This window comes from Jaculus jaculus, chromosome 1, assembly GCF_020740685.1.
Source record: "Jaculus jaculus isolate mJacJac1 chromosome 1, mJacJac1.mat.Y.cur, whole genome shotgun sequence".
In the NCBI taxonomy this organism is placed as follows: Eukaryota; Metazoa; Chordata; class Mammalia; order Rodentia; family Dipodidae; genus Jaculus; species Jaculus jaculus.
In genome coordinates, this window is record NC_059102.1 from 145,527,708 (window position 1) to 145,759,463 (window position 231,756).

General features: G+C 47.8%; 3 protein-coding genes, 2 non-coding genes and 2 pseudogenes across 15 annotated transcripts; 4 read left to right on the forward strand and 3 right to left on the reverse strand.

The window, feature by feature from the left end:
• Positions 1-69,069: 69,069 nt before the first annotated feature.
• Positions 69,070-173,082, forward strand: Prrc2b (proline rich coiled-coil 2B). Of its 10 annotated transcripts, none has more exons than XM_045153091.1 (32): positions 69,070-69,153; positions 111,116-111,285; positions 111,944-112,121; positions 114,581-114,683; positions 115,677-115,749; positions 121,289-121,432; positions 124,074-124,315; positions 124,728-124,849; positions 125,261-125,400; positions 132,475-132,562; positions 135,641-135,833; positions 139,538-139,853; positions 141,262-141,479; positions 145,255-145,450; positions 147,971-148,187; positions 148,738-150,801; positions 151,985-152,187; positions 152,684-152,829; positions 153,248-153,389; positions 154,733-154,815; positions 155,296-155,487; positions 155,601-155,798; positions 156,219-156,305; positions 157,244-157,348; positions 157,477-157,669; positions 158,381-158,478; positions 161,884-162,011; positions 162,389-162,629; positions 164,384-164,542; positions 165,488-165,579; positions 167,735-167,816; positions 169,057-173,082. In XM_045153091.1, the coding sequence occupies exons 2-32, from the start codon at positions 111,171-111,173 to the stop codon at positions 169,186-169,188; spliced, it is 6,690 nt and encodes a 2,229-aa protein (XP_045009026.1). In that variant the 5' UTR covers positions 69,070-69,153; positions 111,116-111,170; the 3' UTR covers positions 169,189-173,082. The 10 variants fall into 10 exon arrangements, with proteins under 10 accessions (XP_045009026.1, XP_045009032.1, XP_045009036.1 ...); XM_045153097.1 differs by having other exon boundaries at positions 164,387-164,542; XM_045153101.1 differs by having other exon boundaries at positions 155,299-155,487.
• On the forward strand, positions 158,132-158,217 carry LOC123457787. Its single transcript, XR_006635156.1, has one exon. It is a non-coding gene; the product is annotated as a small nucleolar RNA SNORD62 (small nucleolar RNA).
• Positions 163,789-163,874, forward strand: LOC123457786. The gene has a single exon (XR_006635155.1). It is a non-coding gene; the product is annotated as a small nucleolar RNA SNORD62 (small nucleolar RNA).
• Positions 173,083-177,217: 4,135 nt separating the features above from the next.
• On the forward strand, positions 177,218-202,738 carry Pomt1 (protein O-mannosyltransferase 1). 2 transcript variants are annotated; one of them, XM_045133656.1, is made up of 20 exons: positions 177,218-177,373; positions 178,107-178,259; positions 180,893-180,999; positions 181,149-181,199; positions 183,396-183,542; positions 186,201-186,312; positions 186,819-186,884; positions 186,971-187,064; positions 187,324-187,479; positions 190,185-190,315; positions 190,685-190,780; positions 194,206-194,298; positions 195,681-195,777; positions 198,121-198,213; positions 198,469-198,589; positions 198,926-199,023; positions 199,404-199,517; positions 200,335-200,461; positions 201,202-201,379; positions 201,820-202,738. In XM_045133656.1, exons 2-20 carry the CDS (start codon positions 178,138-178,140, stop codon positions 201,989-201,991), a joined length of 2,175 nt encoding a protein of 724 aa, XP_044989591.1. In that variant the 5' UTR covers positions 177,218-177,373; positions 178,107-178,137; the 3' UTR covers positions 201,992-202,738. The 2 variants fall into 2 exon arrangements, with proteins under 2 accessions (XP_044989591.1, XP_004654083.1); XM_004654026.2 differs by having other exon boundaries at positions 177,266-177,383.
• A 152-nt stretch (positions 202,739-202,890) lies between these two features.
• Positions 202,891-210,012, reverse strand: Uck1 (uridine-cytidine kinase 1). The gene is made up of 7 exons (XM_045155716.1): positions 209,899-210,012; positions 209,508-209,667; positions 207,845-207,941; positions 207,549-207,691; positions 207,371-207,465; positions 204,359-204,407; positions 202,891-204,074 (listed from the first exon to the last, which is right to left on the reverse strand). The coding sequence occupies exons 1-7, from the start codon at positions 210,010-210,012 to the stop codon at positions 203,893-203,895; spliced, it is 840 nt and encodes a 279-aa protein (XP_045011651.1). The 3' UTR covers positions 202,891-203,892.
• Positions 210,013-212,444: 2,432 nt separating this feature from the next.
• LOC123455735 lies at positions 212,445-213,314 on the reverse strand (annotated as a pseudogene).
• Positions 213,315-219,104: 5,790 nt separating this feature from the next.
• Positions 219,105-219,941, reverse strand: LOC101596396 (annotated as a pseudogene).
• Between the last annotated feature and the right edge of the window lie 11,815 nt (positions 219,942-231,756).

The window sequence follows — 231,756 nt, forward strand, 5'->3', positions numbered from 1 at the left end:
AGGAAGGGCCATGAGCCATGGAGCATGGAGACTTCTGGTTGCTGAGAAGGAACACGGCCCTGTGGCACTTCTGTCTAGCCTGAAGAGACCAGCATGGACTTCTGCCTACAGAACTGTAGGGCAGTGTGTGTGAGTGTGAGGTTTTGGGGGAGTTTGAGGTAGGGTTTCCCTCTAGCTCAGGCTGACCTGGAATTAACTATGTAGTCTCAGGGTGGCCTCAAACTCAAGGCGATCCTCCTATGCCTGCGTCCAAGAGCTGAGATTAAAAGCATGTGCCACCATGCCCAGCTGAGTGTGTTTTTCAGCCACAAGCTTAGGGAATTCTGATATTCATAGGGAGCTCCATAGGCTCCTTCCACCTGGCCTGTCCCCTAACTATTGCTATGGCCACCAGCCTCATCATCATGTCCTCCAAACAATCACCATCAAAATAGAAGAGGGCCTGGAGAGATGACTTAGCCATGAAGGCACTTGGCTGCAAAGCCAAAGGACCCCGGTTTAATTCCTCAGAACCCACATAAAGCCAGATGCACAAGGTGGCACATTCATCTGGAGTTTGTTTGCAGTGGCTAGAGGCCCTGGCAGGCCCATTCTCTCCCTCTCTTTCTCATAAATAAATAAATGAAGGTAAAATTTTTTGAGCTGGGCGTGGCGGCACACACCTCTAAACCCAGCACTTGGGAGGCAGAGGTAGGAGGATCACTGTGATTTCGAGGCCAGCCTGGAACTACAGTGTGAATTCCAGGTCAGCCTGGGCTAGAGCGAATCCCTACCTCAAAAAAACAAAAAAATAAATAAATAAAAAATAAAAAAAATTAAAGTTTAAAAAAATGCCAGTGTGATGTGAAGGCTTTTAATCCCAGCACTCAGGAGGCAAAGGTAGGTGGATCACGATGAGTTTAAGTCCACCCTGAGATTACATAGTGAATTCCAGGTGAGCCTGGGCTAGAGAAAGACCCTACCTCAAAAAACAACAACAACAACAAAAAAAAAGTTAAGAAGAGAAAAAGATGAATTCAAGGCCCCCCTGAGACTACATAGTGAATTCTAGGTCAGCCTGGACCAGAGTGAGACCCTACCTCAGAAAACAAGAACAGAAACAGGAGAGAGAGAGAGAGAGAGAGAGAGAGAGAGAGAGAGAGAGAGAGAGGGCATCCCCAGAAGAACACACCACCACTGACACTTCAACCTTGGGCTTGCAGCCTCCAGAACGGTGACAGTCTGTGTTGAAGCCACCAGGTCTGTGGTCACTTGTCCCAGCAGCCCTGGGAAAAGAGTAAGGTAGCCTTTCTAGGTCAGCAGTTTACCACCTGTCACTTGCGGATGAGCAAGGCTGAGGGGGGCTGGTTCATCCCAGGAGAGTCTGCGGTAGGAGACCTTCCCCTCATCCGCCTGCAAGTCCAGGGCATGGAGTCTGGCGGGTGGGGACCTTCCCTGGCAGCCCGGCAGAGCGCATTTGTGAAGACAGCCCACCTGGAAGGCCCTGCTGTGGGGAAGCCGGAGGGAAATTCAGAGAGGCAGCGGAAGAAGAGCGCAGGCGCTAAAACCCCCGCGAACTTGGGATCTGATCAGATCCATGGCCATCTGGCTCCAGGGAGGATGGAACATCTGTCCATTGCTTTGACCACAGCATTTATATAACCCACATGTGTACTCGCGTGACCACCCTCCATCTGACATTTCCCTGTGTGGGAAAGAGACACTATAGCCCAGGGCAGTTGTGGGGCGCAGCCATCAAGCTACCACTGCCCCTGAGAGGAGAGCTCAGAGAGCCTTGCCTGCACCCCACAGGGCCCGCACACCCCATGTTTACACCGCGTGTGGCTGGCTGCTGCCCCCAGGTTTCTCATATGTGAACTTACATGTAATAGGTGGCCAAAACATGTACACACACATCCGTGTAAAATGGCACATGAACACACACATTGGAAAACCCATACACCCTTGTTCTGGTGCACGTGTACTCATGAGTATACGTGCCCTTAAGCTTGTACTCATTTACACACGTATACTTTCACTGATGTGTGCGCTCACACTTGCACGTTCTCTTTCAGGTTCATTTACATGCGTCCTTAACACCATGCCAGGTCTAGCAAAGTTTGGAATATTCACTGTAAACTATTCATGACAAGGATTAGTCCACACACCTTTAGTCCCAGGACTGGGGAGGCTGAGATATAGAACTGCTGTGAGTTCGAGGACAGCCTGGGACTACAAAGTGACTTCCAGATCAGCTTGGGCTACAGGGAGATCTGACCTGGGGAGGAGCACTGTTCACGGCTAGAGAGATGGCTCAATGGATAATATACTTGCTGCACAAGATAAATACCCAAGTTCAATTTCCAGAAAAGAGCCTGGTATGGTAGCACACGCCTTTAATCCCAGCACTCAAGAGGCAGAGGCAGGAGGGTTGCTGTGTTCACCCTGAGACTACATAGTGAATTCCAGGTCAGCCTTGTCTTTAGAGCGAGACCCTACCTTGAAAAACCAAAAAAAAAAAAAAAAAAGAAAAACAGTGCAAAGATGCAAGCATGAGGGCCTCAGGGGCCTGAAACTCCCCACGTCTGAATTTCCAGATCCCGTGTAAGCAGCTGGGCATGGCCACATTCACCTATAACCAGAGAATGGGCGCGCCTGGGCCTCCAGCTGCTGCAAATGAACTCCAGATGCACGCACCACCTTGTGCATCTGGCTTACGTAGGTCCTGGGGAATCAAACCTGGGTCCTTTGGCTGCGCAGGCAAGCGCCTTAACCGCTAAGTCATCTCTTCAGCCCCGACCTCGAACGTTTGATTCTCTGGCCTCCCCTTCCTGAATACTGGAACTATAGGCACAGGCCCCGACACTCATGTGTGTGGTGCAAGGAGCAAACCTAAGGCTAGGAAAACACTCCACCAACTGAGCCACATCCCACCCCAAGTATCCTGTATTTTACCTGATGACCCTGACAGGCATATGCCACACATACAAAGACTCAAAAAGCCATCCATGTCCCCAAGCCCAGCCATTTTCTCAAAGTTTTGGAATCCAATCACTGGACCCATAGCTGCTCCTGGCATCGAGTTACAAGTTACAGCCTTTTTTTTTTTTTCTTTTGGTTTTTCGAGGAAGGGTCTCACTCGAGCCCAAGCTGACCTGGAGTTTGCTATGTAGTCTCAGGGTGGCCTCAAACTCACTGTGATCCTCCTACCTCTGCCTCCAGAGTGCTGGGGTTAAAGGTATGTGCCACTACCCCTAGTTTAGTTAAGGCATTTAAAAAAAAAATTATTTGAGAAAGAAATACAGAAATAGGCAGGTAGAAAAAGAGGGAATGCGTGCACCAGGGCCTCCAGGCACTGCAAACGAGCTCCACATGCATGCAACCCCTTGTGCATGGGTCCTGGGGAGTTGAACCTGAGTCCTTTGGCTTTGCAGGCAAGCACCTCAGCCACCAAACCATCTCTCCAGCCCCCAGCTTTTTAAATTAGACGAAACTTATTTATTTGAAAGAGAGAGAAAGGACAAAGCAGATATATAGGCAGAATGAGTGTGCCAGGGCCTCTAGCCACTGCAAACAAACACCAGATGCATGTGCCACCTTGTACAGCTGGCTTACATGGGACCTGGAGAATTGAACATAGGTCCTTAGGCTTCGCAGGCAGGTGCCTTAACTGCTAAGCCATCTCTCCAGCCCCAATTATAGCTTTTAATGGCCTGACCCCAGGACGAGGCTGACTGCTGAGAAAGGAATGGACTTGGAGCAGAAGAGATGCAGGGCTTCTGGGACCCTCAGAGTCCCTCCCACCAGCGCCCAGCTGTCCTATCTGACAGCAGCTCTGGCCCTGGAGCCTTACTCATGAGCTGAAGTCTGGGGCGGGGCCAGAGGGAAGTGTCCAGTTGGGCTCAGAGGAGCACCCTGTGGCCTCTGCTCCATTTGGACGCTGCTTCTACTCACGGAAGACAAGTGGGCAGGGCGCTGAAACCCAGCTCCCCAGGACAGACCCTGCAGCCAGGAGGGCTGGCAGAGCTACACGGCAAGTGAGACCCTACGGGGTTGTAAACTTACAGTTGAGGGGCTCTGGGGCAAGGACTCTGGTCCCTTGACCTGGGTCACCTCCTCTCCCTGGCTTGCAAGAGACGACAGCTGGGCAGTCTCTTGGGAGCTTCACAAGGAACAGTGCGAGAGTTTCTTGGAGAAATGATCTATTTTCCTCATTGTCGTGTGTTTTGGTTACACGCAAATTATTTTTCATTACTTAAAAAATTAGAATCTTCCCCAAAACATTATAGGCCATTGCTGAGGCCCTTGGTTTCCCACCAGGAATAGATGGTAAGACCCTATTGCTGAAGACTCCATATACTTGGGCTGCAAGGCCACTGAGAAATCCTGTTGGAGCTGAGCTAAAGACCTCCTCCATGTAGAGCAGCTGACAGAAAGCTGGAAGAAGCCATTCTTTTTTTTTATTTTTTTATTTTTATTAACATTTTCCATGAAGAAGCCATTCTACATGCAGTTCAATGGGAGAAAGAGAAATCACCAGTGAAGATACCCAACAGTGGACACTGCAAGCCTTATAATTGGCCAGCCAGGCCAAATGAGCCAACGGGTGCAATAGTGGCACGTCTCTCATGGTGAAATCCAACTGCCCTCCAATTGGACTGGAGGCCCACTCCATGGGGGGGAAACACATCCCTGATACTGAAAACTTAAAACAGGGGTAGTCATGAGCCCTAGGGGTGTAACATCTGGCTAAATGTATATACTATGCTTATCAAACTGCCCAGTAAGCACTTCTCTAAATATTTATACCCTTATATTAATGCTACTCTCACTTTGGGTAGAGAATCTTCTCTTTTCAGATAACAGTGACTTTGGGATGACTCAGAAGGTACCACAGTGCTGGAAAGAAATGACTGGAGTACTGAGTAACATCTAGATCACACCTTCCAAGGCTCAGGGTCTAATGCGGAAGAGGTGGCGGAAAGCATGTAAGAGCCAAAGGAAGGGTAGGACTCCTTACAACGTGCTCCCTCCAAACTTAAAATGGCCTGGATATCCATGACTTCATAGTGCCTGACACTACCTACACAAGACCATCATAATAGGAGGAAAAGATGATGACATCAAAATAAAAGAGAGACTGATTGAGATGGGGAGGGGATATGATGGAGAATGGAATTTCAAAGGGAAAGTGGGAGGAGGGAGGGTATTACCATGGAATTTTTTTTCTCAATTTTCATTAACATTTTCCATGATTATAAAAAGTATTTGCAGCCCAAGTATGTTAAGTCTTCAGCAATAGGGTCTTACCATCTATTCCTGGTGGGAAACCAGGAAGGGCCTTGGCAATGGCCTATAATGTTTTGGGGCATCAGGGACCTCCCTGGCCAACAACTCACTGGAGGTATCCCATCCCATGGGATATATTTTATAATCATGCAAAATGTTAATAAAAATTGAGAAAAAAATTAGAATCTTACTGGGCGTGGTGATGCATGCCTTTAATCTCAGCACTTGGGAGGCAGAGGTAGGAGGATCACCATCAGTTCAAGGCCACCCTGAGACTACATAGTTCCAGGTCAGCCTGGGCTAGAGTGAGACCCTACCTTGAAAAACATCAAAATAATAATAATAATAATAATAAATAAATAAATGTAGAGAACTTCTTAACAAAAATAAAACCAATTGTAGGCTACAGGTTTGTTTGTTTGTTTGTTGTTATTTTGTTTTTTGAGGTAGAGTTTTCACTCTAGTCCAGGCTGACCTGGAATTCACTATGTAGTCTCTACATGGCCTCCAACTCATGGTGATCCTCCTGCCTCTGCTTCATGAGTGCTGGCATTAAAGGTGTGCACCACCACACCCATCCCAGCCTGATCTACTTTTTAAAAAAATATTTTGTTAGCGGGGCGTGGTAGCACATGCCTTTAACTCCAGCACTTGGAAGGCAGAGTAGGTGGATCACCATGAGTTCGAGGCCACCCTAAGACTATATACTGAATTCTAGGTCAGCCTGAGCTACAGTGAAACCCTACTTCAAAAATATATATATATATATATATATATATGCACACATACACACACACACACATATGTTATTGTTGTTGTTTTGTTTTGTTTGTTGTTTGAGGTAGATGTTGCAGTCTGGTTCACATTTCTGGCAGAAATCACCCAACCAAGAGCAGCTTATGAGAAAAAAAGAATTTTATTTTGGCTTACAGGCTGGAGGGGGAAGCTCTACTATGGCAGGGGCAAATCATGGCATGAGCAGAGGGTGGACATCACCCCCTGGCCAACATAAGGTGGACCACAGCAACAGGAGAGTGTGCCAAATGCTAGCAAGGAGAAACTGGCTGTAACACCCATAAGCCCGCCACCAACAACACACTGCCTCCAGGGGGCATTAATTCCCAAATCTCCATCAGCTGTGAACCTAGCATTCAGAACACCTAAGTTTATGGGGGACACCTGAATCAAACCACCACATAGGGTCTCACTCTAGCTCAGGCTGACCTGGAATTCACTATGTAGTCTCAGGGTGGCCTGGAATTCATGGTGATCCTCCTACCTCTGCCTCCCGAGTGCTAGGATTAAAGGTGTGCACCACCGCCCGCAGCCAAATTCGTTTAAATGTTTATTTTTATTTATTTATTTGAGAGAGTGATAGGCAGGTAAAGAAAGAGAGAGAGAGAGACAGACAGACAGACAGAGAATGGGCACACCAGGGCCTCAAGCCTTTGCAAATGAACTCCAGATGCATGCGCCCCCTTGTGCATCTGGCTTATGTGGGTCCTAGGGAATCGAACCTGGGTCCTTCAGCTTTGCAGGCAAGTGCCTTAACCACTAAGCCATCTCTCTAGGCCCCCCACCTTTTTTATGCTGGGTGTACTGGCTCACACCTTTAATCACAGCAGTTGGGAGGCAGTGGTAGGAGGATCACCATGAGATCAAGGCTACCCTGAGACTACATAGTGAATTCCAGGCCAGCCTGGGCTAGTGAAAACCCTACCTTGAAAAAAAATATATAAATATATTTTAAATTGATTAATTAATTTGTTGAGGAGAGAGAAAGAAGAGTGAGAAAGACTATAGGCACACCCACCAGGACTTCTTGGCATTCCAAACTAACACCAGATGAATGTGCCACTTTGTGCATCTGGCTTTACATGAACACTGGGGAATCAAACCCAGATCAGCAGGCCTTGCAAGAAAGCACCTTTGATTACTGAGCTATCACCATAGCCCTAATCTACTTTATTTTAATTTAAAAATATTTTTAAAGAATTATTTCAGGGCTGGAGAGATGGCTTAGCGGTTAAGCGCTTGCCTGTGAAGCTGAGGACCCCAGTTCGAGGCTCGATTCTCCAGGACCCACGTTAGCCAGATGCACAAGGGGGGCACACACGTCTGGAGTTCAGTTTGCAGTGGCTGGAGGCCCTGGCGTGCCCATTCTCTCTCTCTATCTGCCTCTGTCTCTCTCTCTCTCTCTCAAAATAAATAAAATTTGAAATAATTCTTTTTTTTAATTTTTTTTGTTTATTTTTACTTATTTGAGAGCCACAGAGAGAGAAAGAGGCAGGTAGAGAGAGAGAATGGGCATGCAGGGCCTCTAGCCACTGCAAACAAACTCCAGATGCATGCACTCCCTTGTGCAGCTGGCTTACGTGGGTGCTAGGGAACCGAACCTGGGTCTTCAGGCTTCACAGGCAAGTACCTTAACTGATAAACCATCTCTCTAGCCCTTAATTTAAAAGTATTTTTATTTATTATTTGAGAGAGAGAGAGCAAGCCTGTGCATGCCAGAACCCTTTGCTGCTACAAATGAGTTGTACATCTGTCTTACGTGGGTGCTGAGGAATTGAGCTCAGACAGGCTTTGTAAGCAAGTGCCTTTCACCACTGAGCCATCTCCCCAGTCTTCATTTTGTTGTTGGTTTTTTAGTTCACGTGTTTGTTTGTTGTTGTCTTGTCTTTTGAGGTGGGGTTTCCAGGCTGACCTGGAACTCACTATGTATTCTCAGGGTGACCTCCAACTCACTGCGATCCTCCTACCTGTGCCTCCGAAGTGCTGGGTTTAAAGGCATGCGCCACGCCCAGCTCAAGACTTTTTATGTTTGCCATTTTTGTGTGTGTGTGTGTTTCCTTTCTCCACCCTTTATGTCTCCTTTTCAACTTACTGGCCTCTGCTACTAAGTCATTCTCACGCAGAAGCCCAGTCATCTGTAGCTAGGATCCACATATGAGAGAGAACATGTAGCGCTTGGCTTTCTGGGCCTGGGTTACCAGACTTAGTATAATACTTTCCAGGTCCATCCATTTTCCTGCAAATTTCATAACTTCATTTTTCTTTACCGCTGAGTAGAACTCCATTGTATAAATGTGCCACATCTTCATTATCCACTCATCTGTTGAGGGACATCTAGGCTGGTTCCATTTCCCAGCTATTATAAATTGAGCAGCAATAAACATGGTTGAGCACGTACTTCTAAGAAGACTTTTTGTAAGAAGTTTTTTGTTGTTGCTGCTGTTTGTCAAGGTAGAGTCTTGCTATAGCTCAGGCTGTCCTGGAATTCACTATCTAGTCTCAGGGTGGCCTCAAACTCATGGCAATCCTCCTACCTTCTGCCTCCCGAGTGCTGGGATTAAAGGTGTGCGCCACCATACCTGTCAAGAAGTTTTAAAATTTAAAAAAAAAATGAGGGGGGGGGGTTGGAGAGATTGCTGAGTGGTTAAGGAGCTTGCCAGCACAGCCACAGGACCCAGGTTTGATTCCCCAGTGTCTACATAAAGCCACATGCACAAAGTGACACTGTCTGAAATTTGTTTGCAATAGCTGGAGGCATTCTCTCTCTTTCTCTGCCTTTTCCCCCTCTCTCTCAAATAAATAAATAAAAATGAAGTGCAGGGTGTGGTGGCACACCCAGCACTCAGGAGGCAGAGGTAGGAGGATCAACCATGAGTTTGAGGCCACCCTGAGACTACATAGTGAATCCAGGTCAGCCTGGGCTAGAGTGAGACCCTACCTCAAAAAAAAAAAAAAAATTTTTTTTTTAAAGGTTAACATGTATATTTGTTATAAGATTGATACTTGGCATAGGTCAGTTTCCTTCCCATGCGATGATCGACCCCACCTGATTCCTAACATGGGGGAGACCTTGCTGCTACTCCATGCATTGTGTGTGCGTTAGCCACATGGCTGACACCTCTTGTTTACCCTGTCTTCCCAGGCTGCAGCCCTCCTGGAACCATGTTCCTTCTTCCGGACTTCCGGAAGTGTGTTAGTAGAACTTCCTCCGGAGCCAGTGACAGGAAACTCCCATGGCTATGATCTTGGAGTCTCAGGGTGGCCTCAAAATCACTGCGATCCTCCACTTCTGCCTCCCGAGTGCTGGGGTTAAAGGCATGCGCCGCCACGCCCGGCTCCCTTCTCTATTCTTGTTGCACTCTAAAAAATAAACTTCATCTCATACTTTCCTCATTGGGGTTTTTGTTGTGTCAAATCTCTAGCCAGTTTGCAGCTGTGCACTTTATTCTAAATATACGTTCACTTCTTTTGTATGCATGTGTACATGTGTGGTGTATGTGTTCATGTGTGTGCATATATGTATGGGTACACGTGTGTGTGGAGGCCAGAGGTAGACCTCAGGAGTCTTTCATGATCCCACTCTACCTTATTTTTTTAACTTTATTTTTATTTTATTTATTTGAGAGAGAGAGAAAGAGGCAGAGAGAAAATGGGTGCACCAGGGCCTCTAGCCACTGCAAACGAACTCCAGATGCACGTGCCACCAAGTGCATCTGGCTTACACAGGTCTTGGCAAGTCAAACCAGGATCCTTTGGCTTTGAAGGCAAACGCCTTAATGGCTAAGTCATCTCTCCAGCCTCTCTACCTTATTTTTTTTATTTTAATTTTATTTATTTATTTTTGTTGCTTTTTCCGAGGTAGGTCTCACTCTAGCCCAGGCTGACCTGGAATTCACTATGTAGTCTCAGAGTGGCCTTGAACTCATAGAGATCCTCCTACCTCTGCCTCCCAGCTATTTAAAAACATTTTGTTAAAATATTTTTATTGGACTGGTGTGGTGGTTCACCCCTTTTATCCTAGCACTCAGAAGGCAGAGGTAGGAGGATCGCTGTGAATTTAGGGCCACCCTGAGACTGCATAGTGAATTCCAGGTCAGCCTGGGCTAGAGTGAGACCCTACCTCAAAAAAAAAAAATTTTATTTATTTGTGAGGATGAGGCTGGGGGAAGAAATAGTTAATATAGATGCACTTGGACCTTTGTTTATTTAAGAGAGAGAGAAAGAGAAAAGGGAAGATTGAGAGAGAGAAAGAATGGGTATGCTAAGGCCTTCAGCCACTGTAAACAAACTCCAGATGCATGTGCCACCTTGTACTCTGGCTTATATGGGTCCTGCAGAATGGAACCTTAGGCTTTGCAAGCGCCTTAACCACTAAGCAATCTCATCTACCTTATTTTTTCAGAACTTGTTTCAATGTTACAAATTTTTTGGAAGGGAAAAAAAGGAGGGTGGGGTTGAAAAGATTGTTTAGTGGTTAAGATATTTGCCTGCAAAGCTAAAGGACCCAGGTTTGATTCCCCAGTACCCATGTAATGCCAGATGTACAAGGTGGCACATGTGTTTGGAGTTTGTTTGCAATGGCTGAAGGTCCTGGTGTGCCCATTCTCTCCCTCTCTATCTGTGCCACCCTCTCTCTTAAATAAAGAAATAAAAATTTAAGGGCTGGAGAGATGGCTTAGTAGTTAAGGCTCTTGCCTGTGAATCCTAAGGACTCAGGTTCTAGTCTCCAGGTCCCACGTGAGCCAGATGCACAAGGTGGCGCATGCATCTGGAGTTTGTTTGCAGCGGCTAGGGGCCCCGGTGCGCCCATTCTGTCCTCCCCACCCCCACCTCTTTATCTTGAATAAAAATAAAGTTTTAAAAATTTTATAAAAAATAAAAATTTTAAAAGCATTTTGTTTAACAAGGAGGTTGTTGTGAGGAGATTATGATCATGGAATTTTTTATATTTATGAAAGTCATCAATAGAAAAGTTTGAAAAGCTATTTATTTGTTTGCACATGTGTGTATGGGTACACCAGGGCCTCCTGCCACTGTGAACAAGCACCATATTCTTGCACCACTTTTTGCATGTGGTTTACGTGGCTGGTTTGGGAATTGAACCTGGACCAGCAGGCTTTGTAAGCAAATGCTTTTAACCATTGGATCATCTCCCCAGTCCATCCACCTTATTTTTCTTTTTTATATTTTATTTTATTTATTTGAGAGAGAGAGAGAGAGAGAGAGAGAGGGAGAGAGAGAATGGGCATGTCAAGGCCTTCAGCCGCTGTAAACAAACTCCAGACACATGTGCCACCTTGTGCATCTGGCTTATGTGGGTCCTGCGGAATCGAACTCGGGTTCTTTGGCTTCACAGGCAAAAGCCTTAATTGCTAAGCCGTCCCTGCAGCCCAACCACCTCACTTTTGAGACAGGGTCTCTCACTGACTCTGGAGCTCACTGATTTGGTTAGGCTAGCTAACCAGCGACCCTCAGGAAGCCTCCGGTCTCTGCCTCCCCACTGCTATGATTCCAGGCATGTGTGCCCAGCTTTAAAATGTGTGCTGGGGATGCAAACTCAGGCAAGCACTTCACCAACTAAGCCATCTCCAAGCCCCGTGTTAAATATATTTTTCCCTTCTAGCAACTCCACTGATGTCCTTTCTTGAGTCCCTTTTGTCAGGTGGCCACTTTATCATGTGCCATCTTGGGGTCTTATGACATTAGCTGCTCTACATCCTGGGTCTGAGGGATGCACTTGTGCGACCTTGATGGATTTCAGTTCTTCAGACTTGCTTTCCTGCGTCGATTCATCTTCATCCTTGAGGCCATGGCTCGACCTTGACCTGGGCTCCAGTGATTTCCTTCAGAGAGAACGCTCCTCTTCTGTCTGGTGCCTGGATGTCCATTCAAGGCTCAGAGCTAAAGCACCAAGCTAGCCCAGTGCCACCCACATCCTTAAAGTTGTTCATGGCTCTGGTACCCCCCACACCAGTGTTGCCATGGGAACCTGGCCTCCAGTATCTCTGCCCACCTGGATGCAGGCAAGCTGGCTCCTCACCACCTCTGCTCCCCAGCAGCTGACCGCCCATGTCTCTGCCTCCGGCCACTGAGGACCAGCTCACCTCTGCTTGTTTATAGGGTCCTCCGTGTCTTTGGGTTAGGGAACACCTCAGAGACTGACAGGGTATCCCCAGTTATTTGCTACCACACTAAGTGATCAGCCTGCTTTACTTCTGGCATTCTTCAGCTCCACTCCTCCCTCATCCCCCCCCCCAAAAAAAGAAGTCTTTCCCAGAGCTGGAGAGATGACTCAGCAGTCAAGTGCATGAAGGCCTGAGGGAGCCTGAGACCACGAGAGTTCAAATCTCCAGATCCCACATAAATAGCCGGGTGTGCCCACACAAGACTGTAACCCCAGTCCCATCAGAGAACAGAACGGGGGATCATCAGGGACCCACAAGCTCCGGCATCATTAAAAAGACTCCAGCTCCAAGCAAGATGAGGCAGAAGAGTGATGAAGTGGGACTCCTGTCGCTCCACTCTGGCCATGGGTGAGTGTCCCACACCACAGACAAGTCTATGTGGCACCACACATTACGTTACACACACACACACACACACACAAGCTTCTTTGCATTGCATTGGCCTTGTTGGCAGACACTTGGAAGAGTGTTGGTGCTGAAATCTTTCTGTGCACTTTACTCTGTGCATCTGGCTTTACACAGGTGCTGGGGAATCGAACCCAAGTTGTTAGACTTTGCAGGCAAGTGCCTTAACCACTGAGCCATCTCTCAAGGCCCAGCCTCGGTGCAAGTCAGACATGCTGCTCCTGGCGTGCAGAGAGCTGGGAAGGCAGGGTCCATGGTGATGCACTCTGTGCAAAGGCACTGCAGGGCAAGCTTGGGACAGCTCACGTGTGGCCAAGCACATGGCAGAGTGTAGAACTTCTATTGCTGGCTTTAATGTGTTTCAGTTTTTAACTCTTTTATTGGCAACCTTTGTGTTGCGGTCAGGTGCACATTGCTGGTAGAAATCACCCGACCAAGAGCAGCTTGTGGGAAAAAGAGGTTCATTTTGGCTCACAGGCTCGAGGGGAGGCTCCACCATGGCAGGGGAAAACGATGGCATGAGCAGAGGGTGGACATCACCCCCTGGCCAACATAAGGTGGACAATAGGAACAGGAGAGTGTGCCAAACACTGCCAAGGGGACACAGGCTATAACACCCATAAGCCCACCCCCAACAATACACTGCCTTCAGAAGGCGTTAATTCCCAAGTCTCCATCAGCTGGGAACCTAGCATTCAGAACACCTAAGTTTATGGGGGACCCCTGAATCAAGCCCCCACAGTTTGTAAATGTACAAACTGCATTTTGATCACCATCCCCGCCTGTTCTTCTTCCTTGCCCTCCCATATCCCTTCTACGGGACTCCTTCCTCCTTCTAACCAGTCCCTCTGCTATTTTGATGTCTTTATTTTATTTATTTGTTTGCTCCTTTTGTTTTTTGAGGTAGGGTCTTACTCTAGCTCAGGTTGACCTGGAATTCACTATGTAGTCTCAAGGTGGTCTTGAACTCACGGTGGTCCTCCTACCTCTGCCTCCCAAGTACTGGGATTAAAGGCATGAGCCACCATGCCCAGCTATTTTATTTTTTCGATATTTTTATTTATTTGTTTGAGAGAGAGGGAGAGAAAGAGGCAGAGAGAGAGAGAGAGAGAGAGAGAGAGAGATTGAGAATGGGTGCGCCAGCTGCTGGGAATGAACTCCAAATACATGCGCCACCTTGTGCATCTGACTTATGTCAGTCCTAGGGACTTGAACCTGGGTCCTTTGGCTTTGCAGGCAAGTACCTTAACCGCTAAGCCATCTCTCCAGCCCTTTATTTTATTTTTGCCTTTCAGCATCATCCGTGATGGCATGTGACAGGCCTAGTAGCCTGGGCTCCTGTGACAGAGATGTCTCATGTAACGCTGAGCATTTAACTGTCATTTCTTCTCAGCACTTGGATGAGTCTGGGCCTCCTGGGTAGTCCCTGCCATCTGGATAAGTGAGAATAGCACTACTTCATGAGCATAAACATTAGTGGTTTTTTCTTTTTGGGGGGTAGAGTCTTACTCAAGTCGAGGCTGATGTGGAACTCACTCTGTACTCCTGGGCTGGTCTTGAACTCACAGTGATCCTCCTACCTCTGCCTCCCAAGGGCTGGGATTAAAGATGTGTTCTACTACACTTGGCTTAAACATGAGTGTATAGAGGACAATTTCATGGGCACAACATATCCATTTCACCAAACAAGGGTAGCGGCTTCCCCGCTAGTGCCTATGACCTTCCAAGCCACAGGCGTTTGGCTACGTTTTCACTACCAGGTAGAAATTTCTTCCCAAAAAGCAGGCCTTAAATCTAATCAGAAAGCAGTTGGTTGCCCTCGCTAGTGTTTATTTATTTATTTGCAAGCAGAGAGAGAGAGAGAGAGAGAACAGGCATGCCAGGGCCTCCACCTGCCGCAAACGTAATCCGCCCGGCTATGCTATTTTGTGCATCGGGTTTACATGGGCACTGGGGAACTCAAACCAGGGTTGTTAGGCTTTGCAGGCAAGTGCCTCAACCACTGAGCCACTTCTTCAGCCCCTGGTTTCTTTCTTTCTTTCTTTTTAAAATATATTTTATTTATTTGAGGAAAAGAAAGAGGCAGAAAGAGAGGAAGAGAGAGAGAATGGGCACACCACAGCATCCAGATGCATGTGCCCCCTTGAGCATCTGGCTTACATGGGTCCTGGGGAATCGAACTGGGGTCCTTTGGCTTTGCAGGCAAGCACCTTAGCCACTAAGCCATCGCTTCAGCCCCCTAGTTGATTTCTTTTTGAGCCAAAGATGACCTTGAACTACTGTTCATCCTGCCTCCACCTCCTGAGTGCTGGGATTACAGGTGTTAACCATAATACCCAGCTTTAATGTAATTCTGGAGCTCTAACCTGGGCTTCACGCATTCTGGGCAGGCACTCAACCAACTGAGTTACATCCACAGTCCCTGCCACTGGCTTTGACTGTGATGGCCAGAGGCCTTTTATTGTTGGTACATTTCCGTGGCCAAGATTGCATGTGAGAGGCTTCTGGGAAGTGTCATGGCAGGTACATAGACAAGGTAGATGAATTTATGTGGGCATATGGTCATCAGGGCTCACATGTTGAGGTAGTAAAACACTGGGATCCAATCTAGTGCCTTACACTAGGAATGCACAGCTCAGAACAGATGGCTCACCCATCTTGGCCTCAGTGTCTTCATCTGCACAATGGGCATTACAGCTGGGCCCTCTCCCATGTGCCAGGGACAGCGTGTGCTTCATCTATGTAAAGAGACTGGCATATGTCTGTTGCCTAGTGCTCAGGATGTGTTTGGATTTTGGGTGTTCTGGTTTGTTTGAGACAAAGCCTTGCTATGTAACCCAGGCTGGTCTTGAACTTCCAGTCCTTCTGCTTCAGTCTCCCAAATGTGCAGATCACAGGTGTGCACCACCATACCCACTCCGTGTGTCTGTGTGTGTCTGTCTGTCTGTCTGTCTGTTTGTCCCACAGAAGAGATTTTTTCAGGAATGCCTACCAGGTGCCTAGCTCTTTCCTAGCCCTTCAATGTATTACTCTGTAAGCAAGGTAAGAATTTCCACTGTCCCTAACATAAGGATCAACATATCAAGATGTAACAAAGACTTCTGACTTTTCCAAGGCCCAATCTGGCCATGTATATGCGTAGAGAGATAGAATGGACACGTTAGGGTCTCTTGCCACTGCAAACAAACTCCACGTGCATGTACCGCTTTGTGCATCTTGCTTTATGTGGGTAATGGGGACTCAAAGCTGGCCCATCAGGCTTTGTAAGTAAGCATCTTTAACCACCAAGCCATCTCCCCAGCCTATATTTCATTCAGTTGAGAGACAAATAGTACAGGCGCACCAGGGCCTCCCGTCACTGCAAATGAACTCCAGACACTTGTGCCATTTTGTACATCACGTGGATACTGGGGAATTGAGGCTGGGACAGCGGTCCCTGCAAGCAAGTACTTTTATTTACTTTTTATGCATTTGTTTATTACTGAGAGAGAAAATGGGTGCACCAGCACATGCACCACCTTGTGCAGCTGGCTTGCATAGGTTCCAGGGAATCAAACCTGGGCCCTTAGGCTTTGCAGGCAAGCCTTCACCACTAAGCTATCTCTCCAAGCAAACAAACAAGCACTTTAATTAATTAGTTAATTTTAATTTGGGGGGTTTTTCTTTGAGACAGGGCCTTACTCTAGCCCAGGCTGACCTGGAGGTAGTCTCAGGATGGCCTCAAACTCACAGTGATCCTCCTACTTTTTTTTTTTTTTTTTTTTTTTTTTTTGGTTTCTCGAGATAGGGTCAGTCTTGCTGTAGCCCAAGCTGACCTAGAATTCACTGTGTAGTCTCAGGGTAGCCTCGAACTCACAGCAACCCTCCTACCTCTGCCTCCCAAGTGCTGGGATTAAAGGCGTGCTACCAAACCAGCACTTTTAATTGCTGAACCATCTCTCTAGCTCAGTGTCTGGTCTTCTGATTGACATCTCTAAACTCTCAACCACTACTCCCATGAGTCATAGTGGGATGTGCTTTCTAAGATCACAGAACAAACACTGGGGTTCTCTCCCCAGGCTCCTTTTCACCCAGGCTGACCTAGAATTCACTATGTGGTCTCAGGGTGGCCTCAAACTCACGGCGATCCTCCTTACCTCCACCTCTTGAGTGCTGGAATCAGAGGCGTGCGCCACCACGCCCAGCTTCCTTTTCTGAAGCATCCAGGCTCTGTTCCTTCACTAGCTGTCCTGTGAGACCTGGCTGGGCTGGTTGGGCTTGGGGATAGCCATGGATACTGCTCTGCAGAGCCAAGCCATTGAGGAAAGACCCTCCTTAGACCCAGCCCAGGCCATCTCCAGCCATTACTGACTCCTGAGCACATTCAGCTGGGTGGCTTCAGCCTCAGCAGGGGTCACCTCCTGAGCCAGTCACGTACAGCACTGAGGGCCCACAAGGCCAGCCCCACAATGTTTTCTCAAGCTGCCTAAAGAAACAGTCCAGCTCAGGGGCTTCCTGCTTTGATAACCGTCTTCCTTTCCCAGAGACCCCTCCTTGCTTAGCTGCAAAGACAGACCTCTATCTCCCCCTGTGCAGGAGAGAACCTGGGGAACCTGAGTTAGGATGTGGAATGTGTCTCTTGATAAGGAGGCTTGTGAGGATCTCGGGATGGGGTGGGCTGCCTGTCTTGAGCTCCCAGGGATGTATGGGGTTAGCTGATAAAGGCTCTGCCCTGCCGGGGCCTTGGAGTTTGAAGCCCTGCTCCACAGCTGGCAGAGGTGGGGGGAGAGGGGTTATGCTCAAGTTAAACCTTAGACATGCTCTGTGTGCCCATGAGCTAAGGTGAAGGAGAGTCAGGCAAGGTGCCAGAGACTCCCAATGTAAGAGGCTAAAAAAGGAATGTGCCAGGTGTGAGATTCTTGTATCGATCCACTTAACCCCTTCTTCAAATCCACATAGAATTAAAATATTCTTGAATAGAGCTTGAAGCCAAGGGTAAGAATATGTGCTCTGGGGGGCTGGAGAGATGGCTTAGAGATTAAGAGCTTGCCTGTGATGCCTAAGTACCCCGGTTCGAGGCTTGATTTCTCAGGACCTACGTAAGCCAGATGCACAAGGTGGCGCATGCATCTGGAGTCCTTTTGAAGTGGCTGGAGGCCCTGGTGCGCTCATTTTTTCTCTCTCTGCCTCTTTCTCTCTCTGTCACTCTCAAATAAATAAATAAAAATAAACAGCCTGGCATGGTGGCGCACATCTTTAATTCCAGCCCTGAGGAGGCAGAGGTAGAGGAGGATTGCTGTGAGTTTGAGGCCACCCTGAGACTATGTAGTGAATTCCAGGTCAGCCTGAGCTAGAGTGAGACTCTACCTTGAAAAACAAAAAACAAACAAACCAACAAAAAGAGTATGTGCTCTGTGGTGCCTGCCGGGGCACGCCTGGAGTCCCAGCACCCGAGAGACTGAGGCATGAGGACCTTTAGTCCAAGGCCAGCTTGGCATACATGGCAAGGCCGGCCGGAGTATAGAATGAGACCATGTCTCAATAAGTAAATAAATGTGAGCTCTAGATTCAAAGTCTGGCTCTTCATTTACTAGCAAGTGACTCTCAGCAAGGGATCTTGCCCTGTGGGCCTCAGTCTCCCCAACCTCTGAGGAGCTGAGGAGATTGAGTGTTGTGCTTAGAATGGAGTCTTGTGCCCTAGAAACCCTCAGCACATATCCTTTAAAGCATGATGTTGAGGGCTGGGGAAAAGAAAGGCTCAGCACTTAAAGGTGTTTACTTACAAGCCTGCTGGCCTGAGTTCGATTCCCCAGCATCCACATAAAGCCAGATGCAAGGTGGTGCATGCATCTCCCCACACATCTAAGGCAATGGAGGTGGAGTCAGGAGAACCCAGAAGCTCTCAGGCCAGCTAGACTGGCACATGTGTTGTAGCAAAAACAAGGGAGAGCCTGGCTCAAGCAAGGTAGAAAGAAGACACCTCAAGGTTGTCCTCAGATCTTCACTCATGCACTGTGGCACAAACACATCCATGCACACAATAAAAAATAATAATAAGGTGCGCATGGTGGCGCACGCCTTTAATCCCAGCCCTCGGGAGGCAGAGGTAGGAGGATCGCCATGAATTCAAGGCCATCCTGAGACTACATAGTGAATTCCAGGACAGCCTGAGCCAGAGTGAGACCCTACCTCAAAAAAACAAAATAAAATAAAATAGAATAATAATAGTAATATGGCTCAGTGGTTAAATGCACTTCCTGTGCAAGCATGGGGGCTTTAGGGGGCCTGAGACCACCAAAGTTCAAATCCCCAGATCCCACAGGAAGAACTGGCCATGATGGACTGGACAGATGGCTCAACAGATAAAGGCTCTTCCTTGCAAAGCCTATCGGCCTGGGTTCAATTCCCTGGTGTCCACATAAAGCCAGATGCACAAAGTGACACATGCACCTGAAGTTCATTTGCAGTGGCAAAAGCCTGGCCTATTCTCTCCCCTCTCTCTTTCTGATAATAAATAAATAAAATATCCTTTTTTTTGTTTTTCGAGGTAGGGTCTCACTGTAGCTCAGGCTGACCTGGAACTCACTATGTAGTCTCAGGGTGGCCTTGAACTCAGCAATCATCCTACCTCTGCTTCGCTAGTACTGGGATTAAAGGTGTGCGCCACCATGCCCGGCAAATAAAATATCTTAAAAAAAAAAAAAAAAAAAAGGCTCGAGGAATGGCTTAGTGCTTAAGGTGTTTGTCTGTGAAGCCTAAGGACCACAGTTCAATTCCCCAGGGCCTACTTAAGCCCGATGCACAAGAGGGGGCATGCATCTGGGGTTTGTTTGCAGTGGCTGGAGGTCCTGGCATGCCCATTCTCTCTTTCTCTCTCAAATAAATAAATAATACATTTATTTTTTTTAAAAAAAAAAAGAGCTGGCCATGGCCACATAAACCAATAATAACTCCAGTCCGGCAGGGAAGTGGAGACCCAAGAATCATCAGAGCCCCACAAGCAATGGAATCAGTAAAAGACTCAGAGTCTCTGGCTCAAAACAAGGCTGGAAGCTGGCCATGGTGGTGCATGCCTTTAATCCCAGCACTCGGGAAGCTGAGGGAGAAGTATCCCTGTGAGATCAAGGCCAACTTGGGCTACAGAGTAAATTCCAGGTTAGCTTGAGCTAGAATGAGTCTCTGCTTCAAAAAAAAGAAGACAAAAGATTAGGGAAATGGCTCAATTGTTAAAGGCACTTACTTGCAAAGCATTTCAGCCAGGGTTTGATTTTTCAGTACCCACATAAAGCCAGATGCGTAAGATGTTGCATGTGTCTGAAGTTTATTTGCAGTGGCTCTAGGCCTTGGTGTGGTCATACTCTCTTTCACAGGTTAATAAAGAAAGAAAGAGATAAAAAACAAGACTAGGGCTGGAGAGATGGCTTAGCAGCTAAAGCATTTGCTTCAAAGCCAAAGGACCCAGGTTTGATTCTCCAGGACCCACTTTAGCCAGATGCACATGGGGGCGCATGAGTCTGGAGTTTGTTTGCAGTGGCTGAAGGCCCTGGCATGCCCATTCTCTCTCTTTCTCTCTCTCAAATAAATAAAAATAAAAATAAAATATTAAGAAGAAGAAGAGGGCTGGAAAGATGGCTTAGTAGTTAAGTGCTTGCCTGTGAAGCCTAAGGACCCCAGTTCAAGGCTCCATTCCCCAGGACCCATGTTAGCCAGATGCACAAGGGGGCACATGCGTCTAGAGTTCGTTTGCAATGGCTGGAGGCCCTGGCATGCCCATTCTCTCTCTCTCTCTCTGCCTCTTTCTCTCTCTGTCTGTGGTTCTCAAAAAATAAATAAATAAAAATAAAAAGAAGTGGTGAAGCTGTTTCTTGCAGGGCTTGTGGAAGTCTGCAGCAGCCAGCCAGGAGGGTGGTGGGGACCTAGAAAGTTTCCTGCAGCCTGAGAGAGAAGGGCTACAAAGGCCAGGATTCTCTCTCCTAGGATTCCCCCCCCCCCGCCTCTCTCTCTCTCTCTCTCTCTCTCTCTCTCTCTCAGACAGGATCTCATGCACCTCAGGCTGCCCTCAAACTCCCTATGTAGGAAAGGATAACCTTGACCTTCTTCTCCTCCTGCCTCCTGAGTATGGGACTTCAGGCTGTGCCACCGCCCTTGCTGGGATGGAACCCAGGGCTTGGTGCATGCTGGGAAAACACTCGGCTCACTGAGCATCATCCCGAGCCCAGGGCTCCTGTCCTTGGCTACTTCTATTTTGTGCTTTTCTGGCCCAGCCCCCTTTACTGCCACGGATGCCCCACATGCATCTCTGGGGCCCCAGCCAAGCCCAATCGGCATGGCTTTGGAGGCCCTGTATAGGCAGGTGGTGAGCTGTGTGACACAGGGCCTGAACTGCCCACTGCAGGACCCCCCTAGCCAAGGCCTCTACAAAGCAATCTTTGAAAAAGTAGTTGTTATTCCTTAATATCAGGCCACATAGGAACACTGTTTTGCAATGGCCACAAACGGGAGTTCTAATATTTACTGGCTGCAGGTCACTTCACAGCCGGACTTGAAGGCCCAGGCAGAAGAGGGCAGCGCAGGTGGGAGGGAGAGGCCTCTGCAGTCAAGAACGTTCCTGCCCTGCTCGGCCTCTGAGTCTTGTGATGCCACAACTCAAGAGCCCCCTGACTCAGCAGGATATTAATAAGCCTGGCGGGCTCCCAGGGAGTTGGCTCTGCCAGGGGCCAGTCAGAAGGACTTCCAGCCCCAGGGCCTGGGATCTCCCTCCCCATGTCCACAGCTGGTTGCAAAGCCCTTGGCTCCTTCTCCAGGCCCCCGCTGCCCGCCCTACTTACTGGTCTGTTTCTCTAGAAGACATCATGGGGAATCGACCCATACCCACCCATCACAGGTCTAGGCTGATCTCACTGAGCTTCAGGGGGAAAACTGGAATGATCAGCATGAGGGTGAAGAGGCGAACATTTGAGCTTGGGGGCAGGAGCTCAATGGAACCTCTGGCTCACATTTGTTTCACTTGGGACATCACCTAACACCCTGGGCCTTGGTCTCTTCATCAGTAAAGCAGTCTTACTGGAATATCTGGCGTCTGACGTGCCGTGAGGGTACAAGGAGGCCGTTGTCATAAAGGTCAAGTCTTGGAAAGGGCAGCCTGTAACCACTCTCATCACATCCCCTTTGGTCTCTGAACACCCTGCTTTTTTATAAGATTTATTTTATTTCATTTCATTTATTCATTTATTTGCAAGCAGAGAGAGAGCTACAGAGAGGAGACAGAAAGAGAGAGAATGGGTCTGCCGGGGCCTCCAGCCACTGCAAACAAACTCCAGATGCATGCACCCCTTGTGCATCTGGCTTATGTTGGTACTGGGGAATCAAACCTCTCAGTCCTTTGGTTTGGCAGGCAATCTCCAGCCTCTGAACACCCTTGCTTTTGACCCATTCCTGGCTGGGTTTCTATCCCACAGCGCCCTCTATACTCCAAGGTGGTTACTGCAGCTACTCCTTACCCTGATTGTGCTGGCTTTCCCATCTGCAGTGGAAAGAGACTGCGTCAAAGAAGGTGGGGCACAGACACCTAGAAATTGAGCTCTGACCTACACACATGTGCATGGCACGTGTGCCAACCCACCCCACAGACACAAATAAATAAATAATTTAAAAAGTGAGAAAACAGGCCGGGCATGGTGGCACACGTCTTTAATCCCAGCACTTGAGAGGCAGAGGTAGGAGGATCACCGTGAGTTCGAGGCCACCCTGAGATGACATAGTGAAGTCCAGGTCAGCCTAAGATAGAGTGAGATCATACCTGGAAAAGAGAGAGAGAGAGAGAGAAAACAGGCCAGGTGTGGTGATGCACACCTTTAATCTCAGCACTCAGGAGGCAGAGGTAGGAGGATCACCGTGAGTTCAAGGCCACCCTGAGACTAAATAATGAATGCCAGGTCAGCCTGGGGTAGAGTGAGACCCTTCCTCTAAAAAGAGAGAGAGAGAGAGAGAGAGAGAGAAGAAAAACAAAGCCAGAAGTGGTGGCGCACGCCTTTAATTCCCAGCACTCAAGAGGCAGAGGTAGGAGGATCGCCGTGAGTTTGAGGCTATCCTGAGACTACATGGTGAATTCCAGGTCAGTCTGGGCTAGAGTGCGACCCTACCTCAAAAAACAAAAGCAACAACAACAATAAAAAGCCAAAACATATTTCCTTTTTTCCTTCCTTTTTCCTTCACTCCTTTACTCTTTTCCTCTCTTCCTCCTTCCTTTCTTCTGACAAGGTTTTGTGTATCATATAGTTCAGGCTAGCCTTGCGACTATATCCCAACGAAAGGCTTCCTTTCTGACCATTTTTCGTGCCCTGTGATGTATATGTCAGCATGTCAGGTTGAAAATGGAGAAAGAAGCCGGGCGTGGTGGTACACGCCTTTAATCCCAGCCCTCGGGAGGCAGAGGTAGGAGGATTGCCGTGAGTTCGAGGCCACTCTGAGACTACATAGAGAATTCCAGGTCAGCCTGAGCTAAAGTGAGACCCTACCTCGAAAAACCAAAAAAAAAAAAAAAAAAAAAAAAGAAAGAAAGAAAGAAAAAGGAGAAAGTGGAGGGACATCCACCCCCTTGCCTTTGAGAGCTCAAAGGTCAGAACACAGTGGTTTGGGCACCCATGAGTCAAGTCCTTGGGTCCTGCCCCCTCTGACCTGAATTCCACAGGCCTTGTCTGCAAACAGACCCATGAGACCTTGGGATGGGCGCTGGGGAGAGGGACAGGAAAGCCCAAGAGGAGGCTTGTGTATCTAGACCTGACACGGGGGTCCATAGAGGATCCATGCAGATCAAGGTTATCAGTAAGGGCATGGAGCCTGCACAGGAGGTGGTGAGGCACAGAGGCCTGAGTGATCCGGGAAGTAAGAGCTCTGGCTAAAATAGCCAGGAAGTCCTGCTATAGCAAAACCCATTCAAACTGAGGCCCAACACTGATCCTAATGTCCTCTGTGGCCCCAAGTCAGCCATTTCCCCTAGGCCTCAGTTTTCCCATCTGCTATATGAAGGAACTGATCTAGCTACAGCCTCGCTGTCTGAAACCTGATTCCCTACCCCACGCCTGTCCTTGTGATATGCAGGGACGCCCAGGGCTCCTGAAAGACCCTCACACCTCATCCAGGGTTCTTTGGATAGATAGATGGATGGATGGATGGATGGATGGATGGATGGATAGATAGATAGATAGATAGATAGATAGATAGATAGATAGATAGATAGATAGATAGATAGATATTTTTAGGTAGGGTCTTGCTCTAGCCCAGGCTGACCTGGAATTCACTATGTTGTCTCAGGGTGTCCTCAAACTCACAGCAATCCTCCTACTTCTGCCTCCTGAGTGCTGGGATTAAAGGTGTGTGCCACCACACCCAGCTATTAAAATGTATTTTTATAGGCTGGTGAGATGGCTTTGTGGTTAAGGCACTTGCCTGCAAAGCCAAAGGACCCAGATTTTCCCAGGACCCATGTAAGCAAGAGGCACAAAGTGGTACATATGTCTGGAGTTTGTTTCCAGTGGCTGAAGGCCCTGGTATGCCCATTTTCTTCCTCTCTCTCTCTGTCTCTCTCACACACAATCTGTCTCTTTCTTTCTCTCTCAAATAAATCATTTTTTTGGTTTTCTTTTTTCATTTTTTTTCAAGGTAGGGTCTCACTCTGGTCCAGGCTGACCTGGAATTCACTATGTATTCTCAGGGTGGCCTCGAACTCATGACGATTCTCCTACCTCTGCCTCCAAGTGCTGGGATTAAAGGTATGCGCCACCACGCCCGGCTAAATAAATAATTTTTTAAAATATTTTTATTTGTATATTTGCAAGCAGAGAATGAAAGAGAGAGAGAACAGGCATACCAGGACCACCAGCTGCTGCAAAAATACTCCAGATACACGTGCCATTTTGTGCATCTGATTTTAAGTGGGTACTGGAGAAGCAAACCCAGGTCACTAGGCAGGCAAGTGCCTAACTGCTAAGCCATCTCTCTAGCCCCAGGGTGGGTTTTTTTGTCCTTGTTGTTGCTTTTTAATGTGTAAGCAAGTGCACGTGCGTGTACACACACACACACACACACACACACACACACACACACAGAATTAGAGGCCTAGGACAACCTTGGGTGAATTAAGTTGGGGTCAGCAGGCTTTGCAATCAAGTGCCTTTAACCATTGAGCCATCTCCCCAGCCTATGGCTGTGCTTTGCCCTGAAGAAGGTGCATGTGGATGGCTCTGGATGTAAGAGCTTGGTGGGTTCACTGCTTCCTACTTATCTTTGCTTAAAGGTTATTAGAGAGAATTGTGTCCCTCCAAACTATGTATATTGGGGGTACTAACCCACAACCTCCAAATGTGGCCTTAGTTGGTCTTCATAGACTCAATCAAGTTAGGAGGTTTTTTTTGTTTGTCTGTTTTTGAGGTAGGGTCTCACTCTAGCTCAGGCTGACCTGGAATTCACTGTGTAGTCTCAGGGTGGCCTTGAACTCATGGCAATCCTCCTACCTCTGCCTCCCAAGTGCTGGGATTAAAGGCATGTGCCACCATGCCTGGCCTGAGGTTAAGCAAGTTAGGATGAGGTTGTTAGGGTGACCCTTACCTGGTAAGACTACTGTTCTTATAAAAGGGGACTATGCCAGGTGTGGTGGCGCACATCTTTAATCTCAGCACTCTGGAGGTAGAGGTAGGAGGATCACTATGAGTTCAAAGCCTGCCTGAGACCACATTCCAGATCAGTCTGGGCTAGAGTAAGACCTTACCTCCAAAAAAATAAAATAAAATAAGGCTGGGACCAGGTGTGGTGGCACACGCCTTTAATCCCAGAACTTGGGAGGCAGAGGTAGGGGAATCTCCATGAGTTCAAGGCCACTCTAAGACTACATAGTGAATTCCAGGACAGCCTGGGCTAGAGCAAGACACTACCTTGAAAAAAAAGAGATGGGGCCTGAAGAGATGGCTTAGTGGTAAGGCACCACAAAGCCTAATGACTCATGATTGACTCTCCAGATCTGACATAAGCCAGTTGCACAAAGGTGAAGCAAGCACAAGGTTGCACATGCCCACTAGGTAGCACAAGTATCTGGAGTTTGATTGCAGTGGCTGAGGCTCTGACGTGTCAATCTTCTCTCTCCTCCTCTCCCTCTAAAATAAAAAGATAGGGCTGGAGAGATGGCTTAGCAGTTAAGGCACTTGCCTGCAAAGCCAAAGGACCCAGGTTCGACTCTCAGGACCCACTCAAGCCAGATGCACAAGGGGGCACATGCATCTGGAATTCATTTGCAGAGGCTGGAGGCCCTGGCGTGCCCATTCTCTCCCCCCTTCCCCCCCCTCCCTCTCTCTCTTTCTCTACCTGCCTATTTCTGTATATCTCTCTCAAATAAATAAAAATTAAAATTATTTTAAATCTTAAAAATTAAAAAGCAGTTTAGGTGCTTGCCTACAAAACTCAACAACTCAAGTTCGATTCTCCAGTACCCACATAAAGCCGGGTGCATAAAGTGGCTCATGCATCTGGAGTTGATCTGCAGCAGCTAGAGGCGCTGGTATGTCCGGGTGACAGCTCAAATGCCCACCCCTCCGAGAGGCTTGACCTCCTGCTCCTTTCCCTGGCCCCTGTCTCTGCTGCGTCCCCAGAATTTCCAGGTGTTGTGAGCTGACTTGTTTGCAAACTCTCACCTTGTCTGTAATGTCTACTCCTGCAGACAGGTTTGTTTTATTTTTAAAAAAGATTTTTATTATTATTATTTATTAGAAACAGAGACAAAGAGAGAGGGAAAGAGACAGAGAGAGAAAGTGGGAATGGGCACTCCAGGGCCTCTAGCCACTGCAAACAAACTCCAGGTGCATGTGCCACCATGTGCATCTGGCTTACGTGGGACCTGGTGAATTGAACCTGGGTCCTTAAGCTTCACAGGCATGCGACTTAACCGCTAAGCCATCTCTCCAACCCCAGACATGGGCTTTGATCTGCCTTGTCCTCTGCTGAAATCCCAGTGCCTGGAACTGAGCCTGGGACATAATTGTTGGTCAATAAATATCTGTAGCATGGGTGGATGGACAGATGGAAGGACAGACGAATGGATGGAAGGATAGATGATGGCAGATCTTACCCCGGTGCCAGCACATTTCTGTAAACAATTTCCCACAGCTATTCCTTTTATGAAGAAACAGGCTTACACAGCATGCTGGGGCCACAGCTTGGAAGTCCCTGGTCACTACACCATCTAAGACCTTGGATGCCATCCCACTGGGCCATGCAGCTGCCTTTGTGCCAGGGAGGCCTGAGGCCCTAACACTCACGTCTCCAGCTTTCCAGGAAACATGAGGCTTAGCTGCCAAGACTGACTCCTCTAAGCCTGGCTGCTTCCACGCATCCTTTAAGCCATAGCCACGTGTCCCTCCCGTGACCGCCTCTCTGGCCTCTCTGACATCGGCCTCACGTGTGACGCCATCCTCTTGCATGGCACTGGCACCCTTGTCTTGCCACACGGATCCGCCTCCGAGCGTAAGTTTGCTTTCCTAGTTCACACATGGTGTCCGTGCATGCACGCATGCCCAGAAATGGCTCCATGTGATCAAGGCAGAAAGAGGTGTGGCAGAGAGGAAGGGAAGAACCCAACGTTTTATGCCAACAGCCAGCCCTAAATTATAGGAGGAGCTGAGAGAGCTTCAGGGAGGAGGCGACAGGGCAGCTGGGAGGTCTGGAGGGCAGCACCAGAGTCCTCCCCACATACTGGACTCCAAAGGAACAGCAAACCCTGGCTCCAAGAAGACCTGTCTCGACCCTCCCCCCCCCACTAGCACACACAACCCAGGGCAGCTCTGTGTGCACTGCTCCCCACCTCACAGACCCCCCAGATCCCACACTGCGTCCAGGAGGACTTGTTTGGGATTTTTTTTTTTTTTTTGAGACAAGATCACTTTGCCTCAAACCTGCAATCCTCCTGCCTCTGTCTTTGTCTCCTGAGTATAGAAGGATCTTATTTAACTCATTGTGGTGGTTTGATTCAGGTGTCCCCCATAAACTTAAGTGTTCTGAATGTTAGGGTTCTCAGCTGATGGATATTTGGGAATTAAGGCCTCCTGGAGGGAGTGTATTGTTGGGGGCGGGCTTATGAGCTTTATAGCCAGTTTCCCCATGCCAGTGTTTGGCACACCCTCCTGTTGTTGTGGTCCACCTTATGTTGGCCAGGGGTGACGTCCATCCTCTGCTCATGCCATTGTTTTCCCCTGCCATCGTGGAGCTTGCCCTAGAGCCTGTAAGCCAAGATAAACCTCTTTTTCCCAGAAGCTACTCTTGGTTGGGTGATTTCTACCAGCAATGCAACCCGGACTGCAACACTCATTCAAAACACTTTTTTTATTTTAATTTATTTTGTTTTCTTTTTCAAGGTAGCGTCTCACTCTAGCTCAGGCTGACCTGGAACTCACGATGTAGTCTCTGGGCGGCCTCGAACTCTCGGCAATCTTCCTACCTCTGCCTCCCGAGTGTTGGGATTAAAAGCGTGTGCCACCACACACAGCCTACATTTTAATTTTTAAAATTTATTTATGTATTTGAGAAAGAGACAGACAGAAGCAGATATATAGACAGAATGGAAGCACCAGTGCCTCCTGCTACTGCAAACAAACTCCAGGCACATGAACCACTTTGTGCATCTGGCTTTATGTGGGTACTGGGGAATAGAACCCGGGCCGTTAGGCTTTGCAAGCAAGCACCTTTTAACCTCTGAGCCATCTCTCCAGCTCTTCAAAAATTATTTGTTGAGCTCCTGTCTATGCCAGGTCTGTGCTTAGGCTAGAAACCAGGAGGGAACCCAGCACAAACCTCCCTGGAGGTCTTTAAGGACCCAGTGAGGACCACACATGTGTGAAACTGAAACAAAGCTTGGTCGTGTGGCGCCCCATTGAGGTCAGCCTTGTATACAACACCCCTGTCAGGACTCATCACCTCCCCCAGCCTGAGAAAGGTGTCTGCTGGAAATTCATTGCCCCGCAGGTAGGGGCGCTGCAGGACCTCACATGCCACCTGCTCCCTAGGAACGATTCAGAAAAGCAGGAAAGGATCCTGTTCAGAAAAGATGCGAACAGCCAGGTGTGGTGGTGCAGGCCTTTAATCCCAGCACTTCCCAGGGGGAGGTAGGAGGATGATGGTGAGTTTGAGGCCACCTTGAGGCTACATAGTGAATTTCAGGTCAGCCTGGGCTAGAAAAAACAACAAAAAGGCAGAAAAGACACCATATGCAGAAGTTATTTGAGCTGAGTATCATGGCTTGGTAAGGCCAGGGGAACCTCGGGCAAGTGTGCACCTGTACTCAGCCTGAGACCCAGACCTACGGAAGTGTCCTGGGAGGGAAGAACTGCATTTCTCACAGAGCCTGAGGGTGGCAGCATTTCTCAGAAGTCCAGGGGCCAAGGTAGGAGTGGAGGAGGGGTGGGAAAGATGCCTGGACACCCAGCCACCTCCCTATGCTTGGTGGGACCCCTTCCCCCAGAGAGTGCCAGGAGTTCAGGGCGACCTGCTGACCTCACCTGCACGTCGTCATGTCCAATATACTAGGGAAATGTGACCTCAGACTTGGGCTTCAGATCAGAACCACCAGAAACTGCTGAGAGATGGCACTGGAGCCTGGCGTTTAGTAGACTAGATGATATAAAGCCAGAGATCAGCAGCCTGAAGATCGCCAAGCTCAGGGCCTGAAGTGGGCCTCCTGACACTATAAGCGACCAACGTGTACAGTACCACGTCAGTGTGATACCTGAAGGAACCCCAAGAGGGGGACCCCACGCTCTGCCCAGATATGGCGACACCCCAAATCACTCACGAGAAGCGGTCTTGATGCAAACTACAAGAGGATTTTATTCCAAGCGCGCTAGGGCCCACAGTCGTACACCGCACAGGGGTAGAGGACTGCAGAGCCCCGAATGCAGGAACGGGACAGTTTTTATAGGGTTTCTAACAAAGCCTGTGCATTAGACCAATCATTTTTTAATATCAGGAGCCCGCGGGGTGCGAGCCAGTCAGTTTGTGCCACCCCATAGTTTCTAAGCCAATTAGTTTAATTTGTTCAAGCCCCTCGTGGACCAATCAGTCTCCTATGACCTTGGTGGTCAGCATTTGCACAGGTCCTTGGGTGGGGGTAGCAGAGTGTGGTATCAGTCTCCTATGACCTTGGTGTGCTGAGGCAGGCTGCTACAGCTTATGGTGCGAGCTACTAAGGCTTACTGTGTGGGCTATTAAGGCTTATGGTGCAGGCTATTTACAGAAACCAAATAAGTGGTTCACTTCATTACTCATTTCCCATCCTTGAGGGCTATCTCATGCCCTTTTTACCTAGTTTTACATTAGGAGTGGGCTCTGATATAATGAGAAGAGGGATTCTTTACTTGCTTTCAACAGAGAGTAAAGCCTGGAGTTTGAGGTATGCAGGGGCCCGGTTAAGCTCCCTTTGGAGCGTGATAGTATTTCTGGGCTTCTGAATTCTTGGGCCTTTCATACCCAAATAAGGTTTAGTGTGACTGGTTTCTGGGTCTGTTGTTGGTGAGTGTGTCTGTGCGTGCGAGTGCATGTGTGTGGAGTACTGCGGTGTTGATGTATTGTGTGTGTGCACACCCAGAGTACACACTTTTCAGAGAAAGATGTTGATGATCTTCACCTATCCTTATTCTACACTGTGAGAGATAGGGTCTTCTAGCCTAATAGACCGGATTCCTAAACCCCATGCAATCTGCCCTTCTCTGTTCCCTTCAGTGCTGGGATTATAGACTTCTGTGGCTATATCTTGATTTTTTAGGGTCTCACTCTAGCTCAGACTGACCTGGAATTCACTCTGTAGTCTCAAGGTGTCCTTGAACTCACAGCGATCCTCCCACCTCTGCCTCCTGAGTGCTGGGATTGAAGGGCTGGGATTGAAGGCGTGTACCACCACACCCAGCATAATTACACTTTTTGTGTGTGTGTGTGGCAGGGTCTCACTCTAGCCCAGGCTGACCTGGAATTCACTATGTAATCTCAGGGTGGCCTCAAACTCATGGTGATCCACCTACCAGCTGACCCTCTGGTTCACCCAGGTCCAGCCAGGAGAGCCCCCTAGCCCTTACTCTCCACATGGGCTCCTTAACTTCCTCCAGCTGTCAGGCGCTCCTTGACCTTTCCTTTTTCTTTCCAGTTTTTCCAGGCCCTCCATGTGGGATCTCTAGCCACATGGGTGCCTTTCCTTGGCTCTGTATTTCCCTCAATAAATATAATAATTTAATAATTATCCTTCTCAGTCTTTTACTTATTCAATTCTTTTTAAAAAATATGTATTTTTATTTATTTATTAGAGACTGAGAGAGCGGGGAGAGAGAGATCAAGAGGGTGAGAATGGGCACGCCAGAGCCTCTAGCCACTGCAAATGAATTCCAGCTGCATGAGCCATCATGTGCATCTGGCTTACGAGGGACCTAGAGAATCAAACCTGGGTCCTCAGGCTTCACAGGCATGCTCCTTAACAGCGAAACCATCACTCCAGCCCTCGTTTTTTTTTTTTATTAAAATTATGAACGAACCTAGGGTTTGGGGTTCAAGGACTTTCCTGGACCCTAATGTAAGGTTCAGGAATGATCAAGACCATGGAGACCACTCTGAGGCAAAGATGGAAGCTTTTTGTGGTGGTGGTGGTGTTTTGTTTTTCAAGGTCTCACTCTAGCTCAGGCTGACCTGAAATTCACTATGTAGTCTCAGGGTGGCCTCGAACTCACAGCGATCCTCCTACCTCTGCCTCCCAAGGGCTGAGATTAAAGGTGTGTGCCACCTCACCCAGCTAAAGATAGAAGCTTTTGTTCAGGAAAAACAAGAGCTGCCAGGACTGACAGTCAAGAGGGGAGCACAGCCGACTTTGAGATTACAGATGGTGGGCTATATAGCGTTTTTTAGTTGGGGAAGGTGAGGAAGGGAAGTAGCTAGGGAGTGAGACCAGAACAGTGACCAGGTGACCTGAGAGATAAGGAGGCAGGAAACCTAGACCTGGGGCAAGGAAGGGATAATGGCTGGGTGGTTCTTCCTTGAGGAATGTGGATGACCCGCTTCCTTATGTCTCTGTCTCCATCCTGCTGACTCCAGTTTGTCCTGACCTAACACTAACACCCTGTTACAGAGGGTGACTGCAGCAGGATTATCTTGAGAGGGGAAATTATGATTATTATATTATAGGAGAAAACGGGACGCATGCTCTCCTGCTGTGAAGACAAGCTGGGGTATTTCTACTGCTTCTCTCCACTTGTGGGAAAACGGGCGTGCGTTCTCTTCTTGCTGGAGGTTAAGATCCCTGTCTCTGGCTAAGCTGAGGGGAGCGAATGGTGCATGGCATTGGCAGTGGTCAGGCAGCCCCCACTCGCCAGGCCACACATTGGCATCTCTGCCCCCCCTGGCCCCGCTCCCCCCTGCTGGGATTGCCAGCCCTGTTGAAATGTGCCCCGTAGCCCGGGGCCAAACCGCCACGGCGCCAGGCAGGGCTCTTCCGTAAAGGTGACAACTTCACCTCGGAGGGAAATGCACTTAATTAAGCTTCTCCGACCCCCAGCCGCGCTTAACAGGGCGGAACTCGGCTGGAGCTTGGGAACTTATTCTGCTAAACTGAGGACGCCCGGGCCGGGAACCAAAGGCAGCCGGCCAGAATGGCGGTTTTGCTTTTTTGTTGTTTGTTTGTTTGTTTCCTTTTTTCCATTACAAGCCACTGTGCCACAATACACATGGCGGCCCATGAGGGTGGGGTGGGAGGCTAGAGCTCCACCTCCTGCTCTGGGTTCCACTCCTCCTGTGACATCAGCCTCTGCCCAGTTAGTTCAGTTAGAGGCTGGACCTCCAGAGTGCAGTGAGCCGCTCTCTGGCCACCTAAATGACGGGGAGATGGAAGCTGTCCCAGCCAAGACCCAGGCCCAGGCGACTGGCTGGAAAGGTTTCTTCAACAGGACTGGGTCCTAGCCACATGCCTCCTCCCCACCAGGGAGCTCAAGCCAGCGGCTGTGCCAATAGAGTGGCCGAGGTAACCACACTGTCCCTCGGGATATAGAGAGAGAGAGAGAGAGAGAGAGAGAGAGAGAGAGAGAGAGAGAGAGACATGGGAAAGACATACCTGATGGTGCTTGCTAACTGCTGGATTTTCTGTCAGAGTGCTCTATGGCAAATTTATTTTTACATAACTGTAAATCATTTATTTATACAGGTGTTATAAAAAGTAAAATGAGCTAGGCCTGATGGCACAGGCCTATTATCCTAGCTACTTAGAAAGCTGAGACAGGTTTATCACCAATTCAAGGCTCCAATGTGATAGCCTGACCACACATCAAAAAAAAAAAAAAAAAAAGTCGGGCTGGAGGGATATCTTAGCGGTTAAGGCATTTGCCTGCAAAGCCAAAGGACCAAGGTTCGATTTAGCCAGATGCGCAAGGGGGCACATGCATCTGGAGTTCGTTTGCAGTGACTAGAAGCCCAGGCATGTCCATTCTCTCTCTCTCTCTGTCTCTCCCTCTTTCTCTGTCAAATAAATAAATAAACACTTGACTTTTAAATTGCTTGGTAAAAATAAGTACATAATTTTAATTTGAACTGTACCTGATATTTTCTCTTTTGTGTAGGCCTCAAACAAATAAGATGCTATTGATAGACACTTTTTGGTTTCTTCATGTGTGATAAATTACAGTTTGGCTTTGCTAATCCAAACAGTCCAACAGATTTCTCCTGAACTTTTTGTTGGCATTTGATTTATTTCAAGTTTTTTTTTTTTTTAGTTTTTGTCTTTAAAGGTCAAATTTAACTAAAGGCTACAGTGAGCTAAATTTTTTATATAAACAGGCCATAATTTGTTACATAATATCATAAATATAATTACTGAGTATGTTCTAGGTCAACTTCAACCTACACAGAGGATTACTGAAAACAACAAAATTCTCTCCAAGATGGTGGCTCATAATTTGTCAGGTATTTTAAAAGATTTTCATGTTGCCAGGTGTGATGGTGCACGCCGTTAATCCCAGCACTCGGGAGGCAGAGGTAGGAGGATGGCCGTGAGTTCGAGGCCACCCTGAGACTACATAGTGAATTCCAGGTCAGCCTGAGCTAGAGTGAGACCCTACCTCAAAAAAAAAAAAAAAAAAAAAAGCTAATTTCAGGCTAAACATAGACAAATACCATACCTAAAACTAAGGATTTCTCAACCATCTACAGACTTTTAAGGATGCTCTGAACGTTTTTTTAAATAAATTTATTTATTTATTTATTTATTTGAGAGCGACAGACACAGAGAGAAAGACAGATAGAAGGAGAGAGAGAGAATGGGCGCGCCAGGGCCTCCAGCCTCTGCAAACGAACTCCAGACGCGTGCGCCCCCTTGTGCATCTGGCTAACGTGGGACCTGGGGAACCGAGCCTCGAACCGGGGTCCTTAGGCTTCACCGGCAAGTGCTCAACCGCTAAGCCATCTCTCCAGCCCTGAACATTTTGTATAGAGATACAGACTTAATGTAAATTCAGCTTACATTAGACACAGGTGATATCCTATGCTAGGTGGGTCACAAAGTCACAAGCACAGATGTCACTCACATTCTTTATAGGTCGAACCAGGTTAGACATACACAAGATCCTATCACATTGTGTATTACAAATGGGTGAAATAAATTCCCTAGGTAAAAACAAATAAGCAATAAGACAAGAAATGTCAGGATGCTGAGCTCTCTGCCCTTGTCATTTCCTTGTGCTCTGGCTTATTGTTATATGCTATTGTTGTTTCCGAGGTAGGGTCTCACTCTAGCCCAGGCTGACCTGGAATTCACTATTTAGTCTCAGGGTGGCTTCGAACTCACGGTGATCCTCCTACCTCTGCCTCCCAAGTGCTGGAATTAAAGGCGTGTGCCACCATGCCCAGCTGTTATATGCTACTTAAAGTCATGCCAAACTGGACTCTCAAAAAAGGGATGGCGCCCCCTTTATCTCAGACCCCATGCAAGTTTAAGTCATGTGTTCCCCCCAGACCCTGTCCAGAGACAAGTGGCCAATTGTGTCTGACAAGGAAAACGGAGTAACAAACAGAATATAACTTTGATTCTCTTTATAGTTCTTCTCTTTTGAACACATGAAGACACTGCTGTCATAAAATTTCTCACTAGACAAAAGGTCAAATGGGTAAACTGAGTCAGGGTATTTGATCAGGTTACAAATGCCTAACATAAGATAAGCATCAGACTTACCTAAAGTGTATATCAGGGTAAAAACCAGATATGATAAAAAGGCATCAAGTAAACCATCTCTCCCATCTATCTCAAATATCAACAAAGGGTAGGATCCTTATATTTAAGGTAATAAAACCAGGGATTACCTTCAAAACAATAACAACAGACCTTTACCTCAAATATTCACAGACCAGGGGGGATCCATATCCCAGGATCCCATCAAGGGAAGAAAGGAAAGGGGTCCCAGGAGCGCCCTCCCCCCACTCCCCAAATAGGGCATGTAAGCTACCAAGCCAGGATTGAGGGCAGAAATCTTCACATTTGAGTTTAGAATGGTCTGTGGCAGTCCTTATAGGCCATGATGTTAGCACATGCAAGGCACTGGGAGGAAGGTCCAGAGGAGCCAGAGCTTGGAAGCTGGCCTTGTAGCATGGGCATGGATGCCCTATCTGGAATCTTCCTTGCTCCAGGAGGCGCATAGACCATGCTGTGTGTCCCCTTTACATTGGGGAGGAAACAGGAAATTTTGGGTTAGGACTCCTGTAGAAAGGAGATTTTTAAAAAAATTTTTTTTTAATTTTTTTTAAATTATTTATTTATTTGAGAGCGACAGACACAGAAAGACAGATGGAGAGAGAGAGAATGGGCGCGCCAGGGCTTCCAGCCTCTGCAAACGAACTCCAGACGCGTGCGCCCCCTTGTGCATCTGGCTAACGTGGGACCTGGGGAACCGAGCCTCGAACCGGGGTCCTTAGGCTTCACAGGCAAGTGCTTAACCGCTAAACCATCTCTCCAGCCCGGAAAGGAGATTTAAAAACCTTAATTTCAGCCAGGCGTAGTGCACGCCTTTAATGCCAACACTCAGTGTAATGGGGTACTAAGGGCCCAGGAAAGTCCGTGCACCCCAAACCCTCAGTTTGTTCCTAATTTTAGTCAAAGAATTGAATAAAAAAGAAAACTGAGAAGGATAATTATTAAATTATCATATTTATTGGGGGAAGTAGAGCCAAGGAAAGGCACCCACGTGGCTAGAGATCCCACGTGGAGGGCCTGGGGAAAAAAGCGTGGAAAGAAAAGAGAAAAGAACGTTCGAGGAGCTCCTGCCATGTGGGGAGCTGGAGGGGATAAAGAACCCATGTGGAGAGCAAGGGCTAGGGGGGCTCCCAGATGGGCCTGGGCTAGGGCCTGGGCTTGGGCCAAGGCAGCCCAGGCCCAGCTGAGGGAAAAACTCTCCCACAGCTGGAAGTGATCAGAGAGACAGAGAGAGCCTGCCTTCCCCTTGCAGAGGTATTTATAACCTTATGGGGGTAGCTGACCTGAACCAGAGGGATAGCTGGTTGGTTAGCACTAGGGACTATTTCAGGAAAAGATTAGCCCTGGCACCAAGTTTCAGGGGCTGAACTTGACCAGCCACAATGTTTAAATCCTATGAAACACCTCTCTCCCAGGAGGGGTCCTGATTGTGGAAAAGCAGGTCTAAATTAGGAAAGAGAGCCAAAAATATCAGACCATCTTTTATTTCCAATAAGTGCAAAATTTCCTACCCTTTTTACCTTCAGTGATTCAGTCACCATAACTGTACTCCCCTCTCATTGGGAGGCTGAGGTAGGAAGATCATTGTTAGTTTGAGGCCAGCCTGAGACTACATAGTGAATTCCAGGTCAGCCTGGGCTACAGTGAGACCCTACCTCAGAAAAAAAAATAAATAAAAGCCCATTCTATGGGAGGGAACACATGCCTGGTACTGAAAACCTAATCAAAAGCCTATGCCAGGGCTGGAGAAATGGCTTAGCGGTTAAGGCATTTGCCTACAAAGCTAAAGGACCCAGGTTCGATTCCCCAGACCCCACATAAGCCAGATGCACAAGGGGCACATGCATCCCGAATTTGTTTGCAGTGGCTAGAGGCCCTGATGTGCCCATTCTCTCTCTCTCTCTGTCTCTTTCCTTGTGAATAAATTAAAAAAAATTATAAAGATTTTTATTTTTATTTATTTGAGAACAATAGACATAGAAAGAGGCAGAGAGAGAGAGAATGGGCACACCAGGGCCTCCAGCCACTGCAAATGAACTCCAGACACGTGTGCCCCCTTGTGCATCTGGCTAATGTGGGTCCTGGGGAATCGAGCCTTAAACCGGAGTCCTTAGGTTTCACAGGCAAGTGCTTAACCGCTAAGCCATCGCTCCAGCCCTAAAAAAAAATTTTTTAAGCCTATGGCAGGGGAGGTCATGAGCCTTAGCGGTATAAAGCCCGTTTCTGTCTGGCTAACTGCATATATTATGCTCACCAAACTGCTCTGAAAGCACTACACTTCATGTTCGTATTCATATATTAATGCTACTCTCACTTTTGGTTAGAGAAGCTTCTATTTTCAGATGGCGGTGACCACTGGGATGACCCAAAAGGTAACATAGTGCTGAGAAGAAGGGACAGAGAAGTATCCAGCACTGAAACATCTCTATCACATCCTCCAAGGCTCAGGGTCCATTGTGGGAGAGATGGCAGAAAGAATGCAATGGCCGAAGGACAGGTACGACTCCTTACAATGCAACTGTCCAGACAGAAATTGGCCTTGATATCCATGACCTCGCAGTGTCTAGCAATACTTCACAAGACCTTCATAATAGAATAAAAGATGATGACATCAAAATAAAAGAGTAACAGAGAGAGTGAGGGGATATGAATGAGAATGGAGTTGTGAAGGAGAAAGGGGGAGGGAATTATCATGGTTTATTTTCTGTAAGTATAGAAGTTGTCAATAAAATAAATAAATAAATAAATAAATAAGTAATAAATGTTTAATTTCCAAAGATGAGGTACTCATACCTAAAGACATTGTGACTTTTTAAAGATGGCTCCTGTTTTATTTATGCTAATTCTATCAAATGGTCATCACTAGGTTTAATCACTTAAGTTCAAGTGATTTAATTTCAGTCACGACAACTTTTATTTTAAATTCAGTTTTTGTCTTTGTGTAGCTGTTTATTTATTTATTTTGTGTGTGGTATGCACATGTATATTGCATGCATGTGGAGGACAGAGGGTGATGTTGGATGTCTTCCTCCACTGATCTCGCCCATTCTTTTTTATTTATTTATTTTTTTGTTTTTCGAAGTAGGGTCTTACTCTGGCCCAGGCTAACCTGGAATTCACTATGTAGTCTGAGGGTGGCCTCAAACTCACAGAGGTCCTCCTACTTCTGACTTGCAAGTGCTGGGATTCAAGGTGTATGCCACCATGCCTGGTCACTATAACTTTTATCTTGCTGTTAGGTAAAATATGTTGGGATAGTTTGCCTAAGATTTATTGATTTTAAGCCATGGGTAACACATAAAATTGTTTTGTGTTCATAAAAATTCCTATTGAAGGGCTGGAGAGATGGCTTAGTAGTTAAGGCATTTGCCTGCAAAGCCAAAGAACCCAGGTTTGATTCCCTAGGACCCATGTAAGCCAGATGCACAAAGGGCACATGCATCTAGAGTTTGTTTGCAGTGGCTACAGGCCCTGGTGCACCATTATATCTCTCTTTCTCTCTCTTGATCTCTACTTGCAAATAAATAAATAATGTTACAAATAATGTTACATATATGTATGTATGTATTTAAAAATATTCTTATTATACATAAGATCAATTGCTATCCAAGGTTAAGCTGAAAACATTGGTTGTCAGTGTTTTCTCTTTCAAAACAGATTTGTCAAGGGTTGTGTTAGAGCTTAGCTGTTTTGACTCAACAATGACCAGGTTCTGCTCTATTATATGTAAAGTAACTGTCTCATTTCTGGCATGCCAAGTCCACTGCTTATAACAAAATTAATTTTTTTGTTCACTTTTTTATTTATTTAGTTGAGAGTGACAGAGAGAGAAAGAGGCAGATAGACAGAGAGAATGGGCGTGCCAGGGCTTCCAGCCACTGCAAATGAACTCCAGATGCATGCGCCCCCTTGTGCATCTAGCTAACGTGGGTCCTGGGGAATCGTGCCTCGAACCAGTGTCCTTAGGCTTCATAGGCAAGCGCTTAATCACTAAACCACCTCTCCAGCCCACAAAATTAATTTTTTATTATTAAATTATATCTATTTTTTTGAGGTAGGGTCTCATTCTAGCTCAGGCTGACCTGGAATTCACTGTCGTCTCAGGGTAGCCTTGGACTCATAGCGATCCTCCTACCTCTGCCTCAGGAGTGCTGGGATTAAAGGCGTGCACCACCATGCCCGGCTTAAATTATATTTATTGAGGGAAACACTGAACCAAGGAAAGACACCCACATGGCTTGAGAGCCCATGTGGAGGGCCTGGAAAAACCATTAAAAAAAAAGTTCAAAGAGCTCCTGCTGTGTGGGGAGTTGGAGTAGATAGAGAGCCCATGTGGAGAGTAAGGACTAGGGTGGCTCTCCCATGGGCTCGGTCCAGCTGGGCTAAGCCAAGGGAAACTCACCAGCAGCTGGAGGTTACCATGTGGTCAGAGCCAAAATTAACTCTTTTTTTTTAAAAAAAAATATTTTATTTTTATTTATTTGAAAGAGGGAAAGAGGCAGAGAGAGAGAGAGAGAATGGGCATGCCAGGACTTCCAGACACCGCAAACGAATTCCAGATGCCTGCACCCCCTTGTGCATCTGACTTATGTGGGTACTGAGGAATCAAACTGAGGTCCTTAACCATTAAGGTTAATTAATGGTCCTTAACCATTAAGTGCCTTAACCATTAAGCCATCTCTTCAGCCCAAATTAACTCTTAAGACATATTCCCTACTTTAGGGATCAGCCTCATGCTCAAACAATGGTCTTCTTCTGAGAGAAATAATTTCAAGCTCTGTAGATCTATTTCCAATGTTCCCTGGATAATTGATACCCACACAGGTATCTGAACTAATCAAAGATGTTTTCAAATACAGGTGCCAAGACTTTATGCTGTCTTACTTGTCTTTTTGCTAACAAGTTCTAAGTTAAATTAATTGGTCTAGATTTGTATTGTTTTCAAGACCGGTAACAGGTTCTGCCTGTATTTATAGCTATTAGATATTTAAAGGATAAGACATGCCTACTTTCTGTGCTTCAAATATGGTCTATGCTGCCACAGAATAGCTAAACTTAGAGGTTAGACAAAATAACTTAATGCATTTGTGTCATTCTTTAACTGAATACATTTTCCTTTTTTAAAAAATTATTTATTTATTCATTTGGGGTTTTTTGTTATTGTTGTTGTTTTGTTTTTTTGTTTTCAAGGTAGGGTTTCACTCTAGCTCAGGCTGACCTGGAATTCACTCTGTAGTCTCATGATGGCCTCAAATTCATGGTGATCCTCCTACCTCTGCCTCCTGAGTGCTGGGATTAAAGGTGTGCACCACCACACACTGCTCTTTTTCTTTCTTTCTTTCTTTTTATTTATTTACTTATTTGACAGAGAGGAGGGAGGGAGAGAGAATGGGTGCACCAGGGCCTCTAGCCACTGCATAACTCCAGACGTGCGCGCCCCCTTGTGCATCTGGCTAACGTAGGTCCTGGGGAATGGAATGAACCTGGGTCCTTTGGCTTTACAGGCAAATGCCTTAACTGCTAAGCCAGCCCTCTTTTTTTTTTTTAACTGTATTTTTACTTTATTTATTTGAGAGTGTGTGAGAGAGAGAGAGGCAGAGAGAAAGAGAGAGAATGGACACACCAGGGCCGTCAGCCACTGCAAAGGAACTCCAGACACATGTGCCTCTTGTGCACCTGGCTTACATGGGTCCTGGAGAGTCGAACCAAGATCCTTTGGCTTTGCAGGTAAATGTCTTGACCGCTAGCCCATCTCTCCAGCCCCAGCCCTCTTTTTGATACTTTATTTTTCTTTATTTATTTGAGAGAGAGAGAGAGAGAAATAGGCAGGGAGAGAGAGAATGGACGTGCCAGGGCCTCTAGCCACTGCAAACAAACTCCAGATGTGTGCACCCCTTGTGCATCTGGCTTATGTGGGTCCTGGGGAATCAAACCTGGGTCCTTTAGCTTTGCAGGCAAGAACATTAACCCTAAACCATTTCTCCAGCCCTGAATATTTTTTTTTTTTTTTTGGTAGGTTGGTTTTTTTGAGGTAGGGTCTCACTGTAGCCCAGGCTGACCTGGAATTCACTCTGTAGTCTCAGGGTGGCCTCAAACTCATAGTAATCCTCCTACCTCTGCCCTCCCCCAAGTGCTGGGATTAAAGGTGTGCACCACCACACCTGGCCTGAATATGTTTTATACAAAGTTGTGTTTTTACTATATGTTATTTTTATTTATTTATTTGAGAAATAGACAAGGCTAATATTTTGACCACTGCTCCCAGGACATGTGGCCACTGGAGATGATGGGACACTTCTACAATGGCCCCCTGGTAAGTTACCTGTTGTCCTGATCAGGGAGGATATGGAGACCCCAAAACAAAAAATCAGTATATAGTCTGAAACAGGAGAGTCACAACTGAGAAGCAATCAGTCCTCCTGGCTTCCCAAAGAAGAGAAAACCACTTGACCAGCACATACCTGATTCATCCTAACAGACAACACCAGTATCCAAGAAGCTATAGGGCTACTCCTGGGTCCCCAAAATCTCCTTTGAAGAGCTATTAGTGTCCTCCAAAATTAATCATTGATTAAATTTTGGCTATCTGGTCTGGAGAGATGACTTAGCGGTTAAGGTGCATGCCTGTGAAACCTAAGGACCCAGGTTCAATTCTCTATGTCCCGTATAAGACAGATGCACATGAATCTGGAGTCTGTTTGCAGTGGCTAGAGGCCCTGGTGTGCCCATTCTCACTCTCTCTCTCTGTCCTTCTCTCTGTCTCTGATAAATCAATCAATCAATCAGGATAAAGTTTTAAAAAAAATTTGTGGCTATCTGCTTGGTCTTAAACACTCAGAGAGAAATGTATAACTAAAGATAAAGGGATACCTCAAATATCATATGAATGGCCAATTAAGTAACACAACAAAAGCTTTCCAAGAGGGGAAACAATAAGTCTTTAAGACATGTTGTCTCCTCCTCTCTAATAGTTCTACAATAAGGAAAAACAAGTATAGATGTCAAAATGATTATTTTCATATCTAAAATACGTATAGATGACTCTAACCAAGGGCTAAAAAGACTTCCTTATACTGAAAACAATAGTGAGTCTTTTCTAACTTGTGCCAGGATATCATTAAATAAATCCTGAGGCCAAAAATTACTATTGTACAGCCCTTATTGGCACCTGATAGTTCTATGGTACCAACCTTTGGCCCTGGCTTTCCCCAGGACAAATTTAAAAAGGTAAGGTAGAGGAAGGGCTTATCAAAATCCAAGAGGATATAAATAAGTTATATAGAAACCTATGTTTTTGGACAGTGGAACACTCAGAAGCCATAGATTGTTACTAGAAAATTTTCAGTACCAGGGATGGGATACCGTCCAGTGAGTTGTTGGCAAGGGAGGTTCCTGATGCCCCCAAAACATTAAAGGCCATTGCCAAGGCCCTTGGTTTCCCACCAGGAATAGATGGTAAGACCCTATTGCTAAAGACTCCACATACTTAGGCTGCAAGGCCACTGAGAAATCCTGCTGGAGCTGAGCTAAAGACCTCCTCCATGTAGACCTCCTCCATGTAGCTGACAGAAAGCTGGAAAAAAGCCACACTGCATGCAATTCAATGGGAGAGAGAGAAATTACCAGTAAAGATACTCAACAGTGGACACTGCCAGGCCAAATGAGCCAATGGGTGCAATAGTGGCATGTCTGTTATGGGTGATAACAACTGCCCTCTAATCTGACTGGAGGCTGGCTCCATGAGAGAGAATACATCCCTGATACTGAAGACCTACAACAGGAGATATCATGAGCCCTAAGGGTGTAACGTCCACTGGTGTCTAGCTAAATATATATACTATGCTCACCAAACTGCCCAGTAAGCACTTCTCATAATGGTCATACCCATATATTAATGCTACTCTCACTTTTGGTTAGAGAAGCTTATCTTTTCAGATGGTGTTGACCTTGGGATGACTCAGAAAGCACTATGATGCTGAGAAGAAGTGACAGAGGAGTGCTCAACACGGAAATATCTCTATCACATCTTCCATGGCTCAGAGTCCATTGCAAAAGAGGTGGTAGAAAGAATGTAAGAGCCAAAGGAAGGGTAGGACTCCTTACAATGTGCTCCTCCAGACACAAAATGGCCTGGATATACATGACCTCACAGTGCCTGACACTTCCTACACAAGACCATCATAATAGGAGGAAAAGATCATGACATCAAAATAAAAGAGCCTGAGAGGGGGAGGGGATATGATGGAGAGTGGAGTTTTACTTTATTTATTTATTTATTTATTTATTTATTTATTTATTTATTTATTTATTTTGGCTTTTCGAGGTAGGGTCTCACTCTAGCCCAGGCTGACCTGGAATTCACTATGGAGTCTCAGGGTGTTCTCAAACTCATGGTTCCTCTTTTTCTATACCTTTTAAATAATGAACTGTTCACAAAATTGTTTGGAAGAATGGGCTCTTTAAGCCAAGAAACTGTTCTAAAAAATTAACTTTGTACAGTTACTTTAACTAGAACTATAATAAAAGCATGGTCTTTGGTATTGGCTCTTTAAAAAAAATATATTTATTTGAGAGAAAGAGGGAGGAAAAGGCAGATGAAGAATGGGCACACCAGGGCCTCCAGACACTGCAAACAAACTGCAGGTGCATGTGTCACCTTGTGCATCTGGCTTTAAGTGGATAGTGGAGAATCGAACCTGGGTCCTTTGGCTTTGCAGGGAAGTACCTTAACCACTGAACAATCTCTTCAGCCCCTCTTTATTTACTTATTTAATTTTGAGATAGGGTCTTAATATAGCCCAGGCTTACCTGGAACTCACTCTGTAGCCCTGAGCTTGCCTCAAACTCACAATGATCTTCCCACCTTTGCCTCCTGAATGCTGAAATTAAAGGATGCACCACCATGCCCAGCTTTAATGAGTTTTAAATCACTCTAGTGGTTACTGCCATCTGAAATGAGAAGCTTCTCTATTCAAAAGTGAGAGTAGGGCTGGAGAAATGGCTTAGCGGTTAAGGCATTTGCCTGCAAAGCCAAAGGACCCAGGTTTGATTCCCCAGGACCCACATAAACCAAATGCACCAGGGAAACATGCATATGGAGTTCATTTGCAATGGCTAAAGGCTCTGGTGTGCCCATTCTGTCTCTGTCTTTCTTCTATCTCTCTGCTTGAAAAATAAAGCCAGGCATGGTGGCACATGTCTTTAATCCCAGCACTTGGGAGGCAGAGGTAGGAGGATTGCCATGAGTTTAAGGCCACCCTGAGACTACATAGTGAATTCCGGCTCAGCCTGAGCTTGAGTGAAACCCTACCTCGAAAAACCAAAACCTAACCAAAAAAAAAAAAAAAAAAAAAAAAAAGAACAGGGGAGATGGCTTAGGGGATGTGCTTCAGCAGGTAAAGATGCGCAGGTAAAGATGCTGGTGGGCTGGGGTTCAACTTCCTAGACCCCCAGCAGCCACAGGAAGCTGGATGCAATCTGAAACTCCCATTTGTAGTGGCAAAAGACCCTGCCTCAGATGTGGAGCAGAGACCCATGGAGGTTGTCCTCTGACCTCCACATGTGTGCTATGGCATGTGCATGCGCACAGACACATAAATAAAAATATTTTAAGCTGGGCATGGTGGCACACACCTTTAATCCCAGCACTCGGGAGGCAGAGGTGGTATTGTTGTGACTTCAAGGCCACCCTGAGACTACATAGTGAATTCCAGGTCAGCCTGGACTAGAGCAAGACCCTAACTCAATAAACAAAAACAAAAAAATGAAATTAAGTTATGTATAGCACAGATCCACATATCCAAGCACTGTAGCTGACACCTGTTTGTGTTTGAGAAAACCAGCAATATGAAATTGTACTCATGTATTTACAGTCATGGATTGGTCCTCGGATAAATAGAGGCATGGGAATCAATCTGAATGTTACACATTAGTGAAGTTTAATCTTGCTCTGATTTTTTTGGACTAGATAAACATAAATAGAAGGATCGTATTTCCCACTTTGATCCCAGAGGACGCGCTTGTACTCTCCCCAAGGTAGTGGGGCCTCACTTTAGAGACTTGCCCTATCATCTCGTCCAGAGCCAAGTGCCCTGCAAATGTGTAGGTATCCTCCAATCTGCCATGGGGTTGAAGCCTAGCCCTGTGACACACATGCTTAGCTTTCTCAAGCAAGAAAGATAACCCTCTGTACAATATCCTCTATTTTCATTCATTTATTTTAGAGAGGGAGGGAGGAAGAGAGAGAAAGACAGAGGAAGAGGCAGAGAAAGAGAATGGACCAGGCATGGTGGCACATGCCTTTAATTCCAGCACTCGGGAGGCAGAGGTAAAAGGATCACCATCAGTTCGTAGCCACCCTGAGAATACAGAGTGAATTTCAGGTCAGCCTGAGCTAGAGTGAGACTCTACCATGAAAAACAAAAAACAAAAAACAAAAAAAAAAAAAGGAGAAACAGAAAGAGAATGGGCATGCCAGGGCCTCCAGCCACTGCAAATGAAACTCCAGAAATATGCCCCACCTTGCACATCTGGCTTATGTGGGTACTGGGGAATCAAACCTGGGTCCTTAGGCTTCATAGGCCTTAACCACTCTTAGGGTTGCTGGGATGGAGAGATGGCTTAGTGGTTAAGGCACCTGCCTGTGAAGCCTAAGGACCCATGTTTGACTCCCCAGATCCCACGTAAGCCAGACACAAAGGTTAGGCAAGTGCAAGATCGCACATGCCCACTAGGTGGCACAAGCATCAGAATTCCCTCTCCCTCTGTCTCTTTCCTGCTCTCTCCAAAAAAAAAAATTTTTTTGTTTTTGTTTTTTGTTTTTTCGAGGTAGGGTCTCACTCTGGTCCAGGCTGACCTGGAATTAACTCTGTAGTCTCAGGGTGGCCTTGAACTCACGGCAATCCTCCTACCTCTGCCTCCCAAGTGCTGGGATTAAAGGCGTGCGCCACCACGCCTGGCTTCCAAAAAAAATTTTTTTTTAATTGTGTTTTTTGAGGTAGGGTCTCACTCTAGCCCAGGGTGACCTAGAATTCACTATGTCCTCTCAGGGTGGCCTCAAACTCACAGCAATCCTTCTACCTCAGCATCCCAAGTACTGAGATTAAAGGCATGCACCACCACACCCAGCACTTAAACAATTTTAAAAATTGACTTAAAACAGTGTTGCTAACAAACTATTTCAGTGGTTCTGGGAATTTGTATGAAAGGGTTTAGTACAATGCCTAAGGTATAATGAACAAGTGGTGACAGTCCCCTCCAGGGCATACCACTGGCCTGCAAGTCCCAGCTTCCTAAACAGTTAAGTGGGGCACTGAGTTACGGCAGATAGAATGTGGGCAGAAGTGATGGGCACATCTCGGGGCCTGCCTCCCTCTCTTTATCTGCACAGCTGGAAGAAGAGGGTTCCAGAGCCCCTTCAGGTTCTCTTGGAACAAAGAAACCCAGAAACTCTTTAAAAAAAAAAAAAAATTAGGGGCTGGAGAGATGGCTTAGCAGTTAAGCACTTGCCTGTGAAGCCTAAGGACCCCGGTTGGAGGCTCAATTCCCCAGGTCCTACGTTAGCCAGATACATAAGGGGGCACACATGTCTGGAGTTCGTTTGCAGTAGCTGGAGGCCTTGGCGTGCCCATTCTCTGTCTCTCTCTCTCTCTGCCTCTTTCTCTCTCTGTCTGTCACTCTCAAATAAATTAATTGATTAAACAAAAAAATTTTAAAAAATTAGCTGGGCGTGGTGGCTCACGCCTTTAAGCCCAGCACTTGGGAGGCAGAGGTAGGAGGATTGCCGTGAGTTCGAGGCCTCCCTGAGACTACATAGTGAATTTCAGGTCAGCCTGGGCTAGAGTGAGACCCTACCTCGAAAAACCAAAAAAAAGAAAAAGCAATACAAAAAAAATTTTATTTTTATTTATTTATTTAATAGAGAAAGAGGGAGACGGAGAGAGAGAACAGGCGCACGAGGGCCTTCAGCCACTGCAAACGAACTCCAGATGCATGTATTCCTTGTGCATCTGGCTAACGTGGATCCTGGGGAATCGAACATGAGTCCTTTGGCTTTGCAGGCAAATGCTTTATCTACTAAGCCATCCCTCCAGCCCCCCAGAAACTCTTATTCAGGAATGCTGTTGTAACATCCTGACACGGGTTTCCTCCTGCCCTTTTTTTCCCCCAGATTCACTTATCGCTGCATTTCTTCATTCATTTAGTCAATTCTTACTATGCTCTTCTGTGCCGTGCACTGTGTGAGACCCTCCAAGACGTGACGGTGAACGTGCAGACACCATCCCTGACAAGAACATCCACAGTTGTTTGGTGTGTGTACAAGTGCGATGTGCAGTACGTGTGCCATGTACGCTCATGTATGTGCCCTTACAGTGCCCCATGAGCTCGCCCGTGGCAGGCGCGCTCATCTGTAGTGGCCGGAGCAGATGGTTGCGTGTCCAGCTCAGTTGCTCTCGTTTTGGGCTGGCTCTCTTACTGATAGCAGATGTGGTAGCTTATATGGCCCCCACTGACTCAGCTGTTAAAATTAAACTCGGAACTTGGCTCTCCAGCCACCTAGCTGTAGGTGTCACTGGGGGCAGATCCAGGAGTCCAGCCCTAAGGTGTCACTAGGGACAGATCTGAGATCTGAGTTTCAGCCCAAAGGTTAAGAGAGCAGTTAGAGCTGGGCTGGGAATTGGGGGGAGGGGCAGGGGGGGGTTCCTGCTGGCTGCTGACTCATGTTTGCTGCTGCTTGGTGTTTGCTGGCTGCTGGTGGTTTTTCTCTCCGCTTGGATCTGTGAAAGTGTGGAAGGGAGCCATTCATGGAACTTCCCCTGGATCTGGGAGGTTGAAATAAATTCCTTTCTCCCATAAGCACTGTCTGGTTGGATGCTCATACCAGAATTGTGGAGCTGTCTACTACACAGGAGCTTGCTGTTTTTTTGTTTTTTCAAGGCAGGGTCTCACTCTAGCCCAGGCTGACCTGGAATGGAGTCTCAGGTTGGCCTTGATCTCACAGGCAACTCCTCCTACCTCAGCCTCCCTAAGCACTGGAATTAAAGGCATGCGCGATTTAGGGAGTTTGCTGTTTTGCAGAGCCAAAGCAATTCCCTGATCTGCGCTCCTCTTTGCAGGGCTGGGTGTGCATGGACACACCCAGCTGTTCATGTGGGATCTGGAGATTCCAGGGCCCCTCAGGCCTTCATGCTGGCGAGGAAGTGCATTTAACCACCGAACCATCTCTCCAGCCCCACCTCACAGTTTGATAGGCAATATGACAGACTGGCCTCAAACTCACCACGTAACCAAAGATGACCTTGAATTTCTGGTCCTCCTGCCTTCACCTCCAGAATGCAGTGAGGGGATTACAGGATTTACAGGCTGACACCACTGCATCCACCTTTGTTTATATTTTTTAGGTGATTCCCATCCCATAAGTTCTGGGAGTCTCCTGCCTTGTGAGCCACAGCATCTCTGGTTTAGGTGTGGAGCAAGGGAGGGAGATAAGAAGATAGGCGCCATGGAAATTTGGAGATGAGTTTCCATAGGAAAGGGTTCTGAAAGAGCGTGTGTGTGTGTGTGTGTGTGTGTGTGTGTGTGTGTGTGCGTGCGCGTGCGCTGAGTCCTGAGGGCCAGGGACGATTCACCCACGCAAGGGAGCTTTGAGGATTGGGAAGAATTAATTCCTGGCTGAGGGAAAAGCAGGAAGTGAGGTCAAGCCATGAGTGGAAAAGGGAGGGTGTAAAATGAGGCTGATGAGAGAAGCAGCTGCGGGATCCCATCCCGGAAGCATGGCCCGAGGCTTTGGGGAAGAACTAGCAAAGCTGTCCATTGGTATCTCACTAGTTAAATCCTCCTGGGCAAGGGGCAGGAGCTGCTGGGCACATCGTAGCAGGGCTGGGCTGGGGCTGAGCGCCTGGGGAAAGCTGTTGCTCTCAGCTCTGGCTGGACCTCTCTCTGTGAGCCGCTGACCTGTTGGGACACAGCCCAGGAAACCCAATTGTCTCATTAGTCTTGCTGCATTTTGATGGCACACCTGGGCCCCACTACCGTACCACTTTCCCTCTGGCAATTGTGCCTGTCTGCCCACTGGGATGTGCAGGACCAATATCACAGCACCACCTGTCCTTTCCTTTTAGTTACTGACTTTTTTTTTTTTTTTTTTTTTTTTGAGGTAGGGTTTCACTCTAGCTCAGGCTGACCTGGAATTCACTATGGAGTCTCAGGGTGGCCTCGAACTCATGGCAATCCTCCTACCTCTGCCTCCTGAGTGCTGGCATTAAAAGGCATGCGCCACCACGCCTGGCTATTTATTGACTTTTTAAAAATAATTTTATTTATTTGCAAGGAGAGAGCAGGGTCGGGGGGAGACAGGCAGAGAGAGAATGGACGTGCCAGGGCCTCTAGCCACTGCAAACGAACTCCAGATGCATGCACCCCTTTGTGCATCTGGCTTACATGGGTACTGGGGAATCAAACCTGGGTCCTTTGGCTTCACAGGCAAGTACCTTAACCATTAAGCCATCTCTCCAGCCCTTTTTTTGTTTTTTTTTGAGATAGGGTCTCACTCTAGTCCAGGCTGACCTGGAATTCACTGTGTAGTCTCAGGGTGGCCTCGAACTCACGGCAATCCTCCACCTCTGCCTCCCAAGTGCTGGGATTAAAGGTGTGTACCACCACACCCGGCTATTTTATTTTATTTTATTTTATTTTGAGGTAGGGTCTTGCTTTAGCTCAGGCTGACCTGGAATTCACTATGTAGTCTCAGGTTGGCCTTTATTTATTTATTTGAGACAGAGAGAGGGAGAGAGAGAGAATGGGCACAGCAGGGCCTCTAGCCACTGCAAACAAACTCCAGACGCAAGTGCCACCATTGTGCATCTGGCTTACATGGGAGCTGGAGAGTCAAACCTGGATCCTTAGGCTTTATAGGCATGTGCCTTAACCACTAGGCCATCTCTCCAGCCCCTGGTTTGCTTGTTTTTTTTTTTTTTTTTTTTGAGACAGAGTCTTGTTATGCTGCCCAGGATGGAGCTGGGACTATAGATACGTGGCACTGTGCCAGGTTCCAAAATTAGTGATTTGAAAACTAGGGATTAGGGACGTAGCACAGTTGGCAGAGTGCTTGTTTAGCGTGCACAAAGCCCTAAATCCATCCACAGCCCCACATCAAACCAGATGCAAAACCAAGTATAGAGGCTGGACAGATGGCTCAGTCAGTAAAGTGCTTGCCTTGCAAACATGAAGACCTGAGTTTGATCCCCAGAGCGAACATAAAAAAAAAAAAGTCAGTAATCGGGCTGGAGGGATGTTTTTATAGTTAAGGCATTTGCTTGCAAGCCTGACAACCCAGGCTCAAATCCCCAGTACCTATGAAAAGCCAGATGCACAAAGTGGCCTGTGTACCTGGAGCTCATATGCAGTGGCAAGACTCCCTGGTGGGCTCATGTCCTCTCTCTCCCTGCTGGCTTCCTTGCAAATAATGAACAAAACTGTCAGGAATGGTGAACATGTCTGTGATCCCGGCATTGGGGTGATGGAGACAAGAGAAAGCCTGAGGCTTTCTGGCCAGCTACCCTAGGCTAACTTGTGGGCTCCAGGCCAATGACAGAGTGTGTCTCAAAGGAGGCAGACAAGGGGATAGGGTTGGGGAGGTAGCCTCAGTCAATAATTGCCTGTGAAAGCATGAGGACTGGAGTTTAGAGCCTTAGCACCCCAAAAGTACTGGGTAAGTGGGGTGGTGGCCAACTTGAAATTCCAGGGGATCCCCAGGGCAAGTAGGCTACCCGAATTGCTGAGCTCTGGGTTCAAAGGAGACACCTTTACTCAATAAATAAGGTGGAGGGGCTGGAGAGATGGTTTAGTGGTTAAGGCACTTACCTGTGAAGCCTAAGGACCCACGTTCAACTCTCCAGATCCCACGTAGGCCAGATGCACAAAGGTGAGGCAAGCACAAGGTTGCACATGACCACTAGGCAGCACAAGCACCTGGAGTTTGAATATAGTGGCTGAGGCCCTGGCGTGCCAATTCTCTCTCTCTCTAAAATAAATCAATAAATCAATCAATCAATAAATAAATAAATAAAAAGAAATAAGGTTGGGAGTAATACAGGGAGACACCCAACCTTGACCTCTGGGCTTTACATGCACCCAAACACACATGTACACATACCTCCACACACATGTTAGCATGCATACATACATGTGTACTACACACACCCAGGAAGAAAAAGGAGGTGGACTGTTCCTGAGAATGATACTGGAGGTTGTCCTCTGGCCTTCACACGTATGTGCACACACATGCACCTACATACACAGGAACATGTGAACACACACATCTGAAAACATGCAAAAAGAAAAGAAGAGAAGGAGGCTGGGGAAATGGCTTAGCGGTTAAGGCATTTGTCTGTGAAGCCAAATAACCCAGGTTCGATTCCCCAGGACCCATGTAAGCCAGATGCACAACGGGGCACATGTACCTGGAGTTTATTTGCAGTGGCTGGAGGCCCTGGCGAGCCCATTCTGTCTTTCTCTCTGCCTCTTCCCTCCTCTCTCTCAAATAAATAAGTAAATAAAATATTTTTTAAAAAAGAAAAGAAAATGGGTGTGGTGCATGAATGTAATCTCAGAATTCAGGAGACTGAGGTAAGAGGAAGACTGTGAGTTCAAAGCCAGTCTGGGAATACAGAGTGAGTTCCAGGTCAGCCTGAGTTACACTGAGATCCTAATTTAAAAAAAAAACAAAACCCAAAACATAAAACAAACACACAAAATAACAAATAGAAAAAGGTTTAGGGGCTGGGGCTGGAATGGTGGCTTAGTGGTTACAGGTGCTTACTTGCAGAGTCTGCCAGTCTGGCTTCAATTCCCAAGCCACCCACATAAACCAGTCACAAAAAGTGGCACATAATCTGGTGTTTGTTTGCAGTGGCAAGGAGCCTGGCATGCCTCCCCCTCTCCCCACACACAAATAAATAATTTCTTTAAAAAAGAGTTCAAGGAAGCCAGGTGTGGCAGCGCACGCACTTAATCCTAGCACTCAGGAGGCAGAGGGAGGAGGATCGCTGTGAGTTTGAGGCCACCCTGAGACTACATAGTGAATTCCAGGTGAGTCTGGGCTACAGTGAGACCCTACCTCAGAGGGGAAAAGAGAGAGAGAGAGAGAGAGAGAGAGAGGGAAGAAAAATAAACCAGCAAGGCAAATCTGAGGGTTTATTTGCATTCTGACTCAGTTTCAAGTGTTCTTGGCTGCCTGGGCTTGTTAGCAGCCTCCTGAGCCCATCATTCATTGCCCCTTGCTCAAGGAGACAATGTGTGTTAAGCGTTGACCAGGATGCTTGGCATATAGTAAGCATGGGAAGTGGAGATCACACTATATTAGATTCGCACCAGAGAGGCTGAAGATGTTAGCTCAGTGTCAGAGCACCTACCTGGCATGTGAGATGCCCAGGCTCCCATCCCAGCATCATGCACACAAACATCACAAAATAATTACTGAAGCCGGGCATGGTGGCACACACCTTTAATTCCAGCACTCGGGAGGCAGAGGTAGAAAGATCACCATCACCGTGAGTTTGAGGCCACCCTGAGACTACATAGTTAATTCCAGGTCAACATGGACCAGAATGAGACCCTACCTTAAAAAAACAAAAAATAAAAATAAAAAATAAAAAAAGAATTACTGAGTATCTTCTATGAGTGACATAGTAAGTAATTCTCAGTGAGCCAGCTTCCCCCAATGGCTTTCTTTGTTCTGCGTTTGGATTCGGTTTTAAATTAAGCGATCTGGTCTGGAGAGATGGCTTAGTGGTTAAGCGCTTGCCTGTGAAGCCTAAGGACCCCGGTTCGAGGCTCGGTTCCCCAGGTCCCACATTAGCCAGATGTACAAGGGGGCACATGTGTCTGGAGTTCGTTTGCAGTGGCTGGAAGCCCTGGCGTGCCCATTCTGTCTCTCTCTCTGCCTCTTGCTCTCTCTCTGTTGCTGTCAAATAAATAATTAACAAAAAAATTAAAAAAATAATTAAGTGATCTGTCACCGTGTTGCAGAGCAGTCATGGGAACAGCTGGCACCTTCCCGTGAGTCAGGGCACCAAACTGTTCTGGTTGTCATTGTTCTCTGGTGCCAGCTTTCCTTAGGAAGGTCCTTGATGGATCAGCACAAATACTTTTATTAAATTTCAACCTGAAGGACACACCTCTTTAGTAATTTGCAAGACAAAACAGCTAGTGTTGGCAAGGACTCTTCTACTGTACAAAGGAGTGAGGTAAACCAGGCGTGGTGGAGCACGCCTTTAATCTCAGCACTCTGGGAAGCAGAGGGAGGAGGATCACCTTGAGTTCAAGGTCACCCTGAGACTGCATAGTGAATTCCAGGTCAGCCTGGGCTAGAGTGAGACTCTATCTCAAAAAAAAAAAAAAAGGAATGAGGTGGACCTCCATGTCTGTAATGTCTGTAAGTGTCCAACCAGCCCAGAACTGGAAAGATTTAGAGACATATATCATGTCTGCAGAAAGTATGGACAGTCTTCTCTCCCATAAACAATACAATTTCTGGGTGTAGTAGCCTTTAATTCCAGCACTAGGGAGGCCAAAGTAGGAAGATCACAGTGAGTTTGAGGCAATCTTGAGACTACCTAGTGAAGTCCAGGTCAGCCTAGGCTAGAGTGAGACCCTACCTCAAAAAAACAAACAAAAAAATGTCTAACAGCTGTCTAGGTAGTGTTGACATTGTGTCAAAATTCACCAAGGCACTCTTGAGACCAGATTCCTAAACTGTGGGTACCAACGGATCAGATATAGGGTCACAAAACTGCTTGTGGGAGGGCTGGCATAGTGGTTAAGGCACTTGCCTGCAAAGCCAAAGGACCCAGGTTTGATTCCCCAGGACCTATGTAAACCAGATGCACAAGATGGCACATGCATCTGAAGTTCATTTGTAGTGGCTAGAGGTCCTGGTGTGCCTATTCTCTCTTTCTTCTTTTCTCTGTCTGTCTGTCTCTCTTTCAAATAAATTAATTAATTAAAAAAAGTGCATGTGGAAATTGCAAAACATTTTGGCAAAAGTAAAAGGTTTTTGCATCCTCAATGAAAAAATAATTGATTCAAAATCAAATGTGTAATGAGAGCTGGAGGGGTGGCTCAGTGGTTAAAGGCACTTGCTTGTAGGAGCTGATGGCCTGGGTTCAATTCCCCAGATGCATAAGGTGGCACATGTAGTGACCAGAGGCATTGGGGTGCCCATTACCCTCCTCCCCTTTCTCTCTCTCTCTCTTTGCTTGCAAATCAATAAATAAAAATATACAAAATCAGGAGCTGGAGAGAGGGCTTAGCAGTTAAAATGCTTGCCTGCAAAGCTTAAGGGCCTAGGTTCATCTCCTCAGAACCCATGTATGCCAGCTGTACAAGGTGACATATGTGCACAAGATGGACAAGATGGAATATGCATCTGGAGTTCCATCACAGTGGCTAAGAGCCTGGCCTGCCAATGGTCTCTCTCTCGTATAGTCTCGATTCCTCACAAATAAAATTTTTTAGGGCTGGAGAGATGGTTTAGTAATTAAGGCACTTGCCTGCAAAGCCAAAGGACCCAGGTTCAATTCTCCAGGACCCACGTTAGCCAGATGCACAGGGTGGTGAATGCATCTGGAGTTCATTTGCAGTGGTTAGAAGCCCTAGCATGCCCATTCTCTCTCTCCCTCTCTCTCAAATAATTGAATAAATAAAAATAAAATTAAAAAATTAAAAAATCCATCTCTCTCTCTCTCTCTCTCTCTCTCTCCAGCATGGTGGCACACACACACCTTTAATCCCAGCTCTTGGGAGACAGAGGTAGGAGGATCACCATGAGTTGAAGGCCACCCTGAGACTACATAGTGAAGTCCAGGTCAGCCTGGGCTAGAGTAAGACCCTACCCTGAAAAAAAAAAAAAAAAATAGGGCTAGAGAGATGGCTTAGCAGTTAATTGCTTGTGTGTGAAGCTTAAGGACCCCAGTTCAAGGCTCGGTTCCCCAGTACCCACGTAAGCCAGATGCACAAGGTAACACATGCATCTGGAGTTCCTTTGCAGTGGCTGGGGGCCCTGGTGCTCCCATTCTGTCTCTCTCTTTCTGTTGCTCTTGAATAAATAAATGAAAATAAATAAAATTAAGAAAAATAATATATGCACATACACACACACAAAAAATCAAATGTGTGATGAGTTCTAGATGTTTCTGGCTGTGCTCATCTGCATTGTATCACGTAACTTCACTGCAGCCTTGGTTCTGAACACACATCATGTGCACTTTCCACTGAGCATGCCACCATGCAATACCAGCAAATGCTGCCTGAAAAACTTTGGCTCAAATGTGAGACTATGTATGTGACCCAGGCATGGTGGTACATGCCTTTGATCCCAGTACATAGAAGGCTGGGGTAGGGAGATCACTGTGAGTTCAAGGTCTCCCTGAGACTACACGATGAATTTCAGGTCAGTCTGGACTACAGCAAGACCCTACCTTGAAAAAAAAAAAAAAAAAAGAACTCAAGACTGGAGAAATGGCTTAGTAGTTAAGGCTCTTGCCTGCAAAGTCAACGGACCATGATTTGATTCCCCGTGTAAGCCAGATACACAAGGTGGTGCGTGCATCTGGAGTTTGTTTGCAGTGGCTGGAGGCCCTGGCACGCCCATTCTCTCATTCTTTCTATTTCTATCTGCCCCCCCCTCTCAAATAAATAAAAATATATAAAATATTGAAAAAGAAGAAGAATCCAGAAACCATAAATTATTGCTAGAAAAAATTTCAGTGCCCGAGATGAGATACCTTCCAGGAAGTTGTTGGCCAGTGAGGACCCTGATGCCCCCAAAACATTATAAGCCATTGATGAGGCTCTTAGTTTCCCACCAGGAATAGATGGTAATGCCCTATTGCTGAAGACTCCACTTGCTTGGGTTACAAGATCACTGAGAAATTCTGCTGGAGCTAAAACCCTCCTCCATGTAGACCAGCTGACAGAAAGCTGGAAAAAAAGCTATGCTGCATGCAGCTTCATGGGAGAGAAAGAGAAGTCACCAGTGGAAATAAACAACAGTGGACACTGCAAGCCTTAAGATAGGTCAGCCAGGCCAAATGAGCCAACAGGTGCAATAGTGACATGTCTGTTATGGGGAATCCAGCTGCTCTTTGGACTGGAGGCCTATTCCACTGGAGGGAATACATGTCTGCTAGTGAAAACTTATGAGGGTGGAAGTCATGAGCTCTAGGGGTGTTAACGTCTACTGGTGTCTGGCTAAATGCATATACTATGCTCACCAAACTGCCTGGTAAGCACTTTTCTTTTTTTTTTTAATTTATTTTTATTTATTTATTCATTTGAGAGCCACTGACAGAGAGAGTGAGAGAGAGAATGGGCATGCCAGGGCCTCCAGCCACTACAAAGGAACTCCAGACGCGTGCACCCCCTTGTGCATCTGGCTAACATGGGTCCTGGGAAATCGAGCCTCAGCCCAGGGTCCTTAGGCTTTACAGGCAAGCACTTAACCACTAAGCCATCTCTCCAGCAAAGGTAAGCACTTTTCTTAATGTTCACACCCATATATTAATGCTACTCTCACTTTTGGTTAGAGAAGCTTCTCTTTTCAGATGGTGGAGACCTCTGGGATGACTAGGCATCACGATGCTGAGAAGTGACAGAGGAGTGCTCAGCACTGAAACATCTCTATCACACCTTCCAAGGCTTAGGGTCCATTGTGGGAGAGGTGGCAAAAAGAATGTAAGAGCCAAAGGAAGGGTAGGACTCCTTACAACATGCTCCTCCAGACACAAAATGGTCTGGATATCCATGACCTCACAGTGCCCGACACTACCTACACAAGACCATCATAATAGGAGGAAAAGATTATGACATCAAAATAAAAGAGAGACTGAGAGGGGGAGGGGATATGATGGAGAATGGAGTTTCAAAGGGAAAAGTAAGGAGGGAGGGAATTAGCATGGTTTATTGTCTATAATTATGGAGGTTGTCAATAATTAAAAATATATATTTTAAAAAAGATTATGTATGCGATAAATCGCAGTGTTTCAATTGTACCTACAGTTTTTTGCTCTTATGGAAATACAATGGTTTAATTATAGAAAACTAAGGCATTTTAAAAAATTTATTTAAGAAATAGAGATTGAGGGCTGGAGAGGTGGCTTAGCGGTTTAGCGATTGCCTGTGAAGCCTAAGGACCCTGGTTCAAGGCTCGTTTCCCCAGGACCCATGTTAGCCAGATGCCCAAGGGGGCGCATGCATCTGGAGTTCCTTTGCAGTGGCTGGTGGCCCTGGTGTACCCATTCTCTCTCCCTCTCTCTCTCTCTCTCTCTCTCTTTCTGCCTCTTTCTCTTTGTCTGTCGCTCTCAAATAAATAAATAAAAATAAACAAACAACAACAACAAAAAAGAAATAGAGATTGAAAGAGGCAGATACAGAGAGAGAGAATGGGCATGCCAGGGCCTCCAACAGCTTCAAAATAACTCCAGACACATGTGCCACCTTGTGCATCTGGCTTACATGGATCTTGGAGAATTGAACCTGGGTTCTTTGAATTTGCAGGCAAGTGCCTTAACCACTAAGCCATGTCTCCAGTCCAAAATCTAAGACTTTTAATATTTTACTACCATCCTTCCTCAGCATTGAAGTGTAAATTAATATCTATCTATCTATCTATTTTTTTGGTTTTTCGAGGTAGGGTCTCACTGTATCTCAGCTGACCTGGAACTCACTATGTAATCTCAGGGTGGCCTCGAACTCATGGTGATCCTCCTAACTCCGCCTCCTGAGTGCTGGGATTGAGGTAGGGTTTTACTCCTCTAGCTCAGGCTGACCTGTGATTCACTCTGTAATCTCAGGGTGGCCTTGAGGCTGGGATTAAAGATGTGTGTTGCCATGCCTGGCTAAATTAATATATATTTTGATTGTGTTGTTAGAATGTTTCATTAAAAATTTTTTTTTGTCTGTTTTGTTTTTAGAGGTAGGATCGGGTCTTGTCCTAGCCCAGGCTGACCTGGAGTGAGTGCTGGGATTAAAGGCATGTACCAAACCTGGCAGATTTTAAAATTTTTAGTTGAAAACTGGGTGTGGTGGTTCATGCTTGTAATCTTGGCACTTGGGAGGTAAGAACAGAAGAACGAGGAGATTAAGGTCAAGTGAGTTGAAGGCCAGTGTCAACAAGCAAAACATTTGACATGGTGGTTCATGCCTTTTTTTTTTTTTTTTTTTTTTCCTGAGGTAGGGTCTCACTCTAGTGCAGGCTGAGCTGGAATTCACTATGTATTCTCAGGGTGGCCTCGAACTCACGGCGATCCTCCTACCTCTGCCTCCTGAGTGCTGGGATTAAAGGCATGTGCCGCCACACCTAGCAGTTCATCCTTTTACCCTCAGCACTCAGGATGCTGAGGTAGCAGGATTTCTGAGTTTGAGGCCAATTTAGGCTACAGAGTGAGTTCTAGGTCAGCCTGCCTTAATAATCTTTTGAAACTCTGGACTGAAGAGATGGCTCAGTGGTTAAAGGCACTTTGCTTATAAAACCTAATTGCCTGGGTTCAATGTCCCAGAACCCACGGAAAGCCAGATGCACAAAGCATAGCATTCATCTGGAGTTTGTTTGTAGTGGCTAGAGGCCCTGGTGTACCCATTCTCTCCCTCTCTCCCTGTCTCTCTTTGCAAATAAATAAATAAATAAATAAAATAATAATAATAATAAAAGAGAGAGCAGAGCTGAGCGTGGTTGTGCAGCCTGGGCTAGGACAAGACCCTTCCCCCCCAAAGTAGCTCCAGGATGAGGGAGAGACCCCATCTCAAGGAAATACACAGGTGAGTAACAGAGAAAGAGAAATACTTATTGTTCTCCTCTGGCCAACATGGGGCACACATGTGCACACGCATGTGGCATAAGTCACACTCATTTCATCACACACCACACCACACACACTCTACGCAGGCGCGTGCACACAAAGATATCCATCCATATCTGGAAAGGCTGCTGACATGCTTCCCTCTTTCCAGCAGCGAATTCCAGGGAGTCTGCATTTCTTTCTTTCTTGGTTTTTCAAGGTAGGGTCTCGCTCTAGCCCAGGCAGACCTGGAATTCACTATGTAGTCTCAGGGTGGCCTTGAACTCATGGCAATTTTCCTACCTCTGCCTTCAGAGTGCTGGGATTAAAGGTATGCACCACCATGTCTGGCTTCTTTTTCTTTTCTTTTTTTAAAATATTTTATTATTTATGTGACAGAGAGGGCAGGGGAGAGAATGGTCGTGCCAGGGCCTTCAGCCACTGCAAACAAACTCCAGATGCATGTGCCACCTTGTGCATCTGGCTCACATGGGTTCTGGGGAATCAAACCGAGGTCCTTTGACTTTGCAGGCAAATACCTTAACCGCTAAGCCATCTCTTCAGCCCGTGAGTGTGCATTTCCTTATAGGCTTCAACTAAGATGAAATGTCACATTAGGGTGAGTTTTAGAAAATAGTTATGAGAGTCCAGATGTTTTCTGTTAAGCTAGACATTAAAAGCAACTTATGAAAATTTAGAACAATGACAATATTCTTGATTGTAAAAAATGTTTGGGAAAATAGCATTATGTTTTACAAAACCAAACTATTTCTGTTAGGATATAATAAGTTTATTGTCATTCTAAATTAAATTAAACAATAACTAAATTTGTTCTCAATAAATGTAAATAGATATAACACAGAAACACAAAACTACTTGGGTGTTCTCTTAGAAAAAAAAATATTTGTAATTTTAAAAAGGGGGTCTTTAGAATCCCTGATTTGTTCCCATGAGCCAGAGATGGGAGGTTCTGATGAATAGTGTCCTGTCGTCCTTGCCTTTAGCCATTCCAAGACCTGCAGTGCCACCAAGTACCCAAATATTCTCCCTCGCCTCTCAGGTGTGGTTTCTTACAATGTTCTTGTCTTTCTTTTGGGGTGAACTTTCTCGGAAACCTTTTTGTTCACATCTGGGATCCGCCCCTGTCACCCACACCCACACCAGCCTGCCAGAATTAAACTTTCGTACAGAGGGCTGGTACTCGAGGAGCCTGTCCTGCAGACTTCAAAGGCTACGCAAGAAAGTCTCAACAGTCCAAAGAGCTTGCTTGCAAAGTGTGAAAGCCCAGGTTCAATTCCCCAGTCCCCAGGTAAAGCTGGATGCACAAAGTGCTGCACTGGCAGTAGGCCTTGTGTGCCCATTCTCTCTCCTTACAAATCAACAAAAATAAAACCAATTCATGGGCTGGAGAGATGGCTTAGCCGTTAAGTGCTTGCCTGTGAAGCTTAACGATCCCGGTTCGAGGCTCAATTCCCCAGGACCCACGTCAGCCAGATGCATCTATCTATCTATCTATCTGCCTCTTTCTCTCTCTGTCAGTGATTCTCAAATAAATAAATAAAAACAACAACAACAACAACAAAAAATAAAACAAATTCAGCCAGGAGTGGAAGCACATTCCTCTAATCCCAGTGGAGGCAGAGGATAGCCGTGAGTTCAAGGCTACCCTGAGTCTTTGTAGTGAATTCCAGGTCAGCCTGGGCTAGAGCGAGACCCTACCTTGAAAAACCAGAAAAAAAAAAATTTACAAGCTGGGCATGGTGGCACACACCTTGAATCTCAGCACTTGGGAGGCAGAGGTAGGAGGATTGCCATGAGTTCGAGGCCACCCTGAGACTACATAGGGAACTCCAGGTCAGCCTGGACTAGAGTGAACCCCTACCTCAAACCCCCCCAAGATTTTTTTACAAATGTGTTATGTGTATACAATGATATATTAGCCAACCATTAAAAGGAATTAGTGCTGATCCATGCTACAACCCAAATGAACATTGAAAACATTACGAAGAAAAGAAAAAAAAAACAGACACAAAGGCCACTTATTGTATAATTCTTTTAATAGGAACTATCCAGAATGGGCAAATCCGTGGAGACAGAAAACAGTAGTGTTTGCCAGGGGTTGGGCGGGTGGGAGGGGGAATGACTGCTTAATTGGTGTGGGGTTTCCTGTGGGGTGATGCAACAATTCTGGAAATGGCTACACAATACTGTAAATATATTATCTCCAAACTGCGTGCTATAAAGTGCTTGAAATGGCAAGTGCCGGGTGATGTGTATTTTACCATACTCAACTAAAAAGTATCTGACTAGCAATGGGACTTTCAGCAAGACCTTGGTGGGGTCTGTGCCATCATTTGTTCCCAGGAATAGCATTTAAATTCCTAGCCTTGCAGGGGATGTTTATTCATTGCTGTTATTTATTTATTTGTTTGTTTTGTTTTGAGGCAGAGTCTCACTGAAGCCCAGGCTGACCTGGAATTCACTATGAAGTCTCAGGGTGGCCTCGAACTCACAGCGATCCTCCTACCTCTGCCTCCTGAGTGCTGGGATTAAAGGTGTGCATCACCACACCCAGCTCATCTTTTTTCTTTTATCATTATTATTATTAATAGTAGTATTAGTATTTATTTTTTTGTTTTTGGTCTTTCAAGGTAGGGTCTCGCTCTAGCCCAGGCTGACCTGGAATTCACTATGTATTCTCAGGGTGACCTGGAAATCACAGCACTCCTCCTACCTCTGCCTCCCGAGTGCCAGGATTAGAGGCGTGTGCTGACTCTCTTCTATTATTTTTAAATATAAGGTCAATATAGGGTTTCTCTCTGTGTGTCTCTCTTTTTTTTTCTTTCTTTCTTTCTTTTTTTTTTTTTTTTCTACTGTGTCTCTCTCTTTTTGTGAATTGATGAGTTAATCCTGAGTGCTGGGATGAAAGACGAGTGCCAACACGCTCACCATTTTTTTTTTTCTACCATCTTTTTTCTGCCATCACGGAGCTTCCCTTTGAGACTATAAATCAAAATAGATCCTTTCCTCCCAGGAGCTACTTTTGGTCAGGTGTTTTGTGTCAGCAACGAGAAGGTGATTACAACAGTGGTATTAGCCACTCTGGGGCCGTGAGTTCCATGACGACTCTGTGTTTGGAAGACAGTATTGCAAAGTACTCTTCCTCTTCCTGTGACTCTTAAATGCTTTTGGCCACTTCTGCAACGGACCCTGAGCCTTGGAGGTGTAATAGTGATGTCTCGCTTAGTGTGGACACCATTGTATACACCACCAGCAGGGAAGTCGGTTTCAATATACTCATATCCTTGCCAAAACTATTTCTGTTTATTTATTTATTGGCTTTTCAAGGTAAGGTTTCACTCTAGTCCAGGCTGACCTGGAATTCACTATGTAGTCTTAGGGTGGTCTCGAATTCATGGTGATCCACCTACGTCTGTCTCCCAAGTTCTGGGATTGAAGGCATGTGCCACCTCATCTGGTTCACTGTGCTTTTTAGTTACTTATTTATTAGTTTTGTACTCAGTGAATACAGTTAAGTTGGTACTATTGTTAGCCTCCTCTCTGACCTCTCCCCTCCACAGGGATCCTCCTTGTTGGGGTATGTGGGTCATGCATTGTGGGGTTAGCCATCAGTTATGGGTAGGAGGAAATGTCTCTGTGTATCATGACCCAACGTATGGCTCTGACATTCTTTCTGCCCCCTCTTCTGCAAATTTCCCTGAGCCATGTTGGGCTCATTTTAGGTCTGCTTCAGTGATGAGGTGTTGGGAGCCTCTGTGTCTTTGGATCTCTGATTTGGTAGGAGTTGATTGTTCTCTGTGTTTATCTCCTTCACCCTTGGGCTGGTACCAGGTTCACCAAGAAAACAGCTTGTTTCGCCAATTATTCTTACTTTCAGCTGGGGCCCTTTTGAGGTACGATGGCGCCGTTCTCTCCTTAGGATCTGCGTCTATCTGCAAAAGAGAAGCAGATTTTCTGATGGAGAGTAAAGTTAGCCCCAGATAAATGGTATAACCATTATTTTTTAAGAGAGAATTTTATAGGTGTAGGCCCTCTCTCTTTCTCTTTCTCTCTCTCTCTCTTTCTTTTTTCTTTTTCTTTTTTTTTTGTTGTTGTTTTTCGAGGTAGGGTCTCACTCTAGATCAGGCTGACCTGGAATTCACTATGTAGTCTCAGGCTGGCCTCGAACTCACAGCAATCCTTCTACCTCTGCCTCCCCAGTGCTGGGATGAGAGGCGTGCACTGCCGTACCCGGCTTCTCACTCTGCTTTCTGAGGCAGCATTAGGGGACATGGGAAGGGAAAAAAACCCTGATTCAAGAGTGTGCTTGAAGCCTCTCACACCACAATTATTTTTTAATATTTTTTAAATTTTTATTTTATTTGACAGAAAGAAAGAGGGAGAGAGAGAGAATGGGTGCACCAGGGCCTCTAGCCACCACCGCATATGAACTCCAGACACATGCGCCACCTTGTGCATCTGGCTAACATGGGTCCTGGGGAATTGAACCTTCACCAGCACAATTAACTGCTTAAGGCCTTTCTACCTTCCCAGGAGTAAACCTGCAAATTTACTAGGAATCCTATCAGAAAACCCACTTATGATAGAGGACATGTTCTAAACCCCTTGTGCAAATGTAGATACACAAAGTGTCACATGCAACCCTAGTGGCTCCTGGTTTTGCCTTATAACATTGTACCCCCAACCAAGACATCTCCAAAGCCATCCCATACTCGCGCTTATCAAGAAGAAAAATAGTAAATTTCAGGTTAACTTGGGCTAGAGTGAGACCCTACCTCAATAAAATAAAACGAAACAAACCAATTTTTTAAGTTATTGTGCATGTATTTATTTATTTATTGAGGTAGAACCTTGCTGTAGCCCAGGCTGACCTGGAATTCACTATGTTAGGGGTAGTTTCAAATTCATTGTGATCCTCCTACCTCTGCCTCCTGAGTACTGGGGTTAAAGGCGTGAGCCACCACACTCGGCTTGTTTGTTTTTGATTTTAAATATTTTATTCCTATTTATTTATTTATTTGAGACAGAGAGAGAAAGAGAATGGGCATGCCAGGGCCTCCAACTGCTGCAAACGAAATTCAGACATATGTGCCTTACGTGGCTCCTAGGGAATTGAACCTGGGTCCTATGGCATTGCAGGCAAGTGCCTTAACGGCTAAGCCCCTCTCTAGCCCTGTTTTTTTTTTTTTTTTTGAGGCAAGCCCAACAGACTTCCTCCTGTTTTAATTTTAACTTTTTTTTTTTTTTTTTTTTTTTGGTCTTAGAGGTAGGGTTTTATTCTAGCCCAGGGTGACCTGGAATTAACTATGTAGTCTCAAGGTGGCCTGGAACTCACAGCGCTTCTTCTACCTCTGCCTCCTGAGTGCTGGGATTAAAGGCGTGCACCACCACACCTGGTTTTTTTTTTAAATTAATTAATTAATTTATTTATTTATTTGAGAGCAACAGACACAGAGAGAAAGACAGATGGAGAGAGAGAGAATGGGCGCGCCAGGGCTTCCAGCCTCTGCAAACGAACTGCAGACGCGTGCGCCCCCTTGTGCATCTGGCTAACGTGGGACCTGGGGAACCGAGCCTCGAACCGGGGTCCTTAGGCTTCACAGGCAAGCGCTTAACTGCTAAGCCATCTCTCCAGCCCCACACCCGGCTTTTTAAAAAACTTTTTAACATTTATTTTATTTTTTAAATTATTTATTTATTTATTTGAGAGCGACAGACACAGAGAGAAAGACAGATAGAGGGAGAGAGAGAGAATGGGCGCGCCAGGGCTTCCAGCCTCTGCAAACGAACTCCAGATGCGTGCGCCCCCTTGTGCATCTGGCTAACGTGGGACCTGGGGAACCGAGCCTCGAATCGGGGTCCTTAGGCTTCACAGGCAAGCGTTTAACCGCTAAGCCATCTCTCCAGCCCTTATTTTATTTTTTGCAGGAATGGTGGCACATGCTTTTATTTATTTACTTATTTGAGAGAAAGAGAAAGAGAGGAAAAGAGGCAGAGAGAAAAAGAGAATGGGCGTGCTAGGTCCTCCAGCCACTGCAAATGAACTCCAGACACATACAGCCCCCTTGTTCATCTGGTTTATGTGGGTCCTGGGGAATCGAAACAGGGTCTTTAGGCTTTGCAGATAAATTACCTTAACCACTAAGCCATTTTCCCAGTCCTTTTTTTCCTTTCCTTTTAAATTTCTATTTATTTATTTATTTGACAGAGAAAGGAGAGATGAATGGGTGTGCCACGGCTTCTAGCCACTGCAAAGGAACTCCAGGTAGTGCGCCCTTTGTGCATATGGTTAACGTGGGGTTGTGGGGAATCAAACCTGGTTCTTTTGGCTTTGCAGGCAAACTCCTTAACTGATAAGCCATCTCTCCAGCCCCCCAGCCCTTTTTCTTTTAACTTAAAAAAAATTTAATTTAGCCAGGTGTGGCGGCTCACACCTTTAATCCCAGTACTTGGGAGGCAGAGGTAGGAGGATTGTCATGAGTTCAAGGCCACCCTGAGACCACATAGTTAATTCCAGGTCAGCCTGAGCCAGAGCGAGACCCTACCCTGAAAAACCAAAAAAAAAATTTTTTTTTCATTTATTTGAGAGAGAGAGGCAGAAAGAGAGAGAGAGAGAGAGAGAATGGGTGTGGTAGGGCCTTCAGTCACTACAAACGAACTCCAGATGCATGTACCACCATGTGCATCTGGTTTACGTGGGTTCTGAAGAATCAAATCTGGGTCACTTGGCTTTGTAGGCAAGTGCCTTAACTACCAAGCCATTTCTGCCCCCCCCCTTTTTATAAGAGGGAGCAAGAGAGAGAGAGAGAGAGAGAGAGAGGAGGGAGGGAGGGAGAGAACGGGCACGCCAAGGGCTCCAGCCACTGCAATCGCACTCCAGATGTGTGCGCCACTTTGTGCGCATGTGCAACATCGTGCACTTGTGTTACCTTATGTGTTTGGCTTATGTGGGACCTGGAGAGTTGAACATGGGTCCTTAGGCTTTGCAGGCAAGTGCCTTGACCACTAAGCCATCTTACCAGCCTTTTGCTTTTTGCTAAATTATTTTGATCTGGCTAGCCTGGAACTCACTATGTAGCTAGCCTAGACTTTGCTGAAACTTCACAACAATCCTTCTGCCTCTGTGTGTCACCGTGCTGAGTAAGTTTGTAGCCACACTCCTGATTGTTTAGAGGATAACATTGAAAATGACCATGTTGGGGCTGGGGAGTTGGCTCAGTGGTAAAAGCTCACAAAGTCTGTTGGTCCAGGTTCAATTCCCCAGCCACCCACATCAAACTGGACACAAAAAAATGGCACAAGCATCTGGTGTTTGTTTGCAGTGCAGGACCCTGTTGTACTCATGTGCACGCATGTACCCACACACACACACACAGCAGGGAATGGTGGTGCACACCTTTAATCCCAGCACTTGGGAGGCACAGGTAGGAGGATAGCTATGAGTTTGAAGTCAGCATGGGAATACAGAGTGAGTTCCAGGTCAGTCTAGCTTAGAATGAGACCTGCCTTGAAATAATACAAAAAAAAAAAAAATTTGTTTTGATTTTTTTCAAGGTAGAGTCTCACTCCAGTCCAGGTGACCTGGAACTCACTCTGTAGTCTCAGGCTGGCCTGGAACTCACAGGGATCCTCCTACCTCTGCCTGCTGAGTGCTGGGATTAAAGGCATGTGCAATCACACCAGGCTCTTAAATAATACATACATATATGTATATGTGTGTGTGTGTGCGCACGCACGCGCATGTATGTGTGTATATCTATCTATCTATCTATCTATCTATCTATCTATCTATCTATCATCTATCTATCTATATGGTTTTGGTTTGTGAGGTATAGTCTCACTTGTAGCCCAGGCTGACCTGCAATTCATTATGTAGTCTCAGGGTGGCCTTGAACTCATGGTGACCTCCCACCTCTGCCTCCTGAGTGCTAGCATTAAAGGTGTGTACCACCATGCCCAGCAATAAAACAATTTTAAAAAGAAAATGAGCATGGATACATGTAGGAAAATGAGGAAAGAATGAAGGTCATAAAATTACTCACTCCCACCTCCCAGGTACTGACTAGGTCTGGCTTTGGCAATTAGGCTGAAATGGGTAATTCTTCTCTGTGCCCTATTGTGTGGCATTAGGCAGGTTAACTGTCCTCTAGATCCTTTTCCCTCACTAATAGGGCATGGCAGCAGCTGGTGCTTAGTGGAGTCAGAAAAATGCCATCAAGTGACATGACTTTGATGATGGGTCCTAACTACAGTTTTTTGGTTGTTGTTGCAGTAATCGAACCAGAACCTCATGCATGTTAGGCAAAAGCTCTACCACTAAGCTATATCCTCAACTTTTATTTATTTTTTAATTTTAATTTTTATTTTTGGTTTATTTTTATTTATTTATTTGAGAGCGACAGACAGAGAAAGAGGCAGAGAGAGAGAGAGAATGGGCACACTAGGGCTTCCAGCCACTGCAGACGAATTCCAGATGCATGTGCCCCTTGTGCATCTGGCTAACGTGGGTCCTGGGGAATCAAGCCTCGAACTGGGGCCCTTAGGCTCCACAGGCAAACTCTTAACCGCTAAGCCATCTCTCCAGCCCTCAACTTTTATTTTTTATTTTTTATTTTTTTTTGAGGTAGGGTCTCACTCACAGGCTGACCTGGAATTCACTAGGTAGTCTCAGGGTGGCCTCGAACTTATGGCGATCCTCCTATCTCTGCCTCCCGAGTGCTGGGATTAAAGGCATGCGCCACCACACCCGGCCAACTTTTATTTTTAATTAAAAAATTTTTTTAATATTTTTATTTTGTTTTTTTTTTTTTCGAGGCAGTTTCTTTACTTGTATATATATATGGAGAGAGACAGAAAGAGAGAGAATGGGCGTGTCAGGACCTCTAGCCACTGCAAGCAAACTCCAGACGAAATGCACCATCTTGTACTTATGCGGATCCTGGGGAGTCGAACCTGGGTCCTTAGGCTTTTCTGGCAGGCCCCTTAACCACTAAGCCATCTCTCTAGCCCTTGAAATTGTTTAATTTCTAGGAAGTCTGGACTGAAACAGTAGAACTTGTCAGGTGTGATGGTGTATGCCTTTAATCCCAGCACTGGGGAGGCTGAGGGCTGAGGTAGGAGGATCACCGTTGAGTGTGTCTGGAGGTATAGAGTGAACTCCAGGTCAGCCTGGGCTAGAGTGAGACCCTACTTCGAAAATCAAAAAAAAAAAAAAAAATTAAATAAATATAAATAATAAAAGGGCTGGAGGGATGGCTTGACGGCTAAGGCCCTTGCTTGCAAAACAAAAGCACCCAGGTTCGATTCCCCTGACCCACGTTAAGTCAGATGCACAAATTGGTGCATACATCTGGAGTTCGTTTGCAGTGGCTGAAGGCCCTGGGGCGCCCATTCTTTCTCTCTCTCTCTCTCTCTCGCTCAAATAAATAAAATAAAATAAGTATTTAAAAAAATAAAAATAAAAAGCTAGAACTCTCCTAACCGCGAGGGGAGCTGTTTTCTCCGGGACCTTTTGTTTTGCATCCACACAAGCCCACGCAAACACTGCGCTGGATTTACGATTGTCATCTGAAACAAAAGAGATAAAAGTTATCTGCACGGTGGAACAATGTATTACGTCTGCTTCCTCTCCCCGCCGCGGCCAGCCCCTCTCCGCACCGCCGCGCACCCAGCGGGGCTCGCGGGCTGTCACGGAGGCGCGCTGCAGCTCGGCGGGCAGGGGGCGGGATCCGGGGCTCCGCTCCCCATCCTGTGCCCTCCTCCCCGGGCCTCCCTCCTCCTTCCGGGCGCTGCGCCCTCTCTAGCGCCCCTCTCCCGGTGCCCAGTGCCTCCCTCCCAGGCCGAGCCCGGTCCTTCCCGGGGAACCCCCCCCCCACCCTACAGGGTCTTTGTGTCCCCCCCCCCCCCCAGCCCATCGCGGCTGCATCTCGGCGGACAGCTCCGGGCTGTGTGTGTGCGCGTAGGGGGAAGCTCGTCGTCTGCATCGCGGCCCCTCCTCCGCGGTTCTCCGGACCCCGACGTCCCGCGGGCGGCTCGAGGAAGGCGCGGCAGGGGGCGCTGCGCGGGCCGAGCTGCGGGGCGGCCGGGCGGGGGGCGGCGCGGAGGAGGAGGAGGAGGAGGAGGAGGGAGCAGGAGGCGGTGGCGGCGGCGGCGGCGGCGGCTGCGGCGGCGGCGGCGGGGGCGGGGAGCCGAGCGCGGGCGGGAGGCGGCGGCGAGACACAGCGAGCGCCGAGGCTCCAGCGAGCGCCGAGGAGGAGCGGGAGGAGGAGGAGGAGGAGGAGGAGGCAGCGAGCGCACAGCGACGAGCACCGCGCCGCCGCCGCCGCCGCCGCCGGCAATCCGCCGCCATCCGTCCTCCCCGCGCCCGGCCGCCGCCCGACCGCCATCGTCCGGCCCAGTCCCGCGCGCCCCAGCAGACCAGGTAGGCCGCGGCGCGGGCCGAGGCCGTGGGCTTTGTCCGTGTGCGGCCGCACGGTCCGTCCGACCTTTGTCCGCCGGGGCTGTGCGTGTGTGCGTGTGTGTGTGTGTGTGTGGAGAGGGGGGTGGCGGACGGCGACGGGAGAGCTGCCCGGCCGCGGAGGCCTGCGCGGGGCTGGAGGCCTGGCCCAGGGCGGCGCTCGTCCGCTTCGCCATTGTTGTGGCGGCGGCGGCGGCGGCGCCGAGGCCTGGGCGGGCGGGCGGGCGGGCGGGCGGCGGCCTCCGGGCCGGGCGGGGCGCTAGGCCGGGGCTCGGGATGCGGCGGCGGCGGGCCTCGGCCGCGGTGGGGATGGGGGAGGGAGGCCGGCCGGGCCGCGCGGGTCCCGCCGGGCCGAGCTGCCCCGACGGTTGGTTTGAATGCGGACACCCAGGGGTCTGTTTTCCAACACGCCGCGGTTGAAAATGTTGAATAATAAACAGGATGTCGCTGCTCGCGGCCTGCCAAGATGGGTTCTCTTCCCCCCCCCCTCCAACCCCCAACACACCAGCGCTTTCCCTCCGCCTTGCTGTAAGAAATAACCTTCCTGTCGTCTAGAGTGTGAGCCTCCCAGCAATGAATTCGCTTACAGAAACCTAGATGCTGCTTTCTCTTTGTACATGTGGTGGGGGGATCGAAGCCCACCTTTAGGCCAAGAATAGTCTCCCCCCGCCCCCCCCCCATTCCTCTTCCCTCCTCGCCGCAAAGCAATGGTGAGCTTGAAGGAAGTGGGAGAAGGGGGGCGCCGATGCTCTCTGGAACGTGTCATTTACTAAATGGCTGCCTTAGGAGAAACCTTTTTAAAAAAGGCTTTTGGGCTACAGGACGGCCGTGTTTCTTTTCTTGCAGGGTCCCTCCCTGTGCGTTTTGCGTGTGTTTTCCGTGTTACCGCTCGGTTCTGTTTTCCAACCCATCCGTCCGGAGCCGTAGCGTGGATTTCTCAGGAATCTGGTTTACAGCTGCTGTCTGTGTGCGGTGTTGTGCAGGGCTGGATCGGAGGGGCCCAGGCTCGCTCTGGGGTGTTGAGGACCTGCTGCTGCGGGGCCCTCTAGGGCTGCATTTTCGTTGGCGTGAAGAGACACATTGCAACCTTGGGGGTTGGGAAGATGGTGCAGTGTTGAGCACAGGCCTGGCAGGCAGTCAGTGATATTTAATTGTTCCGGTGTTGTTTGGTGTAACTGCTGTCAAGTCCTACGACTGAGGGTTGACCACTTGTGGTGTGACCATAGTGCAGGGCTGTGCCCCAGCATGCCACAAGTGATGGCTCCAGGTGGGGACATGGGAGAAGGAATTCAAAGCACAAAACATTATTGAGTGAGGCAGAAAGATTGCTTCCAGTTCCAGGCCAGCTCGAGCTACAGTGTGAGACCCTGTCTTAAAACAAAACAAAAAGAAAATACTCTCCTACTTATTATTGGGAACTTGGTCAGTGTTGGACCCAAAGCACCTATTGGCCCTGCAGTGTGGGTGAATAGGCTCCCGTCCAGACCTGGGTAGGTGGGCTTTTGGCAGGCTGATACCGAACAGGGTGTGCAGGGCAAGAGGCTGGTGCCCATGGAGCCCTGTCTGTGGAAGATAATTGCTCTCCTTGGGGATGGACAAGTAATTGTTTGGGGAGCCTTGGCTTGTTAGGGCAAGTGTCCTCTTGGAGCTCCACAGGCTGCATTCCAGTCCTCATTGGGTTACCTTCTGCAAGTCTCTGAGCTGGGCTCCTGCATCTGTAAAATGGGAATAATTAGTCCTGCTTTACTATCTCTTGGGAAGCCTGACAAGTGTTTCCACTTGTAGGAACTTAATGTACGTGTGTGTCATTCTTGTTGCTTTCTTTTTTCTTTTTACCATTTTCTTTGTTCCTGGCCCTTTCCCTCCTGTTCTGATTTATGGAATTGTAACCTCCCCTCCTCAAATGCTATGACCTGCTAATGTTTGGATATTCTGGTTATCACCCAAGTTGCCTGAAAGCAGCAGAATGGCTCAGAAGAGCCAGCGATTGCTGCTAGCACCTGAAGTCTGCTGTTGATGGAGATGAGACATGGAAGGATTGAGACCTAGTTTGCTTCTTGACAGAACCTGGTAACTTGTTGGTAATTGGAGACAATTGCTTGGAGACATTGTAGCCTGGAGAGAGAGAGAGAGAATATGAATGATGTGTGTGTGTGGGGGGGGAGTGGTTTGTCTGAATTCACTTTGGCATTTCCTTAATGCTTTCTTAAAATGTTTTATTTATTTTAGAGAGAGAGAGTGGGTGCTCTAGGGCCTCCAGCCACTGCAAACGAACTCCAGATGCGTGTGCCCCCTTGTGCATCTGGTTACGTGGGTCCTGGAGAATTGAACCAGGATCTTTTGGCTTTGTAGGCAAATGCCTTAACCGCTAAGTCTTCTCTCCAGCCCTTCCTTAATTAATGTTTTTTAAAGAAACTTCTGTGCTCCCTGCAGACCTGGCTGTGGAAAATACCTCAGCAGAATTATATATTGTCCTTTTATTCCTTTTAAATATTTTTCATGCTCACACCTTTAAAAAATATTTATTTGAGAGAGAGAGAAAGGGGCAAATAGAGAGCCCGATGTGGTGGCACACCCCTTTAATCCCAGCACTCAGGAGGCAGAGGTAGGAGGAGCACCGTGAGTTCGAGGCCATCCTGAGACCACATAGTGAATTCCAGGTCAGCCTGGAGAAGATAGAGTGAGACCCTACCTCGAACCCCCCCCCCCCAAAAAAAAAAGAGTCAAACAGAAAGAATGGGCATGTCAGGTCCTTCAGCCACTGTAAATGAACTTCAGATGCATGTGCTACCTTGCGCATCTGGCTTACATGGGTCCTGGGGAATCAAACTTGGATCCTTTGGCTTCACAGACAAATGCCTTAACTGCTAAGCCATCTCTCCAGTCCCTGTCCTTTTCTTCGTAGCCCTTCTCACCCTTTAGCCCATCCTTTCTGTCTGGATCTCCTTTGGGCCAGTGTGGTCTGGCTCTGGCCCACTTCTTTCAGTGGTTAGAGAAGGACACCCCTATCACCTAGCTTTTGGTTCCCAGGGAATTCTAGTTATCACTGCTCACTAATGCTGGATGTATGGCATCCTTGCTCTAAGTCTTAACCAGTCTGCCCAGGGCTGGAATGGGTGAGGGGAAATCCCAGGGCCTGAGAGTAAGAAAACCTTGGGAGAGTGGAATTTCTGGAATGGCAGGTCAGAACTGGTTCTTTTGACCTGGGCTTGGCTGAGGGATTTTTGCTAGGCTTTTGATTGGCCTCTTAACCATCTCCATCCCCTTTGAATTTCAGTTCTCTCTGCGTGAAAGATTATTTTATTGGCCAGGCATGGTGGTGCATGCCTTTGATCCCAGCACCCCGAGGCTGAGGTAGGACAATCGAGGCCATCCTGAGACTTCAGAGTGAGACCCTACCTCGAAAAACCAAAAAAAAAAAAAAAGAAACAACCAAAAACCAACAAAAAAATTATTGTACTTTGAAGCTTCTTTTTTTTTTTTTTTTTCCCCTTGTACAAAGTACTGACTCATGTTGCTAATGGCTGTGTGCTGGTTGTGTGTCTCATTATTCTACCATTTAAGATTGATCACTTCTGTGTTGGTTTCTATTTCCAACCAGAATAGGCCAGGAGGACAAGTGCACATATTTCTAAGTTCGATAATGAGGCTTCTCTATTGTCAAGTGTGTGGATCTTGTTACAGGCGGGCAGGTATTAAGAGGGTGTGTGTATACCAGATCTTAAAACAGTACACTTTCCCTTGGCCGTGGGGGGGGGGGGGGAACTGCCAAAAGATGTCTGCCTGGCTTTGTGCTTAGAATCTCTTATTTTTGGGTTTAAAATGAATTTTGTGTAGAAAGGCAAGGATTGGGGTTTGTATAGCCTCAGGAACCTTGGGTTTGTCATTTGGATAGGGACCATAGCGTGTGGTGCTGGATGAGGGAGAGAGGTCGGGAAGGGTGAGTTTTCTGGAGAAAAGAACTTGTTTACTGTCAGCCTGTGAGTGTCACGGGGCCCTTTGGGTCTAGCTTCCCACCTGGGAGCTGGAGAGGCTTTCCCTTGGGTGATGGCACTGTTTACACCAGTGGGTGGCACGTGGGGATCTTGTATGCTGGGAGGAGGTTCACCTCTGTGACTTGAGCCAGGAGTCCTGCTTGAGCTTTGTTCATGACTGTGATTGTTGATCCCCCCATGTGACCTGAGAAACCTGCTTCCCAGAGCTGAGCCTGGGCTGAGCCTGCTGGATGCGGCAGCCTTGCTGGTGTGTGAGGTGTCACCCCAACTGAGGTTGCCCACCTTCTTTGCTTTGTCTGTGACATTCCTGCCTCTGTCTCCCTCTGCAGCCAGTTTTGTGGCTTCAGCCTGGGTCCTTTATCCTTCCTTGCCAGATCATCAGACTTTCTTCTTTGCCGTCGCAGAAACAATATTTAATTCCTTTTTAGTTCGCTGGTCATGTAACAAATCCTCCATGAGCACTTAAAACTGCCTGCCATTGTGCAATGCAAGGCCTTCAAAGCAAGTTTCCCCCTTTGACAGAGCAATGTTGCTGGGAAAAAAAATTGGAAAATCCTAAAAAGGATAAATATAAAAATAAAAATAGGAATCACCTGTAACCTCACCGCCAGAAAGAACTACAGTGAAGATTCTATTTCTTTTTCTGATTGTGTTGGCATTTTCAAAACTGGAACATTCTATATATACTGTGTGCACAGTTGACAGTTTTTCCTGTTAATGTTGTAGTGCATTTCCCTAAGTTATCAATAACATGGTATTTTCCTAACTGCACAGTTGCTATTGTGCGAAATGTGCCATGATTTATTTAATCTGACATTTTCTTAGAAATGTTGGCTATTACCCATCTTCCACTTGTGTGTGAGCCCGCCTGTATATGTGTGTTTAACATTGTACTGGTGCGGTGTGCTTTTATGTGGAGGCCAGAGAACAACCTTAGGTGGCATTCCTCAGGCACTGTCCACCTTTTTTTTTTTTTTCTTTGAGACAGTCTTTCATTGTTTTGGAAATCACCAATTAGGTTAGACTGGCTGGTCAGAGAGCCTGAGGTTCTTCTGTCTTTGTCTCCCCAGTACTGGGGGTTGAACTCAGGTCCTTACGCACTTTACTGACTGAGTTGCCATCTCTCCAACCCTCCAGTTTCCTGTCTTGTAAACAGGATTGTGGGGAGTACCTTGCTCACTGGTTATCTGAAGTGAAATTTCTGAGGTCAGAAGGTGTGAGACTTGTTCTTCTGTTTTCTTTTGTCACTATCAGTTCTCCTTCAATTTTGTCTTCTCCCTTTCCTCTTGAACCCAAAGTGGCTTCTTTTGTGAGCCCCACCAGGGTCTGACTCTTTAGAAGAGAGTCTGGACAAAGCCCTTGTTTTGAACACACAGACACTTGGAAAGCAAGCCCTTTCCTAAAGAGTTACTTGACAGCCTTCAACCTTGTTCTCACTCTCTGCCTTTTTAAGAAAATTATTTATTTATTTTCAGGGAGAGGGAGGGAGGGAGGGGGACAGGGTGTGTATAGGTGTGCCAGGGCCTCTTGCTGCTGCAAATGAACTCCAGATGTATGAACCATTTTGGTTTTTTTTCCTCAATTTTTATTAACATCTTCCATGATATGAACCATTTTGTACATCTGGCTTTATATGGGTACTGAGGAATTGAACTTGGACTAGCTGGCTTTGCAAGCAAATGCCTTTAACTGATGAGCCATCTTCTAGCTCTTCTGCCATTAAAGAATTTTTTTTGTATATTTCAAAAACAGAGAGTGTGTATGTGAACGAGTACGTGTAGGTGCATCAGGACTCCCAAACTGAAAGCCCCTCTCCCAGCCCCAGGCTTTGCTTTCTGTCTGAATTTGACCATTCTTGAGCCTTTGTGTAAATGGGAACACCCAGCATCCAAAAATTCATCCCATGTTGCAGTATGTTTCAGATTTTCCTCCTTAAGCTGGGCATGGTGGTACACACCTGTAATCCTAGCACTCAGGAGGCGGAGACAGGAGGTTCAAGAGTTCAGTGCTGACCTGTGCTATGCAGTAAGACCTTGTCTAAAGACAACAAAAAATACATTTTTTTGGGGGGGGGTCAGGGTCTAACTGTAACCCAGGCTGACCTGGAATTTATTACATAGCCCAGGCTGGCCTCAAACTCACATTATCTTCCTATCTCAGCTTCCTGTGTACTGGGATTGTAGGTATGAGCCAACCTCTGCCTTTTTATAAAATATTAAAAAATATTTTTAAAAAATTTATTTTAGGTTTTTTGAGGTAGGGTTTCACCCTAGCCCAGGCTGGCCTGGAATTCACTACATAGTCTCAGGGTGGTCTTAAACTCATGGTGATCCTCCTACCTGTGCCTCCTGAGTGCTGGGATTAAAGGCGTGCACCATCTCGCCCGGCTATTTTATTTATTTGAGAGAAAGAGGGAGGGAAGGGGGAAGAGAGAGAGAGAATATGAGAATAGGGATGTGCCAGGGCCTTGAGCCGTTGCATATGAACTCTAGATGCATGTGCCACCTTGTACATCTTGCCTTATATGAGTCCTGGGGAATCCAACCTGGGTCCTTCGGCTTTGCAGGCAGGTTCCTTACACTAAGCCATCTCTCCAGCCCTCCCCTCCAGACATTTTTTAGGTTGAATACTATTACAAATAGATACATAGTTCATTTTGCCAGCAAAAAGACAGTTTTTAAGTTGGATCTTACTGCTTACAGATTCACCGTACATTTTGTTTATCCATCCATCCACCTGTGAATGACAGCTTTTCAATAGCACTGTTTTTGTGGTGGAATCCTCCAGTGCACTGCACCTATCCTGTTGCTTCTTGAACATCTGTGAATTCTGTCATCTGGGTATTGCTTAAGCTAGAGAGCTGTGTAAGAGCGTCTCACAGGAATACCCTAGAATCAAGCCCAACGTGGCCAGCGAAGTAGGGGAGGTGTTCTGGAACACGTAGCAGCCCTTGACAATAGTATACTGAGAACGGGGCTAGAGCTGGGCTTGGAGGTTGAGGTAGGAGGATCACCAGGAGTTCAAGGCCACCTGGCTATAGAGTGAGTTCCTCAGCCTGGGCTAGAGTGAGACCCTACCTCAGGGGGAAAAAAAAAAGGTATTTCTAGGAGCTGGGAAGATGGCTCATTGTAAAAAGGTGCTTGCTTGCAAAGCCTGCTGACCTGGATTCAGTTCCCCAGCCACTCATGTAAAGCCTGATGGGCATTTGTTTGTGGCAGCAAGATACCCTGGCATGCCTACAGACACTTTTTGTTGTTGTTGTTGTTGTTTGTTTTTTTGAGGTAGAGTTTCACTCTAGCCCAGTCTGAACTGGAATTTACTCTGTAGTCTCAAGTGGCCTTGAACTCAAGGTGATCCTCCTACCTCTGCCTTCCAAGTGCAGGGATTAAAGGCGTGCACCGCCACGTCCGGCTTTGGTTGGTTTTTCAAGGTAGGGTCTTGCCTAGCCCTGGCTGACCTGGAATTCAGTAAGTCTCAGGCTGGCCTCACATTTGTGATTCTCCTACTTTAGCCTCTCAAATGCTGGGATTAAAGATGTGTGCCATCACATCCAACCCACAATTAAAAAAATATTTTATTTATTTAAGAGAGGGAGAGAGAATGGACATGTCAGGGCCTCTAACCATGGCAAATGAACCCCAGATGCATGTAACACTTTCGTGCTTTCAGCTTTATATGGGTACTAGAGAATTGAACCTAGGTCCTTTGGCTTTGTTAGCAAACACCTTAATTGCCAAGCCATCTTTCCAGCCCACAGCCCACGATTTTTAAGAACATATTTGTTTATTTTTTAACTTTATTTTTGAGAAAGAGAATGGACACACCAGGGCCTCTAGCTACTCCAAATGAATTCCAGACACATGCCACTTTGTGCATCTGGCTTTATGTGGGTACTTGGGAACTGAATCCCATGTACCTTTAACCACTGAGCAATCTCTCCAGCCCACCCACCCCCCACACACAATTTTTAAAAATGTACTCCTAAATTGAAATAGAAACTGTGTGCCTCCAGCCTGCTTTTGAGCACGCAGGGGCCCTTCTGCAAATGCTCACCCCTCCCCAGCATGCCTTGGGTCATCTCTTTGTTCAGATGATGGCATGGAAAGTAGTCTTCTCCAGTGCCCTTTCCCAGGTTCCTTTGTGTCTTCAGAGCTTTTTTTGGCAGGTGGTGTTTACATAGATAGAGTCCAGAGCTTAAAGAACAGCTCTGTTCCAGTCAGGACAGAAAGCCCAGGCCTGTCTGGGAGGGGCGTAGTCCCTCTTGCCTGGGTGACCTGTCTGGGACTGAATGGGCTCAGTGTTTACAAATTGCTGGGAGAGCAAAACTTTGTTCTAAAATATAATATGACATTTTCTGCTGTTTGCTTGTCTGATAAAAATTAATAGATATAATTAATATTTATATGAAAGAAAAAGCAAGTATACACAGAGAAATGAAAGCACTTTTCTCCCCAACCTCCCCACAGTAACCACTGTTTACAGTTCACTGTGTTTATTCCTCCAGATTCAGTGCACACATAAATATGGGCTTATAGGAAGGCTTTTTAGAAAACAAATGGGGGCTGGGCTGCAGCTTAGTGGCAGAGTGTTTGTCTAGCATATTCTGTTCAAGGCTCTGGGTTCCATATCCAATAATCAAAAAAATAAACAGAAGAAACAAAAACCAAAATGAGACGACACTAATGTTATGTTGTAGCGTGCATATGCTTTTTCTCTTTCTCTTTTTAGTTTTTTCGTAAGTAGGGTCTTGCTGTAGCCCAGGCTGACCTGGAATTCACTCTGTAGACTTGCCGGGTGGCCTTGAACTCACGGCAGTCCTCCTGAGCACTGGGGTTAAAGGCGTGCACCATCACACCTGACTCGGCTTTTTTTTTTTTTTTTAAGTTGAGTATACGGGTGTGTGCAAAGATGTGCATGCCTGCACATGTCTCCTATCATTCCTCTGCCCTCATTCTCTTACTCTTCTGCTTGTCTCTTTGAGATAGTCTCTCACTGAACCTAGAACTGTCATTATAGATCACACTGGCTGACCAGTGGGCCCCAAAGATTCTCTGGTTTTCGTTCCCCACAGGACTGAGGTTACAGAGGTGTGTGTCCATGCCCAACTGTTTATGTGGGTGCTGGGGAGTTGCATTCAGGGCATATCAGGCCTTCATGCTTGTATGTCAAGCATTCTCATTCACTGAGCCATCTTTCAGGGCTCCTCTTACAATTTTCTAAAATTTTATTTTATTTGCAAGCAGAGAGGTGGGGGGAAGGGAGAAGAAACAGGAGGCAGACAGGGAGAATGGGAGCACCAGGGCCTCCAACTGCTACAAATGAACTCCAGGTACATGCGCCATTTCCTGCATCTGGCTTTATGTAGGAACTGGGGAATCAAACTTGGGTCGTTATGCCGTAACTGCTTAGCTCTCTCTCCAGCACCTAAAATATTTTTTATTGATTTTCAAGCGGGAGCAGGGATGCATGTGCCCCTCCGGTTTGCATCTGGCTTCATGTGGTTAGTGGGGAATAAAACTCTGGATGTTAAGCTTTTCCAGCAAGTGCTTTTAACCACTGAGGCATCTCTCCAGCCCCCATTTACTTATTTATTTGAGAGAGAGAATGAGTATGCCAAGTCCTCTAGCCTCTGCAAATGAACTCCACATGCATGTGCTGTTTTGTGCATCTGACTTATGTGGGTACTGGGCAGTTGAACCCAGATCCTTAGGCTTCCCAGGCAAACATCTTGACTGGTAGCCATTTCTTCAGTTGTAAATTTTGTAAAATGTGTGTGTTGTCTGGGAGTGTGCATAAGTGTATGGAACCCAGAGGACAACCTTGTGTGTGGTTCCTTAGAAGTGCTGCCCGTCTTTGAGACAGGATCTCATTGACCTGGAGCTTGCAAATTAGGATACTGGCTGTGGCCTGTCTCCTCTTCCCTGGTGCTGGGTTTATAGGCGTGCACCACCATGCCAAGTTTTTTTTTTTTTTTTTTCCTTTGGTGGGTTCTGGGGACCAGAGTTGGGTCCTTTGGCTTACAAGGTAAGCACTTTACCCATTGTGTTATCTCCCCAGCTTCCCCTTTTTTCTGAAATGGTCTTACTCTGTATCCCAGATTGACCTGTAACTTCATGGTAATCCACCCACTTTAGCCTCCTGAGTACTAGGATTATAGACATGAACCACCATGCTTGGCTCCTGGTGGACTCTTAAAAAAAGTTAAACGTTTGGGCTCCAAAGGTTCTTTCTCAATTCATTTGGAAGGAAACCACTGTGAAAAGTTTCTTGTTATTCCTTATAGAAAAAAAGCCTATTATGTCCCATCATAGCAGGTATGGACAGATCACGTGGTCTCTATTTGATCTGACTTGGCTCCTGTTGGTGGACACTTGCTCTATGTAATTTTTGGGTATTAAATAACTTGGGTAACAATGTCAAGTTTTTCTTCAAAACCATAAACTGTATAAAACACTCCTGAGAGTGTGTTTCTGCAGCATCTGGATTTTTGCACTTGAATATCATTTTGTTTTTGCCTCCCTCACCCCCAGGTACGGTCTCACTCTAGCCTAGGCTGTCCTAGAACTCACTTTGTAGTCATAAGCTGTCCTTGAACTATCCTCCTACCCTTGCCTCCAGAGTGCTGGGATTAAAGGCATCCAACTTTGAATAGCATTTTGGTAAGCATTCTAAGTCCTGTATCTGTTTAATGTATAGTAGAAAGTGGGAGCAAGTGGTTCTGCATGAATGGATTTGGGGTCCTCCTGGGTGTGTCAGAAGTTGTGATTGGGTATGTTAGAAACTGTTGCTGTGATCATGGGTGTGCAGTGCTGGGTCTGGAGCTTCGAGCTGACCAGTTGGGGAATCAGGAGGAAGCGGAGAAGGGTATCAACAAGGGACCCAGGTGGCTAGGTCCTAGTTTGTGTTTTGTTATCAACTAAAATAATGGTCCTTGATGTAGATGTTTTCTTCTGGCCTTTGTATCCTGGAGTCTAGTGCCTGTGGTTGAGAGAGACTGCCTCCCTTTGGAGTTTCCTGTGGTCCCTTGGCATTTTATAGCCTTCGGTGGTTTTGGCATGGGATCTGTTTGGAGGCCCAGTCCTCTGTCACATCTTCTGACAATGGTTCTTGGCTCTGGCTTTGACTTTGCAGGACACCACAGCTGGAGGATGAAGAGACTGAAGAAACAGCCACTGGACATACCTGGATGGTGGTGGTGGTCAGGTGGGGTGGGGAGGCTTGGGGTTCTTGCTGGCCAAGTGCCCGGAGACAGTTTGGAATGTAGTGCTTCTGTAGTGGGTTGTTTTTATGAGCTGGATCCTAGAGGGAGTTCACTGGAAGAGCTAGGAAGCTGCCCCACCTGCTGCTCCCTGGGGAGGGCAGCTCTCTGTGGCGGTTCTATATATTGAAGGAGGCGCCCCATGGTGGAAGGCTTCTATGGGGTCAGTCACCTGCCTGGAAGCCCAGGTTCTACTACTATGAGTTCTGTGACCTGGGGCCAGTTATTTAATCTAATGTGTTGTAACACCTTCATGAGTAGAGGAGCGGATTTGGAAGGTCACATGCTGAAGTGTTTATAAGGCACCTGGCACAAGGCAGGCAGGCTCTCAGTAAACAGTAGCTATTAATGGTTCCTGGGCTCAGCACTCAGGGAGGGCCTAGGGGTTTGGAGTAGGCAGGCCATACCCTTGGGGCTCATTGTCTTCTAGATGCAGAGGCTTCTAATTGAGTGCTGGGCCCAGTGCTACATGCCGAAAACTCAAACCCCAACCGGTAGCCTCACCCTTGCCTGCGGGTGCCCAGGACCTCAACCAACCAGGGCTTCTGTGCCCTGTCACAGGCCCCCTGGACTCACTATTTTTTAAAAAATATTTTATTTATTTATTTGAGAGAGAAGAGAAAGAATGAATGACAATGAGAACGAGAATGAGTGCTCCAGGGCCTTCAGCCCCTGCAAAACTCCAGATGCATGCGCCACTTTGTGCATCTGGCTTTATGTAGGATCTGGGGAATCGAACCTGGGTCCTTAGGCTTTGCAGGCAAGCAAGTACCTTAACTGCTAAGCCATCCCTCCAGTCCCTCTTTTTTTTCCCCTCCAGGTAGGCTGTCACTCTAGCCCAGGCTGACCTGGAAGTCACTATGAAGTTTCAGGCTGGCCTCGAACTCATAGTGATTCTCAGTGATTCTCCTCCCTCTGCCTCCTTAGTGCTAGGATTAAAGGGGTGCCCCACCACGCCCTGCTACCTCTGGACTCTCTGCCATTCGCCTCCCCACTGGTGCCTTTCCTACCTGGTAAGATGTTTGATCACTGGCTGCCACATACGTGTCTCTTGGAAAGTTCTAGGTCAGTGTCTGAGGTTCCTTAAGGCAGTGGGTGGGGTGGCTGGGAGGGAGGTTCTGCAGGTTACTGGCCACAGCTCTTATTTGGTCCCAGACACAGAAGTGCCCACCTGCAGTGGGATCTTGAATAAATAATCTTACTCTTGTGAGACTCAGTTTCTTTAATTGCTATGTGGGAATGGAACCTGTCTTTTTGCACTATTGTGAAGATTTATTTATTTATTTATTTTTTGTTTTTTCGAGGTAGGGTGTCACTTTGGTCCAGGCTGACCTGGAATTACCTCTGTAGTCTCAGGGTGGCCTTGAACTCATGGCGATCCTCCTACCTCTGCCTCCCGAGTGCTGGGATTAAAGGCGTGCGCCACCACGCCCGGCTCTATTGTGAAGATTTTTAAAAAATATTTTATTTATAAGGAAGGGAGAGGGAGAATGAGAATGAATGAATGTGGTACTCCAGGGTTTTCTAGCCACTGCAAATGAACTCCACATGCATGTACCACTTTGTACATCTGGCTTTACGTGAGTACTGGGGAATCAAACCTAGGTCATTAGGCATTGCTGGCAAGCGCCTTAACCACTGATCCATCTCTCCATCCCTGCTGTGAAGGTTTACACAGTGCCCCAGGCTGCATATAGCACAGTGTAAGGGACCTTGGTCAAGCAGGAGGAGTTTAAGGTTCTGCTGTGGCCCCCATTATTGAGATTTGAAAAATAGTGCAACAGTATTTACAGGCTTGTCACGCACACCTAAACCCACCCAGATACAGAAAGGAGAAATGAATCCTCCCTCCTTCCCTCCCTCCCTCCCTCCCTCTCTCTCCCTCCCTGCTGTTTGTCTTTAAAGGCAGCTTTGTTTCCTGACCTGAGGCACCGTTCTCCAAGATACGAATTCTGGGCCTGCAGTGGTCATCAGAATGTTGATACACACATCTTCGTGTGCGTAAGACTTTTCAGATGAGGTGTTCCAGCTCAGCCCCTTTCTTCCTGAGTCCCCTGGGAACAGGCCATCATGCCTCTTTGCACATCCTGGATGAATCATAGTTCTGTGTTGTTGATGTTCATTGGTGGCACAGAATAGGTTGGATTATCCAGTCAGTCCAGTTATGTTCTCCAGTGGTCTGAGAGCTCACAATTTGGTTGTTAGCATGGGAGGTATGGGGCTAGAGAAAGTCGTGTCATGTCCCTGTGATGGAGACATGCGAGGGTGAATAGTTAGCACAATCTAGATAGGAACTTCCATGAATTTAGGGGGTTGATCAAGTAGGGTGGTGTGGGGAGTTCTGTTTATGGGGTGGGTAGAAGTCTGTGGGTAATATCTTTGATACTTGTTTATTCTGAGTAAGTGGAGAAAGTTAGTGTATTTGCAATGAGTGCAAATTCCCCTCTTCTGTCTTGCTGAAGTCACAGGTTTCCACCCCCACCAGTGACTTTCCTGGACCCTTATTATTTATTTTATTTTTATTTTTTTGGTTTTTCAAGATAGGGTCTCACTGTGGCCCAGTCTGACCTGGATTAACTATGTAGTCTCCAGGTGGCCTTGAACTAACAGCTATCCTCCTTCGTCTGCCTCCTTTGCTGGGAGTAAAGGTGTGCACTACCACATGTGGCCTTTTTTCATTAGTTTTTATAGGTTAGCATACAAAGTAAAGTGTTTCATCATGACTAACAGTATTTTCTTTTATTTTTTAGGGGAGGAGAGGTTGAGGTAGGGTTTTACTCTAGCCCAGGATGACCTGGAATTTACAATGTAGTCCCAGGCTGGCCTTGAACTCAAAGTGATCTTCTTACCTGTGCCTCCCAAGTGCTGGGATTAAAGATGTGTGCCACCATGCCTGGCTGGACCCTTATTTTTGAGTTTCTCCCTCTTTGTCCCTTCTGATCTGGCCTTGTCTGTTGTTGGCGCGGTAGTGGTTGTTGTCCTAGGTTTCCTCCGAGCCATGGGGAGGAAATAGCTTGTAGATTCTCATTAGACCTCTTTGGAAGCCAGGTGTTGTGGCACATGCCTTTGATCCTAGCACTTGGGATACTGAAATAGGAGGATCACTGTGAGTTCCAGGTCAGCCTGGGCTAGAGTGAGACCTTATCTCAAAAAAAAATATATATACACATACATACATACACACACACACACACACACACACACACACATATATATGTATATATACACAAAAAAAAAGAAAAAGAAAAAAAAGGCCCCCTTTGGGGATTAGTGAGACCAACTCAGCCTTTTAGTCCTTCCCTATGGTCAGTCTTTTTCTGTTTATTTTCAGCAAAGGCACGTTGTGTGTCAGTAACTGAATAGTCTTCTGGGGGAGGGGAAGGTTCTAAGGTGGGGTACAAGTGTAACCTTGGCCTGCTGCTTCCTCTGAACCTTGTTTCTGAAGATGTAGTGACATTTAGGACAGCCTTGCCACAGGTCCGGGAGCTGTTCTGCCTGCCTGGCAGGTGTTCTCTCGCTCTAGTCAAAGGGGGTTGACGCAGCCAGGTGGAGATGGCTTTTTTCCCCTTTGTGGTAGGGTCTCTCTGTAGCTCAGGCTGACCTGGAATTCATTATGTATACTTGGGTGGTCTCGAAACCATAACAATCCTCCTACGTCTGCCTCCCGAGTGCTGGCATTAAAGGTTGAGCATAGTACATACTTTTAGCCATACACCAGCAGACTTTATACACCTGGGGCTCATGACTACCCCTATTGTAGGGTTTCAGTATCAGGGATGTATTCCCTTCTGTGGAGCAGGCCTCCAGTCCAATTAGAGGGCAGTTGGTTTCCACCATAACAGACGTGCCACTGTTGCACCCTTTGGCTCATTTGGCCTGGGTGGCCAAATCTAAGGCTTGCAGTGTTGGGTATCTTCACTGGTTTTCTCTCTCTCTCTCATGGAACTGCATGTAGAATGGCTTCTTCCAGCTTTCTGTCAGCTGGGCTGCATGGAGCAGGTTCTCAGCTCAGCTTCAGCAGGATTCTCAGTGGCCTTGCAGCCCAAGTATGTGGAGTCTTCAGCAATAGGGTCTTACCATGTATTCTTGGTGGGAAACCAAGGGCCTCTCCAATGGCCTGTAATGTTTTGGGGACATCAAGCACCTCCTTGGCCAACAACTCACTGGAAGGGATCTCATCCCTGTTACTGAAAATTTTTAGTAACAATCTATGGCTCCTGTTTGTTTCATTGTCCAGTAAAGTAGGTTTCTGTGTGACTTACTTATATCCTCTTAGATTTTGATTAGCCCTCCATCCATCTTTCCTTTACTCAGTCTCTTCCCCTGACCTCACTTAGGCCTTTTCACCCCATTAATCTGTTCTTCTGCTCACATATATACAATACCATCCTATTAACTTTCCCTTCCCTCTTTTTCTATTACCTTTATATCCCCTTTCTAGCTTACTGGCCTCTGCTATTCAGTTTTCTTCCTACTCACACAGAAGTTCTTTTCTTTCTGTTTTTGCTTTTGTTTTGTTTTTCAAGGTAGGGTCTCACTTTGGGTCAGGCTGACCGGGAATTCACTATGTATACTCAGGGTGGCCTTATATTCATGATGATCCTCCTACCTCTGCCTCCCGAGTGCTGGCATTAAAGGTGTGCACCACCACACTCAGTATTGCAAATGGCTTAAAAATTTTTTTTTGTGAGGGAGGAGGGAGAGAATTACCATGGAATATTTTGTTATAATCATGGAAAATGCTAATAAAAATTTAAAAAAATTTAATGTTAATCTTATTTTTACTTATTTGAGAGAAAGAAAGTTGCAGGGTAGAGGGAGGCAGGGAGAAAGAGAGAGAGAGAGAGAGAGATTGGGCATGTCAGGGCATCTAGCCACTGCAAATGAACACCAGGTGCTTTCACCCCTTTGTGCATCTGGCTTATGTGGGTCCTGGGGAGTTGAACCTGGGTCCTTTGGCTTTGCAGGCAAATGCCTTAACCATTAAGCCATCTCCCCAGCCCTGGAAATGGCTTTTTGCCAAGCAGCTGTTTCTTTCTTTCTTCTTTTTTTTTGGTTTTTCGAGGTAGGATCTCACTCTAGCTCAGGCTGATCTAGAATTCACTGTGTAGTTTCAGGGTGGCCGTGAACTCACTGCATTCTTCCTACCTCTGCCTCCTAAATGCTGGGATTAAAGGCATTCACCACCACACCAGGCTCCATATCCACATTTAAAAAAATATGTTTTATTTATTTATGAGAGAGAGAGAGAGGATATAGGTGCACCAGGGCCTCCAGCCACTGCAAATGAATTCCAGATGTGTGTGCCCCCTTGTGCATCTGGCTAACGTGGATCCTGGGGAAGTGAGCCTCAAACCAGGGTCCTTAGGCTTCACAGGCAAGCGCTTAACCGCTAAGCCATCTCTCCAGCCCTCAAGTTTTTTTAAAATTTTTTTTGGTTTTTCGAGGTAGGGTCTCACTCCGGTCCAGGCTGACCTAGAACTCACTCTGTAGCTCCAAGGTGGCCTTGAACTCACAGTGATCTACCACCTCTGCCTCCCGAGTGCTGGGATTAAAGGTGTGCGCCACTACATCTGGCAAGTTTTTTTTTTAAATATTTTATTTTTATTTATTTGAGAGAGAGAAAGAGACACAGAGAGAAATAGAGATTGAATAGTTGTGCCAGGGCCTCCAGGCACTGCAAACAAACTCCAGATACATGTGCCATCTTGTAAATCTGGTTTATGTGGGTCCTAGGGAATCGAACCTGTGTTATTTGGCTATGCAGTCAAGTGTCTTAAGTGCTAAGTCATTTCTCCAGCCCCTGTAGTTTTTATTCTGTATTAAATTATATTCTACAGTAAATGAGCATAGGTCTGAGTGGCATTTGCAACGTACTTATTGATTGCTCATTGGCCATTATGTGGAAGTCGAAGAGGAAGGAGAAACTGCAGTTAAGTGTTTGTTTATTTGCCAAATTCTTGTTATATTTTGATGGTGGAGGGGGAGACCTTTGGGTGACTCTTGTGTCCAGCCCTAAATGGTGTATGACATGAGAATCACCCCTGTGAACTATAGATAAAAATGGGAATCACCCCTTCTGACTCGGCTGGGTATTCCAAAGAAGAGATAGGCCAATAGCTCTGCAGGCTGAAATGGCATTGCAGCCAGGATCCTCTGTAGGCTGCAGCCCAGGCCTGCGTGACTGAGTTAAGATAGATCCCTATTGAGAATAGCTGTGGGCTGGCCTAGGTCTGGGTCAGGGGATGCCATATCAGAGTGAAGATGTCAGTGCCAGCTCCGACCCCACCCAGGCCAGGTGTGACCCTGACCACACAGGTCAATATAGCGTCTTTGTCTTTTTGTGGTGAACTGATAAGTTTATTTTGTTTATTTACAGACCAGGATGCAGGATGGCTTACAGGAGCAATAGATGACTCAAAGGCAGCCTTACCAAGAGAAGTCTCATTTCATCCCTGGATGATGACTTCCTCATAGCTGCTTCCACTCAAAGGCAGCTGCATCACTAGAAAGCCCACCTCAGCATAGGGCCGACTTACGGAAGCTGCTTCTCGGGAGCACGCTGCCCACTTGCAGCTAGCTTAATCTGATTCCTCCACAGCCACTTGTTCCCTCCTCCCCCTTTTTTCTTTTCTTTCTTTTTCTTTTTTAGAGGTAGGGTCCCACAGTGGCCCAGGCTGACTTGGAATTCACTATGTACTCTCAGGCTGGCCATGAACTCAAAGCAGTCCTCCTACTTGATCTGTCTACCTCTGCCTCTTGACACCAGAGGCTTTCTCTTTGTAGAGCAGGTTGTTCTTGAAATTTTTTTTTGGGGGGGGGGAAGGGTTTGAGGTAGGGGCTTGCTCTAGCACAGGCTGACCTGGAATTCATTATTTAGTCTCAGGGTGGCTTCGAACTCACAGCGATCCTCCTACCTCTGCCTCCCAAGTGCTGGGATTAAAGGCGTGCACCACCACTTTTTTTGTTGTTGTTTATTTTTATTTGTTTATTTGAGAGTGACAGACAGAGGGAAAAAGAGGCGGGGGGTTGGAGAATGGGTGCATCAGGGCCTCCAGCTCTGCAAACAAAATCCAGACACATGCGCCCCTTGTGCATTTGGCTTATGTGGGTACTGGGAAATGAAGCCTTGAACCGAGATCCTTAGGCTTCACAGGCAAGCACTTAGCCACTAAGCCATCTCTCCAGCCCCACTTTTTAATTTTTTTTGTTTATCATTTTTATTTATTTATTTAAGAGTGACAGACAGAGAGAAAGAGGGAGGGAGGGAGAATGGGCGTGCCAGGGCCTCCAGCCACTGTAAATGAACTCCAGACGTGTGCGCCCCCTTGGGCATCTGGCAAACGTGGGTCCTGGGGAATGGAGCCTTGAACTGGTATCCTTAGGCTTCACAGACGAGCTTAACCGCTAAGCCATTTCTCCAGCCCCCACTTTTTTTTTTAAATACATTTTATTTGTTTTTTTATTTGAGAGAGAGAAAGAGAGGGAAAGAATGGGTGTGCCAGGGCTTTCAGACTCTGCAAAGGAACTCCAGATGCATGTACCCCCTGATATTTCTGTCTCACGTGGGTCTTGTAGAATCAAACCCGGATCCTTTGGTTTTGCAGGCAAATGCCTTAATGCTAAGCCATTTCTCCTCCACCCCCCCACCCCCCTTTTTTTTTCTGAGGTAGGGTCTCACTTTAGCTCAGGCTGACCTGGAATTCACTATGTAGTCTCAGGGTGGCCTTGATTGAACTCATAGCAATCCTCTTACCTCTGCCTGATGAGTGCTGGGATTAAAGGTGTGTGCCACCATGCCTGGCTACCACTCATCCCCTTTTATTTTATTTTATTTTTTTGAGAGAGAAAGGTGCAGATAGAGAGAATGGTGTCACCACGGTCTCTACACTACAAATAAACTCCAGACGCATGCACCACTTTGTACATCTGGCTTTACATGGGTACTGGGAATGGAATCTAGGCCAGCAAGCTTTCCCCTCCCATCTTTAATTTAATTTTTTTCTTTTCAATTTTTTTTTATTAACAGCTTTCATGATTGTAAAAAATATCCCATGGTAATACCCCCCCCCCACTTTCCCCTTTGAAACTCCATTCTCCATCATATCCCCTCCCCATCTCAATCAGTCCCTTACTTTGATGTCATGATCTTTTTCTCCTGTTATGATGGTCTTGTGTAGGTAGTGTCAGGCACTGTGAGGTCATGGATATCCAGGCCATATTGAGTCTGGGGGGAGCACGGCACGTTGTAAGGAGTCCTATCCTTCCTTTGGCTCTTACATTCTTTCCTCCACCTTTTCCACAATAGATCCTGAGCCTTGGAAGGTGTGATAGAGATATTGTAGTACTCCTGTCACTTCTTTCCAGCACCATGATGCCTTCTGAGTCATCCCAAGGTCACTGTCTTCTGAAAAAAGAAGATTCTCTACCAAAAGTGAGAGAGAGTAGCATTAATATATGGGTATGAACATTAAGAGAAGTGCTTACTGGGCAGTTTGATAAGCATAGTATATACATTTAGCCAGACAACAGCAGACATTACACCCCTAGGTCTCATGACTACCCCTGTTTTAGGTTTTCAATATCAGGAATGTATTCCCTCCCATGCAGCGGGCCTTCAGTCCAATTAGTGGGCAGTTGGTTTCCATCATGACAGACGTGCCACTATTGCACCCGTTGGCTCATTTGGCCTGGCTGGCCACATATAAGGCTTGCAGTGTCTACTGTTAAGTATCTTCACTGGTGATTTCTCTCTCTCCCATTGAACTGCATGCAGAATGGCTTCTTCCAGCTTGCTGTCAGCTGTTCTACATGGAACAGGTTATCAGCTCAGTTCCAGCAGGATTTCTCAGTGACATTGCAGCCCAAGTATGTGGAGTCTTCAACAATAGGGTCTTACCATCTATTCCTGGTAGGAAACCAAGTAGGCCAGCAAGCTTTGTAAGCAAGTGCCTTTGACTGCTGAGTCATCTCTCTACTTCCCCCCTTTAAAAAAAATTTTTTTAAAATTTATTTACTTGTGAGAGAGAGTGAGAATGGACATGTCAGGGCCTTCAGCCGCTGCAAACAAACTCCATCTTGTACCTTGTACATCTTTTTTAATGTGGGTCCAGAGGAATTGAACCTGGGTCCTTTGGCTTTGCAGGCAAGTACCTTATTGGGTAAGCCATTTCTCCAGTCCTCCCCCACCTTTTTTGAGTTTAATTAGGGTTGCTTTCATGAGCATGGGTGAGAGTTAGTCACCAGAGCATAGGCCCCTTCCCTGTGGCTAACCACTTCATGTGGGTTTCCTGCTCTTTGTTCTGTTGCTTTCTTCCTCTGGCAGCCAACACTTTATTTCTGAGTTTTAGCCATGTAGTTTCATGTGCTTGCTCATGGCTGGACACTGTAAATCCAGCTGCAGACTTACCAACCGTCTCAGGGGTGCAAGTGTGTGGCTTTGGGGGTCATGGGTTAGAGATCAGCAGTGAAGAAGCAGCCTCAGATTTCATGTGTGTATGTGTGTGTGATGTATGTGTGTGTTTGTGGGTGTGTGCTCGATGTATGTATGTGTGTGAGTGTGCTCAATGTATGTGTGTGTGTTTGTGTGTTCCCACCTGCTTGCCAGCCCTCAGCACTGTAAAGATGTCACTTTTCCACAAATTGATCTCTGGAGACATGTAATTCTAGTCAAAATACTATAAGATTTTGCTGGTTGGTGGTGGTTTGTTTGGAAGTTGATAAACTGATTCTCAAAGTCGTTTGAAAATGTAAAGGGCCAAGACCAGTCAGCATTCTTTCGTGTATGTGTTTGTGGGGGGGGTGCAACATGCCACACACTTGCTGCTAGTTCCTGTACAGTGGCTAGAGCTGAATGTCAGGTGTCCTGCTCCACCAGTCTTCTACCTACGCCTAGGTTTATTTTGAGCTGGAGCCTCTTTACTGACTCTGCAGCCAGCTGCCTCAAGTGTTCTCAGGTGTCTGCTCTCTTCAGACACTGGGTACAGGCATGTGTGGCCACACCCAGCTGTGTATGTGCAATCAGAAGATTTGAACAGTTCCTCAGGCCCTCAAGTCTGCACAGGAAGCTGAGCCATCTCTGCAGCCCAAGCCAGAGCCTTCTTGAACAGTGCTGAAGGACACGCCTTCGAAAGCTACAGTAATGAAGGCAGAGCAGTCTGGGTAAAAGGGACCATCAGAAGCTGGGCCTTGAGTGTACAGTGATCCTTCCTATTTCTGCCTCACAAGTGCTGGGTTTAAAGGTGTGTACCTTTTATTTATTGAAGTGTTTCAATCAGATGCAGTATTTTTTACTTGCTCAGTACTTCAGGTAATTTACCCCGTGTGCTCCGAAGCTTTCTATTACTGAGGCAGATATTTGTGATTTGTTATAAGGAGAGAAGATTATTTTGGTTCACAGTTTTGGAGCATTCAGTCCAGTACTGGCTGGCCCTGTTGTCTGTAGGCTTATGACAAGGAAGCACATTGTAGAAGGAGCACATGGTGCTCACCTCATGAGTAGCCAGGGAGCACAGAGAGGGATGGAGTCCCTACAGTTAGTCCCCTTTGAGGGCATGCCAACAGTGACCTAAAGGCCTTACTTTTGTTGTGTTTTTCGAGGTAGTGTTTCACTCTAGCCCAGGCTGACCTGGAATTCACTATGTAGTGTCAGGGTGGCCTGGAACTCATGGCAATCCTCCTACCTCTGCCTCCTCAATGCTGGGATCAAAGGTGTGCACCACCATGCCCAGATAAGGCCTCACTTTTTAAACCTTCCACCATCTCCCAGTGACTACCCCTGGCAGGACTTTGGGTAACATTCCAGATCATAGTGCAGCACCCTGGAGTCCTCAGTACTCTGCTTGGACTGCTCTGGGCTGGAAGCACAGCCACCTGCTCCAGTGTCCCTTGTCGTTCTGCACCTGGCTTTGCCTGTCTTTTTGGTTTCCTATTTCCTGTTCCTGTGTATCTGTTGGAGAAATCTAGGTAACAGCTTATTTTCCTCCAGTGTGTATGGTGTGTGCATGTGTGCCATATGTGCACTCTGCACACGTGTATGGAGGCCAGATGATGTAGGGGATCTTTATTGCTCTTCTGCCTTATTTTCTGGAAATAGTTTCTTTTTTGAACCTGGAGTGTGTTATTTTTTTCATTGAGACTGACTGACCAGTGAGGCCAGTGATCCTGCTGTCTCTGCTTCCTTCAGGCCTGGGGTTACAGGCATGTGTGGACACATCTGGCTTTCTACGTGGGCGTTGGGATTGAACACAGGTCCTCATGCTTGTACTGCAAGCACTTTTACCCAGAGTCATCTCCCTCCTCCCAGCAGCTATCTTTTAAAAATTTTTATTTATTTATTTATTTGAGAGAGAAATAGAAAGAGAGAGAGAAAAATAGGTATGCTGGGGCCTCTAGTCACTGCAAATAAACTCCAGCATGTGCCCCCTTGTGCATCTGGCTTACGTAGGTCCTGGAGACCCTAACTGGGATCCTTTGGATTTGCAGGCAAATACCTTAAGCACTAAGCCATCTCTCCAGCCCCTAGCAACTATCTTAGGCTATCTCAAATTATGAGAATATTTGTTAGCTCCAGAAATGGGCAGGTTTGGGATTGGCTGGTCCAGTGTTTCTGTCCTTGAGGGGTCCGCTGTCTCACTTGTTTGGATAGGTTCTGTCCTTATTTGGAGCCAGTCACTTGCAAGGAGGTTGAGCATCCCTTAGCCATGCTCCTTGAAGGCAGATGTGGTTCAGGCTCTTGGGCTGCCTGGTGAAGTACACGGTGTTCTGTTTAGAAAGGGAGGGATAGACAGGAGTGCTCCCATAGTGTTGGCTGTCTTGTTTGACTGGAGCTCAGTCCTGGGCACGTCTTCTTATTATTTTTTAAATATATTTAATTTATTTATTTTAGAGAGAGTGAGAGAGAATGGGCATGCCAGAGCTTCCGACCATTGCACACAAACTCCAGAAGCATGCATCCTTTTGTGCATCTGGCTTATATGGGTCCTGGGTATTCAAACCTAAGTCCTTTGGCTTTATAGGCAAATGCCTTAATCACTAATTCATCTCTCCAGCCCTTTTTTTTTTTTTTTTTTTTTAAGGTAAGGTCTCACTATAGGCCAGGCTGACCTGGAATTCACTCTGTAGTCTCAGGGTGGCCTCAAACTCATGGCATACCTTCTGCCTCCCAAGTGCTGGGATTAAAGGAGTGGGCCACCACGCCCAGCTTCTGGACACCTTTTGGGGAGGTCTGGGACAGTAACCACCCACCAAAGGCACTGTGCCATGAGCTGCAGCAGCTGGTACTCCTGGGAACATCCACTTGCTACCTGTTGCAGTCAGGTTCGCATTGCTGGCAGAAATCCCCTGACCAAGAGCAGCTTGTGGGAAAAAGGTTTATTTTGGCTTACAGACTCGAAGGGCAAGTCCATCATGGCAGGGGAAAATGACGGCATGAACAGAGGGTAGACATCAACCTCTTGGTCAACAACAGATGGACCACAGCAACAGGAGTGTGCACCAAATACTGGTGTTGCATTCAGGGTCGCATTGCTGTTAGAAATCACCCAACCAAGAGCAGCTTCTGGGAAAAAGAGATTTATTTTGGCTCACAGGCTCGAGGGGAAGCTCCATGATGGCAGGAGAAAAGGATGGCATGAGCAGAGAGTGGACATCACCCCCTGGCCAACATAAAGTGGACAACAGCAACAGGAGGGTGTGCCAAACACTGGCATGGGGAAACTGGCTATAATGCCCATAAGCCCGCCCCCAACAATACACTCCCTCCCGGAGGCATTAATTCCCAAATATCCATCAGCTGGGGAGCTAGCATTCAGAACACCTAAGCTTATGGGGGACACCTGAATCAAACCACCACATTCCACCCCTGGCCCCCATAAACTGATATCCATACATAATGTAAAATACAATGCATTCAGTCTGACTTTAAAAGTCCCCATAGTTTTTATCAATCCCAATGATGTTCATACATCCCCATAGTCCAAGATCTTTTAACTGAGCCATAATACCAAAAAATAACCTCAAAAAACCCATAATGGCACAGAATAAATACACTGCAATAGATGGCATTGGGCATAGCAAAGAAACATTCAACCAATACAAGATTTAAAACAACCAGGGCACATATCAAACTCTGTAGCTTCAAATCCAGCAACTCTAACCAGTGACAAATCTTCAAGTCCGATAATTCTAACCAGCAACAAGTCTCTGGCATTCCAATTCCGCCCCTCCAGCTAGGCTACTCACAGTCCTGGGAAACTTAATCAGGGCCGGCAGCTCCTTGGCAGCCATCTCATGGTCCCGGCATCTCCACTGGCTCTCCACTGCAAGCCATGGTTTATCCTCATGGCCCCATGGGGTCTCTATGCAGCCAACCAGCAAACCCGCTTCACACTGCCCATGGCCATTTTCAAAACACAAGACTGTGTTGCAAACTCAATGACCCTCTTTCCAGCATTTCTTATACTCCATGATACCAGGTAGGGTGCCAATTTGTTAATCCGGGGGGAATAAAGCAGACTTTGAAGAATAGGACACTCCTTGAGCACTCAGGCCCCTTCAAAAGAGTCTACATTCTTCTTGTTGCTCCATTGCTGGTCCGCTGGCCCAATCTCAGAGGTTGTAATCTTTCAGTTGCAGCTGAACGGGCAGCAGTTCACCCAAAGATTTTTCTTTCTGTGCCATATTCCTCTGCTTACACCAGTTCATTTTTACGCAAAGCAACCCTGCACAACTTCTCAAGACATGGGCACAAGAGCAAGCTTCTCACACAAACTGCTAGCCCAGTCCAGGCAAAGCTCTTTCTCATCCTCATAAGCCAAACCTCACAGTCCATAGTTCTTACTGCATTCAGGTCTTTCAGCTCAGAATAGTCCATCAAGCTGTACTTACAGCACTGCAAGGCATCTCTTAGGCCAAGGTTTCAACTCCTCCCACATTGCTCTTGAAAACCAGCTCCAAAAGGCTGAAGCCACATAGTCAGGTGTCTAGCAGCAATCCCACTCCTCGGTACCAAGATCTGTATTAGTCAGGGTTCTCTAGAGGAACAGAATTGCTAGAATTAATTATTTTAAAAGGGAATTTATTGGATTATTTTACAGTAGTCCAATAGCAATTGCAGGCCTGAGAATCACCAAACCTGGAAGCTGCTTAGTCCACGTGGCCAGATGCCTCAGCAGTCCCTACCTGGCATTGCAGATGGTGCCGGAAAGCCTGGAGGCTTCCTGAGGAGCCGCTGGGTTTCGATCCACATGGGTCTTCAGTTGATGTTGGTCTTTAGTCCGCACTGGTCTTCAATCCATGCTAGAAGGTAGCGAGCAGCTCCGGCAGCCAAGTGGAAGGAAGGGAGGAAGGAAGGAACTCTTTTACCCAGAGCTTCCTTATATCAAGTCCCCCTCTGAGTGGGGCCGCCCACTCTGGGGGAAAGATCTCCTCCTTTAGTTGATCCTTTCTAGAAGCAGCCTGTGGATTACTAAACAGATCAAGTTGACAACACCTTAACTATCACAACTGGCAAGGGGAAACTGGCTATAATACCCATATGCGTACCCCCAACAATACACTGCCTCCAGGAGGTGTTAATTCCTACTCTCCATTAGCTGGGAACCTAGCATTCAGAACACCTAAGTTTATGAGAGACACCTGAATCAAACTACCACTGGCTCCCACAAACTGATAACCGTACATGATATAAAATACAATGCGTTCAGTCTAACTTTAAAGATCTCCATAGTTTTTATCAAATGATCAAACATTCCCCTAGTCCAAGATGTTTTAATTGAGCCGTAATATGACCCCCTAAAAAAAGCCCCCAAAAGCCCATAGTGGCATAGAATAAACACTCATTCTGCAAAAGATGGCATTGGGCATAGTAAGAAACATTCAGCCAACACAACATTTAAACAGGGAAAACATTAAACTCTGTAGCTCCAAGTCTAATTCTAACCAGCAACAAGTCTCTGGAGTTCCAGTTTTGCCCCTACAGCTAGGCTACTCACAATCCTGGAAGTCTTTATCTGAGGCTGGCAGCCCTCTCGTGGTCCCAGCATATCCACTGGGTCTCCACTGCAACCCATGGTCCATCCTCATGGCTCCATCCGGTCTCCATGCAGGCATCCAGCAACTTGCTTCACTAACAACAGATGGACCACAGCAACAGGAAAGGGTGCCAAATACTGGCAAGGGGAAGCTGGCTATAATAACCATAAGCCCTTCCCCAACAATACACTGCCTCCAGGAGGCTTTAATTCCCAAATCTCCATCAGCTTGGAACCTATCATTCAGAACACCTAAGTTTATGGGGGACACCTGAATCAAACCATGACGCCACTTTTATCTGAGGTGGGCTGTACTATGCCTTAAAAAGCTTCTAGGTTATCTTTATCTCTAACACCAGAATTTATTTATTTTTGTTTTTTTGAGGTAGGTGGGTTTATCCAGGTTAACCTGGAATTCATTTTGAGTCCCAGGCTAGCCTTAAACTCACAGTGATCCTCCTACCTCTGCCTCCCAAGTGCTGGTAATCAATGCATGCACCACCATGACTGGCTTGATAATATCAGAAATTTTATTTATTTGAGAGAGAGAAAGAGAGAGAGAATACCAGGTGCACCAGGACCTCCAGCCACTGCAAACAAAGTTCAGATGCATGTGCCACCTTGTGCATCTGGTTTATGTGAGTCCTGGGTTATTGAACCTGGGTCCTTTGGCTTTGCAGGCAAGTGCCTTAACCACTAGGCCATCTCTCAAGCCCAGTATCAAAAATTTCATGTGAACCTTGTGTTCTTTCTGTATCCTGTGTCCTATGATCTTTTTTTTTTTTTTTTTTTTTTTCGAGGTAGGGTTTCACTCTGGTCCAGGCTGAACTGGAATTAACTCTGTCATCTCAGGGTGGCCTTGAACTCATGGCAATCCTCCTACCTCTGCCTCCCGAGTGCTGGGATTAAAGGCGTGTGCCACCATGCCCGGCTTGTGTCCTATGATCTTGATCACTCTCTGATATTTCAACTCTGGGAATTTTTCTTGAATTTTCTCTATTTTATGGGTATCCTTTCCTTCCCTCTTTTGCTGTTGTATTTCTGTAGCTCTCATTTAGATCTGGATTCCTAGGTTAGTCCTTAAATATGAATTTGTATAGGGGTGGGGCCATATATGCATGTGCAAGTACCATTTATCTTATTAATTTTTTAAAATTTTAACTTTTTAGAGAGAGAGAATTGGCATGCCAGAGCCTCAACCACTGAAATTGAACTTTATTTTTTATTTTTTAAGGCAAGCCCAACAGACTGACTTTTTATGTGAGAGAGAGAGGGGAGGGCCAGGGAGGGAGGGAGGGAATATGAATTGGCATGCCAGGTTCTGTAGCCACTGTAATCAAACTCCAGATGCGTGTACTACCTTGTGTACATGTGCAACCTTGTACATGTGTTACCTTGTGCGTCTGACTTAAATGAGAGCAGGGAGTCAAACATGAGTCCTTGGGCTTCTCTAGGAAAACTCCTTAACTGCTAAGCCATCTCCCCAGCCCTGTTTTTTGCTGTTTTGAGGTAGGATCTTGCTTTAGCTCAGGCTGAGCTGGAATTCACTATGTAGTATCATCGTAGCCTTGAACTCATGGTGATCCTCCTACTTCTGCTTCCTAAATGCTGGGATTAAAGGTGTGCACCACCACACTCAGCAACTATTCACTTTCTTGTTATTTTTTTTTTTTGTATTTTTTTCCTAAAATTTGTTTGACTTGATTAGGCCTCTTCTACTGGATTTTTTTTTGTAAACTTTTTTAAAATGACAACTTCCATAATGATAGACAATAAATCATGATAATTCCCTCCTGTCTTCCACTTTCCCCTTCACAACTACACTCTCCATCATATCCCCTCCCTCTCAATTAGTGTCTCTTTTATTTTGATGTCATCCTCTTTTCCTCCTATTATAAGGGTCTTGTGTAGGTAGTGTCAGGCACTGTGAGGTCATGGATATTCAGGCCACTTTGTGTCTGGAGGATTGCATTGTAAGCAAGCAGTCCTACCCTTCCTTTGACTCTTAACATTCTTTCCACCACCTCTTCCACAATGGACCCTGAGCCATGAACTCATGCTGATCCTCCTACGTGCTGGGATTAAAGGTGTGCTCCACCCTGCCCGATTTTTTTGATACTTATTTTATTTTTTAATTAATTAATTAATTAATTGGCCTCACTATAGCCCAAGCTGACCTGGAATTCACTATGTAGTCTTGGGGTGGCCTCGAATTCACAGTGATCCGCCTACCTTAGGTGTTGGTGTTTTATCCTTGACTTAATCTCATCCTTCTGAAGGAGCCACCTGTCTCCATTTTGTGGACTGGTTGTATTGGTGTGGCAGTAATGCCAGCTCTCCTCTTAGCCCATGCTTGCATATAGATAAGCTATTGCTGCAGTGCAGAGTTTGTCCCCTTTTTTCCCAGAGGTCCCTAGTAAGAGGTGGGAGTTCCCAGAGCAAAGCAGCCCAGCTGTTACTGGGGAGATAGTGGGAGCAGCATTTTTTCTGCTGTACTGAGTAGGTTAGGTGGACCCTGTAGGATGCAGGGCCTAGGGAGATGGACAGAAATGCCTTCTCCCCCAGCTGGAGAAAGTCACTTCCTGCTAGAGGCAGGCTAGCCTGATTCCCGTTTTCTCCTGTGCTTGGATTCCAGTTTGCTGCAGGTGATGTCATCCCATGGAGCTTTGGGTGTAAACAAAGTCGCAGCTGGGCTGCCTGGGGCCAGCTGCAGCTGGCTGGGATGGCTGCATCTGAGTGATTTTTTGGGGATAATATGTGCCATCTCTCTTGCTTCCTTTAAAATTATATATAGGGCTGGAGAGATGGCTTAGCGGTTAAGCGCTTGCCTGTGAAGCCTAAGAACCCCGGTTCGAGGCTCGGTTCCCCAGGTCCCACGTTAGCCAGATGCACAAGGGGGCACACGCGTCTGGAGTTCGTTTGCAGAGGCTGGAAGCCCTGGCGCGCCCATTCTCTCTCTCCCTCTATCTGTCTTTCTCTCTGTGTCTGTCGCTCTCAAATAAATAAATAAATAAATAAATAAATAAAATTATATATATATTTGAGCTAGGGTTTCACTTTTTTTTTTTTTTTTTTTTTTGAGGTAGTGTCTTGCTCTAGTCCAGGCTGACCTAGAATTCACTATGTAGTCTCAGGGTGGCCTCAGACTCACAGTGATCCTCCTACCTCTGCCTCTCAGAATGCTGGGATTAAAGGCGAGCGCCACCACACCCAACAGGGTTTCACTCTTAAACAGACTGATCTGAAACTTACCCTGTAGTGCCAGGTTGGCCTTGAACTTAGAAGTGAACCTCCTACTTAAGCCTCCCAAGTGCTGTGATTCAAGATGTGAGTCACCATGCCTGGCTCATATATGTATTTTAAAGGCAAATAGCAAATCTGTTTATAATTACAATCAATTTTTTTTTGTCCTTTTGTTGGCAAACGTTTTGTTTTGTTTGTTTGCTTATTTGCTGTGCTGGGAATGAAACTCAAGGCATGTACATGCTAAGCAGGCCCTCTGCTACTGAGCTACGTCCCAGCCTTCAACCAGCCAAATATGGGAACCCAAGATGCAGAACAGAGAGTAGCAAGAGGCAGGTAATTGACACTGCAGCAGGGTTTCCTGTGGGAGCCCAGGTGTACTTGCAGTGATTCATCCTGCCATCTACCTGGGACCTGCTTCAGGGTTGTGCCTGTATTTTGTTTTAAACTTTTGTTTGAGAGAGAGAGAGAAAAACAGAGGGGGTGGGGGGAGGAAAGGCAGATAGAATGGGCACGCTAGGGCCTTTAGCCACTGCAAATGAACTCCAGACTCGTGTGCCACCTTGTGCATCTGGCTTACATCAGTCCTGGGGAATTGACCCTGGGTTCTTTGGCTTTGCAGCAAGAGCCTTAACCTCTAAGCCATCTCTCCAGCCCTATATATATATATTTTAAAGTAGTACATTTTCAAGTGTCTGCTTCTTTTGTATTTAAAAAATCCTATGACAGCTAGTCCGAAAACCAGTTCCAGGGAAATGGCCACAGACACTGTGGTCACTTAAATCTCATAAAAATAGAGATCTAGAGTGTACAGGGAAAGCAACACTAAATCAGATCTTTATCTTGCCCACCAGGCAGGGCTCAGGGAACACTGATGAAGAGGAGGTAGAAAGATTGTAAGAGCCTGAGGGTGGTTGGGAATATACCATGTTTCCCCCATCCCCACAGACTGACTGAGGCCTCTTGGTCCCCAGAATAAATACCAGTAACCCCACAGAAAAACCTCAGCAGAATTGGGGTGAGGGGGAAGGGGGTCTTTGTGCAACCTTTTATTAAAAAAAAATCAATAAATTAAAAAAAATTGGAGTTGGGTATGGTGGCTCATGCCTTTAATCCCAGCACTCTGGAGGCAGGCCACCCTGAGACTACAGTGAATTCCAGCTCAGCCTGGGCTAGAGTGGGACTCTACCTCAAAAAACAAAAACAATTTTTTTTAAAATACTATGGGAGGGGCCTGGAGAGATGGCTTAGTAAGGCAGATGTACAAGGTGACACATGCATCTGGGGTTTGTTTACTGTGGCTAGAGGCTCTGGAGGTTCTCTCCCATCCCCCCTTTTTCTCTCATATAAATAAATAAAATCTTTTTAAAAATCCTTTGGGCGGCCTGGAGAGATAGCTTAGCAGTTAAGCGCTTGCCTATGAAGCCTAAGGACTGCGGTTCAAGGCTTGATTCCCCAGGACCCACGTTAGCCAGATGCACAAGGTGTGCACACATCTGGAGTTCGTTTGCAGTGGCTGGAGGCCCTGGCGCACCCATTCTCTCCCTCTCCCTCTGTCTCTTTCTCTCTCTCTCTGTCACTCTCAAATAAATAAAGGAAAAAAAATCCTTTGGGAAAAGAAGCAAGTGAACTGGTGCATATCCATGCTTATTGCCCTGGAGTGTGAACCTGAAACTAGGGCAGTTTGAAGGTGTTTAAAATTTAGCCACAGCGGAGTGCTCTTCTCAAGGGTTTTCTCAGAATTACATGTGCCTGTCTCCTGGAAGCTCATACAGGGCTTGGTCTGCAGGTCCCAAACAATCATGACTTAGTCCTCGTGGTTTCTGAAAACCTACACCAGATTGAGAAGGTCCCTGGCATAGATAGTAGTGGGAGCCAGGTGTGGGTCTGCCCAGCACTTGCCACAACAGGAGTCCTGAGTTGGCAGGAGCTGCCCTCTTGGGTCCTGCTGACTGCTCAGGAGTCTGGAGAGAAGAGCTACTGTGAGGCCTACAGGGGCAGCATAAGCTGTCAACCTGGAACCAGCCATAGAGACGGATAGATGCCTCAGGTCTGCCCCTGATGAGGGCAAGCTCTGGGCCACATGCATCATTCATTCTGTGTGTAGCTCAGGCTGGCCTCAAACATTCTATCTTCTGCTTCAGACTTAGTCCTGGGATTACAAGTGTGCATCACCATGCCCAGCTCATTCTCTTGCTCCTTAAAATAGACCTTGGAAATGTGTGTGTGTGTGTGTGTGTGTGTGTGTGTGTGTGTGTGTGTGTGTGTGTACACTTAAGGACATGTGTGTTCACTATACTAAGGATCAAACCTAGGGTCTTGTGTGCTAGGAAGGTGTTCTACCTGGCCTTGTTCATCCTTATTTGATCCACAGGCCTCAAGTCAACCAATGTGGAGTAGAATTAAACATCAGAAGTTGTTTTTGAGGTGAGCCTGGCAGAGGCAAGTGAGGCTGGATAGCAGTGTGAAGCCAGGCTGTGCGGCTGGGGCATGAACTTGACTGGACAGTGGGCTGAAGGTGTGTGAGCAGGTGCTCAACATAAGCTGGTTGCCATCAAAGGCAGAGCTATGGTGGAGGAGGACTGATGACCAGGCAGGGAGAGCAGATGTGTGATCACGCAGGCAGACCAAGTACTGGAGAATTAGGGCGGCCAGCGGCCAGCCGGCCTGCCTGCCTGACTTCTCTTTTTTAATTTCTAGTGTTTCCTGAACATTCTGGCTCCTTGGGCTGTTTATATCTTCTGGTGGTAGCTAACATCTCCCAAAACAAGCACTGGCTCATGGGAAACCTGTTTCAGACCCCTGTTCCTTCTAGGCTTATTTTCAGGCAGTTATAATTGGAGAGGTTTTCCACATGTGGAAAGTATGTTGAGCTGCTCTAAGGTTGGACTCCAGCTTTCTAGAATGGGCCAGCTTCTGATCCAGGAACAAAGAAATGTGGGTTTCCTAAATGCCACTTCTACTGTTTTTTCTTTTTCCTTTTTTTCTGAGGTAGGGTCTCACTCTAGCCCAGGCTGACCTGGAATTCACTATGTACTCCCAGGGTGGCCTCAGTCTCACAGCAATCCTCCTACCTCGGCCTCTCAAGTGTTAGGATTAAAGGCGTGTGCCATCACACTTGGCTTTTTTTCTTTTTTTTTTTTAAGGCAGGATCTCATTCTAGCTCTGGGGCTAGCCTCAAACACACTCTGTAGTTCAGTCTGGCCTTGAACTCATGGCAATCCTCCTACCTCTGCCTCCTGAATGCTGGGACTAAAGGTGTGTACCATTATATCTGACTTTTAGAATTTTAAATATTTTATTTTTATTTATTGGAGAGAGAGAGAAAGAAAGGAAGGAAAGAAGAAGCTAGAATGGATTTGCCAGGGCCTCTAGGTACTGCAGAGGAACTCTACACACATGCACCACCATGTGCATCTGGCTTCCATGGTACTGGGGAACCGAACCTGGGTCCTTAGGCTTCATAGGAAGTGCCTTTGCCACTAAGCCATCTCTCCTTCCTCCCCCCCCCCCCCCGCATTTTTGGAGGCAGGATCTGTGTATCAGGCTGATCTCAGACTCACTGCAAACCTCCTCAGCCTCTCCAGTGCTGGGACTCAGCTGCTCCTCCTGCTTCTCTGACTCTTCTGTGAACTCCAGAAGCATGGAAATTGCTAAGTGAGGCTCTGAAAATGTGGCTGGGTTCCCCTACTTCTGCCCTGCCCTGGTACATCGTGAAACCCTCTTTGTTGGATTCGTCTTGTCTTCATTTCTGTTTGCTGTCTCCTGTAGACCAGAGGTCAGAAAATTGCAGATCCAGGCTGGGGAAATGGTTCAGTGGTTAAGGGCACTTTCAAAGCCTGACAACCAGGGTTCAGTTCCCAGTACCCACACACAAAGTGACGTTTGTGTCTGGAGTTAGTTTGCAGTGGTAAGAGGCCCTGGCATGCCAATTCTCTCACTTTCTCCTTGCAAATAAATAAAAATATTCTTAAAAAAAAAAAAAAAAAAAGAAGGGCTGGGGAAATGGCTTAGTGGTTAAGGCATTTGCTTGCGAAGCCTAAGGACCCCAGTTAGATTCCCCAGGACCCACGTAAGCACAAGGGGCCCCATGAGTCTGGAGTTCATTTGCAGTGGCTGGAGGCCCTGATGTGCCATTCTCTCTTTCTGCCTCTTTCTCTCAAATAAATACATAAAATATATTTTTAAAAAATAAAATAAAAAGAAAAGCCAGCGCCAGCCCCCATAGCCTCTACAATAGGGTGTACCCTTGTGCGTGTGTCATTTATCATGTTTCATACCATGGTGACATGTTGGAGAGGGCCAGGCGTTGAGCAAGCAGAGGTGCAGCAGAGCTACGTGTGTTTACTGTGTGGCCTCTTGCCGGAGAGGTTAAGGGACCTGTCTGCACTTAGCATAGTCGAAGGGCACTCATTGTCTCTGCCTCTCTTCCCAGCAATTGGGAACACAGACTGGTGCATGAGCATCGGAGTATCCAAATGAAGCGACAAGGTCTCATGTAGTTCAGGCTGGTCTTAGACTTGCTGAGTAGCTGAGGCTGACCATGAACTCCTAATCCTCCTGCTTCCACTTCCAGGGGCTGGGCGGACAGGTGTATGCCACTACTCCCAACTCTAGAGCCTTCTTTAGGCATGAGCTTTTCGTTTGTCAGATGTAGATATAATAAGAGATTTATCAGTCTTGTGGTATTAGTTCCTTTTGAGTGAATTTCATAGGGAAACATTGAATGAGTGTGTCCTCTGGCCTTGTGTTTCCTGTGTGCCTATATTCTGCTTGCTGGCCCTTACCAGTCCTCGAGGACCATGGTGTTGTAATTTTGTCTGGCAACAATATCTTCCCACCCCTTCTACACAGAGCCAGCCTACTTTCTGTGGGTGCCTCACGCTGTGGCCCTTAGTGGAACTTAACGTATGTCTTCTTCAAGTGACAGCCAGATGTCCTTTGAGGCAGCAGAGCTTACCCTGGTGTCCAGTAGGTCTTCCATCAGTGTGGTGTCTGAGGGGGGAGAACTGCTTAAGAAGGCAGTTTTTTTAAAATTTATATTTATTTATTTGAGAGACTAGAATCAGGGCAGCTGTGAAAAGACTGGCTGGCTGCTGAAAGCCAGCCATGAATTGAGTTGGGAGTAATTGTCCAGGCCTATCAGTTGATGTAGCCCATCAGAACCAGTCTGTTTCCTTATCCTGCTCTGGCCCCACTGGTGCAGCAGTGGCAGGAGCATGGACTCTAGCGCCTGGGTCTTGTGACCTTGGACACTAATACCCCCCTCTCTATCAAACTGGCTGTCTCAGTGATGCTTCCTGGCGGGGGGGGGGGGGGGGCTGTGCAGTCAGGAGGTTGGGCCTAGCAGGAATGCCGCCAGCTGCTGCGATTGCTGGAGTTTGCCTAGTGTGCAGCTGTTGCTCTTCCCACCAGCTACAGGCCATCCCAGACTGCCTGGTCAGTCATCTGACGCTGGCTCGTACCCAAATGCAGAGTGAAATTAATCCTGTTACCCGGAAGTGGCTTTTGATAAAATAGCCTGCCGACAGCCTGGCCCAGTGGAAGGGTAGACGACAGACTGAGCCTGTGGGACTAGCAGGCACTGTCTGGAGAGGCGGGACCTGGGTGTCAGGGCCTTTGTTGGTGAGTCTCTTGGGTGTCTTTTGTTCCAGTCCATCTTAGATCACGTGCCAAGGCCTGCAGACTTGGATTTGCTTCTGAATGGCCTGTCTTCATTCACTCTTCTTCAGGGATCTCAGACCCAACCTAACGGCAGCATTTTCTCTGAGGCAGTGTCTTCCAGCGGTGCTCTTGGGCTCCATGGCATTGTCCCAGGGGTGGGAGGGTCATAGTGCAGGGGTGGACAGGGGCTGCTGGACCCCTGCTTCTTCTAGTTTTCTGTGTGATATTGGACTTTCAGATTAGATTTTGTTGGAAGAGTAAAAAGAACTCTGTGGCCTACAAAAAGGAACAGAAGGCAGCATAAGAGGCAGGGCTGTAAGCCAGGTGCGGCCTCACTCCCAGCCAGGACCTGGAATGTCTGGGCCAGTTCTTGTCCCAGGGATCCAGGTGTTAGTCAGATTGTGATTAACTTGGGGGGGGGGGGGTTCCTCCCACCCAGCAGGCCTCAGCAGCTTCCTGGTTCACAGTCAGTGCTTGCCTGGGCTTGCCTCCTGCCATCCAGCCGGCCTTGCAATCTAGGGGCAGAAGAAGGGGGTACATTTATGGGTAGAACTCAGCAGATATGTGGAAGCTGGTTGAAGGCCCACACACAGCCAGTGCTTCTGGTCTGTGTTTGTGAAAACCAGCTGGCTAGCAGAGGAGCCAGATGGGTGTGGGCTGGGCCAGGACTCGAATACCATAGCCCTTCAGGGAAGAGACTATGATTGGGGACAGTCTGAACAATTGTGGCTTTTATTTTGGAATTGTGGCCCATAAAATCCAGCATAACAGAAGCGCCTGCTAACTCTATCAGCGTGAGCCAAAGGTTAGGTCTTGTGGGCCACTCAGGGCTTTAGGGCAGGTTCCTCTTTAGGCCAGCTGCCCAGGCTGGACTGCCCTCCACTTGTGTGGTCTTCACCTGTGATTGTTTGAAGGGGCAGTGCCAGGCTCTTCCCCTGCAGGGTGGTTTCCATAGTAGCAGATTTACTTGACTGCTTATTAGCCCTGAAGTTTACATAGGAATGTGGAATCCTGCCCAGATTATGGTAAGAGATGGCCAGTTTGACAGTGAATTATTCCTGACCGCTGGCACTTAGAGCAGACCCCTCATTCAGAGGCCAGTAGTGTGGTCAGCAGGTACAAAACACGGTGAAGGGGCTTCCCTTGCCTTTTTCCATGCAGGTGTAGTATGCAGGCTATCCCTGGGTGTTCCTGAACTGGTGTACCTAGGTTCTGGTCACAGAGGTGGTGGTGACAAGGACTACTTCTGGTTTGTGTTTGTTGAGTGGCTGAATTTTCTTGGAACACATGGTTCAAGCAGCAATTGCAGACAGATTATTTTTTTGTTGTGTTCTGGGTTCCCAGGAGAAGAACAGGGTCTTGGGGTGTTAGAATGGGGGTGTGTGGTCAGGTTTCTGATCTTCTGTTACTTCTTGGGATGGGATGGGTATGGGTGGTTCTTAGACACAGTGGCGTGTAGCAGGTTGGCACACAGTGAGCCCTATCTGTCTACTCTACTCATGGGTCCAGTCAGTGCAGGCTCAAAGACAGATCTAAACCAGTAAGCTGGCAGAAACCAGGACTTAAACACAGATTTTTTAACATCTTAGAAATGCATAAAAAACAACAAAGTTTTCTGGTCAATTTCAGGATTAAGTTTTTTTATTTGAGAGTATGAGAGAGAGTGAGTATGGGCGTGCTGCAAATGAACCTCAGGTGCATGTGCCACTTTGTGTGTCTGGCTTTATGTGGGCACTAGGGAAGTGAACCCTGGGTTTGCAGGCTTTGCAAGCAGCTGCCTTTTAACTGCTGAGCCACCTCCTAGTCCAAAGTTTCAGAATTAAATGACATTTGATTTAAGAAATCTAGCAGGCTAAGATTAAGGGGCTGTGTGGTGGCAGCGGCATGTAGTTTAGTAGTTGAGTACTTGCCTAACATGTATGGTATGTGAGTTCCATCTCCAGCCCCACAGAGAAATATTTAATGTGGAATCGTAACTGACCCTAGATCAGAATGGCTAGGGAATAACGTTTCCTTCTTAGCTTTGTCTTTTAGTTTAGTTTTGTTTTCAAAGTAGGGTATCACTGTAGTTCAGGCTTACCTGGAATTCACGATGTAGCCTCAGGGTTGTCTCGAACTCATAGCAATCCTCCTACCTTTTGTCCCCTGCCCCCCCAATGCTGGGATTAAAGGCATGTGCCACTGCGCCCCTTGTGCCACCACATGCCTGGCTCTTATCTTTTTTTTTTTTGTTTTTTTTTTTTTTGTTTTGTTTTTTAATTAATTTATTTGCAAGCAGAGGAGGGAGAGAATGGGTACACCAGAACCTCTAGCCACTATGAACGAACTCCAAATGCATGTGCCACTTTGTGCACCTGGCTTTATGTGGGTACTGGGGAATCAAACCTAGGTTGCTAGGCTTTGCAGGAAGAACCTTAACCTTAGAGCCATCTTTCCGGTCCCCCCCCCCCCCAGCCTTTTTGAGACATGTTTTCACTATGTCATTCAGGTTGGCTTGAAACTTGTGGTTTTCCTTCCTCTGCTTCCCAGGCTCCCAAGTACCAGGCTGAGTTCCTGCTGGAAGTCCAGTGGAGTGCACTTCTAGCCCTGCTCCAGCTTTTGAGAGCTGTAGAGGTCTTCCCTAGCAGTCAGCAGTTGAGGCTGCCCCGCCTCTTACTGGCCCACCTCTGATGGCCCTCTGCTCCTTTTGCAAGTCCCCTCCCAAGAGGCCCATGCTCTGCCCACCTTTGGCATTTCCTTTCAGGCTTGGGCCAGTCAACTTTTCCTGCTGTGGCTTTGTGGGCTACATACAGTAATCTATTGTGTAGTCTTTATTATTTTTTTAAACCCGTTTTTAAAAAGTTAAGAAAAATCACTTGGCTTGAGGAAGGCCTCGATTCCGATTGGAAACTGAGTGCTGGGAGTAACCTCACCTCTTTTGGATATGTACTCAGGAGGTGGGATTGCCTGGGCACCTGGTTTTCACAGGCATATGCCATAGCCAGAGGCCTTCCCTGTTTTTACTTACTTTATTTCCAAGGTAGGATCTCACTCTAGTCCAGGCTGACCCAGGACTCACTCTGTAGTCCCAGGCTGGCCTCAAACTCACAACGATCCTTTTTCCTTCGTCTCCCAAGTGCTGGGATTAAAGGTGTGCACCACCACATCTGGCTCTTATTTATTTACGGTTTTTTTGAGGTAGGGTCTCACTCTAGTCCAGGCTGACCTGGAATTCTTCATACAGTATCAGGGTGGCCTTGAATTTACGGCAATACTGTGCTGGGATTAAAGGTGTGTGCCACCACGCCTGGCTTTATTTTATTAAATCTCAAAAAAAAAAAAAAGCTTTTATTTCTTTGAGAGGTGGGAGGGCAGGTAGAAAGGTGGCACTGGAGAGATGGCTTAGTGGTTAATGCACATGCCTGCGAAGCCTAAGGATCCCGGTTCAATTCTCTAGGTCCCACATAAGCCAGATGCACAGGGTGGCACATGCATCTGGAGTTCGTTTGCAATGGCTAGAGGCCCTGGTGTGCCCGTTCTCTCTCTCTCTCTCCCTTTCTGTCTGTAATAAATAAAAAATGAATAAAAATAAAATGAAAAAAGAAAAGGGGCACACTAGGTCCTGTAAACAAACCCCAGACACATGTGCCACCCTATGCATCTGGCTTACATGGTTACTGGGAAATCGAACCTGGGTCCTTAGGCTTCACAGACAAGCACCTTAACTGCTAAGGCATTTCTCCAGCCCCACATTAATTTTTTTTTTTTTACCTGTACTGTGGTCCAGCCTGGGGAAGAATGCCTCTAGTGCACCTGCAGGACAGAACAGACTCCATCATGGTGGTTTAGTGTCTAAAGACAAAGCAAGAGGTGCATCATATGCCTTTGGGTCAGCTCCCTCTGTGGTCCTGGCTACTTCTTGCTTCTAGGGCATGATGCTGGCATTGCACAGGGCACTGGGGCTAGGTTTCTCACTGATCTTGGGCAAGTGAGCACTGAATCATTAGACTGCCTATTTGGCCAGCCTCTCCTCTGCTGTCTCTGGGTGTGGCCACACATGTGCATGGCTCTCCCCGCACTGTGCCCAGCACCTTCCATCGCTGAAGGGGTGAGACTGAGTTTGTGTCATAGAGGCTTCTGTGCCTTTGGGGTTTGGGCTCAGAGGTGTGACATCAGTGGCTGTCTTGGCTTCTGTTTTTGGCCTCATTTATAAGTGATCTTTGTGCCCCGTGATCTCTAGCCTGTGGTCACAGTCTAGGTTTCTGTCTGAAATATCTTTTGGGGTTCAGAATGCCTCCCAGGCATGCTGCCTCATATTAGTCAGAACACATGACAGAGATACTCTTTTCCATATGTTGCTTCTGTGGTAGGAAGCTGTAGTCCCATGCATAGGTTTCCCCATTGTGGTCAAGTTTAGTACCTCTAGTCAAGGCCAGGAGTAGAGCAGAAGGTGGATGGGGGGGGCACTTGGTCTCTGAGCACAGCACTCAGCAGAAGCCTGGTGGGCACAGTACTGGGATGAGTAGATGGATGAGTACATGCTTGACAGATGTGGTAGGGCTGGTAGACGCATGGAGAGTCAGAAAGTAGCAGCTGTTGAACCTTCCCGTGGCCATCTTTTCCCAGTTTTGTCTGAGTGGAGGGGAGGCATAACTACTTTGTTCTCATTGCCTAGCTGCAGTTCTCTGGGTGCTGGCTCCTTGTGAGGAAGGGAGCTTGTGCCTCACAGCACTAGGGTGACTTGTAGCAGTTGCTTCTCTTTTTAAATTTTTTTGTTTATTTTTATTTATTTATTTGAGTGCAACAGAGAAAGGCAGATAGAAAGACAGAGAGAGAGAGAGAGAGAGAGAGAGAGAGAATGGGCATGCCAGGGCCTCCAGCCACTGCAAATGAACTCCAGATGCATGCACTCCCTTGTGTATCTAGCTAACGTGGGTTCTGGGGAATCAAGCCTTGAACCAGGGTCCTTAGGCTTCACAGGCAAGCGCTTAACCACTAAGCCATCTCTCCAGCCAAGCTGCTTTTCCTTGATATTGTTTGCTTGTCTCTGATATAGCAGTCTTGGCTCAGATAGACCACATGCTTCCCTTAGTCTAGTTTTTTTGAAATACTTTTTATTTATGCATGAGAGAGAGATCTGAATGAGCACATTAAGGCCTCTAGCCACTGCAAATGAACTCTAGATGCATGTGCTATTTTGTGCATCTGGCTTTACATGTGCACTAGGGAATCAAACTGGGGCATTAGGCTTTGCAAGCAAATGCCTTTAGCTACTGAACCATATTCCTAAAATAGCTATCTATCTATCGTTCTTTCTTTTTTTCTCAATTTTTATTAACATTTTCCATGATTATAAAAGATATCCCATGGTAATAACCCCCCCCCACTTTCCCCTTTGAAATTCCATTCTCTATCATATCCCCTCCCCATCTCAGTCAGTCTCTCTTTTATTTTGATGTCATGATCTTTTCCTCCTCTTATGATGTACTTGTGTAGGTAGTGTCAGGCACTGTGAGGTCATGGATATGCAGACCATTTTGTGGCTGTAGGAACATGTTGTAAGGAGTCCTACCCTTACTTTGGCTCTTACATCCTTTTCGCCACCTCTTCCGCATTAGACCCTGAGCCTTGGAAGGTGTGATCAGGATGTTACTCAGGGGCTGGAGAGATGGCTTAGCGGTTAAGCGCTTGTCTGTGAAACCTAAGAACCCGGTTCGAGGCTCGACTCCCCAGGGCCCATGCTAGCCAGATACACAAGGGGGCGCACGCGTCGAGTTTGTTTGCAGTGGCTGGAGGCCCTGGCGCGCCCATTCTCTCTCTCTATCTGCCTCTTTCTCTCTGTGTCTGTTGCTCTCAAATAAATAAATGAAAAAATTTAAAAAAAGATGTTACTCAGTACTCCAGTCACTTCTTTCCAGCCCTATGATACCTTTTGAGTCATTCCAGGGTCACTGCCATCTGAAAAGAGAAGTTTCTCTATCCAAAGTGAGAGTAGCATTAATATAAGGGTGTAAATATTAAGAGAAGTGCTTACTGGGCAGTTTGATAAGCATAGTATATGCACTTATCCAGACATCAGCAGATGTTACACCCCTAGGGCTCATGAGTATCCCTGTTTTAAGTTTTTAGTATCAGGGATATATTCCCCCTGTTTTTCTTTATTTTGAGGTAGGGTGTCACTCTGGCCCAGGCTGACCTCTTGAATTTGCTATGTAGTTTCAGGGTGGCCTCTAACTCGCGATCCTTTCTCTGCTTCCCGAGTGCTGGTATTAAAGGTGTGCACCACCACGCCCAGCTCCCGGCAGTCTGTCTGTCTTTCTTTCTTTTGGGGGGCTTTTCAAAGTAGGGTCTCACTTCAGTCCAGGCTGATCTGGAATTCACTATAGTCTCAGGGTGGCCTCAAACTCATGGCAGTCCTCCTATCTCTGCCTCCTAAGGGCTGGGATTAAAGGCGTGTGCCACCACACCTGGCTATGGCTGTCTTTTCTTGGTGCTGAGTGGCTGTGCTGTAAAGCAGGAACATTCTTTTCTTTCTAGGATAGTTGTCCTTGACTTGGAAAGGGACAGTGCAGCCCTGCGTAGCTGACTAGCTCACCCCAGTGGTGGTGGCCCATGGACTGCCTGGGCTGTCTGCAGAACCCTGACCAGGGAGCAAACACCTGGGGAATGAGGACATTTTCCTAGGGATAGGCCCCATCTGTGATCGCTAAAGGATTCTATGGGCCAGAGGACTGACCCTCTTTCCTATTCCGTAGGTAGATCAGGAGCGGTGCCGAGAAAAATTTCCTTACTAGATGACATTTCATCGCGATGTCCGATCGTTTGGGGCAAATAACCAAAGGCAAGGATGGGAAAAGCAAGTATTCGACTCTTAGCCTGTTTGACAAGTATAAAGGAAGATCTGTAGATGCGGCCAGATCCTCAGGTAAGACCCAGGGTGAAAACGATGCCACTTGTCCTCCTTTGTGAGACAGATGCTCTGACCCCTGGCCAGGCCAGTATGTCCCTGCAAAGCAGTCTTCATGGCCCTAGTGGCACCTGGCCATTTTTGTAAAGCAGAGCTGCCCATTGCCCCACCCTTGAGTTCTGACTGGAGAACACTACAGGTCCTGAATCTCCCATGGTGGGGTTATCTTTCCATCCTTTGCCTTTCTGGAGCCGTGGGCGTGGGCCTGGTGGGTTGAGTGGAACTTGGTTTACATAACTTTACTCTTCTGAGGTTTCCTGTTTCTGATGTTTTGGAACTTTGTGGGAAAGGTTTATATAGAGCCTGTTACCACCGATGAAGCCTAGTCCTGAGGGTTCCTGGGACATGGCCAGAGCTATTGCATGGTACAAGGGCCAGTCACTTTAGGGTGGGCTTTCTGAAGCTGGTTCTTCCCTGGCAGGCGCTTCGAGCTATTTCCTGCCAGAGTAGATAGGGAGTGTCATGGAGCCCAGCAGCACCTGAAGAGCTGGGAGGGGTTGGATTAACTACCAGGCACTGTCTGCTTGGCATTGTCTTTCCCACTGGCAGAGCAGGTCAGTCTCTTTCTTCCTGCAACTTTGCTACAAGGATCTCTTCTGTCTGTTTCTCCGTGCAGTTATTCCTAGACATGGCTTACAGAGTCTCGGGAAAGTTGCCACAGCCCGGCGCATGCCACCGCCTGCAAACCTGCCAAGCCTGAAGTCTGAAAACAAAGGAAACGACCCCAACATCGTGATAGTACCCAAGGACGGGACAGGATGGGCCAACAAGCAGGACCAGCAAGACCCAAAGAGGTAGGCAGCAGGAGGGTGGCTGATGGTGGGCTGGAGGCGGTGTGTCAGAGCTCCCAGTGTGCTTTGCTTGGATAGGTAGGAGGCAGCACCAGCCTTGCGGTGGAAGAGCTAGGGGGCTGGGAAGAATTGATGAAGCTTCTTTCTCTTAGACTACAGTGTGTTCCTTGTTCCCTGCCTTCATTTTCCATGGCTTTTGAACTGATAGTGGCACTTCTTTGAATAGCCATGTCCTCATGAGGAGTGTGCTCAGTAATTCAGACTTGTTCCAGATAGTCACTGGACAGGGTTAGGTATGCTGAGTTCAAGGTGGAGAATACAGCACCCCCCAGCCATGACCTGTCAATTTCCCAGTCATAGTCTTTGCTCTGAACAGACCATCATTAGTGAGAGCCACATGAAGTCTCTGTGCCCAGGTTCTCCTGGGCAGCCTCCCGAAAGGCTGTCCTGCCACAGCCTAGCAGCCTTAGGGGGTTGTGGGCCTGCTTGGTGATATCCCTAGAGATATGACCTGCACGAACCCCTCCAATGCCTAGCCTTCTTCCTTCCTCTATGGTTCTCTGCCTGCCCCAGCCTTTGTCACTCACAGGAAGAAGGCATGTCTTGAGAGGGCTCTAGAGACAGCTACCTGCTGTGGTTAGCCTGCTGTAGAATAAAACAAAGGCAATCCAGGCGTCTCTTGCCCTCCTCTCCGGCCCCTTTTGTGGTTTCTTTGTGCTGATAGAGGGAACTACACAATGACAGTGACCTACAGTGTAGACTTCCATCAGTGCCTCTGTCTTTTAAGCCCCTGCTGGAAGAGGACCCACAAGTTTGGAAGAGATGTACCCTGCAGTATGACAGACAGGAGGTAGAGAGTGAGAGACACTCAGCCAGGCAGTATGCCACAAGAGTGGCCGGAATGGGTCTGAGTTTCTGTAAACAGTTTGTTGACAGCAGGGGTCCTGTTGATAGGCAGGTACAATGTGGTATGACCTTTGGAGCTAGCCCTGTGTGTAGTTTTCCAGCCAGACCATTTGAGGCATGTTGGAACCTGGAAAGTCATTTCACTTCTGAGCCCCAGTGTCCTCCATTGAAGCAGGAGCAGTCCTGTCTCCAGGGATCGTCACCAAGGCCCTGTGAGGCAAACATGGGATAACAGCCGGGCACATGCCAGCTGTTATAAATACTTTTGAGTGGCACCCTCCCCAGTTCTGTAATGAAGCTGGTATTGCACATTTCATGGAGGCTCCGGATGCCTCTGCTTCTAAATGCTTAAAGAGAAAAGGACAGAAAGCCTCGCCTCCTTTTCTTAGTCTTGCCTTGCCTGGGCTTTGGCAGTGTCACCAAAGCATACCTGCCAGGGAGGAAGCGAAGGAGGAGTGGTGTAGGAAGCTCCGTGCCACCCTGGCCTGCTCTCCTGCGTGGGGACTCAGAGCTTAGGTTGGAGACACAGAGTGCCACTACCTGGAAGCTTCTATTCTAGGTAGAAGGTGATGTGACAGGAGGACCAGTGACCTTCATTTTGTCATGATCATGACTGGTGAGTGACTGGGGCCAGGTGAGCTTGGAGGAGTGTGTGCTGAGTTTGATTTCGGCTCTCAGATAAGCCCCCAGAATTGAGTACTCCTTGCTCAGTGGGTGGCATCCCTGTTCAGTGTCTAGCAGACAGTTGAGTGGAAGGTGCTACGACAGAGTACGTGCTGTGCACAGCCATTCCCATCTTCTTCCTCCTGCTGCCCATGGGCTTGCACTGAGGCCTTTGTGGAGGGCAGTTGGCAATACCTGTTAAACTTCAAAATATCTTTTAATCCAACAGCTCCATCCCTAAGATCATATGCTATTGAATTCCAGAAAAGTATACAAGGATTCTTGTGCATATAATATGCTCACTGACATTTTATCTATAATGGCAAAAAGCCCCAAATAGAGGCGAGTTAAATTATGTTCCAATCCAGTTGTAGCTTGCCATCATCCCAAAAAGGCATGTGTGTGGTGATAAGAAAATGCTCAAGTACATAAAGTGAAAAAGCAGTTTCTGAATCATATGCATGGGGTGTTAAAAATGCTATATTAATATTTGTATAGGACAGTCTGTAGACATTGAGAGTTTGTGTTTGTAGGGTGAGATCATGATGCATTTTGTGTTATTTTTAATTGTATTTGTATCATGAGCATGTTCTTTCATAAGCCAAGGGAAGGTAGAAAATCTACTTGGTCTCAATCAATCACCTTGAGTAGGTGTCTGCCCTTGGTCAGGAGTAAGGAGCTCATGCTCCTCCTACCAGTGACTCAGTTTCCGTATTGGCAGATCTTGTGTCTAGCTCATTGACAGAGAGAAGCAGGCAGCAGATCACCTTGTGGCCAGTACAGTGTTGTTGACGGGCCCCAAGCCTGACTCACTGTTTTGTCAGTGTCCATGGCCCATCCTGGCCAGATGCCCTGTGCTGTGTCACCCCACTGTGTGTTCCTCCCTTTCCTAGTTCCAGTGTGACGGCCTCTCAGCCGCCGGAGTCGCAGCCGCAGCCGGGTTTGCAGAAATCTGTCTCCAATTTGCAGAAACCGACACAGTCAATCAGTCAGGAGGTAGGTACCAGGGACCCCAATCTGAGTTGTCTGGATGCCATAGCCCCTTGGGGTTCCTATGGCTGGGGACTGGTGGGTGTTGCTTCTGAGAAGTGTGCTCTTGCTCCATCTGCTCCCTCCATAGGCTCATGGGATCAGGGAGACTGCTCAGCCCTAGTAGAGACATGCATGTGCAGAGCAGAGCACAGCTCCTGCTTTGGCGCCAGGCCATTTGTCTTGAGTGGGTCACACGGGCTGACTGCAGGCTTGGAAAGTACTGTCATAAGAGTGTATGAAGTACTGCGCTACAGAGAGGCGCAGTGGTCAGCTGAGGAAAAATGTAACTAAGCAGGCTTCTTTGCTGTAGTATTCTCAGTAACAACGAGTTGTCAAGGAGGGGGCTTGATGGACAGCACTCCCAGATTGATGGCTTTTTTACTCAGTGGCAATGTCTGTCTGGGTCTGGTTCTCAGTGCAGCAGGAGCTTGGGGCCATAGTCACACAGTTGGTGATCCCCCACAGAAGACTCAAACTCACATAACTCTCCACACTGCACTCTATAATGTTGCCAGGTTGTCCTGCTTCAGAGACAAAGCCCCTGCCCCCATTCCAGCATGTGCCTCAAACACTGTGCCAACACTAAACCCAGAAGCAAACAAAGAAAATCCAACAGGCTTGATCCCATAATTACCGTGATGCTCCAAAGCCTGATTTCCCGCGTGAGAGGCCTTCCTCCTACACAAGCCGCACCCACCTGCCTCAGCAGTACTACGGGCAGCTTTGCTAAAAGTGTGTGCACGTGTGCAAGCACGTGCGCACACAAACACTACACACAGCTTGACTGTAAGACACACGCTCGACTCCCTACCCGCACCATGCTGGCGATGAAACCCAGGGTCTGTGTGTGCCAGGCAAGTGCTCTGCCACTGAGCCCTGCCCCAGTTGCTGAGCACCACATTCCAAGGTGCTCAGTTATTGGACAGTGAGCTGACTTTCCTTGTTTCTTCCTTTCAGAACACAAATTCAGTGCCAGGTGGACCAAAGTCATGGGCACAGCTGAATGGAAAGCCAGCAGGACACGAAGGTGGTAAGTGGGTGCAAGTGACTTGGGTTGGTGTGGGTAGGAAGGTAGAATGAATGAGCCCTTTTTAAGACTATTGTGGTTGGGTTTGGGCACCTAGCCATGGAATCTTCCACAGATGGCTGGAGTTGTTACTGCCCTTCTTTTGTGGGCATTGAGCTGAGTTGAGTGACAGATGTTGCTGGAGACCCGCCTCCTGAGTGGGGCAGAGGAGATCTGGCCTGGCTAGAGCTCCAGACCTGTATCTGAGGAAGCCTATGTGGGGATTGATTGCACTTGGATGTTCACATCAAAGCCTTGGAGGGTTACTCTTAGCATCCATTTGATTTACATGAAGTTCTTTGAAAAAATAGTTGACTATGAGGAGGGATCCTAAGAACAAAGAAGAAGATGATGATGGTCTGAAACAAAACCACTCAGGGTTGTAATAAATACTGAGTAACTGCTTAGAAAGGGAAAGGCAGGTTCTAGTAGCTTCTGAGGCAAGCCTGATCAGAGATGAAGCAATTTGTTCAAATTCCGTACAGTGAAAAGGCAACCCTTGCCTGGAGGGGGGAGGGGTTGGGGATGATGCCAGGGTTAGTTTCAAGGGTTTCTCTTCCTTTGGGGAAGTGGCACTGGCTGCCTGTTTTACCCTTTGCCTCCTACCCTAGCATACTACCCTCCTCCTCTTGCATTATCCCTGCCAGCTGGGGTTTCTTTAGACTTGGTCAGACTTAGCGCAGAGGAACCAGGTCCATGCCCCCGCCACCTCATCTGTAGATGATGTAGACAGCCAGCATGGAGGACCCGCCCCTTCTGGCTGGAAGCCACTGAGATGGAAACAATAAACCACTCAACACAAGTAAGGTGGCAAGATGAGCAGAGAAGCAGGGAGGGCACGTGACCAGTTGTTATTCCTAGACATCTTCAGAGACACTGCACTGCTGGCCGGGGCTTGGCTTTTCATACCCCCTGTAAGGTTAGATGTTTTGTTTTTAAATGATCAAAGTATTGTTTTATTTAAAAGGAACAAGAGGGCTGGAGAAATGGCTTAGTGGTTAAGGTGCTTGTCTATGAAACCTAAGGACCCAGGTTTGATTCTCCAATACCCATGTAAGCCAGATGCACGAGGTGGCACATGTGTTTGGAGTTCATTTGCAGTGGCTAGAGACCCTGACATGCCCATTCTCTCTGTCTCCCTCCCTCTGATAAATAAATATTAAAATATTAAAAAGAACCAGAATAAGACTGGTTTGGGCTATGTGAGACCCTGTCTCAAAAGACCAAAAAATAAAAGAATACAAGAAAGGCATGGTGCCATACCTCTCTTTTTTTAAAATTAATTAATTTATTTATTTTTGGTTTGGTTTTTTTTTCTCAATTTTTATTAACATTTTCCATGATTATAAAAAGTATCCCATGGTAATACACCCCCCCCATTTTCCCTTTTGAAATTCCATTCTCCATCATATCCCCTCCCCATCTCAATCAGTCTATCTTTTATTTTGATATCATGGTCTTTTCCTCCTCTTATGATGGTCTTGTGTAGGTAGTGTCAGGCACTATGAGGTCATGGATATCCAGGCCATTTTATGTCTGGAGGGAGCATGTTGTAAGGAGTCCTACCCTTCCTTTGGCTCTTCCACATTGGACCCTGAGCCTTGGAAGATGTGATCGAGATGTTACTCAGTACTCCAGTCACTTCTTTCCAGCACTATGATACCTTCTGAGTCATCCCAAAGTCACTGCCATCTGAAAAGAGAAGATTCTCTACCCAAAGTGAGAGTAGCATTAATATAAGGGTATAAATATTAAAAGAAGTGCTTACTGGTCAGTTTGATAAGCATAGTATATACGTTTTTCCAGACATCAGCAAATGTTATACCCCTAGGGCTCATGACTACCCCTGTTTTAAGTTTTCAGTATCAGGGATGTGTTTCCCCCCATGGAGTGGGCCTCTAGTCCAATTGGAGGGCAGTTGGTTTCCACCATGACAGACGTGCCACTATTGCACCCGTTGGCTCATTTGGGCTGGCTGGCCTATTATAAAGTTTGCAGTCTTTACTGTTGAGTATCTTCACTGGTGGTATCTCTTTCTCCCACTGAACTACATGTAGAATGGCTTCTTCCAGCTTTCTGTCAGCTGGTCTTCATGGAAGAGGTTATCAGCTCAGTTCCAGCAGGATTTCTCAGTGGCCTTGCAGCCCAAGTATGCTATACCTCTTTAATCCCAACACTTGGGAGGCAGAGGTAGGTGGATTACTGAGAGTTTGAGGCCAGCCTTAGACTATGTAGTGAATTTCAGGTCAGCCTGGGCTAAAGAGGGAGACTCTACCTCCAACCCTCCCCCCAATTAAAAGAAAAAAAAAACAGTATCTGTTGGAAGAACTCCTGTAGAAGAAAGTTTGACTCTGCCAATCAAAGTACCTAAAGTATGGTCCCTTGGCCTAGAGTATCTATCCCCCATAGACTAGATTTGCTCACATGTGAAATGACCTGTGTATAAGTTTATTGTGATAGCAGAAGATGGGAAGCAATCACTTCAACTGTCCACCAGGTACTTCACTCCACTGAAATAGGTGTGAGTTTCTGTTGCTTTGACATTTTCAGGGCATGCTTCTAGAACAGGTGTCGAATGGTGTGTGCAGTTTGTTAGCAGGTATGTAGAAATGGAAGTGAGGAAAACACTTGTACAAAATGTTGTCCTTGCATTTCTTCTTTTTTTTAAATTTCTTTTGTTCTTGTTGTTTATCTTTATTTATTTGAGAGCTAGAGAGAGAGGGAGAGAATGGGTACATCAAGGCCTCCCGCCATTGCAAATGAATTCCAGATGCATGTGCCACCTTGTGCATCTATCTGGCTTATGTGGGTCCTGGGGAATTGAGCCTCAAACCAGGGTCCTTAGGCTTCACAGGCAAGCGCTTAACCACTAAGCCATGTCTCCAGCCCCAAAATAAAATATTTCTGCAAGGAAAAGTGGAAAGGAGCAAAGCCCTGTTCTTAAAGGCACTGGCAGTGCAGATTGGCAGAAACTAGGAAGGCTTCAATTTGTACCTTCTGGTAGCTGTTTGTTTGTTTGTTTATTCGAGGTAGGGTTGGTCTCATTCTAGCCCTGGAACTTACTATGTAGTCCCAGGCTGGCTTCGAACTTATGCAGATTCTCCTATTTCTGACTGCCAAGTGCTGGGATGAAAGATATGTGCCACCATACCTGGCTGAATTAAAAAAACCTTTTTTTTTAAAAAAATTATTTATTTATTTACTTGGGAGTGACAGACAGAGAGAAAGACAGATAGAGGGAGAGAGAGAGAATGGGCGTGCCAGGGCTTCCAGCCTCTGCAAACGAACTCCAGGCGTGCGCCCCCTTGTGCATCTGGCTAACGTGGGACCTGGGGAACCGAGCCTCGAACTGGGGTCCTTAGGCTTCACAGGCAAGCGCTTAACCACTAAGCCATCTCTCCAGCCCCCAAAAAACTTTTTAAAATTGTGTTTGTTTATTTGAGAGATAGACAGAATGGGTGTGCCAGGGCCTCCAGCCATGGCAAATGGACTCCAGACACATGCACCACCTTGTGCACCTAGTTTCCCTGGCTTCTTTGGCTTTACAGGCAAGCAAGCGCCTTAACTGTTAAGCCATCCCTCCAGATCTTGGCTGCTTTTTGCTTTTGAATTATGTAACTTTTTCAAGTAAAGCTTGATTTAGAAAACAATACCATGACCCAATTATAAAGCCTCCTTTGGGCTGTAGAGGTGGTTAACAGTTAAGGAGCCTGCCTGTGAAGCCAAAAACTCCTGTTCAAATTGCCAGGTCGCACCATAAGCCAGTTGCAGTGACATAAGTGCACAATGCTGCACATGCGCACAAGGGGGCACACGTGTCTGGCTGAAGGCCCTGGTATGCCCTTTCTCTCTCATTAAAAACAAACAAACAAACAAAAAAACCCTTTCCTCAACTTGTGAGATAGGCAAAGACTAGTAGCCTGCAAGAGACTTGCTAAGCTGAGGAGACCAGTCTCCAGCAAATACTAACCTTAACAGAGGACACAGAAAGGCCAGGATTCAGCCTGTGATGTGGGTAATACCTGCTCTGCACACAGCATCTTTGAAGACTACTAGGGATGAAGTTGGGTTGCTATTCCTTACTTCACTCATTCAGGGGTGTTGCCCCCAGGTGTTTTTATGACTTTCTGGATTAATTGAAAGGGCTTTCCTCAGGCAGAAGATAATCGTTTGTTCTGTTGAAACTGAATCAGGTGGCCTGCAATGGGAGGGAGTGCCAGTGTGTGGCTGAGGCAAGGGTAGGAGCCTGTGAGTCCTGAACTGACTGCCTTCATGTGTTGTGGTAGAGTGCCATTGGTGGGTGAACTCTGTAAAGGCCCCCAAACAGAAGGAATCCTAGTATTTGGGTATGAGATCGTGAATTGCACTCATTTTCTTTTCTGTGGAGGTTGAGTTTAGTTCATGTTATCTCATATTGAGATAGAAGAGGACGAGGCAGCAATATTAGACACATGACACTTTTCTTAATGCCAAATAATCTGTCAACATTTTAATACGTGACTTTTCATATTTCACTTACCAGTGACATGTAACATGGTGACTTCATTCTGTGACTGCCAGTCAGAGCCCTCTCCTCAAAGCAGTGGTGCTCTTTTGTGGCCCTTGGATATTGTCTGTGGAGTTAATTATTGGTCATTACCTGGTGGAATGCTCTGACCCTAATCTTTTTGCTAGGAATGATGGCAACAGAGCCACCACCTTGTGCTACTGTCCCGACTCCATCTCTCTTCCTGGTCAGTCCTGCCACAGTTCCTGTGGGGCGAAGACCTTGAATTGTGGCTTGGCTGTTAGAGAACAGGCAAACTGCAGTGCGACTGTGGTGTACCTTTGGTTGTCCCTGGAGTTATGTGATGTCCAACATGGACTGTGCAGTCCAAACCAAAGAGCCTGTTTCCACTGTGGACCTTAAGCACACCTGTCATCTGTTCATCCAGGACGTTACAAGCTCCATGTGAAAGGAGTAAGGTTAAGAAAGGCACTTCTCTAAGGAGTTTGCCATGTTGAGTGAGCAGTGACAGACAAGGACCATGCTTGGCCATGCAGGGCTGTGTGAAGGTTGTAGAACATCGACTGTAGTGGGCAGATGAGCCAGGAGTTCATAGGAATCTCAGGCCTCAGCTGAGGAGGGCACAATCTGTTGGCATTGTCCCATATGAGGCAGCCACCTTCCTGAGCTGCCTTCTCTCTGGACCTTGCTTTTCTGCCACCCAAAGCAAGCATGAGATCAGCTGACTTCTTCGGGTAGACAGGGATGTGGACTGGAGCAGCAGTAACATCCTACCCTCTTGCCTTTGTGTAACTACCTGTTGGCCCCTGCAGGGATGTCTAGGGAGCCCCTGTTTCTGTCTGTCATAGCAGGTACTGCTGAGCTCTGCTCACCTGGGACCATCCTAGACAAACATGGCTTTTGGTGTGTGGAGATAGGAAAGCAGATAGGGGAGAGGAGTGCAGAGGAACCTGTCAGTGTCTCTCTTGCTTCATGTCTTTCTGCCTCTCTCCACAGGTTTAAGGGGCTCAAGCCGACTATTATCCTTCTCTCCCGAGGAATTTCCGACGCTGAAAGCAGCTGGAGGGCAGGACAAGGCTGGCAAAGAAAAGGGCGCCTTAGATCTGTCGTATGGGCCAGGACCAAGCCTCCGCCCTCAGAGTAAGTGTACGGCAGCCGAGTACTCAGCCCTCACTGCCTAGCAGAACCTACTTCCAGTCTGCTCTCCTGGGAGGCCCAGCTCCTGGGGGCTTAGGTGATCAAGTAAAGAAGCAGACACCCAGCTTTTTACCCAGCCTACGCACCTGCTGGACTACTTCTCAGCTCTCCTCACCTCTGCTTTTCTTCTCCTTTGGGTTGGGCCAGGCCAGGCCTGTGCCCTTCCCATTTGTCATGTTACCTCACCTAGCTGGGCACTCATAGCATGGACACACATGTAGAGCCATCTGTTGACCAGGTACCTGGATCCACAGCTCATTTCCTAAGCCAGTGCTACACCTTCACAGTCACCTGGGAGCTTATTACACAGTCTGGCTTCTACTCCCCCAGCCCGCTCCCCCCACCCCCATCACGTCAGAATCAGCCCTATCCATCCATAGCCGGCCCAACACTACTGCCCCACTCTGGTGTCTGCCCAGGGTCGATGACGGCCTTCTGGGGTGTCTGTGCTTCGCTGACTGGCCTTGGATGATGCGAGGTTGTGGTGTTTAGGAGAGGGTTTTCCCTCTGGTCTGAGCAGAGACGCTGAGCTGCCTCTTGGGTTCAGATCTTGAAAATGGAGTGACTTTTTTTTTGGTTTTTCAAAGTAGGGTCTTGCTCTAGCCCTGACCTGGAATTCACTCTGTAGTCTCGTGGTGGCCTCAAACTCAAAGCAATCTTACCTCTGCCTCCTGAGTGCTGGGACTAACTGCATGCACTGTGATGCCTGGCATTTTTTTTAAGAGAAACTTTTTAAAAAATGTATATTAAATTAATGTATTTCTAAGAGAAAGAGAATAGGGATGTACCAGGGTCCTGAGCCACTACAAACAAACTCCAGGTGCATGCGCTACCTGTGTACCTGGCTCATGTGGATTCCTGGGAAATCGAACCGAAGTCCTTTGGCTTTGCAGGCAAACACCTTAACTGCTAAGACATCTCTCTAGCCCTGGAGTGAATTTTTGTTTACTTGTCTTGCTCAATCCTCAGAGCCTCTCCTGGTGTTTGAGTGACCATCATGCCACACTAGCAGATTCAGTCCCTTTGCAGGGGCCTACCCATAGCTTGAAGTGTGGCACTAAGTGGCTTAGGACAAACTGTGCTGGGATTAAGTTTGGGTTGCTGTGTAGGACTAAAGGCTTAGAAAAGAAATGTCTTCTAGGATCAGTTTTATTCCCCCCACTCTCATTTTTTCAATTTTAATTTTGAATTTTTGAAGGAAGTTCTTACTGTAGCCCAGGCTGACTTCAAACTCATGGTAATCTTCCTACCTCAGCCTCTCAAGTGCTGGGATTAAAAGTGTATACCAACCCAGCTGTTCCTTCCTCTCTTTTGAGAAGATAGGAAGTTGGGCTGAGGAAATGTCATTGGTTAAATATACTTGTTTGCAAAGCCTGGGGGCCTGGGTTCAATTCCTAGGCACACCCATTTAAAGCCAGACTCACAAAGTGACCCATGTGTCTGGAGTTCATCTGTAGTTGCAAGAGGCCTTGGTATGCCTATACTCACTCTCTTTCTAATAAATAGAAACAAAACGGGGGGTGGGGGGAGAGAGAAAAGACGGAGTAGATGGCCTGAGGGATGATTTTTGGCTTGCCCAGGACCACAAAGCAAAGTGGGAGCACACTGGCTCCTTGGCCCTCGCCCTGGCTAACTTCTCTTAGGAGCACTAGGTCCTTTCTTGTGTCAGCTCCTGACCAAAGGTAGACTGGGCAGTCTTGGCTCATCACTCCTTTGTGGCCCTTGCCCTAGTCCAGTTTCTCCTTTCACAGTTTGAATTACTAGTGCATCTGAAAATCTTATTCAGTATTTACAAGTGGGACAGGTTCATATTGTGTATATTATTATAACTATTCATCTTCCTACTATACCTAGTTGATAAATTAATCCTGTGTATGTATATGAAAGTAAGTCGGTTGGAATGTCTGTGGTTTTAGGCATCTGTTGGTGATCTTGGTGCACCCCTTATGGGGCAAGAGAGCTGCTGTAGTAATTTCTACCAGGTCTTTCTATATGTGACTATGGACAACACATCTTTCAGAGGTAGACACTCCTCAAGTTTTACTTGTGACCCGTATGTGCGCCCCATACATGTCCCACTGATACACTCCTCTAATGTTACAAATGTGTTCTCCATTAGAGGCACTGCAGTTAAACAGTGTGAAAGCATCACTTAGACTGGCTCTGGTTTCAGTGAGTCCAGTGTTACAAACCATGCTAGCCCTTGTGGGTCAGGGTAGTGTTGGCAGAAGAAGCAAGGCAAGGCAGTCTTGATGTCTCCAGATCTCCCCTCTGTGGGTGGGTGTGATTTCCAGCCACATGGTTAAGCCACACCTTACATTTTTCCTTCTCCCTGAGCAAATCTGAATTTGTATTTCTCTGATCCAACTTCCTTCAAAAAGTTTTCACCACTATGTAACTATCTGTCCCCATCTTTCCCTAACAGTTCTTCCACTCAGGGCTTTTCTGTTTTTATTGTGGGGTTTTGTTGTTGCTGTTTTTTGGTTTTTTTTTTGATGAGTGGGGAGGTCCCTTGATCTTCAGAACCTCATAAATCCCTCCCCATCCTCTGTTCTCTCCCTTGTTGTCCCCTTTCAATTTCCAGATGTGACGAGCTGGAGGGAGGGCGGTGGGCGAAACATAATTTCTGCCACGTCTCTGAACGCCTCCCCAACCGAGCTGGGCAGCAGGAACTCAAGTGCGGGAGATGGAGCCCCCTCCTCGGCATGCACCAGCGATTCTAAGGACCCCTCTCTCCGCCCAGCTCAGCCTGTCCGAAAAGGGGCTTCACAGTTCATGGGACATGTTTACCACCCTCCTACATACCATGACATGCTTCCTGCCTTTGTAAGTCTTCAGAGTGCCTTTTCCCACAGCTGGGCAGTTCATCCAACAGAACTAAGCTCAGTGACTACATATCTGCCTACATTCCTCCCAGCTTCCCTGCTAAGTCCAATGCGAGGCTTCCAGCAGAACACATTTCCTGTGTCCTTTTCTAATCTATGGTCTTGGACTTCTGCCCCTGGTGACTTGGTTGTTATTCTAGTCTTGGGTTCTTCAAAAAAAGGAGAGGCAAGTGTTCCCTGACTAATCTCTAAGCATTTTTACTGACCACAAGAAAGAAATAGGGATGATGGTCCTATAATTCTTCAGGAACCCCCTCCACATTTCCATTGTTTACTTTCCAAAGTGAATTGTCATTTAAGTGGGACATGGAATTTGGTTCATTACTAGAAAATCCTGTTTGTTGACGTTTCAGATGTGCTCACCACAGTCATCTGAGAACCAGGGTACAGTGGAACGAAGCTCTTTCCCCATTCCTCAGCTCCGCCTGGAGCCCCGGGTTCCTTTTAGACAGTTCCAGCTGAACGACCAAGATGGGTAAGGTTATGCCTGTGAATGCCTGTGTAGAGACCCCTGGTGGAGGTGTTAAGGGTGTGTGATAGCTCACGTGTGAAAGTCCTTTGTCCTCTGGAAACTGGGAAGAGCCCCTAAAAGCCAAATGGGACCTCCAGGCTGTATGTGGTGATGAGGTTTGGAGGGTGGCCGTGAGCTTAGGTTATATCTTCAACTCCCAGCAGTGCAAAAGTTGGGCAGTGCTACACCAAGATGGCAGTGAGCATTGGAACTATGGGTGAGGCTGAGCTGTTCTGTGACATGTTTAATTTTTTAAAACATATTTCTTATAAAGGGAATTGATGCAGACATTCACTCAAACATGAGCCTGTGCAATACAGAACTTGTTATTAGGAAAGTATTTGATGAATCTGTCTTGCTTTTCTGTCTCATCAGGAAAGAAAGGCTGGGGATGACTCGTCCAGTCCGCCCACTGAGGCAGCTGGTAGAGAGGGCACCGCGGCCCACCATCATCAATGCAGAACACCTAAAGGGTCTCGATGATCTGGACACCGATGCTGACGATGGCTGGGCAGGTAGGTGGGAAGAGAATGGGACTGAAATCATCTTTGCCTTCCAGGGACCACAGTCCTGTGGCATGGGGGTACATTTTTCCTGGACGAGGTAGCAGTGAAGACCTGGAACTGAGCATCCTCCATGACCTGTGGGTCCTTATGTGACGTTGCAGAGGATGCTGTCTGACTGAGCTGAATCTTCTGTGGTCTATGCTTTTGTCCTAAGAGCTGTGTGAGATTTTGCTGTTCACCATTTTTCCCTCCCTTTTCAGGGTCTCACTCTAGCCCAGGCCAAGTTGATTTGAGACTTACTCTGTAGCCTCAGGCTGGCCTTGAACTTGTGGAGATCCTACTACCTCAGCCTCCTGAGTGCTGGGATTAGAGGTGCGCACCACTATGCCTGGCTCACATGGTACCTTTTTTTTTTTTCAAGGTAGGGTCTCAATCTAGTCCAGGCTGACCTGGAATTCACTATGTAGTCTCAGGGTGCTCCTCCTACTTCTGCCTCCCGAGTGCTGGGATTAAAGGCATGTGCCACCATGCCCAGGTGTTTTTTTTTTTTGGTTTTTCGAGGTAAGGTTTCACTCTAGCCCAGGCTGACCTGGAATTCACTATGGAGTCTCAGGGTGGCCTCGAACTCACGGTGATCCTCCTACCTCTGCCTCCCAAGTGCTGGGATTAAAGGCGTGCGCCACCATGCCCGGCGGTTTTTGTTTTTTTTTAAGGTAGGGTCTCACACTAATCCAGGCTGACCTGGAATTCACTATGTAGGCTCAGGGCCTAGCTTGACCTCATATTAATCCTCCTACTTCAGTCTCCTGAGTGCTGGGATTAAAGGCATGTGCCACCACACCTGGCTACATGATACTTTTTTTAAAAATATTTTTTATTTATTTATTTGAGAGAGAGAAAGAGGCAGAGAGATTGAGAGAATGGGTGCGCCAGGGCCTCCTCCAGATGCATGCGCCCCCTTGTGCATCTGGCTTATGTGGGTCCTGGAGAGTCGAACTGGGATCCCTTGGCTTTGTAGGCAAATGCCTTAAGCGCTAAGCCATCTCCAGCCTACATGATACATTTTTTTTTTTTTTTATAGCCTGATCGCTTCTCGGCCTTTTTTTTTTTAAATTATTTATTTATTTATTTATTTATTTATTTATTTATTTATTTATTTATTTATTTGAGAGCGACAGACACAGAGAGAAAGACAGATAGAGGGAGAGAGAGAGAATGGGCACGCCAGGGCTTCCAGCCTCTGCAAACGAACTCCAGATGCGTGCGCCCCCTTGTGCATCTGGCTAACGTGGGACCTGGGGAACCGAGCCTCGAACCGGGGTCCTTAGGCTTCACAGGCAAGTGCTTAACCACTAAGCCATCTCTCCAGCCCTACATGATACATTTTTAATTTCTATTCTTGTCTGATGTTTTTAGGGCCACCAGTATTGTTATAAATATCAATAGTAGTTGCTGTTAAGTCCTGAAATGTATCAATCTACTCTGTTTATCCATTTAGAAGTCTCATTAGGAATTTCTCTAACAGTCTGCATACTATACCAAATGTCTTGTGTAATCAGTGGTCGTTGATAGTGCCACAGGATGACCGAGAAAGCTATCTGTATTAAAGAGCAGATAAGAAGCACAGTCAGTGGAGGTTTTCCTTGGACAAGTCAGGAATTATTTCTTCCTTCTTTCTTGAAGTGTCTTCTAAGGACCGAAGTGGAAACATCTTAGTCTTTTTATGTAAACTCTGAAAGACTAAAATTCCATTATGAAAAGGTGGAGTAAGCAACGAAGCCAACATTACTCCAAACCCTTATAATAGGCGTGGTGACATGTTCTCATTGCACTGAGTAAGCAGGCTTTGGAGATAACTCTCATGCCAATGAAAGTCCGTTTTTCTGTCAAACCAGGGGATTTCTGCTACATAACTGAAACAAAGGAAAGTGACAACAAGCCATGTTGTCCTGGTAGAACAATTTCCAATTCTCAGTAGTACTGTAGAGACCACACCACCAAATTTTGTTTTATCAGCCATCTTGGGACCTGTGAAAATCATCCATTTACAAGATACCTTGATTTTGCCTGCTGTTCTCTTTGTCCCCATGCAGGTAACACTGTCATACTGTCCTCCTGGAGGGAAAGCCACCCCTGTCTCCTACAACACCCTTTTATTCTGTCCAGGGCCTGGGGCAGACGTTCTGGTGGAGGGGATACGAGCTTGGTACTAGGGTTAAGGGTCGAGTCGTGCAGGTCCTTTAACCACGTTTCTGAACATGAGCTCACTCAATTGTCTGGGGAATTTTCATCACAGGACATCTGAAAAGACCCAGGGCTCATGGTTGAGTTAAGCTTTTGTGATTGCTCCATTGGCAAAGTGCTGAAGCCTCAACAAGTTAGCTCTGGAGTAGTCTGAAAACTTGTGCATCCTAAAAGCAGCCAAAGCCCCAAACCCCCACAGGCAGCTGTCAAGTAAGCCACCCCTCCCCACTTTTTGAACTTAGAGCTGGAATGCAAGCAGATACAAGGTCTCTACAACTTTACATTTGCAGTTCTTTTCCCTATAGCAGTCCTTACATTTCTTCTTCTTTTTCTTTTTAGCACCTTTTTGGATTTAACTTCTAATCCTGTTCTTCTATGGCTGTTGCCTTTGTGTCCCATCTGAACACTGCTTCCTTGGGGGTGAGGGTGGTCCCTGATGTTGAGCAGTTCTGTTACTGTGGGTTGGGGTTCTTTGTGGGTGATGTTGTGCGCAGTGATTTGGGCTCTCCAGTTGTCCTGTGCATTGGTTGAGACTCTCCGTGCCCTGTGGCACTGCTTGGTCAGAGAGAATCAAGTGTGCATGTGCGGGTGTGTCTCTGGCGCTGTTGGTCCCAGTGCCTGCCTGTCTGTCCTGTGCAGTGGCACTGCTGCAATTCAGATAGGGTTTCACTTTTGTTCTCTGTAGGGTTCACTGTGCAAGTTGTTTGAATGTCTATAAATTTAGAATCTCCTGCAGAGGGGTTGGTTAGTGCTGTTGGGCATCTGTGTCAGGCTCCGCAATGCTTTGGGTTTGAATCTTTAGTACCCTGAGCCTGGTGAATCTCTGTTGGGTCTTCTTTCTCATCAGTATTCTGTGATGTTCTGAGCATTAACTTAATTCATGAATGGAGGGCTTGTTTAATATGTGCAGAGCCTTGAGTTTAATCCCAGCACCACCAAAAAGGCCAGGAGTGGTCCCTGCCTATAGTTCTAGTTACTCGGGCAGCTCGAGCAGAAGGTTCACTTGAGGTCAACCTGGAGCAATACTGAGACCCTAGCATAAAAACTTAAGACAGGGTGGCACACACTTTTAATCCCAGCACTTGGGAGGCAGAGGCAGGAGGATCACCATGAGTTTGAGACCATCCTGAGACTACATAGTGGATTCCAACCTGGGCTAGAGTGAAACTCTAACTTGGGAGGAAAAAAAAACTCAAAACAAGTCTTTATGAGATTTTTTGTTGTTGTTGTAGCTGCTATTGTCTGTGGTTTGTGTGTATTTTTAAAGTTTTTCATTTTTCAAGTGTTTGCTGCTTAGTGCAAATGCAGGTAATCCTTGCATGCTGACTTGTAACATGCACCTTACAACACGTGCTCTTTAGTTTTATATATGACCTCTCATGCCACCTAGAAATTCATTCCTTCTCTCCCTCTCCCTCCCTCCCTCCACCCCCCCCCCTTCCGCCGTGGCACAGGAATTGAACCTAGGGCCTTACTCATGGTAAGCAGATGCTCTAAATTAAATCCCAGCCCTAAATCCCCCCCCACCCCCCCGTGTGGTGCTAAGAATGGAGCTCAGGTCCTTCAATGTGCTAGGCAAGGGTTCTGGCCCTGAGCCAGCTCCAGCTTCTTTTTCAGTGTTTGTACCTGTTTTCTTCTTGTCTTACCACACTGTGGTAATCCCTGGTTAACTCAAGTACTTTGTCCTTAGTCATGTGCCACTTGTAGGTATGATTTTTTTTTTTCCCCAGGGGGCTTTCAAGGTAGGGTCTCGCTCTAGCCCAGGCTGGCCTGGAATTCACTCTGTAGTCTCAGGCCGGCCTTGAGCTCGCAATAATCCTCCTGCCTCTGCTTCCCGACTGCTGGGATTAAAGGCATGTACTACCATGCCTGGCCTTTCATAGAAGTTTTTTGCCAGAGTAAAAAGTTCCCTCTAAGTTCTCTGAGCATTTTAGTGTTCTGTATATTAAATCATGAATGGGTAAGTGCTTTTTCTATGCCCATGATCATGTGACGTTTCTCCTTTATTTGTCACTAGGATGTTTTCAGTGCTAAAACAAGCTGGCATTCCTTTAATAAACTTTATCTTTTTGTATGCTTAGATTCCTTTTGCCATGTCATATGAAGATTCTTAGCATCTGTGTTTGTGAAGGGTTTTTTTTTTTTTCATTGTTGTTTTGTTTTTAGAGAGAGGGTCTCATGCTAGCCCAGGCTTGCCTGGAAATTAGTCTGTAGTCTGAGGCTGGTCTTGAATTCACAGCTTATCCTCCTACCTTTATCTCCCAGGTACTGAGATTAAAGGTATGCACCACCATGCCCAGTGTGAAAGTGTTTTTTTTTATTTTAATTTTTTTTAGTTGACAACTTCCATAATTATAAACAATATCTCATGGTAATTCCCTCCCTCCCCATGCTTTCCCCTTTGAAACTCCACTCTCCATCATATCCCCTCCCCCTTCCAATCAGTCTCTCTTTTATTTATTTATTTGTTGTTTTTTGTTTTTCAAGGTAGGGTTTTACTCTGGTCCAGACCTGGAATTAACTATGTAGTCTCAGGGTGGCCTCGAACTCACAGTGATCCTTCTTCCTCTGCCTCCTGAGTGCTGGAATTAAAGGCGTGCACCACCACACCTGGCACTTTTATTTTGATGTCATCATCTTTTCCTCCTTGTGTAGGTAGTGTCAGGCACTGTGAGGTCATGGATATCCAAGCCATTTTGTGTCTGGAGGAGCATGTTGTAAGGAGTCCTACCCTTCCTTTGGCTCTTACGTTCTTTCCACCACCTCTGCCACAATGGACCCTGAGCCATGGAAGATGTGATAGAGATATTTCAGTGCTGAGCACTCCTGTCACTTCTTCTTAGCACCATGGTGTCTTCTGAGTCATCCCAAGGTCATTGCCATCTGAAAAGAGAAGATTCTCTACCAAAAGTAATAGTAGCACTAATATATGGGTAGGAACATTAAGACAAGTGCTTACTGTGCAGTCTAGTGAGCACAGAATATATGTTTAGCCAGTCACTACTAGATGTTACACTCCTAGGGCTCATGGAGCGGGCCTCCAGTCCAATTAGAGTGTGGTTGGTTTCCTCCATAACAGACATGGCACTATTGCACTCATTGGCTCATTTGCCTTGGCTGGCCAAATATAAGGGGTTGCAGTGTCCACTGTTGGGTGTCTCCCCTGGTGATTTCTCTCTTTCCCATTGAACTGCATGCAGCATGGCTTCTTCCAGCTTTCTGTCAGCTGGTCTACATGGAGGAGGTTTTCAGCTCAGTTCCAGCAGGATTTTTCAGTGGCCTTGTAGCCCAAGTATGTGGAGTCAGCAATATGGTCTTACCATCTATTCCTGGTGGGAAACCAAGGGCCTCGGCAATGGTTTATAATGTTTTGGGGGCATCAGGGACCTCCCTTGCCAACAACTCACTGGGATGTATCCCATCCTTGGCACTGAAAATTTTCTAGTAACAATCTATGGCTTCTGAGTGTTCCATTTGATTAGCCCTCCCTCCACCTTTCCTTTACTCAATCTCTTCCCCTGACCTCAACGCTTTTCACCCCATTAATCTGTTCTACTTGTATATATACAATACCATCCTGTTAAGTTTCCCCCCCTTTATATTCCCTTTATATCTCCTTTTTAGCTTACTGCCTGGAAGTTTTTATTTTTTCATTTTTTTTGGTTTTTCGAGGTAGGGTCTCTAGTTTAGGCTGACCTGGAATTCACTATGTAGTCTCAGGATGGCCTCAAACTCACAGCAGTCCTTCTACCTCTGCCTCCCCAGTGCTGGGATTAAAGGCAAGTGCTACCACACCCAGCTACTCTCTCTCTCTTTCTCTCTCTCTCTGGTTTTTCTTTCTTTTTTTTTTTAAATGAGAGAAGGGGAGAGAATTGGCACGCCAGGGTCTCTAGCCACTGCACTCTTACTCCAGATGCATGTGCCACCTTGTGCTCATATGTGACCTTGTGTACTTATGTCCCCTGTGAGTTTGGCTTACATGGGATCTGGAGAGTCGAACATGGGTTCTTAGGCTCTGCAGGCAAGTACCTTCACCGCAAAGCCATCTCTGCAGCCCTGTTAATGTCTCTTCAATGTCTGTAGAGTGTGCATTGGTACTTCCTTCTTCGTGTTTTTTCTTTCTCTTCATACAGAGGCAGCTTTTTTTTTTTTCTGTTTCTGTTCCTCCTGTGTTAACTTCCTTGACCAAATACCTGACAAGATATAGCTCAAGGCCGGAAGGTTCTGCTGGGCTTAGGTTTAAGGAGGGTGAGTCCATGTTGAGAGACACACAGTAGCACAGTGGCTCTTGGCTGTGGTCTCAGGAGGGGGAGGCTTTTATCTGGGTCAGTCAGGAAGCAGAGAAAGGGGAACGTCTGCTCATTTGGCTTGCTCCTTTCCCCTCTTATCCAGTCCAGTGCAGTTTCTGCATTACAAGGATGGACTTTGTCAGGTGTCCGCCTGCTTTTCTCTGTCTGTTACCTTGAAACACATTTCTAAGCTGGTTGTGATGGTGCATGTCTGTTATCCCTGCACTCTAGAAAGGGTGTTATAAGTTTGAGGCTAACCTGGACTACATAGGGAAATTCTGTCTCCAAAACAACTACAACAAAATACCTTGGTTTGGAAATACTTTGTTAGCATTTAAAACATAGCCATGAGAAGGTTATTGTTACTGTGCTGTATTTGTTTCTACTGGATGCCTGGACTGTCACTTTGTTACCTACAGGCCTTGAGGCACCTGCCCCTCACTTTAATCGGGGTGACATGGCGTGGTGGCAGGATGCTGTCTTGTGGTGCCCTGAGCACCACTGACATACTCGTGTTATTTCTCCTCCCTGGGCCCTCTTGCTGTTATAGGCCTCCATGAAGAAGTGGACTATTCTGAGAAATTGAAGTTCAGTGATGATGAAGAAGAGGAAGAAGTGAAGGACGGCCGGCCAAAGTGGTAAGGCACCCCTTCGCCACTCTCAGCTCGGGTCTGTCCAGTATGGCCTGTTGTTGTCCTCTCTGATAGGCAGCCACACTTGTGGTGCGGCCCTGCATTGCTTACTGTGCAACTGCATTTCCTGGTTTCCATAGCAATTTCACAGCTTCAGAAACAGTCTCCATTCTTTAGCTGTGGAGCTGAGAGCTGCAGAGGGGCAGACTTTGCATCCAGGCATGGCCATGTGGTCATGCACCCTGGTCTTCGAGGCCTTTCCCAAGTGTTTGATGCAGGACGTTTCTTCCGCTGACCTCTTCTGTGGCCATGCATTTGGGAACCCACCTTAGGTTCAGCTGCGTTAGCCCAGCCCTCGGGCTAGAGATCAGTGCACTGTGTTCGTAGGTGCAGGAAAGGGTGTGTGCCAGATCTGCCCTGTCACTCCTTCGCTGGACTCTTTCTCATCATTTCCAGTGGATCAGCTCTACTCAGTGCCCTTTGGAAGACACAGATTGTACTCAGTGCCTTTGGTTTTTATCTTAGAAGCAGCAGCAGTAGCTTCTGCTTTTTTACTGGTATCTAAGTTTGCCATCACTAGCGCTTTTGGGGCCGGGCATGTGACTGCTTACCTTCGTTGCCTGTATGGACTCACCTGCTTTCTTACACATTCATCACCATCAGGTGTTCGATGTAGTATGGCTGTGGACTCTGCTTTCTTTTACAATGGAAGTCACCTTTTATATTGTGGAGGCCTTAATTAATGCTTTGTTATGAGGCAACTGGTCTCTTGTTGGTAATTGCATGTTTATGTAGTCTAGTCCACGGGTCTTCTTTCCTGTTACTTCTTCTGAAACAAGCATCCTCCTCTTCTGGAGGGAGCTGGGACCACCTTCTGCCATGCTTTCTCTGACAATACCCAGAAAGTGAACTAGGTGAGGCCTCTAGTTCATTTTCATGTGGTTGGATTTTACCCAAAGCTTTTTCTTAAAAGTATTTTATGCTGGGTGTGGTGGTATATGCCTTGAATCCCAGCCAGAGGAATATCACTGTGAGCTTAAGCCTACCCTGAGACTACATAGTGAATTCCAGGTCAGTCTGGGCTAGAGTGAGACCCTACCTCAAAAAACAAACAAAAAGTAGTAGAGAGAGAGAACAGAGAAAGAACATAGTTGTGCCAGGGCTTCACTGTGCATGTCCCACTTTGTGAATCTGACTTTACATAGGTACTGAGGAGTTGAGCCTAGGCCGTCAGGCTTTGCAAGTGAGTGCTGAGCTGTCTCCTCAGCCCTCACCCAAAGCCTTTGGTGCATTTGGGACACATCTGCAGGTCAGTTCCTGGAACAAAATGTCCAGAAGATGTGACCAAAAATTTAAATCAAAAGCAGTAACATGAAGTAATGCAGACTGATGGGAGCAACGGGACACTTTGTCCCCTTCTCTTTCGGTTGATATAGAAGGGACATGAGCTGAAGGAGTCAGACACGGGCTTTGACCCAGCCTTGTTGCTCGCTACCACTTAAGGACAGCTCGGGTTGAGGGCCTCAAATTGCTTTCTTCCTGTGCTCCTGAGTTGCTTGATAACATCCAGCTCCTAGAGCCACATGCATTTCCAGCATCCAGATCTCCTGTGATCTACATGCATAATTGGTTCCCAATGCTTCCTCCTCTTTGTCTCTGGGCCCCTCCAGACCACCTCCCTTCCTCGCATGAGCCATTGTTTCTCCCTTCTTTTGTTGTGCCTCTCATGGTCTATCCTTCACATTGCTTTACTGTGTTCTAAGAACTCAGGTCTAAGCCAGGCATGGTGTCTCATACCTTCAATCTCAGCTAAGGAAGTATGGGTTCCCATCTTGATTTTGAGGCCAGCCTGGGCTAGAATGAAACCCTGTTTCAAAAAATATAAAACAAAGGGCTGGGGTGATGGATCAGCAGTTAAAGGCACTTCTTTGCAAAGCCTGACAGCCTGGGCTCAATTTCCCAAACACCCATGTAAAGCCAGATGCAAAAATGGTGCATATGGGGCCTGGGAGATGACTCAGCAGTTAAAGGTTACAAAGCTTGACAGCCTGGATTTGATTCCCTGGTCACTCATGTAAAGCTGAATGGGCATTCATTTGCAGTGGCAGGAGACCTTGACATACACACACATAAATATCCAAATTTTTAGCAAGTGGTGCATACATCTGTATCATTTCTAAGGCAATTGACCCTGGTGTGCCCATGCATACACATACTCAGAGTACAAGTAAATAAATAAAAACAGCCCCAGATGTGGTGGTGCATGTCTTTAATCCCTGCACTGGGAGGCTGAGGTGGGATAATAGTTTGAGGCTAGCCTGGGCTACTGAGTAGTAAATTCCAGGTCTGCCTGGGCTAGAATGAGACCTGGCCTCAAAAAAAAAAGAGAAAAGAAATAAATAAAAGTAAACAAACAGCATGTGGTGGCACATGCCTTTAAACCCAGCACTGGAGTGGCAGAGATAGGTGGATTGCTGTGAGCTTGAGGCCACTTGAGTCTACATAGTGAATTCCAGGCTAGCTTGGGTTAGAGTGAGACCCTACCTGGAAAAACAAACGAACAAAAAATTAACCAAACAAATACAGAACAAAATAAAACAAACAAAACACAAAACAAATGAACCCAGGTCTTTTCCAGTGGACCAAGACAAGTGAGAGGTCACTAGCTGTCTTCTCTGCTTATGTTCCCTGCCTCATCTTCTTCCCACCTACCGTGTGTGTGTGTGGGGGGGTAGCTGTCCCACAGTGGGCCACCATTGAGTACCTCCCCTAGGCAGAACCCAGAAGGATCAAGAGCAAGAGCAACTCCGCTAACCTATGGGGCTCAGTTTCCAGCCCTTTACCTTTGCAGCCTGTGGTAGGAGGAATGAGGTACACATCTATCTCTCTGCAGCTTTGTGAGTGACAGAAACTTGGTAAATGCTAGTGCTGAAATTTGCAGTTCATACTTAAAGGGCATGAGTTGGGGTGAGGAAGGCTAGGTCTATAAATTGGCCTCATAACTGGCTCAGAATTCCCAGGGCCCCCCAACCACTGAAACATGTGTGATTGGGAAGACTTCACATGGAGTACTGTTTGTCCTAGGAACAGCTGGGACCCAAGACGGCAGCGGCAGTTGTCATTGAGCTCTGCAGACAGCGCTGATGCCAAGCGTACTCAGGAAGAAGGGAAGGACTGGGGCGAAGGAGTGAGCGTGTCCCGTGTCATCCGGAAGGTGCCAGAGCCTCAGCCTCCTTCCAGGAAGCTTCACGGCTGGGCTTCAGGCCCTGACTACCAGGTACTGTGGATCCGGGGGTTGTGTGCCAGGCTACTTATCTTGAGTCCATATGTATTTGTTGGGTCTGTCTCTCCAAATCCTCTACACAAGGCTTCCCATAGGACATGGTCTGCAGCTGCTATCTGTGCACTTGTATTGGCTGACTTCAGTGGCTGGGCCTTGTGTCTTCTTTTTGCTTCCTTTTTAAATTTTTTATTTTTGATTTTTCAAGGTAGGGTCTATCTCTAGCTCAGGCCGACCTGGAATTCACTGTGTAGTCTCAGGATGGCCTCAAATTCATGGTGATCCTCCTACCTCTGCCTTCCAAGTGCTAGAATTAAAGGTGTGTGCCACCATGCCGCCCCCCATTTTTAAATATTTTTATTTATTTGAAAGAGAGAGAGAGAATGGGCATATGAAGGTCTCTTTTCACTACAAATGAACTTTAGACACACGTGCCACATTGTGCATCTGGTTTTAAATGGGTACTAGGAAATTGAAATTGGGCCATCAGGCTTTGCAAGAAAGCACCTTTAATTAACTCCCCTCCCTCAGCCCTATTGTGGTGTTTTAGATTTTTTATTTGTTTTTGAAGCAGGGTCTCACTCTAGCTCAGGGTGACTTGTAATTCAGTTGTCCAGGCTGGCCTCAAAACTCATGGTGATGCTCCTGCATCAGCTTCTCTAGTGTTGGGATTAAAAGATGTGCACCATCATGCCTGGCTTTAACCCACTGTTCTTTTTTTCCCCCATGTAGAGTCTTACTTTAGCTCATGCTGACCTGAAATTCAGTATGTAGTCTCAGGCTGGCCTCGAACTCATAGTGATCCTCCTACCTTAGCCTCCCAGGTGCTGGGATTAAAGGCGTGCACCACTGTGCCGGACACAGAGAGAATGGCACACCAGGGCCTTTAGCCACTGCAAATGACCTCCAGACGCATGCACCACTTTGTGCATATCTGGCTTTACTTGGGTACTGGGTAATCAAATACAGGTTGTTAGGTTTTGAAGGCAAGCACCTCAACCACTGAGCAATCTCTCCACCCTTCCCCCTTTTTGTTTTTATTTACGTATTTTTGATTGTCAGCTTCCATAATTATAAACAAAAAGCCATGGTCATTCCCTCCCCTCCCACTTTCCCTTTGCAACTTCACTCTGTATCATATCCCCTCCCCCTCTCAATCAGTCGTCATTAACATATGGGTATGACCATTAAGAGAAGTGCTTACTGGGCAATTTGGTCAGCATAGTATATACTTTTAGCCAGGCACCAGCAAACATTTTAGATCATGATGCCCCTTGTAGGGAACCACAGTCAAGACGAGGAAATAAGCATTGCTCCCACGTTACCAGCTCACCCCAGACCAGGTTCTAGTTCATTAGGCATCAGTCCTTATGTAGAAGCTCACTTCTGAATTGCATGTTGCTTCGACCGTCCTCAACCTGTCCCTGGCTCATGACTTAAGTGCTTTGCATGAGGACAAGCCAGTGCAACGCCCCTTAGACCGGGTTGTTCTGATGATTCCTCATGGTTACTTGGACCAAGTTACTTACTAAGGTTCTGTCCTCAGCAGGAATCTCTGGGACCTACCACAGGCCCCTCATTGCACCCCATCGGGTGACCATGACACTGTCCTGCTCAGCTCTGGTGACAGGCATGTGGGTGTCATGGCTTATGTGACATTTGTCAAGGCTCATGTTATAAAGTTACCTCTTTTCCTCACTTGTAATTGACAATAAATTTGTGAGTAGTAATGTTTAAACTGGCTTTCTCATTACTCAGCACATTTGAAATTTGTTCATTTATTTCAGCCGTTTAAAATCTTATTATGTGGTATGAAGTTCTAGTTGGCTTTTTAAAAATAATTATTGGGGCTGGAGAGGTGGCTTAGCAGTTAAGGCATTTGAAAAGGACCCTGGCTCGATTCCCCAGGACCTACGGAAGCCAGATGTACAAAGGGACACATGCATCTAGAGTTTGTTTGCAGTGAGTGGAGGCCCTGGCATGTTCATTCTCTCTCTCACTGTCTCTGCCTTTCTCTCTCTCTCTCTCCTCTTTCTCAAATATATATATATATACACATACACACATACACACACACACACACACACACACACACACACACACACACACACACACACACACACACACACACTTGCATGTATGCATGTGTGGGCATGCTCCAGGATTGCTTGCTGCAAACAATGCCTATCCAGCTTCATGTGGGTGGCTGGGGAATTGAACCCAGGTTGGCAGGCTTTGCAAGTAAGCACCTTTAACCACTATGCCATCTCTCCAGCTCCTGATTTGTCTTTTGGGGGGTCTCTGGGACATGTGTCCTTGTTGATTGTCTTACCTTATTTGGAGTACTTCCTTGCTTTCTAAGTAATAGCTCTTTCTAAGCTCACCTTGTTCTTTTGTTTTGGTTTTGTTTTGTTTTGTTTTTCGAGGTAGGGTCTCACTCTAGCCCAGGCTGACCTGGAATTCACTATGTAGTCTCAGGGTGGCCTCGAACTCATGGCCATCCTCCTACTTCTGCCTCCCAAGTGCTTGGATTAAAGGTGTGCACCACCACTCCTGGTCCTCCTTGCCCTTTTTTAAAAAATTGCTTTTTTGTATTTTATTTATTTATTTGAGGGAGAGAGGAAGGGAGAGAGTAGGCGTACCAGGGCCTCCAGCCACTGCTAATAAACTCCAGACATATGCACCACCTTGTGCATCTGGCTTTACATGGGTACTAGCAAAATGAAACCTGGATCCTTAGTCTTTGCAGGGAAGTGCCTTAACCACTAAATCATCCCTCCAGCCTGCTCATCTTGCTCTTGATTTTACTTTGTTCCAGTTCTTTTGAGGTATGGGTAGTATTTAGACCAGCTAGCAGGAGGGATCTTCATTGTTGGGGAGTTAACTGTTCTTGGGCCTTTTCAGTGGACAGAGGGTGTGTGTGTGTGTGTGTGTGTGTGTGTGTGTGTGTGTGTGTGTGTGTATAACGTGTATAAATACACACAGACGTTTTTGTTTGCTTTGCTTCCACACCTGTATTGAAAATCCTGAATTTACATTGCGGCCTACAGTTGACAGAATGAATTCAGTTTTCTCTTCTTCCCTATTTGCATCTTCTTCCTCTGATAGGGAAAAATCACGTTGGCTTTGGTAAGAGCACCATGTGCCAGCTCCCAAGCATCCACCAGTGTCAAGTGTGTTGTGAACATCACTTTGCTGCACCTGTATAATCCCCTTTATTCCTTTATTGTTCCATTCTACAACTACTAAGTATGGGAAATCATGTCGTACACAAGCCACATTCCAATGCATGAAAAATTAGCTAAGGATTACGCAGGAGACAGAGGTAGGAGAATCGCTGTGAGTTCAAGGCCACCCTGAGACTACCAGGTGATTTCCAGGTCCAGCCTGAGTTACAGTGAGACCCTACCTCGAAAAACTTTTTTTAAAAGGCTAAGGATTAAGTAAGACTCAGTGTGAGGTGTGGTGACTCAGGCCTGTGATCCCAGTGCTTGGGAGGTTGATAAAGGAGGATTGCAAGGTCCAGGTCCCCTGAACTCTATAGGGAGACCCTTTCTCAGAACAAACTGGGTCCTGCTGCTGCATCACCGAGCTGCCTCCTGAGGTGCTTAGGGGATTGGGAGGGAAAATTGACCAAACAAGGGATGCAGCCATGTGTCTTGTGTGTGTGCCTGTTGTCTCATCCTTTTTTCGGTTGGCAGAAGTCTGCAATGGGCAGTATGTTCCGCCAACAGTCCACTGAGGACAAGGAGGACAAGCCACCTCCGAGGCAGAAGTTCATCCAGTCTGAGATGTCCGAGGCTGTGGAGCGAGCCCGAAAGCGCCGTGAAGAAGAGGAGCGCCGGGCCCGGGAGGAGAGGCTGGCTGCCTGTGCTGCCAAACTGAAACAGCTAGACCAGAAGTGCAAGCAGGCCCAGAAGGCCAGCGAGGCCGCGAAGCCAGCCGAGAAGGAGGCCTCCCGCCCCTCTGGCATGGAGAAGGTACCTCCACAAGAGAATGGCCCTGTTGTCCGCAAAGGTGAGAAATAGCTCTTGTCCTACCAGCTGGGAGCCTCAGACCATTGTCATCAGGCCATTATTTGCCTCTTCCTTCTACAGCAGAGCCTGTGACTAAAACTGTATTATACTTTCCTTCAGCACGTAGATCTGAGTCACATCCTAAGACTTATCTGCCCTATCACAGCTTCCTTTGTTTTTTTGAGGTAGGGTCTCACTCTAGCTCAGGCTGACCTAGAATTCACTATCTAGTCTCAGGGTGGCCTTGAACTCACAGTGATCCTCTTACCTCTGCCTCCCCAGTGCTGGGATCAAAGGTGTGTGCCACCATGCCTGGCATAACAATGTTTTTATACTAGTTAGAGAAGCACCTCTTCTCTCTGGAACCTATTTACTCATTTGTAAGTTGTGCATATAGGTTCCTGCCAGTGTGCCAAGAGCCACATGAGGTGCCTTATGTGAGGCATGTAGCACAGGTTGCAGCTGACAGAGCGTGTGTTTGTTCCCTGGGACTCGTGGTCTTGCTGTCGTCACTGCTGCTCTGAAAAGGTGACAGCAGTGACAGGATGTTGGCAAAGCATGGGACCCTTGTGTAGGCAATGAAAGAGGCCTGTCCACTTGCTGGACTAGACTCCTCCTTGCCATCATTCCAAACAGAATGGGTTGTGTGGATGCAGAAGAGGGAACAGTACTGAGCAACTAACACTGACAGGGACCCACTCCAGGAGCCCAGCAGCAGTACTCTCTGAAGTCCCTTCAGTCAGTCCCCATCAACTCCTTAGCAGACACAGGCTGTTACTTTTGGCCCTGGCAGCTTCTCATATGGCAGTCTGAAGCCGCTAGAGCTTTTCGGCCAGAGTCCCCAGAGAAACCCAGTCGCGCTTCTCCTGATCCTTAACTTCCTGATCCTTAGCACTCATGTGAAGACGGTCCTGCACTGCTTATGGAGGCAGCAGTTGCTTTGTTGAGCATGGCCTTTTAGTCAGGCCTTCTTTCTAGTATGATGTGTGGGTTTTCTCAGTTTCACAAAAGTCCTGTGAGTAGGTGTGGTGTGGCTATTGTTCTTACAGATGTAGGAATGAACAAGGGAGGCTACAAAATTACCAACGTCATCTAGCTGGTGATGTGCAGAATTCATTCTGTTTGGATGATGACTATGTGGGTGGTTGCTGAATTTGGGGCTACTCTGTGACTTAGCAGAGTCTGTTAACCCAGCTGTGTGTAGCATACTGGATGGTGGTGGGTGAAGCTTGCTGTGCTTGGTGCAGAATCCACGAGCGGGTGTCTGGAGCATGTAGTATGGACCAGTGGCGGTGAACATTCCCATGGTGGAATGTGTGTGGCAGCAGGCAAAAACTTTCTTTTCATCATGTTGCTGGCCAAGCTCTTATGACCTCATTATGGCATTTTTCTGCCTGCTTGTTCCCTAGGCTCGCCAGAATTCCCTGTCCAGGAAGCCTCCACCCTGCTCTCAGAAGAGGCATCCACTCCTTCCCCTGCCGCAGTCCAGAGCAGCAGCAGCAGCAGCAGCAGCAGCAGCAGCAGTGAGGAGGAGGCCAGGGACTCCGGGTCCCCTGCCCAGGAGTTCAGCAAGTACCAGAAGTCCCTTCCTCCTCGGTTCCAGCGCCAGCAGCAGCAACAGCAGCAGGTGAGACCTGAACATGGAACAGACTGCTCAGCCCCTCTGCCACCAGGTTAAAGAAACAGCAACCAGCCCCCAGTGTACATGTCAGGGTTGCACTTCCAAACGGGTGACTGTGGACGGTCTCCACATGATGGAGGCTCCTGTTACCTGTTGGTGTTGGGTGGTCCCTGCTCTGAACTGCACTGGCTTAGCTGGAGGAGCATGTCTTCCTTTAGAGCAGCACCCCTCCGGCACTGCTTGGAAGTGGAAGGACTGCCTGGGGCCTCTGAGGCTGAGGGAAGCCTCATGCCCCATCTCAGGACTTCCCAGAGAGATTTATGTCAGCTTTGGACTGAGGTTGTGGATCACAGGGTTTGGACTGGGGAGTACGGGCTCCCATCCTAACAGCCCTTCTCAACCAGCAGCATGCATACTCGTCGTAGCTCAGTTCTTGTAGTCAGAGAAGAGTGTGCCCAGCAGGGCAGAGAGCTGCAGCAGTGATGCCTGCGAGCAAGTCATCACCACTGTTCTGTCCCCGATGGCTAGCAGCTGGAACCATGCTGGTCCCAGTGTCTTGGTGATCTTGTTTGCTTGAAGCAGCTCATTGACAGTTGTACTTTTGTTTTTAAAGGCAGGGTCTGTCTCTAGCCCAGGCTGACCTAGAACTTACTTTGTAGACCAGGCTGGCCTCAAACTTATGTTGATCCTCCAACCTCAGCCTCCCTAGTGCTGGAATTTAAGGTATACATGATCACATTGGTCAGTTGTACCTCTTAAAGAGCAGTAATAAATGAGAATGGGGATATAGCCCAATGGTGAGCATTTGCTAAGCCTTAAGTTCAGTCCCCAGTCTCCCCCATACCCCCCAAAAAAGAATAATAAATGAAAGAAAAGAGCAACTGTTATAAGGATTGGAGAGATGGCTTAGTGGCTAAGGTGCTTTCCTGTGAAGCCTAAGAACCCAGGTTCAGTTTCCCGGTACCCATGTAAGCCAGATGCACAAGTTGGCACATCCATCTGGCATTCATTTGCAGTGGGTACAGGGCCTGGCATGTCCATTTTCTCTCTCTCAAATAGATATTAAATAATTAGATTTTAAGATATTTAAAAAAATTTTTTTTCATGGGTTGGAGAGGTGGCTTAGCAATTACGGTGCTTGCCTGCAAAGCCAAAGGACCCAGGTTCAATTCCCCAGGACCCACATAAGCAAGATGTACAAGGTGCCACATGTGTCTGGAGTTTGTTTGCAATGGCTGGATGCCATAGCATGCTCCCCCCCCCCCCCCGCCCCGGTCTCATAAATAAAAATAGCCGGGTATGATGGCATATGCCTTTAATCTTGGCTCTTGGGAAGCAGAGTTAGAAGAATCTGTGTGAGTTCGAGTCCACTGTGAGACTACACAGTTAATTCCAGGTCAGCCTTGGCTAGAGCAAGACCCTACCTTGAACCCCTTCTCCCCTCAAAAATAAAGAATAATAAATTTAAGGATATTCATGGTGGGTGTGGTGGTACACATCTTTAATCCCAGCCCTCAGGAGTTAGGGGTAGGAGAATTGCCTTGAATACAGGTCAGCCTGGGCTAGAATGAAACCCTACCTCGAAAAACAAGAACAACAACAAAAAGTTTTAGGCTGGTCATGGTTGCACATGCCTTGAATCTCAGTACTTGTAAAGCAGAGGTAGTAGAATCACCTTGAGTTCAAGATCACCTTGAGACTAATTCCAGGTCAGCCTGGACTAGAGGGAGACCTTACCTTAAAAAAAACAAAATGAGAGCTGGGCATGGCGGCACACTCCTTTGATCCCAGCACTTGGGAGGCAGAGGATCACTGAGAGTTCGAGGCCACCCTGAGACTATGTAGTGAATTCCAGGTCAGCCTGGGCTACAGTGAGACTCTATCTCACAAAAACAACAATTAAGAAAAAAAAAAAAGATTGAAAATAGGTGTGGTCTGGACAAGCAGACTGAGGTATTAGACATTTTCCCAGGATCCCCTGTAAGTTCCAGTAAAATTGACACCCTTGCTCTTCTGCCTGTGGCCCCAGGAAGCATCCCAGTGGCTGCATGGATTGTGCTTTGATAGAACTGTAGTATCACACCATGTGGCTGCTCCTCGGCTTGGAGTTGTAGTACTAAGGGGGATTCGGTTTCTCCTCCTGTCACAGAAGCAGCAGTTGTTCCTGACAGCTCTTTGTAGGGCTGGGGGAGGCAGTGGTGGTTTTTCCTCAAGAGTAGAAGGATGTCTGAGAGCAGCAGGACAGCCTGGCTAGTCTCAGTCCCTGGGACCTAGGGTCTAACCCGGAAGAGTTGTGTGAGCTGGGTGATTAGCAATTCCAGTCTTCCGTCAGTGGTCCCTGTTGATTCAGTACTCCTCAGAAGTGATGAGAGCGCTGGAGGCCCCTTGACAAGTTCGTCCTTTGAATTTGACTTGGTTGTGAGTGGGATATGGATTCAGGGCTCGTGTACCCGAGGTCCCTGGTAGAGATCGGGTCTTTATTTATATATATTACTTATTTATTTGTGTGAGAGAGAAAAAAATGAATGAATGCATATGGATACGCCAGGACTCTTGCTGCTGCAAACAAACTACAGATGCATGTACACTTAGTGCATCTGGTTTCATGTGGGTACTCGGTAATCAAAGCTGGGCTATCAGGTTTTGCAAGCAAGTACATTTAACTGCTGAGCCATCTCCCCAGCCACTTTGAATAAGTCCCTTCTAATTTGTGCAGTTGGTGTTCCACAGGAGCACAGTACCACAGTGAATCACATGTGCATGGCTTCTTCCTGTTTAGTCAGGGAAACCAGCCACAAAGCCAGGGAGTGCTGTAGAGGCAGTTCGTGGGAGCATAGATCAGGGACCTGCTTCCCAGAGCTTGGGCTGGGAACCCCATCTAGGCACAGAAGGGAGAGGAGTGTCTTACTTAGCCAGAGGCCTGGAATGTACCATGGTCTGGTGAGTAACCAAAGCACTCGATGGAGCAGAATATAGGGGATGTCATGGAAGTATAGCCAGGGAGGCAGATCAGACAAGATCCCACAGGATCCTATATATAGCCTTGCTGGTCAGACTGAGAGTAGGAGATGACCTTGAAGGCTCTTCTCATGTTTCTTATGAAGGCTGTTCTCATGTGGAATGGGAAAAACTTAACTTCACTGAGTGTAGAAAATGTGAAGGGGGGCTAGAGAGATAGATGGCTTAGTGGTTAAGGCACTTGCCTGAGAAGCCTAAGGACTCAGGTTCAATTCCCCAGTACCCATGTTAGCCAGATGCACATGGTAGTATATGCATCTGGAGTTCGTTTGTAGTGGCTAGAGACCCTTGGGTACCCCTTCTCTCTCCCTCCCCCTCCCTTCCTCCTTCCTTTCCTCTCTCTGTCTGTAATACATAAATAAATAAAAATTAAAATATTTTTTTAAAAAAGAAAATTTGTGAAGGGGCCTGTAAGGAGAAAGGAAGGGATGGCAACCCTCCTTGGGTGGCTACAGAAAAGAAAAGCTGTGTGTCTGGAGGTTCCCTGGGAGGCATGTTGCTCTAATTCAGTAAAGTGCTTCATCCTCATAGAAGCCTAGTCTGATGGGGGATCCAAGGTGATAACGTTATAGCTGTCAGTCCAGCTTCAAGGAAGGACCCTAGCCTAAACCTGTAATCAACTAATGGTCCCTTTGAACAGATGTCCATCCTGTTGGTCCTCTCTTGGGCTTTCAGTGTCCCCTGTTAGAGAGCTGGGAGCTGGAAGCATTTATATGTGTATGTCCCCAAGCCTGTGGCTAACTTGGTCCTCTTTCTTGGCCAGGAACAGCTGTACAAGATGCAGCACTGGCAGCCCGTGTACCCTCCGCCTTCCCACCCCCAGCGCACCTTCTACCCACACCACCCCCAGATGCTGGGCTTTGACCCCAGGTGGATGATGATGCCCTCCTACATGGACCCACGTATCCCACCCACTCGGACCCCTGTGGACTTCTACCCTTCAGCCCTGCATCCTTCGGGTGAGTACCACGCCTAGACAAATGGGGAGTAAGGAGATGGCACCTCAAAAATTAGATCCACCAGAGCCCAGTTTGGTCTCTGTGGGGTCATGTGACTGGTCTAAATTTTGTAGTTAAAAGCACAATAATGTTCCTCACAAAAAGGTTCTTGGGAGCTGGAGAGATGGCTTAGCCGTTAAGGTTTTTGCCTATGAAGCCTGAGGACTCAGGTTTGAGTCTCCAGTACCCATGTAAACCAGATAGATGCGCAAGATGGCACATGCATCTGGAGCTCATTTGCAGTGCCTAGAGACTCTGGCATGCCCAGTCTGTCTCTTTATCTGCTTCTCTGTCTCTCTCAAATAAATAAATAAAAATTTAAAAATATTTTTAAAAAATGTTTTTACTTACCTGGTAAAGAGAGAGAGAGAGAGAGAGAGAGAGAGAATATGAATGGGCACACCAGGGCTTCCTGGCACTGCAAGTCAACTCCAGATACATGTGCCACTCATTGTACATTGGTACTAGGGAATTGAACCTGGGCCATCAGGCTTTGGAAGCAAGTGCCTTTAACCACTGAGCTATCTCTTCAGCCTCAATCCTTTGTCTCTTTTTTAGAGTCTCATTCTAGCCCAGGCTGACCTGGAATTCACTTTGTAGTTCCAGGGTGGCCTCAAACTCACAGCAATCCTCCTACCTCTGCCTCCTGGGTGTTAGGATTAAAGGTATGCGCCACCATGCCCAGTTAAAACTAGTTTAGTTTTAACTAGTTTACTAATGGCTTATAAATGACCTTTATGATTCATTTCCAGTGTTGTTTCATCATGGTCAGATACTACAGTTTGCAAGGGTCGTAGGCACTTATTTGAGAGAGAATGAGAATGTGTATGTGAGTTAGTGGGTATACTAGGGCCTCCTGAGCTGCAAATGAACTCCAGATACATTTGCTACTTGGTACATCTGGCTTTACATGGGCACAGGCTGTCACACTTTGCAAGCAAGCTGCTTTAACTACTGAGCCATCTCTCCAGCCCCGTGGGTGTTCTTTAATACCCAGCCTGAGAAGAATCTACGTTACCCTGTTGAGTGTAGTGCACTCAGTCATCCTTGCCGATTGTATTGTACAGATTTCTGTATCATTACAAATTTTTATCCCCTTGAGTAATTATTGAAGGGTGTGTTAAAATCACCATGAGATTTATTTTATGTAGTCATGGAAGCTGACAATAAAAAAATTTGTAAAAGATCACCATGAGGACAAGTAGTATAGTTTAGTGGTAGAGCCCATCATTTTAGTATGAATGAGGCCCTGGGAACTCCAGCACCAAATAAGTGCATAATTAAGTTAATAAGATTATAGCTTTGTAAAGTCTTTTTTTTTTTAAGGTATTTACACTTTAAATTTTATTTATTTATTGGCAGTCAGAGAGAGAAGAGAGAGAGACACAGGGAGAATGGGCAAGCCAGGGCCTCTAGCCACTACAAATGAACTCCAGATGCATGTGTCCTCTGCATCTGGCTTATGTGGGTCTTGGGGACTCAAACCTGGGTCCTTTGGCTTTGCAGGCCTTAACTACTAAGCCATTTCTCCAGCCCTGTAAAGTCTTTATTGTAAGCTGTCCAGTATTTCTTTTTGTTATGTTCATATGTTTGTTTTTGGAGACCCGGTCTCACACTGTTACCTAGGCCTAGAGTGGCAATCTTCCTACCTTAGCTCCTTGAATGCTGGCATTATAGGTACAAGCCACCATGCCCCACTGGGCTAAAGTTTTGTCCTGCCCTGGTCAGTTTCCAATAGCAAAGGACCTGAGCTTTCTAATGTGCTTTCAGAGGCCATTTGTTTAGAGTAGTGTTTCACAATCACAAGAAGGCCTAACCCCTGGTTCTGAGAGGTTGCTGAAGAGCAAGCTCCTAGGTGTGGAGAGGCTGGGGATGGGCATGGCTTGTCCAGGGTCCTAGCTAGATACAGCTAGTAGGACCAGCATGTAATCTGCAGCCCAATCAACGTAGCTCATTTCACAGTGTATTGCTGTTTTCAGATACCACACCCTCCTTCCTTGATAGAGCCCGTATTTCCACATACAGCATTGGGTGTTGCTGTCCATCTTGAGACAGAGATAGAAGGAAGCTAAGCCACATTCCTATCTATATCTTCCCATGAGGATGGGATGTGGCTGAGAGCCAGCTGGCTGGTTCACATGTGCTGTATGGGATGTGGCTTATCTCCAAGTCTGAACCACAAAGCTCTTCGTGTCCCTGTGGGTGCAGAAATGGCTGTCTGTAACCAGTTCTTCTAGTCATAAGTCCCTGATTTTCATGTGCTAGTTCATTCTTGCTCTGGGAACCAAGCTTGGCTCTCTAGGGTTATGAGCATGTCAGGTGAAAAAACAGTTTAGTGTGAGGACTCAGATGTTTAAGAGGTGGGCTGCTGTGACTATGTGACAATTTTGACAACTGCTGTTTCTTTGAGGCTGTTTGGTCTGGAGGCTGCTGCCGTCTTTCTAAATTAGATGACCCCAGTTGGTCTTTTGCCTTCTTCAGGACTGATGAAACCCATGATGCCCCAGGAGCCCCTCAGTGGAACAGGCTGTCGTTCTGAAGATCAGAGCTGTGTGCCCCCACTGCAAGACAGGAAAGTGACTGCTGTGGACCCAGCCCCTGTCTGGAGCCCAGAAGGCTACATGGCACTGCAGAGCAAGGGCTACTCACTCCCCCACCCGAAGTCGGCAGACACTTTGACTGTGGACATGCGTGTCAGGTAAGCCCTGCGGGTGAGGGAAGGCTCCAGGCCTAATGTCCCAAGAAACGCTGCCCAGGGGAGGTGGGAAGCAGTGTGGGAGATGTGCTTGGATGCTTGGTGTGAGCAGCTCTTTCTGATGGCCAGGCTGAAGGCCAGGAGGAGCCCATGGTCGCCGAACTGTGGTCATAGCGGGTGGGTCTTACAGGCAGGTGAGTTGAAATTAAGCACCTGGGCTCACTCCCGAGTGAGCAGATAGCTAGCTCAGCCATCCCCAGGCCTAGATTCATGGACTCCCAGGCTCCAGCTTGTTCATTGCTCCCGGGACCGCCAGCTCCTCTCTTGTCTCCAGGGTGGTGCATTGAGTCACCTGGCAGCCACTGCCTCCTCCGCGCTCACGGACTCCAGGGGCCACCGAGCAACGTGTTTAAAGATAGAGCAAATGTTTGTTTGTGTTTTTCTTTCTTTTTTAAAAACATTTTTTTTTCTTTAAAGAACTAAGCTCTGTTCAGCATGGAAACCAGGAACCAAGCTCCAATCACATTGACTGATTTTTCTGGTTCCTTTTCAGGAATGAAAGCTCTTACTCTGCCTCCCCCGGAAAGTCAGGGGGCATAAGTGCCCAGCGCGATCTCTTTGAGGAGAGAGGGGAGGAGTACTTGAGTGCTTTTGACAAGAAGGCCCAAGCAGACTTTGACAACTGTATCTCTTCTCAAAGAATAGGCCAGGAGCTTTTATTTCCACCCCAGGAAAATGTTCAGGAGGTGGGTGCTCCTGGGCGTCACACCCCAAACCTCAGGTGTCCCCCATTGGAGCCTGACTTTGTCCCAGCTGAGAAAAAGTCAGAGTATGGCAGCTGGGACATTGTCCACCAGCCAAAGGCCACTGACACAGCCAACAGTGTTGAGCTGGAAGTAGCCCGGGAGGAGCCGTCCTTCCACGTCTCCTCCTGGGAGAAAGAAGGGAGCCCCAAGAAGCCAACCCAAGAGCCTGAGTGGACACCTGAGCCCCGGAGCACCAGCAGTCAGCACCAGGAGCAGCCAAGCAGGACCAGGAGGTCAGGACCCATCAAGAAACCAGTCCTCAAGGCCCTCAAGGTAGAGGAGAAGGAGAAGGAGAAGGGGCTCGAGAAGGTCAAGCAGGGGTTCGGGGAGGAGAGCACACAGCTGGCCACAGAGAAGGAGCCTGTCCGCAGGGCTGAAGAGGATGAGGATGAAGAAAATAATCCTGCTCTAGCCAATGCCTCCCCCTCTTCCCTGGAGGACAAAACTGCTGTCCGGGCTGGGTTTGGCTATGAGCCCAGCAAGGTGGACGAGGGCACAAAGCCTGACAAGGCCTGGGAGAGCAGACCCCCTCGGGAGTCTGGTGACATTCCTCCCACCAAGAGAAACAACTGGATCTTCATTGACGAGGAGCAGGCCTTCGGGGCCAGAGGACAGACCCGCAGCCGGGGGCGTGGGTTCAGAGAGTTCACCTTCCGAGGCAGGCCAGCGGGAAGCAACACAAACAGCCTGTGTGGCTCAGGTGTCCTCGGGACCCGTGGTATGTACAGCAGCAGTCAGCGCAGTGGCCGTGGCCGAGGCCTGCGGGACTTCCCCCTACCCGAAGACTGTTCCAGAGCCAAGCCCCGGCGGCGCATCGCCAGTGAGACCCACAGTGAGGGCTCCGAGTATGAAGAGCTACCTAAGCGGCGACGGCAGAGGGGCTCGGAGGTTGGTAACGAAGGCACACTCCTGGAGAGAGAGGAGAAGAAAGATTCCTGGCGCTCCAACAGAACTTATGCCGAGGACCAGAGCAGCCTGGATGCCCGGAGTCGGGGACCCCGGGCTTGTGGGAGAGCACTCCCGCCCCGGCTGAGCAACTGCGGATATGGGCGCAGAACCTTCATAGCCAAAGAACCACCCCACTGGCAGAGCAGGAGTCCAGGTGGCTACTGGCACGAGTATGGCACCCCTGATTCTTGCAGTGCCCGACGCACCACTGACAGAGACTATGCCCCAGATTCCTACCGACACTCTGACACTTTCGGCAGCAGGGCTTTTGAGGACAGCCGTATGGAGGACAAAAGGTCCTTTTTCCAAGATGACCATGGGGTAGATCCTGAAAATCCAGAAAATAGGCCCTTCCGCAGGAGGCGACCCCCACGCCAGGACAAGCCCCCTCGCTTTCGACGCCTCCGCCAAGAACGAGAGTCCTTGGGCCTGTGGGGACCTGAGGAGGAATCCCACCTGTTGTCAAGTCAGTGGCCCAGCAGGTCCAAACTTTGTCCTGGTGACAAGAGTGGCCCTGGGGGCCGTAGGTCCCCGGAGCTCTCCTACCAGAATTCTTCTGATCATGCCAATGAAGAGTGGGAGACAGCCTCTGAGAGCAGTGACTTCAGTGAGCGCCGGGAACGGCGAGAAGGCCATACGACTGAGCCTGAAGTGCAAGGGGATGGTGGCCTGTCTGGGGCCAGCTTGGGTGAGAAGAAGGAGCTGGCCAAGAGGAGCTTCTCCAGCCAGAGGCCACTGGCTGACAGACAGAGTCGCAAGCTGGAGCCGGGAGGGTTTGGGGAGAAGCCTGTTAGGCCAGGTGGGGGTGAGACTTCCCCCCGCTGCGAGAGCCAGCAGAGTGGGACGCCTCTGAAAGCCAAAAGGTAACATGCCAGCACCATCCCAGGTCCTGTGTCATTGTCCTATCGCAGCAGCACCTGAGTCCATGCATGCACACCCTCCAGGCCAGGCAGCCTTCTAGGCCAGGTGGCCCTGGCTGCCATGTGAGCGTGTCCATCGCCTGCTCCTGCATTGCTTGTTTGCTTCTTCATGGTGTGTCGTTGTTGGTGTTGTGGCTTGATAAACCAAACCAAAGTGTCCCCTACCTCTTACTCCTGGTGGCTCTCTTCTGGTTGTTGTACCAGTCCCTGTCCCCAAGGTTCAGCCTCCAGTTATGTTCTTGGAGCCCTGTAGTGATGGTTGCTGCCTGTGTGTGGTGCCCGGTGAGCACAGGCCTGCCCGTCAGCTTGCTCTGCTCAGAGCTGGCCAGGCAGCCTCCTGCTTGGGCATCACTGGCCTCCTGGCTGTGCAGAAGTGGCTCTTGCCTGCATGTGGCTCGGCTTCCCCACTGCTGCCTGACATGTCCAGAGCCACCAGGAACAGAGGGAGCAGGCTGTCTGTGGCTAGTGCGCATGTCTTTTCTGGAGCCAGAGTTTTCCAGGTAGGCAGTCGGCTAGGTGTTGGCCATTGCCCCAGGCTGCCTATGTGAGGAAAGTGTGGCCTTACTACCTGGTCTGTGCCAGATGGTGTGGCAGAGGCCTGCAGAGAAGTATGCCTCACCTCTCCTGTCCTTCTTACAACTCAGGGCATGGAACCAGGATATTCCTACTCACAGGAGACCTGGGAGGGTGCCTGTTCTTTCATGTGTTGGTGTGACCATGCTCCATGCCCCTGAAGGCACTGTGGCTGTGCCTAGCGTCCGGCAGCTGGGTGAAGCCTGGGCTGCAGACGCTTCAGTCCCCGGGTCAGAGCAGAAGGCTGGCCATCCTGTCCCAAGTGTACTCCCGTCTTCCTCTCCCTTGTGCAGCTGCTAAAGTCAGCCTGCAGTGGAGGAGAGTGGAGTGCTGGGACGGCTGGTGACAGCAGCCTTCCCCTGTGCAGGCAACGCTGTTCCTGGCAAGCATTCTTGATTCCTTTGGGCTCTGTGGAAGGAACTGGACCTAGGTCTGGCTGCTGTGTTTGTGTGTGGGCTGTGTGCAGTGCAGTTTTTTGTTTTTTTGTTTTCTCCCCCTCTTGCTCAGCCTTTTTGGGTGATTGTGAATTCATAGGATCCTCTTTTCTTTGCAGGTCTCCAGATGAGGCTCTGCCTGGCGGTCTTGGTGGCAGCACTGGGAGCAGTCACTCATCCTATGCCCTGGAGCGTGCTACCCATGCCAGCTCTGACAGCCCCGAAGCCACCAGTAAGAAGTCTGAGAAGGAGGCTGCACTGGCTGCTCAGAGGGCTGGTGAGCAGGAAGAGGCCCGGAAACAGTTTGACCTGGGCTATGGAAGTGAGTCTGAGACTAGGAAGACCCTCAGTGGGTGGTTCCCTTTGCACTGTCAGTTTCTGGGGCTACAGTGGGGTGCAGAACAGGTCAGACTCTGCCTCATGATGCTGTCAGCCTTGCTGAGCTTCCCTGAAAGCCCTGTAGTCTTCCAGATTTAAAGATGGGCTCCCCAAGGCTTAGGGGCTCAGTGGTGTGTCCAGGCCACATAGCTAGTAGGGGCAGAACTGGGTTAAGAGTCTCCATCTCCAGAGACTGGTCCCTTCACCACAGTGCTGCCTGGGCATCTTTGTTGAGCTTGTAGTGTGTCAAAACCACAAGGACGTGAGAAGGGTGGCTGGCATTATCCAAGTTTCCACTGGATCCTTGGTAGTGTTCAACTAGGTGCTATCTGGCCTTCTGAGTCAAGTCGGACTTACATATCTGTATCAGGTGTTCATTGAGTTGGGGGACTTGTCTTCTTCCAATGGAAGCTTCATTCCTTCTTGTAACATTGGTTCAGATGCCATCATTGATAACTGTGGGTCCAGCCCTGGGGAAGAGAGTGAAGTGGGCTCCATGGTGGGTGAAGGCTTTATTGAAGTCCTGACCAAGAAGCAGCGCCGCCTGCTGGAGGAGGAAAGAAGAAAGAAGGAGCAAGCTGCTCAGGTGAGTCAGGAGCCAGGGAGTCAGGAGGGTAGGAATGTTTATCAGGCCGATGGTATTTCCCTGCACCTGCCACCTGTGTCCACAGGAGTCATAAGCAGGCTAAAATGGGGTTAAGCCTATAGTCCTTCCATTGCACCCCATCCTGGGTGGGTGATTTGTGTCCCTGCAAATCTGGAGGTAGGAGCCCTGTGTTAAGATGTTTGTAGTTATACACTACACAAAAACCACTTCGATTGACTTTCGGCCTGTTCCTGAGATGATCTGGTTGACCTGGTAGTGTTTCCTGCCACCAAGGTTTGGGAGGTGAATGTCGGTGGCACTCTGAGCTCATTCAGGTGGTGTGGTTGGGGTACTTTCCTGGGAGAGTTGGTTTCCTTCATGCCCTGGCCTAGACTGCATCACTTCCTTTTCCATGTAGGTGTCTGTCAAAGGCCGAGGGCTTTCCTCACGTATTCCTCCTCGATTTGCTAAAAAGCAAAACAGCCTGTGCCTGGAGCAAGGTGACGTGGCTATGCCTGGCAGCAGCCTTGGCACTGAGATCTGGGAGAACAGCAGTCAAGGTGAGGTGGGTGCCCAGCTCACTAGAGCCAGGGCTGTTCCCAGGGAGTTTGCCTTTGAACCAGGGGTGCAAGTGGAACCTCCCTGTTCATGGGCTCGGCAGTGAGTCAGTGTTGAATGCTCCTTGAGCTGACTGTTCTGCTGCTCTCAGGTGGGTAACACTTCCCTTGCTTGCTCCAGTACAGAGAGTAGCAGAGTGTTCTCCACATCAGTGCCCTGAAGGAGGACCTCCCACGAGCCAAGACTATTCAGGAAGGGCTTGAGTTTCTTTGCCCATGCCCCTTGTACTATTTTCTTAACCAGTAGAAGAACAGCAGATACTCAGCAAGGATGCTGAGGACTGCCCTTCCTTATAAGGCAGGAAGAAAGTCCTGTGAATGTCCCCTTAACACACTCTGTTCTTGAAGGAAGACAAACATAAGACCAGAGTGTGGTTGTCTTTCCTTCTTAGCAAATTCATTTCCCTAAATTTTATTTAAAAATGGGGCTGGAGCCAGGTGTGGTGGAACACGCCTTTAATCCCAGCACTTGAGAGACAGAGGTAGGAGGGTTGCCGTGCGTTTGAGGCCATCCTGAGATGATGTGGTGAATTCCTGGTCAGCCTGGGCCACAGTGAGACCCTACCTCAAAAAGTCAAAACAAAAATGGAGCTGGAGAGATGGCTCACCAGTTATGGTGCTTGCCTGCAAAGCCTAGTTCAAGGTGGCATGGTGTCTGGAGTTCATTCGTTGGAGTGGCTTGGAGTGGCTTGGAGTGGCTAGAGGTCCTGGTGCACCCATTTTCTCTTTGTTTCTGTCTCTGTCTCTAAAATAAATAAATACTTTTTTTTAATGTCCTGTTATGGCTTGGTGGTGCATACCTTTAACTCCAGCACACAGGAAGCTGAGGTAGGAGGATCATTGGCTTTTGCTGGATTTGCAGAGCTTATTAAATCTGAGTTGTATCTGCTGGGACTTTTCCAAGACGATGGAAGCTGCCACATTTAGAAACAGGTAGTTTTAGTGAGAGAGCTTCAACCACACATAAGTTATAACGGAGAACTGGAGCAATAAAAGAGAGTATAGAATAAAAGCCAGAATAGTCACTGAGCTCCCGAGAAGTATGGTTATTGAAGTCCGATGGTGTCAGAGAAGCTGTCTGCCAGCTCGTGTGTGTCAGATCTGCTCACTAAGGCATGTTGTTAGTGGGTGTGGAGAACGTGTAGGGGAGGTGGGTTTCTGTGAGCTTGTTGTTTTTTTTTTCAGTTGGTATTCTACTCCAATGGAAAGGAAATCACAAGCTCATGTTTTTCCAGACTGCTCATCCCTCTTTGATGCCCTGACTCTCTGTCTCCCTTCCTCGGCAGCCCTTCCTGTGCAGGGTGCAGCCAGCGACTCGTGGAGAAAAGCTGTTACTGCCTTCAGTAGCACTGAGCCTGGTACCACTGAGGTGAGTGCCGCCACCACCTCTCTCCTGCCTCAGTGCTGGGGTATGTGCACTGACCACTGGGCCGTGGCCACTGGGCCTGTACCAGAGGCCTTTCCACAGGCCCGGATTTGTCAGCCTCTTCAGCCTTGGTCTCTGGTCCGTGTGTGGTTCCTGCATATGCAGGGAGAGAAGGATTGTAAAAGGGAGAGCTGTCTGGGTAGGCAGCTGACTTGAAGGCCACCTCTGAGCTGGTCTCAGCTGGGTTTGCCAGTCTTGTCTAGGACACGTAGTGTGGTGGTCACGAGTTTGGGCAGGACTGGTGCTTTTGTTCATTCAGCTGGGTGTGCCATGGGCACCAGTAGAGGCAAGTCAGGAACAAGATCACGACTGGACTCTGGAGGGCAGGTGGATGGGAGGTGTGCCCATGCTATAGTTTGTGTCCTGGAGGCTTGTGCTGTGCAGTCGGGGACAGGGCTCTAACCCACTTTGTGCTCTGCACAGCAGGGTTTTAAGAGCAGCCAGGGAGATAGTGGTGTTGACTTGAGTGCCGAGTCTCGGGAGTCGTCCGCGACCTCCTCACAGCGCAGCTCCCCGTATGGTACTCTGAAGCCAGAGGAGATGAGCGGGCCTGGTCTGGCAGAATCCAAGGCTGACAGCCACAAGGAGCAGGCTCAGAAACAGGCTGAGCAAAAGGTAACCTGGAAGTACCCTTCATGGTGGCCAAGGCCTGGGGGAAGGGGCCATTGTCCTGTTGGCTTCCTTGGGAGCTAGAGATCGTATGTCTCAGCCTCTGCTTTCCCACCAAGGACTCAGAACAAGGCTCAGGACAGAGCAAGGAGCACAGACCAGGACCCATCGGCAATGAGCGGTCTCTGAAAAACAGAAAGGGCTCAGAGGGGACTGAGCGGCTACAAGGGGCCATCGTCCCGCCTGTTAATGGGGTGGAAATTCACGTGGACTCCGTGCTGCCTGTGCCACCCATTGAGTTTGGAGTCAATCCAAAAGTGAGCCTTCGGTTTGAGTCATCTTCTTTGTTTTTTGTTTTTTGGTTTTTTGCGGGGGGAGGGGGAAGACTTAGAAAGGTGGAGGCTTAGATGGAGTTTCCCCTAGAAAGCAGGAGGACAGGAGCTGAGCACCATTCTGGGGAGAGTGTTGGTATGGCATCAGAGATGGGCAGGTGCTATTGGATTGCCTTACAGATGGCCTTGCTGATTGTAGCCGGGCTCTCGGGCCAGCCGGTAGCAGTGGGCAAGGAGAGAGGAGTCAAGTGGCTTCCACTCTCGTGTGTGCTCATCTTCCTCACGTGTTGCTCCAGTGAATGTTGTGTACTGGGCTTTAAGTCACCATAGTGGGATTGCCTTGATATGGGGTTGGAGAAGGGTGAACTGAGTGGGTCTTAGACACTGTTTGCCCTTTTGTTCCAGGACTCTGATTTCACCTTGCCACCTGGCTCTGCCTCTGGTCCTGCAGGGAATCCGGTCGTCAAACTTCAGGATGCCTTGGCTAGTAATGTAAGTCAAGGCTTCCTCCTCCTGCTCTGCCTGTCCACCTACTGCAGTAAGGCCTCTTGGGTAGGATGAGACTGTCTCTAGCTATACCTTGGCTTTGTGACCCTTAGGTGGAGTGCTGTCATTCTTAAAGTTTGGGTTATTTTGGCTTTCTTTGGGTCTAATCTTCCCCATGTGACAGCTATGGTCAAGACAGATTCAGAACCCCTTGTCCCCATGCTGGGGAGGGAGCCCAGAGTCTTATGTGTGTTATAGGCCAGCACTCTACCAATGAGCCATGTCCCCAGCCCCTGTTTCTTTTCGTAGCTGGTTGAAGACAGTGGTAAAGCAAAGTGCCCCTTACTGGAAAGTCCTATGGTGCATTTGAATGCCGTGGTCCCCTGGGCCCTGTGCATGCAGGAGCAGGGTATGCAGTAGTGTGGGTTGCTCGGGGATGCGCTGATCTTAGGCCAGGCTCTGGGGACTTCTCTGTCCACTGTTCAGTCAATTTGCAGAATGAGGGAGGACCATTATGGCACCATTCTCAAGAGGTTCTAAGGAGTGTTAGTGCTCTAGGATACCAACAAGCATTGGATGGTTGAGACTTGAGATTACTGGACTGGCTCTGCAGGAGGGATCCGTGGCATTTCTCACATGTTAGGAGGGCCCTCGTTCTCAATTTCCTAAGGGGCTGAGTGACAGCCACTACTTTTTCTTATCTGGACCTGGTCATGTCCAAGCCAGGTGATAGGTGCCTGCTGAACCAGTTTCTTCCCTGACAGTGGCTAGTCTCTTTCTGTGGTATGGGACATGACTGTGTGGAGGTGGCTTCTGCTAAGAAAATTGATGGAGGCAGGTGGCCCTGGTCTTAGGTACATGTGGCTGAAACTAAAATGTGCTTGGACAAGCCATTGCCTCATTGCCTCAGCCTGTGCTCTAAGGCTTCCTTTCTCTCTCTCCAGGCAGGGCTGACACAGAGTATTCCCATGCTCCGGCGAGATCACCACATCCAGAGAGCCATCGGCCTCTCCCCCATGTCTTTCCCCACTGCTGACCTCACGCTGAAGGTAACTAGCCTTCAGCTGGACATCACAGCTTATGAAGAGATGGAGGGAGGAGCCCCTCTACCCTGTGACTTAGATTGCTGATGTCCTTGGTAGTAATCTATGTCCCACCCCTCCTCTTGCTTTCAAAGATGGAGTCGGCACGCAAGGCTTGGGAAAACTCCCCCAGTTTGCCAGAGCAGAGCTCTCCAGGAGGTGCAGGCTCTGGCATCCAGCCTCCATCCTCTGTGGGAGCCTCCAGTGGGGTCAACTATAGCTCCTTTGGCGGAGTGTCCATGCCACCCATGCCTGTGGCTTCTGTAGCACCTTCTGCTTCGATACCAGGTATCACATCCCCTGAGCCAGGCTTGGGTGCTTTCTCTGGGTGTCATTGATAAGTGCTGGATTAATGCCCTGAGCACCACCTCTGTGCCTTGACTGACTTGTTTCCAGGCCATGTGGACATGACCTCCCTTGCTGGCAGTTTGCGAGTCCTGCTTCCTTCCCTGCTGTGGGAATGTGGGAAGCAAGACTGGGGAACCATAGGGTGGCCTTTCCACCTGCTGGGGAAGGGGAGTTGTGAGGACATGACGGTGGTCATGGCTGACTCCCCAGTGGGCAGCCCACCTCTCAGGTGAAGTAGGCTGGTCGTGGGCCAGGGTGCCACACTCATGAAGCAAGGGCTTGCTTGGAAGGGTCTTGCTGCTGGTGAGCCCTCTGTCACTGGCAGCTATTTTTGCCTCTACTGCAATCAACCTTGTTACTGTTTTGGTGCTCCAAGGGATTTTGAGGGCTCAGCTTCCAAAGTCTCAGTGATGTGGTTCCAATAGATCCTTCTGACCCTCCACTGTGGACTCAATAACAGGGAGATGAAGAGGACAGTGACTGAGAGACCAAGGCAGCCCTCAACCATAGTAAAGAGCCCACTGCCCTGCAGATTTTCCTGAGATGTGCACTACAGCAGAGAACCAGGCAACCTCGAGTTCCCTGGGGAAATTGGCTGTATGCTACAGTGAGTCTCAATCCTTTTCCACCTTCTCTGGGTTCTGTTTCCAGGCAGCCACCTCCCACCTTTATACCTGGATGGCCACATGTTTGCAAGTCAGCCCCGTCTGGTTCCTCAAACGATACCTCAGCAGCAGAGTTACCAGCAGGTGAGACTGGAAAGCTGGGTGGCAGAGGTCAGTGCAGCCTAGGCATTGTCATCCTGTTTCCTCATTTGCAGTCCATGCCCAGCCCTAACACACCATGGCAGAGGGTGTTCATGGAAGGGTTCCACCAGAGACAAGGAGGCGTGAAGAAGATGTTCCAGGCTTCCCTGGTCTCCTCCTCACAGCCCTTGCTGTCCTAGCTGGGGATCAGCTGCAATGCAGTGGTTTTGTTTGGTGACAGGCATCCCTGAGCATGGGTGTCTTAGGAGGAGGCCACTTTAGAAATAGACAGGATGTTGGTTTTTGTACAGGGTTAGAATATTTCTTTTTCCTTCCTTCTTTCTTTCCTGTTTCCTTCTTTTCCTCCTTCCCTCTCTCCCTCCCTCCCCCTTTTCCTTTCTTACTTCCTTCCTTTCTTCCTTCCTTTATACTTCATTTATTTGCAAGCAGAGATAGAGAATTGGCATGCCAGGGCCTCTAGCCACTGTATATGAACTCCAGATGTGTGCATCACTTTGTGCATTTGGCTTTACTGGGTACTAAGGAATTGAACCTGGGTTATTAGACATTACTGGCAAGCACCTTAGTAGCTGAGCCATTTCTTTTTCTTTTTTATTTTATTTTATATTTTTATTTTTTCTTTTTATTTATTTGAGAGAGAGAGAGAGGGAGAGAGAAAATGGGCATGCCAGGATCTCCAGCCACTGCAAACCCCTTGTGCATCTGGCTTACGTGAGGTCCTTTGGCTTTGCAGGCAAACACACCTTAACTGCTAAGCCATATCTCCAGCCCTTCCCAGAATATTTTCTTTCTTTTTCTTTTCTTTTTCTCTTTTACAAGGTAGAGTCTCACTCTAACCCAGGCTTACCTAGAATTTACTATGTAGTCTCAGAGTGGCCTCGAACTCACAGCAGTCCTTCTACCTCAACTTCCTGAGTGCCGAGATTAAAGGTGTGTGCCATCATGCCTGGCCTGACTTTATTTAGGACATTTTTGTTTGTTTGCTTGTTTGTTTTTGTTTTTTGAGGTAGTGTCTCACTCTAGCTCAGGCTGACCTGGAATTTGCTATGCTGTCTCAGGGTTGCCTCGAAATCACAGCAGTCCTCCTACCTCTGCCTCCGGAGTGCTAGGGTTAAAGGCATGCACCACCATGCACAGCTCTCCAGCCCTTTAAAAAAAAAAATTTATTTATTTTAGAGAGAGAAAGAGGGAGAGAATGGATGTGTCAGGGCCTGCAGCCACTGCAAACAAACTCCAGATACATGTGCCACCTTGTGCATTTGGCTTACGTGGATTCTGGGAATTGAACCTGGGTACTTTGTCTTTGCTGGCAAATGCCTTACCTGCTAAGCCATCTCTCTAGCCCTTCCCTGTCCCTTTTTATTTTATTTTATTTTATTTTTGGTTTTCTGAGGTAGGGTTCTCACTCTGGCCCAGGCTGACCTGGAATTAACTATGTAGTCTCAGGGAGGCCTTGAACTCACAGTGATCCACCTACCTCTGTCCCCCTGCATGCTAGGATTAAAAGTGTATGCCACCACACCTGGCTTCAATACATTTATTATTAGACAGACAGAGAGAAATGGACATGCCAGGTGCCAGAGCCTGCAGCCACTGCAAAAAACTCCAGACATATGCGCCTCCATGTGCATCTAGCTTATGTAGGTTCTGAGGAATTGAACCTGGGTTTTATGGGGTATGGTCTTGCTCTAGCCCAGGCTAACCTAGAATTTACTATGTAATTTCAAGGTGGCCTCAAACTCATAGCGATCCTCCTGCCTGTGCCTCCCAAGTGCTGTGCCACCATACCTGGCCTTTTTTAATTTCATTTTTATTTATTTGAAAGAGAGAGGCAGATAGAAAAAGAGAGGGTAAGGGCATGTCAGGGCCTCTAGCCACTGTGAACTAACTCCAAATGCATGTGCCACCTTGTGCATCTGGTTTACATAGTCTTGGGGAATTGAACCTGGGTCCTTAGGCTTTGCAGGCAACCACCTTAACCACTAAGCTATCTCTCCAGTCCAGCTTTTCTTTATTATGGTGGCACATGCCTTTAATCTCAGCACTTGGGTGGTAGAAGTAGGAGGATTGCTGTGAGTTCAAGGCCACCCTCAGACTACATAGTAAACTAGAGTGAAACCCTACCTGGGGTGGGGGGACGACTTTTTTTTTTAATAAGAGGGAGAGAGTATGGGTGCACTGGAGCCTCTTGATACTGCAAACGAGCTCTAGGCATATGCCATCTGGCTTTAGTGTAGGTATTGGGGATTTGAATTCTAGCTGATAGGCTTTACAAGCAAACACTTTAACTGCTCAGCCATCTTTACAGCCCAAGATTGAAAATAAAAAAAAAAAAATTCGGGCTGGAGAGATGGCTTAGCGGTTAAGTGCTTGCCTGTGAAGCCTAAGGACCCTGATTCCCCAGGACCCACGTTAGCCAGATGCACAAGGGGGCGCATGCGTCTGGAGTTCGTTTGCAGTGGCTGGAATCCCTGGTGTGCCCATTCCCCCCCCCTTTCTCTGTCTGTCACTCTCAAATAAATAAATAATAAACAAAAAAATTTTTTAAAAAGATTGAAATATTTCTGCTTCCATTCACATTTGGGATCTCCTGAACATGCTTATCCATATAACTGGATCTTACCACTTGGTTTTGAGGCAGGGTCTCACCCTGTAGTCCAGGCTGGCCTGGAACTCAAAGAAATCCTCGGGCCTCAGCCTTTAAGTGCTGGGACTCTGGGCGGAACCACCACACTGCCTGTATGTATCTCTTCATGCTCCATTCACCTCCTTTGTACGTAGCTAGGACTCATTCCCACTGCTGTGTAACATTCCAGTGTTAGCAATATACCATGCCTTGGGGCAGCTGCCAATTTATTTATTTATTTATTTATTTATTTATTTATTTATTTATTTATTTATTTATTTATTAGAGAGAGAGAGAGAGAATGGGCATGCCAGGGCTCTAGCCACTACAAATGAACTCCAGATGCATGTGCCCCCTTGTGCATCTGGCTTATGTGGGTCCTGGAGAATTGAACCGGGATCCTTTGGCTTTATAGGCAAGCATCTGAACTGCTAAGCCATCTCTCCAGCCAGCTGCCTTTTTCTTTTTTGAAGTAGGGTCTCACTTCTGGCCCAGGCTGACCTGGAATTCACTATGGAGTCTCAGGGTGGCTTTGAACTCACGGTGATCCACCTATCTCTGCCTCCCGAGTGCTGGGATTAAAAGCGTGTGCCACCATGCCCGGCTTCCAGCTGCCAATTTTTTACTATGGTCTTTATCCCTAGAACAGGGGAAGTAAGGTCAGACAAGCTAGAATATCCCCTTTCTAGCCAGGGCAGGTAGAGACAGGGAAGTAGGTACATGAGGGGACACTACAGTCACTACCTGGCTCCTATCCACAGGCTGCCACTGCCCAGCAGATCCCAATCTCTCTCCACACGTCTCTGCAGGCCCAGGCTCAGCTTGGGCTGAGGGGCGGGCTCCCTGTCTCCCAGTCCCAGGAGATCTTCAGCTCCCTGCAGCCTTTCAGGTGAGCTCAGAACCCAGACTTCAGACTGGGCTGCATGTATTTCTCTGCTGTTGGGGACAGTGATGGGTATCAGGTATTCTCCTTGCACTGCTGGGGAGGTGTTCTCTGTTCCCTCTGCAAGCTCATCTTCTTCATCCCCACTCCCCACCACACACACACACACACACACACCCTCCCCCTCCTGTTCCTGCAGTTCACATGATGTGTTCAGCTTTCAATATCATTAGGTCTTCCTGAGCTTGACTTACCCAGGTGTGTTCATTTCACTCCTAGTGCTCAGACCCTCTAAATCACTTTTGGGGGAAGGATCTTACTGCTAGCATGCCCGCCAATGTTTGTATCACTACCTAATCCTGATGTCTGTCTGGCTTTTGCAGGTCTCAGGTGTATATGCACCCCAGCCTGTCACCCCCAAGCACGATGATCCTCTCTGGGGGCACAGCCTTGAAGCCCCCATACTCAGCGTTCCCAGGCATACAGCCCTTGGAGATGGTGAAGCCCCAGTCTGGTTCTCCCTACCAGCCCATGAGTGGAAACCAGGCCCTGGTCTATGAGGGCCAGCTCAGCCAGGCTGCTGGGCTGGGCGCCTCCCAGATGCTGGACTCCCAACTTCCGCAGGTCAGTTTGATCCTATCAAGGTCCCCTGCCCTTCACCTGCCTGGCATGTGTGCTGTCAGCCAGTCACTCTGTGTGGCCCTCAGCTGCTAGGACTTTGCCTCTTCTGAGTAATCCCGTCACTGCTTTATTCCAAGTCCTGACTTCTGTTCCCTGGAACCATGGGCATGGGAATCAGACAGGTGTCCTTCCTCTTCACTCCTCTTAAAACTTTTCCATGTCCCCAGTTCTAAGCACCCACTATGAACTGCCCAACCTGCCCTCTGTATGCAGAAGTTCCCCTTGCCAGATCTTGGTCTTCCCTCCACTGATCTTAGGTGGTTGCCAGACATTAGAGCGGGGCATGCCCTTCATTGGGCCCCTGGCTTGCAGTCTCTTGTCCACATTCCATCCAGACCCACCCATCACAGCACCTCCTCGTGGTCACTCCTGACCTTCAAGTTGTGTCCAGAATTCCTCCCTGCTTGCTTTCTGCTTCCTCAAACCCTCTTTCTTTCTGTCTTTGCCTAGCCCCTCCATTAATTATGGAGGTGCCCCTGGGTCCTGTGTTTGGGTTATTTTCTGGTTATCCATGTACTAGTCACTCTCGTGTTCATTTCTTTTCTTTTTCTTTTTAAGGTAGGGTAGCCCAGGCTGATCTGGAATTCAGTATAGTCTCAGGGTGACCTCCAACTCAAGGCAGTCCTCCTACCAATGCCTCCCAAGGGCTGGGATGAAAGGAGCCCGCCACCATACCCAGCATTTCATGTTCATTTCAGCCTAGCTCTCCCATGCAGCAGCCTCCTCAGCATCTCAGCTTTCATGTCTTAGGACACCTCCAGCTTGCTGTGCCCTCCCAGGCCTGCTGTTCATCCAGTCCACGTCATGCTCGGTCCTGCTTCCCCAACTGTCTTGCTTCTGGTCTTTCAGCTGCTTCTGTTGCCTCTCCCTTTACAGAGGCCTCAGCGGTCAGCTATTTCCCATCCTCTAATCCTGTGCTGTGCTAGCTCTGCAGGGTCTTCTCACTCCTCACTTGGCTGTTGCCCTTGGGCTTCTCCAGGGTGCTCTGCATTCCATAGAGCAGCCAGCACTCACCGCCAAGACAGCAAGTCCTCCCTGTCTCCATCCTTATGCTGCTGTGCTCTGAGCAAGAGTATGGTACCCCAGGGACCTGGTGCCAGAGTCTCAGTGATGCAGTTCCAATAGATCCTTCTGACCCTCCACTGTGGACTCAATAGCAGGGAGATGAAGAGGATAGTGACTGAGAGATCAAAGTGGCCCAGCCCTGTACCCCTGTGCTGCCCCCTCTCACCCCCTTGTTCTGGATTCAGTCCCTGGTCACTTAGGCTGTCTGGGTACTGTCATTCTTTGGTCTAGTGTGCTTCAGGACCCCAAGACCCCAGCTGCCTATTTTAGCCACCATGCAGAACAGCTCGTCTCACAATATGTACCCCACACAGAGGGATGCAATGGTACACTTCCTATCACCCTTCACCTCTGGGGAGCTCTCTGCTTTCTCCTTCTCATCCCTGCCTGTATGCTTAGGATCTAAGCTGAGTGCAACATGTCACATACATGCCCCATCACTGCCCCTGCCTGAGTCTGTGGCTTCCTGGCATTTCATGTGTGTGGGGGGGTGAAAACACAGGGTTGAGGATACACAACCCTGTGCAGGCGTGGAGGAGGCCAGTTAGGAGTGCTGTGTGCAGACACGCCTGGGTGCACGCTCTAGCTTCCTTCCAGCATCCATTCTGCCTTCTGACTATCCTGTCGCCCAGCAGCTCACCATGCCGCTGCCTCGATATGGCTCTGGGCAGCAGCAGCTGATTCTGCCACAGTCCATTCAGCTGCCACCGGGACAGAGCCTCTCTGTGGGGGCCCCACGAAGGATTCCTCCACCTGGCTCCCAGCCACCAGTCCTGAACACCAGCAGAGAGGTAAAGGTGCTCCTGGGAAAGGTCCCTATTCGGCCAAGCCGCTGCCACAGAACTGTGGCCAAGCACATAGGTTCCCTCAGTCCCCAAACCTTGAGTCCTCCTTGTTTAAGCTAGTCACAAGACAAGGTCTGGTGTGTATGAGACCACAGGACAACAAGGAAGGTAAATGGGGTCAGTGCCCCAGCCAAACAGGGAGAAGCTCTGTGGAGCCTTTGCAGACAGAGGCCTCCCTGGCACCTGGGAATTGCTGGCAGTATGACCAGTTCCCTGTGGCTCTGCACAATTACTTCTGCCCTCCTTAAAAAAATCATGAGAGGCTGGGTGATAATCTCTCACATGTAACCCTAGCACTGGGGAGGCTGAGGCAAAAGGATTGTAAGCTTGAAGCTGGCTTCAGCTGTAGAGTGAGACACAACTTGACAAAAGGGAGAGAGGTTGCGGAAATGGCTCGGTAGGGTAAAACACTTCCTGTGCAAGCATGAGTTCCTGAGTTCAGATCCCCAGAACTTGCCATAAAGCCTGATGGAGTAGCTCTCATCTGTGGCAAGATGGGAGGCGAAGGCAGGGGAGTCTCCCAGTGCTTAAGGGCCAGCTAGCAGTGAAATGAGAGATCTTGTTGCAAACAAGGTAGACCAGTACTGACACCCAAGGTTGTTTTCTGACTTCCTCACATTCTGTGGCACACACATCCACACTCACACAGCCTCCCCCCACCATTCCCCACATACACACACTAAATATTGTCTTGATTCCTGCTCTAGGAATAAAACCTCCCTTGGACCTAGATTTGGGAGTAGAGATGGAAGACTTATAGATTCTTCTAGAAAATGCCTGTCTGAATATGTTCCTGAGGATTAGGCCATCTCTGGGGCTGCTGGGTGACAGCATGTTTTTTGTTTGTTTGGGTTTTTTTTTTTTTTTTTTTTTTTTTTTTTTGTCTTCTAGTCCTCCCAGATGGAGCTAAAAGGCTTCCACTTCGCCGACAGTAAACAGAATGTTCCTACAGGAGGCTCTACGCCATCTCCACAGGCCTACAGGTAAACATGGGCCTTGGAGGCTGGGACTCATGGCTGAGTATTGACAAAAACCTGACTCCAAAGAGTCTGTGGGCCCAGAGAGCAGTATAAAGGCACTGAGGCCTGGCCCGCTTTGTACGCCTGAGTGTCGCTGAGGAGTCCCTGGGGCAAGCTTGTGCTTTAGTTAACTGTGTTGGAGTGGGTCCCAGGGAGACTAGATGTATCTCTAGTCATCAGAACAAGATGCTGTGGGTATTGGGAGAGCTTTCTGGGAAGTCAGGAAAAGGAACAAACAACCTCCCAGGGATTCTTGTACCTGAACTCTTCCTCTGATCTTTTTACGGCTGGACTTGTGGGGCCCTTCCTCCCACATTGCAAACTCACTCACTGTTTGCTTCCTTGGCATGGGTCTCTACCTAGTACCTGTCCAGGTCCACTTGAGCTCAATTCATAGGTATCTGTTGGGTCATGGTGGAGACCCTCTGCTCCCCATGCTGGGCTTGAGGGTGTGGACAGTTGACCTGGCTCCGTGTGGGAGGACTGATACACGTGACCTACAGTGCCATGCAAGAGGTCATGCTGTCACTCTAGGTACCATAGGTACTCAGCTAGGTACCTGGCACCATGCTGTGGAAGTTGATCCTTCTTTCTTTACGGCCATTCAGGCTCGGGCTTCCTCCCTCTGTCTCATCACTCGCCTCACTTCCAGGGAAGACTTGTGAAATCTCCTTATTTCGTCTTTTATGTTGTTGTTGCTGCTGCTGCTGCTTTGTTTTGTTTTGTTTTGTTTTTTGTTTGTGTCTTAGTATGTTTTGTTTCCCACTATCACCGATTAAGGCAGCACAGCGGAGCTGCATGGACAGCAGCACAAATCAGTGGGCAGGAGGTGGAGGGAGGATGCGTCTCTGCTGGCATGGACATGTGGGTGCCTGGGACCATCACTGCGATTGGAGGAACAGCTGGCCCTCAGTAAACACAGCTGCAAAATATTTGGTGGTTGGGTGGAAACAAACTTTGTTGTCACTATTTGTTAGCGATACGTATAACAGCCATCTATTTAGTGCTTCTAAATGCTTGAGTTTGGTTCTACCTAGTCTGTATAGCAATCTAGAGACGATTTCAAAGTGTACGTGAGGGTAGCATTCAGGCTTACTTACTGTGTGAGGTACTGGATTCCATACTCAGAACCAAAGAGCATGCTGGAGAGTGTGCACGGGATCATGACACTTCATGTGGAATTCAAGCTTCCATAGTTTGGTATTGGTGGTCCTCTTGCTAAGCACTGAAGAGATAAAGGGACGGTTGTATATAGAACAGAGAAGTAGCCTCTGTTTTCATGGTGTTTGGGGCAGTTATTATTTCTTGGGGGATTTTTTTTTTTTTTCTTTTTCCGAGGTAGGGTCTCACTCTAGTTCAGGCTGACATGGAATTCACTATGTCTCAGGGTGGCCTCGAACTCATGGTGACCCTCTTACCTCTGCCTCCCAAGTGCCGGGATTAAAGGCTTGTGCCACCATGCTTGGCTGATTTTTTTTTTTTTTTTTTAATATATATACCGTGAACTCTCAAGGTTTCTGGAAACCTTGGAGTCATGAGACATACCCTGAATAAAGTAGTCCCTGGTCAGAAATTTCAGGGTGTACTTTCTCCAAAATGGCTTTGGGTAGCAGGAGGGGGGGTACATGGCAATGCCCATTCCTAAGCAGCTCTGCATCCTACATGATTCTGCCCAGGACTCTTTCTGATAGAGACCTTTCTCCACCCTCACAAAGTGCTTAATGACCCTGGGAACCAGAAACATGCTACTCCCCCACACCTGCAGTGCCTCCCCCCACACACACCCAAAGACTAGGAGACCCTACTTGTAGTCCTGACTTTGTCCTATTTTTTGGAATACTGTGCCACCCTGGCCCAGGCTCTCCACATCCAAAGGGTGTCCAGTGTGTCCATCTGTCTATAGCGGGGCCCCCAGCTTCTGGGTGCATCTCTTGGGAGCACTAGGGAGCAGTGGTGACCACCTTCTTCCTCTTCCTGCATTCTCAGCTGCCTTGGGTTCGTGGTGTGTGGTGTGAGGTCTCTACCTACCCAGAACAAGAGGCTCCCCTGTGTACTTGGCTTTAACTCCCTCTTTGTGGTGACACACGTGCATTCTCAACCCTGCCTTTGGTTTTTTCAGGCCTAGCTCTGCTAGCCCCAGTGGGAAGCCCTCTGGATCAGCAGTTAACATGGGCTCTGTGCAGGGACACTACGTTCAACAGGTAGAAGATGGCTTTCCAGACCCGCAGCCCTGGACACTTAGGCCCGTCTCCCAGCGCCAAAGGAGAGGGGACTGTCCAACTGATTGATCTTTTAAGAGAACTATTAAGAGAACTATGCCCTAGTACTTAGAGCTGGGCTGCCTCAGTCCCTCCTGGCAAAGACACTTCTCTTGATGGGCATTTGGACCCTTCCTTGTCCTCCAGAGAAGGGAGGACTGGTTTCCCAAAGGGGATGACACCGGAAGGTGTACTACCACAGTCATTTGGGGCTGTCATGGCGCTCTGGGACTCGGTTAGGTGTGGGTTAGCTCTAGAGGCTGGGTGTGTGCGTGTGTTAGCTCTAGTGAGTAGTGTGCTGTGTGTTTTGGTTTGCCTGGGGGGAGGGGGGGACAGGCAGGATGGATTTCTAAGTGTCTTCTTACAGGCCCTGTGCTCTTCATACTCTAAACTGCATTGTTAGCAGGTGAAGGTGCAAGGGCAGTGGTTCTCCCTTTACCTCTCAGGCTTCCCCTGGGCTTGCCTTTGAATCGCTGTGGGGTGAAGTTTCTAAAGCTTCCTCCTGGGGCTGAAGGCATGGCTCTTGCCTATTGTGTGTGGCCCTGTATTCTAGCCCAAGCACAATTAAAAAAAAAAAAAAAAGGAGGGGAACCCTAAGCAGCAACAAAAACCAATAGAGCTTTGGCCCAGAGGTCATTGAGGGAGGGGTAGAACTGCACTGGACGCCTCCACTGTGCAGTGCTGCAGGCTAGTGGGACCCTCCTTGGTAACCTTGAAGTCAAACTGGGGTCCTGGGGAAAGGATCTTACTCAGCGGGACCTAAGGTAGGGACAAAGATAAGGGAGGAAGTCTGTCCCAGCCCACCCTCCACCCACATGTGGGAGTCACAAGTCTGCCCCAGCCAGTGGGGGTCCCAAGTTTGAGGAGCAGACGGACTGGGTCTGCTAAAGGAGCTTCTTTTGTTTTTGCCAGTGGGGGTCCGGGTGCACTGATTTGAAAAGTCAGCATTGGGCCCCAAAATGCTTCCCCAGCATGTGCCGTCATTGAATTCTTCTGCCTCTTGGAATCACTGCACTCAGCCCATGGGAGGGAGCCTTTCCGGCACCCAGCTTCCTCCCTGGTCCTTCAGCTAAGGGTAGCTTGTCCTCTGACACAGGAGCAGGAGGGAGTGATGGGAACTGACTTGAGATGAGATGAGTTTCTGCTCTAGGGTTACTCATTTTCCCCCATCATCTGTTTAAAGGCAAAGCGAGTGGATGAAAAACCCAGCCTGGGAGCCGTGAAGCTGCAGGAGGCCCCCTCGGCCACCTCCCAGATGAAGCGAACCGGAGCTATCAAGCCTCGGGCCGTCAAGGTGGAGGAGAGTAAAGCCTAAAGGGGCCTGGTGTCCCTTGCCTCACCCCCAAGGGGACGGCGCACTGCTGGCCTGGACAGCCACTGCCCGGAACCTCACTAGATCCACCGTCCAACCACCTGGCCTGGGCAGAGAGCTCTTCTCCACTCGCGAAGCTCCGTGAGAGCCAGCGTGCAGCGTGGATGTGGCATTGACCTGCTTGCTTTGATACAAAGAGCAGATCCTTCCTTCCGCCCTTCCCAGTGACTGTGGAGTGTGTTGCTGTCTGCAGGGCAACCTGCCTGCCTGCCCATCCCCAGGCACAGTGGCTTGGCAGCAGGGTCATTTTAGCTGGAGGCTTTTTGTTTTAAAAAGCAGCTAAGGTTTTTACAAGGGGGAAAGGAAAACAAAATGCCAGCTACATCTGTATAGCTGAACTTTTATATGTTCCTTGCTGTCCTCTCCCTAGTCCTCTGCTGTCCCCAGTGGTCTTTTACCTCTGCCCTGTTTGACACGTCACTGCGCTACCTTAAGAGAGGACTCTTAAGAATGTGCCCCCCTCCCCCCAGTTGGCTAACCTTTGGGGTTATCGAGAACTTGGTGGGGAGTGCTGTGGTTGTCAGCTCGCCACCTTGGGCATGGCAAGGTGAACTGAGCAGCAGGTAGGTTGGTGTCTGTGTTCAGCTCCAGCTCTTGGCCTGGAGTTGATGGTTTAGTGGAAGAATCAAACAGGTTTCTGTCCTGGGCCCTTCTGAAGCCAGGGGACACACTAACTGATTGCTGGGCACCAAATGAATTGTGGAGTTAGGCGCTGTCATTTTCCAGATTAGCTGAGATGGCAGGGTCTGACCACCCACGGGCCCCATGTGGGGCTGTGCCTCTGCGGCTCCATGCATCAAGCCTAGGGACTGCCGTGTCTCCACTCACTTCCCTTCCTCCTCTTTCTGGAGCCTGCCATGCCCCTATTGATCCCTGTCCCCACTCCTCACAGCTCATCACCAAAATCACAGTGGTGGGGCACGTGGACATCTTGTGAGTCAAATCTGTAGCGTGTTCCCCAAGAAAGGCCATAGGAGGTTCATCTTCTGTTCTTCACTCCCTGCAGCAGAGCCCGGGTGCTCGGTGGGCAGGGGCTGAGCTGGGCAGGTATGTCACTCATCCTTACAGTTCAGCATGGTCAGGGAATGGGTGGCCTGCAGGGCCCGCCATAGTTCACAGCAGCCTGCACAGCCTTCCCAAAAGGACAGTGTCTTAGAGCCACTGCTGGCACAAGGTTTGTATGAGTCCACTGTGTGCTGGGCCAGTGATTTTAAATAAGAAACAAGGAAATTTTCCGTGACTGTCATTCCAGGGAAAGTGAAGAAGGAAGTTCAAATTCCTCAAGATTTTTTTTTGAGGGGGGGGGCCCTAACCAGTCACCTACCTGGTGATGCCAGAGGTCTGCCTCGGAGAGCTCCACTTTTGTGGGAGGGTTGAGACAAGCTTGCTGTGGGCCTACAGTGTCAGCAGTCTGTGTCCGTGTGAAGCCCAAGGAAGAAGCTCTCAGGACCACTGAAGTGGCTTTCTGCTGCCCTGTTTGCTTTTATAAAGAAATGGGGGTCAGCCTCCCCCAGCATGGGGTCTCAATCATCATCCCCAATGGCAGTCTCAGTGAAAGGCTTTACTACAGCTGACCACCTCCCATTCTTGCCTCTGCCCTCCAGCCTTGGCTAGCTTGTTTTTCTTCTTTATGCCATGTTTATCTTGCATCCCTTCTCGAAGCACTGCCCATTTGGAGGCTCTGGCACAGGCCTATCTATCCATGTCCCTCACCTGCTCTTACACTCCCCTGAAAGTGTCTGGTCACTGTCCCAGTGATTGAGTCCTCTGCCCACACCCTGTCCCCATTGCCAAGCTGTCCCTGAGATGTCTGGGCCAGTAGACGCCACATGCAGTCGCTTGCCTCTGCCTGTCCTTAGACACGGTCAGGCCCATTGGTTTACCTAATGCTGGTGCGCATTATGTGTCAAAAGTTTTTCTCCTTTAGAAATTAAACAGAACAGTCCCAGATGCTGTTACACACGCAAGATGTGCCCTCCAGGTGAACCTGCCATCAGAATGACAGTTCCTCCTGTTTGAGAAAAAAATTGTAAAAGGTCACCTGTTCTCAGCCCTTTCTCTCACCCTGTATTCCCTCCTTCCTCCCACCCAATAAAAACAAGAAACACTAGAATTTATTTATATGTATTGATGTTGTAGGTCTAGGTGAAAACAAGTAAATGTTCCACTGCTCTATTTATATATAATGTCTGAATTACTCTGTGCAGGAAAGGCCAGGAAGTTGCATGTGAAGTTTGGTGCATTCAACACCTGTGAGACCTCAGCTGTGGGGGCAGAGGGCAGGCCTCAGGCTCCTGATGTCCCCATGCCCCTGTGGTCTGATTAAGCCAGTTTTTAGTGCAGAGATGTTCTAAGGTGCAGTCTCTCTCCATGTGGTTTAGAGCCAGAATCAAGATAGTAGGACTTGGGTTTTCTTATTTTGGTTTCAAGCCCCCATCCTCGGCTCGCAGAGAGCATGCAGAAGCTTCTGTCCGGATGAGCTGGGCTTTGGTGGGAACAGGTCAAGTGCACACCTGCCTTTTCTGTCGCTGAGGGTTTGGGATGGAGCCGAACCTTTCCACTTCTGCTAAAGCCACCTGCCTATGCTGGCAGCTTTGCTGGGGCCATGGATGGTGCAGCTATTGCTCAGCAACAACCAGTGGCTCTAAAGTACACTGATCTTCTGATGGTGTCTGACATGCAGCACCCACCTGCCAAAGGCTGAGTGCACTCTGCTTTCCTGACAGCTGTGTCCTGTGCTGCCCTGCCATCGCTACCATTTTAAACTTAGAGTTACCAGAACACTTCTGCCTTTACATTCCTTAAGGGAGAGAACACAGGATGGTTTACACATTCAGAAGTTGGTTCATTTCCAAAGCCACAGTTAATTCAGCTTCTAGAGACAGTGGGATGACTTGCTAGTATTGGCATCACTCTCCAGTCTCTGGAGCTGCCTTCCAAGTGGGCAGTGATAAAGTTTGTGAATGACAGACAGAGCCCAGGGGATGAGTGTATGCACTGGTTCTCAGTGTCCAGAACTAGCCCACTGAAGCCATGGTGGCAACTTTAGCCAAACCTGCTCCCTACGGTCCCGTGTGTCCCCCCTCTGCATGTTGGGTTAGTGGACCTAATGGAAATCTCCTTTGACAACTACGGGTTCTGGAGTGTTTGCTCTGTCGTTCTGTTAGGAGTGGGAAAGGCAGGCTTCCAGATGTGAGATGGACTCAAGACAGGTCATCGGAAAAGGAAAGGCTTGGTGTTGCAGACACCAGACGCCGCTCAGCTGTGCTCCCCACTTGACCTACCTACCAGTGACCATCTGGCAAGTGATCATCCAGGCGCATGAGATCTGCAGCTCACCAGTTCCCCCATCCCAGACCTGCAGCATCCCCAGGGCCCGCCACCATGCTGGAGTGGAGTGGTAATAACCATGAAGGCTCTGTGTGGACAGCTTTCTTCCGCTGTTGAAAGGGGGTCCTGCTTCCTCAGCTTTCATAGTAAAAAGGATTTGGGGATTTTTTTTTTTTTTCTTTTGAGAGGCTTGTTTTGTTTCCTTTTGCTTTTATTTTTGGCCTTTCCTCTCTCTGTCTTCATGTAGACCAGATATTTGAAAGGGCGGACAATGGCTAAAGGTGTGCTGTGCAGCTTGTTTAGATGTGATTTGGGGAACCTCTTACCTCGGATGGGAAATGGAATCGTGGATTCACCCAGTGTGCTGGACGCTCACCCTCCCTTCCCTCCAGTTCAGTACCTGTTTCTCCTTTCAAATATGTGATTGTACTAGCTCTTTCCATATGAAAGGACTCTCCTTATTTAAATAAAAAAGTACAAAAAAATAAAGCCGAACATGCTTTCTCAGACAGTGTCAGTTTTGACTGTTTTGTGTATGTATGTGTGTGGTGTATATGTGTATGCATGTTGACATGGCATCATTTTTGTGGGTGTATGTGTTTACACATGCATGTAGAGGCCAGAAATAAAAGTCTGGTATGTTTCCCTTCCCTTCTCCCCAAATATGTCATGAACCACCCAGGTTCTCTCCATCTTTTTTTTCTTTTTTGTAAGTTTTTTTAGGAGAAGATTGGCATGCCAGGGCCTCCAGGCACTGCAGTCAGACTTCAGATGTGTGCACCACCTTGTGGGCATGTGCAACCTTGTGCTTGTGTCACCTTGTGCGTCTGGCTTACATGGGATCTGGAGAGTTAAACATGGGTTGTTAGGCTTCACAGCCAAGCGCCTTAACTGCTAAGTCATCTCTGCAACCCCTCTCCATCTTTCTTAATAATCTCCAGCAGGGAGCATTCCAGAGGGGCATCTGCATCCCTCTGTGCAATCACACCATGTTTACCAGGCCTGCCTCTGATTGCCTCATCCACCGGGTTGACTTATTCAGTATCCCCCACAGCAAATGGCAAGTTTACTCAACAGGCTGTTTCTCAAACACTGTATTTATGGCCTGGCTTGGATCCCACTGAATCTTTGTAATGTCAGGGGCACCCAAAAGACTCACTCACTGTCCTTTTCACCATGGCTCCCTATAAATGAATCCCAACAAATCTGTGAATACATCCTCCCCCTGCCTGACAGCTCATCTTCCTATTATGTAGACACACACTTTGTTCTTCCCAAGGGCCTCAACCCCTAACCATGTTTCAGACCTTGCCTTGGGGGAGGAAAAGGCTGCCTTGTAAAGCAGAAGGGGGGTTAGGCCATTAAGGAGGTGTGTGTGAAAGCCCAATAATGGGGACCTTATTGGTCATAAGTTTAGAGGTATTTTGGATGTGAGAGCAGTAGGTTAGGAGCCCAGTGGGTTATCTGCACAGTAAAAATGAGTCCTCTGTTTTTGGGCCCAGAGTGACACCTGTGAATTCACCCAGGTTGACAAGGGAGTAGGGATAGCCATGGACGAGAAAGGGAAGGGGCATTTCAGAGCCAGTTGTGAGTGAGATTGAGAGTATGCCCTAAATTCTGAAAGATAGGAAACTCTTAAAAAAAGAAACTATTTCAGGCTAGCTAGGCTGGTGCACAGACTGGCAAAATGAGAGATGCTGTCTCAAAGAAAGGAAGGAGCCAGGCATGGTGGCACATGCTTTTAATCCCAGCATTTAAGAGGCAGAGGTAAGAGGATTGCTGCAAATTCAAGGCCGGCCTGGAGCTACAGAATAAGTTCCAGGTCACCTGGACTAAAAGTAAGACCCCCCCACACACACCTCAAAAACAGCCACGTATGGTAGTGCAAGCCTTTAGTCCCAGCGCTTTGTCAGGAGACAAAGGTAGGAGGATAATTGTGAGTTCAAGGCCACCCTGAGATTTCATAGTGCATTCCAGATCAGTCCGGGCTAAAGTGAGACTCTAGCTCAAAAAACAAGAATGTGTGGAAGGAGAAGACAAACACCCCAAGGTTGTATTCAGATCTACCCCCACCCCCGCCCCTGCACACACACACACACACACACACATGCACAATGAAGTCTGAGAGGTCTCCCACCTAGGGCTTGTGAGTTCAGAGGAAAAGGAGGTGTAGAAAGAAAAAATGATCTCACCCATTTGTTTTGGAGGTAAGGTCTCACTCTAGCCCAGGCTGACCTGATACTCTGTAGCCTCAGGCTGGCCTTGAACTTGAAGTGATCCTGCTACATTAGTTGATGAGTGAATCCCATTTTTGGTGTTTCTCACAATGAAGGATAGCTGCCTTCTGTGGTGGACAGTGGCTTGCTGTGGTTTTAGAATTAGGATGTTACTAATGATGGGTGATCCCTTGAAAACGAAGAAGCCTCTCTATCCCTCTAAATGGGAGCAGATGGATAATGTGCAAAACATTTTGGGAGTGTGTTTACCGACAATCCCTTGGCAAGGGTTAATGCCCTGACTAGTGTAATAACTAGTTCCTGATGGAAGGGGTCCCAGCTCTAAAATTTGAGGGACTCTGCTTGGGTGGTTCCTTAAGCTTTGGTCGACACCCATCTACAACTCATGAAAGGACTGGGGCAGGCAAGGGGGAATCAAAAAGGCCTGGAGAGGGGATAAGGAAGTGGTCAAGGGGTAGAGAGATGGTTCAGCAGTTAAGGAGCTTGCCTCCAAAGCCTAATGACCTGGTTTCGATTCTCCCAGTACCCATATAAAGCCAGATGTACAAAGTGGCACCAGCACCTGGAGTTTGCAGAAGACGGAGGCCCTGGTACGCCCATTCACTCCCTTTCTCCATGTAAATAAAAAAAAAAAATGGAAAAAGAAAATGGTCTATATTTCGGAGCAATCATCTGGGAGAGGGGTGCAGCTGGATTTAAGGAGGGGACATATCAGGAGCTTGTAGGAGGGTGCTGTGTATAGCTCAGAGACAGGATGGGGAGATGATGGAAACCAGGTGGGGCAGGAGAGGTTGTCAAGAACGGGATGTATGAGGGCTGGGAGATGGCTCAGCTATTAAAGGTGCTTGCTTGCAATGCCTGCTGGCCTCCGTTCGATTCCCCAGTACCCACATAAAGCCAGAGGCACAAATTGGAGCAAGCACCTGAAGTTCGTTTGCAGTAGCAAGAGGCCCTGCACACCCATACTCTCTCAATAGATAAATAATGCCATTGTATCTCCTTGCAAATATTTTTTTAACAAGTTGTGTGAATTAAAACAGAACGCATCTGGGTATGATGGTGCACACCTTTAATCTCAGCACACTTGGTAGGCAGAAGTAGGAGGATGGCCATGAGCTCAAGGTCACGCTGAAACTACATAATAAATCCCAGGTTAGCCTAGGCTAGAGTGAGACTCTACCTCAAAAACAAACAAACAAAAAACCATGGGCTGGGGAAATGGCTTAATGGTTAAGGCCTTTGCCTGTAAGGCATAAGGAACCGGGTTCGATTCCCCAGGACTCACATAAGCCAGATGCACAAGGGGGCGCATGCATCTGGAGTTCATTTGCAGTGCCTAGAGGCCCTGGTGTGCCCATTCTCTCTTTCAATCTGCCTCTCTCTCAAATAAATTAATAAATAAATTTTTTAAATATTTTTTTAAAAAAGAAAAAAATAAACCGACAAAACCCCAGGCAGTCACTGACTGGAAAGCCTAAGATGGTTTTTATGTAATTGGTTGGGGAAATGTGCAACCTACAATTCTCAAGGCGTATCCCATCTGCATAGAAGTGAAATGGCTTGGAACGTGCAAGGACAGAGTCCAGGCAGAGGTCAAAGCTTCCTTGCGGTGTGTGGGGAGGGGGCGGGGAGAGCCCTCTTGTAGGAGGTGGACAGGTCAAAGGGGTCATAAGGGTCTCCCGAGGCAAGTTGGCTTCGTAGGTAGCCGAAAGTTGGGAATCTAAACAGAAAAAGTTAGCTGGTTCGTAGAGGAAAGAAGTCCGTTCTTTGTGAGGGGAAGGAGTGTTTCTGAGCAGTTGTCTTCCTGTTTTAAAAACTTTGTTATCTTAGCACTAGGGAGGCAGAGTTAGGAGGAACTGTGAGTTCGAGGCCAGCCTGGGCCTACATAGTGAATATTAGGTCAGCCTGGGCTAGAAACTCAATCTAGCGTTAGGCCGACCTCGAACTCACACCTACCTCAGTTTCCCAAGTGCTTGCATTAAAGGCAGATGCTTGGGCTGGAGAGATGGCGCAGCGGTCAAGGAACTTGCTGGCAAAGCCTAAGGAGCCGAATTCGATTCCCCAGGACCCACGTTAGCACAAGGGGGCGCACGTGTCTGGAGTTCATTTGCAGTGGCTGGAAGCCCTGGCGCGCCTATTCATTCGTATTCTCTTTCTCTTTCTCTTTCTCTCTCTCTAATAAATAAATAAACACTAAGGAAATACTACGGGCATGCGCTACTACACCTGGTTTACTTGTCACCTTTTGTTGAGCAAAACCTTTGACAAGCAGCCGCCCAGGCCCTCTGCGCACGCGTGTCCCGACGTCATCCTTTGCGCACGCGCACCGCTACCTGTGAGCACGCGCGCGCGCCCCCGCGCCTCAGGCCGCCCAGGCATGGCCAGTGGAGCACCGATCGGTGGGCGGTACGGAGTGCCGAGTGGCCTCTGCCCCGCCCCAGCGGACAGCCTCCGAGGCGTTTCTCCTGCGTGACGAGCCCCGGGGTGCCGCTCTACGCGAGTGCTTTTGGAGGCGCCGGGGACGAGAACCCCGAGGGGACTCGGGAACCGAGCAGTGCGGGGTGCGCTGGGGTAGGGACTTTTCGGGCCGAGCAGGAGCGGGGGTTGCAGGGCAGCCTCGGGCGCTCGGGGCCCGTGCAGCCCTGGGGGGAGAGGACGGCAAGGCTGGGGTGCAGACGCACCTTGAGGAAGGTGAGGAGGCTCAGGAAGGTCTAGGTCACGGAGCTGCGAAGGTACCTCCGGAGTCGCTCGAAGTCGGGGTGGCTTGTGGCCACATGCTCCTAGCAAGTGCTCACCTGGTTGTGTGGGGAATGGGTTGTTGAAGCGAGTAAATATCCAGGTCTGGGGCTGGAGAGATGGCTTAGCGGTTAAGCGCTTGCCTGTGAAGCCTAAGGACCCCTGTTCGAGGCTCGGTTCCCCAGGTCCCACGTTAGCCAGATGCACAAGGGGGCGCACGCGTCTGCAGTTCGTTTGCAGAGGCTGGAAGCCCTGGCGCGTCCATTCTCTCTCTCTCTATTTGCCTTTCTCTCCGTGTCTGTCTCTCTCAAATAAATAAATAAATAAATGAACAGAAAAACTTTGAAATATCCAGGTCTAAGAGCCTGTAAAGTCGCCCTCCCCCCTCGCAGGTGTCTGTATGTTGACAGGGGTGCTTCCAGAAGCGTCCTTGGTGGCTTTCCTAGTTTTAGCCCGCCATGGTGCCTTTACCCCTACGTGCATCTGGGTGCCGGGCTGTTGAAGGATCCTTGTTGTGGCTGCGCGTTAACGGATGGCAGTTCTTACCCTCTTTTGCAGAGTGTTCCTCCCCAGCTTGCTTTACGACAAGATGTTGGGAATTTTCAAGCGCCCTGTAGTGGTGACCGCAGACATCAACTTGAACCTCGTGGCTCTGACTGGCCTGGGGCTACTGAGCAGACTGTGGCGACTCACCTATCCTCGGGCTGTGGTGTGAGTCTACTGTGTGGAGGGGGACCCATCCAAAAAGTGTTGTTAAAACGATAAGGAAACACCTTATTTAAGAGTGCCAGGGGTGGGCGTTGGAGATGGCTCAGTGGATGAGAGAGCACTTGCTGCGCAAGCATGACAACCACTGGGCTGCTTCTGGGCCTCTTGGTGATGTGTGTTTTGACAGTGAGGGCATAGCTAGTTTGTCCCTGGCACAGCCCCTGGAGTTTATTGTACCTTTTAGGGTCTTGCCCTGCAGATCTGGAGAAGTTTGGAAAACTTGGCCTATTAAATAGGTACAGTAAGCCAGGTGTGGTGGCACATGCCTTTAATCCTAGCACTCGAGAGGATCACAGTAAGTTTGAGGCCAACCTGAGACTATGTAGTGAATTCCAGGTCAGCCTGGGCTAAATAAAGTGAAACCCTACCTCGAAAAAAAACACAAAACAAGACAAAAATCGGTGCAGTAGAAGAAATTCTAGTTTCTAGCCTAACTTTCCAGTAAAATTAAGCCAGGTGTGGTGGTGCAAGCCTTTAGTCCCAGCACTTGGGATGCTGGGGTTGAAGGAGTGCTGTAAGGTCAGCCTGGCTAGAGTGAGACCCTACCTTGTAAAAATCAAAATGAAAAAAAATTGCTGGATTTTGGATTTGGGACTGGGTCTTCTTTGTTTGGCATGCTTTGTTCCTAAGGGGAGATGGTGCTCTGTTATTAACTAATACGTTCGTTGTTTTTTAACTAATAATGTGTCTTTCTACAAAATATTTATTTATTTGAGAGAGATGGGGGAAAGAATGGATGAGCCAGGGCCTCTTGCCACTGCAAATGCACTCCAGATGCATATGCCATTTTGTACAGTTGTCTTTACATGGTTACTGGGGAATGGAACCCAGGCCTTCAGGCTTTGCAAGCAAGCACCTTTAACTGCTGAGCCATCTCTCCAACCCTGTTGAACTTTATTTTATATTTATTTATTTGAGAGAGAGAGAATGAGAATGGGCATGCTAGGGCCTCCAGCCACTGTAAATGAATTCCAGATGCATGTGCCACCTTGTATCTGGTGTATATGGGTCCTGGGGAGCCAAACCTGAGTCCTTTGGCTTTGTAGGCAAGTGCCTTAACCACTAAACTATCCAACCAGCCCTGGTTTATCTTTTAATTTTTTTTTTTTATTTATTTGGGAGAAGGAGAGAATGGGATCGCTTCAACACCCATTAATTTTATTTATTTATTTTTTTGGTTTTTCGAGGTAGGGTCTCACGCTAGCCCAGGCTGACCTGGAATTCACTGTGGAGTCTCAGGGTGTCCTCGAACTCACAGCAATCCTCCTACCTCTACCTCCTGAGTGTTGGGATTAACGGCGTGCGCCACCACGCCCGGCCCGTTTAACTTTAAAAAATATTTTTGTTTATTTATGAGCAAATAGACAGATAGAGAGAATGGGTGCATCAGAGCCTTCTGCCACTGCAAATGAACTCCAGATGCATGTGTTACTTTGTGCATCTGGCTTTATGTTTTTACTGTAGAATCGAACCCTGGCCTATTAGCCTTTGTAAGCAAGTGCTTTAGCCAGTGAACCCTGCTCAGCTATTTATTATGGGAAATGTCCAGTACATACACAGGTTGGGAGAATAGTATAATGATCCCTTCTCCAATATATTCATTATCTAGCTTTAGCAATCATCAGTTCATAACCAAATCCCTCCCCACAATGGATAAGTTTGAAGCAAATTTCATTTCTGAATAAATTTGGAATATATCTCAAAAAGCTAAGGATTCTTTTTTTTTTTTTTTTTGATTTTTCAAGTTAGGGTCTCACTCTGGCCCAGGCTGACCTGGAATTCACTATGTAATCTCAGGGTAGCCGTGAACTCACGACAATCCTCCTACCTCTGCCTCCCGAGTCCTGGGACTAAAGGTGTGTGCCACCACGCCTGGCTTAAGGTAAGGTTTCTTAAAAACAAAAATCTAATAACCACAGTAGTTTCATGCCTAAGAAGTAGACAGGAATTTCTTAGTATCATAGAATTTCCCTGATTATCAGAAGATGCCTTAGTGTAATTGGTTCCTACATGTTTTCCTTTTATGCCTGCAGCAGTTAAACTAGGTCTCCAGCTCATACTAATTAACAGCTACAGACAGGTGCTGGTGGTCAGGAAGGGTTCAAGGTAAGTAGCCTTGAGTGCCAGGTTGTCTTTCATCAGGTTGGCCTGTAGTACACACCAAGTCAGAGTCTGGGGAGAGAGAGAGGATCTGTGTGAGGTAAGCATCCTGCAGGCCAGCTGTGGATCAGATGGGGCTGGCTATGTCTTACTGTTTGGGGACAGAATACAGTTGGAGCAAAAGATCTACCCCTCACTCCTCACTTAACCTGAAGCCACCTGCAAACACATGTACATTTGTCATCACACCTTTTGTTTACAATTAAGATTTCTAGTTGGGGCCGGGCATGGTGGCTCATGCCTTTAACCCCAGCACTTGGGAGGTAGAGGTAGGAAGATTGCCATGTGTTCAAAGCCACCCTGAGACTACATAGTGAATTCCAGGTCAGCCTGAGCTAGAGCGAGACCCTACCTCGAAAAACCAAAGGAAAAAAAAAGATTTTTAGTTGACTACAGTGTGGGTATTTGTTTTTCAGTTTTGATGAAGTATACTATGGGCAGTACATCTCTTTTTACATGAAGCGGATCTTCTTTTTGGATGACAGTGGACCACCACTTGGCCACATGTTACTGGCCTTGGGAGGTAGGATACATTACTAAGAGAAACACCTCAAATACATGAAAACACATTAGCAGTGAAATGTCTTGAGGGTGGAAACCTTACTATATACCTTGTTACTTATTTGTTTCCATATTGCAAATGTATTCTGTTTTCCACATTTTCTGTTTTAGGTTACTTAGGAGGATTTGATGGTAACTTTTTGTGGAACAGAATCGGAGCAGGTAAGAGATCATTTTAATTCTCCTTGTTAATGTGCACACGATGGAATGGGGTGATGTTGGCTTTCATAGAGATTAACAGTGGCCATTTTTTTAAAAATATTTATTTATTTACGAGAGAGAGAGACATAGAAAATGGCCACACCAGGCCCTCTTCAGTGGCTATTTGTTAATCTGATAATATCAGATGTGTTCAGGATAGTATGGCTATAAGACCATTTATTATCTGAATCCAGAAGTATGGCTGTAGACCTTCCTCCTAATCTGAATCCAGGGTAGGATCAATTACTTGGTTATGGGTAACACATTTTGAGAAGTCTGGTAAAAGGGTTAAGTGTGTTGAAATTTTTTTTATTTTGATTTTTTGAGGTAGGGTTTCACTCTAGTTCAGGCTGACCTAGAATTCACTATGTAGTCTCAGGGTGGCCTCGAATTCATGGTGATCCTCCTACCTCTGCCTCCTGAGTGTGGGGATTAAAGGCATGTACCACCGTGCCTGGCTCTAAGTGTATTATTTTATATATTTTTTAATTTTTTTCAGGTAGTGTCTTGCTCTAGCCCAGGTTAACCTGGAACTCACTATGTAGTCTCAGGGTGGCCTTGAATTTACAGTAATCCCCCTACTTCTGCCCCCCAAGTGCCAGAATTAAAGGCATGCACTACTACACCCAGCTAAGTGGTTTTTAAAATTTTTTTTGTTCATTTTTATTTATTTATTTGAGAGTGACAGAGAGAGAAAGAGACAGATAGAGAGAATGGGCACACCAGGGCCTCCAGCCACTACAAACGAATTCCAGACGTGTGCACCCCCTTGTGCATCTGGCTAACGTGGGTCCTGGGGAATCGAACCTGGGTCCTTTGGCTTTGTAGGCAAATGCCTTTACTGCTAAGCCATCCCTCCAGCCCCTTATCTCTAGTTTTTTAAAATACTTACTTATTTGCAAGCAGAGAATAGGGGAATGGGTGCGCCATGGCCTCCTGCCATTACAAACAAACTCCAGATATGTACGCCACTTTGTACATCTGGTTTACATGGGTACTGGAGAATCAAATCCGAGCCATCAGGCTTTGCAAGCAAACACCTTTAACCACTGAGCCACCTCCAGCCTTATCTGTAGTTTTTTGGTTTTTGTTTTTCTTTCTTTTCTTTTCTTTTTTTTTTTTTTTTTTTTTTGAGGTAGTGGAATTTAATAAGGAGTCTCAGGGTGGCCTCGAACTCACAGCGATCCTCCTATCTCTGCCTTCCAAGTGCTGGGATTAAAGGTGCACTACCACGCCCAGCTTTGGTTTTGTTTTTTTGAGACAGGGTCTCACTCTGGCCTGGGCTGACCAGGAACTCACTCGGTAGCCTCAAGCTGGCCTCAAATTCCTGTGATCTTCCTACCTCAGCCTCCCCAGTGCTGGGATCGAAAGTGTGCACCACCACACCCAGCTAATGTCAAATGCCACAGAACATATGTATTATCAAAAACTAGGGGCCAAGCCAGGCGTGGTGGTGCATGCCTTTAATCCCAGCACTCGGAAGGCAGAGGTGGTAGGATCCGTCTGAGTTCAAGGCTACCTTGAGACTACATAGTGAATTCCAGGTCAGTCTGGGCTAGAGTGAAACCCTACCTCAAAAGCAAACAAACAAACAAACAAAAAATAGGAGCCAGACTGGTGGTACATACCTTTGATCTTAGCACTTGGGAGATGTGAGGTAGGAGGATCTGTGAATTTAAGCCTAGCTTGAGACTACATAATGAATTCTAGGTCAGCCTTGGTTAAAGCAAGACCCTACCTTGAAAAAAAAATTTTTTTTTTAATGTTACCACAATGCTTTCTGAAATAAGTGGGATAAATAGAAGCAAATATTAATTTCATAATCCTTAATCATCATCCATATGCTTGATGAGAATTGGTTTCTTGACTGTTAAAAAACTAATTTCAGAACAGCTGGGTGAGGTGATATATGCTTATAGTCCTAGCTAACAGAAAAGTTGAGGCAGAAGGCTCACTCAAGCCCAGAGTTCCAGTCTAGCCCAGCCAATATATTGAGATCCTGTGTCTAAAAACCACCACCAGCAAAATACCCAGCTAGTTTTAAAGCCTTAGTGTGCACACTCACTTGCTAGCATGCTCCCTAGTTTTGTAAACTTTGCATTGTGCAGATGGTATATACACCATGCTCTCAGCTCTGCCGTGTGGTTCCCTTTCCAGAGTACAGTAGCAACGTGCCTGTGTGGTCCTTGCGCCTGCTGCCAGCCCTTGCCGGGGCTCTATCGGTCCCCATGGCTTACCAGATAGTGTCGGAACTTCACTTTTCTCACTGTGCTGCCATGGGAGCTGCCCTCTTGATGCTTATTGGTAAGCTCTGGACCCTCTGCTCATCTAGATTTGCCTCCACAAGATCCCCACTCCCAGACCAAGCACTGACAGTGGGACTACTCGGCTGTGAGGTCAGACTGTCAGTGGTGGAGGTGTGACCGTACTGGAGCTGCCAGACGGAGCTCAAGGGCCCACCACACTCGCACCTCCAGCTCAAAATGACAGCCCCTGCACTCCTGCCACTTGCCAGGCCTCTGCGGTAGACACGGACTTGTAAGTTCGCAGATCATGTTTGAGCTTCAGCGTTTTGTGAATGAAGGAGGTTAAGTCCAATGAAGAGTTAGACTAGAAAGAAATCGCTCATGCAGTGATGACTCTATGAGTCCTAAAGTCCCGAGCCTACATTTATAGCAGCTCTATGAACTTGGATTACTTCAGCAAATAAAAATAATAAAAGCAGGCTGGAGAGATGGCTCAGCAGATAAAGCGGGCTTGCTGTGAGAGCACAGGGGCCTGAGACTTCCCCAGCTCAGATCTCCAGATCCAGGTATGAGGGCGATCTAGCTGCGAAATCTGTCACCCATTGATCACCAGGGGGCTGATCTGGCTGGCTAGGCAGGTGTCCCCTTCCTCCCTCACTGCTCCATGTGTGTCCCTCCCAAAGCTGTGCACTAGGTTGAAGAGGTCGAGGACCGGCTTCCATCAAGGGTATATGAGTAGCTGCGCTCCCCTGCTAGAATCTCCACATCTCCAGATGCCATGTTAAACTAGCTGAGCATGGTCACACACCACAGTAACTCCAGTCCCACGGGGGAGCAGAGACCCCAAGTGTATGAGATGCCACAAGGGCACATACATCTGCATATACCCCCCCACACACACACACATACACAGAAGCAAAATGGATTAAAAAATACCTTTATAAAACAATAAATGATTAAGAGGGCTGGGAGTGGTGGCGCACACCTTTAATCCCAGCACTTGGGAGGCAGAAAGGTAGGAGGATCGCTGTGAGTTCAAGGCCACCCTGAGACTACAAAGTGAATTCCAGATCAGCCTGGACCAGAGTGAGACCCTACCTCAAAAAACCAAAATATATGTGTGTGTGTGTGTGTGTGTGTGTGTGTGTGTGTGTGTGTGTAACTATAGCTCAGTGGTAGAGTCCTTGCTTAGGATGCCTGAAGCTCTGAGTTCTATCATCAGAACTGCCAAAAAATAAAAAACAAGTAAATAGGGCTGGAGAGATGGCTTAGCAGTTCAGGCATTTGCCTGCAAAGCCTAAGGACCCATGTTCTATTCTCCAGGTCCAAGGTAAGCCAGATGCACATAGTGGCACATGTGTCTAGAATTTGTTTGCAGTGGCTAGAGGCCCTTGCACACCCATTCTCCCTCTCTCTCTCTCTCTCTCCCTCTATCTCTAATAAATAAATAAAAATAAGAAATAAAGGCTCAGAAAAGTCATGTGATGTGCCCAAGTTCACACAGGTGCAGGTGTGGTTCAAATCCAAGAACATGTCTTTGGGCAGTGCAGCAGGTCCCCTGCCAGCCATCCTGTTTCTGAACTTGCTGCCAAACAAACACTGACTTTGCCTCTGCTAAGTACAACTGGCCTCTACCTAATGGTAATGCACCTGCAGATCCTACCAACCATGGTTCAGAAATATCCAAAGAAGTGCTGGGGAGATGGCTCAGCGGTTAAAGGTGAACACTTGCAAGACTGCCGGCCCAAGTTAGTCTTCCCCAATGCCCACATAAAGCGGGATGCAAAGTAGTGCCCACATCTGTAATCCCAGCGCACCTTGTGTTAATGGGAGAACTGGGAAGGTTTCGGGCCACCTAGACAGGTAGACAGGTGCACATACAGCAGCAGAAAGCCAACAGTGGAGATGGACTGTAGCTCAAAATGAAGGTGGAAGGAGAGAACCAAGACCCTGAGGTTGTTCTTTGACCTTTATACACAGACCCATACACAGCCACACACATACATACAAATTAAAAAAATAAAATCAGGGGGCTGGAGAGATGGTGTAGTGGTTAAGGCACTTGCCTGCAAAACCAAATGACCCAGGTTTGATTCCCCAGTACCCATGCAAAGCTCGATGCACATGATGGCACATGTGTTTAGAGTTCGTCTGCAGTGGCTGGAGGCCCTGACATGCCCATTCTCTCCTACCCTCTCTCTCAAATAAAAAAACTTTTTAAGGGCTGGAGAGATGGCTCAGCAGTAAAGACACTTGCTTGCAGAGCCTAATGGCCTTTATGTGGGCTCCAGTACCCACATAAAGCCAAATGCACAAAGAAGCATATGCATCTGGAGTTCATTTTCAATGGCAGGAGGCCTTGGTTTGCCCATATTCATATTCTCTCTCTCTCTCTCTGCAAATGAGTAAATAAAAATATTTTTTTGAAAAAAATGTTTTAAGCCTCTTCTCTGTACCAAAAATGTTTTTCTTGTCATTGTTCCCTAAGTAAAACAAATATTTATTTACATATCATGATTTTAAAATAAGGAGAAGGATAACTTCCAACACATGCAAACACTCTCCCTTTTAATATAAGAGGCACATGCATGCATGGGCTTCTATGTCCTCTTTCTGGTTCCCATGGGGACATAGAGGTGACTTTGCTTTTCTCTGACCTGTCTTGTCTTTACTCACTTGTCACCGAATGCTGACATATGTTTCATGTTTGCAACAGAGAATGCCCTGATCACTCAATCCAGGCTCATGCTTTTGGAGTCATTATTAATATTTTTTAACCTGTTGGCTGTGTTATCGTACCTGAAGTTCTTCAACTCTCAAAGATACAGGTATGGAAAGTAAGATACATCTTCCATAGTTAGAGAGGAAGAAATGTGATTTATTTATTTATTTTTGTGGGAGGAGAGGCTGGCTGGAACTCACTAAATACACCAGTCTGGCCTCAAACTTGGGCCAGTTTTCTAGCCTTAGCTTCCTGAGCACTGAGATTACAGGTTTGTTCCCCTGTGCCATCGTGGGTGGTTTCTGATACCTTTTATATGTGAGTTTCTTGCTAAATGTTTTTTGGTCACTTAATCACCAAAAGGTGATTGACCCTTAGCCCAGGACTTCATCTATGCATCCTAATTTTTCTGTAACTTTAACCTGCTGGAAAATTTTCTTGACATCAATGAAAATTCTGCTGGGACTGAGACCCGCAGATTGCTGTTGCTCCTCCACAGGACTGGCCGTCCCAGCAGCCAGTCAGAGAAGCACACGCCTTCTCTGGCCTGTAGGACAGAGTGTGTGAGCGGCTCCTGCATTTGTCTGCCTCGTCCTTCTGTTTTTTCCCCAGCCCTTTCTCTCTGCGCTGGTGGCTGTGGTTGATGCTGACCGGAGTGGCTTGTTCCTGCTCAGTTGGGTAAGTTAGAGCCTGCGGATCAGTCAGTGTTCTTCCCCTCTGTGGGGTGCCTGTCTCATAACCTTGTTTCAATCATGTCTTTCCAGCATCAAGTACATGGGAATTTTTACATACTTGCTAGTGCTCAGCATTGCAGCTGTCCACACCTGGCACCTGATTGGAGACCAGACCTTGTCAAATGTAGGTGCTGATGTCAGTGCTGCATTAGGCTGGCCTGTGTGGGGGCCAGGAGTGGTGGACTGTCCCAGGGAGCGATTGGTACAAAGAGGAGACTCCTCAGAGCTTGATGAGAAGATGCCTGGGCAGCCCACCCAAGCCTTCACAATGTCGCTGTGTGGGAGGCAGGGCCTCTCTTGCCAACATTTTCTGTGTCTGGAAATGGACAGGCATTGTAGGTGTCTCTACAGACAGGAAGTGACCTTCCTTCTCACCCCGGCAGATGTGTGTGTTCTGTCACTTGCTTGCCAGAGCAGTGGGTCTGTTGGTTGTCCCGGCCGTCCTGTACCTGCTGTTCTTCTACACTCATTTGAAGCTGCTCCATCGCTCCGGACCACACGACCAAATCATGTCCAGCGCCTTCCAAGCCAGCCTGGAGGTAAGAGGGATTTCCAGGGCACTTGAGAACAAGCTCCTCATGAGCTCACAGCATCAGATCTGGGTTGGGAGGCATATGCCTATAATACCAGCATTCAAGAGGCAGAGGCAGGAGTATTGTCACAAGTTCCAGGCCAGAGTGGTCTACATAGTGAGTTCCAGGGCAGGCAGGCTATGTAGTGAGACCTTCTTTCAAAAAGCAAAAGTGGCCGGGCATGGTGGTGCATGCCTTTAATCCCAGCACTCAGGAGGCAGAGATAGGAGGATCACTGTGAGTCTGAGGCCACCCTGAGACTACTTAGTGAATTCCAGGTCAGCCTGGACCAGAGTGATACCCTACCTCAAAACAACATAAAAGCAAAAGTGATAGAAAAATTGTCAAGTGAACATTATAAGAAAAAATGAGCTGGGTGTGGTGGCACATGCCTTTAATCCCAGCACTTGGGAGGCAGAGGTAGGATTGTTATGAGTTCAAGGCCAGCCTGAGACTACATAGTGAGTTCCAAGTCAGCCTGCACTAGAGTGAGACCCTACCTCAGAAAAAAAAAAAAAAAAGAGGACTGGAGATATGGCTCAATGGTTAAAGGCACTTGCTTGCAAAGCTTGATGGCCTGGGTTTGGCTCCTTAGTATCCACATATAAAGCCAAATGCACAAAGTGGCACAAGCATCTGGAGTTCATTTACAGTGGCAGAGGCCCTGGTGGCCCCATACTCATTTTGTTTCTCCCTCTGTCTGTCTCTCTTTCTCACATGAATTTATTTATTTACTTATTTGAGAGAGAGACATAGAAATAGGCAGGTAGAGAGAGAGAATGGGCATGCCAGTGCCTCCAGCCACTGCAAATGAACTCCAGATGTGTGCGCCCCCTTGTGCATCTGGCTTATGTGGGTCCTGGGGAGTCGAACCTGGGTCCTTTGGCTTTGCAGGCAAGCACCTTAACCACTAAGTCATCTCTCCAGCCCCAAATAAGTGGCTTTTTTTAAACCAATAGCTGCAGGTTGGAGAGGTGGCTTAGTGGTTAAGGAACTTGCCTCTGAAGCCTAAGGACCCATGTTTGACTTTAGATCCCATGTAAGTCAGATATACAAAGGTGAGGCAAGCACAAGGTCACACATACCCCCTAGGTGGCACAAATGTCTGGAGTTCAATTGCAGTGGTTGAGGCCCTGGTGCACCAGTTCTCTCTCCCTCTGTCTCTGTCTGTCTGTCTGTCTGTCTCTCTCTCGCTCGCTCGCTCTAAAATAAGAAATAAAAATCATTAAAAAAAATAATAACCAAGAGCTGGCACACACCTTTAGTCCCAGCACTTAGGAAGCAGATGTAGGAGCATCACTGTGAGTTCAAGGCCAGCCTGGGACTATACAATGAGTTCCAGGTCAGCCTGGGCTAGAACAAAAAACTACCTCAGGAAAAAAAGAAAAGAAAAAAAAAAAGGAAAAAGATGAACCATAACAATATTTTTTAATATTTTTTATTTATTTGAGAGAGTGAAAGAGGTAGAGAGAGAGAGAATGGGTGCACCAGGACCTCCAGCCACTGCAAACAAACTCCAGATGCATGCTCCACCTTGTGCATTTGGCCTATGTAGGTACTGGGGAATAAGAACCTAGGTCCTTAGGCTTTGCAGGTAAGCACCTTAACTGCTAAGCCATCTCTCCAGTCCCATATCCGTATTTCAAAAGGAATTGTGAAAATACCAATTGTGTGGATTCTTGAATTCTCAGTTTGATTTTCTTTCTTTCTTTTTCTTTTGGATTTTCAAGGTATAGCCTTACTCTAGCCCAGACTGACCTAGAATTCACTATGTAGTCCCAAGGCTGGCCTTGAACTCAACAGTGATCCTCCTACCTTACCCTGCTGAGTACTGAGATTAAAGGCTTGTGCCAACACACCCAGCCTGACTTTCTTGAGGAAATTTTGTGTGTGTGTATGTTTTGAGGTAGGGTCTCACTCTAGCCCAGGCTGACCTAGAATTTACTTACATAGTCTCAGGCTGGCCTTGAACTCCTAGTGACCCTCCTACCTCTGCCTCCCAAGTGCTGGGATTAAAGGCATATACTACCAAAATCCTCAAGCCTCATGAGACAGGCTTGAGCCTGGTGTTCATTCATACAGACTTTGTAGAGGTGTGCATATTGAACATCCCTAACACAAAAATCTGAAACCCACCATGCTGCAGTCTTTAAGCCATTTTGAATGCTAGCATGATGTTCAAGCAGCCTCAGACTCTGGAGCATCTTGGAGTTTGGACTTGCAGAGTAAGGATGGGTTAACTGTTAGGGTCTGCAAATAGTCCAGAATCCCCAAACACCCTGAGTCTAAACACTTGGGTTCTAGCATTTCAGATAAGGGATCTTCAGGCTGCGAAAATATATTGGGGCTGGAGGCAAGGAATCATAGCCTCAAGCAGGCTGCTTGTGTTTCCTTACTCTGGTCTCATTTTCCTCATCTCATACATATCATTGCTCATCTCTGACATGTGGGTAAGAAGGGTGCTGGTGAAGGGGTACCTGAAAGCCTTGCCAGATTACCTAGAATTTGTAATGGAATAGGACATAATGCTGTGAGAATTAGTTATAACTTAATTATGCATATTGGCCACTATCCGGACTGTTAACTCAAATGGAGACAAGGCTTTCACTAAGACTAGTTTAGGATTGTTAGTCTGACTGAAGCCAACCTGCAACTTTTTCTTTTTGTCTTAGGGAGGGCTAGCCCGTGTCACCCAAGGCCAGCCCCTTGAGGTGGCCTTCGGTTCCCAGGTCACTCTGAAGAATATCTTTGGCAAACCTCTGCCCTGCTGGCTTCATTCCCACCAGAACACCTACCCCATAATGTAAGGGAAGTGACCATTTTAATGTGCATATCAAAATATTTTATTTCTTCCCAGTTTGCTTATATTAGCAAGTTTGGGAGAAGTAAGACAGCTCATGGGCTCAGGACCCAGCCCCATGAGTTTTGAGGTATCTTTGAGACGCTGGGAGGGACATGGTATGCAGTGGCCAGGCCACTGAGTAAGTCTGCATGGCAAATACTGTGGCTTCCTCTACCTCGTCTGGCCCTTGAGACACCTTGTCATTGGGCTGCACACCCTGCTGGGTAGTATCTGTAGAAATCTGCGAAATTTGCTTCCCTCTGCAGACAGGAAGGCCTGTGGGCCCTGGCTGACCATTTCAGTCTCATTCTTTTTTGACATCTCACACAGATATGAAAATGGCCGTGGCAGCTCCCACCAGCAGCAGGTGACCTGTTACCCTTTCAAAGATGTCAATAACTGGTGGATTGTGAAGGACCCTGGGAGGTGAGTATGGGCCAGGGACTCCACAGCAGAACTCACCACCCAGCATGGTGGGATCCATCTGTGGACGCAGTCCCCAGCCTCTTCTCTGTGTGTGCTCCCTGCCTGGAAACCTCGTTCAGCTCAGGAGCCTGGAGTATCTGCACTGTGCTGTTAATGCAGGGTCCGGGTTAATTCAGGTCCTCAGTCACCTGTCTGCTCAGCATCTCTTCTTACGTGTGTTATAGGCAGGCCTCACACAAACCCTCTCCCTTCCCTGCCCCTCTCCTCTTCTCTTCTCATTCTTTTTATGTCTTTGGTTTTTTTTTTTGATTTTTTTTGTTTGTTTGTTTTTCAGTGTAGGGTCTCACTTTTGCCCAGGCTGACCTGGAATTCACTATGGAGTGTCAGGGTGGCCTCGATCTCACAGCGATCCTCCTACCTCTGCCTCCCAAGTGCTGGGATTAAAGGTGTGCGCCACCACGCCCGGCAGTCTTTTTTTTTTTTTTAAGATAGGGTTTCGGCTGACCTAGAATTCACTATGTAGTCTCAGGATGGTGTTGAACTCATGGTGATCCTCCTACCTCTGCCTACTAAGTGCTGGGATTAAAGGCATGTGCCACCATACCCGCTTTGTTGTTTAAAAAAAATATTTTTTTACCTATTTTTATTTATTTGAGAGAAAGAATGAAGCAGAGAGAGAGAGAGCGAGGATGGGCATGCAAGGGTATCTAGCCAATGCAAACAAACTTCAGAAGCATGTGCCACCTTGTGCATCTGGCTTTATGTGGGTACTGGGGAATTAAACCTGGGTCTGTAGGCTTTGTAGGCAAGGACCTTAACCCCTGACCCATCTCTCCATTTCCTCTCCTCTTTTTCTTAAAAAATATTTTTATTTATTTATTTGTTTGACAGAGAAAGAGGGAGAGAAAGAGAGAATGGGCACGCCAGGGCCTCCAGACACATGTGCCCCCTTATATATGTGGCTAATATGGGTCCTGAGGAATTGAACCTGGGTCCTTTGGCTTGGCAGGCAAATACCTTAACCACTAAGCCATCCCTCCATTCCCCCTGTCCTCTTTCTTGAAAGCTGTCACCTGAGCTTATTACCCCTATGTCTAGTCCTTGGAGGGAGGCCTTTCTGTGTTCCCCTGTGTCTAGACCTAATGTAAACAAAATCCCAGACTGTCCAGTCCTGTCTCCACCATCTGCCTTTTCCCAACAGTTGATTGCCACTTACATGCCTCCTCTACCAGCGTTGGCAGCCTCTAGAGGCCTTATACTGGGCACTCTCATGTCACTGTCTTGAGCTTGCTTGGCCCTTAGAATTCAGCTCCTGCCCAGAGGCTCCCACCATAGCTATAGTGATCCCCTACCGTAGCCCTCTCTGTCTCTTCTGTCTTTGCAGCCTTCTTAATTCCTTGGGGAGGCTTCCTAAGCCAGTTTATCCAGGGACTGCATCCTTTGCTTTTGTCACCTTTGGTCATACTGGCTGATTTGACATGTGTGTTGCACATCTGTTTTTCCATTCAGCACAGAGAGAGAGGGCAGCACCAACCTCTGTCTGGCTGGTCCAGCGATTTGCGTGGCACCCATCCAGTGTTGAGGACTTGATAGGCTTTAAAAAAATGCTTTTAGGCCGGGCATGGTGGCACATACCTTTAATCCCAGCACTTGGGAGGCAGAGGTTGGAGTTCTAGGCCACCCTGAGACTATATAATGAATTCTGGGTCAGCCAAGTCTAGAGTAAGACGCAACCTTGAAAAACAAAAAACAAACAAACAAATAGAGCTAGAGAGATAGATGGCTTAGCAGTTAAGGTGCCTACCTGTGAAGCCTAAGGACCAAGGTTTGATTCCCTAGTACCCATGTAAGCCAGATGCACAAAATGGCACATGCATCTGGAGTTCATTTGCAGGTCCTGGCACGCCAATTCCCTCTATATATATATATCTGCCTGTTTCTCTCTCTTAATAATTTTTTTTTCAAGGTAGGGTCTCACTCTAGCTCAGGCTGACCTGGAATGCACTGTGTAGTCTCAGGGTGGCCTCGAATTCACAGTGATCCTCCTACCTCTGCCTCCCAAATGCTGGGATTATGTATCTGCCTTGATAGGCGTTTATGTGTGTATGTGTATATGTGTTCAAGTGCACAAGCACATGCGTATGTGTGTGGAGGCCAGAAGACCACATCCTCAGATGTTGTTGCTCAGGAGCCATCCACCTTGTGCGTATGCTTGTATGTGTGAGTTTATGGGTGTGAAACTTGAGACAAGTTTCAGGAGTCTATCCTTGCCCTTCCATCTTGTTGTTGCATTCACCAGGCTAATTGGTCAAGAAAATACTGTCTCCACCTCCAGTCTTGCCCTTGGCATGCTGGGATGACAGAAGCCCACCACAGATTGTGGATTTACATGAGATCTGGGGATTGGAACTCAAGTACTCAGGCTTATACCGCAAGCACTTTATCACTGAGCCATCTTCCAGCCGCCCTCTGTCTACTTTTTTTATTTTATTTTTTGGTTTTTTGAGGTAGGGTCTCACTCTAGCCTAGGCTGACCTGGAATTCACTATGTAGTCTCAGGGTGGCCTTAAACTCATAGTGATCCTCCTACCTCTGCCTCCCGAGTGCTGGGATTGAAGGCGTGTACCACTATACCTGGCTCTTTTTTTAATTTTTTTTTTTTTGAGGTTTAGAGAGACTTTATTAGATTAAGAGAAGGAAAGAGGAGGAGGTACAGAGAGCTCCCACGATGAGAGAGGTGAGAGAGGGTAAAGCCCCTGTCCACCTTTTTTAAAAAAATATTTTATTGGGGCTGGAGAGATGGTTGAGCAGTTAAGGCACTTACCTGTGAAGCAAAAGGACCTAGGTTCGATTCCCCAGGACCTATGTAAGCCACATGCACAAGGTGGCACATGCGTCTGGAGTTTGTTTACATTGGCTAAAGGCCCTGGTGTGACCATTCTCTCTCTCTCTGTTTCTCTCTCCCAAATAAATTTAAAGAATATTTTATTTATTTACTTATTTGAGAGAGAGAGAGAGAGAGATACACACACCTTTAATCCCAGCACTAGGTGGGGGGGGGGGGCAGAGGTAGGAGGATCTCTGTGAGTTTGAGGCCACCCTGAGACTACGTAGAATAAGGTTTTTTTTTTTTTTCTTTGCTGTTGTTTTTTGTTTTGTTTTTGCTTGTTTTTGGCAGCCACTATATTCTTGATAGACAGTTGTGGTGAAGGCACAGTAGGATCACATTCAACAATATGGAAAATGGCCTTAGGTGGAGAAAACGTTAAATATGCATGCCTCGGTTTTGTACAACCTCACCTCATGCAAGGTGCAGGTGTATTGGGGGTGCAGATGCCCCAGTGTCTTTGCTAGGGGACTTCAGAGAGCTTGCTGCTCCCTACCCAGTGGCTGGGTGCCTTCATGACAGTGCTGTGTCTTCATAGGCATCAACTGGTGGTAAACAACCCTCCGAGGCCCGTGCGGCATGGAGACATCGTGCAGCTAGTCCATGGCATGACCACCCGCCTCCTCAACACGTGAGTGCTCTGCCCATGCCGCCTGCTCCTCAGAGCCCTCTGTGGCCTCGGGGCAGAGCAGAGTTACTGCTGAGGGGTGGGGCCAGCAAGACAAGGCCTGGTACATTCCAGAATATGGGGCCGAGCTGTGGTTGTGACAGACCAGTGTGCTTGCTACAGAGAATGATATACACAGTGTATGTTTAAAGTAGAAACTTAAGAGACTCCTCATTCTGCGGACGTGATAACGTGAGGCATGAAGGACTCTGATGTATTCTTAGTCCTTGTCTGTCTCAGAGAAGGCTGCCACTGCCTCTTCCTTCCTCTCCTCACGCCCCTCCCTCTGTCACTGTCTCCTAGCTCGTCCCCTCTCCTCTGCTGCCTCAGGTGCCAGCTGTGATTCTTCTCTTTCTTCTTCCCCTGCCTTCTCATTCTTTCTTCATCAGGAGGTCCTGGCCTTGTCATCTCAACCTTCAGAAATGACCCTGGGGGGTCGGTCACCTCCTTTTCTCTTCACTCCCACCATCCAGTTTGGGCCTGTGTTCTCCATCCTGACCTCCTGCCTCTGCCTCACTCAGACCCAGGGCCAGGTGATCCCTTGAGAATATGTAGTCACTCCATGGCTTCTCTGCCCACAGCTCTCCCGCTGACTACTCCCTCAGCTGAGACTCCTACTCACCCTGATGTGGGTAGCCCCTGTCACCTGGCCTTTCTGCTAGTCCCAAAGTGAGCAAGCCCAGCACCCTGGGGCTCCACACTCATTCCTCTGCTGGAATGTCGCTGGCCCACACACTGTATCAGATGCCTGCTGTGGGGCTACCTCAGCCGAATGAACTGCCTGCCCTCTGTCCCCACCCCACTCCACCATCCTTAGCACTGATGTGCAAGGCTGTTTCTGTTCATGGCCTGGCCTCGGCCCCTGGGTTGCCTGGCAAGTCTTGTGAAGAAGCATGATTCCCGGGCAAGTAGACTAGGAGGGACCGCTGAGGCAGAGGCTGAGCCCACACAGACCGCCTGCTCTCCCAGCGTGAGGCTGCCTTGCATCCAGCCAGCAGCGCTGCTTTTCTGAGTCCCTCCAGGGCCGCATCCTGACAGGTCCAGGTTTTCAGACTCCAATCCTTCCCCTTTCAGCAGCCATCTGAGATTTGGTTCACTTGTCCAAAAAGTGGAGTGGTGACCCTCATCTGGTCATTTCACACCAACACTGGGAAGAGTCCATCTCAGGATGGGCTTCCCTGGAGATGCAGTCACTGCGGGGGCTGCCCTTCCGGCATCCTGTTCTACCAGCCTTAGCAGGTACCCCCCCCCAGGCAGCCTGACTAGCCAGCTGCTGGGTTCCTTTAAGCTGAGCTGGCTTTGTTTGGAAAGGCAGTGCTTCCAGCAGCTCTGCTTTGCTTTTCCAGGCATGATGTTGCTGCGCCCCTGAGTCCCCATTCACAGGAGGTCTCCTGCTATATCGACTACAACATCTCCATGCCTGCCCAGAACCTCTGGAGGCTGGTGAGTTCCGTGTGGGGTGCTCTGTTAGGTGCCAGCAGTGGGATACAACTGTTGGCTAGTGGTGCCTACTTCCTAGCCCAGAACATTCGAAATACCATTTTGAATAAATGATTCAAGATGTAAAGTGTGGTGGCGCACACCTTTAATCCCAGCACTCGGGAGGCGGAGGTAGGAGGATTGCCATGAGTTTGAGGCCACCCTGAGACTACACAGTGAATTCCAGGTCAGCCTGGGCTAAAGTGAAACCCTACCTTGAAAAACCACCAAAAAAAAAAAAGTAAAATTGGCTAGGAGATTTTTATTCGCAAAGCAAATTATAGAATTTCCAAGAGGAGCAGACCCTTTCTCTTTGCGGCGGACCAGGACTCCCTGAGGGCTGTGCATCAGAGAAACTGTGATCCGCTCCGTGAGGGCTCTAGGACCACAGCTCCACCAGCTGAGCGTGCTCCCTGGCCTGTGTGCTGGTTTACCCTTGTGACCTCAGGGAAGCCTCACCTGTGTGTTAGCAGGTGCCTGCTTGCCACAGGCCCAGCCATCAGTATGGAGGATTTTCCCGAGGCAGCTGAGCCTGCAATCACTGTCCCTTCTGGTCGTTTCCAAGTCAGGCCTCCTGGGAAAGGTGGTGGGCAGGAAGTGACTGGATCCAAGGACCTGAGCCCTGAACACAGTTCTAGGCATGCTCTCGGAGCAGCTGTGCCTATCTCCTCCATGCTCTTCTTCGGGCTTGATTGGCTGCAGCGCCCCCTGCTGGTTCCCTCAGTAAAGATACTTCTGCAGGGCTGCCTTTACTGTGGTGCACAGGCGGCCCCTCTGCCCAGCTTTGGCCTTGACTGTGCTACATGTTATCTGTGAGCATCCTGGTCTTCATCCTTCTGCAGAGCTGTTCCAGTGGAAGTTCTTTTGAGAGTCTCGCTTGTCCCCGGCTATTCCTGGTTTCCCTCCCTGCCGCCTTACTTCCGAGGGCCCCATTACTGATCCTCTTGGCTTCTACCTTGTCTCACCCTCTCCTTCCATTCTCTAGCTGGGGACCTCTGAGAGGCTCACACGTAGAGTTCCCAGAACAGGAGGAGCACACCTCCGAAGCTTCTGCCTCTGCTCAGCCTTTGAGCTCTGTGGTTCTTGTCAGTCCAAGGGAAAACAGTAGCCCTGTGAGTGCATGGCCACTGTGAGACTCTAGCTTGTCAGGCTGTGATGGTGCAGAGGGCTCAGGGTTTGCTTTCTCATCAGTGTCTCGGGGACTGTCTAACCTCTGGACCCGCCTTGCACTAGCCAGTTAAGGACAGAGAAAAGATCCTTTAAAAAAAAAAATGTGGTTTTTTGAGGTAGTGATTCACAAGCCTAGGCTGACCTGGAATTCACTCTGTAGTCTCAGGCTGGCCTCGAACTCATGGTGATTTTCCTACTTCTGCCTCCTGAGTGCTGGGATTAACTGCATGCACCACCACACCCAGCTATAGAGAGATTGGGCTGGGCATGCCAGGGCCTCCAGGTGCTGCAAATGGACTCTAGATACATGTGCTACTTTGTGCATCTGGCTTTACATGGTTACTGGGGAATCGAACTCAGATCATTAGGCTTTGCAAGCATCTTAACCACTGAGCCAGCTCTGCAGCCTGAAAAGATCCTTTTTTAGCCAGAGCTGTGCACCCTCTCAGTGCCTGGGCAGGTAGCTTTGGAGTCTCTGTGGTGTCTTGCGTGGCCTTGGACGGAGTCAGTGCCCTTTCCTCAGGGCTGGCTCAGGGGAGGTGTGGGGGATCAGTCCTTCCCATGCCCCTGCCTGAGGGTGTGTTACCTTCATAGAGACCCATATTGATTTTATTTTTATTTTTGGTGTTTTGAGGTAGGGTTTCCCTTTAGCCCAGGCTGACCTGGAATTTACTATGTAGTCTTAGGGTGGCCTTGAACTCACAGCAATCCTCCTACCTCTCCCTCCCAAGTGCTGGTATTAAAGGCGTGTGCCACCACGCCCAGCTCCATATTTATTTTGGAGCTGATAAGTGGGCTTTGCTTGATTCTAGCCAAAGGCTGAGAAGTTATGGGTCTAGTTTCATGTTTTAGGAAATTTGAAAAGGAATAAAACCTGTAGCCAGGCATGAGGGTATACACTTATAATCCAGCACTTGGGAGATGGTGGCAGGAGGATTAGGAGTTAAAGTCGAGCCTGGGATAAATAAATAAAAGCTTTTCTCAAAAATAAAAACAGAAAACTAAACCAAAACAAATGGGGAGAATTGACAAGCCCTGTTTTGCCTTTGTTCTCTCGCACGCCTGGGGTTTATCCAAGGCCTCTGGGTGCTAGTGCTCCCCACTGGTCCTCCTCGCCTTGACCAGATGTTTTTGCAGGACATTGTGAACAGAGAGTCTGACAAGGATGTCTGGAAGACTATCCTGTCGGAGGTGCGCTTTGTGCACGTGAACACATCTGCAGTGCTGAAGGTAAATGGAAGCTTCTGGTTAGCTTGGTAGACCCTGGAGTCCCCTGATCTAGTCCTTGAGCTGTTTGGGCCAAAGTGCCTCCTAACAGGTGGGACATAAGACTCAAGTCACCCTGTGCTTCGAGTACACCAAGGAGGGAGTTTGTGTAACTCCTCAGGGCCAAATCCTCGACCTGGGGAAGAGTCTGCTGCCAGTGATGGGGATGGGGCTGGGCCTAGCTTCCTGTTATGCCCTGCACACTCTGGGTTTTGCCAGCTGAGCGGAGCGCACCTCCCGGACTGGGGGTTTCGGCAGTTGGAGGTCGTTGGGGAGAAACTGTCTCGGGGCCACCATGAGAGCATGGTGTGGAACGTGGAGGAGCACCGGTATGGCAAAAGTGAGTTGTTGTCTTTGGTCACTGGCCTCTCGTCACCTGCTGTGGAAACTTTTCCTGCCACCTGGCAAACCAAACCAGGGCTGTTGGTTTGGAGGGACCTAAACACCCACCATCCCATTTGGCAAAATCCACTGCTCTGTGTTAGGACAGCAGGTGGTGGCATTCACCCTGAATGCATGGGGAGGACTGTGCAGCTAATGCATAGTGGGGGAATTTGATGAATGATGGGACTTCTAAAATGCCATTGTGGGCTGTTGGGAAGGTGCACTGGGGGCTTCTGTCCTGAGCTCATAGTCTTAACTGTCTTGTCCCTGGCATTGCACTGTGTTCTGCCAGGCCAGGAGCAGAGGGAAAGAGAGCTGGAGCTGCATTCGCCTACTCAGCTCGACATCAGCAGGAACCTCAGCTTCATGGCCAGATTCTTGGAAGTGCAGGTGACAAGCTGGATGGAGGCTGGCTTCTACCAGGGCAAGTCCCATGCACTGTTGAGCTCTGCAGTTTAGTCAGTCTTCAACCTGAACCCTCAGACTCACAAGCAGGATGAGTGTCCCTCTCATCAGGTCAAAATAGGTCATTTTAATAGAGCTTTAGAGAAGTTGAGGCAGAAATTCAGAGGGCTAGTGCCACAGCCAGGATTAGAGTTCACGGTCACAACCAGCAGCCTTCGTCTTGCCCACTGTGCCTCTGTTGCAGGAGCCAAGTGAACTTGAGGCTAGGCAGTTCACATGCAAGGGGCAGCGGCACCCTTAGACAACATCATGGCAGCTGGAGGCACCCAGAGGTCCTCTGCAGCCTCCACTCTGCTTGATTGCAGTGGAGGATGCTGACGCTGAGGAGTGAGGACTCCGAACACAAGTACAGCTCGACACCGCTGGAGTGGGTCACTCTGGACACCAACATAGTCTACTGGCTGCACCCCAGAACCAGCGTAAGCATCGGTGACAGTCCCAGGACAGTTCCTGCAGTCACTCAGGGCAGCCACTGCATCCCGTGGAGATCCAGATTTCTCCACAGCAAAGCGGATGAAGGTCCAGGCCTTGCTTGTCTCTGGGTGAGCTGGGTGGCCCTGGCCCACTGCACCTGGTGCCAAGGAGCCCAAGGCTCTGTCTGTATGGCAGCACACTGCTGCCCTGCTCCTGACAGGCATGGTTTTGAAGGTGTTTTCCCCGCAGCACCCACACTGAGCTGGTTGATGTTCTAGTCCCACTGCCTCTTCCCACAGCAGTGTGGGGGCTGCACAGAGCCGGTGTGGGCACGTAGCTACTAAAACGCTCCTCGTGCCTCAGCCAGGGAAGTAGACAGTCACTGAGTGCAGAACGAGTCCTCGGTGCCCTGCCTTCATGTGCGGAGACTGCATTGTCTTGCTGGGAATCGCCATCCTGTGACTAGCCTTGCCATTAAAGAAGAGTCCAGCCAGGCATGCTGTCTCAGTTTAGGAGGCTGAGATGGAAGTCATGAGTTTGAATTGGGTTGGGAGCACAAATATGTGCTTAGTTGCCCAGGGTTCTGGGTTCATGCCCAACACCCCCTTAAAAACTCCTGAACTCTTAGTGTTTGGTCTTAATTTACAGAGTTGAGAGCATTAGTGCGTATCTGGAGAGTAGCACTGGAGACAGGTTCATGAAGATTAGCAGTTAGGCTAGTGTTCCGAACACGCCTGCAGTTTGGAGTGTGTGTTAGCTTTTTCTGTGCCTGTTGCCCTATAGGCAGAGGGCAGGCAGGAACCCTGACTCCTGTACTTTCAGGCTCAGATTCACCTGCTGGGCAACGTCGTGATCTGGGTTTCGGCCAGCCTGACAACAGTGGGCTATGCCCTACTCTTCATCTGGTACTTGCTCCGCCGGCAAAGGAGTGCCTGTGAGCTCCCCGAGGGTTAGTATCTCCGTGTCACTAGCTGAGAGTGCATTAGGTGTAGGTGACAGCGGGGTCTTAATGGGACCCATGCCCCAGTGCTCTTCTTTGTTTCTGTCGGGAGAGAACTGATTTTTGTCTCCTGAGAAAACACATGACAATTCCGATCCCATGTTGTAGTTGAGGCTCTTCTAGCACCAAAGAATTGCTCATCAGCCTTAGAGTTGCCTGTAAGCACCTAGAATACTGGGTGAAGAACAAGAGCTGGCAGGAGCAGAAGTTGTCTGTGGTGAATAGAAATGCCATACTGAGCTGGCATGGTGGCACACGTTTTTAGTCCCAGCACTTGAGAGGCAAAGGTAGGAGGATCACTGAGAGTTTGAGCCACCCTGAGACCACATAGAAATGCAGTACTGAGTGTGTCCTCTGGACCTGGGCCTGGCCCAAGGCTCCAATGAGCAGTGGCTTCTCATCCCTTCCCTCTGCTGACCTCTACAGCTTGTGGCTAGTGGACAAATAAAGCTTTTTCACAGCTCCCTAAGGAGCTGAGAGCCAGTGAGATTCCCAGGAGACCATGTGCCATGCAAGGCTGGACCAGTCCTCAGTCCTTGGGGCTAGGGCATCAGAGAGGAAAGGATTCTTGAAACCAGGAGGAAGCTATAGCCGAGTCTCTTCTGGAGGGCAGGAAGAGGGGAGTCCTGCTAGGACAAGTGTGTGACTTAGCTTGTGGCATTGCTGCTCTGAGATGCACCCTCCTACAGATGCCTGGCCCAACTGGGTGCTGGCAGGAGCCCTGTGTGGTGGCGGCTGGGCGCTCAACTACCTGCCCTTCTTTCTGATGGACAAGATGCTCTTCCTCTACCACTATCTGCCAGCGCTCACCTTCCAGATCCTCTTGCTCCCCATTGTCCTGCAGCACATCAGCGACCACCTCTGCAGGTGCGGGCGGGGCGCAGAATCCTGAAAACCAGGAGAGGGCATTGACAACCTTGAGCACAGACAGGGATGGGAAACACGAGGTGTTCCAGAACAGCAGCTAACTGTCCAGATTGGGTGAGGTGTGGTAGACAGACAAAAAGCTTCAGCTTGGAGCACAGTGCCTTGATGTGGTGCTGGGATTGGGGCACACCTCTGGCATCATGGAAATGGCTGGGGCGAGTCCAGAGCAGTGATGAGGGAGGGAGGGCTGTACTCAGTGCACCCAGATGATAAGGGTAGGCAAGGACGCTGAAGGGCATGGGTGGTCTGAGGAACATGCAGGGAAAAGCAACTGATCTTGGAGGGGCTTGTGTAGATGGCAGATTGTGAGGGGATAACCAGGCAGGGGTGCTGTGGAAGATGGGCCAGCTGTCCTCACCACTCTGCCCTACTGCCCACAGGTCCCAGCTGCAGAGGAACCTCTTCAGTGCCCTGGTTGTAGCCTGGTATTCCTCAGCATGCCATGTGTCCAGCCTGCTGCGCCCACTGACCTATGGGGACAGGTCACTGTCACCAGGCGAGCTCCAGGCTCTTCGTTGGAAAGATAGCTGGGATATCTTGATTCGAAAGTAAAGAACAAAAACACATGGAAGGATGAACACAGAACATTCTCCCTCCAGCAGAGGGGCTCAGGAGACCGGTCATACTTAACCAGGACTACAGGGATTGACTATGTTAACCCTTAGGAGCCCTCTGATTAGCTCTTCATTTTGAGCAATTTAGTTTTTCAATTTCTCGAGGTAGGGTCCCCACTCTAGCCCAGGCTGACCTGGAATTTGCCGTGTAGTCTCAGGGTGACCTCAAACTCTCGGCAATCCTCCTACCTCTGCCTCCCGAGTGCTGGGATTAAAGGTGTGCGCCACCATGTCCGGCGAGCAGTTTACTGTTTTTTGGGCCATGAAAAATGCCCTCCACACCAGCATCTACAAGGCATGGCTCGTGGCTCAGACCCAGTGTTTGGGTGGCCAGTGTGGGAAGCACTGCTAGGCCAGAGAACACTCCATAAGGCTGTGCCCTGCTCTAGCTGTGGGCTTGGTGTTGGGTCTTATAGACCCAGCCCGTTTTCACAACACCCACTAAACCTGAATAGGGTCTGAGCCTTGCCTTTGGAAAGACCTACAGGAGGTACCCCAACTAGATGGTGTCTGTAGGCAGGTGTCCTTTGTAAAGCGTACTTGGAAGTCTTACTGCATCAACACCTGATACCTCGTGTTCTTTAAGTCCCTGACTCATCTCCATCTTCCATAACAAGGTGTCACACATACACAACCTTGCCCTGAATTACCTTTTATAAATGTAAATAAAAATGGACAAAATGTGCACACCTTTAATCCTAGCACTCAAGAGGTAGTAGGATCACTGTGAGCTGGGGCCAGCCTGAGACTATAGAGTGAATTCTGGGTCATCCTGGGCTACAGGGAGACCCTACCTCAGAAAACCAAAAAAGAAAGAAAAAAGGACAAAGTGGTAAGTCATTTTTTGGTGCTATTTATTGATTCTCCCTCCAAGGGGCTTGAACTCAACAAACCATTACGGTGCTGACAGTCACCTGCCCAGAGCCACACAGCTCAGCTGCTGTCTGGGGTGACCACGGCATACTGCACAGGGAGCCACGAGAAGTACCTGTGCTACAGCCTGTGGTGATGGCAAAGGACACTTCCAGAAAGGGCTGTCACATGGAAAGGTAGACAAACTTGGGCAACACAGAAAGGACCATTTGTGAAGCCATGAGCTCTGGCTGGGTTTAGGCTACCACATTCATGTGATCATTTATATCCCCATTTTCCCTTAGCTAGAGGCAGTCTGTCTATGGACAGCCCCTTGGGCCCAGGGGTTCCTACAAGACTGTGTGGACAGTTTTCACAACAGACCAAATGACTGCTACCTTGTATCTGGCCACACAAGCTCCTGGGGCCTGGACCCTCAGGAGTGCGTCACAGGCTGATGCTGCTTAACCCAAGGTTCCTGCCTCTCCTCTGCTGGGACACAGGCATGGGGCGGAGGCACTGCTCTGAGGCTCAGACTGGACTATGGCCCTGAGGGAGGTCATGAAACTGGGTTTCTAGGTCACACCAGCCAGGCATGAAACAGAATGTATAATATGTCAAAACTTGAGTTTTACAATCTGTGAGCCCAGTAGACTCAGAAATGTCCTCACTGTAGGCTCACTATCGTAAGGCCAGCCAGTGCCCAGGCTGTTCTCTCAGTTTCCCTAGAATGTGTGCCCAGGCTTACCATGCAGTCTGGGGCGCTTCTCCACACACCAAAGAGATTTGTCGGCCACTTCAAACAGAAGGAAGTGGGGACTCAGGAATGTTCACTCTGTTAGAATGAGTTTGCCCTCCCGTGTAAGGAAGGCCTTGGTCCCAATGCCGCCCTGAGAGGAAGCCCTGGCTGTGCTTTTAGGGGCAGCAGGCATCCCCAGGCTCAGTCCCTGAATGCACGGGTGTCAGGGAACCTGCATATGCCAGCCCTCAGTGGGGTCTGCTGCTAGACTCCAGGTGTGAGCGTTTGCCAGCAGCCAGCATCCCCGCGTGGTCTCCAGGCTCGGGGAAGGTCCTCTTATAGTTGCGTCCGTTGGGTCCTCCTCGGTGCCGCTTGCACAGGTCCCCGTTGAGGATGTCTTGGATGTGCTGCACAATCAGGTTGATGGCAACTGCAGTGGGACAAATGAGCTCAGCAGGTTCTCGCCCCACACCGAGCAGTCTGCCGCCCCTCCCATCTCAGCAGACAGTCCACCCCTGGCTCAGCCTATGGAGAGTGCTACGAACCAAAGACCACCTGACAAGCCCCACCCAGCACCTCTGTATTTTGAAGTGCACATGAATCCAGTGCTCCAGATAAATGCTGGGAGGCCCCATGCATTTGGCAGGTCTCAGTAGCTAAGACAGAAGTGGCAGTCCCTGCTTTGTGGCTTAGGAATTGCCAGGGATTTCTTACCCATATTGTCAACACCTCGAGGAATAATCACGTCAGCATACTTCTTGGTCTGTAAGACACAAAAGGGAGGGGGTGTCTTTTGAGACTGTGTCCTCCCAAGGTGACTTTAAGGTACTCAGGACCTAGTGTAACCACAGGGGATAAAGGCCTGAGATGCTTATGTCACTGGTCACTGACAGGTAGGGGAAGACCTCAGGCAGTCATTATACAGGTAAGAAACAGGAACCAAAAAGCAAGGTATAAACCAGGTATAGTGGCGCACGCCTTTAATCCCAGCACTTGGTAGATACAGGTAGGAGAATGGCTTTGAGTTCGAGGCCACCCTGAGACTACACAGTGAATTCCAGGTCAGCCTGAACTAGGCTGAGACCTTACCTCAAAAACAACAAAAGCAAGCATAAAATGAAACTGTAAACTGAGCAGCTCACAGCTTAGTCACCGCCAAGGTCTTATGGCCAATGAAACTGAATCATTCTGCAAATGTCCTAGAGTGAGCAGGGCAGATGAGCTGGTCATATACAATCCTGGTAACAGGGACATGCATGGCACCCATCACTTGCCTTCGCTCAACACCCATTTTGTTATGTCAATCACTCCACCAGACTGATGATATGCAGGGTTACGGAAGAGGACCTGGCCTGGGGAGGTTGAGAGAATGGTGGAGGGTACATGCCCAAACCAGGCAAAGCCAGCAGGGGCATGAGGCACAGGGTGGCCCAGGAATGGTTCTGAGAAGCATCTGGTGCTACAGGCCTGTGGGTTTGGGTCAAGGAGCTCCTCCTATCCTGTTCTGGGCAGGAAGCTAAAGACTATTAATAGAGATTGTTGCCTCAAAGGCCCAAGGAGACTGAGGCTGGTCTCCATTTTGGTGGGTCATCAGGTTGGGTGACAACAGGCTGGAGCCCTGCCCCACACCACAGAGTCTGAAAGCCCCAGAGTGCACTGAAGAGCGCCTCAGGGCTGACTGGCTGGCATGATGGGGGCAAAGCCAGTCAGGAAGCCCTCATAAGAACAGTGAGCTTGCACAGGGCCAGGGATGCAGGGTCCAGGACAGGACTTCCTCTAATTCTGGTCACATGTGGTATTCAGAGTTTTACTAAAAACTGCCTACCCTCCAAAATGTCCTTCCATAAATACGATTCACTTTTTTTTTTTTGGTTGGTTTGCTTGTTTTTCAAGGTAGAGACTCACTCTAGCCCAGGCTGACCTGGAATTCACTATGTAATCTCTGGGTGGCCTCAAACTCACAGCAATCCTCCTACCTCTGCCTCCTGAGTGCTGGGACTAACAGTGTGTGCCATGACGCCTGGCTAAATTTTTATTTTATTTTTTGTTTTTTCAAGGTAGGGTCTCACCCTAGCTCAGGATGACCTGGAATTCACTATGTAGTCTCAGGGTGGCCTCGAACTTCACAGTGATCCTCCTACCTGTCTCCCGTGAGTGCTGGGATTAAAGGCGTGCGCCACCACGCCTAGTGCAATTCACTTTTCAAAGTATTTTCCTCAAAATTCAGATGTGTATTAAAAACACTTTTATGCTGGGCATGGTGGCACATGCCTTTAATCCCAGCACTGGGGAAGCAGAGGTAGAAGGATCACGGTGAGTTCAAGGCCACCCTGAAACTACATCGTGAATTCCAGGTCAGCCTGGGCTAGAGTGAAACTCTACATTGAGAAAGCACACACACGCACACACAAACCACACTTTTCTGGGCTAGAGATGGCTTAATGGTTAAGGTGCTTGCCTGTAAAGCCAAAGGACCCAGGTTCGATTCCCCAGTACCCACATAAAGCCAGATGTACAAAGTGACACATGCATCTGGAGGCCATTACAGTGGCTAGAGGCCCTGGCACACCCATTCTCTCTCTCTCAAATAAAAAAATTTCTTTTTAAAAAACACCTTTTCTTTCAATAGCAGCAGCTGGAGCTTGTCTATCCTACTTTTCAAAGGTAGGAATCCTGCTTTGGGTTCCTTTGTGCTATATTTTTATACTTAGGCAAAAAGAGAAACTATCAAGTTTTTCGTTGAAAGACTCAAATAACTCCAATTTGAGGGGCTGGAGAGATGGCTCAGTGTTTAAAGGCACTTGCCTACAAAGCCTGATGGCCTACATTTGATTCCCCAGTACCCATGTAAAGCCAGATGCACAAAGTAGTGCGTGCATCTGGAGTTTGTTTGCAGTGGCTGCAGGCCCTGGTGCTCCCATACTTGCTCTTTGCCTCTCTCTTTCCTTGCAAATTAAATAAATAAATAAATAATAAAAACACTCCAATTTGAAGTGATTCATGCCTATAATCCCAGCACTCAGGAAGTTACGGTAGGAAGACTCACAAGTTCAAGCCTGGCTACAGTATAAGACTATTTGGGCCGGACATAGTGGCCCACGCTTTGATCCCAGCATTTGGGAGGCAGAGGTAGGAGGATCACCATGACTTTGAGGCCACCCTGAGACTACATAGTGAATTCCAGGTCAGCCTGGGCTAGAGGGAGACCCTACCTTGAAAAACCAAAATAAATAAATAAATGAAAAAGAACTGTAATATGCAAAAACAGAACGATGTATGAACTAGCTGGGACCTTAGGGCCACTCAGAGAACAGGAGCTCTGACAAGCAGTCAGGGCACCCTGCGGTCAACTGGGGCAGTAAAGAGACAGATGCCTGTCCTTGGTGGAGACCACCACTCAAAAGAGGAATAAGCAAGCCACAGCAGGTCAGAGGATGGGATCCCAAGGGTGAAGCAGAGAGGGAGCAGAGGGTATCACAGGAAATGGGAGCACTGCACGTGGCATCTGGGCCAAGTCTGAGGCAGAGGTGTAGACATGGAGGAAGAGGCAGACTCTGCTGGGCAGAGGACAGAGTGGTGGGGCAAAACCAAGACCACTTCCTGATCCTTGGTCGAACAGTAAGCGGCACTTCTGTTTATCAATCAACAACCGCCATCCACAGGACTGGGTACCACATGACCTTTGGAAAGGGAGAAAAGGCCTTGAGAAATAGATGGGGGCAATACCGGCAGGCAGAACTCCTCGAAGGCTGGCTTGACAAAGGTGGTATATTGGGTCAGAATCTGCTCCAGGTCCCGCCCTCGGTGCACATCCCGGAGAACTGCAGTGACAGGATCAAGGCACCATAGTCAGCCCTCCTGCGGACTGGCAGCCAGCCCCAGCCAGGGCCACGCAGGCCCTTACCTCTTCGAGACAGCCTGACATCCGAGTCTGTATCCACGAAGAGACGTAGGTGGAACATATCCCGGATCTCCTGGCTGTAGAACACCAAGATGCCTTCAAACAGGACCACATCAGCTGGGTAGACCACAGTGGTCTCTGGCAACCTGCCAGAGAGAGGCCAGGTAATGGCTGTGGTGGATGGTCTATTTTCATGCCAGGGGTGCTGACTCCCCAGAAGAAACAGGCTAGAGCAGGACCACCCCAGGGCAGTATGTGTGGACCCCTCTTATTGGCTCTCCCAGAAACTACCTGCTTACCTTGAGTGGGTCACAAAATCGTAAGTGGGGACCTCAACAGTTTTGCCATCCACAATGTTTTTCAGAGTCCTGTGCATCAAATCATTATCAAATGCATCTGCAAGGACAGAGCAAAGGGTGAGATGCCCAGCTGTCCCGAGGCAATGGACACGAGGGCAGTGCCTCTCTGCCCAGGGTCACCACAGTTGGGAGCCAGGGGTACTGAGGATCCCACAGCACATTCAGACTCAAGAGTGGCAGGGCCCCCGTAGGATGAAGTTGTCCCTCAAAGAAACTGGAACACAAAAGAAATTATTTTTCGAGGTAGGGTTTCACTCTAGCCCAGGCTGGCCTAGAACTCACAGAGATCCTCCTACCCCTGCCTCCCGAGTGCTGGGATTAAAGGCGTGCGCCACCACTAGCCAATGATTACGTAGACCTCTGCTCCTCTTGGGGGGAGGGGGATAAACAGACTGCTATTGCTCAGGCCTTCTCCATGCATTGTGGGGAAAGGCTGAACCTTCTAGAAACAGCAGATACCTTTCAGAGGTCTGGGTACCAGTTTACCTTCTGTTAAACCAGTTTAACAGCTGGTCTCTGAGGACTTTGCCCCCTGGCAGCTGGGGAACTGAAAGGCCATGGGGTAGTGGGGTATGCATGGAGGCCCACAGCAGCAAGGTGGGGAAAGGGATGGTGAGTGGATTTTAACACACTGAGCATCAGTACTGAAGGCCACTCAGCTGCTGGCTTCCTAAATAGCTCCAGCCAAAATCTCACAGGGCCTTGAAAGTGTTCATGAACACTGACTGCAGTGGACCATAAATCTTTCCTGGACCACAGCATGATAGGGGAGCTCTGTTACAAAGCAAGCTCAGAACTCCAGGATGCAGCCTCAAAAGCTATTAAGCCATCTGGGTAGGTGATCAGCCTTTACCTTTCCCCCATTCTTCACTCCCCAACCCCCACGCCCCCATCATCCCTCACCCTTTATTATCGCTACTCTCTCCCACATTCAAACACAGAAGTTCCATCCAGGAGAGCTCCTGCCCCTCCAATAAAGTCTGCACTGTTAAGTTAGTGTGGGGGTTTGATTCAGGTGTCCCCATAAACTTAGGTGTTCTGAATGCTAGGTTCCCATCTGATGGAGATTTGGGGATTAATGCCTTTTGGAGGAAGTGTATTGTTGGGGGCAGGCTTATGGGTATTATAGACAGCTTCCCCTTTGCCAGTGTTTGGCACACTCTCCTGTTCCTGTTGTCCATCTGCTGTTGGCTAGGGGGTGATGTCCACTCTCTGCTCATGCCACCGTTTTCCCCTGCCATCGTGGAGCTTCCCCTCGAGTCTATAAGCCAAAATAAACCTTCTCCCCCCCTCCCCCCGCCCCCAACAAGCTGCTCTTGGTCTGGTATTTTCTGATAGCAATGCAAACCTGACTACAGCAGTTAGCTCTTTTCTGTCTTGTATTTCTCATGTCGCTCTAGTCCATCCCCAATTCCAACAGGCCCCAAGCCCAGTGCATTTGTCAAATCCCCCTGACCCAACCTGGACCTAACCTGGACCCCCTCACAGCCTCTGCCTTCCTATACAACGCCTGCCCGGCAGTCGGCGGGTCACCATACAATCTCTGCACATCCCAGGCGTCCGTCCTCCTCCCACCGCCTCCCCAGGCTCTCAGGATGTGTACCTGGGTGGTCGAAATTGTACTGTCCCTTCAAGGCCTTGGCCTTCTGCTCCGCGGTCAGGACCTTATAGAAGCGGTCCTGGCTCAGGATGACCAGCTTGCGTTGCCGGTGGTCCACTTCGTTCTGTCCCAGCAGCTCCATGATCTTCTCGCACACCGTAGACTGGGGCGGGGAGGGGGGCGAGGCGGAAAACGCGTTGGCCACTGGACGCAGGGGCGGCGGTGCACAGTGACCCCCCCTCACCGGCCCCGGGGGCGGCTCGACGGCCAGCAGCAACAGGTGGCGCCGGGCGCGGGCGGATCGGCGCCCGGCCCGGCCCGGCCCCCCGCGGGGCTTCCCGCCGCCAGCGAGCCCCGGGCGCAGCGCAGCGCAGCGCACGCAGGCCCCGCTCACCTTGCCGCTCGCCGTGCCGCCGCTCACCCCGATCAGGAACGGCCGCGGCTGGGGACGCTCCGCCTCGGGCACGTCGCCGCCGCCCTCGCAGCCGCCGCCTCCCGCCGAAGCCATCGCCACCCGGGCCCCACATCCACGCCGCTCGGGCCGCGTTCCCCGCCGGCAGCAGGGGCGGACGCGACGCGCACGGCCGCTTCCGGGGCCCCTGGCGCATGCGCGTGCACGGGGGCGCGGGGCCCGGAGAACCCCGGCGACTCCCCGGTGACCCCGGAGCTGGAGGCGGGGCGCGGCGGGGAGGGGCGGGGCCTGCGCGGGGCCCCGCCTCCCGCCGCGCTTCTGCACAGCCTCTGCCTGGGTCCTGGGGCTCCCTGGCTGTGTGATCAAGTCGTAGCCTCCACCCTGCCTGGGTCTTTTTTTTTTTTTTTTTTTTTTTTTGTTTTTCGAGGTAGGGTCTCACTCTGGTCCAGGCTGACCTGGAATTAACTCTGTAGTCTCAGGGTGGCCTTGAACTCACGGCGATCCTCCTACCTCTGCCTCCCGAGTGCTGGGATTAAAGGCGTGCGCCACCACGCCCGGCCCTGGGTCTTTTTTTGATTTTTATTCTTTCCAGGTAGGGTCTCGCTCTGGCCCATTCTGATTTGGAACTCACTCTGTAGACCCAGGCTGGCTTTGAACTCACAGCAGTCCTCCTACCTCTGCCTCCCGAGTGTGCCTCCACGCCTGGCCTAAAATCACTTTTAAGGGTTTAGTTGTTGTTGTTTGTTTTTTGTTTGTTTTGTTTTGTTTTTTGATGTAGGGTCTCACCCTAGCCCCAGGCAGACCTGGAATTCACTATGTGGTCTCAGGGTGGACTTGAATTCACAGCAATCCTCCTACATCTGCCTCCCAAGTGTTGGGATTAAAGGCGTGCACCACCACACCCTGCTACTTCTTTTAATTTTTAAGAAATATTTTTATTTGTTTATTAGAGAGGGGGTGGGGAGGAAGACAGTGAGTATAGGCATGCCAGGGCCTCCTGCCACTGCAAACAAACTACAGCCACATGAATCACTTTGTGCATCTGGCTTTATGTGAACACATGCCTTCAGGCTTTGCAATCAAGCGCTTTTAACCATTGAGCCATCTCCCCAGCCCCCATTTCTTTTAATTTTAATTTTAAGTACTTTATTTACTTGAGAGAGAGAGAGAATGGGTGTGTTGGAGCCTCCAGATACATGCACCAAGTTTGTGCCTTTACTTGGGTACTGTACTAGGTCATAGAACCCTGGCTTACAAGCTTTTCAAGAAAATGCCTTTAACAGCTGAGCTATCACCCCAGCCCATAATAAACTCTTATAAAAATATTTTATTTAGGGATGGCTTAGCAGTTAAGGTATTTGCCTGCAAAGCCAAAGGACCCAGGTTTGATTCTCCAGGACCCACATTAGCCAGATGCACAAGGTGGGGGGGGGGTGCACGTGTCTGAAGTTCATTTGCAGTGGCTTGAGGCCCTGACATGCCCATTCTCTCTCTCCCTCTCCCTCTTTCTCTGTCAAATAAATAAAAATAAGATATTTTTAAAACTATTTTATTTATTAATTATTTGCAAGCATAGAGAGAAAAAAATGAACAAGTCGGGGACTCCAGCCACTGCAAACAGAATTCCAGATGCATGCACCACCTTATGCATCTGGCTTTACATGGGTACTGGGAATCAAACCTGGGTCATCAGGCTTTGCAAGCAAGTGCCTTTAACTGCTGAGCCATCTCTTCAACCCTATACTCACTTTTTTTAATGTAATTCTGTATTATTTATTTATTCTTACAAAAGACATTTAGAACAAATAAATATAAAATGGTATATGTCATATTTAGTAATGGCCAAAGCATATTCTTTGTATTCCTCACAGAAATAAACCAATGAAATCTTCAGAAATATACTCATCCTACCCACTTTCACTTTTTTAATTAAAAAAAGTCAATTATTTTAACTCCACAATTTTCAACAATGAATTATCAAAATAAGTAATCTAAGACTACTCAAGGACTAAGACATTTAAATCAGTAATTTTTAAAAAATACAAGTGTGTGTATACATACACACAATATTGATACAAGTCACAACTCTTTAGAAGTGTGAGTAAACACCAGAAAGCCCAGAGCACAGAGCCAGTACATCCGCATGCACAGCCAGGAATCCTATGAAAGTCACAAGGCATTGAGACTTAATTCACAAATTCATCTCTTCACAGGAAAAAGACAGTGTTTCATAACAATGCAGATTACACCCACTGCTCAGTAGACACATAGATCACTACTGCTGAGGTCAGATTGAATGACAATTTAGGAATCCGAATTTACCTCCAGAACCTATAAACCTGGAGTATAAATTTGAAGATACACAGTACAAATAGCAGTTGAATGGAACCTGCCTGCCACGATCCTTTATTTTTTCTTTCTTTTAAGTTGAAAGAAAATCTGTACACAAGCAAGGAATTAAGTCTCATAATAAAACATCCCCTACAGAGAGAGAGTCCAGGGTGAGAACATGTTGTATCACATTCTATTCAACAACTTTACTTTCTTGTGAATCTCCAGGTTTGGAATCCAGTCTCTCTGGAAATATTAGTTTCTCACAGACTGCTTCCTTGATTGGTAAATACTGTGATATTTCATTGGGTTCCGTGAAGAGGGAAGGTGGAACATGCATTAAGTTAGCAATTTTGCTTTCTCGTGATGTATATTCTCATAGCATGTAAGTCTTGTCAGCCTCATGGTAAAGCCTTGTGTCATGCATTCTGATGAGGACCCCATCAATTCTCAAGAAAAACCGCAACAGCAGAAAAAAGCTAGAAGGCATTACTCTAATTTTCACACTCAAGCTTGAAACTCCATGATCATGCAGTTCATCTTCAAACAGGAGAACTTCTTCAAAAAATTTAATTTGTTCTCTGGCTTTTAATTTTTCTGTATCTATATGATCTGTTGTAGGTACAACCTTTAACTTAAAGAGATTCTCCAAGCAAAGTTCCTTTATAGTCTGTTGTATAGGTCCAATCATACGGTTTAATAACTTCTTTGGAGTGTTCACCTTCCGCCCTGCTTTCCTGCCACTTTTCAGCACAAGCTACTTTCAGCATTCCTTGGTAGTTGTTTTACACATCTTAGCGCATCTGTAGCATTGAACTCAATCCCAAAGCCAGAGCCATGCTGGATCCTTAGAACGTTGTCTCCAAACATCATTTCAGGGAGAGATGGCATGTGCAACTCATCAGCTAACTTCTCCACATCCGCCGACTTCATGATGTGGTTCTTGGACGCCGTCAGCTTCCAGGGCCCGAACGAGAAGTCCTGGTGGCTGCTCTGGAAGCCGTGGATCATCTTGGTGACGCGGGGGGGCCACACGGAGCAGGCGGCGGCGGTCACCGGTCCGTCGTTCTCCCCGCAGCCCAGCCCCGCCCCACCGCTGGCCGAGCCGTTACCATGCCCGGCAAGCCCCGCCCCCGGCCGCCTTTCCCCCTATACTCACTTTTAAAAAATTGTTTTATTTTTTAATTATTTTTTGTTCATTTTTTTATTTATTTGAGAGCAATAGAGAGAGAGAAAGAGAAAGGCAGATAGATAGATAGATAGATAGATAGATAGATAGATAGATAGATAGATAGATAGGTAGGTAGGTAGGTAGGTAGGTAGGTAGGTAGGTAGGTAGATAGATAGATAGATAGATAGATAGATAGATAGATAGATAGATAGGGAAAGAATGGGTGCGCCAGGGCCTCCAGCCACTGCAAACGAACTCCAGACACGTGCGCCCCCTTGTGCATCTGGCTAACGTGGGTCCTGGGGAATCAAGCCTTGAACCAGGGTCCTTAGGCTTCACAGGCAAGTGCTTAACCTCTAAGCCTGCCGGGCAGTCTCTCCAGCCCAATTATTTTATTTTTATTTTTATTTATTTGCGAGAGACAGAATCAGACAAAGGGAGAGAGAACAGGCATGCCAGGGCATCCAGCCACTGCAAATGAACTCGACACATGCGCCATCTTGTTCGAACCTAGGTCCTTTGGCTTTGTAAGTAAGTGCCTTAACTGCTAAGCCTTCTTTCCAAATTCCCCACCACCACCACCACCACCACACTCACTTTAAAAAAAATATTTTTTGTTGTAGTCACGTTCGCATTGCTGGCAGAAATCACCCAACTAAGAGCAGCTTTGGGGGGGAAAAAAGGGTTTATTTTGGCTTGCAGACTTGAGGGGGAAGCTCCATGATGGCAGGGAAAATGATGTCATAAGCAGAAGGTGGACAATAGCAACAGGAGAGTGTGTCAAACACTGGCAAGGGGAAGCTGGTTATATTACCCATAAGCCTGCCCCCAACAGTACACTGCCTCAAGGAGATGTTAATTCCTAAATCTCCATCAGCTGGGAACCTAACATTCAGAACACCTAAGTTTATGGGGCACACCTGAACCAAAGCACCACATTCTGCCCCTGGCTCCAATAAGCTGTGATCACCATACATGATGTGTGACAAGGGCCTAGCTAGAGAAGGACATGAGTGACTTCATATTGCGAGTTTATACAAGGAAGTTCAGCTTAGCTGGTGCCTCAGGACATGGTCTCACATACACTTGAATTTTATGCTTGGCTTCTTTCACACAATGGGTCACCACAAGAGAAGATGTTTTTCTCACTGTTGCTAAATGCAACTTTTAGCTTCTGTATTAACTGCTGCTTGCTTGAAGTTGCAGGAGAGGAAAATGCAGGGAGGAGAGATTCTAGAAAAGATTCTGTTTTTTCTAAAATCAACTGAAGGGGCTGGAGAGATGGCCTTTAACTTAAGGACCCAGGTTCGATCCCCCAGGACCCATGTGAGCCAGATGCACAAGGGGGCTCACGTGTCTGGTGTTCATTTGCAATGGCTGGAGGCCCTGGCGTGTACATTCTCTCTCTCTCTCTCTGCCTCTCTCAAATAAATTAATAATAAAGTAAAATCAACTGAAATTAACTCTTGGTTTTGTAAATATATGATTATTGAACTTCTGAACTGTAAAACTAAGTTGTGCAATCTTACCGATTTTTTCCTATAAAAGAAGCCCTGAAATACAGCTTGGCACTGCATTCAGGCTTCTGAGACCTGGATGTAGTTGCCAGCTGGCTAATAAAGATTCCTTTCCTACTACTTGCTGTCCCTGTGGTCTTCCCTGGGGGTCTTCACCATACCAGATGTAAAATGCAATGCATTCAGTCCAACTTAAAAAACTCCCATAGTTTTAAGCTGGGCATGGTGGCGCATGCCTTCAATCCCATCATTCAGGAGGCAGAGGTAAGAGGATCACCATGATTTCGAGGCTACCCTGAGACTACATAGTGATCTCCAGGTCAGTTTGATCTAGAGTGAAACCCTACCTCAAAAAAAAAAAAAGAGTTTATCAATCCTAATGATGTATAAACATTTCCATAGTCCGAGATCTTTATTTATTTATTTTTGGTTTTTCAAGGTAGGGTCTCACTCTAGCCCAGGCTGACCTGGAACTCACTATGTAGTCCCAAAATGGCCTCCAACTCACGGCACTCCACCTACCTTTGCCTACCCAGTGCTGGGATTGAAGGTGTGCGCCACCACGCCGAACCCCTAGTCCCAGATGTTTTAACTGAGCCATAATACCACCACCCCCAAAACCGATAATGGCACAGAATAAACATTCACACTGCATACGATGGCATTGGGCATAGCAAAGAAACATTCAACCAATTCAAGATTTAAACAGGACAAACATCAAACTCTGTAACTCCAAGTCCAACAACTCTAGTCAGTGACAAATCTCCAAGTCCGATAATTCTAACCAGCAACAAGTCTCTGGAGTACCAATTCCGCCCCTCCAGCTAGGCTACTCACAGTCCTAGAAAACTTTATCTGGGACCAGCAGCTTTCCTTAGTAGCCATCTCATGGTCCTGGCATCTCCACTGCAACTCATGGTCCATCCTCAAGGTTTCATTGGGGCTCCATGTAGGCATCCAGCAAACCTGCTTCACACTGCCCATGGCCATTTCCAAAATACAAGACCATGTTGCAAACTCAATGACCCTCTCTTTCCTGCATTTCTTAGACTCCATAATACCAGGTGGGGTGTGAATTTGTTAATAGGGGGGAATAAAGCAGACTTTGAAGAACAGGACACTCCTTTAGCATTCAGGCCCCTTAAAAAGACTCTGCACTCTTTCTGTTGTCCCATTGCAGGTCAGCTGGCCCAGTCTCAATGGTTGGGATCTCTCATACAATTGCAGCTGAATGGGTAGAAGTTTTGGCCCAAAGATTTCATTTTTTTCTGTGCCATATCCCTCTGTTTGCACCAGTCCATTTCTTTCTCTTATTTTTTTATTTATTTAAAATATTTTTATTGTTATTTATTTATTTGAGAGAGACAGAGAAGGAGAGAGAGAGAGAGACAGGCAAAGAGAGGGACTGGGCATGCCAGGGCCACTGGCCACTGCAAACAAACACATGTGCCACCTTGTATTTATGTGGTTCCTGGGAAATTGAACCTGGGTCCTTTGGCTTTGCAGGCAAGCACTTTAACTGCTGAACCATCTCTCCAGCCCCCATTTTCTGATTTTTTAATTGAATTTTTATTAACATTTTCCATGTCTTTCTCTTATTTTTAAAGGAAATGTTATGCTTTTATTTTTATTTATTTTTTAAATTATTTTATTTTATTTTATTTTATTTATTTGAGAGCGACAGACACAGAGAGAAAGACAGAGGGAGCAAGAGAGAATGGGCGCGCCAGGACTTCCAACCTCTGCAAACGAACTCCAGACGCGTGCGCCCCCTTGTGCATCTGGCTAATGTGGGATCTGGGGAACCGAGCCTCGAACCAGGGTTCTTAGGCTTCACAGGCAAGTGCTTAACCGCTAAGCCATCTCTCCAGCCCTATTTTTTAAAACTTTTATTAACAACTTCCATAATTGTAAACAATATCCCATGGTAATTCTCTCCCACTCCCCACTTTCTCTTTTGAAACTCCATGCTCCATATCTCCCTCCCCCCAATCAGTCTCTCTTTTATTTTAATGTCATCATCTTTTCCTCCTATTATGATGGTCTTGTGTAGGTAGTTTCAGGCACTACAAGGTCATGGATACCCAGGCCATTTTGTGTTTGGAGGAGCATGTTGTAAGGAGTCCTACTTCCTTTCACCACCTCTTCTGCAATGGACCCTGAGCCTTGGAAGGTGTGACAGAGATATTTCAGTGCTGAGCACTCCTCTGTCACTTCTCTGCACCATAGTGCCTTCTGAGACATCACAAGGTCACTGCCATCTGAAAAGAGAAGCTTCTCTAATAAAAAGTGAGAGTAGCATTAATATATGGGTATGAACATTAAGAGAAGTGCTTACTGGGCAGTTTGGTGAGCATACTATATACATTTAGCCAGACACCAGCAGACGTTACACCTAGGGCTCATGGGTATGCCAGTTGTAGGCTTTCAGTATCAGGGATGTATTCCCTCCCATGGAGCGAGCCTCTAGTCCAATTAAAGAGCAGTTGGTTTCCCCCATAACAGATATGCCACTATTGCACCCGTTGGCTCATTTGGCCTGGCTGGCCAAATATAAGGCTTGCAGTGTCTACTGCTGAGTATCTTCACTAGTGATTTCTCTCTCTCCCATTGAAATGCCAGTCCATTTCTATGCAATGCAACAGTGCACAAGTTCTCAGGACATGGGCTTAACAGCAAGCCTCTCACACAAACTGCTTCTAGCCCAGTCCAGGCAAAGCTCTTTCTCACCCTCATAAGCCAAACCTCACAGTCCTTACTTAGTTCTTACTACATTCAGGTCTTTCAACTCTGACTAGAATGGTCCATTAAGCTGTACCTACAGCATTTCAAGGTGTCTCTTAGGCCAAGGTTTAACTCCTTCCATATTCCTCTTGAAAATCAGCTCCAAAAGGCCAAAGCCACACAGTCAGGTTTCAAGTCGCAATGAGCCCACTTCTGGTATCAACTTTACTGTTGGAGTCAGGCTTGCATTGCTGGCAGAAACCACCCAACCAAAAGCAGTTTTGGGGGGCAAAAGGTTTATTTTGGCTTAAAGACTTGAGGGGAAGCTCCATTATGGCAGGGGGAAATGATGGCATGAGCAGAGGGTAGCATGACCTCCTGGCCAACATCAGGTGGACCACAGCAACAGGAGAGTGTGCCAAACACTGGCATGGGGAAACTGGCTATATAATACCCATAAGCCTGCCCCAACAATACACTGCCTCCAAGAGGTTTTAATTCCCAAATCTCCATCAGCTGGGAACCTAGTATTCAGAACACCTAAGCTTTTGAGGGACACCTGAATTAAACCACTTTTTTTTTTTCTTTTTGGTTTTTCAAGGTAGGGTCTCACTCTGGTGGTCAAGAATGACCTGGAATTAACTATGTAGTCTCAGGGTGGTCTTGAACTCACAGCGATCCTCCTACCTCTGCCTCCTGAGTGCTGGGACTAAAGGCGTGTGCCACCATGCCCAGCTTCTTTTGTTTTTTCAAGGTAGGGTTTTGCTATAGCTCAGGCTGACCTGGAATTCACTATGTAGTCTCAGGTTGGCCTCAAACTCATGGCGATCCTCCTACCTCTGCCTCCCGAGTGCTGGGACTAAAGGCGTGCACCACCACACTTGGCTCAAACCACCACAATTTTATTCACTTATTTACTTGAGATAAAGAGGCAGGTAGAGAGAGATAGAATGGGCATGTCAGGGACTCCAGTCATGGCAAATAAATATCAGACATATATGCCATCTTGTTCATCTGTCCTACATGGCTACTGGGGAATTGAATCTGGTCCACAGGTTTTGCAGGCCAGTGCCTTAACTACTAAGCCATCTCACCAGCCCAATAATCACTTTAAAGTTTTTTTGTTTATTATTTGCAGGCAGAGAGACAGACAGAGAGAATGGGCATACCAGGGCATCTAGCAACTGCAAACGAATTTCAGATGCATACATCGCTTTGTGCATCTGGCATTTTATTTTCTTTTATTTTTCCTCAGGACATTCATTATCTTTTATCCAAAGGTCAAACAAAATTTGAGTAAGCAAAATATTTTTCAACAAAAATTTCCATGTATACATGTAAACGATGAAGTAGCACCAGAAACTAAGAGGAGACCTTCACACAGTGTTGAAGTGATGCAGTCTATACTCAAATTGGCACTGTGCTTCCTCAGTTACAGACTGCTGCAGATGAAATATCTTCCTTGCCCGAGAGATAAGCTCCTCAAGATGGTTCACCAGCTAAGTCACGCTGGTTGAAATACCTGCTAACCAAGCAGATTAGTCAATTCAAAGCAGGAACTCTTTCATCATCTTTGCTGTCCACTAAGAGCCTTACTTCAGAGCATCTTGCAAGTTGTCGAATCAGTGAATGAGACTCAGGTAATAAAGGTTTTCAAGACAAGCCAAGGCATAAAGCCATCTTCCCAATTCTGGAGTAAAATGTCTTTCTCCAAACCAATTACTCAGATATTGCAAGACACTGGTTACTGTTGCCTGATTCATTCTGCTTATGATCCTAAGCAAGGGAGGAAAGCCAATTTGTACATAATCAATTCCAGGATTTTCATTTGTAGCTGGCCCAATAGCTCCTTCAGCACATAACCGTTCACCCAGACAAAATTTTTTCCTACCTTCTTCATCTTCAGATTTTGTCATTGTCACATTACTATCCAACTGTTGTAATTTCCAGTGACTTCTATGTTTATTTACACTCTGTCAAACAGTTGAAAATTGCAGCACTTGTTGTTGCCACTGGAGTGTTGGGGAATAACCTTCGGAGGCAGGCTGGCATCCTGAAAGAGAAACATTTACACTTTGCTTCCTTTTCAACTTCTTCGGATCAATTTGGGCTAGCACAACATCCAGGCATTGAGCTGCTTCGATCTGGACCCAACTCAGGTACTCCTGAGGCGTCTTGGGCGGTACCGAAGGATCGAAAGCTTCAGTCAAGTCGTATGGCTCCACCAGCAACAGCCGAGGCATCAACTCTTCTACCACAGACTCCGCGGGTACCCATGCCATCGCATCTGGCATTTTAAATGGGCACTGGAGAATCAAGTTCAGGTCCTTAGGCTTTGCAGGTAAGTGCTGTAACCACTGAGCAATCTCTCTAGGCCAATAATCACTTAAAAAAAAAAAAAAAGCAGAGTCCATCCCAGAACTTGGAAAGCTAATGTAGGAGGATAGCCATGAGTTTGAGGCCACCCTGGGCTACAGAGTGAGTTCTGAATCTATCTGTGTTACGCTGCCTCAAAAGATGATTGGAGGGGAGGGGAGGGGATGGCTCAGTGGATAAAGTGCTCACAGCTCAAGATGAACTACTGGAGTCTTGAGCCTTCCTGGGGCTTCTATAAGCATGTTGACCTTGACAACAAATTGGGATGTGGAGACAGGGGAATTTTCCAGAAGCTCATGGCAACCATAGCAAAGAACAACACAGAGAGAATCCTTGTCTCAAATGAGGTGGACAGGAAAGAACTAACTGGAAAGTTGTCCTCTGACTTCCACACGCATGCCTGCACTCACATACACAAGCGTGTGCACACACACACGTGTGAATGCACACACACACACACACACAATTTAAAGGCAGGATCTTGCTGTGCTCTGGCTATCTAGTACTCACTCTAGTTCAGGCTGGCCTCAAGCTCAGCAGACCTCCAGTCTCAGGAGATTGGTTGAGATCATAGCTTTGTATGTATCATCACACCTGGATTTTAAAACGTAAAAAAAAATTTTTATTGCCAAGGTGGTGGTGCACACCTTTAATCCCAGTACTTGGGTGGGGGGCGGAGGTAGGAGGATTGCTATGAGTTTGAGGCCACCCTGAGATGACAGTACATTCCGGATCAGCCTGGGCTAGAGTGAGATACTACTTTGAAAAACTACCATATATATATATATATATATATATATATATATATATATATATATTTTTGTAGAGAGAGAGAGAGAGAGAGAGAGAATGGGCATGCATAGTCCTTTTTTTTTTATTTTTAGTTTTTTTGAGGTAGGTTTTCTCTCTAGATAAAGATGACCTAGAATTCACTATGTAATCTCAGGGTGGCCTAGAACTCATGATGATACTCCTACCTCTGCCTCCCCAGTGCTGGGATTAAAGGTGTGCACCACCATGCCTGGCTGCCAGGCCCTTTTGAGACTGCAAAGGAGCTCCAGATGCATGTGCCACTTTTTGTATCTGGCTTTATGTGAGTACTGGGGAATTAAACTCAGGCTGGCAGGCTCTGCAAGTATCTTTAACCACTGGGCCATCTCCTAGTCCCTGATGTTCATTTTTCTGATGTTGGACTCTCCCTTGCTGCCTGCCTTGAGCAAAAAGAATTGGCATTCAAACAGCAGCCCGCCACTCTTATGCCAGCAACAGCCTTTTTGGACACCTTGGGAAAAGTACTCAGTGGCCACAGCTCCAGCTCTCCTGAAGGCACACCCTCCACCAGGGCTGCTATCTGAAGCCTCTGAACCGTAGATGACCCTGTATCTACCTCAAGACCTCTACCTAGGCCAGAGCAGGAGCACTTCCCTAGTGGTCTAACAGGGCTGCTGAGAATGGTGGATGAAGAGACAATGCTGGGATTGATGCAAACATGACCCTTTATTTGCATGTGAGAGGTGGCATGCTTGATGGAGACACCCTGACTACATAAGCAGACTATTCAGGCTCACTTGGTGAGTTCCTTGCAAGACACCCTCTTTTTTTTTTTTTTTCCAGGAAGCTCAACAGACTACATTTTTTAAAAAATATATTTTATTTAGGGGCTGGAGAGATGGCGTAGCGGTTAAGTGCTTGCCTGTGAAGCCTAAGGACCCCGGTTCGAGGCTCGGTTCCCCAGGTCCCACGTTAGCCAGATGCACAAGGGGGCGCACGCGTCTGGAGTTCGTTTGCAGAGGCTGGAAGCCCTGGCGCGCCCATTCTCTCTCTCGCTCTCTATCTGCCTCTTTCTCTCTCTGTCACTCTCAAATAAATCAATAAAAATCTTTTTAAAATATATATTTTATTTATTTATTTATTTATGAGACAGAGAATGGGTGTGCTAGGGCCTCCAGCTACTGCAAACGAACTCCAGCCACATATGTGCCCTTGTGCATCTGGCTTATGTGGGTCCTAGAGAATAGAACCTGGGTCCTTTGGCTTAGCAGGCAATTGCTTTAACTGTTGAGCCATTTTCTCCAGCCCAACCTTTTTTTAAAAATTATTGTTTGTGAGTAAGAAAGAAAGAGAGAGAGAGAGAGAGAGAATTGGCACATCAGGGCCTCCAGCCACTGAAATTGAACTCCAGATGCCTGTGCTCCTTTGCGCACATATGTGACCTTGCACGCTTGCATCACTGTGTGACTGTGTGTGGCTCGCCTGGGACCTGGAGAGTAGAACATGAGTCCTTGGGGTTCGCAAGCAAGTGCCTTAACCACTAAGCTATCTCTCCAAACCAAGACACCCTCCTATGCCTGCTTCCCTGGTGATGTACAATAGGCTCAATAAAAGGTTTCTCTTTCTGGGCGTGGTGGCGCACTCCTGTAATCTCGGCACTTGTGAGGCAGAGATAGGAAGATTGCTATGGTTTTGAGGCCCCCCTGAGATTACATATTGAATTCCAGGTCACCTGGGTTGGAGTGAGACCCTACCTTGAAGAAGGGGGAAAAAGGCATCTCTTGAGCAATCTTTTCTTTTTAAAAATATTTCATTCATTGCTGGGTGTGGTGGCATATGTCTTTAATGCCAGCACTTTGGAGGCAGAGGTAGGAGAATCGCCATGAGTTCGAGGCCACCCTGAGACTCCATAGTGAATTCCAGGTCAGCCTGGGCTAGAGCAAGACTCTACCTTGAAACAACAATAACTAACTAACTAAATAAATAAATAAATCCCAAAGAAAAAACTGTCCAGAAACAGCCCATAGAGGTGGTAAGAGGGAAGGACAGTTTAGACTAAAATGAAGTAAAATAGAGCTCATGGGATAGTTAGGATGATCTGACTACAAAAATGATTGATATACATGTTTTGAAAAAAAAGCTTTTTTTTTTTTTGTGAGGTAGGGTCTTGCTCTCTATTCCAGGCTGACCTGGAATTCACTCTGTAGAGTCCCACACACAAACTGAGTCAGCTAATTGTCATGTCGAGCTGCTCTGCTTTATCCCATCCCCTTGGCTATGAAAACTAGAAAAGAAAGTAAAATCTCAGCTGGGGTCAGGAACTTCTTTTGGGAGCTATCCCAAGCCTTTGGCCCCTCCTCTAATTTCACTCATACTGGCATTACAGGGATCTTAAAAAAAAAAAAAAAAAAAAAAGTTCTGCAACAACAGGCAAGCAGTCAACAGACAGAGCTGCAGGAGCGTTCAGGAAGCTGCCTGACAGCTGACAGGGAGGCAGAGCTGACAGCCAAAGCAGCAAGGTGGCCTGATGCTTGCCATCTAAAGAGAAAGCTGGACAGTTCAAGAGTGTCCTGGGGGGGGGGGGGGCGGCTGGAGAGATGGCTTAGTGATTAAGCACTTGCCTGTGAAGCCCAAGGACCCCAGTTCGAAGCTTGATTCTCCAGGACCCACGTTAGCCAGATGCACAAGGGGGCGCACACACCTGGAGTTCGTTTGCAGTGGCTGGAGGCCCTGGCACACCCATTCTCTCTCTCTTTCTCTCTCTCTCTGCCTCTTTCTCTCTCTGTCCGTCACCTTCAAATAAAAATAAAAAATATAAAAAAAGGAGTGTCGGGGCAGGGACTGGACAATGGAATGTAAAAGGATACAATAGACCTGGTTAAACATCCTCCTGTGCAGCCCTTGCCTTTAGGCACACCTAATGGAGGCCACCACCCAAGTTGATCTTCCTGACAGATAAGGAGAAATTTCAGGAATCGTTATTACAGGCCTTATTGCAAACTACAGGTGTTTTCTGTTATCTCAGGAATGGGATGACCCCTTTGTGCAATGTACCTTCCTGTACCTCTCTGTTTCTAAGTACCTTTGTGTTTACATAGCATAGAATGTTTCTTGCCTCAGTTCCGCCTACATGAACATCTTGTGGTTTTCTCCAATAAAAGCTGACACTCCCAGCAGTTCAGGGCTGCATCCCGAGATCCTGACCTCTGGGGTGCAGTCCTGATACACCAGCCTTCCTTCTTTTTCTTTTCTTTCTTTTTGACCCAATAAAACTTTGACTCACATTCTGTCAGTTGATGGTCTTACTTGTGCAACACCAGACCCCAGAACACGACAAGGGGGAAAGGAAAAAAAGAGCGTGCGGAGAGCTGAGGCTCTGATGAGCCAGAGAAGAGAAACTGTAGGTCCTGATCATTGGAAGAGTCCAGGGAGCTGCTAAACCTTTAGAACCAGGGGCATTGTTTCTGTCACAATGAGAACGGAGGTACTCTCCATCTCAGGAGGGTTGAGGGAGCTCTAGTGGTAAGTGGGAGGAGACTCTGGCACTGGAGCCCTGTGCAGCAATAGCAGGGAATTGCAGGGAGGAGCACCAGACAGGACCAGTTCAGCCTAGCGTTGGCAGGGCTCAGGCCTGAGAAAGCCACCCCATCTGGAAAGGACCTGCAAGGCTAGAAACCAGGCTGTGAATGCTGAGGGTCTCAAGCCTCTCCTCCTCACCTTGTGCTTCCGTTCCAAAGTGGGCCACAGGACATGTGGGCTCCCCGGAGTAAGGCACATCTGTGGCTGAGGCCAGGCCCAGAGGCACCTGCTGCTCTGATGCTCTAGGCTCTGGGCCGCCTGTTTGGCCTGTGTTCATGACAGACCAGCTACGTTCACGGTGCTTTCTTACTTCTTGTGTTCCATGTGCTCCAGCATGTGGGGGAGGGTCTTGCCCTCCCAGGGATGTCCAAGGTTCTTTAAAGGCAAACCACTCCAAAGTCCACAGTCCCAGCAGTCCCCCTGTGGACCTCTCACACACTATGTTCCTTGTGATTTCTCATTGTTGCGACAAGACACGTGACAAAAGCAACGGAAGGATGAAGGGTTGATTCTAGTTCACAATTCAAGGGTGCACAGTTCGTGGTGATAGGAGAAGTGTGGGGGCAGAAGCATGAAGCGGCTGGTCACATGCATCCACAGGAAGCCGAGAGCGACGGATGGTGGTGCTCAGCTCACTCTCTCTTTGCAGTCAGGACCTCAGTCCGTGGAATGGTGACAACCATGACAACCACACCTAAAGATTTGTTTCCATGGCAATTACCAAGCCTGTCAAATTGACTGCTGAGATTGACCAGCACACACACCAAGCCACTATTTCCCCTGACTTGAGTCACTCCAAGGCCAGGAGCTAGAGATGACAGACACCCCTTCCTCTGCCCTGCCCTGCTCACAGAACCCCAATAAAGGCTTTGGCCCAGGGTGCCCATGCTTCTGTTTGGCCTCCTGATAAAGCCTGGTGCTCTTCAGGTGGCCAGCATGGTGCCACATGTTGGGAAAGCTAAGAGACCGTTCAATGGCTTCAGCTTGTTCATGTAACCACTTAGCCTAAACCTATACAATTTAAGTCCCAACCAAGCACAGTGCATAGCTATCATCTTGACCCTCATTTCTTTTTTTTCTTTAATTTATTTAAATTTATTTTATTGATTTGAGAGAAAGAGGCAGATATAGAGACAGAGAAAATGGGCACACCAGGGCCTTCAGCCACTGTAAAGGAACTCCAGGCACATGTTCCCCCTGGCTTACGTGGGTCCTGGGGAATAGAACCTGGGTCCTTTGGCTTCACAGGCAAATGCTTTGACCACTAAACCATCTCTACAGCCCATTGGCTGTCATTTCTAAGGCCAAGCAGATGTGAATGAGGAGAGACCATGACCAAATCCAGCTCATAATTTGTTTGGTCGATCAGGTCCCTCTTTGTCATCCAGCCACCCAATCAAGGATGGGAAAGGACAGAGCTAGCAGAGTTCAGCCAGTGGCACTGGCTTAGGTCCCAATGGGCCTCCCAGGGGGGCTGGCGTACAGGCACACACACAGAAATCTGGGGCCCATGTGCAGGCTTCTGTGATGACATCAAGGGTGCCTGAGCTGCCACCAAGTAGAGGGCAGCCCCTGACTTCCAATTGGCCCCAGGGATCACTGCTGAGTGAAGAAATGTTGGGAAGCAGAAGCACAGGGAGAAATTTCTGGTTCTTTCAGTAATGTCTTCCATGTTTATAACTGTGAGTGAAGCAAAGATGGAAGCTTTTTTTTTTTTTTTTTTTTTTTTTTTTTTTGTTTTTTTGAGGTAGGGTCTCACTCTAGCTCAGGCTGACCTGGAATTCACTATGTAGTCTCAGGGTGGCCTTGAACTCACGGCGATTCTTCTAACTCTGCCTCCTGAGTGCTGGGATTAAAGGCATGCATCACCATGCCTGGCTCAAAGATGGAAGCTTTTATGGGGGGCGGGGAACACAAGCTGTCAGGACTGACAGGACTCTAAAGAGTGGAGCAATCAGCTTTGAGATTACAGACAGTGAGTTATATAGAGGTCTTCAGTTGGGGGAAGGTGAGGAAGGGAAGGAACTCCTTTGTTCTTTACATTTGCCATAGGGTGTGAGAAGTGACCAGGTGGGAGATGAGGGGTCAGGAAACATAGACCTGGGGCATTGTTAGGTGAGGAAGGGATAATGGCTGGATAATGGTTTCTGGAGGAATGTGGATGACCCACTTCCTTATGTCTCTGTTGCCCTCCTGCTGTCCTCAGTGACTACATTTTGTCCAGACCTAACAGTCCCCCAATAGATTCAGGAATTTTATTTAAGCTTTAACTTAGCTGGAGTAGGTGTTACTGGGGGCAGATCTGAATTCCAGCTGAAGATATGCAAAGGGCTGAGCTCTGCCTTAGGGTCTGTTTCTGGAGTGTGCTTGCTTGGGATGTTGTTGGTGGATTTTCTCTCTTCTTGGGCCTGTGAAAGTGGGCCAGTTTCTTCTGCCATTATGGAACTTCCCCTGAATCTGTGTAGCAAGCACTCTCAAAGATGATTGGTTGAGAGGATTCCGCCGGCGAAGGCCAATGATACTCAGACACTGGTATACTTGCAAAGGAGTTTACTGGGATGAAAGTCACGCACAAGCAAGTCCAAACTATCACAAATAATATTATAGCTAATATAATATATAACCAAGGTATATTCACTACATTACTAACACAAGAATATTTCTAACAAGTCTAACATGTATACGACCTGACAACGCGAGATTTGAGTTGCGACGTTTTACGACGTTTTACGACCTGACCAACGGGAGGTTCGAGCTGCGCTCCAAGCCGAGTCTTGGTCCGCTGGCGTAAGCTAGTGCTCTGGCTTACGGATGATCATTCGGACAGCGTTCGGGCTGATGAATTCGGATCGGTGATGTGTCTCGCGGGGGTCTCAGGCAGGACTGCTGAGTAACCTTTCAGTCAGTCATAGTGTCGGGGAGACTGAGACAATGGTTGCTGAGCAGCTGGGGTTTTTATACCTTCCAATACTTATCTAATAGTTCCACACACACATCTGCTAATCTCTACTGCACACAGTTAGTCTTAGTTTTGCTTACAAGCTTTGACTTTGCATTTTTTACTCTCCACAACAAACTTGTTTATCCTAAACTGGCCCTGGACCATATGCTGGTCCTTACATGCTCATAACAATCTGTAGGCTTCAATAAATCCCTTCCTCCCATAATTGGTGTCTGGTTTGGAAGTTCATTCCACCAACTTTGGAGCTGACTGCAGCAGTGGTGCACACCTTTAATTCCAGAACCATGAAAGGCCGAGGAAGATTGCCATGAGTTCGAGGCCAGCCTGAGACTACCTAATGAATTCCAGGTCAGCATGGGCTACAGCGAGACCCTAGTTTGAAATAAAAAGTAGGAGCAAAGAGTGCCTGGAACCTGAGCCAGCTTCCTCATGTCACCCTCCACAGTGCTCTGCCCCGCGGCTCCATCACAGCTCTTGCTCCCCAGGGCAGCTCTGCACCCCCAGCATGGTCAAGTCAACCCCTTCCGCATCCCCCTGGAATGTGTGCCTTGCACAGCCGATGTTGAGTCAGCTATTCCCGTCTGATGTTGTCCTCAGAGTAAAAGACCCATGAGGAAGGGCTGTGGTTGTGCATGTGTGGAACTTCCCGCCACCCACTGGACACTGCACGTACATCACACAGTACCGTTTGGCAAGCCAGGCAGCGATTGAGACCAGCAGCCCTGAGAGCCTGGGGTTCTCAGGACCAGGCGAGGGAGGACTTGGGTGTCTCTACTCTGTCTGGATTTTGTCTTTTAGCCTCCCTCATCTTCCACTCCCTCAAGCACACATGAGCACAGAAAACACAGGCCCATATGCTGCCCCCTTCCCCACCCTGTAAGCCAAATGTCAGCTCATGCCAGTCCCAATCTGTAGCAGCTATCTTCTCACGGCTAGAACAACTGTGGCAGTCAGGTTCCATTGCTGGCAGAAGTCACCTGACCAACAGCATCTTGCGGGGGGGGGGGGGGCAAAAAATAGGTTTGTTTTGGCGCACGGACTCGAGGGGAAGCTCCATGGTGGCAGGGGAAAATGATGCCATGAGCAGAGGGTGGACATCACCCCCTGGCCAACATAATGTGGACAACAGCAATCAGAGAGTGTGCTAAACACTGGCAAAGGGAAGCTGGCTATAACACCCATAAGCCCGCCACCAACAATACACTGCCTCCAGCTGGTGTTAATCCCAAATCTCCATCAGCTGGGAACCTAGCATTCAGAACACCTAAGTTTATGGGGGACACCTGAATCAAACCACCACATTCCACCCCTGGCCCTCATAAACTGATAACCATACATGATAGAAAATGCAATGCATTCAGTCCAACTTTAAAAGTCCCTGTGGTGGTTTGATGGACAGCTTGATGGACTGTTCTGGACTGAGCTGCAAGACCTGAATGCAATAAAAACTATGGACTGTGAGGTCTGGCTTATGAGGGTGAGAAAGAGCTTTGCTTGGACTGGGCTAGCAGTATGTGTGAGAAGCTTGCTCTTATGCCCGTGTCCTGAGAAGTTGTGCAGGGTTGCTTTGCGTAGAAATGAACTGGTGTGTGCAGAGGGATATGGCACAGAAAGAAAAATCTTTGGGTGAACTGTTGCCCCTTCAGCTGCAACTGAGAGATTACAACCTTTGAGACTGGGCTAGCTGACCTGTGCTGGGGCAATAGGAAGAATATTGACTTTTTTGAAGGGGCCTGAGTGCTCAAGGAGTATCCTGTTCTTCAAAGTCTGCTTTATTCCCCCCGGATTAACAAATTGGCACCCTACCTGGTATCGTGGAGTATAAGAAATGCTGGAAAGAGGGTCATTGAGTTTGCAACACGGTCTTGTGTTTTGAAAATGGCCATGGGCAGTGTGAAGCGGGTTTGCTGGTTGCCTGCATAGAGACCCCATGGGGCCATGAGGATGAACCGTGGCTTGCAGTGGAGAGCCAGTGGAGATGCCAGGACCATGAGATGGCTGCTGAGGAGCTGCTGGCTCCGGTGAAGTTTTCCAGGACTGTGAGTAGCCTAGCTGGAGGGGCGGAATTGGAATGCCAGAGACTTGTTGCTGGTTAGAATTATCGGACTTGAAGATTTGTCACTGGTTAGAGTTGCTGGACTTGAAGCTACAAAGTTTGATATGTGCCCTGGTTGTTTTAAATCTTGTATTGGTTGAATGTTTCTTTGCTATGCCCAATGACATCTTTTGCAGTGTGAATATTTATTTTGTGCCATTAGGGTTTTTTTGAGGTTATTTTTTGGTATTATGGCTCAGTTAAAAGATCTTGGACTATGGGGATGTATGAACATCATTGGGATTGATAAAAACTATGGGGACTTTTAAAGTCAGACTGAATGCATTGTATTTTACATCATGTATGGATATCAGTTTATGGGGGCCAGGGGTGGAATGTGGTGGTTTGATTCATGTGTCCCACATAAACTTAGGTGTTCTGAATGCTAGGTTCCCAGCTGATGGAGATTTGGGAATTAATGCCTCCTGGAGGGAGTGTATTGTTGGGGGCGGACTTATGGGTGTTATAGCCAGCTTCCCCTTGCCAGTGTTTGGCACACCCTCCTGTTGCTGTTGTCCACCTTCTGTTGGCCAGGGGGTGATGTCCACCCTCTGCTCATGCCATCGTTTTCCCCTGCCATCGTGGAGCTTCCCCTCGAGCCTGTAAGCCAAAATAAATCTCTCTTTCCCAGAAGCTGCTCTTGGTGGGGTGATTTCTACCAGCAATGCGAACTGGACTGCAACAATCCCCATAGTTTTTATCAATCCTAATGATGTTCAAACATCCCCATACTACAAGGTCTTTTAACTGAGCCATCATACCAAAAAAAAGCTCCCCCCAACCCATAATGGCACAGAATAAACACACTGCAAAAGATGACCTTGGGCAAGGTGGCACATGCATCTGGAGTTCATTTGCAGTATCTGGAGGTCCTGGCGCACCCATTCTCTCTATCTGCCTCTTTCTCTCTGTCTGTTGCTCTCAAATAAATAAAAATAAACAAAAAAAATTTTTTTAAAAAAGATGACATTGGGCATAGCAAAGAAAACCATCCAATACAAGATTTAAAATATTTTATTTTGGGGCTGGAGAAATGGCTTAGCGGTTAAGCGTTTGCCTGTGAAGCCTAAGGACCCTGGGTCAAGGCTCGATTTCCCAGTGTTGGGCTCTGAAAGGCCCAGGCATGAAGCCTAGTGGGACTTCCTGAGCCTAGCTAAAGTTTGGCGACCTGTCTCTGGCCAGCTAGGACTCAGCAAGACACCTAATGGCTTCTGGCCTGCCACCTCCACGCGGCAATTGTAATTACCATTTCAATAGTTAAAGTTTACTATTGGCCCTTTCCTCTGCCCCCATCCTAAAATCCTCGCCTTTGTCCCCAACATGATATAGGCAACTGCTCAGAATAATAAAGCGAGTTGTTTCTGCGAGTTCCTGCATTGAAAGACTCCTGACTCAGTGTGGTTTTTCTCCGGTGGTCAGGAGAGGTTTCTGGGTCATCCGATGCTCATCATCCCCTCAAACCCTAGGGAGGAACCAGCAGGCCTGGTCCTTCCCTCGGCACTACCTGACTTCCCGGGAAGGAGCCCCACACCCAGGATCCACATAAGCCAGAGACACAAGGTCGCGCATGCATCTGGAGTTCGTTTGCAGTGGCTGGAGACCCTGGTACACCCATTCTCTCTCTCTCTCTCTCTCTCTCTCTCCCTCTTTCTCTCTCTCTCTCTGTCACTCTCAAATAAATAAATAATTTTTAAAAATATGTTATTTTTATTTATTTGAGAGAGGGAAAGAGGGAGGGGGAGAGAGAGATAGAGAGATAGAGAGAGAGAATGGGTGTGCCAGGGTTTCCAGCCACTGCAGACGAACTCTGAATGTATGTGCCACCTTGTGCATCTGGCTTATGTAGGTCCTGGGGAATCAAACCAAGGTCCTTTGGCTTTGCAGGCAAGCGCCTTAACTGCTAAGCCATGTCTCCAGCCCCAGTACAAGATTTAAATAGGGCAAACATCAAACTCTAGCTCCAAGTCCAACAACTCTAGTCAGTGACAAATCTCCAAGCCTGATAATTCTAACCAGCATCAATTCTGCCCCTCCAGCTAGGTTACTCACAGTCCTGGAAAACTTCATCCAGGGCTGGCAGCTCTTTAGCAGCCTTCTGATTGTCCTGGCATCTCCACTGGGTCTCCACTGCATCCCATAGTTCATCCTCATGGCTCCATTGGGTCTCCATGTAGGCAATCCTGCTTCATACTGCCCATGGCCATTTCCAAAACACAAGACCATGTTGCAAATTCAATGACCCTCTCTTTCCTGCATTTCTTCTTCTTTTTTTTTTTTTTGTTTTTGTTTTTGTTTTTCGAGGTAGGGTCTCATT

Coding starts and splice junctions, on each gene's coding strand:
- Prrc2b (XM_045153091.1), top strand. CDS start 111,171: ATGTCCGATCGTTTGGGGCAAATAACCAAAGGCAAGGATGGGAAAAGC. Junction 152,830..153,247: donor AGAAGGAGCAAGCTGCTCAG/GTGAGTCAGGAG, acceptor TTTTCCATGTAG/GTGTCTGTCAAAGGCCGAGG. Junction 162,012..162,388: donor AGCTCCCTGCAGCCTTTCAG/GTGAGCTCAGAA, acceptor TGGCTTTTGCAG/GTCTCAGGTGTATATGCACC.
- Pomt1 (XM_045133656.1), top strand. CDS start 178,138: ATGTTGGGAATTTTCAAGCGCCCTGTAGTGGTGACCGCAGACATCAAC. Junction 194,299..195,680: donor ACCACCCGCCTCCTCAACAC/GTGAGTGCTCTG, acceptor TTGCTTTTCCAG/GCATGATGTTGCTGCGCCCC. Junction 198,590..198,925: donor GGAGCACCGGTATGGCAAAA/GTGAGTTGTTGT, acceptor GTGTTCTGCCAG/GCCAGGAGCAGAGGGAAAGA.
- Uck1 (XM_045155716.1), bottom strand. CDS start 210,012: ATGGCTTCGGCGGGAGGCGGCGGCTGCGAGGGCGGCGGCGACGTGCCC. Junction 207,692..207,844: donor GATTTTGTGACCCACTCAAG/GTAAGCAGGTAG, acceptor TCTCTCTGGCAG/GTTGCCAGAGACCACTGTGG. Junction 207,466..207,548: donor TGTCAGGCTGTCTCGAAGAG/GTAAGGGCCTGC, acceptor CTGTCACTGCAG/TTCTCCGGGATGTGCACCGA.